General features: G+C 38.4%; 9 protein-coding genes and 3 long non-coding RNA genes across 49 annotated transcripts in view; 5 read left to right on the top strand and 7 right to left on the bottom strand.

The window, feature by feature from the left end:
- The window catches only part of tespa1 (thymocyte expressed, positive selection associated 1), an 11,685-nt gene extending 2,319 nt beyond the window's left edge, over nt 1-9,366 (top strand). Inside the window, exons 4-12 of one of the 4 annotated variants that reach the window (XM_081718134.1) lie at nt 329-369; nt 579-635; nt 2,925-2,964; nt 3,092-3,148; nt 3,250-3,348; nt 3,565-3,773; nt 4,577-5,814; nt 8,088-8,169; nt 8,557-9,366. In XM_081718134.1, coding sequence (XP_081574260.1) covers nt 329-369; nt 579-635; nt 2,925-2,964; nt 3,092-3,148; nt 3,250-3,348; nt 3,565-3,773; nt 4,577-5,814; nt 8,088-8,169; nt 8,557-8,657 — 1,924 coding nt within the window. In that variant the 3' untranslated portion in view covers nt 8,658-9,366. Of the gene's footprint in view, nt 1-328; nt 370-506; nt 636-2,924; nt 2,965-3,091; nt 3,149-3,249; nt 3,349-3,564; nt 3,774-4,576; nt 5,815-8,087; nt 8,170-8,556 lie in introns of all 4 variants that reach the window. The other 3 variants (XM_027010954.3, XM_081718135.1, XM_081718133.1) reach the window with 3 other exon arrangements.
- Nucleotides 9,278-13,254, bottom strand: tarbp2 (TAR (HIV) RNA binding protein 2). Its single transcript, XM_027010958.3, has 7 exons — nt 12,810-13,254; nt 12,031-12,348; nt 11,807-11,876; nt 11,579-11,696; nt 10,683-10,810; nt 10,386-10,578; nt 9,278-10,129 (listed from the first exon to the last, which is right to left on the bottom strand). The coding sequence occupies exons 1-7, from the start codon at nt 12,860-12,862 to the stop codon at nt 9,972-9,974; spliced, it is 1,038 nt and encodes a 345-aa protein (XP_026866759.1). The 5' UTR covers nt 12,863-13,254; the 3' UTR covers nt 9,278-9,971.
- A 316-nt stretch (nt 13,255-13,570) lies between these two features.
- Nucleotides 13,571-18,728, bottom strand: zgc:66479 (uncharacterized). The gene is made up of 4 exons (XM_027010909.3): nt 18,273-18,728; nt 17,329-17,807; nt 16,921-17,068; nt 13,571-16,621 (listed from the first exon to the last, which is right to left on the bottom strand). The coding sequence occupies exons 1-4, from the start codon at nt 18,531-18,533 to the stop codon at nt 15,275-15,277; spliced, it is 2,235 nt and encodes a 744-aa protein (XP_026866710.2). The 5' UTR covers nt 18,534-18,728; the 3' UTR covers nt 13,571-15,274.
- A 41,139-nt stretch (nt 18,729-59,867) lies between these two features.
- On the bottom strand, nt 59,868-75,129 carry LOC113585571 (immunoglobulin-like and fibronectin type III domain-containing protein 1). Of its 2 annotated transcripts, XM_081718476.1 has the most exons (25): nt 74,929-75,129; nt 71,735-71,814; nt 71,516-71,638; nt 71,275-71,414; nt 71,079-71,178; nt 70,836-70,877; nt 70,691-70,736; nt 70,349-70,532; nt 70,081-70,194; nt 69,820-69,982; nt 69,439-69,711; nt 68,090-69,010; nt 67,541-67,665; nt 67,177-67,318; nt 66,704-66,997; nt 66,201-66,497; nt 65,055-65,234; nt 64,508-64,636; nt 64,086-64,394; nt 63,740-63,825; nt 63,462-63,654; nt 62,877-63,173; nt 62,545-62,698; nt 62,372-62,460; nt 59,868-62,152 (listed from the first exon to the last, which is right to left on the bottom strand). In XM_081718476.1, the coding sequence occupies exons 2-25, from the start codon at nt 71,784-71,786 to the stop codon at nt 62,148-62,150; spliced, it is 4,458 nt and encodes a 1,485-aa protein (XP_081574602.1). In that variant the 5' UTR covers nt 71,787-71,814; nt 74,929-75,129; the 3' UTR covers nt 59,868-62,147. The 2 variants fall into 2 exon arrangements, with proteins under 2 accessions (XP_081574602.1, XP_026878929.2); XM_027023128.3 differs by having other exon boundaries at nt 62,372-62,698.
- A 1,141-nt stretch (nt 75,130-76,270) lies between these two features.
- Nucleotides 76,271-92,742, bottom strand: LOC113585578 (immunoglobulin-like and fibronectin type III domain-containing protein 1). 2 transcript variants are annotated; one of them, XM_027023144.3, is made up of 15 exons: nt 92,585-92,742; nt 88,356-88,426; nt 84,227-84,436; nt 82,865-82,989; nt 82,513-82,657; nt 82,131-82,424; nt 81,737-82,033; nt 81,433-81,612; nt 81,212-81,340; nt 80,601-80,909; nt 80,324-80,409; nt 79,882-80,074; nt 79,386-79,682; nt 78,352-78,678; nt 76,271-76,859 (listed from the first exon to the last, which is right to left on the bottom strand). In XM_027023144.3, the coding sequence occupies exons 2-15, from the start codon at nt 88,387-88,389 to the stop codon at nt 76,855-76,857; spliced, it is 2,631 nt and encodes an 876-aa protein (XP_026878945.2). In that variant the 5' UTR covers nt 88,390-88,426; nt 92,585-92,742; the 3' UTR covers nt 76,271-76,854. The 2 variants fall into 2 exon arrangements, with proteins under 2 accessions (XP_026878945.2, XP_026878946.2); XM_027023145.3 differs by having other exon boundaries at nt 88,359-88,426.
- A 5,238-nt stretch (nt 92,743-97,980) lies between these two features.
- Nucleotides 97,981-133,967, top strand: LOC118241068 (uncharacterized). 7 transcript variants are annotated; one of them, XR_014124517.1, is made up of 7 exons: nt 97,981-98,118; nt 104,513-104,554; nt 105,060-105,189; nt 111,261-111,302; nt 111,808-111,937; nt 129,154-129,210; nt 133,817-133,967. It is a non-coding gene; the product is annotated as an uncharacterized LOC118241068 (long non-coding RNA). The 7 variants fall into 7 exon arrangements; XR_014124514.1 differs by lacking the exons at nt 129,154-129,210; nt 133,817-133,967 and adding exons at nt 124,117-124,362; nt 124,779-125,498; XR_014124518.1 differs by lacking the exons at nt 129,154-129,210; nt 133,817-133,967 and adding an exon at nt 124,779-125,492.
- Nucleotides 111,610-206,799, bottom strand: grm4 (glutamate receptor, metabotropic 4). Of its 4 annotated transcripts, XM_027023131.3 has the most exons (12): nt 206,358-206,799; nt 204,832-204,855; nt 169,626-170,471; nt 139,671-139,887; nt 132,125-132,260; nt 131,264-131,418; nt 130,808-130,948; nt 124,829-125,029; nt 119,607-119,743; nt 118,011-118,946; nt 113,961-114,210; nt 111,610-112,009 (listed from the first exon to the last, which is right to left on the bottom strand). In XM_027023131.3, the coding sequence occupies exons 3-12, from the start codon at nt 170,148-170,150 to the stop codon at nt 111,960-111,962; spliced, it is 2,748 nt and encodes a 915-aa protein (XP_026878932.1). In that variant the 5' UTR covers nt 170,151-170,471; nt 204,832-204,855; nt 206,358-206,799; the 3' UTR covers nt 111,610-111,959. The 4 variants fall into 4 exon arrangements, with proteins under 4 accessions (XP_026878932.1, XP_026878931.1, XP_026878933.1 ...); XM_027023130.3 differs by lacking the exon at nt 204,832-204,855; XM_027023132.3 differs by lacking the exon at nt 204,832-204,855 and having other exon boundaries at nt 111,610-111,880.
- Nucleotides 163,481-170,039, top strand: LOC145658720 (uncharacterized). Of its 2 annotated transcripts, none has more exons than XR_014124519.1 (3): nt 163,481-163,574; nt 169,635-169,782; nt 169,938-170,039. It is a non-coding gene; the product is annotated as an uncharacterized LOC145658720 (long non-coding RNA). The 2 variants fall into 2 exon arrangements; XR_014124520.1 differs by lacking the exon at nt 163,481-163,574 and adding an exon at nt 167,854-168,111.
- An 8,566-nt stretch (nt 206,800-215,365) lies between the features above and the next one.
- On the top strand, nt 215,366-231,727 carry si:ch211-286o17.1 (uncharacterized). Of its 7 annotated transcripts, none has more exons than XR_014124675.1 (9): nt 215,366-215,547; nt 221,583-221,711; nt 221,933-222,183; nt 222,412-222,492; nt 226,461-226,572; nt 226,765-226,817; nt 227,320-229,351; nt 229,689-229,750; nt 229,898-229,968. XR_014124675.1 is itself a non-coding variant. In XM_081718341.1 (9 exons), exons 1-8 carry the CDS (start codon nt 215,466-215,468, stop codon nt 229,728-229,730), a joined length of 900 nt encoding a protein of 299 aa, XP_081574467.1. In that variant the 5' UTR covers nt 215,366-215,465; the 3' UTR covers nt 229,731-229,750; nt 229,898-230,033. The 7 variants fall into 7 exon arrangements, 4 of the variants coding, with proteins under 4 accessions (XP_081574467.1, XP_026878944.2, XP_026878943.2 ...); XM_081718341.1 differs by having other exon boundaries at nt 227,320-227,469; nt 229,898-230,033; XR_014124674.1 differs by having other exon boundaries at nt 229,689-230,039.
- A 4,054-nt stretch (nt 231,728-235,781) lies between these two features.
- LOC113585573 (uncharacterized) lies at nt 235,782-238,509 on the top strand. Its single transcript, XR_003411519.3, has 2 exons — nt 235,782-235,904; nt 238,216-238,509. It is a non-coding gene; the product is annotated as an uncharacterized LOC113585573 (long non-coding RNA).
- Nucleotides 238,510-242,056: 3,547 nt separating this feature from the next.
- On the bottom strand, nt 242,057-249,332 carry im:7151449 (complement decay-accelerating factor). 15 transcript variants are annotated; one of them, XM_081718037.1, is made up of 15 exons: nt 248,937-249,332; nt 248,761-248,843; nt 248,193-248,375; nt 247,941-248,040; nt 247,759-247,829; nt 247,594-247,629; nt 247,444-247,506; nt 246,460-246,549; nt 246,301-246,390; nt 246,059-246,094; nt 245,798-245,833; nt 245,263-245,313; nt 244,346-244,394; nt 243,177-243,258; nt 242,057-242,911 (listed from the first exon to the last, which is right to left on the bottom strand). In XM_081718037.1, exons 2-14 carry the CDS (start codon nt 248,831-248,833, stop codon nt 243,195-243,197), a joined length of 942 nt encoding a protein of 313 aa, XP_081574163.1. In that variant the 5' UTR covers nt 248,834-248,843; nt 248,937-249,332; the 3' UTR covers nt 242,057-242,911; nt 243,177-243,194. The 15 variants fall into 15 exon arrangements, 9 of the variants coding, with proteins under 9 accessions (XP_081574163.1, XP_026878934.2, XP_026878937.2 ...); XR_014124602.1 differs by having other exon boundaries at nt 243,177-244,118; nt 247,444-247,629; nt 248,937-249,321; XR_014124603.1 differs by having other exon boundaries at nt 243,177-244,118; nt 244,346-244,391; nt 247,444-247,629; nt 248,937-249,320.
- Nucleotides 249,333-252,285: 2,953 nt separating this feature from the next.
- The window catches only part of magi3b (membrane associated guanylate kinase, WW and PDZ domain containing 3b), an 84,133-nt gene continuing 48,060 nt past the window's right edge, over nt 252,286-288,358 (bottom strand). Inside the window, exons 2-21 of one of the 3 annotated variants that reach the window (XM_081717512.1) lie at nt 280,680-280,796; nt 277,041-277,160; nt 272,997-273,203; nt 270,825-271,044; nt 269,339-269,418; nt 266,694-266,751; nt 266,435-266,547; nt 263,898-264,092; nt 262,835-263,365; nt 261,039-261,070; nt 260,567-260,726; nt 259,657-259,751; nt 259,367-259,559; nt 258,822-259,043; nt 258,374-258,559; nt 257,584-257,674; nt 257,266-257,371; nt 256,991-257,128; nt 256,094-256,232; nt 252,286-255,540 (exon numbers count right to left, since the gene is read on the bottom strand). In XM_081717512.1, the coding sequence (XP_081573638.1) occupies nt 254,450-255,540; nt 256,094-256,232; nt 256,991-257,128; nt 257,266-257,371; nt 257,584-257,674; nt 258,374-258,559; nt 258,822-259,043; nt 259,367-259,559; nt 259,657-259,751; nt 260,567-260,726; nt 261,039-261,070; nt 262,835-263,365; nt 263,898-264,092; nt 266,435-266,547; nt 266,694-266,751; nt 269,339-269,418; nt 270,825-271,044; nt 272,997-273,203; nt 277,041-277,160; nt 280,680-280,796 (4,094 nt within the window). In that variant the 3' untranslated portion in view covers nt 252,286-254,449. The other 2 variants (XM_035524432.2, XM_081717514.1) reach the window with 2 other exon arrangements.

The following is a 288,358-nucleotide window of genomic DNA, read 5'->3' as shown; positions in this document are numbered from 1 at the left end:
CAGTTTTTCAAACTTATTTTCCACTGTTTTGAGTAAGTATATTTCTATGAGATATTGTGGGACTTCTGACATCCTCCATTATCTCATTAAGTAAACGCCATAGAACCTAATGTCACTCCAGCAGTTGTTTTTGCAAAGGTTACTTCTTCCACAAAATGTATCATGATTCATACACAGTCCAGTGGGGTTGTGTGAGAGAGTATTTTTATCAGAGCATCTTGCTGCATGCTGATATGGCGCCCACGAACCATGCTGATTCACATTTGATAAAGTGACTGCTCTGTTTTCACTTTCCTACCTCAAACTCTCTCACTTTTTTATTTTTCAGAAATGAAGCCAACCAAGAGAACCTGAGTCACCTCACTGTGGGTAAGGAAAAGAACTTTGCAATTAATTTCTAGGAGCAGGGAGATAGGACTGTACTGAAATCCAGTGTGTTACATAACATAGCTGTACGAAGAGCCCTGCACTAACAGGTTTTTGGAAATTTGCTACTTATTGTTCAGATTGCTTTAGTGAATGGTCTCCAAGAGGTGTACAGAGTTCCTCTTCTCATATTCCCATTCACTGCACTGCAGAATCGTTGCTGAAGACCGGTAACAGTTTTGAAGATGATCTGAGCCTTGGGGCTGAAGGTAGGTAAACCTGTTACTACATCAATTTCAGAATTTACGTGAGCCATTTGGATTGTACTGGAGCCAGTAGTTGGTATCATTGCAAGCGGGAAGACAGTGTCACAGGTGATATATGTGACATATGTAAATATTAAGTTCAAGTTCGGTTTATTCGTCACATACATAGTCATACACAGTATAACTCGCAGTGAAATGGTGGAGAGTGCTCTGTCCAAACTGAGGAAGAGAAACAGGGGTGCATAGAGAAAAATATATATATGCAGATAAATATATATATTCTATGTATATACAAAATATATTAACAATGTATGTACAATATATGTATATTATGATTATATACACAATGTATATAGTTGGGTATATATGTACACAATCTACAGAATTTACAGATCCAGTTTGTATAATAACATATCTACAGTTGTGTAACAAGGTAATTGAGTATAAATCTATATATACAGATGTACAGATATACAGTCATGTTACATGGTGGTGGTGGTGGTCCCCACAGTTTATTCAGTTTCCCTGATTCAGGGCCCGAATGGCCTGTGGGAAGAAGCTCCTCTTCAGCCTCTCTGTCTTGGTCTTCAGGGAGCGGAAGCGCCTCCCTGACCTCAACAGAGAGAAGAGTCTATTGTTGGGATGGGTGGGGTCCTTCACAATTTTCCTGGCCTTGGTCTGGCACCGCTTGTAGTAGATGGTCTGCAGGTCAGGAAGTTCCGTGTGAGTGATGTGCTGAACGCACTACCCTTTGGAGTGCTTGTCTGTCCTGCTTGGTGCTATTCCCAAACCAGACTGTGATGTTCTCCGTGAGGATGCTCTCGATAGTGCAGGTGTAGAAGTTCCGCAGTACTTTGGAGGGCAGTCTGAAGTCTCTTAGGCGTCTGAGGTGGTAAAGACGCTGACGAGCCTTCTTTGCCAGGGAGTTTGTATGGCGGGACCAGGACAGGTCCTGCGAGATGTGAACTCCAAGGTACCTGAAACTATCTACTCTCTCCACCGTGGTTCCACTGATCCTCACAGGTTGGTAGTGCCGCTCCTGCTTCTTGCTGCAATCCACGATCAGCTCCTTTGTCTTACTGACGTTTAGGAGGAGATTATTTTCCAGGCACCAGTTTTCCAGGTGTTTAATCTCCTCCAGGTAGGCCCTCTCGTTGTTGTCCGAGATCAGACCCACGACAACGGTGTCGTCAGCAAACTTGACAATGATGTTAGAGCTGGAAGTGGCTGTGCAGTCGTAGGTGTACAGTGAGTAGAGCAGGGGGCTTAGGACACAACCCTGAGGAGCTCCAGTGCTGAGGGTGAGGGTGGATGAGGCGCAGTTGCCCACCCGTACTGATTGTGGTCTGTCTGTTAGGAAGTTGGAGATCCAGTCGCACAGGGATGTATGCAGTCCTAGATCCCCCAACTTAGTAGAGAGTAGGGAGGGGATGATAGTGTTAAATGCTGAACTGTAGTCGACAAATAGCATTTTAACATAATTTCCCCTCCCTTCGTCCAGGTGAGTCAGTGTAATGTGGAGCAGATGTGCAATTGCATCGTCAGTGGAGCGGTTGTGGTGGTATGTAAACTGCAGTGGGTCCATGGAGGCTGGCAGTGAAGATGTGATGAAGTCTCTGACTAGCTTTTCAAAGCACTTCATCACGACTGATGTGAGGGCGACAGGGCGGTAGTCATTGAGGTCGGAGGGTCGAGGTTTCTTCGGGACGGGGACGATGGTGGACTGCTTGAAGCTGGACGGGACGATACCCGTTATTATCTAATACCACGATATTAGATGCGCACGAGCCTTTTCCTCTTAATCCTTCCTTTGAATTCCATAACACCTGTCTTAACTTGTTGTCTGCCTACTGTCACTTATTAGTTCTGTCCACACAGTGAAATGGAATGTATTTAAAACAATAATGTCATTGTAACACTAAGGCCCAGCCTCTTTCTTGAGTGACACCCTTGGGTTTTTTCAGTTAGTCTTTGTCAGGGGCTGTGTGATAGCTTTGATTATACACAAAGCAAAGCTGGGTCTGTCCGGAGAGGGGTCATCTCTCAACAAGGACAAACCCAGACATGAATAAGGCAATCTCACTAAATAGCCCCCAAGCATTTACAGGGAGACAGTAACAAAGAAAGCTACAGAGATCACACGTACAACTCACTGTGTGAATGAATAATAAGGGATAAAGAAGAGATTTACAAAAGTACACACAGAAATTAACTGTAATGACTTTTTAGAGCAGAGGATATAATTTGAGCAGATGTTGAGCACTTTTAATTTGCTCTGTCATTGTTTTATAGCTACAGCACTAGATGTTGGATCACGCAATGAAGAGCTTGGGTAAGAAATGTGCTCACTGAGATTCAGTCATTTATGCTAAAATTCTTCCTGTAATGGCTGAAAGTGTTCCTCTAACAACTGAATGTGATAAAGATATTTCATAACTTTCACTTCTTGTCACATACAGGTATTGCCCAATGCTCCTACCTCCTCCTAAATCACGCCGCAAAGACTACCACACAAGGTTAATAACCACTTTTCCTCTCTGCTCTTGGCTTCAGTTGTTACAGGTAGAGCTTTAAGTCCTTGATGTCACTGTTTTCATGTCATACACTTATGTATCAGCAGCACCCCTCAGAAGAGGCTTAACCCACCTTTCTATAACATGGGACAAAGCATGGCATCCAGTGCCTTCTCTTTCCTCACCACTAAGACTGCTTCTAGGTAATGCATCTGTAAAACAACAGGGTCTGTGCCTAATAACACTTCACACCTACAAAAAATTGTGAAGGGACGCAACTAAGAGCTTTGCCCCCATGGCCTAGTGATATTATTCATGTATACATTTATTCTCAATGTTGCATCGCAGCTTCTTGCTCAGTCTTTTTATCCATACTTTTGTCTTTGTCTATATCCCTTACTCTCCCTCTCATGCACTAGTGTATCTGAGGTCCTGCAGATGTGTGCTGAGGATGCGGAGGAGACCCTGTACCAGTTGGGGTTTGGCTGTGAGGAGCCGCAGGTGACTGCTCGTATCCCAGCTCGCTTCTTCAATTTCCCCTCCCAGCTCAGAGGCATCAACTTCCGCCTTTTCCTCGAGTCCCAGCTTCGCCGTATACGCGAAGAAGACCCCAACCTCTCACTTGCTAGTAAGGGTCAATACTACTGTCATATATGTACACAGTGGCTGTGTTAGTAAGATTTATTGCTACATTTATGAAGATGATTTCACATAATTTGGTACCTAATTGCATGCTTGGATGTGATCTCACTCCCACCTGTGTGATCCTAAATGGAAAGTAATCTAACCATGCCTGATGAGTAAGTAATGCAGTATGACACTGAGATTTCAAGTTGGCCTCACTTTCATGTATTATTAAACCATATACATGTTTTTAATATGGAAATATACCATATTAGCATATTGTGGTTATTAGTATAATATGCTAATATGGTTCAAATACGTTTAGGAGGACACTGAATAACATTTACATATGATTAGCAAAAACACTGAATAACATTTACATATGATTAGCAAACTGATCATATGCAGTTTTCATTTAGGAACTTTATTCATACTCTCACGGCCCGAGTGCCCCCAGGGCATTGAGCAGGAGCAACAGACTCCCTTGATGATATGAAACATTTAATGACAGAAAACATAAAGGACACTCATGGCACTCACACATAATAACACTAATAGACAGGAACACGTGGGGTTATATTAACAGTGGCTACACACTCTTTGACACTAACATTACACTAACACGAACAGTGACCAACCATGAGGCCCACACTGACAGGGGTTTAAATAAACAGACATACACTCAACGTTAACCCAACATTTTCGAAAGCACTTCTATGTTCATATTTATAATAAATTCAAAGAATAAGTAACGTTAGCTATTTGGTGTAGTTGTCTCAAGTTCTTTTTCGGTTCCTCTGTGTGCAGGTCGTTTCCGTCAGGTGGAAGTGTTAACAGCCATGGCCAATGCTTTCTACTCTCTCTACTCTCACGTGTCCCGCACACCGCTCCAGAAGCTCGCCCCGCCTGAGTGCAGCTTCTCTTCGCCCACAGTGGAACGCACCATTGGACAGCGCTTCTTCCCCAGTGTCCGCACCGAACCCCGCTCTCCTGTGGAGCGCCTCAAGGACACAGTTTCAAAGATGTGCCTGTACACGGGCTCTCGCGGCTCTGACTCGGCCTCTCCGAACAGCTCACCCCGGAAGAGGAACAGCCTGCCGGATGTGGTCGGCATAGTGCTGGGGACGGTGCAGGTAGAAGGAGGCCACGAGGAGGGCAGAGGGGCGTGGCCCCAGGAGTGGGTGGGGAACACAGCCAGTAGAGCCAGCTCGGAAGAGGGAGATGAGAAGTCGGTACAGGTATCTGAAGTGTCGCCTGCTGACAGTGTGACTGATCCGGAGAAAGCAGCTAATGCACACAAGGAGAGGATCCAGCGCTGGTCTCAGTCAGGGAAGAGAGGTGGTCTTAAGGCAAAGGCCTACCTGTTGAAGTCCCATGATGCTTCTCTGGAAACTACACAGGCTCGAAACTCAAGAAATGACACGGACATAAATGAAGGTTCTATTGATTCTCCTTCAAATAATGCCACCTTGAACAAACATATTGACACCAGGGCACGAGTTGCTGTAATTTCCTATGATGTCCTTTGCCCTCATGTAGTGGAGTGTGTGCATCAGGGACTTTACCTATGTCAACAATCAGACACTAATGGAGCAGTGGGATCATCTCCTGTTCAGATGCTAAATGAATCTTCACTTCAAAGAAAGCTTGAGCCAAAAGACAAGCCATCAGAGGATGCACAAAAACAGATTTGCCCCAAAGACAAGCCATCAGTGGATGCACAAAAACAGATTTGCCTGCCACCTGGGGAGGAGGATGGGTATCTGGTGAAAGTACCTTCAGAGCATTCACAAGGTGACCTGGTGTCAATTTACCCTACCATCACACAAAAGTCACCATGCCAGATCATGGTAACTGGCTGGGAGGACGACATCACTATACTCCACAGAGAACCACACAAGGACTTTACCTCTGTGTATTCTGATAGCACTCCCAGGTTGCCTTCATCCGTGTCAGACAACCCAAGTTACCTGAGTCCCATAAAACCCCAAACCAGCCATATTAGCAGATGCCCTAAGCAGGCCAACTCTTTTGAGCTGGAAGAGGTAATGTAGATACCTATATTTTATCAGTACACACTTTTCACTAGTGTTTGTTCATCACTGGAAAAGAGGCAATCTGCTGAGTTACAGTATCCTCTCTATAGATTATTAAAATCATTTGATGCTGCCTACACCCACTTCTCTCTACTCACCATCTTTCTCTGCACTCACCATCTTCCGCCTCAGCTAAACATGAATGATTCACAGCAGACACTAGACAAGTTTATACTGTTAGAAATGCAAGTTTCATTTATATATAGCACATTAAACAAAACAGTTTACTAAAGTAACGTAATAAGCTAAATATTACTAAATAATAACTAAATATTACCCACCTATTGCCCACCTCTCTAAATGAGGCACACACAGACATACATACATATGATAGTATTCACAGTATTCACAGGCATAATAAAATCTGCTGTTCTCAAAAGACAATGAATAAAATTATGTTTTAGGTTTGCATTTAAAAAAGGGATACAGTTGAAGCTTGACTAAGCTTGCCTAACTGTTCCAGAGTCTTAGTGCTGCAACTATAAAAGCACAGTGTCAAATCAAGTTCTACATCAAAAAATATTCAAAAATCTTTTGTGTGGGATTTAACATGAAAGGTAAGAAATCTCAGGTTTGCTAGATAGCTTTGTATTTAAATGGGTGAACCAAATATAATTATTTCTGTTTTACTGTCATTTAGTTGGAGAAACCTATTGGGCATCCACTTTTTAAAGCTCATGAGACTCATTGAGCCTCTTGAAGGAGCACTGATCACCAGACCTCAGGAGAAGATATCAGCATAGCAGCATTAGTCATCAGCAAAGCAGTGAAATTTTTTTTCATATAATTTGTTCTAGTGGTAACTTGTATATAGAAAATAATACAGACCCTAAAATTTACCCTTGTTGGACTCTAGAACTAATAGTAGATTAAGAAGAAAATGTATTGTCTCTCGTAGCAGAAAAAAAGTTCTATTTCTAAAATATGAAATAACCAATCAAGTGCTGTATCCTTGTTACCTGCATAGTGGTTGAGCTGCTTTGTGAGCACAGCTTGGTATACCATGTCAAAAGTAGAGCTATCAAAATCAAAACAAAACAAATGCCACAATCAGCAGCAAGTAACAAATCAGGGTCGCTTTTACAGTGCAGTTTCTGTACTGCATAGTAAGATAAGCCAGACTGTAAAGCTTCAAAAAGGTTATGTTTAAGGTTTGTTTAAGAAAGCCGTAAGATGATTAAAAATGTTTTCTAAAATTTTAGATAAAAATTACAATTTGGAAATGGGCTAGTAGACATGCAAAGTTTTAGGATTGGAATTGTGATTATTTTAGGAGGAGCTGGACCACTGCATGTCTTAAGATTTGCAGGAACTGTAGCAGTATGAAGACATGCATTTATAATTGTGCAATCTTAGATGTGTATTTATAATTGGCAGAACATCATGGCCTAGAACATCAAAGGCTTCTTTGAGGAACCAGAGTGGGACAACAAGTGGAGATGTAGTAGCCTTCATATGAAACATTGTCTCTTAATTGTAACAGTAATACTGGTTTAAAACTTCCAACTTTTGAAGCATTTGATAGATTTAATAGATTAGTTAATTAAAAAATGGTTTGATATCTAATCTTTGCAATCGTTTCTGAAAAAATGTCAGACAATCCTCATATATTTCTGAGGATTCTCTTCAAGGCCTTGAGAGGTTCAGGGGCCAAGTACCAAATTAATTATATTCAACAGGACCTTTGGTCTGTGCCCATTTTTGGGATACACTGAAAAATATTCTGCCCATGCAACTTTAACAGTCTCTTGAAACTTAAGTAGACAGGTTTTCAGGATATCAAAGGATATTTGCGGTTTCTCTTTTTTTCATCTGTGCTCTGCTCTTCTGCACTCTTTTGTAAGAGCTCTAGTATTATCATTCAACCAAAGTTGAGTACTAGGTCTATATCTAACTTTTTATGGAGCAAATAAGATCAAGAACATTTTGCATGAAGAATAAAACAAGTCCACCACCTCTTCTGTGTCTGCCTAAGAAAACATATCATGATCGATAAGGGAGGATTTGATGTAGGCCGTTGCAAACCGATAGATACTGAAACGCGGACACAGACATGGGTGTAGTTTCTTATTGAGGCTACAGGTCGAATCGCTGGCAGCTATGTTTGTCTTCATAATACTGGAGACATGTTAATGTGGTAATGTTTAAGTATGCAATGCTTACTGAAATGATTGCTGGTTTGAATGTTGAATAACCACTACATACATGTTGCTTCCATATAGGTGCACAGTGCAGGAGAGGAGGAGAGCATTTCACAGTGCAGTGCATTCACACTGACTGTTGCTGCAGCTACTCAACAGAAATGTGAGTCATACCAGTTACTCTTTCTAGCACCCACACAAAATACTTCTACAGAAGTATTAGGACCAGTTCTGTGCTTCATAAGCAAGTGTAAGAAAACAGCTTATTGTTTTATTACTTAAGCTGAGCCAATTACTGTAAATACAGTGTGGAAAAAATAACAAAGTATGGTAAAAAAAAAAAAAGGTGTTAGGGAGAAGTTCTAGAGATTAACAGTAGTTTAAACACATATAAGGTGTTAACTTTCAAAGAATGTCATCTTGCAGGAAATAATGATGAAAACCATGAAGTTAGCAAGCTGTATTCTCAGAAAACCATCAAAAGAACTGAAAGAATTCTCATTAAGATTTTCATCAACCAGTCAAATTTGCATGCATTCATTTTTATCAGATTTGCCTTTGAGAGGGGACAGTTTCCAGTCAGACAGCAGTGGCTATGCTGAAGAAGACATGCAGCAGTCTCTAACCACCCTTATCAAAGAGATCAACTGAGGTCAAAAAGAAAAAAAAACAACTGATGTCACACTTCCTTGAGCATCTCTGCCCATCTGGTGTTTAACTTAGAAGATACAGAGCAGACTTTCTCATAAGACAAAGAACAAAGGTCATCACAACAGCTGTCACATATTTTCTTTTTTCACCTTTCTTTTGAAATGAAAAGCCAGCACATATGTAACAGTAGGGAATGCCAAAAGCTAAAGTACAAAAAGGCAACTACTGTACAGCATTTTGCCTTCTTTTCTAATTAATTGGGAATCTGAGGGATGAACATTGTTGGCTCCTGGTTTTGAGCTGTTTGAATGTAATGAAGAAACTTGGTATTGTATCATGCCATAACTTTGATTGCCTTTGATTTTGTGCTGCTGTGCCCTTGTTTTCTCTGGCTGTGCTGCTGCAGATGCTTCAAGTATTTATTTGTCTCATGACATTTGTGAATAAATTATTTATTTGCATTTATCAACCCTTTTTTTGCATAAAACAACCACAATCATTGACATACATTGTTGTAAATTTCAACAGCATTATTGTTCTTTGCCTTGTACACTATGAACATGAGCGTAAAAACATTATTATCTCACTTCTAGAATGAATCATAAATCTACAGACAACTGTAAACTATGTGCCAACTTTATTTCATATTTATTCATATACAATATAAAATGTTAGCAATTACATAGTATACATGGTCTTAAGTAAACACCATAGAGGTCACAACTACATGGCACAAGGAGTGTTGTGCATTCAATGACAAAAAAGATTCTTCCCATATGAACCCATTAAAAACAATTAAGTTTTAAATAATTATAATTCAACCTGTATTTGAAACTGAATACATATGTATTTCTGACTTTGATTTGAAATTTTGGAATCCAGTTATATTAGAAGGAGAATCAACAGCATGTTATGACCAGCAAGCTTCAATTCTTTTAATTAAAAAATGTGAAAACAAACTACATGGTTAGTTTGAAAGTCAAATGGTAAATACAAAAAAGATTAAAATGTAGGAATATCAGGACAAGTCCCAAGATAATTCATCAATAAAATTCTTCACATGGGTAACTGACTCAGTTTAAAATGAAAATCACCAATTTTCTTGATAGTTATTGTAGTATGGGAGAGGGGAAGGGCAGTTCTGAATCCTCTTCTGGAAGAGCCTCTCTGGGAGAGTCAAACATCTTTGGACCATAATAAAGTGGAACAGTGTGGGCCAATAACATCCAGTAATCCTGCAGCTGACAACACTGCAGTCTGAAGAGGTAAACTTATCAACTCCATGAATTCATGTTTCCCACCATGAGCATGGCCTCACTTTCCTCCAGCCATGATTTTGAGGTACTGGAGAGCATTGTATGCTGCACTAGCCCGAGCTGCATCCTGGCTAGGAGCGAACCCATGACACACAGTGATGGGCTGAGTGGACAACTCCACCAGACACTGGTACAGGCCACTAAGACTGCGCTCCTCTGGACAGGACACACACACACATATATATGCACACAATGAGTTTAGGTATTAAATCTCTTGGTTAATAAAGCAGGTTTAAAAAAAGTCTTGGACATTTTCTAATTGATACAAATGCATGGTCTAATTCTCTTTCAGAACGGAATAGGTACAACAGTGAAAATCCATTTGTGCCATTTGCTTTACATTAGGAGGAACTTCTGTTTGGCAGTTATTACATTTCAAGAACAGAGGAGAAAAGTCAATCATGATACTTACCTATGTCCAGGTAGCTGACGTCAAATCGCTGCTCTTCAGAGAGGTCGTGGAGCAGTGAGCAGAAGTTGGAGTTGGGCAAGCCCAGAGGGTTACTACGCAGCTGCAGGATCTTCTCCCCAGCAGAGTTCCGCAAAGAATCCCATGTGCATCCGAAACCTTTACACTTCCCTCCCTCTAGCCTGCCGCTTATGTTCTTAGGTGCACAGCAGAGAGGAAAAAGGAGAGATGTACAGATGAGGTGTGTCCCGGTGCACTGTTCCTTGACACTTCTACCCATACAGCAGGAGCCTTCCTCACCAAATTGAAGGTGTCATCCTCAGCTTCTGCTTCATGACTGCTGCGCATGTCTACAGGCACATCATGTATCCGGGAAAGCATCTTTGCCGCTGCGTTCCGCTTGGCAAGTTTTTTGGATGTCCCACTACCTTTGTCATTCAAATCAAACATTTTTTGACAAAATGCTGACTGAACACCGCATTTATGATTTTAAATATAAAATAAATAACACAAATGCAGCGTCATATATATGACAACATAATAATTGCAGCATAAACTGATCTTACATTGAATTTTAAATGGAGGAAAAAAATGTGATCCAAAGGACATGAGCATATCAAAGTTGTTGATGCCAGATGGACTGGTTTGAGTATTTCCACTCTTGTCAGCCAAGAACAAAAATATGAGGTTACAGTGGTGACAGGTTAATCAAAACTGGACAGAGGAGAACTGGAAAAATACTGCCTGTTCTGGTTCATTTTGATTTATGCAGCGATTTGCACATGGTACGGTCAGAATTTGCCAAAATCTACATGACTTAATGGATCCAACCTGCTTTGTCTCAACAGTTCAGGGTGGTGGAGGTGGTTTCATGCTGTGGGGAATGTTGTGTTGGTACACGTTAGGTCCTGTAATATCAGTTGAGCATTGTATAAATACTTTTATGGCCAAAATTTACCCATTTTATAAAGGCTACTTCCAGCATGATAATGTGCCATGTCAAAAGGCTCAAGTTCAATCACCAACTGGTTCTATCACCATAATGTAACCAACTGGTTCTATCTATCACCATAATAATACACTCACTGAGACTCTCTCTCTCTCTCTCTCTCTCTCTCTCTCTTGTCAAAAAAAGACTGAGTGGTAGCTGGCAGAAAATGTTCATGTCAAAATGAGTTCAGGTACATAATATTTACCAATCTCAACAAATCTCTCCACTCTGCATGTCATGGTGAACTCTTTGCGGTGTGCAGGCCCAGACTCCTGGGTCACTGTGTATTCAGGTAAACGCCAACCTTTTTGCACCACCAGCTCCTATAAAAAGAGGTGAAGTTTTATACATATTTTCAACATAATAATCTATTATATAATGTATGTACATAAATAATTGAATTAAAAATATATACAAACAGGTTTAAGCTGACCTGCAGAGCTCCAACTGGATTACACTCAGCTTGCTGGCTAGAACTGGAAGACTTTATCTCTGACTGGGAGCTGTGGGAACATCAACACAGAACACATGACAAAACCCCTGCTAGTGTCAGAAAGCTAGAGAGGTTTCTATAATAAATCTTATATATATTTGCATGAAGCAGTTGTTTCCGGAATGGCAGTTTAGCCGAAATGATCTGTTCTGTTCTGTTCTTACCAGTCTCCGTCCAAGGCAATGTCTATGCTCACAAATCCCTCTCCATCCATTCCGTTTCCTCCTAAGCCTCCCAGCATCCCTCCTTTGAGCATCTTCAGGGCGGCTTCTGCGGCCTTGTGTTTGGCGGCCTTCTTGCTTGGACCCTGGCCCGTGCAGTTGATATCTCCCACAGACACGCGGAAGGTGAAGTTGGGCTGGTGGGCCTGGCCTTCGGCCTTCAGCAGGTCGTACACCGGGGTCTTGCCTATCCGCGTTCCATACTCCTGCAGCAGACTGATGGGTGTCTTCCCGGGGTTCACAGCCAGCATTTGCTCAATACTGAGGACAGAAAGAGCAAAAAGTAAAAAATATTACAGACTAATTGTAAATTTCTGCTTCTGAGAAAAAGAAGATGAATGATTCAGGCTAGTCCAAGATTTTCAAAGAAAAGCCACCGGTAAAACTAAACATACACTTACATAGCTACATATACGGAATTATTTTTCCACTCAAACTAAAACAACCTATAGTTGTAGGTTAATAAGGCAATTCGACCTATACTCGTATATTACAACTAGCCTATAACTAGCTAGATACTACCACTACGTGTGGTAACGTATATACGGTTCTCTAAAAACTGCCAACAATAAATATATCAGCTACATTAAAGAACTGAAAAACAAATCACATGGTATCTAGCTAGCTACCTTAGTGAGATCGTGTCATCCTTGCGGTCATAGCTAGCTACCGATACCTAGCCAACGGACGCTAGGCAGAAAGCCATCCCAATAGAACCTCACCTGGTACACCCAGAGTTTCGCTTGCTGCTACCCGGGGTTTTCTCGTCGTTCATTCCCCAATAACAGATAGAAGGGCCACTTGTTTACGATTGCAGATTCCCCCCAAAATAATCGAACCCCCCTTGATATCATTAGCTAACAGTTTTCCTTGCGGAGAAATCTGTAACACGAGCGGGCATCCCCTTCTCCTACAGCCCCACATAATCTCACAAGACAACAAGGGGTCATATCGTAGTGAAGCACGCAACGGTAAGACTTTTACTACATTCAAGTAAAGCATTTTTCACGCAGCGTGAACATTATTAACTGTTCTGTGGTCTGATTAATAAACATTTGCGATTGTTTGATGCATATAACACAAACCCTTTACAAAGGTCCTATTATTTAAGGCAGTTACTTATTTTTTTTCCTGCTACATCTTCTTTTGGAGCTTTATGTCAGCTTCAACTCTCTACGTACCCGTTTTTTGAAGGAGTCACATGACTAGATTTCAAAATAAAAGTTGTAATAGAAACGACAATATGGTGGTAAATGTAATAATAATAAAAATATTTTTGAATTAATTTGATTACAATTAAATAAAATTTTAATTTTGTTAAAAAAAGGTACTGAAGTATACTTGGTCAACAGGTATAAATAACCCAGAAGACATTTCCATTTTAAAATTATGTCTATGATCTATGAAGAAAATACAGTTAGCTACATCAGTCTTTTCAGTCTTAATTTAATTGATCATATAGTGAATGAGGAACAATAACTGGTTTGCAAATGTTCACATTTTTAATACCGCAAAATGATGTAAGACAATGTCATATGAAGTGGTCATATAGAGCAAGTGGTTGAAAACTGGAGTTCACTGAGATCAACCAGTGATATTTGTAAGATACAGAAGCCTCAAACAGCATAAACAATGCCATTAAAAACCCTTTATGAAGAATATGGTCCTTTTCCCTACAGTACATGGAAGCATTCCAGAGAGGAATGAATAATGGAGATTAAAGGCGAAAATACCAAGCAATGCTGCATTTGCCTGCCTGTGGTCTTATTTTAAGTTACATTCCAAATTACATTGTCCTCTGCAGAATGACCCAATTTCAAATTGTTAGCACACAGAAAGAAAAGTATTATAGGGAATTGGAATTTCAATTGCAATTGTGAGATAGAGTCTGCTGTAAACTGTGCTCTACACAAGCCATTGGCACCCACAAGACAGCCATGTTTAGATGTTTCATTAGAAGTGCACCAGCTGCTTTGCTTTTCTTTTGAAGGAACTGTAGCACCATCTACAGACAAAAGAGTACAGCACACCATCATCACCATGAGTTTTTCCCTTACAGTACACACCGCTTAACAGTAAACAAACATTTAGGGTGCTCTTCTCCTGTTATGGATAAGTTCCTTTTTAAGCACTCATGTATGCATTTAGTTATTGTTATACAATCATACCAATATTTGTCTCAAACATGTTAATCTTTTGCTTACTTTGCACTTTCAGCACAAGCATCTGTTTGATTTGGGCATTCACTGAAGCACTAGTATGCTTTAGGCATTTGAAAAGCTCCAGTCTATACTACGGTCATACAGGAGACACATGTTCACCCTGTAGCTCAGCATTAGTACAGCAGACATGAACTCATGACCTTACTGCTGTAAATACATAACCAGTGTCTCATTTCAAGTGACAACTGCACACAACAAAGAAGGGTAGAGACTGGGGAGGTAGTAGAAAACATAGAAACTGGTTTATTTAAAAAGTCTAGTCTAGTTGAAGGAAGAAAATCTAAATAGAACATGTTTAAAATGTACTATTATCACCTACAGTGATGTACAACTTTTACCCTTTTTGTTGCTAAAGTTTAGCAAATAGAGCAGTTCCCATCTTAGAGTTTAAATATACAGTTTGAAAGTACATATCATGCCCTATATGTTTGAAAGGGAATAGCTGGGGGAGGGGTGTAGTAGAGACTGTATGTAATGGAGTTTTGGGCCTTAGCAGGTGTTAAAGCCACTCCCTCTCCCAACTCTGTGAAGGGGTGACGAAAGAGGAGACGATGAAGGAAAGAAAGAGAGAGTGTAAAATTTCATCATGGACGAAGAAAGAGAGTTTGATGATATAAATAGGGAGTGGAGAGGGAGGAGTCTTTCTCTCAAAATACTATTATTCCATAACTCAATTTTGGCCTCATCCAGTTTTGGTGTTCAATCAGGAAAAAAAGTGCAAGACTAAGGAACTATATGATAAATATCATTCAAATTGATCAAAAACCGTTCAGAGAAAACTGGGAGGCTTATTTATTTTTCACACAAAAGTATTTTTGTTAAAGAAACAAAGTCTATAATAGTTTTGAGAAAATTTGCTCATCTACTGCCACAACAGCCTCTTTCACAACATGTTATCTCTGAAATTTTGCATTTATTTTTACTTTTTTTTTTTTTGTTTGTTTGTTTTTTTTCCCTGAAAAAAACTAGTCCTTGCCAGATTCTGGAAGCTCTCTCTCTGGTTCATGCTCATTCTCTGCCTGGACAATGCCTACCAACTGTTCCTCTGAGGTCTCATTTGCACCAATATCTATCTCATCTGAAAGAGTGTGCAGCCCTTTCCCAGCAGCCTCTGATTTATGATTTTCTGTGTCATTTTCTTTCATCTCAATAACCCCCATGTGCCTCTCTTTGGATGATGTCTGGATTTCTTCTTCAACATTCTCCTCTACTTGCTTCTGAGCAAAGGACTCATGATTTTTATTTCTGACATTGTCTTTAACCTCTGATAGACTCTGAATCTCCTTTGTAACTTTCACCTCCATTTGATCCTCCACTACAGTCTTCTCTGTTTCAGTAGCAGCCAAGCCCGAATCCTCTAAAGGAGTCTGGATCTCCTTTGCATCAATCTCATCTATTTGCTTCTCTGTTTCAATTGTGATCATGTCGATCTTCTTTGGTGGGTGCTGAACTACCTCTGCAACATCCACCTTCTTTTCTTCCTCCAAAGCATCCTCCTCCTTGTTATCAATTCTATTACCTATATCATCTGAAGCAATTTGTATCGTCTCTGTTTCCTCTAAACATTGCTCACTTTCTTCAACCTCTTCTGTAACAGTAGTTGCTTCTTGTCCAGTTACACCTTGCTCCTCAGCAAATTCTTCCTCATCTTTTTGTTCTTGTTCCTCAGTAATTTCTCCCTCTCTTACTTCTTGCTCCCGAGTAGTCTGTCTTTTCATTTTCTGCTCCACTGCAATTTCTTCCTCACTTTTTTCTTGCTGCTCAGTTACCTCTTTCTCCTCTATTATGCTGAAATCCTCAGCAATTTGTCTTTCCATTTCCTGCTCCTCTACAACTTCATTTTTTTCTTGCTCCTCGGTAACTTCTGTCAACTCTCTTGTATGGAAGTCCTCAGTAATTTCATTGTCTTTTGTGCTGAAGTCCTCAGTAACTTCTTTCTCCTCTCTTGTGCTGAAGTCCTCAGCAATTTGTCTTTCCATTTCCCACTCCTCTACAATTTCTCCCTCATTTTTTTCTTGCTCCTCAATAACTTTTTTCATCTGTCTTTTATTAAATTCTTCAGAAATTACATCACCGTTTGTGCTGAAGTTCTCAGTAACTTCTTTCTTCTCTCTCGTGCTGAAGTCCTCAGTAACGTCTTTCTCCTTTCTTGTGCTAAAATCATTAGTAATTTCTACCTCCTCTCTTCCTTCAAGTTCATCAGCAAATTTTTGCTTAGGATGTTCTGACCCCTCTTCAGTTGCTTGCTCCTTGTCATCTGCTGTGTCTGCCTGCTTATCAAATTGAACCTCTTTTTCCACTTTGCTCAGTTCCTGAGATCCAGACAACAAAAATACAAATCAGATTTTATAAAAATAAAGAATTTACAATTAAACATATATAAATGGAATAGATGCTTAAAATCTATTTTTCTCTCATTTTGCCTCTAAAATGCACTTAAGGTCTTGGTCATCTAAATGCAAAAATTACATATGATTTCAAAGGAACATGACAGGCTGACACTGAACGTCAGACACTCTGCAAGTTAAGACACTCTGCATGGCTCCATTGACAGATTTTTTCCTGAATGCATAGCAATCCCTAAGCTTGCACTGCCTCACAGGTCTTATACCTGGGTCTGGACAGCCTCTAGCTGGGTAGTGAGTTGGGAATGAAACCTCCTGGTGCTGGTCTGATGATCTTCCAGACTCTTCTGCAAAGACTTTATCTGTTCATCAACAACCTTAGACCTCTTAACTTGCTCTGATTCTAGAAATTCTCTGACAGAGAGATGATAGCAATAACATTTTAATTTAAAAGACCTTTAACATATACACTGTTGTAGTTATGAGAAATGTTCTAAATTTTAGCAAGAGTCATTCTCTAAACTGGCAGTTGTGCAAGTCAAAATAACATTCAAAGATTTAATTACAAAATATTTTCACATTTACAAGTACACTGACTTAAAATAAAAAAGCATCTACATTGATAAGTTATTTTCACAGTTAGAATTTAGCAACTAAACTGATTGGCCACTTACTTGACATTTATAAGTTCCTGTGCAGTTTCATCCATTGCTTCCTGGTTGTAGAAAAACGACTCTTTTATCACATTAATCTCAAGCTTTTGGCCCTGCAGCTGAGACATCAGAGCATCCACAACTGATATTTGTTCATCTAGACGTGATTTTGTGACCGAAACAGTGTTGGATAGCTTGGAAATACTAATGGTTAACTCAGAATTAGTACTCAGGATGTTGGTAACACTTTGTTTCACAGTTTCCAATTCATCACTTTTGTTCTTGATTATGGCATTTAGAGATGCAATGGAAATTGTGTTCTTTTGGAGCACAGCTAATTTTGAGTTCAGTTCAGTTTGTAAATCCCAGACTTTGCTCTGAATGTCTCTGTACTTGATTTGTTCAGAAGCAGCCAGGGCTACCTCAGCCTGCCTCTGAGATTTGGTATAGGCCTCTTCCAGAGCCACTAGACGCTCCTCAAAACCGCCTACACTGGCAAGCTAAAAAAGAGAAACAAGAACATCAGTACAGTGATGAACTACCAGGTATACTGTTACAATATATATCTAGATACTTATGCATGACCAGTTTATATTATCATTTCATCAAAGAGGCTGGGGTTGCTATTGGCATACTTCTCTACAGGACCTGACCTTCCTAAAACTAGTGTTGTCAAAAGTAACATGATCTTGGGCTCTACCAACAGTGCAACTATTAATGGCTTGGGTGCCTGGCAGCATTCCATAGTTCAGTATAAGGAGTTCAGTTCAAAAGGCTTGGGCACTATATGAGCTGTTTCTCTCGGATATAACAAGACATGCACAAATTTATTTAAGCTTTTATATTTCATCGCATCACAAAATTGTATTTTTCCCCAAATCTTATTTTGCAACAGAGCTTGTTGTTTATTCAAACTGTACAACATAGACTATGAACAAATCCCAAGCGTAAAATATCCTACCTACCTGAGCATTACCTGTCCCCAAGTGTTGCTGCAACTGTGTGATTCTTGTCTGCATGGATGTCAGCGCTTCCGACAGACTGTCGATAGTTTGCTGATGTTGATTACAGAACCAACCGATTGTTGATCCTCCAATAGCGACGATAAAAAACAAACTAATTGGGAGAACATATTCGTGAATTCCTCGCGAATGTCCAACTGAAGGTTCTAACAATAACAAACTTTCGTCCTGTTTACTGTTGTTCTTTCCCTTCCGCCGTGGCATCTCGCGCCTGCAGACAAGTAACCAAGTGCTCTGAAGTTCAGCTCCCACTCAGATTTATCCAACCTCTTGAGTAAGCCCTCCCGGAGCTTTTACCGCTGAATATCGTTACGATTAGATGTGGGTGTAGGGTGAATTAAATATACGTTTAAGGTGCATCGACGACTACTGAATAGCTGCTTGTACTTGTAGCAGCAAAGGGCGTGACCCCGTCCTCCAAAGGGGTCGCAAAGTTTTAGAGTTCTACTAACTTGCTTAGCTTTGTTATTTAAACTTAAAAATTTAGCATACGTTATGTGAAGCCGCAAGCCTGTTTCTTCAACGCGAATAAAAAACAAGTCAGAAACTGTCGAAATGATGACTTTAAATATGAGAAACTTTCTCACAATTTATGTACCTCGTATAACGCGAATTTCTTTTCCATAATTTTACATCTCGATATTAAATCTCATTACAAAAAAGGTTTTTCACATAATGAGATTTTTAGAGAGCTAAGCGCATTCGTGATTTGTCTTCAAGAGTGATGGATGGGCCTCGTTTTATATTTGCTTTAATTTAAGGTTTTGTTAAATAACTAATTATTTAACTATAACTAATAACATTATGTGGTGTAGTTATCAATATTCTTTTATGTTAAAATTCCTTTGTGTGTACTCAGCCAATATAATTAGAATAAATATTATTTTATAAATAATTAGCAGAAGGCCTTGTTCCCACTTCTTTGAAGAAGGGTTTCAATCTTGTTATCGTTGATAATAAGAAATATAAGAAAAGAAATATGAAATATCTTATTTAAATTTGATCTAATTTAGATTTATATTATACCATTTTACATGTACCTTAGCTGAACCTTTTCACTATGTTTTTCCATGGGGGTATTTCTAGTATATATATTTTACATTTACAACTACACTTTAGCGCTACAGCATTTAGCAGAAGCTCTTGTCTAGAGTGATTTACAATAGTGTTTAGTCTTGCTACATGCCAAAGGTTCAGCACGAAATACATTTGAGACACGATGTACCTGTAATGCTACCATACAAATGTTTTCCACCTACAGAATGCAAAGACGTCTGAGAGTACATTTCCAATCTACTGAAGAAGGATGCTATTCAAGAGAGTGTCAGTGCCTATGCCTCATCAGTAGTTCTTGTATGTAAAACTGATGATAGTCTTAGACCTTGCATGGAATATAGGTAACCTCAAGGCAAAATGTGATGTGTTGCTTCAAACTGATGGATTTTATGCTCTAAGGGGAGCAAAATTCTTCTTAATTTATTTAGCCAGTGCCTATCATCAAGTAGATGTGCATGAGAGAGACAGACCAAAGACAACTTTTACTACACCACTTGGATTATATGAGTACTTGTGGATGCTGTTTGGGGTCTGTAATGGACCGCCCACATTTTAGCAGCTAATGCAAGCTACTATGAATGAGTTGGTCTTCCAAATAATGTTTATTTGGATGACATTTTGCTAAACACATGAAGAGCCTGGAAATTGTATTAAATTGCATTCATTTTCAGGAGGTGTTTGTCCCTTGCATGATTAGTACATTTCTGCATGCAACAAGGAAAAAGTTCCAACATGAGTCACAGGTTTAAATCTCTTTAGACTGATGAGTCCTTCAGTGTGTTTGAACAGCTGAAGGAATGTACAACAGCACCCAGATTTTACATGCTCATTTATACTGATATCAGCCTTCACAGGTTAGGTGCTGTGTTGTATCAGCAGCAAGGTACCACTAAAAGAATCATAGTTTATGCCACCAGATGGCAACATAATGCTAAAAGAAATTTTATGCCAGCAGATGGCAACATGATGCTGAAAGAAATAACCACAACTACAGTAGTATGAAGGTCAAGCTTCTAGCTTTAAAATGGGCAGTAGCTGAGAAATTCAGAGGGTACCTCCTTGACTAACAGTTTGTTATTTTGACTTACAATAATCTCCTCTGTCATTTAAAGACTGCTAATTAGAGGCAGCAAACAAAATAACAGAACCCAGTATAATTTGTCATGTGTGGTACCTTCCTCATAGGCTACAGATATTTGAGCAAAGTGTTGAAGAACATATTTTTTAAGCAGATTTTTGTGAAATGTATTATGACCCCAGTCATTATTTGTTGATTTCTTTTGACAGTGTTTTGCATGCGTGCTTATGTTTGTTCCAGGTGTAGTCAATATTCCCCTGTCCTGTTCCAGATTTGTTGGTCTTGTCTCCTGTTCCTGGCTGTTGGCTGCTTCTAAACTTCCACTCCTCCCCTCCTTGTCCTTGATTGGCTCCTCCTTGTCTCTTGTCAGTATGAAGTTGTGCCAAGTCCATGTGTCTACAAACTATTGCCACACTTGTTGCTTGTGCTCAGATGCTTGCTTGAAAATCCCTTGAGTTGTAGTACCAGACCCCATAGGCTGATTTTGATGGTGTCTTTTTCCTTGCTATACTGGCATGTTATTCTTTTGATTGTAAATACTTTGTACATCTATAAATACCAAAATAATCAGGGTATATAGTTTTCACTCAGGGAATTTGGAAGGAGAGAGCTGATGACTTTGTTTGTTCACCTTTTCTCCTGTTTATCACCAGGTAGTTGTGGAAGTGTGTGTGTGTCACTTTGTTTCACTTTGGTTTTGCCAGAAGTTTTATTTGGGTAGTTTTTATTTTATATTCATTTATTTATATTCATATATTATTTTATATTCATTTTTTAGTTTGTTATAGCTGTGTGTATTTATTTTGATAATACTGGCTACTGATGCTTGACTCACTGCTTAAAAAAATAAGTGATGTGAAACAGTGGATTCCTCTTTTCAACTGCAGTCTGAGCCTAGACCAGGCTGTAACAGAATTGGATGCTTGTCCCTGTGCTTCTTGCTGGCTTTACACCTTTTTTCTTTTTTGCTTGTCTGGCAGTTTTGTCTTTGTGGTGGTGAGATTTGCCGATGGCCTCTAAATGTGATTTGAGGAAGTTGACAGCTCCCAAATTGGAGCAACATCACTTATTGTGGACGATATTGGCATCTCAGTACCACAAGGTTCAGGTAAAGGGGTGGCTTGAGCAGGTCCTGTATGCAGACCTCATTGCACAGCAAATCTCACTGGATGGAGACAATGTCATGGGAGTTGCATTACAGCCAGTGGTTTCTAGGTCTTTTGTAGGTCAGGCTGTAGCTGAACCCAGATACCATGGGCTGGCATGCAGAGATCCCATTGGAATTTCCTACTGCCACTCCAAGAGGACCTGTTGGTACATCCTCCCCTGTGCAGGCACATTCCCTTGATTCATATGTTTTGTGAAAGTGAGGTTGGCACATACTTCCTTGTAACACAGTAATGCATTCAGATACAATGGCCAAAGAATACTTGGTCTCTTACTTTTGTCATGCATGGAGGGTGCACAAGATGTCTGTTCTGCCCCATCATTTGAGTTAAGTTTAGATTTTGATGCTGTTAAAGCTGTCTTGCATTTGCTTGATTTACGAACTTGTCCCTGAGGCTTACTGGCAAAGATTTTACAATCTTGTCAAAACTGCCTGGCAAATGTTTGTTGAACTTATTGCTAAGAAGATCTGATTTTTTTGACATGGTGCTCAGCATGTACAATTAACACTTTTGAAAAATTAAAGGTTAATTAAATTTGGTCTTGGAGGAATTCAAAAACTGCATTGCAGACAATCATTCTTTATTTGAATGAACAGTCTTGTTGCTTCATCATGCAGGAAGCTTGTGCACAAGACCATTTTTTTCATCAGCATGGCGTGGTTCACCTAAGCACACTTATAGCTCTGCTGCAACTGCCACCTTGACATTGTATACTGTCTATTGACTATGCTTTTGAGACCTTTTTAGATGTGCAATGTCATTATCAGACATTGCTTTTGTACAAGTGGACTCCCCTGAACAAAGCAAATGCTTTGGTTTGTCTCATTGGATTATCATCTGGTTGGTTAAAGTAGGCTCTAAGTTCATTTACTTTTGCCTTAGATTCTGTGAAATTCAAGGCTTGTTGTCGTCTAAACCTAGCTGTTAGTTGTTTGTTAGCTGTAATTATTTACTACAGGTGTAGTTTCGCCCTGACCTTGGGTGTGAATTGAGGGGAGGGTTCAGCACTTATTGAACTGAGTTAAATTAGGACATCTCTAACATCAGATTCAGTGTGCTTTGGTCTGTCTCGTTGGATTATCATCTGGTTGGTTAAGGTACAGACCTTACTCTGCTAGCGGTAATCAACATTTGGAGAAGTGGTGGTGCTCTCAATCAATACATCAACATCTCACCTACAGGACTTCACAAACTCAGCTAAGTATCTTCTCACATTATCTCAATCCTTTATCTCATACATCCACACATCAAGCATCTGAAATGTGGACAGGAATTGTGAAGCACATATCCCACAGTTCTCCTCGACGCAATCATGGATGTCGCAATCTCAGCAACCTTACTGACTCTCAACGTTCAGCACCATCACATATTATGGTGGCAGGAGGGCTCTGGAACTGCCAATCTGCTGACTACTTCTCAGCATTAGCATCCCTCCACTTCCTACACTTCCTGGCTCTAACAGAAACATGGATCACCCCTGAGAACACGGCAACTCTGGATGCCCTGTCCTCTGCCTTTTCGTTTACCCATTCTCCAAGGCATCTTGGCAGGGGTGGTGGCACAGGTTTACTAATGTCTTGAGAGTGGCGTTTCAATCCACTTTCCTTCTCTACACAAGACAAGCTGCATTCCTGCTGTATCCTTCCACTGTTGACAGCATTTGACCTCACCCTCAACTACTCTCCTCTGACTCACAAAGCAGGCAATGTTCTGGACCTGATCTTCACCCGTACCACCACATCGGACATCGCAGTCACCCCCCCTCCACCTCTCAGACCATCACTTTTTATCCTTCTCTCTTTCCCTTCTCTTTCTATTCAGTCCTCCCCAACATGTTCCCCCTCCCTCTGTTGCAATCTGCACTCCATAACTTCCTCTTCCCTTACCTCTACTATTTTGTCCACCCTTCCTCACCCTGACTCTCTGTACTCTCTCTCTTTGGATACAGTTACAAATACTTTCATTTCTACACTCCCCTCATCAATGAATCTTCTGTGCCCTCTCTCCTCTAGACCTGCTAAGTCCTCCCCACCTGCCCCCTGGTTAACAGAAACACTTCGTTGCCACAGGAGAGAACTAAGGACTGCAGAGAGGTGATGGAGAAAATGTCGCATAGATTTAGACCTCAGCTCATACAAGTCACTCCTTTCCAAGTTCTCACTGGAAATAACATATGCAAAGTCATCCTACTACAAAGAGAAATTCGAATCATCATCATCATCATCATCTGATCCATGCAAGCTCTTCACTATTTTTTTTCTTCTCTTCTTAATCCTCCCCCTCCTTTCTCATCTCTTACTCCTGAGGATTTTATCACCTTGTTTGAGGAGAAGGTTGCAGCAATCTGCCAGTCCTTTTCCTCTGTTCCCACTCCTCCAACCAATGTGCATTCCCCAACATCCAACTCTCTGACTTCTTTTTCTCCTCTCTCCTCAGATGAATTTCTTCAACTCCTGACTTCCAGCAATCCAACTACATGTCCGCTGGATCCAATTCCTTCTGCTCTGTTCCAGACAATCGCAAGAAATCTGCTTCCTTTCATCTGTCATCATCAACAGCTCCTTATCTTCTGGATACGTGCCTACTGCATTCAAAACTGCCAGGGTGGTACCAATCCTCAAGAAGGCCACACTTGACAGCTCCAGCATTACCAACTACAGTCCGGTATCACTTCTCTCTTTCCTCTCAAAAGCTCTTGAACTAGCAGTTTATAATCAATTGTCTCTTTTTCTCACCCAGAACCAGCTGCATGATCCCAATCAGTCTGGCTACAAACCATTCTGCAGAAACAGCCCTCATAGCGGTGACTGAAAAACATAGCAGTGACTGAAAAACAAACTGTCATATGTTTTGATTCTTCTAGACCTTTCAGCAGCTTTTGACACAGTGAACCACAACATTCTTCTCTCTGTTCTTTCCAGGCTTGGTGTGACTGGCTCTGCTTGGAGATGGTTTCAGTCCTATCTGAATGGATGGTCCAATCAGGTGACATGGAGAGGCTCCACATCCAAACTGTGTAGACTCTCCACTGGTGTTCCACAAGGCTCAGTATTAGGCCCCCTTCTCTTCTCTTTGTATACTTGTTCTCTTGGTGATGTAATATATTCTCATGGTTTCTCTTACCACTGCTAGGCTGATGACACCCAATTATTTCTTTCTTTTCCACCCTCTGACACGCAGGTCTCCAGATGTATCTCGGCATTCTTGACTGACATCACATCATGGAAGGCAGCCCACCACTTGAAGCTCAACCCCAGTAAAACCAAGTTTCTGTTCATCCCAGGTACTCCCAATGCTTAACATGACCTCACTGTTTCCCTTGAGAACTCCCTGGTATCACCAGCCGAAGCTGCCCATAGCCTGTGCGTAACTTTGGACAACCAGTTGTCATTCTCAACTCATGTTTCTAATCTAACCTGGTCTTGCAGATTCTTCCTTTGTAACATACGAAGGATTCCACCCTTTCCTTCGCAGGAAGCTAACCAGGTGCTTGTTCAGTCTCTTGTGATCTCAAAGCTAGACTATTGCAAGTTGCTACTTGCTGGTCTTCCACTAAGAGCCATCAAACCTCTACAACTTGTCCAGAATGCAGCAGCAGGACTGGTCTTCAATCTTCTGAAGTTCACATGTTATTCCACTGCTGCGCTCCCTTCATTGCCTACAAAGCCAAAAGTGGACCAGCCCCTTCATACATGAGGTCAATGGTCAAAGCCCGATCCGTACCTCGAGTACTTCCAACCTCAAGTACGGCTCAGCTTGAAATACCTTGCTTCAGGTCTCATGGACAACAAGCATTGAGACCATTTTCTGTCCTGGCTCCAAGATGGTGGAATGAAATCCCACTTGCTGTCCGGACAGCAGAGTCCCTTGCAATCTTCAAACACAGAATGAAGACCCATCTATTTGCAGAATATTTAAAGGACAACTGACACTGCTCCTGTATTAAATGACTAAATTAGTACTTATGGTATGGTATTGTTTGTTGTTTAACAAACTCTAGCACTTGTTTATAGCACTTATCATTGTTTAAGAATGACCTTTATGTATTTTGCACTTCTAGGTATCATCATTCATCCCTGTATTCTAGTTCATTGGTATGTTTTAATTCTAACCTACTGTACTAGGATATATTCTGAGTAAATGACAAAGCACTTTTGTAAGTTGCTCTGGATATGAGCGTCTGCTAAATGCCATAAATGTTAAAGGTGTGGAGTTCAGTGTTTCAAGTGTTCAAGTCTTATAAACCAAATGATGAACTCTTTCTGCTCATCTTTGTATTAAAAGAGAATATGTGTTTTTTTTGGGGTTTTTTTTTTTGCCTGCAATGAAAACTATCTTGATATTGCGAATTATATCATCTGTCAAGTTGCAGGAAAGCATAATTGGGTTATTACCCCAGATCCTGTGAAGCCGAAATCAATAGTGGGGGAGCCCTTCTAAAGAATATTAGTTGCTTGTGTAGGACCACTATTGAGAACCAATCTGGCCATATATATCTTCTCACTTTAATGCATTTAGCTACCAGATACCATTAAGCCATTCTGCTCAACTCACTGAAAACCACTGATGTAAAAAAGCACTTATCAATTTTTTTTTTTTACCACTTTGGTCTTATGATCTTGTCAGATCAGTTTGAATTTTTTGACCAAATTGTACAGGAAAATAATCAAGCAATTAAACCTTACATATCAAGTTTCCAGTGAATAGTATCCTGTGCCCCAATGAGCTTTAGAGAGGCTTCAGCAGCTCTTAAAAGATCATCTAACATATTGCCTATATTAGAAGAAAGAATGGCATGAGGAATTCTGCTTTTACTGTTTGCTTTTTGCATTATATCTTCGAATCACTTGGCTTTAGTCCAGTTGAATTGATCTTTGCTCACTGTATTCATGGACCTTTTGAAAGCCTCACAAGATCCGCTCTTTTCTTCATACCCATACCCTCCCAAGAATCTCTAGATGTTAGTTCTTTTCATAAATACTTACACACAGTGATTTAGCAAAATTGTCTCTAGCTTCCACTTAAAATGTATTTTGACAAGACTGCAACATTCTCTTCATGTTGGAGATTAAATTCTTGTTTTGCCCTTACCTGCTTAATCTCTACCAGCTTCGTTTGTAGGACCTTATATGATTGAATCAGTGACATAGATTACATTGTGAAGACCCCTGATCATAAGATGAAGTCTCACATGTGTCATGTAAACATGCTGAAAAGATCTGTCTCACTCTAATTCTGATGTCTCCATTCATTTCTGCTACTACTACTGTAACTGCTGTTTGTGTCCCCTTTTAAGTATGCCCTTGAGATGGATGGACTTAGTTTAGATGGTGTCAGTTTCATGTGCTTAGTTGCCCAAATGAGCCCCTCTTGGCTCTTTCCATTAAGCCTTCCCACTTGTCACCTTCAACCTAAAATGATGTGCATCATATCAGCATATATGGCCCTCTTTTGCCTTGAACGTCTGTTTTGAAGCATGACATAGATATTGGTGATAGTGCTCCCATAAAACCAAGTGCATAGATTTAACCCTACCAAATGAGTTCAAGAGAAAGTTACTACCTTGTAGGAAATGGCCGTGCTGTCCCTAGTACCAGCCCATGGTGTTCCCACTGCTTATTGGTCTCCAAATCTGATGGGTCTTTTCAGTTTTGTACTGAAAGGTGAATGTGCTAACTAAGGCAACCTTTTCTCCTTCCTAGGATGGAAGACTGTGTGGACCTGATGGGCAAGGTGAAATTTGTGACCCAGTTAGATTTTCTGAAAGGAGATTGGTAGGTTCCCCTTATAGAACATGCATCTGAAATCTCTACCTTTGCCACCTCAGACTCATTTCTATATATTATATAATTTGTCATGGGCTTTAATGAAATTTAATGATTAAAGTTCTTGCTAATGTTGCTTGCGAATCCTACCTTGACAACGCTATTTATTTTGATACAAGGGAAAACAATCTGTGCACAATGTATACTGAATACTGTTACACTTTCAGGATGTCACTTTGAATCTGACTAAATGTGGGCTTGGGCATGTTACTGTGACATGGGGAAGAATGTTGGTTAGGGATCTGTTTGTCCCTTAGAAGAGGTTCAGGCTATTAGTGATGTTTTTCCTGCCCTAATACAAAATATGAACCTCACTGCTTTCTTTGGAGGGGAGGTTATAACATAAGTTTCTTTCTTGCTACTCCTAATCTTCTCTATCTCTATTTCTTTTGAGTGATCTTCTGATTGCCATCCTGCTTTTGAAGCAGTTAAAGGCTAAGCACCAGCTAATATGAGTGTCATACACATCAATACAAAGCTGAGTTTCTATCTTGTCAATAGTTAGAAAATATCTTTTTTTTTACAAACTCAAGGAATATGCCTTAAAGAAATTGTTTTGCCTCGCCCGCTGTCTTCGGAATCTGGCATAAACGTCATCCGTGTGACGTAGATGGTGGACAACAACTCAAGAAGTTAAACTGTAGGTGATGCAAAATGACAAAAGTGTGTGTTGTCTTTGGCTGCAATAATTAAATGTAGAGTGGGACCCCTGTTCACAAATAGCCCAAAGATCCCAAAATATCCAAAACATTGACAAAATCTTTCAACTTTAAAAGGACACATTGGAAAGGACCATCCGCTTACTCCGTTATCTGTAGTGCTCATTTCACGCCCAAGATTACCACAAAAGCCGGGCTCACATGACGACTTGATTTTCATACTGCTGCGTTTCAATGTGGGCTTGTAAATAAATTAAAGAGAAGTGTTCAAGAGCCATGTGTGCATGGAAGTAAAGAGGGTAAGTGCAATTACTTTGCCCATTTTAGTTGACATTAGCTAGCCTTGCTAGCTAGCTTGGTTAGTAGCTAACCGATTGACTTGCTAAGCTTGGTGGTTCAAGCCATACTAGACTAAAACTACTCCAAGTAGTTGCATTATGGAGATTTATAGAGGATCATATGAATGTGAATTCGACATAGATCACTTTTACAACAATAACGACAACTGAACATTTGTGTTTAGATAGCTTAACTACTGCTATTAATAGCTCAGTGCAGTTTCTAATGTTAGTTATTTAGCAAGTTAGCATAGCTACATTTCCCATAATGATCCAGCATCATTCCAAACATTTAAGTGGTTAACACTTTGTCAGTTTTTTTTCTGTTTTTTTTTTTTTCCAAGCACTAAAGCACTAGCACTAAAAATTCACTGTAATGGCAATGGCAAGTCATATTAAGAGACAGTCCTGGTAGATGTAACTAAAAGCAATGAACAATGTTACATAATATTTAACCTTGTAGTTGTCAAATCCTTGTCAAAGTGCTTTTCCTACTTCATTGATAGCAATCACTCGTACCCAGTACATGGCCAATAACTTCAGACCTACAACAGTGAAGGAAGTCTGGATGATAGCATTGGCGTTACATCGGCTCCACTCCAGCTGGTCTGTGGGCCTGATCTCCACAAAGTATCCATTTGCTTCATCTTTCAGTCCTTTCACTGCTGTCGGTTTAGTCCATGCCAAGCACAGAGTGGCATGAGTAGAGTTGGTTACTTTGAGATCTCTGACTTTTGCTGGAGGCTCTGCAGTAACATAGTCATTTGATTATGTGTGTTAAGAAACTAATTTCACCCAGTGGACCCTAAGAATGTCTTTCATTTAATCTCTGTTACTCTGAGGGTCTCTAGCACAGTAAGAGGGGACACTTGGCTTTCCAGGACTGCATGCGTTGATCGCAGTCAGTCTAAATTCATACTTCACTCCCTCAATCACATCTGTCACTGAATATTTTTTTCTCTTTGGACAATATAGGAAATGCAAATATTTGTCATGCATTTGATTTGAGATTGATGACAACCAAATTATTGTAAAAGAATAGGAAACAAGGACTAGTTATAGCAGTGGCTTAGGTTTTATTTCAACTTTTGGGGGAACACTGCTCACACCACCCAAACTAACATCATATGAGTAGTGAGAGCAGGAATTATTGTGGGGGACATGTCCCCCTATCCCCTCAAACCCTAAAACTATGCCTATGAGTGTAGACATGAATACAAAAAACAAGCATGGAATTGACAGGTTTGCTAGAGTTTACATGTAATATACAAGCACCTCTGATTGGTTCATCTGGATTCCATATGCTGCTGCCTTTCCTGCATTTCTCCATGTTGTAGCCTAAAATACAGCCATCTCCAGTGTTAATAGGTGGGAGTCAAGCTAGAATAATGCAGTCCTTGAAGGCACTGACCACCTTTGGGGAAGCTAACTTACCAGGAAAGGCTGGAAATAGAAGAAAAAAGCATGATAAGAATTTAAAGGTGATGTCCATTACATTTATTCAGATAGGGGCATATTAAAAACCATCTTGAATCAGATCTTTAAACTGTTGTGGTTTATACGCACGCTGGTGCATCAGCTTCAGTGTTTCACAATGGTTTTTTTTTTTTAATATCTTTGCAATAAGACAGTGTAGACATATGGTTCAAACATTTCCTGAATCGGTAGAATTCCCTGTGAATGAAAGCTCTTATACTGACAGGTTCTGAGAATGTACCCTTGGCACATTGATTTTTGGTCGATCTAGACATAAATAGAGCAAGCATGATATTACTAAAGTAATATACAGAATGGTAGTCTTCAGGATGCTCTAAATAAGCAATGGTTAATCCAGAAATCTGTGCAATATACAAATGCACTCTCTGGAAGTAACCACACTCTACTTCACATCAGGTGATCGCATCGACCACACTCTGCTTCACATCATAACAGCCATATTTATATTACCCAAAGTCAAAATTATATTTTTTGGCTTTTTTGTATCGTCATTATTAAATATATTTCTTTATTTTTTTGTTTAGATACAGCCCAAGTAGCTCTCCCTGTTTTTATTCTGCCCATTGCTACATCCAAAGTCTTAATACTAGTTCTGGTTTTTCCTGTTACAGTCTAATGGTGCTTTTGCCAAACTATAAGTTTGATGCCAGATAGCGCATATACACAGATGTTCACTGGCATAAAAGCAATGAAGAAGTTTAACCCCACCATTACTCACAGTGTAGAATGTTTAGCCAATGTTATTTTATGGCCAGTGTATAGATATCATTACAAAGTCTAGTTTTAAAAAATTATCTTAGCTGTGATTAATGTTGGTTAAACAGCATATTGATGTTGCCTTTGGCCATTATATGGATATAGAAATTAGATCAGTGATGAGCTTGACTGGAACTAACTTAGCATTCTATAGCTTTACACCTACCAGCCAAACAGGTTTGAGAAACAGAATTATTTACCCTATCCATCCTCTGATTTACCATATTATATAATGAGATAAATGTAGAGATGAACATAGGAATGTTATCTTCAATATTTGATTATTTAAATCCATCTGCTTCAAGTCTATATGTTCCTGAATTCCCTTCCTGACAGTTCTTGGTGATTAACTTGTGTGTGCATCTAACTTTGACAACAGTAATGCCATCCTTTCAACCCAACTGACCCAGAACACATACAGAAAGTATAAGAATTAATGCTCCTATGTGGATTTTACACCAACATAAGAAAACTAACACCAAATGTCATAATACATTTAACATTGTTATCAATATCTTAATACACTAAAGTGAATTGTGTGGCCCAACAATGTAGTGCATGTTTATAAGTTAGCTGTGGTGGGTTGTAAACTCTACCCTTTTCCCCAAAATTTTGGAATCTTCAATATCTACTTGATATAAGCCAGTGTCCTCTGGGCCAGCAGTATTTATGCTGAAAGTATATTTATTTATGTTGTATTTGACAGAATTATCAGTATCCTCACTATAGTTAAGCATCTCACCATCCTGAAAATAATAATAATAAAACATAAATAAATAACCTTTATATTGTAGACCTAAAGACAATTATTTTGAACAGCATCTGCATCATTGTTAATATTAAGACATTTACCTTGTAGAAATACATTTTGCTGTTGGGATCATTGAGCTTCATGTCAAATTCAGCTTTTCCATTTTCACCTCAACTTGTTTAATATTTTCAACTTTTTCAACATACTGTAAAGAAATAAAGGAAACTACAGGTGGATGAGACACATTAGGTCAGCTCTAAAATGGCATGAAAACCTTAACTGCAGTAACTGTACTGATGGGGGGGAAAAGTGAAACACATTACAGTTGTTGAAAACAAAGCAGACTCATCAATGTAACTGAAATCAAAATGACAAGTTACAAGTAATTACATGCACTGATACCTTAGCCTGCTCTTCCTCTCTGTCCTTCTTTATCTGTTTTTAAGCATCCAGCGGTAATTGGTCACTCCAAACCCCTGATAAATATGCTCAAAGTCTTTCTTTTGGGAACTCATTAACATCTCCTAGAACTTTGGCTCAATTTCTTCCTCTTTATAGTTTACATTTCTTTTGTTCACAACTCTAAATAAAAGGTCATGGAAAGACAATCACATTTGAAAGTGTTTACCACTTTAAAAGTTCAGTGAAATTTCAGGAAAGGATTTTGCAAAAACAAGGACAATATGGAACACAGTTTAGATAAAGAAACTGGCATATTACAAAAGTCCCTAAAATTCCCTAAATGGAATTCCTTAAAGTAACTAAAACATATTGATGTGGTACTTTACATAGTCTTCCTCTGCATTTTTCTGAAGTCTTCTGTATCATTTTTGGTTCAACTGAAAATGACAGAAGTGAAAACAAATGAACAAATAGTGACTGACCTAATGAGTGTTTAAATTACTATATTGTGTTGTTTAATGTTATCATGATGCACTGTATATTTTTGAAGATTAGATTAGAGTAAGTTTAGATAATATAAAGATTAATTTAGTCAGTCAGTCAGGGGTTCAGTTGTAATTAGAGTGATTATATGACTGGGGGGCCTGTAATTCATTTTGGATCAATTAAATTGGTACTGATTATATGGCAATAGTTTTAATGTGAGTGAATAAATGGCTGGCAGGGGTTATGGCAATACTAATCTGGTCAGTTTTAATGAATGTAATTATATGGCTGCTGCAGTAGCTATAATAATGCTGATCTGGAGTAGGTCATATTGAAATTGATTACATGACTGAAGGGGAGTCAGTTATTATGAAAATAAATATATGGTTGAGTGAGGGCATCAGTGCCAGTCCTCCCAAATTTTTCCATTCACTCTTGTAGATTCAAAGCAGAGGCTTGAGACATGTGTTGTATACATACACAACTTACGATTTGTCCCCAGGAATAACAGCAGCAGGGGGTGGGCATAGGAGCTATGTCTAATACGCACATTCTAATGTTTTATAATAGAGTATTTTCAAATATTTACAAATTAATAATCTTCCATCACATTCACAAGCCTTTTCACATGCCTTTATATGGCAATGTGTGACTTGTCTGGATTGAACAATGTGAGGACAGGACAGTTTTGTTTTGTTGCGCTCATGTTGACACATTTTCTCATAGACAAATCTTCATCAGATTTAACACCAATGTTTTATATGTCTGCCTTTGTGAAAATCTCAGCACAGTTTTTGTATGTGGTAACTGCAATGATCATGCAGTAGGTGACTCTGAACATCACTTTTTGCTTACCTAGGATCAGATGGTTAAAAAGGCTATACATTTTAAGTAGCCATCCATTTCACTTACGATTTCTAGGTCATGAATGCCAAGTACACAACCAATGAGTCATGCTTAACACAACCCGCCAAGTATAGAAGGTCTTTTTGAAGTGCTAAACTCAAAAAAGTGAAATATTCTCAAATAGTCTTACTTGTCAAAGCATGTCACAAATTCATCATTATGTTACTCTGACATCCCAGAAACTCACTGAGCTTCAAAGTTACTTGTCATAATATGCTGTTGTATCAGCTTAGAAAGTCTTGGTGAACCCAGTGACCACGAGGTCTGTGAAGTTGCCTTAAATTCTCAACAGTGTCAGTGTAGTGAGATGGAATAGTTATGTGCATCACTTCAAAGGATAGATTAGATAATTCTGCCTCATTGTGAAACTGAGATTATTTGATATGCTGGAAGATAACTGTTGACAAGCAAATTCAGCACTAGATCACTAACTGGATAAGCAGATCTATGCACAAACTAAACTATATACACACTGCATGCATTTACAAATGGATGTTTTACCTCAAAAACATATTCTCCAGCCTTCTCAACAAGTATTATATGTCACTGGATCTGAGGTATCTCCTTTGCTGTGTGCCCAAGTGATGATGATTGCTGGCTCATCTGCCACTATGGCTTTGAAAAAGGTCATTTTACCTTCATTTAAATAGGATGTATTAGACCAGGCTCAGGCAGACACTTAAACCAGGTGTTCCCCTTAAAAGTTGAGGATGTTTCTACAGGTTGTTGTACATCAATCTGTGGAGAGTTACAGATTACCCATGACTATGTTTGAGACTAGTTTCTAACGTTAAGGTGGTACATTGCAAAACAATGTACTTTAAAGGTTTTCTAGAGTAAATTACCCTATTCTCAGTCAGAACTATTGTCATTTTGGAATAATGGAATAATATACTTTTTTCTGCAGTTCTTCAGTTTCCCATTCTGACAAGTTATCCAGGATATTGTTCTTGTTTATGCCAAATGCATCAGACCAACTACATAAACATTTTCGACTTGTCTGCTCAAATAATGTGATATTCTAGCTTTTGCTCCAATGCAGCAGAAGGCTCACACACTAATTATAAGTTAATGAATGGCTTTTTAATTATCAATTGTTCAAGTATGCTGGGAACATTGAAATGGGAAATAGTGCAGTGCACATTTGGAGTACTCAAGGTCTGGGGGAAGACAGAGCTAGACCATGTCTGTCATTCATTATATGTAAAAGTTATTAATCATTGAAATTAGATGTGTGGTCATAGTGCAGATGGCAGAGTGCTTACAGCCCAAGCTTTATGCATCATAAGCATGAGTGTTAAACCCCTGGATTCTGTTTTAGCTCAAAACCATCATGAACATAAAAAAACTAAGAATATAAGTGTACAATGTAACACAGTGTTTACTAAGTGTACTAAGAATCACAAAGCTATTGCATACCTTCCTGAATGGTCCTGGAAATGGGTCTTCTGATGAAATCATGGGTAGTTTGTCCAGGTGGTAGTTGTTCTTCATACTGTATGATTGTTACACCAGACATTCTGGATCTTCACTCAGTTACCACTGGAAACATCAAGATAGTATTAGCAATAGAATGCATTGTCTGGAGTCATAACTTATTTCTTTGAAAAAACAGTAATGTTGATTCAGATTTTGAAATAGAAACTAGAATGACATCTGCATCACAGACAGGTTTCAAATACTTGGAACTGTAACTAGTTATTCTTCCACAAGATGGCAGTACTACAAAATGATGGATCAGTAAATGATAGGGGTATAGTGCCTGTAAAGACCATCACTATTATATACATATTTCACAAATCATGTCCAAATGCTATTTGCACAAAAAATAAATTCTTAACTAAGATGATTAATTAACATGCCATAATTCCCTAGAAGGGTTAGACTAATGGGCCAGTAACAAGAAAATTAAATAGGTTCAGATTAAAGTAAGTAAAACTGAGTAATGGAACATTTATGTAACTAACTTACAAATAATTGATAAACATAATTTTAACTTCAATTTAATTTTCAAGTACTTGGAATTTTAAATTGAATCAAATATAACATCTGAGGGCAGAAGTATTCAGGACTACATTTGGATTTGAGGTGTGGATTGGAACATTGCTTGCTTATGACAGCTCACATATATACAGGAATGAAAGGCAAGCATAAATAAATACATAAACAGTTCTTAAATATCTAAATTAACACAAATAAAGACAGCACTAAGGGATTACTGTTTTAAAATGACAAAAAGATGGAATTAAAAAAGGCAAGACAATGAAACAACCTAGGATTTTTAATGTTTTTAATACTTGTTTTACATAAACATTTCAATATTGGCAAATGTGAAAGTGATTTATACCACCCATTGTGAGCAGGTCCTGCAGATGTATTTTGTCTCTGAGAATAAAATGACATGTTATGTTAATGAAATCCTATAATGGGTAGGGAAAACTCCCTGGCATTATGTTTACATTAACTAACATCAAAACACATGATACATAATGATTATTACTTTTCTTCAAAATAAATGAAGCGTATTTACAGTGGCTCATTAGTACCAAGAGGCTTGTATGTGAGGACAGGGAATATCGACACACTCTTTCCGATCGTCACATTCTCTAACTACCACATGGATGCCATGATTGGCCTCCTCCCATCCATAAAATAAAATTTAGGCAATCTATCTTCTGCAGGAATCTGATGTTGAAGTAAATTTTGTAAGTCATGTATGCCAATCATGAATACACTTCAGAAATTTAGAATTTATCACAGTACTTAATATTTAAATAATATGGTTTTCCATTATTGGCAGGTCTTGAGATTTCATTGTGTTAAATGCCAAAAATAACTGTGTTGTAATAGTAGGTATCAGTCACAGAAAATGTCTCCGATTTAACCTCCAAAAATTAACCAGTAAACATGTATAACGATTTGATCTTAGAGAACAGAGAATATGTGTATGAAATTATGAAAAATGTGATACTTTACTGTTTTTTATATGAATATTACCAAATCTACCCAAGAGGTTAGTTCAGTAATTGTATTCAGTAATTTTATTCTCTATGTAACAGGATGCATTTCAGTTCTTGATGTAAATTGGCTGACGTATAAAGATACCTAGAGGAATTAATGTGACTCAACTTTTTTTTTTTTTTTTTTTTTTGCAATTAAAAGTGGCTTTAACAACTTACTAAAAAAATTCAACTACACTAATCTATATGCATGAACAGGCACAGTGTTATGCCAAGGATGATATCTCTTTCTTCTGTTGATTTATTACACAGCATCTTTTTAAATCCAATTTCACCTGCTGTCAAATAAGATCAAGTGAATTACTAAGCTATCTACTAAAATATCATACCTATTATCTTCAACAAATTATTCAATTAAATCTTTACTGTGAAAAGATTGTGAAACTTGTGATCAACAAAGTGTAATGAAATGTTCTAGTGTAGTATTCCATGTTTCTTATTAAAGAAATATGTGGAAAATTGGTGTACTCCCCTCAATATCCTGTTGCCTAAGGAGTTTCTGACTCCTGTACAGCCAAACAGTACAGATGTGCTTGTGCTGAGTGGAACACTTATAGGTAATGAGACTGATCACGTGTGACCTTTAAGGCTTTTTTTAGGTGGGGCTTACATGAGGGAGGAGGTCCCATAGGTAAAATATAAATATTTGAGCTGCTATACTGAACCTGCCTTTATGCAGGATTCTTAAGTAGAAGAACAGGTATCACTTTCACTTTATTCTCACCGCAAAAGGGGCACTGTTTCATCCTTCCCCTTTTTTTTGAAGCCGATAAACAACTATGCCTTTTTTTTTTTTTTTTACTTTTTTTTATGACTTTTTTTTCTATGACTTTACCATCTCCTCTCATCAGACTGTTAACTATAGAACAGGGTCAATATATAGTGAAAACTACAGCAAATTAACCTTAATGATGTAATTGTGATTTCTGTGCCCGCATCTCAGTGCCATGCCATGGTCAAGAGTGTATTCACATGCTGTGATCATTTTTTATGGCGCTAACATCCACTTGCCTTGAGAAAGCTGTGCCAATTAAGTGAGACCTGAAGTTATAAGATTGTTTTTAAACAAACAGTCAAAAACAAATCTGAAATGACACCAGTTTAGGTGTGTGATATTTTTCCTAGAGGTGAGTATGCATATGATATAAACAATATAAAAATAAACAAAATATCTGAAATCTGCATAGAATTTGTTCACTACTTCTGACTGCAATCCGGGCTATGTAAAGACCAAAGTGCCTCACCGTTGGAACAATCCTTGGGAATGGATTACATTGACCAGGATTGGCATATCCAGGGATGTCATTGTCTCTGCATCGATTGTGCCCTGAACATGGAAACATGGAACATGTGCACTTTAGGCATGACAAGAGAACAAAGGCAAATATCATCCTCTTATCTGAAACATTTCTAGACACTTTATATAATGAAGGGATATGTTGATTAAGCATTACAGTAAAGGCAAATAAAACCGTGCGAAGTTGGTCAGGTGAATTAAATAAGTTATTTGACAGCTGACCTATTATGTCTTAACATTAACAACAAAACATTTACAGTGTTCTAGTTAGTAACTCTTTAATCTCTTGTACATACATAAATAAACAGCAGTATCAACTAAAACATGGTCTATGCTCAAAAGTGGTTTGGAGTCCTTATCAAACAAATAAATGACTGTACAGTCATATAAAAGCATTATATATTGTAGAGCTAACAAGAGCTTCTAAAGAATATTAAGAATTTTGATATCATTGATCATTTTTGTCAAATTTGATTAAAAGGCCACATAGTTTAGTGAATTGTCAATCTTTTTTATACTCCATTATAGCGGTTTTAAATGCAATAAAACATATACATTAAACTTGGTCTCTTGTTAAACTTAATTCTAGTTTTTTTATTTTTATAGTCATTGTATTGCTTTATATGGACTATACATTATAACTTTAAAGGTTATTCATAAAGGAATAAAAAAAACTTTAAAATATAATGGACATTGCATCTGAGATTTCTTCATTCTATGCTTTCCATATTATAGACTTATCAAGATGATGATTTATTGAAGGGCTTAGGTTGATAGTTTAAACTATGTCATAAAAATGTACACTTGACACATATTGGTTGATGTGGTGGCATAGAATGCTTACTAAAAGTGGATTAGAGTAAAACAGGAACAAGGCTTCGATATATATTCTTAAACAATTTTAAATTCAGAACTTTATAATAATGAAAATGAGACACAGGGCAATTTTCCATAGACAGACATGCAATGTGAAAAAAATCAATCTAAGGATAAAATCAGAGGTTCTTGGAATCACTGTGCTAATATGCATTAGAAATATTATTATTATTATTATTATTATTATTATTATTATTATTATTATGTTTCCTTAAAGGATCTAACTACAAATGTATTTAAATCTACTCTGCACTTTTGTTATTTAAGAGCAGAGAGTTACCTGTCTTAGCTACAACACTTTTCAACTTGTGGCCCACCAAAATACTTTCCTTGGCCCACATGAACATGTAATTTAACCATTTAAAATGTAAACAAATACAGAAACAACAATCAATGTAGCCTATTTAATTTCAATTGCATAATTGCACAACAAAATAAACACTAAACATGTACCGCTTGGTTTTATTGATCAGACATATGGTCACTGTTTCATTTGTAGATGGTCCAACCTCAGGATCTTTTGTTGTGAAAGATTCTGTTTTTAACCATTTATCCATAGTGGGTAAAACTCATACAACCCAATAGAAACATTTAACCAAGACTCGACCTAATTAACATAACTAGCTGCTAATCCAACAGCTATCTTTTTTGGTCATGTGAGTGCACTATGGTAGAGCAATCAACAAGCTCAACCTAAATATATTTTATTTTTGCAAATAATTTACATAATACATTTACATAATACCTGTCACACTTAAATTGCATTTGTTGAAATATCTACATATATTGGGAAGATTTTTACTTTGCAAAACTGAAAATAAAAAGAATCTTTTGGCCAAAGGCCCCCTTGCAGTACCACTGCAGCCCACTGGGGGGGTCGAGGCCCACAAGTTGAAAAGCACTGTCTTAAATAATCAAGGTCAGTCACTGAGGAGAAATTGGAGTCAGGGCTTACAAACAGTTTATGTGTGTGTAACCTGCCCTGATATTGAAAAAAATAAATTAAGAAATAATTAACAAATTAAATTGTGGCAGCACGGGTGTGGCCAAGCATTCTCTGCTGGGTGAAGAGACATCCCAGGTGAACCAGTAGATGATTAAAATGAGTCACTCCTTCGTTTCATTTTGTGGAATGTCTCATCAGAATTATGCCATAAATGAGTGAATTGTAGCCAAAAAGGGCCAGAGAGGAATCAAGCACTACATGAATGACAAACCCATAAAGTGGGGTTTGAAGCTTTTTGTCCTAGCTGGTTCCAAGAATGGCTACTCCTGCTCTTTCAACATTTATCATGGCAAGGGACGGTCAGAGGCTGGATAAGGTCTGAATGCTTTTATGAACCTTTTGTCAGATTCCTCTCTTAGCTGCTATATTTATTTCAACAACCTTTATACTAGCTTCACTGTCTTCTTTGACCTACACTGCAGTCGGTATGAGGCTTGTGGCACCATCAGGAAGAGTTGCATTGGCTTCTCCAAGGCCAAGGTGAATGCTTTCAATAACAAAGCCAGCAAAGGTAACATCAGAGTGACCAGAGATGATCCACTCCAATATGTTAAGTGGATGGACATGTATGAGGTAAATGTCTGTTCAACTATCCACATAGCATGAATTGGTGAAAAGGTCATGTCAGAATCCTGTCATTGCAATCCATCCCTGATCTAGAACAAGTGAAGACCTACAGCAATCACATGGGTGGAGCTGACCTGTCTGCTGGTCTTATGAAATACTTCAGCATGTCACAAAACACAATTAAGTTGTACAAGAAACTGTTTCTTAATTCACTGACATTGCTGTAGTGAAGTTACAGCGTTCACAGAGCTGATGTTGGCTAAGTGTGATGCACACAACATGTGGTCACATTTGTTTGTATGTTTATTTAATTTATATTATGTATATGTATATACATATTTTTGTCTGTTTATTTCAATTCACCATTTGAACCTGCTGTCAGCACATTGTACTCCGAAGGTGTTTAATAGGATGCGAGTATGCATACTATGCTCTGGTATGGCCAGTAGGAGGTCGGGTGATATAGGCTGTGTCGCGAGCATATACAGTCTTTTCGAAATTTCTCTCTCAGACCACAGAGGTCATTGTGAAATCAAACCACATCTCATCATTTTAATCCTGTTTTTTTGGAGAAATGATCTGTTCCACGGGTGTCTTACCAGGGATCTGTAACATAAGGAACAGAAACCTCTCATATATAAAAAATTCAAAGAGGCCCTGTGCCTGCAGTGTACTTGGGGCATGATTTGACCACAATATCTGAAACATTCCCTGATCCAAAGAAGGTGGCAGATGAAACATCACAGGTAGCAGGGAAAATGGGCTGCTATCCTGTGACTGTTGTGGATGTGTCAGCTTCTGCTAAGAGAAACAATAGTACCTTGTACATACCTGAACTACCTTTGTGACAGTTTTGGCTACCAGAGCTCTGGTGCAAATGTTAATAAATACAAGATTAGGTGAGTACATGACAGGGAATTGCACAATGTCTAATTGACATATCCTTATACTACATTTATGAACAATAATTATGACTATAAATGTATTATTTATAATATGCCTAAATTATAGGACATCTATCTAAAAAAGCTTTTGCCAAAAATGCCTAAATACAAACCTCTAATTGTGAAGAAAACAGATTTCTTGACATTGTTAGAAATTCCCCTTTTACTTTTTTTTGTGTTGCATCATTTGGAGAAGTTTTACCTGCATTTGGATAACCTTACACAGAATTAAACTGGTTACAGATCATTCATATAGATTATTCAAAACTTGGGTTTTATGGATAACTGATAATGCATCTATGTGAACAAAATGGAACTGATACAAGCATGTACTTTGAAAATATCATGATTTGTGCTAAAACAGGCTTTTTTGTTTTTTGGAATTTTTCTCTAAATATTTTATCTATTATAGTTTATCTAATAAAACAAATAGGTTTCTGTTAACTCAATATTTTAAAGGGCCAAGTGTGTACCTTCAAATGAGACATTAACCACCAGTGTGGTTCAGTTCAATGTTGAGAGACTTAGAAAACATGTAGAAATTGCATTTTATGTTTAAAAGGGGTGTGAAAAGTAGTAGACAGAGCTCATATATTCAAACTAATACTAGCCAAAATGTACCCAGACATTAGCCCTAACTGAAAAATGCGGGGAACATTATTGCCTTGCTATTATACTTTCTGGTTATGCCCAAATTTAGAGCAATTCTAGAAAGATGTATTCTAAACCCTCTCCCAAATCCTGCATTTTACAATAGCATCTGAATTGCTAATAGCTTTATTTGGTGTCATGAGACACATGGAAGAAAGCTGCCTTATCAAACCACTCCCAGGGGCTCAAGTCTTAAATCAGAACTAGAAAAAATCTGGTACTCTGTTCGTGGATTAGATGAAACATTAAGGGGACCATTTTTGACATAATGCTTTTGGTTTCCAGCAAGTCTACTAACATTGACATCTTGTTGTTGTGTAGGCATATACACATATCAAAAATCAAACCAAAATTCATATAGCGCTTTTTACAACAGCCGTTGTCACAAAGCAGCTTTACAAATGTTCTAGTCCAAGCCCCCAGTGAGCAAGCCAACAGTGGCAAGGAAAAACTCCCTAGAGCATGAGGAGGAAACCTTGAGAGGACCCAAGACTCAAAGGGGGGAGGGGGGGGGGGGGGGGGCATCCTCCTCTGGCCTACAATGGTCACCACAATAATAATTTTAAGAGAAAAATAAATAAAAATGAAAAAATAAGCAATTAATGTGTAGTCCAATTTTCTAGAGGTACTAGTCTTGTCCTGAGGTGTGCATGTGTCTGAGACCCATCCCACAAGAGAATGTTCATTAAGGGCAACGGAGAAATAGTTGGCTAGGGTGGTGTTGTGGTGGGCTACAGCAGGGGACATCAGGGGGTGGTAGGAGTCACCATGGCAGCTGAGATGGGATGAGGCTCAGTAACATCACGACATAAGGGGTAGGTGTACCTCGGCAGAAAGAGAGACTAGATTAGCCATGTCCAGGTACAAGGGTGTGTAAATTAAGGAATTATAATGTGCAATGATGGACTTCAGAAGATCTAGCTATGGCAGCACAGCTAAAAGGAAAGAGCCAGAAGGAAACACAAGCACAAGGGCACCCTGGAACGTCAGCACTCCACCGCTCTCAAGCAACAGACTTGAGTGACAAAAGAGAGGTAAAGTGACAGCATCAAAACATCCCAGTTTACCACTCCTCTCTTGGCCAATGGACCCCCAGAGCAATACCTAAGATGGGAAGTAGTTAATAAAATGTCTGACTGTACAGAGAGGTTTTCAACCTAGCCTTAATTATTGAGACTGTCTCTGAATCTCGAACATTTACAGGAAGGTTATTCTACAGTATGGGAGCTTTATAGGAAAAGGCTCTGCCTCCTATGGTAGATTTTCTTATTTTTGGTTTTAATAAAGAACATATGTAAATAAATGTTCATATTCTTCTTCTTTTACTGTTCATTCCTTATATTTCTTTTACCACTGGTTTCTTCATTTGTAGTTTTTCCATTATTATTATTATTTTTTATTGTTATTATTATGATGATGCTCTTACTGCATTTTATTTTCAGGTTAATTGGTTACTCTTATTGTAACCCATGTCTACATATACACATATGCAACTCATCGAATAGGGATCGGCTGGATTAGGAATAAGGGGAAAGTATTCTAGACTAATTTAGCACTGCCATAAGGCTTTAGAGCATTCTCTTGAATCTTCTCTTGTAAGATTAATGTTTTAGCAGGGACGAGGCAAGAGGCAGAATGCAAATGCAGGAAGCTATTTAATGAGCGAGAGTAACAAAAAACACAGGAGGCTAATAAAACAGAGACAAAGGGAAAACACTGAGGCAAGTAACACACAAACTAAGTATACAAATAAAATAACAGCAACTACACACATGAACAAACTTACCAAAATAACCAACAAACTAGAAGACAAAACACAGGGCTTAAATAACCAAGACCATCAAGGATAATCAGATGCAGGTGAACATAACAGGGAGAACTAAAATACGGACTGGAACTGAAGAACAGACGAGGGGCGGATAAAACGAAACCAAGGAACGGAACAGGGAAGTGAAGGAAAAACAAAGACACAACAGAGAAATCATAAATCAGGGACACCATGAGGGTGGCCAATCGTCACAATAAGTTTCATAAGACTAGTAAAGATTCTGAAAAGACAATTAGTCATACCTGAGTCATTAATGATAGCCTATTTTAAAGCTGACCTTTGTTATCTTTGCTACTCTCTTGAGAGAGACAGGCAGAGAGACAGACAGACTTACTTTTCACACCGAACCTTATCGCAGAAAACCCAGTTGGACATTGCTGAGAAGCATCCAAAGAAAGGAAGAAAGGCAGACTGAAACTGTCTCCTGGCAGTTTTTCCCCCCAAGAAGAATAAAAGGAGCTCTGTGTCCTATATTCCTGCCTCCCGCCTCCCTCCCTCTCTGAATCAGGGTGCTTCCACAGAAAGTTTACCTGCTCCTTTCAGCAATTCTTCTGCAATTTTTAGAAGACCTTAGAACAAAGCTAATAAGATTGATAGGGGTTACAAAGAGATTTTTAAAGACACTTGCACAAGAATAGAAGTGACAAAGATCCCTAGGGTGACAGCTATGGATCTACAGGCGTCCCTTGCACCTAATAATATCATGGATCTACCATAAGAAAAATACTGAACAAGAGAAATATCCAAGTGCATCTTGAATTGAAGTTGCAGAGTTAACCAATTCGCTTCAAAAAACATTACTGTTGTGTCTCAAGTTTGCAAGATCCACATCATAAATAGAGCAATGCATGTAACTGCATGCAATTACATGTAAAACACTGTATACCACAAAATATCAAAATCTAATCTCAGCTGTGAAGCATGATGGAGAGCATGCAAAGTAGGTCTGGACCCAAGGCTCTTATTAGCTTTCATATTAGCTTAAGTATAATTAAGAAATAATAATAAACATTATTATTAATTAATAATTATTGTAAATAATGATAATTCAGTAATATGCCTTAAAGTTAATAACTAAAATAGGTCTGGTTTTATATCCTAATGAATGAATGAATTATTCCCTAATGAATACTTTCTGAAATACCTTTTAAAGGTATAGACTCAGGTGTCACCAAATGAAAGTTGTATGTCACAGAACTGATTGTTGTCTATATCAATGCCTGGTTTTCAATGCCCCTTCTTTCTGTCTAGAGACTGACAGTGTAAAGATGTAGAAGGCTGTTATACAAATATTATGATATGTATTCAGTTCTATTTTCAGTAACAAGAATACAACATCATAAAGGAAGTCTGCATTTGCTATTATTATGTTTGCCTGTCATAACCTATGTACTCAGCTAATACTCTGAATCTCTTAGATAGTTAGCAAGCTAAGTTGGCTAGCTAGCTAATGTTACCAAGCTTAGCTGCAAAGCTTACCACTAGTATAATGTGGACAATATGTCAGCCCACTTTCTGCTGTTCCGCATTACATATTTGCTACAATTTTGCATCTTGATTATGCACAGTGGCATCAGTCCTTTTGGCTGCAAATCATTAATGCAAATCAATTCCTAGTGAATCACTCAGCTAGGCATCTCCCCCAGACCCTGTAAAATTTCTTTAGAAAACAATATTTATGAACATAATTATTTTTTAACCTTTTCCATAAAATGCTTATTCAAATTGCTTTGTAGTGCTCCATGGCGCGGAACCCCCAAATGGAGGTGGCCATGTTTAAAATAGATTTAAAAGATATCCATGCAACTAGGGTGTATAATGGCTGTTTCATAATGTGAAGAAGAATCGTTTGAAAAATTAATTATTGCTCCTTTAATGCTAGCTTTTGGGCAATTTTAACAAACTGGCTAGCTAGCTATGCCTTAGTTAGCCAACAACTAGAGAAATGCAGTTAGCTTGTTATGTTTCCCGTTTGTTATACATTTAGGTACCTAGCTAGCTAGCTTAGTTAGGACAGTAATGTTAATGCATTAGGTGCAATGGTTACAGGCTCCTTTTTAGGTGTGTCCCAATTGCATACCTAACACTAATATTAACTAGATTTGAGTATGTAGTATGTAGTACTTAACAATGCCAGCTGCAGTCTCTCACATTTTTCTCTTGAAATCGAGAGACAACAGAAATATACTTACATTCATCAAACGTAAAAGTGTATGACCTGCACTCAGTAACTACAACATGCACAGGCTGTGAGTGGGACTGGACAGGTGAATCAATAGTAGTGGCGCACTTGGGAAACTATTGCTGGCAGTTGGATGAAGGCCAACTCCTTCAACTTTAATTCCAACTCACTGAACCACATTTCTCTCTCATACTCCAGCTTCATTTTATGAACAGGCAATTTATACTAGAACTCAGTCTGTCATGGTTCAGCCTGCCCCTACTCCTCCACCTGGAGATGAGCTACTAGACCTTCTTCTACTAACTCAATGCCAACACAAGCCATGAGATATCACATACCTAACCAGAAATAAAAGTATGCTGGACAAGCCCCCAAAATGTTACGTGAAAAAGGTGACGATTTTACAGAATAGTAGGACACTTGAAACAATCGATTTGTTTACATTTCACCTTCTCCCCATCTTTGGACCAAACTCTCATTTATCAGTTTATAGTTGGCTTGGCTGCATTAATGTCTAACAGTTCACTAATACATACTTGACCATGTAGGAAGAAGGACACATGTACGACAGAAGACACAACAGTTTCAGTCCAAATTAAACTTTTCCTTTTCACTGGCTCTGTGAGATTTCTGATCACAAGCTGGTTATGTCATTTTACATGTTATTTTTTCAGGTGCGGAGAAGAGCGAGATTTATTGGGGGCAAATCCAGAGTTGGCGTCATCGTAACAATCCAGGGTCATATAGCCAACATAGAGAGTTGAGAATACATGATAACACAAAAACAAGGGCTAGGATATTATACAGAGAGGCCTGGATAAAAGAAGCATAGGAAACATGAACAACTAATAATAAACAAGGGCTTCGATACACAAACACTGGTTAGACCTACATACAGGCTTCGAGTCACATATATGGAGGTTAGACTTACACTCATGCTTACAATGAACAGCAAAAACAAAGGGAACAAGACAGGGTTTAAATACATGATCTAATAAGAGTAAAACAAGACACAGGTACAAATAATGAAAACAGCAAAAACCAAAACAAGGGAAACAGGAATGGAGAGAGTGAAATAACAACATGAGACAGGGACGCTAGGAGGGTGGCCAATCGTGACAGTACTTTGACATAATAGGAAATAATAGAAATAATGATAATTAATACAGTTTGTAAGTCTTAAATTATAACACACTTTCTGTGAACTCATTTGCAGACCTCATTCATCTTGTGAGATATATTACCTTTTGATTTGAAATGGTGATTTTTTAAAGTAATTTCAGCAGCTATACCTTTAAGACTGAATTTCAGCAGGGGAATTTTTAATCTCCAGGTTCCTAATGGCCTAAGCTTTTTTTCTCTTTTATCACCTTCTCACACATAACCAGCCATGAACCAACTACTGGTTCTACTGTTTGTTTTTCATACTTAAATTATGTTGATTAAAAAAAATTCTTTAAATTCTGTGAATTTTGCAATGACTTTATACTCAGTTATGCAGTTATGCTCAGTTATGCAGTGAACCATTTGATTCTGTGAAAGTCTTGTAAGTGTACACCAAAAGCATCATAAAATGAATCACTGTCCATTGTTCCTTCTCAATTTTTCTATTGTATTAATGTTTTTCATTTTTATGTTTCTTCACTAAACAGCAATGGTTAATTTAACACACTAGTACATTTTTGAGTAGCAGTCTGGAAAGATGTTTATAGGCAGCTAAAGTGAAGCCACACACTTAGTGGCTGAATATGATGACAAAGAGAAGCCAGTGTTAATTAGTGTTAGTGTTGTGATCTCCAAGGTTATGCGCTATGATTTATTTATTATTGTTCTTAATCAGAAGTGGTGTCACAACACATATCTTGCTTGAATTATGTGCAAAACACAATTTAACATTTAGGCTTTTTCTGAATTATTATTTTAAAATTTGCTTTCAGGTAGTGCACATTCATTTCAAAACCATGATTTAAGTGGCTTTCACGGTTGAGAAATTGTTGGTCACTATGCACTAGTCAACTTTTATTAACTGTTACTATACATAGTTTCCATACACATCCAGTGGTGTGAATATGGTTTTTCAAATAGCTATTCCTTTTTTGCTATTTTTTTGTTCAACAGTTAAAAGTTCTGCTATTGCTCATGGGGATCTTTTTTTTCCCAACTATTTCTTTCAAGTTGTTAACATCCACTTTGTTGAAAAAAATAGCCAAGTAAATGATTATAAATGCACTTTGTTAAACAACTAGCAGTCAACTAGCAGTCCCTCTGGCAACCTGTCTAGTGTCTTCTTTTTTCTTTGTTTCCAGACATAGCTCCTGGTTTTTGTCTTCTATACCCCTTATTCATTTCAGCTGTTTCTTGTTAGCCCATGTGTTTAAGCCCTGTGTTTGTTGTGTTATTCCACTTGTCATTGTTAATCAAGTTATTGCTTGTCATTTCTTTGTTTATCCTGATCTTGTGTATGCTATTTTGTTTTCTGAGCCAATGTCTGAATTCCCTTGTTTTATTTCTTAGTCCTATTATATTTTCTAGTCACATCTCTGTTCATGCATATTCTGACTTTTCAACCTTGGAATGGACTATGGATTCTGATTATGGATTTGCCCTCAATAAAGCTTGCTCTTCTCAGCGTTTGGGTTGGCCTGTCAGTGTTACACATGCATTTAATAGTATTACATTAATATTAATATTCCTATTTCTATCAATATTACAAGAGCAGTTTAATAAAGCCAAATAATCTCATCAAAAATGGTACATTGAAATAAAACATTGAATATAATACACACAATCAATATTAATATATATATTTTTTTTTGTGATGGAAAAAAAAAATGCTGATGCAGCTTTTATACCCTGGACCTCCAAAACCAACATCAAGCAGCCTTACCCCATCATAGCCCCTGTGGCAAGTAGCTTCACCTATTGTCTCTTTTTATTCCCCTGAATAATAGAATAATTATGCCCACTGCTAAAACCAGAGGCAAAGCCAGGTAAAGAGCTAGAAACAGAGTCAGGGCTAGGACTGGTCCTAAACTGGGACCAGAACCATAAGGATGGTGGTGGCTCAGTGGTTGGGGTGCTTGACTTAGCATTGGGAGGTTGCTGGTTCAAGCCCTGCTGCTGTTGGGCCCCTCAGCAAGGCCCTTAACCCTTAGTTGCTCCTGTCTAGATTTGGGCTGCCTGGTAGTATCCTAGCCCACTGGCATTGATGGTGTGGCAATCAGCAGTGGTATTCTGTACCTCTGTTCTACAGTGTATGATGAACCTTGATCCAGTCTTAAATCTCTGCACTCTTGCCTTCTGTGCTGCCATTATCTTTTGTATGTTAAGAACTGATCCTCTTTTTGCTATGCTATTTAAGTGAATGCTTAATTTGTTGAATATGAAGAACTGTAATATGAAAACTAAAACTATGCTAAGAAATAAGAACTTGTTTTTCTTTAGAATGATTTCTAAAAATGTTGATTTTTTTTAAATTTAGAATCATTCCTTAGCCCTAACCTCCTAAATCTTAACCAAGAAGTCTACATTTGGAACTGAGAGAGAATAATTCATTGTAATCATTGATATCATTGGTAAGTGATGATAAGCACTTAAAGATTTATTAATATTTGTTTCCTTAATCTTAAATTCAGTGGAGAACATATTATATTACATCTAACTAATAAAAGCCAACATTGTTGGGGAGGAGGTCCCTGACAGTGAACACGGACTTCTTTCTCACTTCTTTTCAGCAAGGTTTCATTTCTTTGTCCATGTCTTTGTTGTACTCAATCAAAATGTCTCAAAAGCTCTGAATTTGCACTGGAAGATGAGCTCATATAATAATACTATCTAGTCAGTATACATTGTAGATCAAAATCTTACTGGGTCTACAAGATCAAAAGAATCTTCAAATTATATGACAGTTACTTTTTTACCTCAAGGTTCTTCTGGTTGGAAATGCTTTTGATAAACTGAAATAGGTAGGACTGCAATGGAAGTGAGGAAAAGATCACGTATGATGATTAAGTAAACTTTGCACACTGAACCAAAGTTGGAAGTTCTGGAAGTTCTTTGAGATAGTTGTGACTGCTCTGTCAGCTTCTTTAGCACTGAAAGTTGGTCACTCTCTATAATCAGCACAAATGAGCTCATAGTCTTTATAAGTGCTAAGCAAAATCTCCCAGAACTTTGGGTCATTTTTTTTCTCTTTTCATTTTTTGCCTACATTTACTTTGTGAAAATAAAAGAAAGTTAAAGTGAAAGGTAATTCAAATGACTAATCTGTTTTGTGTTCATGAAATGTGAGCAACCTTTTTCTCTTTCATGCTATCTTGAATTCATGTGGATCCATTTCAGCTGAAAAACAAAGGAAAACATTGAGTACATTACTTTCTGACCTGCATCTATTACACTGTAAAGGATTTTGAGAACTCAGACTTCTGCCTTTTTTTTTTGTTCTTCTTAAATCACACTGAAATGCAGATCAGATGACTTAACATTTTATATTATACACTTTAAAGCAAAACCAAGAAACAAAAGCTTGCATTCTGGAGACATTAGGCATCTAGAATGCAGAAGAGGCAGTGTGTATTATCTTTACAAAGCAAGTATTTTAAAAAAAAGAACATAAACATCTGTTGTGAGGTCTTGAGAAACGGGGAAAACTGATATATTTGGGGGCCTGAGATATCTACATTACTACTGGCCGTTGTGGAAGGTTCAGTGTGTCCAGTGACAGCATCCTTGTAAATGGCCTATTTACATGTTAGACAAGGAATCGAGCCATAATGTGGGTTTAAGACATCCATACTTGATGATATGCATCAATATCAGAAGATTTACAATGATCAGTTTCACCTTGAGAATTATTATTTTTTTGCTTAAAAAATCCTATCATAGATTTTAGGTTTTAGTTTATCTCAGTCAACATATTTTCACTGAAATAAAGCAGGGATTATTTTGCTGATGACATGTTTGTGGTGAAGCAATGCAAACTGAGAATAAACTGAGTATAAATAACAGCATTGTGCATTCAGTGCTCTTCCTTCTAGCAGCAGCATGAACTCTCATGTTGGAATGGATTACAAAACACACACACACACACACACACACACACACACACACACACACACACACACACACACACACACACACAGAGAGAGAGTGAGAGAAAAGGGACTATCTAGTGATAGACCATCTGTGAATAAGGTGGACTTGCCTTGGCCTGTTTTTCTTCTGCTCTGACACCTTGGATGGTTTCTTTCACATTTGGTCGCAGATAAATCACAAAATATATCTGCAAGAATAGAAGGAAAGACAGGTTTAACTTATTGTCTTTTATTAAATATTTACCTGAAATTTAGATACTAAATAAATTACAAATATCATCAGCTGCACTGAGTTTTTTTTTGTAAATTGTATGTTTTGGGTACATTTCTGCTGAGTGATTTATTGAACAGTGGCTGTGGTTTTTGACAAAAATGAGATAGTCATAGTCTTGTATAATAAAGTTTGCATGAAAAATAAAAGCTTTGCTTTTTTGGATTGGAGAAATTGAATGTAGTACTTTAAAAATCCTGTTGGGGTCACTGACTACTTACAGCTGAGTGTACCCTAAACACAACAATGTTAATCTGAAGTGAGATTTGTTTGCCCCCGAGCTTATGTTGTCATATGTCAAGTATACCCAGAGCTTATGCTGTCATATGTCAACTATGTTGATTTTCTAATTATATATTTTCAGCAAACTCAGAGATGATTCCTGGGTTAATTCTTGCACCATACTTTTTATGCTAGGTAAAATAATGTGGAAATCCATCAAACAAGTGATTAGTCAATGTCTTGCACTTGGCAGTATTAGTCAGCAAATGTCACTCTTCCTTCACCATAAACACTGAACTGAGGCCAGTACATCTATCAGAAGAATGAGTTGCTTACACAACTTTGTAAATTTCCTAACTTGTGGAGGTGTCCGCTAAATGTTGAGGAAAAGAGGCACAAAGCTATCTGAAACTTGACCATCAGTGGACCTTTTCATAATATAAGCACCTTGTATCTCTTCAAGATACTATTTGACACTAGAATTAATCATAAAATTGATTTTGCATGTTTTAAACATTTAAGCAAAATTTAAAGGCTTATGTGATAAAATAAGGAAATTTATTTTATGTGATCATTTTTTTTACTTGTGTGATATGGATATTTCATAGTTGATTCAGCTTTTATTTCTATACTGGATACAGTACACATGACAATAATTTAATTAAATCGATATCCATCAATCAGTCAATCAAGATGTCAATCAATCAGTCAGTTATTTGGGTGCCAAAGGAGGAGGAATGTGCATTGCTAGAGGAAGAATAAGTTATGACATTACAGTTTCATGCTTAAAAGTCTGAAATCCTGCTAACAGAATGACACACTTGGACCATATCTCTCCAGCAGTGGCACACACAAAAATATAAATTGTGGTATCAGAACTATCTGAAAACCTTTAGACCGATGTATTAAATCATCAACATTTTAGTTTTAATTCTAATAATCGTCTGTTCTATGATATGGCCAGCAGGCAGCTGAGGTCAAGATGTAGCAAGTTATATAGCTATTTGACAGGATTCATCCTATACAAAACTATAATAAGTCTTGTAGCACTTCACTTGACTTAAAATTAATCCTATATGGTCTTAATTAGATTTTTAAAAATTATTATTTTATTTTATTTCATGAGGTTTCAAGATTATAGGTGTACTAAAATAGATTTAAAGAGTGCTCTTTAGTACCCGTATTAGGTCTGTGGTGTGAGAACTAGATTCACGGCATTAATTTATAATACCACTGAAGGTGTGAAAAAGATATTTGTCTTATAAAGAAAATGGTAATCTCAGGTTTGTTAATCACACATGTTGCTTTCTTGGCACATTACCTATAGCTGAAAATGAATTTGTGGTCCTCTGACCCTTAAAGCTGAGGCGTGAGACATGGCAGGGGTCAGTTTTTATGGTCCCACATGACTCATTGCATATGGTAACATTTAATGCAGACACCTGCTGCCAGAGATCCTGCCCTGGGCAGGATCACAGCATGGACAACATAGCTCTGTCACTGTGTAGTGTGACCAAACACCCAAGGAGATATTTAAGGACACCCACTAAGCAAACTAGTAGAGATTTTTAGGTGCAGTGTCTAAGGGATCCTATTACATACGTTCCACTCAAAGCTAGCTAAATCTGATTTCCACTTTTGTTGTATCCATCAGTTATAAGGACATTTTGCAGCCTGTTCTGTCCTGCTCTCAGGTTAGTAAAGAACTGGCAGATATGCCCTCTATGCTCCAGCAAGTGTGAATTGAATGAATGAATATTGCACATTTCTCAGAACCCAAGGAAGCTTTACAAGCATCACACAGCTTTTTACATCCAGTCAACAAACTGGTGTGAAGAGGCAGCCAATTGGACACAGTGTCCTCTCAACTTGAAACCACAGGGTGCAGGAAGGGGAGAGAGGATAACACCCAGGACAATGCATCATCCATCACTGGACATGCAGGCAAAAAGTACAGTTTTTAGAGTAGGCATTTTTTACCTAACCTCCACATTTTTGGACTCTCTCAGAAATGGGGAAAACATGGAAATGCCATCCAGATAGGGACCCAAACCTGTGACCCTAGCACTGAGAAGCAAACATGCTAATCACTAAGCCACAGTGCTGCTGAAGTAAAACTTCAGTATTATATCCTCACCTCTGAGTACATATAATCTCCAAGTTGCATGGCCAGTGAAACAGCAAAGTTGCAAATGGGTATGTTTGATATCAGTTTGACAACTCTTAGCAAACTGCAAGTCAGAGGTCAATAGATATTAACAAGCTAGGTGGGCACAGACAACCTTGAAAAAAAAGGCTCCATAAATCTATGAGTAAAATTGTGTTTGGGTCATATGCTCTAAAGAGGACAGATCTGTGATAGCAGTACTAAAATTTTTAACCCATTATCACCAATGCATAATTTGAAACACTGCTTGAGATATATAAATAGGGTTATTACATTTTATTAATATGGATAACATAAGTTATTCATTTATTTATTACTAGGTAAAAATTTCTACTTGTTTAATTTCTACTCCTTTATCATGATTAAGCTAAAAATGTTTAAAATTGAGTTTGTTAGCATAAGTCAAGATAATGCTTCAGGTTTGTGTTCTTTCCTGGAGTAGGCATGTACTCTGCAGTTTAGTGGCTTTAATACTTTAACATGAAAGGTTTTATTATTAGCTAATGGACTGAAACAGATGTGTTGGAAAATTACATGCAGTTTACTTTAAGAAAGGTACTGGGAGATGCTATTCTACTGTAGTGTTTCATAAACTAGTCCTTGGGGACCCCTGGACTGTTGGTATATTTACTGTGTCCAAGCTCCCAGTAGAACTGTAGGAACACTGTGCATTTCAGTGTTCCTAATAACTTCAAGTGTGTTGGGATCTGGGACAGAACAGAAACTGAAAACTGTTTCAGAATTAACTTTATTGTCCAACTGAGGATGGAAAGCTTTTGTGGGTCTCATCTCAAATGCTAGGATTAAAACATCCAGAATTAGAACACATATCATGATGCCCACACACACACACACACACACACACACACACACACACACACACACACACACACACACACACACACACACACACACACACACACCAAGTTATAGAAAATGCAGCACAGTACATCATTAAACATCAAACCTATCTGTTTTTATTCAACTGATCAACTGCCAATGGAATAAAATGTTTTTGTAAAGATTCTTTTTGGCCACTGGTACTCTAATCCATAGGCCAGAGATGAAATATGGATAGCTAGAATGCTTCAGCATAGCTGCAGTCTTCCTGTGCACAGCATACAGGTCAGAAAACTAACTTTGCTGCCTACCTATTTTTGCTGGCCTGCTTATTTTTCCAGTTGTTTTCACAGCTCTATCTAACTGATTCCTGCACTTCTCACTAAGATTGCCATACAATAATATTAAAAACAAGAATGCTATCTACCAGCCTGACATAGACTCTTTTATAATGTTTCCACACTGACTCAAAAATGTCCTAAGAGCATTCGTTGATTAGCTTTTGTTCAAATAACATCATTGTTTCTTGTAAACGTCAGCTTATCATCAAGTAATATAGATACTTAAAACAACTCACAATGTTGACGGCTTGGTTACTGAGACTAAATGGTAACATGTTCTCTGTTAAAGAAAATTCACTAATGTACTGTGCCTTCACTATAAAGGAAACTTGTTCAAAATAATTACCTTCATGCCCATCCTTCTGAAACAGTACTTGTCATTGGCATAATTAAATAGCCTGCCATGTTTATCCTCCATTCTCAGCTCACTTTTATAAACTGAGAAACGTAAGGATGACAAAACAGCCCTGCATTTAGAATTACTTCATCAGAAAAATGTACCCTCTGTGGCCAATTACTTTGAAACTAGTTCACAAGGCCAGTTCACAAGAACTGCTCTACAATGTTACAACTAACTTTTTTGAACAGTTTAGTATTAGCTGTTTTAAAATCCAATCATTCAACTGAGTTGTAAAAATGTGTAATATTAGGGAATGTCATTGCGATCCTGTATTTGAACTCTTATCAGACAGAAACAATCAGTGTCAGCCTAATTGACCCCTCTGTTTTATACCATCTTAGTTATTCACTAACTAATGTAGTCTAATTATAATTGGCTCTAATTCTAAAAAGGTGCACCATATGGTTTTAGAATAATATTTAAATAGTTGTGGTAAATTATGTGTTCAGGTTCATATTTCAACATAGATGGTGATGTTGCACATTGCAGTATTAATTTTAAAATGCAATCTGTTACTGGTGACAAAAATATGATGATAGTTAAATATTGGGTGGAAATAATGTTTGTCACAAAAAAAAAGGATGAGTTAAATTCACTAAATTCAACAAATATGTCAGTATACACACAGATAAATGCTAAAAAGCACAAAACATTAACCAGTAACCCCTCTAACTGCCCCCTCCCCCTCAAAAACACTCTTATCTTTTTGCTACCTAGACTGAGAGTCCAGTGGAGCCCCTCAATCCAGAGGGCTTATAAATCTTTATTGAAATGCCAAGGCATCACTAAGGTTGCAAATCTAAAAGTACAGCCAGCCAGCCAGCCAGCCAAAGGAATAAGTACAGCAGTTTTTACTTTGGGTTTTCTCCTCATATTTTCAGTAATAAAGGAAAGTAAATGGACTTAAGTAAATAATTCAAATTACATTGTTCAAAAATGTACTCATACACCTGAAAATAAATATTTATTTAGTAGAAATAACTTGTTGTTGTACATGTAGAGACTATAGTACATATTTTAGGCAATCTGTATTAGCCATCTTCCAAATCTTTATTAGCCATCAGTTTCTGATAATAGTACCACTGTTAGCTGGACATTTTTAAATAGCAGACCTCAACCAATTGAGACACATAAAAACTTGTGCAATGCTGCTGGGCTTGATACATTATGTCAGTGTCAGTGCACTGTTGTGAATGCTCAATTGCCTAGATAATATATGATCAGCAGTGGTCCTGTGGTCAGCAGCTGACCACTGATGAAAGGGTGGCTGACTGCTTCAACACATGGTCTGCAGTCTATAATTGTGCACCTACAGAATGCACCTCTAATATCGGTGTACCTAATAAAGTGGTCACTGAGAGTAAGTACAAGGTAGCCATTTCTTACAAAGTAGATGGGGAGTAACTGTAATCTTAAACTCATTTGTATTAAATATTTTGAAAATGGCAATCATTCACTAGGTTTCCCTATTCTTTCACCTACAATTTCTTGCATTTTTACATTTCTTGTATTCTGTAGACTAGTAACACTTGGCCAAATTTGTTATAGTAGTATAATGTTAAAGTAGCATTAAGTCCAAAGCCACAGATATTGTAATTTAGCTTGTCTTCACAGCTTATTTATAACAATTCTAGTAGAATTTACCAATTTGATGTTGCTTAGCGCAGAATATAACTGATTTCTGGACACAATAGCATACTTGTATGCTAATTTATGAAAAAGCAGGTGAAAAAGTGTTCAGCAGTTCATATCTACCATATTGCAGACCTATGCTTGCCTACTTATTCACAGAGCATGAAGCAAACCTGGGCCCACAAACAGTTACTGAAATAGACAGCTGACTGGAGAATATCAGGCGCCAGCTTCACCAAGGACATCATGTGACAAAAGCAGTGACTATAGTTAGTCAAGTTTTATATTGATAGGCTAAATTAGGCCAGGTTAGGATTAACCTTTCTTTGTAAACATGACTTATGATTCATTTATAATATAATAGCAACTGAAATATGCTTTTTGAGTTTATTGTGTTTTTAATTCAATAAAACTCTTACATTTGCCACAGAGAAACTATTTCGGGACTTATGTGATATGAAAAAACTAAATGGTTTAGCAACTCTGGAAACTCAATCTTGTTCCTTCTCAAATACATTTTAAAATTTGCCTCCAAAATGTTTTTTTTAAATAAAAGATAGTCTGAATATTCCTAGAGCTAAAATACATGCAAATATATCAGTGTCAACCTACTTGGTTTAAATAAACCCAGTGTAACATGAATCTCTCAAAATCTATCTACCGCTGAATAAATAATGACCATGCACTTGAAATAAATTAAAGACAATTTCTTTTGCTACCAGTCCACTATAAGAAACATAATACCAATGCTTCCTGCAACCTGAACAGCTGCATGACTTTAGGGTATGTATCTGAGCCTGGGTCTCCTGCAGAATTTGCCATATTCTGGGAACTGGTGAAATATATAGGCTAAAATCTCTAGTATACATCACATTTGACGCCTGGTAGATGAGTAGTGTTGAGCAGTCACATAACTAAAATAAACCATGCAGTCACAGGCGTTGAGTTATTGCAACTATGTCTACATGCATTTGAACCAAGTAGCATTTCTGGGGTGTTAAAAATATTTAAACATATTTGTAGTAATGTAGTACAGTGGTGTAAAAAAGTGTTTGCCCCCTTCCTGATATCTTATTTTTTTGCATGTTTGTCACACTTAAATGTTTCAGATCATCAAACAAATTTAAATATTAGACAAAGATAACACAAGTAAACACAAAATGCAGTTTTTAAATGAAGGTTTTTATTATTAAGGGAAAGAAAATCCAAACCTACATGGTCCTGTGTGAAAAAGTGATTGCCCCCTAAACAACTGCAATCAAGTGTTTGCAATAACTGGCAGTGAGTGTTTTACAGCACTGTGGAGGAATTTTGGCCCAGTAATCTTTGCAGAATTGTTGTAATTCGGCCACATTGGGTTTTCCAGCATGAACCGCCTTTTTAAGGTCATGCCACAGCATCTCAATCGGATTCAGGTCAGGACTTTGACTAGGCCACTCAAGTCTTCATTTTGTTTTTCTTAAGCCATTCAGAGGTGGACTTGCTTGTGTGTTTTGGATCTTTGTCCTGCTGCAGAACCCAAGTGCACTTCAGCTTGAGGTCACGAACTGATGGTCAGACATTCACCTTCAGGATTTTTTGTTAGACAGCACAATCCATGGTTTCATTTACCACAGCGAGTCTTCCAGGCCCTGAAACAGTAAAACAGCTCCAGACCATCACACTACCACCACCATATTTTGCTGTTGGTATGATGTTCCTTTTCTGAAATGCTGTTACTTTTACGCCAGATGTAATGGGACATACACCTTCCAAAAAGTTAGAATATTTTCCCAAAAGTCTTGGGGATCATCAAGATGTTTTCTGGCAAAACTGAGACAAGCCTTTATGTTCTATCTGCTCAGCAGTGGTTTTCGTCTTGAAACTCTGCCATGCAGGCCATTTTTGCCCAGTCTCTTTCTTATGGTGGAGTCATGAACACTGACCTTAATTGAGGCAAGTGGGATCTCCAGTCCTTTGGATGTTGTTGTGGGGTCTTTTGTGACCTCTTGAATGAGTCGTCGTTGTGCTCTTGGGGTAATTTTGGTCAGCTGGCCACTCCTGGAAAGGTTCACCACTGTTCCATGTTTTCACCATTTGTGGATAATGGCTCTCACTTTGGTTCGCTGGAGTCCCAAAGCTTTAGAAATAGCTTTATAACCTTTTCCAGACTGATAGATCTCAACTACTTTGTATCTCATTTGTTCCTGAATTTCTTTGGATCACAGCATGATGTCTAGCTTTTGATGATCTTTTGGTCTACTTCACTTTGTCAGGCAGGTCCTATTTCCACAGGCCATTAGACTACTCAACTCCCTTTAACAATACACACCACATTTATTTTATTTAACTTTATACCTAGAAACATAGAACTATTATGATCACTATTTATAACCCACACCCCCATCTTCATATGTAGCTACCTTCGCAATAATTGTAATGTTCTCTCTGTGAGCACCTTATCAACATTTTCCAGTGCTAAGTTTATAATACCAGTTACACTGTGCAATAATCACTGGAACAATGTCAATAGTTTCTATATACAATGTGCAGTATTTTATTCCTATGTGCAATATATATATATATATATATATATATATATATATATATATATATATATATATATATATACTTGTACTATATATATATATTATATATTTCTTGTGTATTTATAATATGTCTTGTCTATGCTGACTAATGTCTTCTTTTGTGCACTTACCTTTATGTATATTGTATATTTGCACATCGGAGTTTGGAGAAATGCAATCTCGTTCAGCTGTGCACTACTTGTTGTATAGTCTGAATGACAATAAAGCTGACTTTGAACTTTTGAACTTTGATTTAAGTGATATCTTGATTGAAAACAGGTATGGCAATAATCAGGCCTGGGTGTGGCTAGATAAATTGAACTCACCTTTCGAAAGATGTGATAAACCACAGTTAATTTATGTTTTAACGGGGGGGGGGGGGGGGGGGAGGCATTCACTTTTTCACACAGGGCCATGTAGGTTTGGATTTTTTTCCCCTTAATAATAGAAACCTTCATTAAAAATGCATTTTGTGTTTACTTGTGTTATCTTTATCTAATATTTAAATTTGTTTGATGATCTGAAACATTTAAGTGTGACAAACATGCAAAAAAATAAGATATCGGGAAGGGGGCAAACACTTTTCACACTACTGTATTTGTTACCTGCATTTTATCATTGTGACATGGGCAAGCAACTAGGAAAAAGGAGCAGGATTCAGATGCGAGTCTCCAAACAGAACAATGTTTATTCAAAAACTACAGCAAATAACAAACTGCGGCTGCTGCAGCAGCTGCTGCTGCTGACATCACAGAGACAATGACCAACCAACAAACAAACGTCAGACAAGAGAGTTTAAATACATCACTGATTAGGGAGAGAACAAGGGGCAGGTGTGACAGGTAGCAGACTAATAAGGGGGCCATGGCAACATGTGAGGGCCGAGTACACAGGAGCACGTGGTGACACGTCACAAAATACAGCACGTGGCGGTCTTACCACATGGATGAGGGAACAGAAGGTAAGGGGGGCATTACAATCATTTTTAAAAGGAACATAAGTTTATGCTGAGTATTAGTATTAAGGAGTAGTAATTATTTTTAAGACAAAATGTAATATTAAGTGTTTCCAGTGACTGGTCTTAGCTATCGTATATATTTTTGTGGATATTTCAGTCATATACAAGTACATTACGTAGTCGTATGATTGATGTTGCTAACACATGTAGTTTTGATGTAGCAAAGTTTTTGTTCAGTTATTTATGTCACTGAAAGGGAATCACAGCAAATCAAGGAACACCGTGTGTGTTGTCAGGCTACCAGCTCACAAGCTGTTTAGGACAGGCCTGAGGTAGCCCATTTTATTTGGCTTAGTTAACAGGATATTCATGCCTACTATGAAAGTAGTAGTCATTCGGCTCTTTAGAAAACATGGTATTACTGCTGATTTTGGATTATCATGTCAGGTATTGTAATACATTTCTGCCTTGTGAGAAATGGTAACAACAAAAAGACTATGTACTCTATTTGAGTGTATCCCTGAAGACTGGATTTTTAATCGTAGATAAATTCATAACTAAACTAAATATGGAGGATACATAATGTTTTATATATAATGCCCTCAGATGTTTCTCTGCTCTTTGTTTTAAACTGTTTATAACTGCATGATGAAAATATTTCAAGAACTATGTCTAGTAAAGGGCAGGTTTTTCACTTGGGCAGAATAATTATACAGAGAGCCTTTCACATGTACATTTCTTCCTACTGTTATCCAGAGCTACTTACATATTTTTCAGTATGACATTGTGTTGGATCAAACCCCTGGTATTAATGTTGCTACCACTGTTGCTCTAACAGCTCTACAAGGTGAACACATTTTCCCATTTCTTTTGTACCTTGAAAAGTGCTTTACCATAAATACAGTCATGATTTGGATTGTGGGTTTACAGATTTAAAATTATATTGAAGTTCAAGTAAACACTGACATTTTATTTAAATTGAAACTCAAAAATTATTTATCCTAATAGGTGTTAAAAAGAAAATCAAATTTTGCTCTGGATCCTCTCAGGGCCTCCCAGGAATACAGTTTAGGAAGTACTGCTTTAGCACATTGATATCTTTATCTTGGTCGATTGCCATCTATCTGTCTTAAGAGTCCATCTCTATCCCTCTGCCATATGCCTACCCCAAAGCTGTTTTGCTAACTGTCACAAGGGTGCATTTCTCTTGTATAAACTTGTATTCACATGCATAATATTGGGAGTTATTAATAGAAGAATATAAACTGGGGTCAAAGCTGATGTAATGAGTAGAAATTAAGGGGTGATTTTGCTGACATTCTTGTCTCATGATACATCAGTTGTAGGTAGAAGGCTGTACTTTTAATTTTATTATTCCAGTTTTACTTTTTAGAGATGTCTTGAATACTTATTAGAACCATGAACTAACATCGTTGTGTATGTTTTGAAGCAGACTATTTACAAGACACATTATTGGGTTGTCATGGCATTTGCAAGGAAAATTAATTGCAAAGTCATTGCTTTTACTCCTGAACAGAGACAGACAGTATGGGCCACAGAAGCAGAATATCTAATAGTGGACACTTTATTCCATATTATGTATTGTGATTTGTGCGTGTTGTGATTGCTATGATGTGTTGCTATGTAAGAACAATGCCATTTTTATTTTTGCTTCGCTCATATTCTTTCACCCAAATAGCAAGAAATATACACAAAATCCAGGGATATATGCTGATATGTTAACATGCACATATAATGAGACATTTGACTTGATTAATCTTTGTTTATTAATTTGTTTAAAGTATTAAAGCATCTAAATTGTAACTTTCACTAGTTTAGTGTGGAGTGCAGCTATAGCAAGTCTAAGTCAAGGCTGAACTATATATCCAGACTATCCCCAGTTAGCTTTAATATGCTTGCACATTTGTGTATGTCACTACAGGTATTTCTACAACTAGAATTAAATTACAAAATGTCATTGAAAGGAATCAAGAGCGGATAAATCCTCCATCTCCTATCTCCCAGGCAGCATTTCATTCTAAAAAACAAAAAATAGAAAAAAATGGTATAAAGAGAGAAAAGGCAAGAATTATGTTAAAGTCTACGACTGGGTAAACAAAAATGATCCAGTGAACTATAGCTTTTGATATAAAGGTAAATTAATTAATTATAGAAAAAACTATCATTGTAAAAATAATAAATATTAGGCTGTGCACATACAGTAGTCTTTTATTACTAACATGTTTTCATAGCATACCTCTGACTGTAAGCTTGGTGGTACATTCAGCATGGCCTACTGAGTTTTCTGCAACAACTTTGTACTCTCCATTGTCTTTTGACCCCACCCTTAGGATTAGTAAGGAACAGACACCACATGTATTGGTGATGTAGTAGTTGGTATTGGTGTTGATGCTGATGTTGTTGTGGTACCAGGTAATGTGGGGACTGGGGTTGCCTCTCACAGCACAGCTCATGTAACATTCATATTTCTCTGGGCTAATGTGGGCTTTCAGTGGGACCGTGAAAATTGGTGCAGAGTCTAAGTTGCACGTCTTGGGCTCAGGAATGTTAAGGGTGAGCTTTTCTGTGGGAAACATGTATATGTAAGTGTGAATATTCGATTTGACTCTTTTAGTAACAGCATATGTGTAGAGATATGTAGAAAAACAAATCTTGGCATTTGAATGCTATTCAAGATTTAAATCACCTGCTCTCCAAAGAGATAAGGACCTGTGAATAGTAATAATACTGAAGATATTTACCTTTCTTCCTGATAATCCCCCATGTTGGGGACTTGGAGGCTTGGGAGAGCCCCATGTCATTCTTGGCATACACACGGAAGTTATACTCTCGTCCTGGCATGATGTTGACAGCTGTGAAATTGTTGTTGAACAGATGATCAGCCACTGTGTGCCAGGTCTGTTTGACTGAGTCACGTTGGGCCACTGTGTAATGCAGACGGTCATCTTGTTTCTCATCTGGTGATGGACTCCAGGACATAGTTAGTGTGCCAGGGACATTTTCCTCCAGTTCCACTGGACCAGGAGGTTTAGGATCATCTATAGATGCACCAGAAATATAGACCTTTTCAAATTCCGGCCCTTTAACTTCCGCCTGCCTTGTCAGTCATGTAATTTCTTTGCATGCACATCATTGTACAATTAGGCATGTTCCTGGATCTTTCTTGATTTTGGGAAATAATTCTAAACATAATGAGGAAATACACCATCCCACTATAGGATTTTTAAAAATCCATGCACATCTCTTTTTTTCATTCTTAGGTTTTCTTCTGGTATTAAACTTGAGCATTTTTTTGTTTATATGGTGTACTTATTTTGCTATACTACCTGTGACTCTTATCTCAGTACTGAAGGTCTCCTGGCCAACAATGTTCTTGACTGTGATGGTGTAGATTCCACTATCACAGCGCTCCGCGGATGGAATCAGGAGCTGAGATGTGCCCTCTGTGTTGCTCACAGTTACACGTTTATTCATAGGTATTCCATCCTTGACCCAGATTATGTTTGCCATAGGTGATGCCTGCCATTTGAAAGTAAATGCTTCATTGAAGGCATATTCACTCTCAACATTGTGTGCAATCAAACTTTTGATTATTTTGCCATACTTCAAAAGTGATGTTGACTCGAGCAGAATTTCCAGCTCTCACCACCATAAAGCTCTTCAATTTTCGATCAAGGAAATTTGGTCTCACTAGAAATGAATGATATTTAAAAAGATAGGTTACTGTGTTACTATTACTGAATAGGCATCAATTACTTTTGCATAATATACAAAAATTACAGTATAATAGTTTAATCATAATGCAAGTATACCCATGATTCAAGAATCTATGATTATTTTGTGGAATAATACTGGCAGTTGTCTAGTTAAAAAAAAAGATGTAAATGATTAAATAAATGTTTAAATTGATTTAATAAAGGTTTTTACTGTAAAATCCCACGGTATCTTACCTGGTGGTGGCATGGCAATGACATAGTTATCCAGATCCCGGGGTTCACCATTTCCGCCCTCATTTGTTGCAATCACTCTTACCCAGTACATGGCCATGGACTTAAGGCCAAGGATTGTAAAGGAAGTTGAGATAATTGCATTGGAGTTGCAGTGAGTCCATTCTGTGTTCTCTGCTGGCCTTAGTTCCACAAAATATCCTTTTGCTTCATCCTGCACTCCTTTTTCTACCTTTGGTTTACTCCAGCTCAGGGACAAGGAAGAATAGGTTGAGTCTAACACTTTCAGGTCAATCACTTTAGCTGGGGGCTCTGCAGAAACATACAATTATTATAGTTGGACAATAATATTATGACAATGTATTCTATGTGCATTTAACAACCTGCATGTGCATGCATGTATATATGTGTGTCATTTTTATTACTCTTTGGGTCTCTGGCTATCACAAATTCAGTGGGTGAACTTGGATCTCCAACACCAGAGAAGTTAATGGCTGAAACACGGAATTCATATTCTATTCCTTCCACAACATCTTTCACTCCATACTTCTTGGCTGGAGGCACAAGCAAAGAGTAACTTAGCAGTAGTTAAAAATCTAAATCTAAATACTATAAAAAATATGATGCATTAATTGAAATTTTAATTTAGTTCTTCTAACATTTTAAATGGGTAAAACCTTTAAAACAATATACAACATTGTACATCATTTTACATTCAGGACTCATTTTTTATTCATCCTAAAATTAAAGTAAGATAATTAGTAAACAAAACTAGTATAAATCAGTCAGTATTGTCTCATAACTACCTGGCACCTTCTATAAGTCTAGTAATAGTAGTGGTCAGCTATTAATTACTCTTTCAGTTGACACTTTGGCAGTGTGCATCACTTTAGCAGAGATCAAATGACAACTAATGAATAGCTTAAAATCTCTGTAGCCTACAAATCAAAATTAAACATGCAAGCATTCAACCTCTGATTGGCTCATCAGGAGGGTTTACTTGGCTCCAAAGGTTGCTACCCCTCTTGCGTTTCTCCAGATTGTAGCCCACAATGCTGGTTCCTCCAGTTTTGGTGGGAGGGGCCCATGACAAATTTATGCATTCCTTGAAAGCACTGTCAACTTTGGGTGTGGATGGTGGACCAGGATATGCTATAACACATTCAGATGAATATAAATTCTCTTGAATCATGACTCAAAATATGATTGCAAATGTGTAGGATTTATTACAAGCTAAAGTATATTAAAACCTACAAATGAATTAGACTTGGACTACAGCAGGGGTTCCCACCCTTTTGCAACTTGGGGCCACATAACCCACCACAAAACGTTCCACGGCGCACATGAAAATGTAATCAATCATTTAAAGTCTAAAAAAATGGAGCACAACAATTAATGTACCGTATCAGATTTTTCACTGTGGAAGATCCTGTTTTTAACCATTTATCCATGATGTTTACCCATCCTTATACAAGAGGATATAAATGTTTTACTTAGACACCAATTAACGTAACTAGCTGCTGATCCACCAGCTAGCTTTGTCAGTCTTGTGACTGTACTATGCCAGACCAATCATTGAGCTCGACCTAAATATAATGTTTAATTTTTGCAAATAATTTACATATCTCTCACATCTGTAATTATTTGATGAAATTTCTGTATATAGGAAGGATTTTTACATGGTAAAACAGAAAAAAATTAACCTTTGGCCAATGCCCCCCTAGCAGTGCCACTGCGGCTCACTCGGGGGCCATAGCCAACTGGACTAGGGCATTAAAAATGAACCTTTTTTAATAGGTAATGAACATGAGATTAGTGTGAGTTAGTTAATTAACATGAGATAATATGAGATTTGTATTCATGTGAGATGTGGTCAGCTCAGTGTTGCAAAGCAGTTTTTCTCTGATCCACTACACTTTATTCAAATAATCAAATCATCAATAAATTGTTTTAAAAGCAGAAGTAAACAGTAAATTTCATATTGCTGTGATATTCAATGGCTAGATTGTTAAATAGAATAACTTTGAATCAATGTATAGGAAAACACTGCTGACAGAATTACTTCTATCACGAGACATAATAACCAGTCAAATTTGTGATTTATGTAAGCAGTCTCACCTTTAGTGCCAGCCTGTATGTCATCTGTCTCGAACACATCACTGATGCCTTCTGCAGTTATGGCCCTAATGCGGTAGCAGTATTTCCTGCCGTGGTCCACATCTGTGTCCTTATAGTGAGCTTCACCTGGGATATTCCCAATCTTCTTCCAGGTGTTTCGTCCCAGCTGTTGCCGTTCCAGATTGTACTGAGTCACAGAAGAGCCTCCATCATCTTTTGGAGGCCGCCATTTGAATTCCACACAGGATGATGATGCTTCAATCACCTCCGTAGGCCCCACTGGATGGGTAGGTTTGTCTATATTTGAAAAAACAAAAACAAAAACAAAAAACCCAAAAACATACTAGTTTTTCTTCTTTGCATTCCCCGTTTATGTCATGTGTCTAAGAAAACATTTGCTCAATTAACATTTTTTAATCCAAATACTAAAAAAGGACTTTGTCAAGAACACTGGGGCAATTAAAACAGTATAACCACATACACTAGGTTTCAACATTACTGACCTAAAACAATCAGACTGGAGAAAGCCTCGGTAGTCCCGAATTCATTCTTTAGCTTGAGCTTGATCTCTCCAGTGTCTTTGCGCTGGCACTTGGTTAGGAGCAGACTGCTGTGGCTGGACGACTTCTCAATCTTAATGTTGGTGCCGTTAAACAGCTCCTCAGCCTTGTTGTACCAGTGAATCTTTACTGGCTCCTTACCCACAAAACTCAGACTGAAGGTGGCATTCTGGCCAACCTTGATAATCACAGGCTCAGAGAATTTAGTCAGATCATCTTTATTTATCTTTGGAGGATCTGGGTATACATACATAAAAACTCTTCTGAATCGTTCTTAAACTTTTTATAATAATACCATTGGCTTAATACTGCTCATTATTTATCTTTTTATTGTAGGTTTAAAATGTATTCTAAAATAGAATTAATTAAATTACTGTCCTAAATGACCTTAAGTGACCTTAAATTAATTAAATTACCTTCCACAATAAGTATGGCCTCTGTTTTATGCCCATCTGCTTCAAAGCGATACTTCCCATTGTCGTCCTCCTTACAATTGCTAATCAACAGTTTGTGAAAAGCCCCATCTTTGATGATCTTCAAGTCATCAATGGACTTTAACTGCACAGACAGTTTAATAGAGGGATTACTGGCAAAACATTTCTCAGTTACTCCATCTGTTGTCTACAGTATACACCTTAATGAGTCCAGGCATACTATTAGGGCTAATTCTGCATAGTAATATAATAACCAATGAGTAGCCTGTTACACACAGCAGAAAATATTTAGCATGATTGCAGTTGGCTTATGGCCTGCATGACTGGAATATGTGGGAGCACTCACTTCTTTTCCATCCTTATACCACACTCCATTACAGTTTGTGCTGCTTAGCTTGCACACCATTTCAGCTGTCTGACCCATAATGGCTCTGACATCTTGTAACCCACAAGTGAAGTGAACTCCTGGGGCTGGAAAAGTAATGCACACCCATTATCTGAAAGGGTGGTCTATCTCTTTTCTCAGCATGGGAATTACAATAACCATGCCTAGACTGATTGTGTCAGATCAATGTATCTCTATTGTTCACACCTATAATATATGATTTAAATCTACATTTATATACTTAATGCTTTATATCTATACTACCTTTTGGAAAACATACAAAAGTCTGTGCAAGATCCATGGGTTAATATAGTGACATCTAAATTTTCACATTTTAATGTATATACAGTTCATGGCTTGTGTACTGTATATTCAGGACATATTTTGTAGCTTTTTTTACCTAGTGACTGGAAATACTCAAAAATTGGATTTTGATGCCAGTCACCACTAATTAATCAACAATCTGCCAAATGTTACTTTATATGTAACACTGTACTGCAAATGACTCACCAATTATACTGTTAGGCACCAAGGGCCCTGTCCTCACGTTCTTCTTTCTCTCTACGACTTCACTGAGTGACTCTGGAGTAGTCTGTCCATATCCATGATACCTATTCTCTGGCTCTGGTTCCTCTTTCTCCATATTTTTGTCTTCCTTTTCTAGCTCTTCTAGAGTTTTTTCATTCACACCTTCACAGAGAGACTTGGGTATAGGCTTGTCATTTGGCTTAATTTGGTCTTTGGATTCATCTGGGGAAGTGACTGGAGGTTTGACTGGAGGTTCAGCTGTAGGTGTAGTTGGAGGCTTGCATGGAGGTTCAGCTGGAGGTGTGGTTGGAGGCTGGGTTGGATGCTTGGATGGAGGTTCAGCTGGAGGTGTGGTTGGAGGCTTGGATAGAGGTTCAGCTGGAGGTGTGGGTGGAGGCTTGGATAGAGGTTCAGCTGAAGGTATGGTTGGAAGCTTGGATAGAGTTTCAACTGGAAGTGTGGTTGGAGGTTTGGGAAGAGACTCAGCTGGAGGCATAGCTGGAGTCTTGGATGGAGATTCACCTGGAGGCATGGTTGGAGGCTTGGTTGGAGGTGTGCTTGGAGACTTGGATGGATGTTCAGCTGGAGGTGTGCTTGGAGGTTTGGATGAAGACTCAGCTGGAAGCATGGTTGGAGGCTTAACTGGAAGCCTGCATGAAGTTTGAGCTAGAGGCTTGGTTTGAGGCCCAGTTGGAGGTTTAGTCATAGGCTCATGCTCATAGGCTTGAGGCACTACAGCCTGTTTGGCCTGATGTTGTTTCAGCATCTCCGTCTTCTCCTCTCTTGCCTTTTGTAGCTTGGCTTGCTGCTGAGCTGCGACCTTTGACAAGTCATCGCCACTCCCTCCTGCCTGAGTTGTTTTGCGTGCTGCTTTCTTTCCATGGTTGTTTGGGTTATTGTCAGCTGTTCCAAGGGCAGTTGCATATAGACATGTTAATATGCTAGTGACTGAATGGAAAACTTCCAGCAAGACCACACCCCTCAATTTAAAATTGTACTCAGTGACATTGGGGACATAGATTATAAGACACATAATCAGTTCAATCTTATTGAACTCTACAAAAATAGAATATACTCTACTAATGGAGCTCATCTGAACTGAATTATATATTTGCAACAATTAAAAATTCAGCTATCTATTCAGGTTAGAAACAAGTGTGAAGAGTTTGAGTGCCAAGAATATTATATGGATCAAAATGTGGTCTTTCTAATCAATGTGCTGGTGAAGATATATATCATTTTGTTCAAACATGCATTACATTCTTTATTAATTCATTGAAGAGGTTTGGTGGTTGATACTGATTTAGAAAATGGCTAAATTCTAAATTTACCTTCTACAATCAGCCAAGCATTACATGACTTAATTCCAGCTACCGCAGCATAGATGCCAGTGTCCACCTTCATGCAGTCCTTCACAAGCAGTCTGTGGATTAACATGTCCTCAGACACTGTAATGCCATACTTTTTGCCTTGCACCAAGGGCGTACTCTTTCCCATCCATGTGATCTTTGCAAATGGAGCAGACAGAACACATTCAAAGACTGCATCCTCTCGTTCAATTGCCTTTACTTCCTGAATCTTCACCAGGAAATCCACCACTGGAACTATAAACATGTAAAATAGGTCAGACACAGTGGGGAAAAAATCAAGCCAAACCATAGTTTTTAAAATTGTTTTATTGAAATTTTAAATGATTTCTTCACTAGCCTTACTTTTGAAGTCAGTAGAGAATACATTGACTCCTTCAATATCTACTTGGTACAGTCCAGCATCATCTTGAGTCAGGCCATTCACACTAAATATTAACCTTCTGCCAATTTGATGGAGACTGTGCTTCTCATCTGTATCAGAGCTGAATGGAATCATATTGCCATCCTATATCACCAAAAAATAATATTTAAATAATACTACTTTGCTTCTTGTTTTCAATTTTAGATGTGTGAGAACAAATTTTCAAAGAAATGAAGTCTTACTTTATAGAGGAAGATTCTTGCATTAGGATCCTTGAGATCAATCTCAAATTCGAACTGCGCACATGCAGGACTTTTCATCTCAATGTGTTTCAAGTTGCCTAAGTAGTCAATGTACTGTTGGAAGAAAGAAAAGTTTAAAAGTTAGCTATTTACAAATTTACATTTATTAGCAGAAATAGCAGAAATGTAATTAATGACTGTTATGTTCCAGACTGCTATCTTTATGTAGTACACTTTACATGCAGATGTCCTTTAACTATCATTCTACCTGTGCCTGTTGCTCTTCAATTTCTCTTTTCTTCTCATTCAGTTTCTTCAGCATCCATCGAAAGTCAGTCACTCCATATTCAGCACAGATGCGCTCATAATCTTTCCTATCTGCACTCAACAGTAACTCCCAAAATTTTTCATCAACTTCTCCATCTTTTCTTTCATTTTTTGGACGATCAGCTCTATGAAAACATTAAAACAACAGATGCAACCAAAGTCTTAGTTTACAGTTTCAAGTCTGAATTATCATAAGAGTAACCATGTATACATACTTTATTATTAAGCTCTATGACTGATCATATTTCAACTATGTTTGGAGTTACATGTCTAAATGTCTTACCGAGTTTTAAGGGTCTTTTTAAAATCTGCTGGATGTTCACGTTGTGCTAGTGAAGAAATAATTTTTAAAAAGTAATATCAGTCATGGTGTCTTATGTTTTTTCTTGTTTACTTTTTGGTTAAAAATAATAAAATGCAAGACATACCTCTTCGTGCCTCTTGCAATGCTTTACTCTTGTTGAATCCAACTATAATGAGGAAATTTTACCATTTATAGTTATATCATGGCCTAATCGTATTTTACCAATAATATATCAAGAAAAAATATGAACTCAACCTGCCATGATTTTAATTTCAACTGTTAAAATGACCAAGCATCAAACATCTAAAAATCTTCAAAGAATAATATACTGAAAGTGCAAAGAAACAAGGAAATTAACTCTACTCACTCTCAATCACATTTAGTGCTGCAGTGACAGTAGCAAATCCAAGCTCATTCTCAGCCAAGCACTTATAGGTGTCTGCCTGGTCTACAGCCACATTAGGCATCTAGTGAACAAAATATTAATTGAAACTTATGCAAAAAAAAAAAAGAAAGAAGAAATCAAGACTGTAGCACTAGTTTTAACCATACAGATATGATACCTGTAACTGATGTTCTCCTGTAACTTGATTATACACAGTGATGTATTTTTCTTTATCAGAAGTATCACCATTGCTTCGAATCCATCTTATAGTTGGTGTTGGATCTCCAGTGACGATGGCTTTGAAAACAGCTAATTTCCCTTTTGAAAAATGGATTAACAATGTCAGCAGTGTTTTGCAGGATTGTACTAAATTTTATTCACCCATTGATGGTAAATCTTACTGAGATCTAGCACTCTACCTTCTTGGATAGTGAGGGCAATGGGTTTACGTGAGAAGTCTGGGTGGCTCTTTCCTGGAGGAATTCCCTCTACAAATTGAGTGATCATTACACCTGGAACTCTGGATCTCTTTTTGATGGAAACTGCAAAAATAAAATAAAAACTTTGTGTGACCTTAGAACTATGCAATATGGGGGCTATGCAATATTGCATATAGATTCACTAAAAATGATACCTACCCTGCCCAGGAGCTGTGGGCTCCTCTTCTTTTGACTTAAAAACTTTCATCATATCACTACGAACTCAGACAATTGGATTCCTGTTAGATCATAGTTTTGGTCAATTCCTTATGATGCACATACTATGGACTAAATTGATTTATTTCCTGTTGTTCTTTGGTATATAGCAAATGAAACAGGCTTATATAATTTCAGATTTACATTGGCACCTAATCACCATCACTTACCATTTATTTAGACCCATTTATCTTGTGTTCACTGGATGGTTTATTAGCTAAACCTGTATTATAGGTACACTTTATGGACTATACAAATATAGACCGCAGTCTATATCATTCCATGCACAGTTTATTAGCCATCTTCTCTTCAGTAGTCAATTTTTGACCACAGGGTCACTGTTGAGTATATAGTATTTGGGTGGGGGAATATCTTTAGCACAGCAATGCTTCTGACATGGTAGTGAGTATTGCACCGATAATGATGTATCAGGCAGAGCAGTGTTATAGAGTTTCACTGTCACTGCTGAGTTGAGAAAAGTCAGTTACCAAATTAAATAAATAAAATCCAAACAGATTTGTTAATGTTCTTAGAAACTGACCACTTATAAAGAGAGTTACCATAAACTGTAACCATAGTAGTTTCTTAACTGTATACCTACAACATGTCCTACAGTCTTAAACAACAGTTAAAGGTTTCTAAAAATGGTTGGTGAGTGTATAGCTGCCCCGTGTCTACAGACCATGTGTTAGAGGTGTTAAAAAAAAAGAAAGAAGAAAAGTTGCTTTGACCAAATTTGTCTCTTGTAGGTTGTACTAGAGAGGAAACACGGTGCTTGTTTTGTTAATATCTAGATCATTTAAAACATCTAGGGCATAGACAATTTCACTACATTGAATTTTATTCCCTAAGGCAGTGAGTTTGGAGTGTGACAACTTGATAAGTCTCCTGTCAGATTTTCCCAGCAAGAGTAAGAAATTCCATCTGTAGCATAATTCTTACTGCAGTGTGGACCAAGTTGGCAGTGGTGTCATTTACTCCTTGCTGCAGCCTCAGGATTTAGGCATTATGTCTTCAGCAGGAATGTAATGCTGACACACTTTGAATAAACCTGCTCTTGCCGTAGTCTCTATTAAATGGAATGATGTGGTGAGGGTATGTGATTGGGACTTAAAAATGGGGCATTGCACCTCCCTGCCTTGTAATAGGAAGAGTTTAAGGGGGAGCATCTGAAGTACTCTTTGTGTACCTGTGGCTCTGTATATATGTGGCTCTGTTTAAATGTGTCATGAGAGAGTTCTTGTTCTCTTGTTTTTGGTCATGTGATAAAGTCTCTTGCCCAAAAATAAATACAACACATTTAATATTTATTGTAGTAATCAAATAAAGCATGTAGAAGTAATTTTTTATTGATGTTGACCTTGAAAACCAGAATTTTTTTAAAACAGCACAATCTTAATATTGCAAACATATGTAATTTTTGTGTGTCTGTAATAATATAATGAAATTTTGATCACTTTTCCTGGCTGTTAATGGGTGACAAAAAAATCAATAATTGGAGGAATTTGTATGCTTGCATAAAACTATACATGCACTTAGCTTACTGAGTCAAATGACTCTGCCTGTCCTTGCCTGGGATAGGTCACATATCTCATAAAACAGTCAGTCAGAGGAGGATTTGACACAAGTTCTTTGTGATTCCCACAGCTTGCCCTTAATACAAAAGACCTCTCTAATTGAATATTTAGTATAGACTTCTAGAATTAGTTATTCTCTATAAAATGCTAATAATGGAGTCAGGATTAGAAATCAAGGTTTAGAATAGAGGTTTTAATAAAGTTTATGGGAGATGCTAAGGTCTTAGCACACTGCAAACCTGCCAGTTAATCCTTGTTTACTTTGCAGGTGTATGTCACAACCTGCAAAACACCCAGGTTAATCTAATGTTGCATTGTATGCTTGTTTTTAGGTTGCAAACACTATGATTTACTGATCACCACTATTCCTAACAAGTCTGTTCTAAAATGTACCACAAATTAGGAATGAAATGGGGTATTCATCTGAGAAGAGGGAAGAATACTAAAGATGTTTTAAACCAGTGTACAGGATCCCTGTATATCTTTTTGTAAACGTATCTGTTCCTGTGGGAGATGAGAAATAGCAATGCCTAGAGGTGGAGATTGATTTATACATAAGCCCAGGGGCTTGAGGACCTAAGGTCCAAAGATCTGACTAGTGGCACTGGGCTGCTCAGGTTTTATGACTTAAACATTACTTCTCATACATTCCTCGAACACTTTGCTTGGAGCCCTTACTTTTTTACAGGGTATAAGCTTACTCACTTGGATCTGCATGTTTTAATATGTTTCTTGACATGTCAAAAAAAACACCCCAAATAAACAACAAAAAAAACCCAAAACAAACAAAAAAACTGACAAAACACAGCGACACAATTTTTGTTTTTCCATTTCCATTCCAAAATACACCTCTCTAAAACAGTAGTGTCTATTATAACCTTCAAACAGATATAATTTGATAAATGGCTTCAGTGGTCTTAATTGTGCTCACTAATGAAATTGAAACACCATAGGTGTGTTGATGGTTAGAAATGTAATATAGCAATCTTTAGTCATTGCATGCACTGTTGAATATAATCATTTAAATGTCATCCCAATAGCTTTCCTCTGGCATTCCTACTATAAAAGAACACCACACTGAATTTAAAGTATCACTATAAGCTGAAATTAATAATAGCACATTAATTTAATTAAAATAAACTATCATGACCAGTTTATTTGCTAACTGTCTCAAATGTATCTTTTCCTAACATGAGTCTTCATTTAGAACAAAACCAAACTGTTCCATGCACACACACTCAACACATTTCAGAAATGGTCAGAAACAGCAAATTACTTATTTGTACTTCAGAGGAAATTTCTTTGTTGAAATTAATTAATGCTCTTGTCATGTATAAAGTGCAGAATGCACAGTAGTTACAAAAGGATGACAGGGACTCAAATTTGCATGGTGGATTCTACTAGTTCAAGAAATTCTCATATGTGAGTAAGTTATAATTTGCAGCACAGTCCTTCACCATTAGTAATCATATTTCATTATGCCTTCCGCCATAAGGTGAAATATTTTCTATGCATTATCATGCGATAACCTCTGCTATAAAAGAGGTACTGAGAACTTACTTTGTGCAAGGTGTGCAGTGCCTTTTGCCCAGCTGTCTGCCTGCCCAGTTGTGTCTGATACTTCAGTGCTGACTCCTCTCCTTTTCAGGGAAATTAACTTTGTTTGGGACCTCCCTCTTCTATGGCGAGGATCAGGAAGGGTTGAATTTCTCTTGTGCTAGTCAATGTGAAATTAACTTATGACTTTTCTCTTGTGACAGAGAGGGTCTTATTCATCTTATTCAGCCCTGCCCATTTTCAAGACTCAACTCTTCCTTATTTTGTCCTTTAACTTCCTGTTTACATTAGCCGGTAATAGAAAATGGTGTCAAAAGGGGATCAATATGGGAACTTCTATAGCAGAGATGGTGGTTTAAAATTACAGCATCCCTGTACTATTTCCAGCTGGGAAGACATAATAAAAAATGGCCAAAAATAACACAGACATACAACTAGAACACTCAATATTTCACAGTCAATATTTAGGTAGATACACTTAGAGAATATTGAAATAATGTCTAATATTAGCCAGCTATATACAAATTCACAAACCTGTGTGTTCCATGGATTGTTATGGGAATGACCACAAGTTATTCAACTTTCATTTCTGATGGTGAAGATGTTTAATAATATTACAAAATCATCATCTGTATTGTATATGCTCATGGCTATATTAGCATTAACTAGCATGTACAACAGTGGTTTTCAGTAACAACACTCAAATGCAATGTCACTTGACTGTAGTTCAAAGACAAAATTAACAAGATGACAGTTGTTCAGCACTTGCAGTGAATAAGCTATGTGCTCAACACCCTCCACTGGGATTCCATGAGATGAGAATTCAGAAGCATTCTGAGAACATAAAGAGCCACTGCTGAGAAAGCTACCAGTGGAGTGGTAAGTGCATTTAGTATAGAGACAGCATGGAAGTGCCTCCCTGTACATGTTAGAAAACTTAGCTAGTGTAAGAAATTACATATAAAAACATATAGAATATAAAAACCTCCATAAATATGTGGTCCAGGGAAGACAGGGAAAGGCAAGTGTAATCCATTCTGCAACTGTGAAACTAAAGTCTAATTTTATGTTAGAGCTGACTTGTGTATGTCAGAGCATATACATAACTACCCTATGAGCTGATATTGCATGGGGTATTCACTGAGTCATGATATTTGACTCCTGCTTGAATGATTGTGAAAGAATCTGACTGAAAATAACAAGGATGGAATTTATTTATTGATATACTATTACTATACTACTGGTTGGGGTTTTACTCAACAATGAAAATTAGGTGCTTGTGGATAGTTTCGCCCATGAAACAAAGAAGAGCAACTAAATCACTGAATTAATATTAAATGCATAATTCAGAGGCAAGTAACTTGATTGGTTTATTTACATTTCTTCTCAAGAGTTAACATAGATGGATAGATAATATTTCAAGTCATATTCTCTTAATTTTTAATTAGTACATCCTAGTTTAAAACCTGAAACAAAACCAACCAACCAAACAAACAAAAAGCCTGATGTAAATAGCAAACAGTTATCAGAATGACAAATCATTGAAGTATTTTGATGATTGCAGTAAACACAATTAATTATTTTGACAAGTAAAGCATTAAGGCAAACAAGCCCAGGTCTTCAAGCACATAGAAAGGAAAGATTTTAAAAAGTATATCTGAATATATATAAGATTGTATGTCCAGAGCATTTGCTACCAATTAATGTAACAACCTTTGCCTCACAAATTAACAGTGGAACATACAACTCATTAAAAATACTGTCATTTATGTTATTTGCAACGTGTAGAATGCTGAAATACATCATATTGCATGTAATGAAATGTTTGTTTATAAAATGTTTACATTACTTCTACAAAAACTCAAAACCAGCAATAATTATAAAGACTTGGTAGAAGTAATCCTTGTTGTTGCTTTGCAGCCATGGCTTTTATTCTGAAATAAATAAATAAATAAATAAATAAATAAATAAATAAACAATCTATCAGTTAACCTTAAGTCATGGTATGTTTTTAATTGTATTTACCACATGCATTTGACTGAATAGATTAAGTGTTGGCACAAATTCACTGAGCATGTGTGAGATTTAATAGCCTACTGCTGTACACTCAACACCCAATTAATTAACACCCTTCTGTTGCTATGCATAGTTTGTGTTAGTCTTCATCAGTTGCCAGTTTCTGAGCACAGGAACACTTGGCTGCATATTTTGGGGTGACAGACCACTCCCAACACTAATGTTTAGTCACTTCACTAAACATTCTAACTGACACACTCAAATACCAGTACCACACACACTGTCGTGACACTACTATGTTAGTGTCACTGCTGTGTTTACACTGATATGCCACCTCAATAATATCTGGTCAGCAGTACTTCTGTGGTTTAAAACTAACCTTAGTAAAGGGGGGTAGAAGATGGCTGACAAATTGTGCATCAGATGAACTAGTATGTAAGTGTACATTAATACAAGGCATATATAGTATCACTGTGCCTCACAAGGTGAACAAAGTTACAAGGTGGGTGCTTATCATAAATTGGGTGGTTAATGTACATTACAATGATTATCACCTATAAGTGTTCAGAAAAATCATAAGACCAAACATCAAAATTTGATTTCTTTAGTACTTTGATCAAATAATCTATGAATTTTTTTAAATGCAGTCAAGGGTATTTAGGTCTAAATTACAGAAATAAGACTTACTTTTTATGGGGAAATACTTTATTCCAGAGAAGTGCTATTCATAAGACTATATGATGCCATATTCCTGTACTCTTGACTAAATCTGCAGACATATTTATTCCTGTTCAGTTGTCATATGCTGTTTTTGCCAGTTTTAATGTCAGGTGGACCCAACACCTGTGGTAGTACCAGATTTTTGTTTACATAAGTTTATGACACTTCCCAGTTTGAAATGACATGGTATATTACAACAACTGACTTTGTAGTGAACTGTATTTCTGGTTTATGAGATTGACATGTAATTGACAATATTAATATGGATTGACACATAAAGCTAGTTTTAGATAAAAAATAAAAAATGCCCTAAAGTATCTCTAGCATGTCTCACTGGGATGATAGGATTAAAAAACTAATATGTAACTAGCACTTGTATAGTAAAGGCTGATATTGTTATGACAGGATTACATTTTCTCAGTGAATTATAGATGATGTTTAAAACATTTTTATTAATACATATGGCAATATCACAACATTGTAATCATACTCAGTTTATACTCATGCACTAAAGTGAGTTTTATTTTACAATTTATAAGATACCATAACACTGTAATACCAGTGCACAGAGGTCAGAGAAATGGGGTATAACTCAGTAATTACAATGTATTGTTAAAAACCAATATTATTTCAACAAGCTTTATTCCTAGGTCAATTATGTTAAGGGCCGTAAATAATTAAAGGCCTTACCTCTGACTGTCAGATGGGTAGAACACTCGGCTCTTCCTAATGGATTGTCTGCCACGACTTTGTACTCTCCTGTGTCCTTGGAGCCCACCCTGAGGATGAGCATGGAGCAGACACCACACGTGTTGGTGATGAGGTAATTGGTGTCGGTGTTGATACTAATGTTGTTACGGTACCAGGTGACATGGGGGCTGGGGTCTCCCCTCACAGCACAACTCATATAGCACTCATAACCCTCTGGAGCTGAGTGCAGTTTCAAGGGAAGCAAGAACTTAGGAGGCCTCTCTAGGTTACAGGTTTTTGGCTCAGGAAGGACCAATGTGAACTTCTCTGCAAGAGACAAATGAAGCACTGTAACAGTGAGACATCACGTAGATTCTGCTTTTTTATTTAATGTTTTTAATCTTTAATGTAATGCATTACTATCCCCCATTAGAAAAAAAATTGAAAAAATATTACAGGCATCTCATGAGCATTTTTATAATTCACATGTAAACATGATGGCATATCAGAATTTTTTGTAAGAATCTGGCCCAGGGCAAGGAAAATAGCAGCGATAAGCTTTGGTAGCCATGGAGCAGATCACAAGTATGTAATGTGCAATATTACACACACACAAACACACACACACACACACACACACACACACACACACACACACATATATATATACATACATACATATATACATACATATAATATATACATACATACATACATACATACAGCAAACACAACATACAAAGAGGCTGTCACATGCCAAAAAACTTATTAAAATGTATGCAGACTTTTAGGTATAGCAAAATAATTTGCATACCTAATTAACACCAGTATATCTAATAATTGCCTAATAGTGTTTAGTACATGAAAAATTATTAAAGATCCAAACTGTTAAAGACCTGACTCTTTGAGAACATTTGTTCAAATTTAGCAAACTGTTACTATGATAAGAACATGCCAATGAGGGCAATATATGATTCACTAGTCCTAGCTACTGGAAAACACAAAAGCACCAGTAACAGACTCTCATGACAAACCTTTCTTCACTGTAATGAGCCACTTTTGTGACTCTGAAGGGGCAGATAGTCCCATGTCATTCTTGGCATAGACCCTGAACTGGTACTCTCTTCCTGGCATGATGTTGCAGACAGTGAATTTGTTGTTGAAGATGCGATCGGCCACTGTATGCCAAGTCCTCTTGCTAGAGTCTCTCTTAGTCACAATGTAGTGCAGACGGTCATCCCGCTTTTCATCTGGTGAGGGTGTCCAGGACACTGTTACTGTGAATGGTACATTCTCATCTAGTTCCACAGGACCTGGGGGCTTGGGCTCATCTATGGAAAGACTTAGGTGTCATTTATTGATATGCATGCACAATGTAAAAATAAGAAATCACAAACAAAGAATTATATTTCAATTTGTACTATTTTTTCCATTACATTCCCTTACATAAACATTAATTATATAATCAAATAATTAATTCTTAATATGTCCCATGTACGTGTAAAAAGTGACATTTAGTCTTGAATCTACCTGTTACTCTAATTTCAATACTCAAGGTTTCCTGGCCCACAATGTTCTTGACTATGATGGTGTATATTCCACTATCAGAGCGCTCTGCAGAAGCGATCAGGATTTGGGAGCCCCCTTCAGTATTGCTTATGGTGACACGTTTGGGAACAGGAACACCGTCCTTAAGCCAAATGATCTCAGGCCATGGAGAAGCCTGAGAAAAGCATGAAAATATATTTTTATGTCAAATGCCGCTTAGAAGGAGTGCTAAGACATACACCAGTTTCAAATGAACAGCTGCCCATTTTTAATAATTGTTTATAATAGCATATCTTCATAATACACTTCTAATTGGAAGAATTACACACACACACACACACACACACACACACACACACACAGGACTATTTCTTGTGTGTTTTTATTTTTTTGCTATTTATTGACAAGACAAAATTCTGTTTACCACAAAGTTAATGTTGAATTGTGCTGAATTTCCAGCTCGGACAACCATGAAACTCTTGATCTTTAAATCTGTAAACCTTGGTCTCACTAAAAAAAATGTAAAATATATTGCACAAATTCATTCATTCAGTATTAGATCAAACTTATTTTTATTCTATTTTTCAGTGAGAAATTAAACTATTTATGGTTTTGCAGAATTAATGAAGTACAGGTAACCTGTAAAATGAATACTTTCCCCATCCTATTTCTTTTCAAAATAAATCTATCCAGTGACTCACCAGGAGGGGGCATAGCCAAAATGTAATTCTTCAGCTCCTGAGGTTCTCCCACTCCCCCTTCATTAACAGCTATCACTCTCACCCAGTACATAGCCATAGACTTCAATCCCTTTACTGTGAAGAAGGTCATGATAATGGCATTGCTATTGCTGCGTTCCCATTCTGTGCTCTCTGCAGGTCGGATTTCAACGAAATATCCTTTAGGATCGTCATGTACTCCCTTTTCTTCTTTTGGTTTAATCCAAGAAAGGGACAAAGTGTTGTATGTGGAATCTGTCACTTTCAGGTCAGTGACTTTACCAGGAGGATCTAGATGGGAGAGATGGTGATAATGTTACTCATTTTGACATTGACAATGATACACCAGATGCAGAAACTATCTTATTAAAATAAAGTCATTGAGGAGAAAAAAAAGGAGTAAACTTTTACTATTAACCTTTACTTAAAGGAGTAAATTCATGTTGCTCTAAAATAGAAAAATATCTTTTGGTCTGATCACTTATGAGGCAGCAAAGAACAGTGCCTTAAAGTTAATGTTTTGCTGAACTATACTGATTAAGGCTAGATTGTTTTATCCTCACCACTGCTGAGCAACTGACAGCTTGGCTTACTTTTTGGATCTCTGGCAAACACAAACTCTGATGGTGTGCTAGGTTCACCGGTTCCAGAAACGTTGATAGCAGACACACGGAACTCGTACTCCATGCCTTCAATAACATCTTTACAATCATATTTCTTAGCTGTAGGTGAGAAATGAATTATTGTTATAGAGGTTTTTGAAAATGTATTACTAGTTAACTCCTAAATAGAATAAGCAAAGAAAACTACAAACTTCTGATTGGTTCCTCTGGTGGATGAACAAGGCCCCACAGGTTACTGCCCTTCTTGCGCTTCTCTAGATTGTAGCCCAGAATGTTGGAACCACCAGTGTCAGTGGGAGGGACCCATGACAAGGTGATGTAGTCCTTGAAGGCACTAACAACTTTTGGAGCAGAAGGTGGACCAGGATAGGCTGCAAAATGAAGTGAATGACAATATTTTTTGGGTTCTGATATTTGTAAAATATATGAAAATAATCAGGGATATTCCAGTCCAGTGACTATCACTGTTTAATATTGCATAAAATATAGTCTTACCTTTAGTGCCAGCTTGGACATCCTCTGTTTCCATTACCTCGCTAATGCCTTCTGATGTTTCAGATCTGATGCGGTAACAGTACCTTTTACCATGATCTACATCAGTGTCTTTGTAATGGGCCTCACCAGGAATCTGGCCAATCTTCTTCCAGGTGTTGCGTCCAACCTGATTGCGCTCAAGATGGTAATGAGTGATTGGGCAACCCCCATTATCTTTTGGTGGGCGCCATTTGATCTCAATGCAATTTGAAGTGGCCTCAATAATTTCAAGAGGTCCAAGGGGTGGTGTAGGTTTGTCTGTTAGACATAAGATTCAAATGTTAGATGTAATGTGAAGAAAGATAATTAAATAATTGTAGCTATAACACCAACTAACTCATTCTTATATGCTTACCAAGCACAACTAAAGAAGTAATAGCTTCAGCGGTGCCAAACTCATTTTTTATTTTGAGCTTAATTTCTCCTGAGTCTTTCCGCTGTTGTTTGTTTAGGACCAGACGGCTATGGCCTTCAGAAATCTCAATCTTGCAGTTAACATATGGTGCAAGTTCTTCTCCTTCTTTGTACCACTGTACTTTCATGGGCTCATGGCCAATAAATGGTATTTTGAATTCAGCTCTTTGATTAGTTTTAATCACCCTTGGTTTTGCAAATCCTTCAAGGTCCTTTGTATTAAATCTTGGTGGATCTAGGGAAAAAAAATATTTTGGAGAGTATATTAAAGTACAACTACAAAATACAAAAATCAGTTTACCAGATGAATGGTCCAAGTATACCTTCAACAATGATCACAGCTTCAGTTTTACGGCCTTCAGATTCAAATTTGTATTTTCCAGCAAATTCCTCTGACACCTTATGAATTTTCAGTTTATGAGTAGTACCATCTTTGCTAATAGTTAAACCCTCAGTGGAACCAGTTATCTATGGAGAGAATAACATAAAATCTGTTTGGTTTTCAGACAAACTATTCTGTTTCCTGCTCAAAGAGTGAACTATTTTAATAAATAATAATACACAGATGTTGAGTAGTTGATCTTAGTGTGACAATAAAGAAAGGCATTTTTCTTTTTCACAATACTAGCAGGTTTTTGGGAGCTTTATGTATTTAGTTAGGCAGTTCTATGGCACCTCTTTTCCATCTTTGTACCAGACCCCCTTACAGTCAGCCTTGCTGAGTTTGCAGACCAGCTCAGCAGACTCTCCAACAATAGTTTTGCAGTCTTCAAGGCCAATAGAGAAGTGAATACCAGGATCTGCAGGTAATTGGGACACAATTTTACAATTTGTACACATGAGAGAGGCAGGATATTTTTCTAGTTTGTAATTTGCAGTCTTACAGCTACTGTCACGATTAGTCCCTCCCATTTTCCGTGTTCCATGTTTTCCCTGTTCTTGTGTTTTTTAGTTCCATTCCATATTTTCGTTTTCTCTGCCCCTCATTTGATTTTCAACACCTGTCCCTCGTTTAGTTGCTGTATTTAAACCCTGCCTTGTTGCCTTGGTTTTTGTTGTTCATTGTATTTGCTTCTAGGTTCTTTGATTGTGTTTGATGCATTGTTTATATGTATGTATGTATGAATGAATGCATGCATGTTTGTAAGTTTGTACTTCCCCAGTTTGCCTTCGTGTGGTTTGTTTGTTTGTAATGTATCCCCGTACTGTCCGTGTTGGCTCTATGACCCTGGACTGCTACGACTCTGATTTTGAATTTGCCCATAATAAATCTCGCTCTTCTCTACACATGCATCTGCCTTCTTACTGCTCACCGTTACAGATACAACTGAAAGTATATCTTAAAATTGTTAATATTTTCAGTGTTTTTCATAGTGTTTTTTTAATCTAAATGTAGAATGACTATATTTTCTTGAAATGTGTACCAATAAACAAAAAAAGGGGTGGTGCAATCATTTAAACATGCCTCTCTAAGGATGTGTACTCAACTCTGACATTTTTTTAAAACTATACCTCATACTCAAAAACTAGTTAGTAATTGAAATTAGGATGCAATTGAGATGAACACTTTTTGTTTTCAATGCTCTCTGTTTTGTCACGGTGTGTTTTAGTGTTGTATCTTGTGACACCATGTCTTGTGTTTGGCTTGTTTAGATACATTTGGTTTGGATTGTGTTCATACTTAAAATGAACCACACCTGAATATGTTTAGAAATGGACCAAGACCCACCTGCTAATGTGGTCTTGCTTATTTGATGCACAGCAGAATTCAAAAGCCTTCATGCTTACTTTAACAAACCGCACTAGCAGAGCAATCGCACCAGGGTTAATTTTAATTGAACCAAAGTTACCAAGTCTGAACACACCCTAATATAATCTGATGAAATGTCAGTGATAGGATGAGGGGATTAGATCTAAAGAGTCAACATTGGCTCATATTGTTATTCTAAAACCATCAAATAAACAACAAGATCAATCTTGTCCCAGATAACTTTGCTGAAAATTTTGCTTTCATGCATGTTTGGGAGCAACCTCTACCTTTGTCTGGAGGCGGTGGGCCTTGCTTTGCGGGATCAGAGAGCTTTCCAGCTTCTTTGTCCACTGTGTCCCCAGGAGCCTCACAAGCAGGCAAGCTCCCCTTACTGACCTCGGGCACAGCACCAGATTGCTTAGCTTGAGGGTTATCACCTAGGTTTTTGCCTAGATTGCCTTGTGGGTTACCAGGGTTGCCCTCTGGTTTACCCCCTCCTGCAATTTGTGTTAGACAATTGGTGATGAGCATTTAGATGATTGATGTCACTGAGAAGATTATAAAAACAGCATAATGCAAAATTTAAAAGAACAGTGATATAAATTCAGACAAATACCTGTGCTTTCAAAAATACAGGATATACAAATATAGTTATAGCCAATAAATAAGTCAGAGAGAGAATGTAATGAGAATCGCAAAGAAACAAAGTATCTAATTAAAAAATGACCAAGTCCTGACAATATTCAGATCAAGTCTGGAGGGGACACATCTAAAGATTTTGTTACTGATACTCATGTTACATGTGAAAACCAATTAAGTTCTTTCTAGCAAAAAGTTGTTTTATAAACTAAGTGACAAAATATATTTAATTAGGTCAGGTACTTAGCTCAGAGGCATGTTAGTTTCATATTTCTGAATAAGACAAGCACAATGACACATGACACATGAGACAAAATGACACAATGACACACAATACACACAATTGTGCCTGAAACATAGGTACCTGTTAATATTTGTGTTTTGCAGATGTGAATGTGTTAAATGAGGGAGCTGATGGATGCTGTTCAATATATCAGGATGCCATCTGTAGTGTATGTATGTGTATGTATGTATGTATGTATGTATGTGTGTGTGTGTGTGTGTGTATATATATTTAACAGGATGTTACAAAATTACACATTACTACATATAATACACAGCACCTCTGCTGCTACTGCTAGGATGTAATCAAGGAAAGTCATTTTTATATATATATTTTTTTATTTTTGGCTAATGGGTTTCAAGACTGCAGTTAGGTTTAGAATTTAATATTTTTATTTAAACGTGTCCCCATCTCAGTGATTAATAAGTAAGTCTGTGCAGCACTCAATGAAATTTTGTCTTTTGTATTAATATCGATTATTAAAATGTTAATAATATTACATTCGAGAAATGTAATTAGTTAACTGCTTATATATATATATATATATATATATATATATATATATATATATATATATATATATATATATATATATATATATATATATATATTTTTTTTTTTTTTTTTTTATATTAATTATATATATAGCGCATTTGGCAGCAGTGAGTGTGCATGCAAACTGTTTTGGATTATATCAGTTCTCCATGTTTATATGTAGTTTACACAACTGATTCTGATTAGCAAAACAGAGTAACTGTGAACCTGAAGCACTATGTTCTGTGTATTACAGTTTAAAGCAAATGTATGTTTTTCTTTTCATTGAGTTTTTTAAAGATAAATCTGAGCGCATCCAAGTGGAAACTGCTCAGTTCAGCTTATCAAGCTTAATGTTACACAAGATGAATTTCTGTACTACATTTTTCCATTTATTTTATGTGGACTTATGATGTGTTACTGCCATGTTATGATGTGTTACTGCCATTTTCATTTTCAGCACTGTGGTTTGTCTGAAACACTACACCAAATAATGATGTATACTGAAATAGATTCATTTTTAATATGAGACAGAAAAGGAGGTAAATTTAATTGAAAAGGGAGTTAAAAACAATGGATGAAACCTGCACACTTAGACACATCCCTTTGAATATTTGAGTAGGGATATGCCTTTGTTGACTTTACTTACCTGTCTATTGACCCATGAAGCATGAACCAATGATATCTATTCTTGAATAAATGTAATTAAACCATATACATATATTGTCTCACTATATAAATCCTTCCACTTGTGCTTCCTGTTCATTACTACAATGCAACATTTTTACTGACTGAAATACACTTGTGTACATTTGTGTACTTAGAAAACAAATAAAAATAAATAATTAGGAAGGTTATGGCACAGCCATATGTAAAATAGGCAAAAAATAAATCAAGAATCTGAATATTCATTTATGCAGGCTATGACTGTAATTTTGTGTATGGTTGGCTATGGCTCAGTTTGAATATAAATGCATGGAAAGATACTTTTTTTCCTTGATTTATGCTTTGGGAAGATTAAAAAAACGTTTGCCCAAGCAAGTTATAGTGTATATAAATTGACAGGCTTGCACATTGTTTGCCAAAAGAACATTGGCTGATGATTGGCAGATGAGGTTGTCTTTACCCATAAATCATCTTTTGTAACCCAAGGCTTGTGAGCATGATTCTAGTATTAAGAAACATCAGCTTCTTGTGCAGTGGCTTGTTTGATTTTTGACACAGATGGACATTAGTATTTTTATTGCTGTTGAGTAGGTCATGTTGCTGCAGATTGTTTTAAGCTGAAATGTAAGCAGGACTGACAAGACAGTCCTAGTACACAGGCCAAAGGGGTTGCTTGAGTGGGTGGTACCCTCTCTGAGAGTTCTACCCAAGCAGCCATATACCAGCCATTTCTTTCAGAGGGTTCAATTCACATCATATGTAAAAGTGCTGTGGTGCCCTTGGTGATCCTACATGATACTGGGTCAGCTTTGTCCTTTATTCATGATGGCATTTTGCCATTGGACTGTTAAACTTCTTGTGGGTCTTTTGTACATTGCCAAGTTTTGAGATGGGGTATATTGTTGTTCCTTTGTGTACCGTTTGTTTGAAGTCAAACCTAGTATGATTCAGTGCGTGTGGGTATTAGACCTACTCTCCCTGTTCCTGACCCTCTGTTCCTGGTACAGACATAACATGGAGAAGGGGAGAATTCAGGACAAAACAAATAGCATACTGTCAATACAAAACACAGACTTTTTAGTTTTTACTATCAAAATCCCACACTATTCCATTCCTAATAAGGATTCAATGTCAAAGAAATGTTGCCAAAGTTATGTGTAAAACAAATGAGAGAACACAGAAATAATAGATGCTGACAGGGGAACATGGAAATTACCAGGAGTTAATTTGTGTTGTGCAAATGGACAGTCAAGAGCATACTCTAATTTATTGGTGTCATTAAAAAAAAAAAAAAGTCTAAGTGCTGGGGGCGAGGGGTGGGGAGAAATAAAAGATCCCTCCTCATTGTTTATAAAGGCAATGCTACTTGGACATAGTACAGTTGTTCCAGAATCAACTGATGAACTGTAAAAATCGCAAAAATCGCACCTACAATGCTTCTTCTTTAGTTGTGGTATTTGTTTGCATGTTTCCAAACATCATAAATGTTGATCTTTGAAATAACTTGGTGCAGTTTGTCTTTGATCTTCCATTATCCTTGTTGTCCTACAATTCTTTAAAGTAGACACCCATCTCCTCAATTTTAACTACCTGGCTTAATGAGATTTAGTGTATATTGACTGTTATGTGCTGTGTTATGTAACTATTGCATATTGCTATTATAACTATTACCATAACTGTCTACTTGAATTAAGTTTAGTTATTCTATATTATTCTAAATTGTAAAGTTGGCATTGATGTTTCCTGCTTCAGTCCTTTCATGCAAATTCAGCTTCATGGTTTTATTTTATTTTATTATCTTATTTTGTGTGTCTTTATGTTGCACATTATGACACCCCCTTTCCATCTGGTTCACCTATTGCTTCACTAAATGCTTTGTGTCCTCATGGAGAAAGTTCAAATTTTTTTTTTTTTTGTTTGCACTTTTGTTAATGAAGAACTAACTAATAATGGTAGTAGAAATGGGAATATATGTTCCTTTGTATGGGATTAGTTGGAAAAGACTAATCTTTTTGAGCTTTAGATGGAGAGCCATAATTTTTACAGTAATGCATGGCTCCCTTTCTGCCAGTAAATAAACCAAACAACCAACTAACCATCAAAAGCAATGTACAAAAATCTTGCACGCAGTTCTTCAATTACTGAAAGCTGTCTGATTTCAGTACATTTATGTTTGGTGACATTCCTGAGTAATCCCAGATTTGGAATGTATGTGTTTCAGTACTGGGACACTGAGATGTTTGCAGAGTGTGTGGGTCTCTCCCTACCATGGGAGATTGCATGATTATTCTTACCACCTTGCCCTGTTGCAGTCTGATCTGACATCATCCAAATTTCTTATTGGCTCAAAATGTTTGAAGTATCCCTGGAGAGAAAGAGATTGACAGAGAGAGAGGGAGAGAGAGAGAATTTGGAAAAATTCCCTTTGGTATCTCAAGTAAACATTACTCTCTTGTCTTTGAGTTTCTTTTGGTGTTTATTCAGCTGCAGCATGACAGACACCTCAGTGGAGGATGTATACTATTTGATTATGGGAAAAAAATGTAGATAGGCAGTAAGGTTTCCACAAGGTAAATGTGACTGTAGATGTTTTGTTAGTTTTTTTTTTTGTTTTTTTTTTTCACACAGCAGAGATAGCTAGAAACTAATGAAGAGAATTGTATATGTGGAGGTAGTTGGATGTAGTAAATATCCAATGTGTCTGTGAGTGATAGAGTGTGACAGTGGCATGCATTATGTTCCATTAGAGAGCCTTTGGGCTTAGTCAGCAAACCTTCAGCCGTTCCAGTCATCCATCTCCCCCAGCTACATCCCACACTAATACACACCAACATGTGCCACTTTCAGTCACTGTGTCTCTGCTAGGTATGTGATGGTGACATGTACTGAATGTGTTTTCATTGTAGTAAGGGGGAGAGGGATAGGAGTGTAGGAGTTTTATTCATCATTTTATGTTCATTCAGCCAACATCCTGTTGACCTCTGAAAGACACCTGACTGTATTGTGTACTATATAGCTGACAGAATGATGCAAGAGAGGATAAAATGCTTCAGAATCATTTGTAACCGACAATAAACACATTTTCTTTCAGGAGACACTGATGCTAGATGACATGCGCATCCACTTTCCATCCACATGCTAGGCCATAAAAATGTACACGATTCAGTCATTTGCATTATAAAACCTGAATTCATGACAGCTCTAAATCTGATAACCCTACTCTTCACTGATTGGATTAAAGAGAGGGTGGAGTTACATGTGAGTTGTGAAAGGCCTGCTTGTCTTAAACTGCAGCAAATGAACCAGTTAATGGAAATTTAAGAGGGTAATTACTTCAGTTAAATGTATATTTTAAATGTATTTTGTGGTAATAAATTCTGTTCTAGTAATGGCACAGAAACTCTTTGAGCTATTCATTTTGAACAAATTTTGAATGTGACAATATTTTTGCGCATTTTAATCTTCCATCATACTCCTTATAAACACAGAGTGCCTGTGTTATGTGTCATAATGACAATTACATGTGTGCTTTGCTATAGGACATCCAGTTATTATCCGAGTCTCCCTAGATTAACTGATTTATTTTTAGCTCATCAGTGTTTTACTTTTTGCTGATGACTTACAGTAGGCTAAGGCATGTGTCGTAAACTGCACTGAACACTGTCCGCCAAGTAGTGTTCTTGGATCATGCTGGTACATGAAAACGAGCTGTACAAGACACTTAAGCTCACTGTCACCACCCTACCCATCATCACCCGATCTTCACAGGAGAAGGTATCATCCCTTTTTTTCAACACCATCTTTCTTTAGTTTAAAAATAGTATATATTATATTTTGTGAATAACAAAATAGCATATATTATGTGTACAACAAAATATATAACACAATATATTCTGTGTATACACTAAAGAAGGCTTCATGAGGCAGGTGCAGACACTATGAGCTTATCACCTGGTTCTCTTATAAGATATGTTCAGCATAAAGTGAAACATGATTCTCGAGGTGAGTAATCAGAGACGTGTTTTATAAATATAATTTCCTGTCATATGCATGTTGAGGAGCTGTCAGTAAGTGCTATAACAGCAGTGTTGGAGATGGCCCTGACGTCATACTGATGTATGAAAATCACTTGATACACATATGCATATCACCACCATGCTTTCCCCTTCACAGATTACACCTGAAAGAATTCAAGTGATCATAGAATGTTTTGCTGAATATAGATGAGTAAGAATTAAAATTAATATTTGCATTTTTATTTATCTACTGCAAAACCTTTAGTAGCTTTGACTATAAAACCTTTTGTAAGTTTGCCAGCCTAAACCAGAATCCATATTATTTTTAACATATCCATGTGTATGAAATATCTGCCTTGCATCTACTGCAGCATATGTTAGGCTAATAAAACTGCATAAAAAGAGTAAATCACACTTTACATGAATATTTCTCTAACATGAAATGAATACATTGCCAATTTCTTATGGTCCATAAAACTAGTTTGGCGTGATTTAAATGAGATATGCATTGGGAAATCTGTGGCAGTATACATTTTCAAAATTGGCACTGAATTCTGCCATCTTACATATCGGCAGCTCAGGGTTGCAACAGAAGGGGCATATGTTTTAGGAAAGAAAGTGACTGTAATGAGAATCAGCCAGCTTGTCAGTATGTAATTCAGAGTAGTGAAGATGCTATTCCATGCCATGTTTAACAGAGTAAAACAGTTCTTACAGATCAGCCAAGCCAATTTAACTCAGTTTCGATTAAAAAAAAAAAAAAAAAAGCCTATAAACCCTCAAATTGACTTAGTTAGTCAAAATATCTGCTTTGGATATTTGTTCCAGGGTTGTGAGTAGCCCTAGCTTGTTGTGTGCAACATGAAAAGATGCTGCAGAACATTTAAAATATAACACCCACAATTAATCTGACAAGTGACCTTAATTGAAAAATTACTTTAAAAAAAATGTAATACTTTACACAATAATGATTACTCGATTTAAAGTGTAAACAGGAATGAAATAATGCAAAGAATATTATAATCTGATGATCTCAATTCCATCCAGGAATCCATTAAAAGTCACATGCTGACAAATATAATTAAGTACTCCTATACAAGGCTTACTAAATGTAAGCATTATTAAGTGTCTGATTAAGTGTCTGACTATTTAGTTATTAATATTAAAACATCATTAAATAACTATTTTGAATTATTCACTTAATTGAAGCTAAAATGAAAAATATGAACTTACAATAGTATGGAATAAGTCTGGACTGACTGGTCGGTCATTGGAACCCTAGGAATGAGTCCAAGGTGATTTGCACAGAATAAGATAGTGAAGTAAGGGAACCTTGTTCACGTCTGCCTCAGAATGTGCATGCTCAGTTGCAATGTTGGGGACCCATGGGACTCAGACATGAATCCTAACTTCAACTGGGCATGCTGAGCAAAACTGATGTCCATTTTATAAAGTATATATGTTATATGTTTTTTAAATATATGAGGAACAGCTAGGGCACCATAAGAAATACTGTGAGGTAAAGTACTCAAATGATCTTGTGAAAACCTTTGCTCAGAAATATTTGTTACATGACATTGTAGCAACCTCTCTAAAATTATTTTATTATGTCCATGCCATCCTGTGATGATTTAGTATATATTCAGTAATGTAATTTCCTTAAATATCTGCCACATGAATTGCCCCTTTTTTTTTTAAATGGACATCTGCAGCTTCATGTCTTTAGGAAAAACAATGGCAGACAATACATTTTCTATATTCTTTAGCATAACTCATGTGGATAGCTTTTATTTTCCTTCAAAAGTTACACAGTGCTATAGAAGTTTGCTTTCAAAAATGTGGCTCCAAATTCATCCATGATAAACATTTAACTTGCTGTCTGGCATTCTGTTGTTTTAAAAAGTAGGAAGCATGAGGATTTATCGATAGGTGTTTTGTCAGATTCCAGCATGCCTTGAGTTTACTTGCTCATTTGTCCTTCATTAAAACTGTAACATGCTACATGCCAATCATTTCACAGGATGTCAATATCTGACATGGCAGGCAAATTTAATCATACCCTTGTGTGGATGACCACTGTTATGCTATGACCAAAAGAGTCAAATGCAATTGTTTTCAAATAGTCTTTACATGTCATTGTATCTGAGATGCATTGAATTATTTTTCAAAATAGTGAGAACTTGAAAGTTAATATCATCTTAATTTGTACCATTTGACCAACAGCTCTCAAATTCCACACTGTCAAACCTGAACTGAAAATGTTTTAAACCCATGTATTGTGTTTATTAATCCTTTCTCAAACCATTGGGAATTTAGACATATGATGGTCTAAAGAGGTGTTCATAAAATGGTGATTACTGCAAGTACCATGCAATAGTTTTCTTAGTTTGTAAAGTTATGTTAAGAAGCCAAACAAAAGTAGGTGGGGACCCTTGAGTCTTTGTTCCTCTTAGTCATCCTATGGCAACAGTTGCTGTACCATCATAACAGGGAAAGAAATGACCTACCTGTTCTCAGTACTGTGTGCTCTCCTCTCAGCTCCTGCAATGTGGTGCTCTTATTTCTCCTGACATTTGTGTACTGCCTCTGAGTTGTGCTAGGTAATAAATCCGTTGAGCAGCATGAGTGTGTGCTTCCACAGCAAGCTCCCCCCTGCACTGAACCTTGGCTTCTGCCAACAAATGTTTCTTCCTTTGGATGGAGGAGCTGGAGCAAATGAGTGACTCACTGAGTAATGGGGGGGTGTGTGGATGTACTTATGGGAGGGTCAGTGAGCCATTTTATCACCTTCTTCCCAGCTGGCACATCATAATACTAAACAACTTTTGGCATGACCTAGCTGATCTTAACTCTGGCAGAGTGGGCCACACACAAAGGTTAATTAAGGTGCTGTAGAGATTGCTGCAATGTATACACTGAATCCAACAAGGAATCATTTTACTATGTTGTGCCAGGGATAGTTTAGGCCTAATCTCACAGAAAATAAACCTTTAATATTTCCTTTAGTGTGTACTGCATGGGTGAAGACTGTCTCAAACTGTACAAATAACAATACATGGAGCATAAAAGGCTTTATTATTGTTTTTGTCACACTTCTGTCCCCCTGACAACAGCTACCGACATTCAGCAGCACTGAGCACTTGGGCTTGTGTTTATATTGTTCTTGTGTTTATTATGACTTGTTTAAGCTTGACCACACCTCCTTCAGTTGGTGTGTGTTGGTCATTAGTAGCTACACCACTTGGGCTTTATTATGTTATTCCTTATTAAATAATGAATTAAATAAGTCTGCTGTGTTTGTATGACCATTGTTGGTCATTAGTGTTATGTTGGCTTTTTTAGCTGTAGTTAGTGTACTTTTATATTCAGTTTCATTACTTTCATTAAACGTGTCAGTTGGAGACCTGCATCTTTCAGCATGTTCTTCACCTGTGACAGTTTTGTGTTTTAAAGTGAGTGCGAGTTGAGAATCAAGTGAGGAAACCAGAAAACATATTTACTCTGTTAATATCTTTGGATATTATGGCTCTTTCCAAAAATAATAGGTCTTGTTATTAGCAAGTATGATGTACCATTACACATTTTAGCATGCATAAGACATAGAGTAACCAATTCAGTTCAGTTTATTTATTTGAATTTTTCACCTTGAAAGTGGAATGGTTGGCTCCTTATAATAATTCATCATTCTAATATAGAATGAATCTATAGGTCAGGGCTCTGGGAATTAGATATTCTTAGTCACCTAATTCTCAGCCCTGACCTACAGTAGTCATAGGAATATGTAAAGAAAGTTAACTAACCTTCCCAGCTTCATTCCCAGCCAAGGCCACTGGACTAGAAGTTTGGGGTCATCACACACTGCTATGCCCTGGGTGCTCAGCTCTCAAATGGTACTTGGCAGACTGAATGGCATTTTGACAGAGGGAGCATTACAGTGGAATGGTTCCATGAATATTTCCTCCCACCATGTTGACTTTGGTGATCTTTTACTGTGTGTACATCAAATGCTCAAATCAAAAGGCAGATGTTACCTCATATCTGTGATTTCTGTAAAATTGTTTATATATTGATTTATATGTGCATTTAGAAATCATGAATACACATATTGTGCAACATATAGTTTTTATATTATTTTACCACTGTAAATTTTAGTCACACTGTCAGTCTTGTGAGGGGGGCCTCAGATGTGATGACCTGAAGCATGCTGCAGAGCCATGTTTAAGACTGCAGTTATTAGGCACCTCTTGTTGTGTGTCACAGCCACACTCCATTAAGTATGACCTTTCAGGATTAGAAAGGTCCATCCATTTTGTTGTCAAACTAAATGGTTCAATACACACAGCAGGAGGAGATTGTTTTCCAGAAAGTAAGCATGTCAATCCAAACAAACTTGATTCAACACCTGTAAAACAACTTTACTGATTTATTGTTATAGGGAGGTACATTCATCTGTTGGTATTCATCGCATAGACATGAGACATAACAAATTTAAATAAAAGGAATTCTCCTGCTCCCAAAATAAATTACAGCAGATCAGCTTCGCGTAGTAATTCATTTATTCCTGGCCTTGCTGATTGAGAGTCCTTCATAGATAGAACAATGCAATATTTCAAAGTGATGAGGGGTTTTTTTTGTAAGATAAAAGCAGTATTATATAATGGAAGCTAATACCTTCATAAGGCAGTATAGCCAGCTAAATTCCAAACTCAGATCTTTTTTTGCCTTATAGCTGAACCACAGTATAATCAGACACATACAGAAAATACTTAAAAAGCTTACATAGGCAGCTGAATAGGGTTTGGGCTAAGATATGCATCCCAGTTGAAATATTGTCAGGATTTCAGTGGATGCCAGTTTCTTGTTTGTGACTGAAAAGAAATACTGTAAACTGTGATGTAACATATATTTAGTGTAATAATTTTCATGGCCAGTTCATGAAGGACATGACGAAAAAATAATCTACAGTCACCTTGAGGTTTTCACATACTTTTCTTATTGATCATGATTTCTGTAAGGCAAGGTTTATGGTTTATATGCTTCCTTTTATACCTGACTATATATGACTATGAGTTGCAGTTATGTACACCAAGCTGCATGCCATGACCAAGACTGAAGGAAGATTATACATTTAAGATGTAAAAAAATCTTCAGAACTATTTGTCTAGTTGACTGTTAGTTAATTTTTTATGAATATTCATTCAATTTAACTGGTGCTCATTGCATTCAAATTTAAAACAAACAAACAAACAAAAAAGTTAAACTAAAAAATCCCTAAAGACAATGAGAAGAATTTGTTCTTTGAGTAAACAAAGTTACTCAAACACACACTATGCATGAACACCTGAAGGTATTGTAGTCATGAGTTCACATTGATGTCCACAACCTGACCTGCTATAAGAAGTTCTTTGTGTTTCACAAAATCTCTGTTCAGAGCCATCCTTTTCTGGAAATGTATTGATGCCTTGTCACTCTATTCACTTTCCTTATTTGTTCATTACATGAAAAGCTAATTCACATCATGACATATGTTATCTTGATATGATATTTAATCTTAATTGTTCTTAATTGTACATAGTACAGGTGCTGCTGAAAGAGATATGTAGTCAGTATTTGGAGCATTATTGAGAAAGGTGACCCTTTTTGAATAACTAAATTAAAAGATCTCATCTTCCTTCTTTACAGAATTGAGATGAAATAATTGTATGAGTCTTATGCAAGGTGTATATTGTCATGGTGTTGAACATGCAGGAAAAAAGGAGAAAACAAATGCAAGTCTCCAACTGAAGAGTTTAATAAAACAAACAAACAAAAAATGACATAAATGTGCTCTAACTAGAACTAAAGAAAACCAACATAACATTATCAATGACTGACAGTCAAAGAAACACAAAAGGTTTATAAAAAGAAGAACATAATAACATAATAATCCCCAGGTGGTGTGATGAATGAGGCACAGCACATACCACCTTGGGGAGGATGTGGCAAGAAAGCAAAAGAGGGAACATGTGCGACCCAAGACTGAACATAAACAAAACACCACCTGCAATGCCACGGCCATCGAATGGAGACTACCAGCAGGATGGAGGCACCGTCATTATATACACTGCCTGGCCAAAAAAAAGGTCACCACCTGGATTTAACTAAGCAAATAGGTAAAGGCCCCCCATTGGATAATTAGTGCATGGATGATTATGTTTCAGCTGGCAACAAGTTATTTAACCCTAACTGATGCAGTAAGTAGCTTCTCATTTGTTAAACAACCATGTCGAAAGACACATCCTGTTTCAGAAGGGTCAAATTATTGGCATGCATCAAGCAGAGAAAACATCTAAGGAGATTGCTGAAACTACTAAAATCAGGTTAAGAACTGTCCAATGCATTATTAAAAAGTAGAAAGATAATGGGGAAGCATCATCTTCGAGGAAGGAATGTGGTCGGAAAAAAATCTTGAATGATCGTGATCGGCGATCACTTAAACATGTGGTAAAATCAAATCGTAAAAAAACAACAGTAGAACTCAGGGATATGTTTAATAGTGAAAGTAAGAGCATTGCCACATGCACAATGTGAAGGGAACTCAAGGGATTGGGACTAAACAGCTGTGTAGCCTTAAGACAACCACTTGTCAGTGAGGCTAACTGGCAAAAATGACTTAATTTGCTTCATATATATATATATATATATATATATATATATATATATATATAAATAAAATGACAGTGCCCCCATATATGCCATATAAGCCATATATGTGACTTTCATGATGACACCCCAAAAGTTAGATAATGCTGGCTAACAGAAAATAAACTTTGATTTCATAGGCATCATCAAGCAAACAGCAAGCTATGAACAACACCTAGCTAACAAGATTGTGTGAGATCACTCCTTAGAATTGGTGCACTAACATATTCCTTTAGTGCTGTTGAGGATTTTCTATGACATGTACCTCAGCTACCCCGCATTTAATACCCTCATGACTTGGCAGTGTTTTGGATATGGGGATCAATTTAGGGCCTTACATCTTGCATGGTGCTCCAAATGAGACCTATATATGGATGGGATTTGATATTAATTTTGAAAGTGATCTTAGTCCTGTCCTGTTTGCCAGAGATGGACTAGTGGCCTTGTAGCTGTTTAAAGGCCAGTGTTTGGCCCAATCCAAGCAACCAGATCCGATTCAACCAAGGGCCATCATTCCATCCAGTATGTAGGTCAGATAAAAGTAGGATATGTGGGACAGAGCCCTAATCTTAAATGTCAATACACTGAGCAGCTATAATTAACTCTGCTTCTATGTCAAAACACAACAATACTGGACAACCAGACTAAATTGTTTCCATATTTGTACTGCTGCAGCTATATATTTTTTTTATTAAAACCTTTATTTACTAGCACAGTTAAAAGCCTTTGGGAAACAGAAAATATGGTGTGGTTTTTTTTTTTTTTTTGAACAACACTATGCATTATTGGCAGTAGGGTAAAATCTTGTCCACGTTTCAGTGCTACATTGATTAAACGTTTGCTAATTTTTAGTGAATTTTTATTTATGCAAATTAAATACAGAACCTGAAATCAGATTTACAATAACAGAAATTATACTAATTTGTATAATAGAAATGTTACTTGATCTCAAAATTATCAGAATTAATACTGTAGTAGCAAATTCCACACTAGTGTCATTCACTGGTTTTCCTGTTTTGTTTTTGATGTATCTCCATGCAGCACACTTTAATAAACAATTTTAATTGCTTAGGTCACTTAGAGGCTCCCACAGTCCATGCTCCCACTGTTGTGATGTGCTTACTATTTTTTACAGTGCAGTGTTGGACAAGTGAACAGAAGTACCAAAGTGTTAGTCATGAGGCCCTGCCCATAAGCACTCTTGAACACAAGGTCACAGACATCTTTCACCCCTCCCGTCATCAGGGCAGTTATGCCAAAGAAAAGACGTTGTCTCTGAACACATCTTAGGACAAAATGTAAATCAGCAGCTATTTCTGCAGCCTCATTTAATGAGAGACAGCATAAAGGTTACTGACAGGTAGGAACAGTTTCACACCTTACGTCCAGGTAATCGGAATGGATTAACAATTCAAATACTATTGTCGTTAATGTATTCTCCCTCTCTCTCGCTCTCTCTCTCTCTCTCTCTCTCGCTTGGTCTCTCACTTATTATAAAGCACAAGGGCAACCTTTATTCTGGTTTAGAATACAATAACAATTTTTTTGTCATTACAATCTAAACTATTTTGTATTTTGTTACCAGCAATTGATGCATATAAGATACTGACTGCTGATAATAATTGTCAATTGCCCCAGTGATCAAGTGCCCTACACAAAGGAAGCTCAATGGAAATAATGTACTACCTCATTTGCTTCAATACATGTATATGAATATTAGTTCTTTGGACTTGTATAAATCATCTACAACTCATTATAGCATTAAGCATTCACTTGCACATTTCTAATGTTTCTTATTGTTTTTGTTCATGTCATATGGATCCAGCACATTTTAGAGCCTAAACATCTTTAAATCTTTTTTTCTCAATTGTTTGCATGATTAGGGACATAATTTTTGCTTGCTGCTATAATTCTACAATTTCTTTCAATATCAATTAAGTATCTGTCATAGAATCCTGTTCATGAAACCACTTTGGGTTTTTTTCATGTGTTTGTCTGTGTGTGTATTTGAGGTAGGGGTATGGTCTTTAAAAGCTGGTTTTTAAACAGTTGTGACTGACATGTCAAACAGTGCTGTAGCACTGATCAGAAGGCATTCATTGTCAAGAACAGGCAGAGATAGCATGTCTGTTTAAAGAACAGGACAGTTTCATTACATCCTAATGACAGATCAGATGAAGCATCATCTTGAATTTCAGCTGAAGAGGAGGAATCTGCAGATAACTGCACATAGTCCCAATTACTATATCTTAACGTTGTCAGAGTTGTCATGTATCTCTGTCATGTAGTAATTTGGCAAATGATCTAGTGGCATGAGTTGAAGGCAATGGTTCTCGTCGCTGATGTGTTCTACTTATTTCAAAACCAAACTGTGTGCTGTGATTTCAGGTGATGGAGTTGCTCTAACTGCTGCTAATGGAACTGACTTTGCCTGCTATTGGTATTGCTGTTTTGCTTGTTCACACACTTGAGGGTCAAGCTGTTCATTGCATTACTCTGCCTAAATGAGTGCAAAAGCTCACCTGCTTTGAATGTAACTGAAGATTGTCTTCCTGCTTGGATCATGAATTTAGCAGCTGTTTTCTGTTTTTTATGTTGCTGTTGTTTATGTGTTTAGGATTGTTTTGTTTTGTTGTATTTTTTTAATCCTTAAATGCAGCTTACATGGGAATGTATGCCAGTATGCAGTCTCTTGTAAGGACTGACGAGTACAGCAAAGGAGATGTGCAGACATGCTTTGGTTACCGATCAAGCTATATTAAGGTTTGGACACCTCAGACGTGATTCTTGCCAAATTCCTTGGGCTCCATTGCCCAGCAGGAAGTCTATTCAGCGGTGCTGCCTTTTAGAGGGAGTGGTCTTCAGAGAGTGGGACTGGTCTCTGGGGGGTTTTCTGTGCATCATGTGATCTGATGGAGGGGGAGTGGATAACTGAGATCTGTCTATTTACAGTTGCAATGTGTTTCATCTTTCTTATCTAGATATTACTGTGGGATCCAGTACCAGCCATTCATCCCAGCACAATCAGTTTTTTCATAAATCTACTCATTACTCTCACCAATAGTCATCATGCCTGCTTATCTCCATGGCTGATATCTGATTTCTCCCACTATCCTCCACCATCACCCTAAATGCTTTGTAGTCATTCCTTCTGTTCTTTGTCAAAGGCTTTGGTGTTAAACCTAAATGTGTGCTTCTCTTGGTTTCCTCTGGCCCTGTAAATATCCCACCTGTTGCCTATAAATCCCCAGAGAATCTGACGGGAATTCATGTTAACTTGGTCTTCACTTTAACTTGACCCTAAAGGCACATTGGAAGATTGGTGACATTTCCAATTAATGCCACTAGATCCTATACCAATATGGATGTGGTTAGATTTGAAAAGTTGAAAGATTGCAGGGGCATGTCTTGGCTGCAAGCCAAGGTCTGTAACTCTGGCATGCTTAAAGACATCAGAGGCATTAGAGCCTGCCCCCTGTTTTGCTCAACTTCGATGGATGTGTGACAAGTTATTTTCCTTCCACAGCACACACCAGAATTTCTACACAGCAAAAATGTTAAAATGTCTTTTGAGAATTGTCAAAGAGGGAAGGGTTTATTGGTCGCCAAAGGTATCATTAATTCTACATACTCCATATTATAGGGATACAATGTTATGTGATTTTTTTAATGGTCTTCACAAACAATACCCTGCTGTGTTATGCCTGTAGTGTCCATTAATACATGGGGAGTTGAAATTGGTTAAGGTATCACAATGAATATCCAGAAACCACCACAACAATAGTAACATATTACTTTTTCATAGCTGCACATAAAAGTAGAATGTTCTTGTTAGGCCATAAATGCCCAGTAACTGACAAAACAAACCAATTTTAGCATACTAGCATCAAATAGCTATTTGTTACTATGTCAGTAATTTTTACTTAAAGCCACAATCAGACATTGCCCCAACAGCTGGCCTTCCATCTGCAGAACACTACAGCTAGGTGATTGGGGTATGAAACAGCAAGCTAACACCTAAAAGGACTAAATTAAACTTAATACAAGAACACCCCTCCCACACCATGAAAAGCTTGCTTTTCCATTTAGAATCCAAAACAATTCACCATCAATTGACATAAACTAATATGTATGCACAAATTCATGATGGTTTCATTAGTGATTACTATTATTAAACATTTGCATTTAATTGTAAAAACCATTATTTTGGAACTCAGAGACTACTTAAATTTGGAAATCTGTCACAGTATTCCTAAATGTGCTACTAAATGCTACTAAATGCTACTTTTGCAATAAGCACAAAAAAGAAGTCATGTCTAACATATTTTATCCATATCTTGTAGCCTGATATTTTAGTTTATATATTTCCTGGACCACAATATATTTTAATATGTTAAGCAAAGCAACATCAAACATTATACAACATCAAACAAGTGACAATTCATGTCAGTAGTGCACTGGCATGGTTCATAGAGACAAATTCTAAAGAAAATAGTGTTAGTTTTTCAGGAAAATTTTCTCTGGGCCTGTATCTAATGAAATATTAATTGGTCTTGAATAATGCCTTGTGTTACCAGTGAACATAAGAGAAATAATTTTTTAAAAACCTTTGTAATTTTGTACATAACTAATTATGACTACATTCTACAAGTGTTAGTTCCAACATTGTATATATTCCTCCTTCTTTGTGCTTGTATTTTGATTAGATTGTGAATGTAAGTGGTTTGGTTTATTGATTCAACCCATAGCAAGGACAAATGATGCCAAATTTCTGCATTGTTCTGCATGTTGTCGATGTTTGCCTTGATCTCTGTAATGGCTTGGACAAACTGTACTCATTTACCTTACATGCCATCGCTAGTCTTCTGAACCTGTGGCCATGATCCAGTTTACCAGCTTTCTATGAAAATGCCCTCAGGGAAGAAGTCAGGTAGAAAGCGGTAGCAGAGGTCATGTCTTAGGATGAAAAAGAAACATGTCAAGCCTTATATACTTATGGTCATAGTTGGTAATCTCTGTTTTCTGTTAGCTGTCGTACTGTGGGTTAATGGTCTAAAGCTTTTCACCCAGTGGGGTGGCTGTAGCTGTGAAAATAGTATTGAGAAACAGATTTTAAAAGACATTCTCATGTTCCTTGACAGTGGACTTAATACTTCCTCCTTTATAATAAACAAATCTTTAATAAATATTGTAGGCAGTTCAACTCTATATATTAACTGCAAATATCTTCAGTTCAAATTAAATACCCCTTTTAACACATATTAATGAATAATAAGGATAGTTTTAACCTATAATAATAAACACATTAACCGTGATACTGCAGTTTAAAGAAAAGGTCAGCACTTGGTTGCTATGTAGTTCTTTTTTTATATTAAACATTAGCAGGATGAAATGAATGGGATACATCACAAATCACAATTTTTTGGTAATGGGACTATTGAGATTGCAGAATAGGGATCTGTTTGTATGCTTTTTAGTGCACCAAACAAGGACAAACAACAACAAAAAAATCTGGATCTGAATCCAAATCTGAATCCAAAATAACATATTATGGATTCAGCATGTAAATACACACAAGTGTTTTTTGTTTTTTGGGGTTTTTTTTTGCATGGGGCAAAATCTCAGTGTAATCAAAATAGAACTGCAAAATCACAACCATATATACTTGGACTGTGAAACTAAAGTCCAGCAAATGCATCATTTTAAATGGGCAATGTTATAAATAGAAAAATTACTGAGTAACAAAAATCCCAAGATAAACTGTTCAAGTGGATACATGCTTGGGTGCCACTTGCCCTAGCTTTCCACGAGTTGAGAGGTAGCCTAAACCTGCATTCAAGTATTGTTCATTTTTAATAATAATTACTCAAATAGAAGTAAAAAGTAGTCAAATTATTACTTAAAAAAGAGTCATGTAGCGAGTTACTTTACTGGATCTCATTTAATAACACTGGGCAACAAAATTATTACTTTTTTTTGTACCACAAACTAAATAGGTGAACATTATACTACTTTGTATACTGAATTTGTATCGTTTCTTTTCCTGAGCTATGGTTTTTAAGTGACAGTGAATTTTACAAAAAGTGGCCTATATATTAATTTATTACTCTTAAAATAGGTACAACGTACTTCTAAAATGTACAGGTGATTTTCAGCTATATTTGGCTTCAGGACATCCTTCTACAGTGTCCAGCAAAAGTCTTCCAACAGAGGGGCTTCATGTTTCTTGGCATTGCTTTCCCCTTACCATACATAAAGATATGTGAGTGCACTGGAACAAAAACAACAACAACAAAATCCTGTGGGTGATGGAGAAATTCTGTCAACATATTTGGATTCAGCATACAAATATACACAAACAAGTATGGGGCAAAATCTATCTTAACCAGTGTAATCAAATATAACTGCAAAATCATAGCCATATGTCCAAAACAATTCCTCTCCAAATTAATTTAAACAAAACTTCTTGTTTCCAGCTTAAAAGATAGACTACCATCTCTTAATTTAAGTTTAACTCATTTAATACCTCATAAATAACACTTGAAGGTATTGGATGTGACACAACATTGTTTAAGACTGACTTGCTCATTACTCTGTTTATTTGTCCATGTCACAGTGGCAAAGAAAAGTTATACCCTGAACTTGATGGAAACCAAAAGCAGCTTTGGAGGGGTCAACAGTCCTCCAGTAGCAAGACATGGGACTAGTTAACTAACTTGCTATCTTGATATGCCATGTATTGTAGCTAGCTCCATTAGATTTTGATATCAGAAAGATTTTGGGCATACAACTGTAACAATCATCCCTATGGATTTGGTGATAACTTAGCATATTTGTGGGAAATGTGCCGGATAAGAGTGTTTGTCAAATGCCATAAATACAACAGTTAAGCTACTACATTTGGTACTTTTTCCTGTTGCTTGTATGCAATCTAGTTACTTTATATGTAGCTAAATAGCCATTGGTTTTCTATCAGAATATGATGTCGGATTACAATTTCTTTTATATAAGTAATAGACATTAGGATAGAACATTGATTTTACATGCAGAAACGTAAAATTTAAAGAAAGTGATAGCTAGCTAGTTTTTCACCATAGCTAACTTTTCATCAGGCAGCATTGTGGCAAGCTCCCCTTCCTGTTGCACGTTCGCTGTTTGTTATGTCAGTCTACTTCCTGTTATCCAGTTGGCTAACTTACAGAAGCAAAGTGGTCACACTCAGTGGTCATCTTTAGGGATCTGAATAGCCCTCTCATGCTCTTATGCAGTTGAACAAAATGTACAAAATGTGTGTTGAATTAAATTTTTAAAAATGTAATGGGAGGAACGTAGATGAATATTATAGAGTAAACATAGCCTACATTTTTGATGTTTCAAATGTACTCGAGTATAAAGTGTCCTCTAAACTAAAAACGGTAACACAAACAGTGCAAAGAAATGAAAAGAAAGGAAAAAATAAGAGGTGAATCTTAAATTCACAGAACATCCACAAAATGCAGCAAAATATATTCTGATGGGTCTCCATAGTAATATCCCTGTTCTGTGCTTTCCTATTAAATATTTTTCTTAATATTATTTAAGTTTTATGAATATCATTTTTCTCCTTTTTTTTTTTTTTTCAAATTGCTCAAACAGAATAGGACAGTGGTTATTTTAATTTCACAGTACTGCAATCACCCCTAAGAGTAATCATAAAGGGAGCCAGTAAAGACTTCATGAGCTAGCCTCACCCCAGTATATAACTGTGATTTCAGATTTTGTCAAAGCACAGAAGGCAGTGACAGCTACTAAGTTGGGTAAGTTGACCTAATAAAGGTAAGTTAACTCAAGCACAAGTGAACATTACCTCAAAAACCACTCCATACACCTAGAACAGTTTGATATCACAAGGGCTCATAGTGTGGTAACAGCACAGCAACATGGTTTAAAAGCATTCCAGAAATGTTCCTTAAAAAAACAACACAACACAGGATGCCAAAACCAGCATGCTCAACATCTGTAAACAAGGATCTTTGCTGTTGTTGCCATCACCAAGAGGAAACCATGAGAACCCCTGCTGAGAAAAAGAGATTATTTTTATCTTTCTTTCTTTTTTTTGTTGTTCTTTCATCCACCCTTCTGTTATGCATACCTGAAACTGAGATGGTTGGTTCGTATTTGGGTATCAACTTCAGACATCAGATTGTTAATACAGGTGGATCAAAATGAGCTGTAATGGAATTTGCCGATGGTTCCAGCATGGGTCTGTTCTGTTGGATTCTAGTATGTGACATACAGTACCATCTCTGAAATTTTCCTCAGGGTCTTCTCATGATCTTCTTTGACCAGAACATTTCCACGGAGTCTGCAGGCCACTTTCATGCCTCTCCCCCATCTGGAAACCATAACAGTGGTTCACCTTAAGACGCTGTCTTCGACAAGTCTCTCTTAGGTAGTGCCCTTTTTCACTTTTGCTAGATTGCATGGTTGCTATAGCTGATGTACGTTTGTTTGGGGCTAAGTCCTGAAAAAAAGGAGACAGCATGAGAATTTTATTCACCTAAACTGCTGAGGTGGCTGGTGACACTGTTGGCTCAAAATGAAAGATGCTTTATTAGAATTACTTCTCCATTAGCTAGTCATTTGAAGAGATTTTGCTTATTAAATGTCTCCACCATAGAGTCACCATTTAAACAATGTGCTGAGTGTGAGTCAATATAGAAGGGTAACAATTTTTGTTGTGGAAAAAAAGTGACATTATTTTTATATTCAGGCATGCATGGGATGCAACTGGCTAAAAGAACTTTGTATCTTAAAAATTGTAAGTGCTCCTTACAAATGTAAGTACTCTTAAAATGTAATGGAGTAAATGTAGCACTTTACTAGCAAACTCTGCTAGCACTCTATAAAGACTAGTATCAAATTAATATCCTGCCATAATTTACACCCATCTAATCAACTAACCAAAAAAACAAACAAACAAACAAGCAAGTTAATTTTAACAGAAAGTACACTGAGCTAAAACTGTAGTTTTCCAAGTATTGTGGGCTGAAAAAGTTAAGTTTAGGAACCCCTGGTGTAGGCTGTGGCAGTACTTGTTGGCAACTATGTAACATCTGCAAACTGGGATCTGTGGGTGGAAAGAAATATACAGGAGGGATGCACAACTCCTTATATACATGGGTGAGTTGTAGAAAAAATCCACACCTACCTCTTCTGCTCAGAAACTGGCAGTGTGTATATGTTTATTAGATGAATTTGGGATTATTATAGCAGCATGGATGATAGATTATGTTTACCTGAGGTACATATTTGGTTCCTGGGTTTATGCTGTTACCTTTAGGGTAGTATGCACATTTGCTGTGATTCTTTTTTCATAACATAACATTTAAAGAGTCTGTCCAAAACTCGCTAGCAAGACTAACTTTGACAAGAAAATATAAAATGCCCTATGTGCTTAGAAATAAATATGAACAGGATAAAAGGACTTATTTCTGTTTTAATTAGGATTGTTGTAGATGGAGTAAGTGATTTTTTCATTCAAAAATGATCTTCTCTGGCATAGAACTTTCTAACCTGTCTATACAGATGTTTAAAGAAGGATTAAGCTATCAGTTATTCTAAGATGGATCAGTGCCCACTCCTATGAAGAAACATCTGATATGGTTTAAGAATAACAACTGTTAACATGTAAGCACAGATGTATGTGAAAAGTACACAAACACACCCTGAGAGGAGTCTAGATGCTAAAGGCCTATGGTTACCACTCTCATGGGGTCTGTTGGAAGAGTTTGGACTGTTGGAGAATCTGCTTGGTGATGAGGGAGAATGATATGAACTCAGTGAGAAAGATCTGTCTGTGTAAACATTTGTTGTGACATCTTGAATCACAGAGTTGCTTTAATGAGGGCAGGCTGTAGTTCTTTCAGTCAGTTAAACAGCTCTTGTGACAGCAGTGAATCTAGATAATAATAAAGAAGCAATGGTTTCTCGTTCCACACAGTGCTACATTAATAGGTAAGACATTTATTAAGCTTATTGTCCCTTGTGCCTTGTAATAAGTGAGCAGTTCGTTCATTAACCTCTTTGTCAGTCCTTTAGTGGTTAGAATATTTTTGAATGAAGGCCATCAGCTATTTTAAATACATAATCATTCAGCATTCAAAACACTTCCCTGTACATGTTCACATACACATACACAGTCACTCACACAAATGTATTTGTAACATTATTTTGCTTCACAAAAGCAAAGCTAAACACATTTGTAGTGTTTACCAGAGATAGTAAACAAACTTCAGGAACCTAGAACAAGGACCCATCCTGGCTTTCCAGGAATTACACAGTATTTGTTTCAGTTATGTGTTTTGATTTCTGTGCTTCTAGACTCCAGGTTGATCTGATAAATTGCTCATTTATTAACCCACAAGTTGAATGGTTCAGTATAAGGTTGCCATCAGGGAATCATTCTAAATAAAAGTAAAGGTTCAGTTAGAATGTCAAAAAGTAAGTGGCATGCAGGAACTTCTTTTATGGAACTTTAAGATAAACTAGACATTTATTTTTGTGCATGCCCCTCACTGTAGGATTGACATTCAATGTGTCAAAATGCAGCCGAAATGCTGGCAGGAGATGGCAAGAGCAGGCGCCCAGTCCCGGAAAGTGGATGACAGGACAGGACCATCAGACTAGTGAAGGAGTGGAGGATTGGAGCCAGGAAGAAATGCATCCATAAAACAATTGCAGTAAATTGAGAATGTTTGTGGTTGCAACGCAACCTAGGCTTTTTCCTACTAAAACTTCTGCTGTAGGTCACAGGTGTCAAACTTCACATTCTCTTTTTTTTTTTTTTTTTTTTTTTTTTTGCACCATGAGACTTGAAACCACAACTTTCAGGTGGTGAATTATAAGCAGTCCATATGACTAGAATACATATCCAGAATTCTTTAATATTGTTGGTATTGCTTTTTGGGCTACAAGAGCCCAAAGAAAGCAAAAAGGTTTTACATTTAAATGATTATGTTCAGAACCTTCAAATCCATTCAAGTCATATTTAAAAGAATCATTTTAAAGGTGCAGGGAAAGTGTTCCTACAGTAGACTCCAGATAACATACAATGCTTTCATTTGGACATAATCCAAAAAATAAAAAATAAAAAATTTAAAAAATCAATAAATAAAATGGATTTTTGAAAATAAGAAATAACCCCCAAAAATGTCATACAAAATGTCCTTCAGAATCGCTTTCTAATTTCATCTGTTTTCATAACAAATTTGGATTTTTTAGGAGCTAGCTGGACTTTCTCCCAGTTGCTCCTACCATTTCCACCATAAAATATTAAATAACCATGTATAATCCAAAATAATTTAGAGTGTCATATGGCAAGTGTGTCATTGATTTTGACAATATATGACATTAGCATGTAGTCCTAAGATGATCTTAGATAACGTCAGCATTCTAAAATTCACATTACATCTATTGATTTGTAAAATTATATCAGTGATTAGATTTGAATTTGAGAACCAGAGCTATCAGTGTTGCAATGTAGTACTGAACACAAGGTTTTGTACCTCTGTGCTGTGTGGTATACCAGCACTCCATGTCCAAAAGGCTTAATAAGTCTTGGAATACAAATGTTTATGTTTACAATCTGCTGCTGTGAGTGCTTTTGAAAATAAGCTTGCTCTGCATATTGGGCTCTGGACCTGTGCACTGCATTTTGCATGCTGCATGGTTGCTTTGCTATTTTCATCTTTCATCGTGTGTAAATTAACACTGCCACAGCACCACCATGAAGTCATTTGCAGCAAACAGGCCCCCTAATCGAGACGTGATTACTGGCTATATTCTCATGGGCTTAGTGACAAGTGCACTAGTCAAAATTACACAGTCCAATCTGCTGACAAGTAAAAGCAGGAAATTACACCAGATACATCACTGACAAGCTGGAGACCAGCTGTTAATCAAAGTAGCTGCAGTTCAAGCACAATCAATCAAACCGCTATGAGGGAGTGTAGCAGTATAGCTAAGGGTAGAACAGACATCAGCCTCCCTTAGGCTCCTACGTTGCATTGACTAGGGAATGCATGTAGTCTGAGCTGGTTAGTTCTGATGATCTTATTGATCAATGCTTTCTGACTGTTACCTAGCCATCCTACTGACTATCAATATAACACAATTTATCTCAGCCTCTGACAAGAGAATCAGTAGACCATAAAAGCATGTAGACAAGGAAAAGAGTTTGTTATTTTCCAACGTCACCTCATTTTGTGTTATCTGCAGGATGTTTTAGAGGAGGAGCTGGCTTTCTGAAATAGAGGAGTGTTGGGATGACAGTCTTACTAGATGTAAACAGTGTGAGTCTACTTTAGATAGATGGTATGCTAACAAGTGCCAGTGTGGTATGGGCTACAGTCACATCTGACTTCTGACACAATAATCCAAATGGAATGCAGAATGAATAAAATGCTTTCCTCTACAGTTTTCTGCCCCCATGTTCCTCTTGCACAAACTGCCATTTTGATAGATTGAGGTCTGTTGACCCAACGAAAAGAACGTTTGTGAAATGGTAAAGAATTGTTTAGCATGGCATATGCCAGATAAGTCATACTCAAACCAACACACACTCATCATCTCAATTAAGTGTCTTCATTAAAATTTGCATATACACATGGGTACATGTAAATATAATTAAATGACAATAATGTTTCACCTGTTGAGAACTAATTCAATATGAGAAGATAGATGACCACAGGTTAACAACAAGAAGAAAACTGACCAAATGGAAGGAGTCATCAAAACTTTATTATGCTATAACTTACTGAAATAAAATTTATGTCATTAGATCATTTATGGACCTTGGAAATGTGTGACTCCACTTTAGAGACTTTACAAAATAACCACAAAGCGGTGCTGTTTCACTAATCTGAGAGTGAATAACCCCTCACCCCACCCCTGACCCAAACCCACCCTCTCCCTTCTATTTATTAGTATATTTGGGTATGGGGCTTGGGCTTGAATGAACATGCCTGTTCATACTAAGCTAAAATATACCTTACATTTTCATTCTATTTAAATATATATCAGTACAAAATCAGTGATCAAATTAACAAGCACTTGCCCCAAAATTACACTACTGACTGAAATATGCACAAACAGAAGTGCAATACCAATTAATTGTATACTGTGGTTTTAATTGTGTTTTTTTTTTCAATGAGATAAAGCATAGTCATTCAACACATAGATTCTTGTATTATTTTGCAAACTGAATCTTCTTTTTCACTACTTTGCCTATGCTGTCATTTTTGACAGAGAGATGGAATAGCATTCCAATCAGGCCCCTGGTTTATGTTCTATATTACAGAGAGACCTAGATAAGCCCAATGTGGGCAATAATTTATCTCTAGCTGTGGTGGTGTACATCAGGGAGTCTTAGTAACATAGCTATTCTTTATAGCACCTGTCTGCTTCAGCGCTGTTTGGACCGATGGCACCCATAACTCACAAATACTAATGGGCCTTTTGAAATTCACTCTATGATAGACGGCCATCTCTTCTTAAAATATATCTTCAGCTAATGACATTTCTTTTAATTCCCTTTGTTTGCTTGTGAGACCCTTTTCTGTTTCATGAGGTATTTACTCCCCATTAAAGAGACCATTTAGGAAATCTAATGTAGAAAATATGTAGGGGATTGTAGCTATGTTGAAATAAATAATAAACTTTCTTTTTTATGGCATTGCTTATTTAAATTCCATGAATAACCATGACTATACAATCTGCAAACACCATAATAAGGGGTAATCAGAATATAATGCAACTTTAATTCATATCTAACAATTTTATATTCAGCAATTTGAATGCATTTTAGCTTATTCATACAACAAAGTCATTATTCAGCACTAATAATGTAGCACATTTACCCATGAAGAACGAATAAAACAAATACAGTGAGTTTTGAAAAATATTTTTATTAGAAACAACTTATGTATAAAAATGATCATGCTTCACATACCCCAATTTTCTTATTTTACAAATACTTCAGTACAGGCACTGTTCCTGATTGTATATATTTTTTATTTATTTGTTTGTTTATTTATTTTCCCAGGACAGAACGCAAACATTACCAATCAGGAACACACATTAAGTTGCCATTTAGCACGGTCAACATGAAGATATTTTATACGGTAACACAAACAGTGCAAAGAAATGAAAAGAAAGGAAAAAATAAGAGGTGAATCTTAAATTCACAGAACATCCACAAAATGCAGCAAAATATATTCTGATGGGTCTCCATAGTAATATCCCTGTTCTGTGCTTTCCTATTAAATATTTTTCTTAATATTATTTAAGTTTTATGAATATCATTTTTCTCCTTTTTTTTTTTTTTTTCAAATTGCTCAAACAGAATAGGACAGTGGTTATTTTAATTTCACAGTACTGCAATCACCCCTAAGAGTAATCATAAAGGGAGCCAGTAAAGACTTCATGAGCTAGCCTCACCCCAGTATATAACTGTGATTTCAGATTTTGTCAAAGCACAGAAGGCAGTGACAGCTACTAAGTTGGGTAAGTTGACCTAATAAAGGTAAGTTAACTCAAGCACAAGTGAACATTACCTCAAAAACCACTCCATACACCTAGAACAGTTTGATATCACAAGGGCTCATAGTGTGGTAACAGCACAGCAACATGGTTTAAAAGCATTCCAGAAATGTTCCTTAAAAAAACAACACAACACAGGATGCCAAAACCAGCATGCTCAACATCTGTAAACAAGGATCTTTGCTGTTGTTGCCATCACCAAGAGGAAACCATGAGAACCCCTGCTGAGAAAAAGAGATTATTTTTATCTTTCTTTCTTTTTTTTGTTGTTCTTTCATCCACCCTTCTGTTATGCATACCTGAAACTGAGATGGTTGGTTCGTATTTGGGTATCAACTTCAGACATCAGATTGTTAATACAGGTGGATCAAAATGAGCTGTAATGGAATTTGCCGATGGTTCCAGCATGGGTCTGTTCTGTTGGATTCTAGTATGTGACATACAGTACCATCTCTGAAATTTTCCTCAGGGTCTTCTCATGATCTTCTTTGACCAGAACATTTCCACGGAGTCTGCAGGCCACTTTCATGCCTCTCCCCCATCTGGAAACCATAACAGTGGTTCACCTTAAGACGCTGTCTTCGACAAGTCTCTCTTAGGTAGTGCCCTTTTTCACTTTTGCTAGATTGCATGGTTGCTATAGCTGATGTACGTTTGTTTGGGGCTAAGTCCTGAAAAAAAGGAGACAGCATGAGAATTTTATTCACCTAAACTGCTGAGGTGGCTGGTGACACTGTTGGCTCAAAATGAAAGATGCTTTATTAGAATTACTTCTCCATTAGCTAGTCATTTGAAGAGATTTTGCTTATTAAATGTCTCCACCATAGAGTCACCATTTAAACAATGTGCTGAGTGTGAGTCAATATAGAAGGGTAACAATTTTTGTTGTGGAAAAAAAGTGACATTATTTTTATATTCAGGCATGCATGGGATGCAACTGGCTAAAAGAACTTTGTGTCCTATCACTGAGACAAAAACAAAAAAAAGAGTTCAGTAATGTCACACCCTGCTCCTTAGCCTGGATTAAGGGTGAATTAGAGATGCTCTCCCTGTCAATCAATTAACCATATGTGTCTGATAGGTTACATAATATGCAATCAGGCAGTTAGCATTATCTTCCAAGCTATGATGATGCATGGGTTCAAAAACATACACACATAGGCATGTTGCATAGTGCATGTTAGCCCTCACCATCCCAGGTTGGTAGCCATTACTCCCAAGAGGAGACCTCCTGTCATCCCACCTATTGACTATCTAATGCACACTGCTTGCTAAGCAGGCAATCTATCAGATAAGCTATCAATGTAAATTGAAATGTTCCACTCCCATTGGTGGTTTTCACTGTCACTGGAGTTTATAAAACATTCCAGATGAAACAGGTGCATTGGTCTTTATCAGCCTGCCAGATCCAAGAACAAGTCAGTAGTTTTCTGCATGCCTCAAAGATATTCAACAGTTTTGCATGAGATAATGAATGAGATTTTCTTGCATGTCTGCTGATAGAATTTGTGCAAAAGGTCACTAATGGTTAAGATTGGCGCTAGTGCCAGGTATTGCATTATATTATGCATTCATTTTAAATGACTTAATTCATATGGAATCTAATCACACTTCTCCCAACTGTATTTGGTGAAATGTTTTGGGAGATCCCCCTACCATCACCAAGCATGTGCAAAAACCTATCAATTCCTGCAAATACCTAACAAATTCTGCAAGCACCTTACAAATCTTGATTTGTTGGTTGGTGTTTTCTTTCTTTGTGCTACACTTTCAGAAGTGACCTTCTCTAAAAATCATGTGAAAGAAGCCATTTTTGATCTTAACTTATGAACAAACAGTGTTGTCCAGACCTTTGATAAAAGTCTGGCTTGCAAAACCGGAAAAGACCTAGAAAGATTGTAGGAACTGTCAACAACCAACAGTGGGGGAAAACTCAGGGGGAAAAAAAGTTCACTCCACAGGCTCTACTATCTCTGCCTTTGCAGGTTGGAAGTATTTGTTTATTGCTGATTCAGCTGTTTATGGTTTTATTTACTGTTGTAATACAAAGCTGCCCTGTCATATACATATTTAGATTAGCAGCTCCGTGAGATACTTGTGCACTACTGAAATGCCTCTTGGTAATTTATGTTGGGCCATGTCTAAGGACTGAATTAGATTGCCAATTTAACATTTTACTAGGGGAGACTGATATTTGAAGATCATCTCTGCAAAATGGTGACATGCTAAGGAGTGCATTAAACTGCCAATTCAATAGTTTACTAGGAGGGAGAAATATGTTAAAAGTGTCAGGGCATTAAATGAAAGTTGTTTTCACCACAGAATGCAAATGACTAGAATCACACTCCAATGCAAAGCTCCTGTAAAAGTGGGCTATCTGATATTTTAGAATCCTGCCTGGGTCATGTTTTCCTCCAATTAGCAGGGCTTGTACCATTTCATAGTGCTATGAGTCCAAAGAAATCTGACCCAAGTTTCAGCCTAAAGCCAGCTTCCTTATTCAATGAGATTGGCATATCTTAAAACATTCAATCACTGCCTCTTAAAACTGTGGTAATAAGATTACAATAGTCCAGCCAAACTAAGGATGACATCTGTAGTCTTACTGTTAAGCTCCCTCACCTTGCGTTTCCAGGTTCTCACACAGCTCAGTCTTGGCCTCTCCATTAGGTCGCAGGCTGACCTTGGGGTTGAACTTGTTGGACATGGTGGCGGCGGTGACCACTGCTTTGAGGCTGCGTGTGCTGCGCTTGGCCACGTTCTGCTCGGGGTGGAGGAGCACCACGTAGACTTTGGGCATGTAGAGTAGACCCAGAGACACAGATGCACTCAGGCTGATGGAGATGGTCAGAGTGGTCGTCTGGATGTACATCTGCCAAAGCAGTGGACAAAAGCATTAAAAGGGGAAGGAAAAAAAGACTATTAGAGTGAACAACATTCACATTTCATTTGCCATCTGTCACATGTGATCAGGTGCATAATTTCTGTAGTATTTGAGATAATATTTGGGATTTACTGAATGTATACTTTTTCCCCTGAAACTTAGCAGATGAATAATAAGCATATATAAGAATAAATATGAATTTACTTCATGAAAAAGTTTGTAATTATTTACCATGCGTTTAGCTGCTCAGGGCGACTACTGTGTATGTGCGTCTTTGATGCAGGATATGCCATCAGCTTTGACAATGATTGTCTGCCTTAAGTAAGCCCACAGTGCATATGTGTGCTATGTACATACAAGTTTTCTTCCACAGTCCCTCAAAACACTAATGACTTGGCTATACCCCAGCCCCGCTGCGGGCCTTGTGCTTTTTCTTTAAAACCTGGCTGTGTGTTTGTGTTCCCCCCAGACATGACCTGAGTGCTAGCTCCACTGTGTGTTATGATTAAGAGTGACTCATCAGTGTCATCTCTCTCCACTGTCCTGGAGGAAGAGCCCTGACACTGATAGTTGGGGGGAGGCAGAGCCTAGGCGGCTGGGGTGAGCTTCTTTAGGATGTAGAAACAGAAGACTATGACACTGCACTGGGTCCCACCTGTAGACGTGCACTATGGTGATACATAACTGTGCTTTGCCAAACAGTTGACTCAAATTACTATTTCAGAGCAACAGCAGAAAGAAAGACAGAAGAAGCAAGACCCTGTGCTTGGCTAATTAGCTGAGACTTCTCCAATGCACTTTGCAAACCAAAGAATCATTTTAAACCTCCAAACAGTTTAATGCTCTTTATTAACCTTAACTCTATGCTATCTTAAAGTCTGACAAATTTCTGACAGTGGAGAACAAATGAAATACAGAAATAAAATCCACCAAAACACATGGAAAACTAGTGGAGCATATAATGTTCACTTCAAATGAGTGTTTCACCTATGTATGTGCAGAGGCAACATTCTAATAACTCACATAATTGGGAGCAAATGATTGGATTAGGATTAAAATGCTCAAGTTTATTTGTAAGTATATACTAAGTGCTGGGCTTCCTTCCCCTTCCTTGAGAAAGCAAATTCTGATGACCCATATTAATTTATGTAATTGGAATGTTTAGTGGATTGGCTGTTAAACTCTCTTTGGTTTTACTTAGACTGTCCTGAACCACAGTGGTTCAGGTTTAAGACACATTGTAAATATTAAAACACACTGAATCACTCTTGATCCCTATATCACTTATTTGGTAGAAATAGAACAAAACAACTGACTTGTTTTTGTTAGCAAAATAGAGCAAAGTGTTTCAGGATGCTAGAAAAGTATAACTATGAACATTCTGTAATAGCATGTAATGATCTTAATATAATCCTTGGAAGTACATTAAATATCAAATCCACATGACATGCTGAGTGAGAATGCTGGCAAAAATGTATTTTTGATTAATGTCCCTTATGCATAATAAATGTACCAGGGACATTATATCAGATAAATGTCAGATAAATGTCTTAATTTTGAGTCAGCAAACATTTTAGTGCTACATTTTATGTACTTAATTAGAGATTTATATCTCTATATGAATTAAACCTTATCAAGCTTTCTGTTGTTGTCTTTTTGTTGTCTTTTGTCCAGGGCTTGATAAAGAACCAGATGTCATAGAACTATTGCTCTGATTTCTGCTCGAAGTGTGTCTCAGAAGCCAAATGGTCACACTTCAAAGAAGCGTTCACAAAATATTAAGTCTAAGCAAATGAATAGAGAATGGACATAGAATTTCTGAAAATTGTTATAATTCTTTAATGACAAAGTTTAAAGTTTGCTGATTTTTAGCAAATGTATCACAACTGAAAAATGCTCTTTAGAGTATCCGAATCCTTTTTAAAAAAATCACAATTAAATGATAACTTCACCCTGTGCATAATGCAACACACTGAGGTCTCCTATAGAGCCTCTTCCTAAAACACACCTGTATGGAATAGCAGCTGTGGACCTTGCTCTTTCACACACAGCGATAGTAATTACTCTGTCACCAACACAATGGAGGAGAATCTCCTCCAAGTCAGCCATTTAGCACCATAACGACAGCCTGCAATTCTGCAGGGCGCCAATTCAAATAGCACTGTAACACAATGGTGTGGCATGAGCGCCTTGAACTCGGCTCTCAGTGTCAAACTCAACCTTTCAGCCCTAGCCTCATTTCCACACTACAGTATTGCCTAAGACATGTTTTACCACTGAACTCAGGCGAGGTTGGAGTATGTTTCAAAAAACACAACCAGCCAGTAATTCCCCTCTAGCAAATCAAATCACCACAGAGATGTGACAGGGTGGGATTTACTATTTCAGCTATTCCAGTGAGTGAACATAACCAATGAGGATTCCTTCCACTGAGTTTTGCACAATTCACCGATACAGTCCTAGCTCACAAAGCAAGTAGGATAAGGTCAGAGATACCTTACTTTTGAAGCAAGCACTTAAGCAGCTGATCACATACTTTGGAGACCTGACCATGTCCTTGTTTAATGATCCATAATGCTCCCAGTGACATTTGTTATGTTCAGTTTGACAAAAAATGACAAACAAATGATGGAGTAGGCATGCTGATTAAACACCCGGTGGTAAACTGGTGACAAAAGAACAGGCGGACAGATAAGGTAAATCAAGTGCCAGGGGGACAAGAGGCATTTAATTGCTCTAAAAGGCCCCTCTCTGGGGTTGGCTGTGCTTGTCAGGTTGGATGATTGTGATGTGGGGCCATTTTGAAATGTTAATTCCTTTCACAAATCATTGTTGGTTGTGAACATAATAGCATAAATTTGTCACATGATACACAGTACATTATTTCCATAGCTATGTGGAGATTCTCAAAGCAAGTTTGACTGTCAGTGAAGGCAAATTTCTGCTTCTTGTCATTATGCCTTTGATACATTTGACTTTGGCTTGGAGAAGAAAAAAAGTGAGTTGCTGGAGGGAAAAAAAGACTAAAATAATCCACTAAAGGAATATATTATCCATCTGTTCATGGTTCTGACAAACATTGTTAAACTGACACTGTTTATTGATCATGGTATGTGAAAGACAGGTGTGAAACAGCACATCTTATTAACACAATCTTATTACCAAATGACCCCCAGAGTGTTCATTGATACTGTACAGATTGTCACAGTGAAATCATTTCTGCGTGCATTTAGGGAAAGTGATTCCCATATTGGTATTGCATTTTCAGCCTTTTCCAAAGGACAAAGCTAATTTAATAACTCATGGTGGAACTGAAAAAGAAGGTGGGGGGGATAGCCTTAACTAAATCCCAGTGACAGGAGGTCCTGGGTTTTCTATTAAAATGAGTAAGGCAGAGTAAAGCAGTGTGAGCTAAGGTTAAATTATATTTCCTAATGAATACTAACCCTTTCTTCCTTCTGTTTGTTAGTCCCAGACACATGCTAGCAATGGATTATATCATCCTGAAAAAGATGATGTTCAGTGTCCTTGTTTTCAAAGCCTCTTTCATCTCTGAAAATGGGAAGTGTGGGATTGGCAAAGGAAAGGCCCCTTGTTATCCAGATGCACATGTCCACATTAATATGCTGATCAAAAGCTCATACATTGTAGCTCATAACATATTTTTTCAACTTGATTTAAAACAAAAATGATGCACCGCATTTCACCCTGCTAAGATGCCTGCCACTGAAATTGGCCTGTGTTCCCTGATTTCATGGAGGGAGCTAGAGCCATGAATTATTACCTACCTTTTCTGTAGATTGCGATGTGCCAAAGAAGATGGGGATGAAGGCCAGCCAGATGATGCAGGTGGTGTACATGGTGAAGCCGATGGGCTTTGCCTCATTGAAGGTCTCTGGTACGCCGCGCGTCTTTATGGCATAGACTGTACACGTGACCATCAGCAGCATGCTGTACCCCAGCAAACAGATCAGCGACAAGTCAGAGATGTCACACTTGAGCACTCCCCGCGCCATCTCCGGGTTTGCCATGCGCTGGTCCTCATAGTCAATGAAAGCCTGCGGAGGGTCCACCACGAACCAGATACACACCCCTAGGAGCTGGACAGAGATCAGACTGAAGGTGATCACCAGCTGGGATGCTGGACTGATGAACCGTGGGGCACTCACTGACATCTTTCCCTGCTCAAAAATCCGGTAAATCCGGTTGGTTTTGGTTAGCAGCGCAGCATAGCTGATACTCATCCCCAGGCCTAGGAAGATGCGTCGGAGTGAGCAGATCCCAATGTCTGGAGCAGATATCATCAGGAAAGTAGTGGCATAACAGAGGAAGATGCCTGTCAGCAGGACATAGCTCAGCTCTCGTCCCGATGCCTTCACAATTGGAGTGTCATTGTAGCGTATGAAGGTGACCACCACAAACAGGGTGGCCATGATGCCCAGGATAGCCAGGAGGACAGGGATGACCGCCCACGGTGAGCTCCACTCCAGCTTGACGATGGGGATGGGTTGACAGCCTGTGTGGTTCTTGTTAGGGCGCAGGTCAAAGCGGCACATCTTGCAAGTGAACTGGTCAGCCTGGTACTGGTATCCATCACAGCGTTCGCAGTGCCAACAGCAGGGAATGCCCTTCACAACCTTCTTGCGCCAGCCTGGCTTGCAGGGCTGGCTGCAGGTGGAGGAGGGCACTTGCCGCACACCACCGGGCCACTGCATCACTGGCATCTGGAACACAACAGCATATACACTGCTTACTGATCACACTGGCTTGAGAAATATCGCCATTTATTATACATGGATTTTCTGTTTTCATAGCTGCTAATCAAGTTATTTATTAATATTTTATTTTATTTCTTGAAAAAAAAAGGTATAATAGAGGTTTTATTTTTCTTCAGTCATTACCTGAATGAATGATTAACCATCTGTCATGGGCAGAGAATGCGAAAGAAAAAAGCGGAAGCAAATGCGAGTCTCCAACTGAAGAGTTTAATGAAACGAATGAAAATGAAACTGAACATAAAAGTTCACTAGCCAGAACTAAAGAAAGCAAATGTAACATACAATGCCAGATAAATGGTCATAAAAACAAAACAGGCTTATAAAAAGCACAGTATAATAACATAATAAGTCCCAGGTGATGTGGTGAATGAAGCAAAACACACACCTCCTGAGGGAGGCGTGGAAAGAATTCAAAACAAAGACCATGTGCAACAAAAGACAAAAACATAAACAAAAGCCACATGCAATGCTACTGCTGTCTAACAGAGGCTACCGGCAGGGGAGCACGGTCACAACATCCATAATAGAAAACAGATACACCTGTATCATAGAATGATATAAGAGAAAAGAACCATATGCTGCATGAGGCTTTACACAACCACTTACATTAAGGTTGAGCTGGTCAGTCCAGTGGCCAATGATTTTGTATTCTGCCGTTTTATTATTTATCTGGTACTGATAGATATCATAGCGGCCTGGGGCATCTCCATTTTCATTGAACTGCACTGGATTTCCACCTATGCCTGGAAAACAGGATCAGGCAAGATATTATTAAAAAATCACCAAATGTTTTCTAGCACCTTCAAAGAACTGGTTCCAACAAAACCACAAAAAATACTGTTAGTATTTAGTCAGGGCACATTGCTTCTTTTCTGAGTCTCTCTAACCATTCTGCTCAGGATCACCCTGTTTTAAAGCATTAATGTGTCGAATGTGCTGAGTGCTTACAATGTTGAACCAAATCAGTAGACAAAATACAGTGTGTTAGAATTGTAAAATAACAGTAAAGCAGAACATAAAACCTATTATCATAAAACATCCAAACATGTCTAATTAGAAGACAATTTTCCACACCCTTATGGATACCAAATCCATTGAAGGTGATCTCAGTTTTGCAGGTGATGCTAAAATGGGAGAAGAAGATAGGATAGCAATGCTGACATATCCCAGTGATGAATTTCAGATCGGGAGTCTTGTTCCTGGGAACAACTTGTGCCAAGCACTTACCAATCTCTTGCTTCCACCTTTGAGCTCAGCTATCTGGATTCAAAACACATGACCATGTCCGACTCCATTGCCCCGCCTGACAAATCCCTATTCAGCCAAGTGTGCTGAACAGCAGCACAGGCAATTGTTTTCACCACTCATGTTTGGCTTACTGTTTCAGTTCACAATCCTCATAGGGGTTTCTCAGTGGAAGCCATGGCCGATTGCAGGAGTATATTTCTATTGATGAAAATTTTCTGTCTTTATTTCTAGCTAGAAGATGCAAGATGCCAAATCCACATTTTGAGACAGCACTGGATTAAAGGATTAAGGGTTTTTTTTTTTCGTCCTATACTGTTGAGAGTGAAGTACACACAAAACGTCCACAAATCTGCAGGATTACTGCTATTTCAGAAGGCATGAATAGAATTCAAACACTACTTTTACCCATGAAAGACATGTATAATGTGAGAATAAAATATTCACTTAGTATTTTCATGGGTGCATGACCTTATGATCATATATTTTATAACTGTAGAATCATGACTTATTATAGCTGAATTTGTTTCCTTATTGTTCATTTCAGAGTGACTAATCTGAGATTTTAGTTTAGTCTAGAGTTTTGCCTGTATTACAGGACCATTGCTGTCCTCTTTGAAGAAAGTAGGTAATTTCTTATAGCAGAGAACATCTGAATAGGGTGTGATAGTGGAAGAAAGAGGGGATTCAAACCAGGATTTAATCCATTTGACAAATGACTCCAAAGTGCATAACTAATTTATAACACAGTCACAGCATGACATTTTACTATAACTTGGTGATAAACACATCAAATATAAGAAATTAGCAACTATAAACAAGACCTCTGAATCTCTTTTAATGAAAGTCAAATAAATTTGATATCAGTAAAGACAGAATCCAATAATCATCTTGTAAACATCCAGTGCTGTTGGCTCCTGAGTGAGTAGCATAACTGAAATCTTAATCTTTCTCAATTAAGGGAAAGATTCCTACAGATTTTCCATTTTGTCTTTATCTACATGTCCGTGTGTTGACATACTGGCCAGTTAGTTGAGTTAATTGTTCTATAAATGCAACAAACTTGAGTTTGAATTTAGGCACAGAACTGAGTATTCAGATGATGGCACATCCAACTGTGGTAAGGACTACAAGGGAGCAAAACAGACCCTGTCTCCTGCTGGGGAGGTTTGCCTAGTTCCTTTTTCAATTGTGGACATTAGTTAGGTCACATATATAAAAAAGATGGAACTTATGTTTGGCTATCCTATGAAACTTCAGTAACAACAGCTTAAAACACACTGTGGCTGGCTTCATGTGTCTTGGAAACATGTTTAGGTATTATACAAGAGATGGTACCTAGATAGTGGGTAGAAAAAAATAGACAATCAATTGTTGCCATCCCAACCAGACACTAAATACCACAAAAATTCCAAAATAAATATTTTCCATTAACAAGATCTAAGATATTTGAAACTAAATAAATACTTCTATAGCAGGTTACACACAGAGAGAGAGAGAGAGAGAGAGAGAGAGAGAGAGAGAGAGAGAGAGAGAGAAGCATGTTTGTGTGTCTGTGTGTGTGTGTGCGCGTGCACGTATGTGCATGTGTGTGTAAAGTGTAATGCCCACCAAATACCAACTACAAAGAGAAATCCTCCATAGCATTGCAAGTTTGAAAGCTTTGCTTGATAAGTCACTTAGATTGTTTGAAGGTCAGAACAATATAGCTCAGGGTAGACTTCATCCTTTAAATAGCAGGCTCCCAAACCAGACACACAATTTTTCAAAAGGCATAATAATATTCACCCAGCATACCAGTTCACATTCCTTTTTTTGTTTCACATAATAAATTTCTAATCTCTTAAAATTACTGTTGTGAGGAAAGGTTTGTAAACCCTTGGGAATTACCAGAATTTCTGTATAAATGACATTTAAGATGTGATCATATCATCATTTAAGTCAATGTGATAAAGTCTTATATAACAAACAGTACACATGACATTTAACAATGCCATTTCAACAAATGCTTTAAATAATCAAGGTCACTTGATTGTAATATGTAACCTTATAATAAGTAAGTAGTGTTTCTTTATTGGCAATAACATCAAACAAATACTGATATTCACTGTTTTTTCTTATGGTAGACTCATGTTTATCAAGTGCATTGAAAAACAGCATATCATGAGCTGTCACGCAAGGGATCTTTCTCACTTGTTTGAGTTTCCATGGCTTGCACATGCACTCATCTTGGCAAGACACCTACTCTTGGGCAGAGTAGCAGTAGTGCTACATTCATTCCATTTATAATCTACAAACCATTTGTAGACAGATGGAGGCTCAAGTCATTCAATATCCCCTCATAGTCTTTTATTAGCTTTAACAACTTTTTTCCTCTAAAGTCCCTTTTGGTTGGGCCTTGTTGCACCATCATGCACATAAATTATTATGACTTAGGAGAAGATCAGACAACATTTTTGGAGCTATTCATGCAAGAATCCAACTAATTCAGAAGGGTTCATAAACCTTTGCCTGTATGTGTCCCTGATTCTGTTTGGTAAGTATGTGTTGACAAGGGAATTTAAAAAAAGGTTTGGTTAGAATTAACATGAAGTACCAGTTGTTTGCTAAATTTGAAAAACATCTGTGGTTTTTAAAAAATAGTATCATTTATTTTTTGAGTCTCAGTGGTAATATATGGTGCGTGTGTGCGTGTGTGTGTGTGTGGGGGGGGGGGTCGTGTGTGATGTCTAGACCCTCTGAGAATAAAAACATGTTTGAATGGTAGCTACACTGCATGTATATGAAATATGATCCATCCCTAAAATATTTATCACTGAAAATTCTTTCTTTTTCCTCATCACAACATTGAGGAATGTACAGTAAAAAAATAAAAAAGATTGCTTATGCATTTGGTTGTCTATGTAGTGTGGTGGGCAGCCAGAGGATATACTGCAGAAGCTCATTATGTATTAAAGAAAAGTGCAATTTGCCTGGAGTGATGGCTGTACAGATAGAAAACTGATGGGCTGCTTCATTGTATCTCAGTCCACTGAAGTCTCTATCCTTACTCAAAGACGAGTCAAAGGAGGATGAGCCTGTGTGTGTGTGTGTGTGTGTGTGTGTGTGTGTGTGTGTGTGTGTGTGTGTGTGTGTGTGTGTGTGTGTGAAAGGCTACAACCACATACACAAGCAGCAGGAGAATTTAAAATCTCAGAGCCTTTTGTGTGTCTGATGAGCACACAACTTCATCACAGCATGTCATCTTGTAGCAGCGCTGATATGTAGCAATAAGTGAATCAACGTGCTGGTACTAGTAATCTCTGCACCAATGGCTTCAGTGTAGCTTGAGAAGCATTTCAAGGCCTCAGACCAAGCACTCAGACCCAACAGATAAAGACTGGTTATAGTCTGAGTGTCATTGTTATTATTAGAATATATATTATATAGAGGTGTGAAAATAACTGGAAGGTGCTACAGTAAGTGTAGATTACATGATGCTAAAGAACAGGGGACACATCACACATAACCCAGAGCTGGAGGTCCTCGGGAGCAGTGTGGAGAACTAAGAGGAGATGAAGGGGAGTGACTGAAAATTGCTTTTAGATCCACTATCTTTACAGCTAGCAGAGTAAGCAAGGTAATGTATTGCATATGAACTCTGAGCTCTGTTTCTTTGATGGTAAATCTTTTGAATTTTTGTATTACTATTGTTGTTGTGCTCTCTCTCTCTCTCTCTCTCTCTCTCTCTCTCTCTAGATTGACTGCCTAACATTCTGTTTTTACTTTTAAATAAATAAGCACAAAAATTCCATGTTGCCAATTTGACCTCCCTAAAGTTAGTGGTAGTCAAAAAATCCTAAATCATCTTTTCATCTTTTTTCCCCCCCAGAAACACCAGGGCACATCTGCAGAGCACTCAGACTAGTGGAAGTGGAATGACAGTATTGACCATGTTGATGTCTGCTGATGCAAGATTAAGAGATTACAAGTAACCTGTGGTCACTGGATATGGAAGATGAAGTATTGTCACAGTTATTCATGAAAGGCACAGTGGCATTGTACGAAGTCAAAACAAAGACCATTCATATAATCCTGTCACTGACAGAGTGCAACAAATAAGGGCTACCTAAATAAAGTATGTGTATTTCGCCATCCCTACAGCACTTCCTGTTTGATAGGTCACGCTATTATCTTTTGAGCCAATACTGTTTAAGGGCTGTTTCTTTCTCACTGCCATTGATAAGATATGTTGCAATTGCCTTGAGTAGAATGGAAATGGATTTCCAGCAACATAGTAACAATTTTGGTATGCTGTGCATATATCAAACACTTTCTGGGGAAGCAGTTTGTTGTTCTTCAGGGATTTTGTAGCTTCACACTATTCGAATCCATTGCTACAGCTAATCTTCATAATACCCTTTATTTCTTCTCTCAGCCAACTGTTGACAATTTACAGTCAGAGTGGGAGTTTAAAAACAAGGGTTTTAGGTCATCTCCTGCAGTGTGTATTTGTCAAATGGTTTATTTATTTATTTCTGTATTTATATTTAGAAAAAGAAGCATGCAGATGCTTAATCTGGGGCGCCTAAGATCTACTGCACCTGTTATCTTGACATCACGAATGTACTTGAGGAGGAGGGCTCCGTCGATTGGCTCCATTCGGCTACAGAGGCCCACCTTGCCTGGACACAGGTCTCTGTGCATGTTATGGAGGGCATGGGCCATGGCATAGACAGCGTCGATCACAAACATCACTTTACCCTCCTGCTCATACGCAGAGTCCTTCCCAATCCTCTCTTGGTCTGGAAAACAAACAACAACAACAAAAAAACAACAAAAATGTAGTGTCTGTTAAAAAAAAACCTCTAGCCCATCCATTTTCAGTTTTGTGCTTTTCAAATGCCTCCTAATCCTAGAAAGAGACATAGTCAAAGAGGTGGAGTAATTAAAATAATGAATTAGCTCACCGTTCAAAGAAAGAGAATTCTCTGATTAATTACTTCTCTGATTAATTACTTCTTTTTGAGGTGACCACCAGTTATTAAATAAATAGCACATAAATACATCAGTTGTTTGCTCAGACTACATTCTTGTGTACTCAAGATGATAATAGCAAAAGTCATACTAACATGGCTAAATGCAATCATATTCACAGCGGGCTGCGGAGTACAACAGTATTGTCATGTTTGGATAACATGAAAGGCTTATAATTGCCACCCTTCATTTGAAGCGCACATGGAGCAATTTAAACACACCTTAATTTAGCATAAAGACTAGGCAGCCATGGCATTTGATGGAATGACTTAATGTGTCTTCATCCGGCTTATCTTAGCCTGTATCGTGTTCTTCTAGCAGGGCCTGATAAATGGAAGAGGTCTGGTAACGCACGAGGGTTGAATAATAGACAGTAAGAGAGCAAGCAAGATTAATTATCTTTCCGTGCCCATATAATCATGCCAGACAGCTGTATATTCATTAGAGCTGGAGCTGCTCTGCGTGTTTTTTTAATAAGATCTTAATTGCAAAGGAGCAGTTTCAATTATGACCCTTCTGAATTAAACAGGGAGATGGGATGTCAGATGTCAGGGTGGCAGGTCTCAGTTGCACAGTGCAGACTTCAGCACAAAGCTAGGAACTAGGCGTGACAATGCTGTCTTGTTTTATTACCAACACTTAACTCACTCTGTTCTGTTGTAAGTTTGGTATTGCTCAGTTCTGTTGTTCTGCTCACTACAGAAAGCTGACTAGATTATCTTAAAACATTAACATGGAAATTTGTAAAGGGTTGTTGCTTATCTAAACCGAAAAGTTGAGAGTGCCTGAAAAAATACTACAGCTGTTAGAAAATGTGCCTTTTACTTCAGGGCTTGTAATCAGCAGCACTCTAGCTCAGCTTGAGACAGAAAACCAAGGCCAAGCCCGTGCATCTTTAAACAGAGGAATTAAAGCAGCTGCATATGCCTGTGTAATTGTTTGCCATCAGCACCACTACAAAAAGACAAAAAGTGCCACCATTTTACTGTGTTACAGTGGCTAAGGGACTGCCTGGAAAAGAAAAAAAAACACACACAAAAAAGGGCTATATGATATCGATCTTGCAGAGCGAGAAGAACTGGCATACACACTCCCATTTGGTTCTACACACACGGCCTTTCTCTTCATCCTCTGCTGGCTTTCCTGAACACACACGCACACACACAGACACACACACATTTTTCTCATCACTGTGTACCCAGCTTTGTCACAGCCACGCACATCCACACTCTCTCTGTCCTACACACACACATGCATCCCTCATCCTCAAGTCAGTGCATGCCCACGCACATTCGGCTGGCCCTCGTCGCTTTTAAAGAAACCCACTTGGATTGAGAGGCATTACAGAGGGGTTTTCCAAGCCTTGGCAGAGTCAGGGGTGGAGGCTGTGTCAGAGCATGATGCCACTGACTCCCTGCCTACACACGCACATCCTGCAGCAAAACATGGGTTGCAAAAACCTGAGCTACCGTCCTCTGAAGGAACAGCTTCCTCAGCAAGCAATGGCTCTGATGCGCTCCATGTGTCATACTGCAGTGTCTTTGTATGGTTTCATTATGCAGATTTTGAAGGCTTGCCCTGTTTATAGAACATCAAAATAGTAGGATTCCATTAGGTTTTGGCTAAACAATGAAAACCAAAGCTGACATAATCAATAAGCATTATATTACAGAGCATGTTCTTCAGTTTTGAACACCAAGTCACAAAATCCTTTCAGCGATCAAGTGTATTTGTTCTTTTGGAAGTGATTCAGGTATGATAGTTTGGAGGCATTTGTCTTAGACTCAAACAGAAATTATTTTAGATGAGACCTAAAGACCTGAAGATTACACTGAACTGTCCATTGTGAACCATGACAATGAAATCCCAAGGGAGGATATTGCTTATATGACAAGAGCTTTTAAGAACTTCACTTGCTTCATCTAAGTCAATAAAAATATTTTACATTAATCAGGTGGAGAATGTTTCTGAAACTGGCTCTTCATACCACCTTCTCTGATACTCTTGCTAGAGAACACAGATGCAAGGAATCAGCCACACCCCACTGTTCTTTCACATTAAAGAATCAGTACTGCAACTGCCACATATCTCCCATAGATAAAAGATGTGTGATGGCCTTTGATCAAAGTGCTCTTGCCAAATGCTTAAGACACCAACTGTCCTCTCGCTGCACTCCCCACATAAATGCACAAGTCTACAGTGGAGACTTTAGACTTCTGTAAGTGTTCTAAGTTGTTTAATCATCACAAGAAATTTTGGATTTGGCAGTGCAGATGCCAACAGTTATCACCAGTGACAGCCACTGCAAAAGAAGCAGTTGAAATATGACAAACGCCTCCTGCATATCTGTAAACAACTTGGCATGATTTGTTGTGTAAAAGTACAATTCGGAGATGACTATTTATCTCATGGTTTTTCCAGACTCTGCCCTTTGTGATTCTGTATTACAGATTTGTGTTTCAAACCGCAGTTTTCGTTTGGCTATACATATGACAGCAAAGGAGTCCACACTACCAAATTGCTGTTAATGAACCACTGACTATTGACTTTAATAAAAGATCATCACTGGCCATCAGAGCATGGACAAGTAACGCCTGAGTTAAAAGATCAAAATCCCATGTAATCAATCTGCTCAAAGGGAAAAAAGGAAAAAAATATTGCTCACCAAAAAAAAAAAAAAAAAAAAATGTAATCTGCAGTGGTCCTACCATGATTTAGCCCATCTAATGATTTGGGCAAACCATGGCTTTAAATTAGATTCACTGTGGAAGTGAACAACATTTCATCAATATATCCACTAAAATATCACAGGCCAATCTCAGACTGGTATTGCACGTTGACATAATATGGTATTGCATGTTGACATAACTTTAGAGAGATGGGGAAAGAGAGGCAAAGGCAGAGAGAGAAAGAAAGAGAAAGAGTGAGACAGAGAGAACTGAAAGTAGAGATATCCAGCCCTTTAATCCGCCAGTAACCACAGGGCTTTGTGAGGGCTGGAAAATCGCAGCATTGATGTTGCTGTCTGTTATCTAACACCACTGACTGTGAAGGAAGCATAGAAATAACACAGGAGCACTGCAGCCTCCCTGACACTCTACAAATGCATAGACAACACATGCACAATTATGGGCCCCCTCATCTCAGGCTTCAGAAAGCTTCTACTTTAACATTTTAACCAGTAGAAAAAAACAGATCTTGAATCTTGAAAAAAAAAGTGGCTCTTATTTCAGGTGAGCAGTTTTCTTCTCATGCTGGAACTGTTGGTTTTCTGTTGGTATTCTCAAAATATGGTGGTGAGAAGGCAGAATTTTTTCCTTCTGTTAAAAACTGAGAATGTTCTTCAAACAAGCCAAAAAAAAGGGCTTCACAGATGTCACAGCTTGTGCTTTGATTCATCCATTCATGGAAGCATTTTTGAAGATCTTACATCACATTAGTCATCATCAGCGATGTCAGTGGGAATTTGGGCAGATCTGTGAGTGCATGTTGACTCACGCATGGGTGGGTTTGTCAGTGGGAACGCTGTGCCTCAGAGGCTTTGTCTGGCCTGTTTTCTGTCTTAGCTACTGAAGCAGTTGAACAAGCTGCAGCCACGAAGCTCATTACTCCAGCTTTGAAGATGTACACACTGGTGCATTTCCAAATTAGCACACACCTTTGCGATGCCACAGTAAAAAGAGGATTTGCCAGAGATCAGAGCATTCTTGTTCTTCGCTTTTAGAACAGTACCCAACCATGGCTTGTAACAATGGGTAAACACACCACATTTGCTCTTAAATCCCTGAACCTGGCTTGCTATTGACAGCGAAAACCTGCCTGTGCCAGCTGGACCTTAATGGAAAATATGGGAATGGTTTTGTTTGCAATAATATGTCTGCATTTTTTTCAGAGCTGTAAACATGCTGATAAGGAGGGAATCTTTGCTGCACTAGCTTCAGACGCCATGGTGAGTAAAAAGGGTTTACCAAGCACATGCAATGGACTCCTGTTCTGCATCAGTACTCAATGATAAATATTATCTCCCCCAAGAGACAATGCTGCGAGATGTTACCCGGATGCACTTGCATTACATGTCAGTGAGAGTGAGCGTTGCTACTCTACTGATAATATCTGTTATGTGAAATACTTAACACTTCCTAATATTAATACTTTCAGTTTACTTTGTGCTACAGGTAATCCACAGCAAAGCTAAACATTAATGGTCTTCATTAAAAGGGCGGACATCATTGTCATTTGCAACTAACTTCCATCTTTGTTTTCACATGGTCACCTTTCTCATTTAGGGTTGATCCTCCAGAATGATCTGTGCTACATGAACTAAAGTTCTCACATTTACAATTTACTCTATATGTTAAGGCTGGGAAAAAAGCAAATAAATAGCATATGAAATTTGTGTGAATTTAATTGTATTTTGGTCCATTACTGCTTGGCAGGGTTTATCCCTTGTAGTACTCTGGCCACTGTAAAAACATATAATGTATAATAAATAAATACAATTCCCTGCATGGATCTAAAGTATAAATTGCATTTTCTCTTTATACACAGCAGCCTATTGTATTGGCTTTAATTAAAAGAGCTACAGAGACACTGCATTTAATCAATGTTAGTTATTCAAGAATTTCCAGCGAGGCAACAGTAATGACTTCCTACTGAGCCTAACACTTGCCATATAAAATTAAGTGAATTATTCGATCATGGTAGCATGATGAATCTTTTCGATCCCCTGGCTTTCTGCTAAGAAACAATCTAACAAAATGCTTACTCATGAATACGTGCAAAATGTTAAATTACTACAAAATGTGAATTCTCGGAAGCAGTCAGGTATAAAATCAGCTTCTGAGAATCACCTGCAGTATCTCTGAATGGATTGCAATGCCAGAAATTGATAGGCTCCCTGCTCTGTTGGCTGCTGCAGTACAGCAAAGGAGAGTGCTGTATGGACACCGTTGTCCGACCTGTCTGTCTTCAGAAAGACCCGCCTTCCTCTCATCAGATCAAAGAACACCATGTGATGTGATGCCATATGACAGCTTTGCTGGACAGCCAGAGGTTACTATGCAGGGATGAACTTGGCTGCTGGAGGGTGCACAGCCACTAGAATCACACTGCCCAGAGAAAAGCTGAATCAATTGAAGCCTGTCGCCTGTCTTCTGTACGGTGGATTTGGTTGGTTTTATGCAGCCAGTGTAGCGAGAGAAAGAGTGAAGATGATGACCAAAAAGTTCAGACATGAAACAGCTTTTATAACTTACCATGCTATGGTGTAAACAAAGGCACAGTTTCTTAGGCAATCAGCAGAGTAGGCCAAGTCTTTCTCAATGGATTTGGCAGCAACATTTGTGCATTCTCATTCTGTGTTTTCCCTTCAGCCTCCCTCCCCTTTCTCTCTCTCTCTCTCTCTCACTCCATCATTCTCACTCTCTGTTTCACTTTCTCACTCTTTCTTTCTCTTTCTTCCCTCTCTCCCTTCCTCCCTCACTACTGCTTTTACAAATCTTTGGATATGGGAATTTGCCAGTGAGCAAATAGGAGGGATTTCTTACTTGTGCATTTCTTTATGCCAGATCCTTTCTTCAAGGCATGGCGATTAAGCTTGCAGTTGAAATTGTTCTCCCAGAACTCAGCAAACCAGATGTTCCTCCTGTTATTTTCCAGTGTTCGGCTAGTAAAATAACGATCAAACCCTGACAGCAGATTAATGAAGTAAATGTCATTTTAATGCACTCCATCAAAATTAAGTGGCACAACCTCTGGGCTTTAAATGACACAAGCCAAAACAATGTGACTGAAAAAAAAAAGCATTGTTAAACATAAAAGGACATGCAAATACTATAATTTAGGAAATCCATTCATAAAACTTAAACAAAAATCATTATGCAAATGTAATATCATATACTATGATAACAATAAATATGTTGTGTTTTGAATGGCATTTGGTTTCTCCATCATTGGGCATCCTTGATTGAAAACAGAAAATAGAGGGCTAACATTTCCCTTACCTTTAATAGATTGGCGTCTAGGAAGGATGGTGACTGCTCCCTCTGCCATCTCCTCTTGATGGAGCACGGGAGATATCTTAGAGCCCCAGCTGTCTGATCCTACCCATAAGAAGTGACCGGTCAGATTGGCATTCTTTGCTGCTTGCAGTAGCCTCCTTTAAAGGGAGCAGAATAAACAGATACCATAAGATTTGGTTTACCAGTTCCCTTGGAAAGGGTCACATCAACTGCACTTTATATTCTTCATCAAAATACTGTCTATGTACTCATGTGCTTTCCTGAGACTGTGGAATAATTAAAAATCAAAGTGTTATTGACTGCTCTGTATTGGCCAAGGTTCAACAATGATCCATATGCCTATTCTTGGTTAGGCAAATAGTTGCCTATGCCAGATTTAGTTAAACCCATCTGAATGCTAAAAACATCTCACTCAGCTAATGAGGCTAACAATCAGCAGTAAAGCCTGTATAGTATCATATCCTTCAGATTTCATCCTACAATATCTGCATTCAGCAGTTAAAGTTTGAGCATAACTGCCTAACAAATAAAATAAATAATTGAATCTTTATGGCAGGGCATCATTATAATGCATTTAAGTGGTGAAGGCCTTTAGTTGAATTTTGATACAAGAGTTGGGTTGTAATGGGTCTGATTTGGGTTTCAAGGTCAGCACTCAAATCTTGGGTGTTTTATTCCCAGGTGCATAATTAAAAAATTAAATAATGGCTAGCATCAATTTAAAAAAAGAAGTAAAAATGATATGTGGAGTGATTTTTTAGTGTTAAGGAATGATTAAATTCCTTCAACAAGAAAAGGATACAGAACATGAGGACAGTAAAAGACAGTGCTATGAAGACCCACCTTATATCATCTTCATTAGCAAAAATAATGACCACCCTAGCATTCGGGTTTTCTCCCAGCCGGAAAATGATCTTGTCAAACTCTCCTGGTCTGGGCTCACGAGGAATTTTAACTGACTGAGAGATACACACGCTCCCTGTCAAAAGATAAGAGGAAACATTGCCGGTTTCTGTGACAAATTACAGGAAAGAATAATGTGTAATATGAGGCAAAATTCTACCTTCTACTGCTTTGTAGTGGTATTCCTGAACTTATATTTCATTCTTACAACTCCATAACAATTTTGATAGAAACAGGAGTTTTTCCTCTATACAAACAAATAACAAGAAATCCAAAACAATTTAACAGTGTACTTATGCCAAAAAAAGCTACCATGTACAAGAACAAAGAAAAATGAAAAGGAAGATGTTTTAGGCTTTCTTTGCCCTTTTGGGTCTTTCTTGGGTTTTACATTATTCTCCACAGTGCATCCATTTGCTGCTTTTAGTTGATTTTACACAGTAACCTAGAAAATTGCCTGGCATAAAGGTATTAGAAATGGCACCAGTGTTGTATACGAGGCTGTCAAGTTAAAGGCCTGGAGGAACAATCCAGTCCCTCCAGAGATCTCATGCTCTATCGAAAACTTCATTGTTTTGCCCAGAAACCTCAATTTACTAATGTGCTGCTCCACTGGGCTCCTTAATTGTAAGCCCTTGTATGCGTGTTTTGTCATCAGGTGTGTCACAGTGTGTGTTCATCCTGCACTGTAGCTCGATATTTAAAAGATGAGCTCCAGACTGCCTCTTCGCTAGGCAACCTATCAGTATCCACACTTATGTCTAGATGAAGCCCTTGAATTATCTTCTGCACATTTGCTAAGAGCGCGCTGTCTATGATGATAAGGTCACAGAGGTTGAATAGAGGACAGGAGATGCTGTCTCATATCCTTGCCAACACTGCCCACTTAACATCAAAAGGAAAATGCACAGGTTTGCAAGCCAACAAAAGTTCCAGGTTCGCTTCCTTGACAGTTCCTTCCCAGTCTCCTCCTGGTCACCAACATTGTGCAGCTCTCACCAACTTTCATACAGTGTATTTGTTCCCCTCCTAAAGAGAGAACATTTTTCAAAGGGTTTGACCTGTCCTTGTCGAATGGAGACCACTGCACTGTGTCAGAGGTGTTAATTAAATGAGAAAATTCTCCATGGCACCATATGGGACATACAAGCAGCAGGATTCTTGCAAATATCTGCAGACCTCTGTGTGCACTCCCGTACAGCAGAGGACATTTAGGATAATGGATGAACTTCAGTTATGAGACCTTGTCTCCACAGGTAAATGAGTGAAGGGAACATTTACAGAGATTGTGACAAACTATGGAGGAAAGTCAAGCGGTGAGTCATCATGCCCTCGGTCTATTTCAGTTGGAAACTTTTGCCATCTAATACATGTGTTGCTAAATATGAGTTGTCAGCACACTTTCTGTGTGGTGTGCAAAATTGCATCAACAGAAGCTAGTTTCAGTATCGTTTCCCATTTTTATGTCCGTGCTGCAATATGCCAGTGTTAAATAAGTCAAAGTGACCAGGAAGATGACAGTGACACAAATCCTCTGCTACCTCTTGGATAACAGTCATAACCCAAGCTGTATACTTTTTTTCTTTTTCTTTTTCACCTTGCTTACTTCATTCTACCTTTCCAACCTCCCAGCAGTGGCGTTAAAGCGAGAGATGGGCTTCACCAAGGACTTTTTCAGACAAGTCCAATACATTCATGAAGTTATGAACCACACATTCGCAATCGCATTCACTGGATCCTCACCATCAAACGGCAATATGCTAGTATTAATGTAGAGATCAGCATATAAATAAAAATGTAATGAACAAATATTTTGTACAATCGCAATAAATAGCTCTGTCCTTTAACAGAGATGTGTTTGTTTTGTCTCTCTCCACATAACCCATAGACTTTTGGATTATATGATAAGTCAAATGTGATTTCAGTAACCAGAATCTGTGTACCTTTTTTTATGACATTAAGATTCTGGGACCACTCTTAACAGGAGAGATGGACACCAGCTCTGTAGCCCTATCCCTCCTATCCAAATTACTTTGAAGTGTGAACATGCAATTAAATTGCTCAACCTGCATTGTTGAGATTGCTATAGTATAATTCAGCAAAAAATATTCATGATATTTTCAAAATTCAGAAAATTAACATCCACTGCCTGGGAGTAAGAGAATCCCTCTGGGTGTGTTCCCACTGATGGCAGCCTGGGGGTCTCTCTTTCTCGGCTGATGGAAGCGATGTACTAACCAGTTGGAGTGTCTGCTTCTTCATAGAAACGGAGTGGTTCAGGAATGCTGTGTGCATTGTTATATCGCAATTACAGTAATTATACCCTTACAATGTAAAACCATTTATTTTCACTCTGAATTGTAACAGATAAAAATGTACCAAGTTTCAAACTATCATGACTGTTTTTTTTTCTATGTATGCTACTTTGTAGCCAAAGAAATAAGTAGACAAATAAATTATTTTTAAATTGTTATTAGCAGAAAAGAAAGAAAAGAAAACCATTATATATTTTAAGGCATTTCATATTTTCCATAACCTCATGTATTCTAATGCCCTTTTTGGAGACTTTTTACTAGCAGTCAAAATAGCAACCCTGAGTCAACCTGACACAGTGTCAGAACCTTATCCTCCGATTTGTGCCAGAGTAAGCAATTCATGCCAAGCAAACTATGAGAAAAGTCAAAGTGAAAAAACTCACAAAACATCCATGACTTCAAAGGATTCAGTGCAACATCTCCAGTAATACAAAGAATCTGTGCTTTCAGATGAATGTCAATGCGAGTGTTTCAGCACTGCAATTAAAAAGTGACTTTCACATAAGCAAGGAAACAGAAGTACTACTACAGACATTTCCGACACAGTAAAATGGTTGTTTGTTGTCTTTCCTGAAACAGAAGCTCTGTGCTGGATTTTGTTTGGCTCAGTGCTGGTTTACTGGAGACAGTCTAGAAGAAAGTCAAACACTGTAAAATTTCCAAGAACTCCAGTCGTATAGTATAAAACTTATTGCCAAAGTATACTAATGTCTAATCCTGTAGTTTCAAATATCCCATAGTTTCAGACTGTTTAATTATAACTGTTGGGTTTCACTCTTCATACAGTAAATATTCTATCATAGCAAACGATGCCTAAAATATTTAATTTGGCTTGTTTTTCCAATGCTTATCATTGAATGCAGAAACATGGCCCCAAAATTACTCAAATCTAAATAAGAGGCTTTTGTGCGGAGAGAGCAAATTATGATTCCCCACCCTCACTGCCTACAGATGATAGCCTCAGACCTGATTAGATAGAACAAGGCCTTTGAGGCATTGATTAGGATCTCTGTGCAGAATCATTTATGGCAGGCAAGGCTTGTTTATCTGAAATTTCAGATTTATATGGGCTGAGTGCGGCAATGGCAGTTCAGCATGGTGTTGTTGCGTGCCACCTCTGAGCATATTCATCAGCTACTAGTGAAGCTGGGAGCACTGTGCTGTGCTGCTGGTCAACACTCTCCCTCTGTGATGCACACACATGGCAGTCAGCCCTCAAAAGTCACCCGGTCTTTTCCACTGTTTCAAAAATCGACAGGGTCCCTCAGCAGCAGTTACATCAAACGTTTTGCCCATTAGTGCAGGCATGAAGAGACAGAAAGTATCGAATATGGTTGTGATTCAAGGACAGTCAACAAGGTAAAGGAGAGAAGAAAACTTTGGGAGTCATGTGCCTGGGAAACCATTAACTATGTCTATATTTTATGACAAAGTAGGATTTTATCAAGGTGAAACTTTATATATCAACAAACTTTTGGGAATAAACTGGAGGTCACAAATTACTTAGTGCAAACAAATCAACATGACAGTGCACCTGCCAGAGCATCATGTATATATTTATCCAGTCATGATAAATGAGGTGTGGTGAAACATGAGGTGTGTGGAAATCAGTAACTCAAACAGTGCAAAATCTAATTGGATATCATATTCACAAGAGCTATAAGATGGGCTCATTGATAACAACTTTGATCATACCATATGTGGTTAACAGTCTTTAGATTTTATATTACATATTACAATACAAATAACAGATGCTGACACAGTTCATATATATTATACAGCCATCTGTTAAAGGAGCATTCAACCCAAAACTCAATAATTTATGTGATTTGACATTTCTCCATATGCTCTCTAAGTGATCACAAAGTACTTGTGTAACATTAACTCCATATCACCATTGTATTAGACCTTGAAGTTTTTACATATTACATTTTTGGTTTTTGGAAGGAATGTTCCTTTATAATCATGGCAAATACAGGCCCTAAATGGTAACACTATACATTACACAATCAGTGTTACAGTATGCCACAGATTATAACGTAATATACTGTGTAACATGAGTAATAATTAATTAATTTGCTATATTTACATAATTGAAGACAAAGTATCAGCATGTACAGAGTAGGCATAGATTAAGTAGAGAGTACCAATTCATTATACACATTGATGCTCAATATATTACACCATAATTAAGGATGCAGTGACATTGTAACAGTGGTGGTGTAATGTTTGTGGGGTTTTTTGATAGAAATGCAAGTATAAAAATGACAGCTACAATCAGATAGCTTTCTTTCTCGTAGGCTGTCTGATTCATTCCAGTAAATGAGGATTTCAGCAATTTCCTCAGTACTGGGTAGCTGCTGAGAGAACATGTTTATTTCTTGTGTTACTTTAGCCATGCAATATTTAGTAGATCAAATTCTTGCTGATCTGTCATAGATCTGTCCTCTAACAGAGACATATACTGACATGCTGCCTTCAAAAACACACATCTTAAAAATGCCCTTTTGAGTACTGCTTTTTCCCTATTATTAAGTTGATTTTTCACTTAATTATTGGAAAATACTCCATCTTTAACCAGTTTCCAGCTCCCATAATGGCACAGTGAATTTTATATGATCATAATAAGGGCTGTGTTAGCAGAGTGAAATGAAAATAAGATGGGGGCATCATACTGACATACTGATTTTAAAGTCCTGGGTGGTAGAAAAAATAACAAGGATGACACAGAATATTAAACTCAGGCATCATGTTGCACATCCACCTCTGAGCTCTGCTGACCATGTTAAAATCTATGTCAACAGAGCACTGACAGACTGTCTCCATGAACCAGGAGGTTCAAATCCTCCCAAAGCTAAAGCTGTTAACTCTCTCTCTCTGAGGTGCACACTGCCTCTTTATTGCTCATCCCTCTTGCCTTTCAGGACAGATGTGCAAATGTGTGTGCGACTGGAGAAGGCAGAGTACTGCAAGTGGAACTCATGATTATTCATAACCAGCCCACATCGCCCAGTGTCACACTGTCCATTGCACAAGCTCTCAACACAGCTGTGGGCCAGTCTGGACATGACCACAGAATAGAGATGCATTAGATTCATGTAGTGCCACTACTTGCCCTATCCTGATGAAATTGGAATCAGGTGTCCTGGATGATAATTACTATTGGACGTAGCTGCTCTGCCACCTCACCCAACACAACTATATTTGGGGCATTAAAATGCAATTTTATGTGGCATGGAAAAGAAGTGATATAAAACTTCAGTGTAATATAACACCAGATGATAGAGCTATTTTTCAGTACCTTGAAGGGTTATATGGGTTGTTCTCATTCAACACCCAGTGAAATATTTTAGAATTGTCTTCAGTCAGTGCAAACCATAACGTGAATTTTATTTGAATTTGCATTGGTGTAAAGATAGCAAATATTGCCTTTGGTATATGAGCTTCTCTGTTTACCTTTGCACATTCAGGTCTTCTACATTTGAGAGGTCCATAGTTTGGTGCAAACATGTCTTGTTAATTCAGCTCTTTATAAATTGTAATTTGATCTCATGGCTTTTAAATATTTCCTGTCTTCCAAAGTGATTGTCCTTCTCACTGGTGAAAGTAATTTGACATGTTTAAATCAAAATTGCTCCCCACGATCACCAACTCCACAATGCAGCACAATGATGCAACAGTTATATTATTTCTCTTACAACCTTATTAATGCATTCTTTTAACATATTTACAGCCCTTATTATTTACACTTAATAGCTTTAAGAGACTTTAGGGAGAATTCCACCTAAAATCCATTACATATCATCTGATGTTTTGCCATTGAAGAACTGTCTAACATTCACAAGGTACTCCATAGCTGAATGAATTTGCTGTAATCCGCTTTAGTGGCTTGGGATGCCTTTATGACATATCACAGGGGGATGAGTGGAATGCTCCTTTGGGACACCATGTATGACACCACCTTCTTGCCCTTTCATTTATGTCACTGAGTAAATGCTTTTATCCAAAGCAACAAATCACGGTAATTTAAATCTCCATCTATTACAGTAACCTTAAGGCAACATTGATTTCATCCAAGGGCACAGCAAGAACAGAGCAGACCTCATGGCCTGGATCTCTTACTGCCCCATTTCTTAACCCTCTTATTACTGATAAAAGCATTTTAGCCAGCATGTCGCAACCAGTTGTTCTGTTCATGGAAGGATTGAAAATGTTGGCAGACTGGAAAGCAGAGGCTCTCTCTCAGGTCACTCTTACCATTAGGTACTACCCTATGGAGGGGACAGAGACCAGGTCACAGATGTTCACCCATACTTAGTTTCTGAAAGAAGAGAAGGTTTCTATTTCCAACAGGAACTGCCAGATGCCTTAGATTCTCTCTAAATAAATATCCACTGGTTTGTACCTAGCTGTTTACTGAAGTCTGACTCAACACATTGTGCATTTTGCTTGTATTTCTCACCTAGATTTCATTTCTTGAGGTGAATTTAAATTTGTTCTAATGGTTTATGTAATCCTGTAAATGCATGAAATAACATACCCTGGTACTTTATTTGTTGGTAGAGTTTCAGAACCAGACTTACATGAAGCATTTGGCTTGCCTCTAGGCCAGACCATACTTTTGCTCTTATCTCTGGCAGTGACTCATCCACAATCAGAGCCTATGCACTCTACCCCATTACAACTAGAAGAACATGCCTATAGTATACTTAGCAAGAGGTGGTCCCTCCTAGTCTAGTCACATAGGTCTGTGACAAGAGATAGAGTCAAGCCTATATTTCCTTTGACCATTGTCAACAAATGTCTTCCAGCCTGTCAGTCAAACTCAATTTGAAGCTTTTCTGAGAGAGAGACATATGGCCTTGGAGGCTCACAAGGGTACCACATGGCAGCAAATCAATCATAGCACTCAGAATTCGTCACACTGTCACTGCCTTTCAGGAGCGCCTCTCCTTTGAAAAGCATCTCATGCTCCTGAGAAAGAAGTCAGGTGTATGCAGTAAAACTGTTAGGATATGTTTCGAAAAACAACTCCGCACTGGGCTATTGGAAACTGAATCATTCAGCCAAGCATTATTTGTCAAAGAAACATTTTAACAAATTTTTAAGTAATTTTGAGATGAGAGGGGTTATTTCAAATAGACTAAACAAATGGATTAATGCAGCCTTACCGTCCTCACGGGACTTCTGGATGAAAGCGTCCACACCACTCTCTCCATAGTTCCCCTCTGAGGCAACAGTGGAGACGTAGTTCCAGCCCATGTATCGCACAATGTCCACCATGGCCTGGGCCTGATACGTGTCTGGAGGAACCACCCGAGAGAAGAAGTCGTAGCGAGTGTTGTCACTCAGCTCTGGGGCAGTGGAAGCATAACTCACCTGGGGGATCTGGGGTGTGGGTGAGGGCAGGGAAGAGAAACACAACCTTACTTGGAGTCTTAAAAACACAATTCCCACAAACCCTGCTGAGTCCCAGCCTGCCTCTGAGAGATTACAACATGCCTCATCATGACACAGACTACACTTCCCACAGAGCTCTCTCTTAATGATCTGTATGTGGTCTCCCAAAGACTGCATACAGCATGGCAGCCCATTCAGAGATAATGTATGTGCATCAAGTTGCCACCACCCAGATCAACATCAGCTATCATACTGTTGCAGGAAGTTTCTTCCAAAATGATCATTTTGTCACAGCATTTTTTTTTCTTACAGTTTGTCCGCCTCACCTGCAGAATGCTTTGTAAAAATTTACCTTATAAAGCATGGTACACTGTTCAACAAACTTGTAGAAGCTCAACAAGCTTTTTGTTTGGCATGGAGGGAGGAGGCTGACATTTTTATCAACTCCTGCCCTTACAACCAGCCTGTAAAAAAGGTTACACCTGCCTATCACACCAGCGATTAAGCAACAGTTCCAAAATGGCAACATTATTTCACACTGCTGTGACGTATTCTCACCACAATGTGTGAAAGGATGTGGTGCAAAATAGACGTCTCCACAGCTACTGATAAAGCATCTGCTTCGATATGTGGTTGCGGATTCTGTCAAGGCCAATACCTCCTTGCATTACTCACCAAATAGAAAACCAACTCAAAGCACATTGAATGTGACAACTATGGATGGATATGTGGCACCAAGAATAATGGAGACATGGTCAAAGTGTCTTTATGGTCATTTCCATGAAATCATTTGGAGAGATTTATTTTTCCTGCTAAATTGTTATTTTCTCTGCTTGTGTTCAGTCAGAATGAAAACAAAATAAATAAACAAATAAATAGATAAGTATTAGACCTCACAAGACCACATTTTCCTGTGGTACATATGTATATTTAATCAACATCCACATTAATTTAATATGACGACATATCCCTCCAATTTTATGGATAACCCTGAATCTATAATGTTTAAATATTACTTCATTCACATAGCCCCATAAGTGCTCAAATGTTCTGTAATTTCAGTGGTTGAATTTTATTATATATTCCCATGTGCTGTAAAAGCTACAGCAAAAAAAATACTTTTCATATTCCCATTTTGTTCACTGAGAGGACTTTATGGTCAAAGTGTAAAAGTTTATAGTTATTGCTGGCTCATCTGGCAAATACATTATTTTAAGGTTTTTTGATCACCTGAAGGGCACCTAATAATACCAGCATCTGAGTTTAAAATAAATGTCCTTGTCCATATGCAAAAGCTTTCACTATGCATATATTTGCATAAATACATATGATTAGTGTATGGCTTGGGAATTTATGCAGTTTGCTGTTATGCTATTTTCAGATGGATTATGTTATTGGTATTTGGAAGTAATAATATTGATGCTTATCATAAGGTATGATGATGGTTAATGAATTTGCAATCTCCACCCCTCCTATATTCACTGCATTGTAAGATGAATGTCGTAGTACTTGTATGTTCTTCTGTTATGGTGTGCTCACTGTTCACAGCTGCTCAGAGCCATGGAGAGGTTTGTGGATAAACTAATTTGAAACAAATATCCCTCTTCCATATCTAACAGTGCTTCTCGGCTGTTATCAGTTGTTGTTTACTCTGATAGGAGATGTGATTTTCACATCTGTTACTGTCAAGCTAAGTGGAGCAGCAAATGGCTGAGCTGCAAGAATAGAATGACAAAAATGCTGTGCAATTATTGAAGCAAACAGATTGGTCCTGTGCTGGGAACAGGCATTAGCCTGGCGCATGGTGTTAGAGAGAACTATTCATATACAATTCTATAAGCCTGGGCCAATTCTCATTTCATATTAAGAAAATATTGGCTAAAATGGATTAGCAAGGAGCACAGCCATGTTTCTATATTTAGTTCCATGAATTAATTCAATGCACATTCACAGCTTCACGTTCAGTTAGCACAACTATGGGAAAGAAGAAAAAGCCTTTCACACTGTGATGATGTCTTTAGCTCTTGTCTGCTAACTTTAAAGCACTGTTGAAAATCATCTATCAAGCTGCAGGCCAAAGTTGGTTAAAGAGCCATACTGCACAGCCAAAAAAGTCTGTTCCTGCACTGATGAGCCGCTCTGGCGTCCACAGAGGTATTGAGAGGCTGACTTCAAGCTGTGAAGCAATGAAATAGATCTGTCAGTTTAATAGGCAAGCTGCACTGAGCTACTGTCTGTGAGTGACAGTCATTTCTTTGTGCCATCCAATGACATATCTGCCATTTATGTTGAAACGAAAGAACAGATTGAATGTTTAGGTGATACAGCTTAAGTAAATTCAGTATCCATGCATGTTACACCTTTTATGCAATGGATTTGAAGCTAAATCACTCCATATGGGTAAAGGACAAAATGAAAACAAAACAAAAACTGTTGTCAACCGGTAATTCTTAAAATGATGGGTTTTTAGAGTCATTCTTTTTAGAGTTTATATCTTTTTTTTGCTTATTTTGTCGGTTGTATGACTTTTTTGATTGTACTGCCAAAGCGTCAACCCCACACCTGAAAAAACCCATACCTGAAATAAAATAATGAAGGAAAGATATATTTGGTGTATTCTGTAACTCTATTTTATAGTTATAAAACATTGGCTCACAAAGAATAAGGTTTCACAGTGTGCATTAGATACCCTTATAATATTCTCATCATTCAAACTTGACCTTTGAAGATTTATCAGTCCATTGCACTTTGGAAATGGCATCTAGTCATGCTTATCTCCTTCAGTATCTTTGGTTTCCAGGGGAAACGGTCATCAAGAAGGAGGTCTCATAGCATTTCCATCTCTACTGAAATGAGTGCATTACAGAGACTAAAAACCCAGGACTGCTGAACTGAATTAATATCTGACTACATTTCATGGCTCAACTCTTACTGCCTTGGCAACTCACTATAATGTTGAGTCTTACTGGTCGACTAACAGCTGAAGACCAGGAGTTCATTCAGTGGGGAGAGTGATGAATGTGAAATCTCTAAGGTGGTACTGGTGATCAGAGGTAATATGTAGGGGTTACCCAGGGCAGGAAAGGAAGGGAAGTCTTTGTCAGGTCATTATCTCTTCCAAACAGCATGGTTCTTGGTGGAGGCTGACAGCCGGAGAGGAGCTTATCCGGTGTCAGGGTCAAAGAGGGGTTTGGATATAATCACCATGGGGAGTGTTTTGGGGAAGAGAGGCTCTAGGAAAGCAAGCACCCTCTACAAATTTGGCTCCAGTTATTGATTTGTTTGTTGCAATCTTGTGTAAGACAGCTAGCAATCATTACTTGGCAGGGATTGCCCTTGATAAAAACAGTTTAATACTGTACTGTAATTATTCATTCATTAAAGTTGCTTACTTGATTCTCCTTTCGTGTTTTTTTTTTTTTCCGAAAAATCTGGAAATTAGCTATGTATTCCTAGTACATACTGAATTTGGTTGTGCATTTTTTCTCATGTTGATTTTATGTTAAGTCTTTATAACAAGACTACCCTTATAAATGATTTAGAAATTGTTTAAAATTAGCTCATTGATGTTTATAAATTATTTCATAAACAGCTTAAACATAATTAATAAGAAAGTGTAACACAAATTAAAAAGGCAACAATAACCTACTGACCTGAAGAATGTGAATTTGACAATTTAATATATTATTTTAGTTTAGATTATATTTATGAGTGATAAAATATTATGTAGTCACCTGCATAACTTACCTGAAGCTTACCTGAAGCTGACAGGTATAGTGCTGACTGATAAGGAAGAGTATGTGCAACCAGCAAGATGTGATTTACAGTGTAGATAAATGTGGTTTAGCAAAAAAAAAAAACAACAGTTTATTATTGCAATTTGTATTAGTTGTAACTGTCTATTAGTGATTCTTAAGGTGGTTTTACCTAATTAATAACCATTAATTAATTTTAATCTACTTATAAACCTTTATAAGGGTAGTCTTATTTTTAAATGACATCAATTGTACTTTCTTTTCTAAAGAACCTTAATTAAAACAGTCTTTTATGCTAATAAACAGTTTGAGAAGGAGCTATTTCATCATCTATGAATCCAGCATCCAGAGCCTGGTAAGAAAGCTGAGGCTGCAAACTCAGTTTGGAGTATTGCATTAATGGGATCCCACTGGAATGTAGAAAGAAGGCCTGGAAGATCAACAGATTCTGTAATAAGGTGTCACAGAAATATTGTGTGTGTGTGTGTGTGTGTGTGTGTGTGTGTGTGTGTGTGCGTGTGTGTGTGTGTTTGTCATTTCTTGATGCCTCTGAAAGATGTATTGTAAAAAGGATTGTAAAATGTAAAACCTTAAACATGTTTACAAAATAATGACTATAAAACTTTGACTTGCTATCAGCTAATGCAGAAACACACAATGAAAATAATTTTCTCAGCCTGATGTGTAATTGTAGACAAGATATTTAACCTAGTTACAAAAAAAAAAAAACTGATCTCCATAAGCTTGGAAAATAATAACAGACCACTACCACTTATATGATGACCATGATAAACTCTGAAAGAACACTACAGGGACACCTCCCTCGTTGCTTCTTCAGTGGTTTAATGGAGAAGGCCTCAATTATAGATGCTTGTGAACAACATTAATTATTCAAAGTAGCCTCTATGGCATAGACCTCTCTATGGCGACTGTGGGTGAGATATTGGCAAGGGAAAATACCACCTGCTTAATTATGGTGATTAGCTCAGGGAGCCATTTCTCCTTCCCTCTACAATCTATCCTGATTTGTCTGTTTCACCACTAATCATGTTTTGCAAATGGGGAATTCAGTGCTAGATTTTTGGAGGTTATACCTGTTGGCTACACGTTAAGGGGTGTACCTGATTTCCACTTGTCCAAAATTAACTCTCAGACAAGTACAAAAATGGAATAATAAAATACAAAAGGATTAGGACAGATGAGCAGCTATGTGCTTCCATTAGTTATTGCTTTCAACACTGCAAATAAAGCTATTAATTGCAATATTTCTGATGCTATTTTTATGACCGGTTAATAGCAAAATTCTAATCTTATGGTGTCATATGTTATAAATAAATGGTGTAAACTGGTGCCTGGTGTACTCCACATATATAACCCCATGAGAAAATTCTAGCATTAAAATGTCATGGCATCAAAGAAACAAAGAAATGCTATGGCATGAGAGAGAGAGGATCAGCTCAACTCTATGTTCTTCATAGCTGAGTCTTTTTTAACGGTCAGTCATCTGTTGTCTTATGTCATTATTATTGTATAAGCTCATATTTCAACACTTCGGCATGAAATGGACCAAATTAATAGCCAGCACACTACTATCTGCTATATTCTACCTAAAGTTTTAAGATTCATTCAGCACACTTGAAAGCCAGGGACCAATGTGCTACAAAACCAGGCCCAGAGACACAGATCAGAGTGGGCCCCTCAGGTCATCTTGAGAATAGATCCCTTGAGGTAGACTATTGACAGCAGCAATTACTGGTGATGGTTGACAGTAGGCTGCAGTCAGGTACTAAGGCACAGTGTTACCAACAATGACCCTCTTGCAGGAGATTATGGTGTACCAGGGTAAGCCAATGAATGCTGTTTGTGGTCAAAGGGAAGGGAGAAAAACCTTCATCAATGAAATCAGCATCTTTTTATCACATGAATATTATCAATATGGAAGCACATAATGGATGTGGTTTATCTAAAATGGGATCAAATAGGATATGCAAATGTAACATTTATCTATATTCACTTTTACTTCACAGCTGTTCTAAGTCTATAAACCCATTCAAAGGACAGATACTATCTTTGTGAATGTAACGCTTCACATGCATTTGTGATTGTCAAAATGAGTATGATAAACTGACATAGTATCTTTAACAAAATCAAGTACTTAAATAAAAACAATAGTATTATGCAAACTTTGCAATATGGCTTTTAATAACAAATGTCTTGCCTTGTTATGTTATAATAATAATATATAATATAACTCACCACATTTGATAGATGAAATGTGAAGTGTATAATGTCTTTGTTATTATTATTATTAGTTACATTTATATAGCGCCTTTCTCAAACTCAAAGAGGGTTTACAGACAGATCATACAGATCATAGCTTTTACACACACTCACACACCTGATGTGTTTATAGTCAGTATTCTGCAGAAGCCATAGATGCTCCCAGCATTTTACTGCACACATGTGTACTTTGCTCTTGGGGTTTGATCACATTATTACATAATTATTATTGCAAGATGCGGCATGATAAGTTATAACAGATAAACTGTTGGAACTAGCTGGTGAAAAAATGATCTTTCAGCTGGCTAAAGCTAACTGTGTTCAAAGCTTGTTAGCTCCTTGCAACAGATCTGAAACTACTTAAGCAATGCTTCTGGTAATCTGGAATTGTTTTAACAATAATTAGAAAAAGTAATCACAAACCAGATTAATGTCAAGTCTTGCCTCCCAAACATCAAGGTCAACATCCAAACCAAGGTGAAAGGGTGCAAATATCAAAGCCCATATACTACAGAGGTGTGGCTTCAAGCATTCACACCAAGCCGCCTATAGATAGTCTTAACATTTCAGAGATGTTTTGTAACATTAGAAGACCATTTGTGACTTTTTAGCTACTTACCGGCCCTGTAACTACACATCATTTTGTGTAGCGAGAAAATTCAGTCCCTGAACTCCTGGAGCTGCTCTGCTCTCCCGCAGAAACCAGCATACACATTTTCACGAGATTTGTTTTGTGCCTCCACCACCCACCAAAGCTCAGGACAAGTAATTCAGTGTGGTGCCACCCCAGCAGCAATGTGCATTTCCCTCCCTGTGACACTCCCTGCGTATGGGCAGGAATCATCATTCTTTTACACTCAAACCTTTTCTGACTTTACCAAACAAAACTGACTAGCACGCTGACTTTTTCATACTGTTCACTGTGCTTTTTGTCAAGGCTGGATTTGGATAAAGCCTCGCTGGCCTTATTGGGCTTATTTGGATAAAGCCTTGTCTGCCCAGCTGGTAACTTTTCTCATTCTCTTTCCCCTCCAAACAGATTTGTTACTCATCTGTCAATCGAAAGAGAGGTCACAGCAGTATTTGTAACTCAAAAAGGAGACTTTTAAATGATCCCCTCAACTTCAGGGGACCTTGCTAGTGTGAAGAAATGCACTCCTTGATATGTCAAATGTTAAACAAAGGGATTACCATAAATACATGTATTTAAATTTCAGCAAAAAGAAATCACCAAACAAAAATATGATGTACAATGACCTGGTGTGGACTTACCCCCAGTCACAACACCACAAGACACACACACACACAAACACACACACACACACACACACACACACACAAACCAGTTATGACAACTAGCTGAAGCCAAGCAAAATGTCTTTAAAACTTAAAAATAATTTTCTTACAAAAAGGTCAAAACTACACCTAAAAGCTCATGCTTTTGCTATAATCTATACGTTTTAGAAACAATAATTTTATTGGTTGTATACAAGTGCATAGATACAGTGGTCAGAGCTTATATAGACAAATGGATTTCATTATCTTGACGCCCCAAACACTGACTAATAAATTCATGCCAAGCACAGCTCAGTGTAGCTATTTCAGCTGTTACGGACAATTTATCAAACCATGGAGGGTAATATGTAGCTGCACGATTTTTATTCAAAATCCTATAACTGGGTGTATTCACTATGAATTGAAAGGCAATTTCTTTCTGGAACTTTGGATTTCCATAAGCTCATTAGTGATCATGTTCCCGCTACGGATCACCAGAGTTAGGGCAAGTCATTATTATGCTGCAACAGGGCTGTGCTGTTTAAATAAGAATATGTTAATTAATAATGCCTTTGTGTGGAAACTCTTTCAAATTCTTGCAGCATGTGAACACTGAAATCTAGTTATATGCAAAATAAGAATAGAAACAGGGGAAATGACTCATAGGTAAACCTTATTCTTCTTAATAATATGAGTTGAATAATATGGGGGGGGGGGGGGGAGATAGCGTTTTGCTTTGGGTTCCTATCCCATATGAAGGGCATATGGAGCATGCATGCATATATATATATATATATATATATATATATATATATATATATATATATATATATATATATATATATATATAATTGTACTTAAGTTTTGCATTGCACAAAGGTTAACTCTTCAGCAGTGTGTCTCACCCTATACATTACACGTTTTGTTTTATAGATCGTAGGGGAAAAGGGTCTTTTGATCAGTTTCTATTTATAGTCTATAGAACAAAAGGGAAATCTACAGTGCTTGTAGCATATTCACTCCTCCCCACCCCTTACAAAAGGAACGGCATCATCTCCTCAGCAGTGCTGTTGTCATGGCATTGGCTCTGATCTTTGATTTGTCTGTGATTTCAGAGAAAGCAAATTTGGAGAGGCTCTCTCTCTCTATGGAAGGAGTGCAGTGCTTTTTGCTTTACAAGCAGAGGTAAAGCTCTAAATCCATTAAGATTTCATGAAGTACAAATCCTGCTTAGGTTATCAAAGGCTTGGTTGTAATCATAGTACTAATCATCAGGTAGGTAGTGTGCATATGGTCATATTATGCTCAGGTAATCTACAAAACTACAGTAAATAGGTTATACAGATATTATAATGTTCCACTAGGTAATGTTGAGACAGTTTTTCTAAGGTCTTGGAAACACTATGAATTAGGAAGCTCTAATGATATGAAGATGTCCATACAACGAAATGTGATGTCAGTGATGAGACTGTGAGCCAAGCTATCAAAGTCCTTCAATTCCGCATTTTCATTTATTATCACTGAAGTGGGCATGTAAGATCCTAAGCAAAAAATTACAGCACATGATAGGAAAACCCACTTTTCTAGCATGCGAGCCAAGTATTTATGAATCATGTATAAATGCATGGATGTAAGCTGGAGTGCCCACTAATCAGTTACAAATAGAAGGGTTTATCTTGTGATTCAGCCACTTAGCCAGCCATTCATTCATGCACTGAATATACAATGAATATATAATGCAGGTGAATCACATTCTGTCATATGACACCAAGCCATATATAATATACTGAGATTTAAATTTAAGACAAATAAGGTAGCGCTTTAGATAAACAGGAAATAAATAAATCAATAGATAAAATCACTAAAATTCAGGTCAGAAATGTGCAGAGCATAAAATGTGAACAACAAAGTACATCCTCTTTGAATTCTATGGTTTTTAATTACAAATAAAAAATTATCTGGTCCTTAGTAGGTTTAAAATTAGGTAAATACAACATCAGATGAACAACAATATATGACAAATTACAACATGTGATTATTTATCTAACAAAACTAGGCCAAAATATAGAAGCAGTATGTGAGAAATTAAGTACATCCTTACTGTTTCCATACAAATTAAGATGGTAAGTAGCAGCTGGCTTCTACTTGATTAATCAAATGCCCTTAAGCAAGTGTGACCACCTCTATAAAAGCAGACATTTTGGCAGTTTGCTGGTCTGGCACAGTCAGGTGTGTATTAACTCAATATGGAAAGGGGTAAGAGGCCATTTCCAAACAATTTGAAGCCCATCATTCTACAATAAGAAAGATTATTCACAAGTGGAAAACATTCAAGACAGTTGCCAATATTCCCAGGAGTGGATGTCCCAGCAAATGTACCCCAAGGTCAGACTGTGCAATGCACAGAGATATTGCAAAGACCTCAAGAGCTACATTTCAGACTTGAGAGGCCTTAGTTTGCCTGTTAAATGTTCAAATTCATAACAGTATAATTAGAAAAAGACTGAACAAGTCTGGCTTGTTTGAAAGGGTTGCCAGGAGAAAGCATCTTTTTTTCAAAATAGAACATGGCAGCATGGCTTACATTTGCCAAATTGTATTTGAAGAAACCACAAGACTTCTGAAACAGAGTCCTATGGACAAACCAGACCAAAGTGGAGATGTTTGGCCGTAATTCACAGCATAAAACAAACACAGTATATCAGCACAAACATCTCATACCAACTGTCAGTGGGCGAGAGGTGATGATTTGGGCTTGTTTTGCAGCCACTGGATCTGGGCACCTTGCAGTCACTGAGTCGACCATGAACTCCTCTGTATGCCAAAGAATTCTAGAGTCAAATATGAGGCCATATATCTGACCAAATTGGGTAATATAACAGGACAATGATCCCAAGCACACCAACAAATTTACAACAGAGTGGCTGGGAAAAAAAAAAAAAAAAAAAGGGGTCATGGTGTTGCAATGGCCCTGTCAAAGTCCAGACCTCAACCCAGTTGAAATGCTGTGGTGGGACCTTAAGAAAGCTGTGCATATATAAATGCCCACAATGCTTAATGAACTGAAGCAATGTTGTAATGATTAGTGGGCCAAAATTCATCCAGAATGATATAGAGACTGATAAAGTCATACAGAAAATGATTCATTCAAGTTATTGCTGCTAAAGGTGGTGCTACAAGCTATTGATTCACACATGACTTCTTCATGTTGGATTCATTTTTGTTAAACTATGACATGGTGAAATCTGTTGTGTGTTGTTCATCTGAGGTTTATGTCCTGATATGTAAAACCATAGAGGGTGTACTTTGTTTTTCACATGACTGTAGGTAAATACTGTATAATCATAGTTATGCCATTTCACTCTCTAGTTAGTGACCTAAGGGGGATAGATGTCCTATCTCACCTTAAAGGATTTTTGACAGTGTCTGTCTGAAAACTGATGTTTTCAATGTTCTAATGACAGCACAGTCTCCTCTACAGGTGCTTGAAAGGAGGGTGCCCAGTTTCAATACATGCCCTAATGCAATTTCTCCTTACACTTTAATCTCTAAGCCCTGAGTGCAGCATAGAGCACCTGAAATGGACAAGGACAATAAAATAGCAGATTGCTATCAGAATGTAGAGAAATCTGATAATACCACACCAACACAGAGTGGCCAGTGCTTTCTTTTCCACGGCCTAAAATAATTGATTGACCTCTCAGGTTGCCATTTCAGTAAGGTACAATGCAGCCCACCAACCTCCCTCCCAAAACGCACTATGCCTCTCTCCCACTGCCTTGCATGTCACACTGAGATCATGATATGTCTTTCCAGCCAGGAAAATATATCAAATTATAAATTTAGAAATCCAAGATCTGATCTAATGATGACTAGGTAGCTCCCACCTGACTCCATGACCTTGTAAAGTGTTCCAGATATTAAGCATAAAAGTACTGAAGTACTATAGCCCTTTTTCCAGATGTTCAGAGATGCCATCATCCACTGACTGAATACCTTCAGAGATATGTATGAATGAAGAAGAGCCTCTAATCTTCACACATTATTCCTCTGTTATCACTTTTAACATTACTTTGGCAGGCAATAGAATGACCTCTATGTTTTCTCTACCAGATGGCTTTAGCACCTCAGATTTTACCTAACAGGCTATAATAATTTGACAGATGGAATGAGATTTCCAGCCTACATCCAACATAATGAAAATGAGCATAAGCTTTTTCTCTTTATAAATTATTTAATTTCTTTATCAAAGAGAACAGTACCATTTTAAAAAATCATTTATCCATTATTCACAGATTCTAATTCAGTAAAGGAGTGAACATCAGAAGCAAAATGTAATAATAAATTCTGCAAGTACAATTATGAAGGAAGTGCAACAACCATATGACAGATACAACAAAAACCCTATTACATGAAATGCACAACCAACACTCCACTGTAATGGAATGTTCATTTATAAAGCTGTTTTTGCTTCTCCTCTGATGTATTTTTAATGCAAAACAAAACTTGCTTTAGTCTTATCATGACATGATGAGATGTTACAGGGAAAAACATATTTTTCACAAAAAGCAAGACTTTGAAGAATGTGCATGTTTTACCATCCGATATCTTGAGAAATTTACCTGAAGCAGTAAGCCTCCATCGTGAGAATGGGGATTCAGCCGATACCTAAGCCTAGATTTGGGACAGCACATTCAGGAAGGGGAGGCTCGAGCGGAACTATCAGTGTGATATAAAAATTAACCTCACCTATGAGTCAGTTTTGCAGGTCTTCACTGTGAAATGCTCAGGTCACAATGAGGCAACCATAGACTCCTCCATTTTGCACTGTGCAGTAGACTTCTTTAGGAAGAGTTGCACAGGTTCAGGGGTGATATTTGTTCTAGCGTATGGTGCAGGACAAATCAATACAGACAGGCCTTAATACAGTATATTAATCCTTAATGTCTGAAGTCCCAACCAATTTCTACACCAGACAAAAATTAAATGGAAGCGATAAATGTTTTTTAAGCAATGCTGGGTGAATTCTTTGATGCCATAAGTCAAACTTGAGGCATTGTTTCTTCTAATCTTAAGAGCTGGTGGGGAATAAAGTCTCCCCTGTAGTGTAAGGCCCCTTTTTTTAAATCCTGAAATGCTACTTTCTGTAATGAGGAGGAGAGGTGCTTCAGCTGGATATTTCCCATAGGACATTGTGAAAGTAAGCAAACCTCGAATACAGCTGCATGGTGTTCGGGGAGAGCACAACAGGAGATAGCAAACAATAAGCTGAGAGCGAATCTCAGATCAATCAGGGTCCATTCACTAGACTGCCACTAACTCCTCAGAGAGAGTGATAGACATATTTGCCTGCAGAACTGCTAGGCTTCCTCCATGATTCCTTCCCATACATCTGACTGTAGAGATGGCATCTCCGGTCATCATCCAAACATGCTGCTTGACCTGCTCCCCACTTCTAAGAATAGGGCAGCTGTGTTTGATTCTGTCTACCAGCACACCAGCCTGTGATGGAGGAGGCATCTCAACCTAAGGCTTGCACTCAGACATGCTTGGCTCATGCATTTTTCATTCAGGCACAGGCCTTAGAAAAGTCCTCTACTGGAATTTGTATCAAGCCTCATTCCGGCTTTCCCTACAATATACATATCTGTCCCTCTGAGCAGGGGAAATTGTATTTTGTTTTGATTAAAGGACATAAGATAAGAAAGACATGGGATGAGATTTGTTGAAAGTGTTTCAAATGAATTATGCCTGCACAAAAAATGCCATTATTTTGAGGAATTTGAAATAATGAGTCAGATTAATGAGTGGCCTTAGAAAAATCTCTAAATACTGTTAAAGTTATAGGAATTAAGCCCTAACCACATGAACAGGCATTTAATCAGTCCTCAGCTAAACAGGACTAGACAATAAAGCTCACTAATAAATAAAGCCTATACAACAATGGTCACAGATACTGAAGTAAAATGTTTGAATTCCCAGTTTGTGACACACTAGTGTCAGATAAAATTATCTGAGGGAAATGGCTTAAAGTGTTTTCATTTGTCAAAGCATTCAAATCCTTTTGTGGCATGGTATCCAAATTTCTACAGTCATGTACCCCTGACTCAAGTTTTAAAGTAAAAAAAAATCTTGATGCTTAGAAAGAGAACATATTTCTTCATTCTGAAAGCACAATAACAATAATGTGGAGAACATCAAAGGCGCGGGAGGTTAATCCACCACATCTTTTGTTGAGACTGATCATAAAAAGCTTTAATAGATACACATCAAAAACATAATTAAGTGCTACAGTCCTCCTCTGACAGTTTGATTATCATTACAGACACAATCATGATCACTCAACATTTTCTATGATGAAAAGAGAAGGCAGAAAGAGGAGAACAATGATTGTGCACCATAACTTGCTCCATTAGTAACAGACGCTCACAGTCTAGTTCCTCACTTCCCCAAGGCTAGATAATATCAAAAGAACCAGGGGCTGAGGGCTAAGACAGACTATTGCACAGTATTGTACAGTACTGTACATTATTGTACAGTGAGACTCCAAACTTCAGTTGCAGACAAGCTGTAAATCTCTGAGTATTACAGTCATACAGTAAAAGACAATATTATGCTTGTCACAGAACAAGAGTATTGTTTTCTCCTTGTCTCTCAACACAGCAGACCTGTTGTCCTAACACATGTTTCTGTTGTCCTAACACAGTATACTATCTGAATTCTGCTTGAAGATTCATTATAATGGAGATTCTTTTAATATAGCTTTAGGCTTCATTTGTGTCTGCACAAACATCCTGATATACTAGGGAACCTTACATATTACCTTTATGTATTATCTCATCCATTTTTATTAGAACAAGACATCAGTCATAAGACAAACACAAAGAGGGACAAAGTAGCTGGGCCTGAGAGCAATTCAGCAGGAACTGGTCAGTGTGAAGTGTGTGTTAGCTGAGGCCAGGGCGCCTGGGATGTGCGCAGCATAGAGGACCAGCTCGGCGGATGACTAAGAGCAGCTGCTGGCCAGGAGGAACAAGGCTCGGGAGGATCGTTTGGGAGCTCCACATCATTCACGCAGCTCTGAGCTTGCAGCTAATGGTCCCTCCTCCAGCCAGCTGCCCGCTGGATAACCAAGCACAGAATTTGACAGCACTCAGGAGGGAACTGCTATTGCAGCATGTTTCAGAGTCCCTACATGCGCCATGCATGTGCTAATATTTCCCAAAGGGACCTTTGTACATTTTGTTAACCAGGTTTTAGTTAATCAGTACTCCCATTGTTAACCTTTTAGGAGATGCAAGTGAAGTACCTGCTGATAACACCAATGGCCAATTTACTAATGTGGAGCTGGAACTGTGAATTAAAAAGAGTTATGTTTTAATTCAGTTTTAGATACAATCACCAAATTACAGGGACAGAAAGAGAGGGATAAAGAGATGGAGAGAGAAAATGAAATAGGTAGAGACAGAGAGTGAAATCTTTTTTTTATCTGATGCAGCACATCTCGTGTCTGTTGCATACCCTTTTAGCCCACCCCCAACCCAGAGAGAGGGCATCCAGTTTCACATCTGTACAATCACGGCATAATGCAGTGAAACGTGAGCTGAGCGTGTCCATCCCCCTGGCCGCCCATGAGGCTGGACGAAGAGCAACCAGGCGGGAGCTGCTCTGCTCAATCGATCCGTTTCATATCTCACTCCCTTTAAGTGCATTTCTTGCGTCCACCTCTCTGTCTTGCAACTGCAGGGCTTTCAGTTTGGTGTATGAAAGCAAAAACAAAAGCCAGAAGAAAGTTTAAAAAAAAAGAGGAAAACCAAATTTTTCAAACAGTGATCACTCATGCTGTCAGCAGCTGTGTCTGGGGAGAGGCTCTGTATTGTTCTTAAAACAATTTGCCTTTGTTATGAAGCGTAATGTAATCTACTGAGGTAGCGAAAAAATTTAAATGGAATGTGATGATACCTACCTTTGCACATGCCAAGAGTCCCAATTTGTATGACAATAAACCCACAGAAACTGAACCTTTGTAAGTGGGTTAATTTCTCATCTGTAGTTCTATAAATGGACTATATGGTTTCCTAAAAGCCTGGCACACAACTGCTTGTTTTGCTTTAATAATTTGAATAACCCCTTTATGTAAACTTGTAGGTATATCAGGCATTATGAATAATTAAAACACAAGGGTGGCCATTACACTAGTAGCATAATTTCTTGGAAGCTAACTCAGTAATTGCTATATAAGCTCTAGCATTAAGGTTCAGAAATGCACTGACATATGTGTCCAGTTAGGGCCACATTACATTGTACAAATAGTGTGCTATAAACAAGTTGTTGTCGTAAAAACCCTTTAACATTTTACACTTCACACATAAGCAGACACATAGATTTATTTGATTTATGTCCCATCACACAGTATCATGGTTTACAACTTGCCATAATGATACTTTAGTAAGCAATTATTTTAACCCAGTTTATAGTAGTGCACTTTTAATCCAATGCTATTTAAGGCTTTTGATCTTGTGAGCATGACCTGTTCCATTCACTTCCACTCAAGCTTTGTAAGGAGACATTGAGAAAAAGTAATCAGTTCAGGTCCAATTGCTGAAATAATTGTCTAATAACAACATGTCATGGAAGTACTACGAGTGATTTGATTAAATAATTCTGAACCTTTAGCACATTTGGAAGTTTATCTGGTAAATAATTTAAAACATTTATTTGCCAGTTATCTTAGTTCTATCCTTTTCCGATATTTCACATACACAAAAAAGATGACCCTATAGTCTTGTTTTCCATGTTTTGGTGCAATGGAAAACCTTGGCCACCTGCAATGATGCTATTACACAGTTCATTGCTCAATATGCCTGAGAGCAACATATTAAATCAGACACAAGGCTATGTGAAATCAATATGTTTCTGTACTGCATCCTTAGTTTCTGCTGTGACTCTGCACTGGCCAAACACAATGTGTAATTAGTAGCTTAAGGCATTATGACAACATTTAATTTTCATGGCTGTGCCCTTCAGAAACGTACGTAATTCGTCTCTGTAATCTGTATGTTTTAAGCCTTGAACATAGTTTTTTTTCATAATTACTGTGAACATGAAATTTGGTGCTTTGCTGCATACTAAAGTAGTTTAGATTAAAGATGAAAAGATGAATGAGACAAAAATGCAATGAGAATGTCGCTTTTTATTTCTGAGTATATCAGAAAAAGATATATTCAGAAATAATCAAAATAGAAGGAATAATAACATTTTTTATATAATCCCTTATAGTTTATGTGCAAAGAATGCTGGAACTAATACATTTAAATAAGAATAATGCATAAATCATTTTATGCTTCCACATCCCTAGCACAAAACAGTTACATAGGGCAGAATGTCTACAATGCAGGTTTCTGCCTTTGAAGCCACTAGGCATAAACAAACATGTAGACCATATTACAAAAAACTAGGAAAGAAAAGAAAAAAATACCAAACCATAGTAAAGAAATAAAAATAGAAATACAAATAAAAATAAAACAGATTTGCACTGGAACATCTTGTGTGTCTGCTAGAAAATGCATCCAGGCACACCATCTTTTGCATACAGCAGGACAGTGACCAAAAACATAGTAGGAGCCAATAGAGGGATGTGGGCAATAGACTATTTAAGGCTGACTAGCTTAAGGTCCCGACAGATGAAATCAGACACACATTTCTAAACTTCACTTACTACAAGGAATAGTTGAAAAACTGCAATAGCTGAAGCTAAACTTTTTGTTAATTATTTCAATATTTTCAACACACACACGCACACACACACACACACACATACACACACACACACTTTACATTTTTTTTAATATACATTTATGACAATTGTAATTGAGTACAATTTTGAGGACAATTTGAGGGCCTTGCACAGACACATGCACAGACTCTCTCTTTCTCTCTCTCGCTCTCTCTCTCTCTCTCTCTCTCACACACACACACACACACACACACACACACACACACACACACACACACACAGTAGGATAAAAAAGTGAGCGCACTATTAGGTACTTCATAATTTGACACTGGGACAGTTCTTTTGTACTCAGGAGAACAATTTGGCCTCAAACTGTTTCACTAGGCTCCTTTAACACTGTTACAAACAAAAAAAAAATTAAACAATTCCAACAGAAGGCTTAGTTAGTGACTCTCAAAGTTAACTGCAGAGAAAACAATGCATAGAGAACTATATTTCAAGATTGATGATAATTACAGTGTATGCATGTGTTATCAATATCCGTGGTGTCATTGAACCTGTAAAAAAATAAGGAGAGAGTTTTATACATGGATGCATACTAATACAGCTAATACAGCAAAATTGTTTATATTCTTTTCTAATTCCAAATCACCATACATATGGTGCATACTGCAGATAAAGCATTTCATTGTGTTGGTGCTAGTGATACAGTGTCTAGTGATACAGTAATATTGAAATAATAGGATTATACAAAATTATAGGCATAATCTGCTAGGTTAACGCCTGTTGACATTTTCACCAGGGTACATAAAATGCAATTGAACGTTCTACAATGGACACTGTTAGAGCCACTGCTTTTTCCCCTCTCTGACTGTAGTACCTTGCCTGGAGTAGTGACAGACAGGCAGAGACATCAGTGCAGAGACAGGTAATGTTTTATTGTGTCCATACCATTTTTGCATGTTATCAGGCCATTATTACTTTGTACTGGTGCACAGTAATGTTCGGAAATGAAAAAAGAGCCGCTCTCCTGTCAAGATCTATTCAGTTAATGAACACTTCCGCCTGAGTGAGCTCCTTTAAGAGCTACTCTAAATAAGAGCCATGGCACACAGGGACTTTCTCTGCTACTGGCTGACTCAACAGGTTGGGTTGTTTAGAACACACTACAAATGAGAAGGTGTCACTGCAGATAAAGATAGAGGATGGTATAATATTCCATCTTTTTTATCACAAAATATTTTGGGGAACATGACAGAATTACTTCAAGAGCTTGGTATGATAACTTTGTCCTTACTTGGTGGCTTTCACTGAAACATTGTGTAGTTATTAGGACAGAGCACTGACATGGGTCATTTGTCTCCAGAAAGATGTAAGAGAGGAAGTGTGTGAGGGTGACAGAGGGGGCCGTGAAACCACCCCTTAAACTAAACCAAATGATAACAGCCTTATGGTAAGCTTGACCCCTTTCACCCCCACCTGCCCTATTTGCTGACCTTCCAAGAAAACTCCAAAATAGTTTGGTGACTAAAGAGTCAGTCACACAAGCTAGAAAGAGCCTGAAACCAAATCTATGTTCACATTACAAAGCTTAAATGGCAACATTTTTAATGACTGAAGGAGCTGCAGATCAGATCGGAGCAAGTGTGAACACAATCTGACCTTTTCAAATCCAATTTATGCCACTTTTGTATATGGACCTAGATAACATACATATCTAATATGTAGCCATGTGACCACAATGAGAACTCTCAGATTGGAGATCATGGGGTTTTGTTTGTTCACACTTCACAACATGTCACTGTCATCACCATTTCAGCTGCCTTCTCATGCATCTCACAGCGAAAAAAAAGGCTAGCAATAGCGGTGAAAATAACAACAACTAGCAAAAGCTATGAATATAGCATTTTGCTTCTCCTTGCCCTACTCATAAATAGCTGACAAGCTGTAAGCCAACCAGAGCAAATAATCTATGTACAGATTGTTTTCCTACAAACTTGTACTGCTAGTTTGTTTTTTTGTTTTTTTTGTTTTTTGTCTGTTTGTTTGGGGTTTTTTTTTGCTACTGCTATGGCAGATTGCAAATGCATGTTGGTTATTCATGTGATGTTATTGATTTTGAAAATGTGTGCATGGCAGTTTTTTTATGCAAGTCCTTTTACACTAATGACTGAGTCACTTACAGACATGAATGTGTAAATCGTCATATCAGAAAGATGTGATCTGGGGAAAAAATCAGAATGAAACAATAAGGCCTAAAAGTGTGCTCTCTAATGGACAAGAAAAAAGACTATAAGTAGTTCCTTATTTCAGTGAACTACTATGTGGGATAGAAACTGTCACAACAACTTGTATTTGTAACTTTGCCTTACCCCAAAAGTCCAGTGTCATAGAAAAGCTGTTGACCAACAGACAATAGGACACAGAATCTGATTTATGATGTTACGTTGAAGACTATAGGAGTCACATACAGACAGTGGAATAACAGATCACATAGGTTATTCATCAGTGCCAAAGCACAGAAAAAACGAAACGCTATCATAAGGCAGCAGATTGCTGCTAGCGCACTTGCCATCGAACACACTTGACAGTGTAAACAGATTTGTCGGCCAGCTTGGCTATCACCTCTCAACTAATGGGTTTGAAGAGGAATGGGCATGCGGCACTGATATTGAGCAGGAGTGTTAATCTTGATTCAGCTGTCATTTCCCCAATGAGGTGTTAAATCAATACAGATATGGTGCTCCAGTCCTACACTTCACTTCTCAGGATCAAGTAGAAGAAGAAAGTCAGGACATTAATGAGGAGCGTGTAAGCCATTTGTATGGTCTCTTCAAGTGAAGACAAATTCATCAGGCTTTTTATTCAATCAGCCAAATCATGGGGGTTGTCGGAGGCAAATTGCATCACCCCACCCCACAAATAAAGGTGCACAATCCCCTCTACTGAACTGAAGCAATACTACAGAGGAACAGCCAGTAGTACCCAGCGAGGCCCTTTTACTTTCACAAATGTATCATGGCAAGCTGACATTTATATGTAATAACAATAACCAGCATTCCTTTTAAAGGATCCAATAAGACCGCACCTTGGCTGAAAAAAGGGGTTGCTTCCTGAAGATGAGTCTCAGAAATGCTATGAATCTGTGGGAAAATAAGATGAGGTTTTAAGATGAATTTGCTTGAGGATAAATTTGCTTTGACTTTATTTAAGAGAGTTTGAAGAGATGTTTTAGCTCTATGAAAATGGATTGCATTTTAAGTCCATTTACAGAAAAAAGCTGGTAGCAATTTACTACTTTACTATGTGTCTTTGCATATATAAGTTTGATGGACCATTATTGATGCCAAAGCATTTATGAAAACTAGCTAAAGAATATCATTTGTGTAGCTCCAAGTTACATTATAATGGAATAGAATTTAAAATCCACCACATCAGAAATAATATTGAATGTCATTTATTGTAAGTATCATTATGGAAAGCAATTAACCTATGTTTTATTACCAGACCCAACTTCCAGTTATCTTTTTACTGATGTTTCTTTATAGGTTCCTTTACCACAGTGATCCTTTAGAGTTACAAAGAAGAACGTTTTCATGCTAAAGTTGTTCAGAGTCTTCTCCTGCTTTTAGGAATGGCATGACCCAAAAAGAAATTCAATCCAGATGAGTGAATCATCCAGTCCAAAAGGCAAACTATGAAAATGAGGCTGTCAGAGACATAATATAGAGATAAATGCTAAAGCTTTTGAAGTGCAGTGAATTACAACAAACAGAACCATGAAGAACACTTTGAGCAATTAGTACTTTGATTTGCTACCTTGAATGAAAATCAAAGCTTTATGTGTATGACATCCTACATGTGGGCATTTCCATACAAGCAAGTTCAATCACACCAATAACTGTGAGTGCAGTGTTTTTATTATAGTTGATAACATACAATGCTGTGCTGCTATTTATGATTTTATGATTCGATTTTAAATTGCAGACTGATTTGAATTTTCTCTTTTTAAGCATGTTTGTAAGATTATCCAAAGGCAAAAGATCGAGAAATATCAACACAAAGTTTTTGTTTATGTAATTTGAAGACCGAGAACAGCTTCTTTTTATGACACTTCTGAAAATTCCATTATCTTGGATTTCACACTATGCACTAACAATCTGCCTCCATGAGCTGTTATCCTACATGTACACTACATGGCACCATTTCAAAAGAAGGAAAAGGACTGTGAAGAAGAAGAAAAAAAAAACACTTTCTCAGCTGTGGGGGAATTGACCACTACACCTAGCTGCAAAGTTGTGATGTATGTCAGAACTAATTTGAGTCTAGAGGAGCAAAGTCACCGCTGGACTCCATAAGAGTATCAGAGCAAACACTCGCATAAACTTAATTGAGCTCTCGTCCCATGAACCATTTTGCAAAGCACCAGGTCCTTATTTGGATGCTTTTCTGAGCAGTTCATTCAAACTATCAAATTATTTCACAGCAGATTTGTTTTAGTCTACACAAACAGACCAATTATTGAGGTGGTCACAATAGAATCTTTCAAAGTGGTTTCACCAGTGGTTTCAATTTACAAATTTTACAAAGGGCAGTGGTAGCTTACAAGTGGCAGTTTACAAAGGGTAGTGGTAGCTCAGTGGTTAAGGTACTTAACTTGGAAGGTTGATGGATTAAGCCCCACAACTGCCAAGTTGCCTCTGGTGGGCCCCTGAGCAAGGCCCTTAACCCGCACTTACTCAAGTTGTACAAAATCATGATAGTAAGTCTCTTTGGATAAAAGTGTCAGGTAAATGTAAATTTTGCCAATTGAAAGCTTGCCTTCCATAATGTGTAACAATGTAGGATCCCAATTGGCTGATATAACTGGGAAGCTATGCCATAATCTCCCATATTTATATAAGACCGAATCATACTGACTCAGTCATATCTTAACGCAGGCAGTTGTTAGCATTATACTCAGATGTTTGCATCAGTAATCAAATAAGTAAGTATTCTACATTTGTGCCAAGTGAAAAAGCCTCATCACTCATAATGGGAAAACAAAGAATCCCTTCAGTTTAAGGTTCATAACATGGGAGAATAATTATATTTCTTTTCATATTAGTCCTAATATAACAATTTATTCACCAAATCATTACATGATTGCATGAAGTCTTTAAGACCAAAATCTTTAAATATCAAATCCCTGTTTCAAGGATCATTAACTGTTCATTTGAACAAAAACAATTTTATTCTGTATTGAAAACAAAATGACCAGTGCTACACTGAAATCTGTATCCATTTAGGCGCCTAAGGTTTCATGTGATGTCTGTTCTTTATGATCTGCTTACAGCATTCGTGCTGGTTTTCAGAAAGCTGCTGCACTTGGCTAAGCTTGCAAGAGGCTTTTGCTGTATTCTGGGTATAGTGAGTAAGACACCTCATAATAACTGCTGAAAAACACATTGGTCCACGTTCATTGTTGGTACCTTCTCAATCCACCCCATAATTGGACTTCTGTGTGTGTGTGTGAGTGTGTGTGTGTGTGTGTGTGTGTGTGTCTATATATATATATATATATATATATATATATATATATATATATATATATATATATATATATATATATATACATATATATATATACATATACATATATATATACATATATATATATATATATATGTGTATATATATATATATATATATATATATATATATATATATATATATATATATATATATATATATATATATATATATACAAGATTAAAACATAATTGCATGTGATTAACACAGAATTGTAAACAGTTACATTAGTCTGTCTATATAAAAATAGCTTTGAGGGTGGTGTCAAGATATGGGTGTCAATTGACGAAAGATCTAAATCCTGTTGATCTGAACCATCCAATGATCTGACATTTCATATGACTGAACCCAGCATGATGTATGCGTCCGCTTCTACGGCACCAATGACACTATGATGAATAAATAATTAAAACAACAAGTCTCAGTCTTTTGAGCCTTGGGGGAACAACACAAGCAAAGAATACAGCATTATAATGAAACTATATACACCAAGTGTCCTACTTTAAATCATTTGATTTTTCAATAATGTGCTACAATATTTCAATGGATTTTAACACGCAAACACAATTTGCGACACCCCTTTTATACTCTACTGGGTTCAGTGTCAATATCTGCTCCATTTATGCAGAAGGAGTGAGTGAGTTTACAGTTTTAAGAAATCTTCAGAGAATTCTGGGAGATCTGTGGAAGAAACTTTACCAGAGTCTGCAAATGAGCATACTCCAATGGTTGGGTAAGAAGAAGGGCAGGCAAAGAGATGTCAGCTTCACTCCTAAATAAAATGAACTGAACCTTCTCTTCACGTGTCAGTGTGTCCTTGCACAGAATACACCACAGAGCAGTGTGATGAGTGAGACGGGAACAAAAGAACGCTGCAGAGGAATTTGCCAGTGATGTCAGTCAGTGATGTCATGCAGTGATCAACACACTACCCCTACTCTACAAACCATCTGACTGCGTTGACATTCCAGTACTGCCTTTTAGGATGCAGGAATGTATTTAAATAATCTTCAAGAAAAGTTACATTTACTGTGGGGTTTTTTTTTCTCTTCCACTTGGTGAGTTTCTTTTTTTCTTCTTGATCTTTACTTGGCAAGTATTTTTTGCAGATTGAAAAATAGTTGTGGGAGCAGTTGTGGGGGAAAGCATGTAATTATCTGTATAATTGCAATCAGTTGGCAAAATTAAATTATACTAAATTGTTTGGTGGAAAAATGTAATTGTGATCAGTCACCCAGCCACAACCCACAGAGGTCTGTGCTCACTAACCCATATAGGGTATAATTCTTTTGATGAGTGCAAAGTCAATTTTATTTCTTGATTAACACACAATGCCATGTTCAGTTTCATACTGGGATTTGTGTGAAAAAATCCAGTGCCAGAGAAAATTGTTCTGATCAATTGTAAGTTTCAATGTATGCACATTTAAACAATTGCCTTTCTTCTGGGCAAATTAATTGATCTATTCCAAATGTCAAGCAAGCATACACATATAGTTTAGTGAAATCTAGAACATATCCGGTCAGTCATATTAACATGAAGCATAAACATTTGTAAAGAGGCAAGGAAATTTGTTCTGTGTGAATGTACTATTTTAAAGCAACTGTATGTTCTTTTGTAATTCATATATTAAATTATCATATTCTGTGTGGGAGGGATAAATACATTATACATTACAGTACATTAGACTAGTGGCAGCTATTACAAAAAACTAATACCATCTTTCTAATGTGAATCTTCAGAGGTCCACATTTCAGGAAAATTGACACTGATAAATTGTCATGGTTTGTGAAACCAGTCACTGACCAATCAGAAGAAAATGTATCCTAGAATAAATATTTATGCTGGAAGTGCTAACTGTTCATTTTGAAGAACCCGTGAGCAGGCTTTCAAATATGGTGAATGATCTCTATAGCCCGTATGCTTTGATGCTCCCTTTTTTTTCTCTTTTTTTGCTGATGTTTGCTCTCTGACCCCCTTGACTAACTGTAGTCTACCAAAGCTTGAAAGAGCCATAGAGCAACCACTCTGTATGTCCGTCCTGACTCGGGTCCTAAAGGGTCCAAGGCCAGAGCCAGCAATGTTGCTGTTGCATGCCCACTCAAAGTGTAACATGTGCACCCAGCTGTGAAAGCTTCTTCTCCTCCCAGTGGACTACTTCAGGAGTTAAGAGCACTTGAAGCAGACTGCCCATGCCATGATGTCTCTCATAACCATACAAATAATAGAGGTCAGCTGTGCTGCCAAACTGCTTATGTGGCAAAAAGAAAAAAGAAAAAGAAGGATTCTATGTCTACAAGACAGATTCTGAATATTCCATAGGACTGCAGACTGACACCAATTCAGAGTTGACCAGAAATACAGAAAAATAAAAATATCATTATTTGAATACATGCACTAGATTTGACTTGACAAGAATTTACTTTTAGGTTTGGAAACTTAAAATGCTTTTTATTGTTATTGTCTTTGTGTTGTTTTCTTAGCAAAAAGAAATGGAATTGCAGAAGAATGCCTATAGTCAGGGCTCATGGCGTACACATAAACACGGCAAAATGGAAGTGCTACAAAAGGAATACTAAGGAATACTACCACGAATAAACTCCATAATCAATATTACCCTTGAAAATGAGGGCTGCCATCCTTTATTTATGAAATGTCATATACAGGGTAGCTCTGTGATTTATCACTTGCTCCCAAGCCATCCACGCTGGGAGGTATATGCATTACAGCACTATTGATGGCATGCCAGGGCATAAGAACACTACAGGCAGTTTTCATTATTTCTAAGGAAGAGGAGTTGGTTTTTGACATGACACTGCCAGCAAAAAGGATACGAGTGCAGCATTTTAATTATCACATTATGCGGCGTTAAATATTCCACAGATCTGAGATTTGGATCCCTTCCGTGAACAGTAGCAGAAATTTTGTGGGCAGGCCCCGCGTGGGCTTGCATTCCAGTACCACATAAAGAGGCAATGTGGAGGAGGACATGGCTGTAAACTTTATTAGCACTTTAAGTTTGACTGAAGGCCTCTGCCAGATGAGATGAATAATGGAGGCATCGCACCATGCCTCTTCCCCAAAATATATTAGCCTTCCCCCAGCAGCCACTCACTGTGGTTAGGATTTCTGATGAGTTCAACACACAGAAGCAGGATAGCTGCAGTTTGGTGGCCCCCAGCTGCTCTTATGTAATACTGATGTGAAATATTAATCAGGAAAAGCCCCAGACGCCTGTCCGCACACAGTTAGGTGCTGAGCAGCCAGGTTTTCTTTAACCTCCTCAGCAGCCTGCAGGTGCCAGCCCTCCCACGGTGGTGCATGTATGTATGTGTGTTTGTGTGTGTGTCTACATGTTTATATGAGTGTGACCAGACCTTCTGCTGGCACGCATTAGTTTCTATTCTCTGAGACGTATCTTCTTCCATATTTGCACGAAGCAATAGCTGAGTCTGATGAAGCTGTATTAAACTCACTCAGACTGTCTGGAAGTGAAGTGCATTCTGCTGATCTGCAAATCCACCGTCTGTCCTCAGCAAACAGAGTGTTGTTCTTTAAATGGATGCAGTGAGACACCAGCACTTTTTACAGCTTTAGTGTTTAATCCATACAAAAGCTGGAGCCTTTAACAAAGACCTTTAGCCTAATGGTCTATAGGACGTTTCAATCAAACAAGTACACAATTAATACCAACCCCCTCCTTGTATATTCCTTGATGTGGAGTGGCTGGGTGAGGGCTGAAGCTATTCTCTAAGTGGATTGTAAAAGTGGTACATTAACTCCAACTATGCAATGGCAGAACTGTTCCAGGCCTCAGTAACAAAAGCCCTGTAAAGGGAGGAGAGTGTTTGGGAACCATAACAAAGGGATGAGTGGCATGGAGATGATTAGGAAACAGTATTGTTGGTGGAAGAGCTGAGATATTTATATTCAGTCATGTTCAGTCATACGCAATGGTAGGAACAGCACTCAAGTCCTTGACCTGGGTGAAGTGGAGATATAAGGTTATGTCTACCCAAATATTCCCTTCTAATGGTGGCAAAGCAGGAATGGGCAATCTTGTCCGTAAAGGACCAGTGTAGCTTCAGGTTTCCATTGCAACCAAGCAGGAGTATACCCAGTTCCACTCAGTAAATCAGATGGGCTTAGTCTTCAAACAAGTGATTAGTTGTTTTGTGCTCCTGCAAGGACCAAAAAGCTGCAGCCTCACCAGTCCTTTGCAACCGAGATTGCCCACTCCTGGATTACAGTGAACAGCTAGAAGAGTAGTACAGATTTGAAGGATTATTATCATATATGTGAGCTGTCACACAGGTATATTCTTAAAAAAAATGTATTATCCCATAAGTTGATTTTTTAAAGTATTGCCTGTCATAATCCACACAAAATACATACTTTTACTTAATGTCAAATTGTGTCAATCATTGTCTTATATAGTGGAATCACTGATGTTATATTATTTTATTTGAGCCTACTCTCTGCAGGAGTTCATTTAATACTGGTTATTTTACTTTGCAGATTTGAGATGACCTCTCAAAATGAGGTGACTGAAAAGATTCTGTACTAAAATGGAAAAGACATATAGACTGTGAGGTGAATTAAATTAATGGGATTACATTTTCTGATCAACATTGCTGTTGCACACAGGTTTTATCAGAAAATGTAATTGTATGCACGAGGTCTGTCAGACCAGCTACTGCAATTGCTGGTTAGTAGCTATGCCTAAGGTAAAAGCTAACTACAGCAGGTCACAAAATATATAAGCACCATGTTTTTTCATGCACAACAGATTTGCATTTGGTTAATTCTTCTGAGTTTGTCTCATGCCATAACTAAATACATTTTAGAAGACACTGGAGTAAAAGTAGATTTTGTTTTAGAATGTGGTGGGGTAGAATCTGGCTAACAAACCAAAGACAACTTGAATGAAGTGCATGATGTGTGTTTTAAGAAGGTTTACAATTGTAAGAAAGTAGATGTCCTCTCTTGCTTCCCAAAACTGGTATATAAACAGCAAAATCCTCTAACTTCAATGCTGTACATGCTGTGGGTGTTCATTCAATACTGTAGGTGTTCACACAACCCTGAAGGTGTTCACTCAACCCTGCAGGTGTTCATGAAATCCAATACATATTTATTTAACACTAGTGAGTTTGCAGTGTAGGAGCAAATATTCTTTCAAAGAGAAGAGATGCTCAATTCTTAGATGGACTCCAAGGTCAAATAAAGACCAACTGGATGAGCTATAAAACATGTAAAAGCCACAATCCCTCCAGGGATAGATAAACCGAAAGGTCATTTCAAGTAGTGTGGTGGATATATGTTCAAAGTGGGTGTGTGCGTGTGTTTGTGTGTATTGTATGTGTATCAAATGCACCCCTGATCCCGGTTGCTGCTCTTGTCCCCTCTCCCTGCGTTCCATCAGCAATGTTAGTGCTTTAGCTGCAAGCTTTGAATGTGCTTATCACAGCAGCATTTGTGCCCGGGGCCTGTCATCATGGCCACAATGCCGCCCTGTTCCCTCCTGCCGGGGCTCTGTCTTTGATCGCACCTCTCACGCTGATGAACAGTACTGCGTAGCTGGCATTTTGCTGGGTAAATATTCACTTAATATTGAGCAGTTTCTCCAGGTAGACTGGGCTGAGGGGTGGGCACTAACTACAGGCCAACAGGAGATAAAATTCCCAGCTGAGAATAAATTCTTCTATTATTTATACACCTGTACTTTGAACAGATGCAATTCTGATCCTCGATTGCCAAAAGAATTTGGTTATGTAACCAAGTAGTGGATGCTAAAAATGTTAACGGAATCTCTGATCCTTTTTGGGGGAAGGAAGGCTTTGCAGCAGTGAACTAGGTAACAGTAAAGGAAATAAGTTTTTCAATGATTTCAAATATATCCTGGAAGGAAAAATGTATAACTTAATGTGTTATCAGCTTATTGTCTCTACATCAATTAGTTTATGACATCAATGAAGGTTTGCGTTCATGAGTAGCATAACAAATAAGCATTCAGCCTATCATCATAGGTTTGCTGCTTTGAGCATTGTCACAGTCGACTGTGATCTGGAGTCCAAAAGAGCAAAACTGGTGCTGATAGTGACATTAGCCCACTGTGGATATCTGTATGCTCGCTTGCACTTGCTGATGAGGGCAGGTAGCACTTTCCTCCAAGTGCTTTCAGCTGCCCTGGGTCACAGTATGGGCAGCAGCTTGAAAAGATGTGGTACTTGGTTTCATGTGTCTTGGAGGATGCATGTGCTCACTGTACCCTCCACGATTGTTAAGTTGTTGTATGACAGGGGAAAGCTAGCTAGTTGGAGGGTGGGAGAAAAACAAACAAAAAATGAAGCTTCAGTGAAGTTTACTCTAGAGAAGAAGGGATTGAACCAAATCTCCAAATTAGAATCAATGGCACACTAATATTCCTCTTTTCACTAGACCACATCATTTTACAGCTTGAAGCCTCTTTTTAAATATTATGTATACACGGTCAAGTCAAAAAGAAATGCTTTATCTAAAGCACCTGGGTTTTAGTATATGATGTTTTGTTCACACTCCATTTTGTCATCTCTGTCTGTTTTTGTGCAATGGCTGAATCCACTGTTCATTTGCATATTCATATTTTTCCCCTCAAGTGTTCATCAAAAGTGTGCTGTTTAACATTCATCAGACTGAAATATTACCCTTCATAACAAAAAGCACATATGTCAGGAAAACGCTGGATCTTTGGAAATGAAAAGCCACTTGCTAATTCAAAAGTCTCTGAGTGAGTAGGTATCAGAAATGTATTAAAATGTACATGAAATCATGTGGAGAAACGAAAAGGATGAATAATTATTAAGAGGATACCCATGCTTATATTGAATTTTCACAGAAATGAAACAGCAGCATGTTAATTCTGTTAATCAAACAGTAAGCTGTATTCTGTTAATAATTCTATTACCTGTATAACTATATATGTTTTGGCAGTCCAGCCTGGCTGATGTATAGAAAGTAATCATTAATTAGAATGCAAAGGGTACCTTAGGTAAGTCCAGTCTGCCTGGCACCTAAGTGATCAGCTCAGTTCAAGAAAACGCACGGCAAGACCTCACTGTGGTGCTTACCTTAAACAGGCGCAGAATGTTGGCCACCATGATGGAAACAGAGCTGGAGGAAGCGCCAATCACCCCCACAACTCTCTCCGGCTTGGTAATGACAGGAGACCCCCCACCCTGACACTTCACATCCGTGGCATCTTTTTCTATGAGCGCTTGGACGAAGGTGAGGGACTGTTCCAGAGCATGTGTGTCCCTGGAGCAGGTGTCCAGAATACGCGCCCCCAGTGTGATGTTGGGCAGCAGCTCGTGGTCGTTGTTTATGCGGTCCAGAGCGAAAAGCATGGCCTCCAGCCGGTGAATGCCCTTCTCCTTCTTCAGCTCCCCACAGGGCTTTCCATTGTGGCCCCTTGCATGGACCGGGAACAGGCCTCCCAGGGAGATGTCTCCATCGATGCGGATAGAGTTTAGATGAGTATGCCCTGGGCCTTTGGGTCTTGCTGCCATTGTGACAAGAAAGAGACTGGGAAGAACCAACAAGCACAAACCCAAGTTGATGGTCTGCCCACCTACTGTCACTAAGGAAGAAGACATTTCAACAGTCCAGTTTTTAACTCAAGTCTGTGTTAGGGAAGTTTTTTGGTTGATTTGAAGGTGATTATTACAATGGTTGTTACTGGTAACAATGTCTTTTAAGGTCCATGTTTTATACTAATCAATTTGTGGGTATGTATAGGCACCTGTTGTACCACACCTATCCCTTTCCATCCAAGAAGACAGCTCTTATGTGAGATTAAAGGTTAAAGATTAATCATAAATCAATTATTCTTCTGTGCCACAGGCGTTTCAAATTTTCATCCAGAAGAGATGATCAGAGATCTCTGTTTCTGAGGCTTTTCCCACCAGAGTTACTTCCTAGAAAGGAAAAAAAGAAAGAGAAAGATAGTGACAAACAACTAAAAAGGGAAAGAGCATGTATATGTACCGATATGGTTGTATGGGCGATTTTTCTTCTTCTCCCTAGTGTTTGTTCACAGCACATCACTGAAAAATGTTGTGTGTGTGTGTGTGTGTGTTTGTGTGTGCATGTGTGTTTATATATATATATATATATATATATATATATATATATATATATATATATATATATATATATATATATATATATATATTTCTCTCACATATCCCCTCTTTTCCCTCCCTTCCTGCACATCTTGAATTTGAAAGGTTGCTATGGGCTCCCAAGGTCAGGAGGAATGAAGTGTAGCTCCCACATGTCTCTCTTCAACATTCTGAATGAAGGAGCTGCATTCTGATGAGCGTCTGCTGCACTTTGGGATGGCATTTCATGTATTACAGAGCATTTTCATTCTTCGCAAATTATTACCAGCCAATCTTTGAGAAAGAAAATGAAAGAAAATGATAGAGAATGAAGCTCTTCAACTTTAGATAAGGACTTTATTTTATCTACAAGTTTATAAGTTTATATCAACCTGTCAAAACAGCTCTAAATTATTTAGTTATATTTAATATTATAATAATATTCAATATGTGCTTGTCCTACCTTAATAGATAAAAGAGCCAAGCAAATGTTAAATCTTAATACATATACAGATGCTGTATTGGCACAAATAATTAAATATCATAAGGCATAATCTAAATGTTGAAAGAGCTGTAGCAAGGCAAAGATGAAATGCTAATGGAACAGACTGATGAAAAAGAAATGACGACTCAAAAATGTATGCACAAAAATCAATAGGCATCTTACAAGCAAAAGTAAATGTAGTAAAATGATTTAAGGTCCAAGGTGAACAGGGGAGTGAAAGGGAAGAAAGGAAAAGTCAAGCTTAACATCTATTTTGGTTTATTCTTGCTTGAAAGGATTGACAAAGTATTGCCAGTCCATCAAAAAGATGGGGGACAAAACAACAGTAGAAAAAACTAGAGCAAGCTTCATACCAACTTTTCTAAACTTTAAAGGTGCCAGTGTAAAGTAGTTGTGAGACTATCAATGGGTGAAAACAGATGGAAGAGAAATAAGTGAGCTACTGTGGTAAAATTGATTGTTATTTATTCAGCTGCAAGGGCTTTTACTCATATCATGGAATGAATGGGAATTTCATCATTTAAAGGTCCAATATACTAAAGTCATAAATGTCAAAATAAAATACAAGCACACTAAATTGCACTACATTCCCATTCCACCTTAAACATCAAATTCAAGGACCTTCCAGTTCTCATGTCACACAAAATACGAACATTCAAACATCTCTCTCTCTCTCTCTCTCTCTCTGAAAAAAACCCATGGAAAATTGCACCAGTAACATTCTCACTGGAATTGTTCATTTATGCTACACATCTACCAATCCTATAGCCAAACCTCAGCTATCCACTTCATGGATAGAATACAAAGATACTCTAAAAAAAGGGGAGAAATTCATTTGTAATAATTTCTCAGAATATCCTTTAAAACATTTAATATTAAAAGAGTACAATGACTCTGCCTTTAACAGATTGTACCACTGACAATCAAGCAAAGAAAAAAAAAACCCACAAACACTATTATAAATTTCTTGGCACATGTCCTAAGGGGTAAGAAATCTTTGATATCTGTGTAAGCCTTACTTTTGATCATCACTATATGAAGAATCTTAAACAAAGTTAAAAAGGTTTAAGCTAGGCCTAGTTAGAGTTTGCCATACCTCCAAGAAGAAATTCCATGTATGGAATGATTTGTCTCGTTGGATTATCATCTGGTTGGTTAAAGTAGGCTCTGAGTTCACTTACTTTTACCTTAGATTCTGTGAAATTCAAGGCTTGTTGTCTAAACCTAGTTGTTAGTTGCTTGTTAGCTGTAATTACTCACTACAGGTATAGTTTCGCCCTGACCTTAGGTGTGAATTGAGGCTCAGCACTTACTGAACTGAGTTAAATTAGGATGACTCTAACATGAGATTCAGTGTGCTTTGGTCTGTCTAATTGGATTATCATCTGGTTGGTTATCATTTGGTTGGTTAAGGTACAGACCTTACTCCACTAGCGGTAATCAACATTTGGAGAAGTGGTGGTGCTCTCAATCAGTACATCAACATCTCACCTACAGGACTTCACAAACTCAGCTAAGTATCTTCTCATATTATCTCAATCCTTTATCTCATACATCCACAAATCAAGCATCTGACATCGGTTTCACAATTCCTGTCCACATATCCCACAGACCTCCTCAACGCAATCATAGACGTCGCAACCACACTGACTCTCAACGCTTAGCATCATCACATATTATGGTGGCAGGAGGGCTCTGGAACTGCCAATCTGCTGTCCAGAAGGCTGACTACCTCTCAGCATTAGCATCCCTTCACTTCCTACACTTCCTGGCTCCAACAGAAACATGGATCACCCCTGAGAACTCGGCGACTCTGGCTGCCCTGTCCTCTGCCTTTTTGTTTACCCATTCTCCGAGGTGTCTTGGCAAGGGTTGGTGGCACAGGTTTACTAATGTCTTGAGAGTGGCGTTTCACTCCACTTTCCTTTTCTACACTTTCCATCTCCTCTTTTGAATTTCATGCCATTACAGTGTCTTTCCCCACCAACCTTCATGTCATTGTCATCTACCGCCCTCCAGGTTCCCTAGATCACTTCATTGATGAGCTCGACATCCTCCTGACTCAATTCCCCATTGAAGGAAATCCACTCATTCTCCTTGGTGACTTCAACCTTTCATCAGACAAGCTGCATTCCTCCTGCATCCTTCTGCTGTTCACAGCATTTGACCTCACCCTCAACCACTCTCCTCCGACTCACAAAGCGGGCAATGTTCTGGACCTGATCTTCACCCGTACCACCACAACATCAGACATCACCCCCCTCCACCTCTCGGACCATCACCTTTTATCCTTCTCTCTCTCCCTTCCTTCTCTTTCCATCCAGTCCTCCCCAATATGTTCCTCCTCCCTCTGTTGCAATCTGCACTCCATAACTCCCTCTTCCCTTACTTCTACTATTTTGTCCAGCCTTCCTCACCCTGACTCTCTATCCTCTCTCTCTTTGGATACAGTTACAAATACTTTTATTTCTACACTCTCCTCATCAATGAATCTTCTGTGCCCTCTCTCCTTTAGACCTGCTAAGACCTGCCCCCTGGCTAACAGAAACATTCCACTGCCACAGGAGAGAACTAAGGACTGCAGAGAGGTGGTGGAGGAAATCTCACATAGATTCAGACCTCATACAAGTCTCTCCTTTCCAACTTCTCACTGGAGGTAACATCTGCAAAATCATCCTACTACAGAGAGAAATTCAAATCATCATCATCTGATCTACGTAAGATCTTCACTATTTTTTCTTCTCTCCTTAATCCTCCCCCTCCCCCTCCTTCCTCATCTCTTACTCTGGAGGATTTTATCAGCTTCTTTGAGGAGAAGGTTGCAGCAATCCACCAGTCCTTTTCCTCTGTTCCCACTCCTCCAACCAATGTGCATTCCCCAACATCCAACTCTCTGACTTCTTTTTCTCCTCTCCCCTCAGATTTTCAACTCCTGACTTCCAGTAATCCAACTACATGTCCGCTGGATCCAATTCCTGCCACTCTGTTCCAGACAATCGCAAGAGATCTGCTTCCTTTCATCTCTGTTATCGTCAACACCTCCTTATCTTCTGGATGCGTGCCTACTGCATTCAAAACCGCTAGGGTGGTACCAATCCTCAAGAAGGCTACACTTGACAGCTCCAGCGTACCGACTAAAGACCAGTATCACTTCTCTCTTTCCTCCCAAAAACCCTTGAACAAGCAGTTTATAATCAATTGTCTTTTTTTCTTACTCAGAACCAGCTGCATGATCCCAATCAGTCTGGCTACAAACCGGCACATTCTACAGAAACGGCCCTCATAGCAGTGACTGAGAAACTTCATGCTGCTAAAGCTGCCAAACTGTCATCTGTTTTGATTCTTCTAGACCTTTCACCAGGCTTTGACACAGTGACCCACAACATTCTTCTCTCTGTTCTTTTCAGGCTTGCTGTGACTGGCTCTTCTTGGAGATGGTTTCAGTCCTATCTGGATGGACGGTCCTATCAGGTGGTATGGATAGGATCCACATCCAAATCGTGTAGACTCTCCACTGGTGTTCCACAAGGCTCAGTATTAGGCCCCCTTCTCTTTTCTTTATATTCTCATTCTCTTGGTGATGCAATATCTTGTCATGGTTTCTCCTATTACTGCTATGCTGATGACACTCAATTATTTCTTTCTTTTCCACCCTCTGACACACAGGTCTCCAGATGTATCTTAGTATGCTTGACTGACATCGCGTCATGGATGACAGCCCACCACTTGAAGCTCATCCCCAGTAAAACCAAGCTTCTGTTCCTCCCAGGTACTCCCATCCCTTACCATGACCTCACTGTTTCCTTTGAGAACTCCCTGGTATCACCATCCAAAGCTGCCCGTAGCCTGGGCATAACTTTGGACAACCAGTTGTTGTTCTCAATTCGTGTATATAATCTAATTGGTTCTTGCAGATTCCTCCTTTGTAACATACGAAGGACTGGACCCTTTCTTTCACAGGAAGCTACCCAGGTGCTTGTGCAGTCTCTTGTGATCTCAAAGCTAGACTATCACAACTCACTACTTGCTGGTCTTTCTATAAGAGCCATCAAACCTCTAGAACTTGTCCAGAATGCAGAAGCACAACTGGTCTTCAATCTTCCGAAGTTCACACATTACTCCGCTGCTGCGCTCCCTTCATTGGCTCCCTGTAGCTGCATGCATCAGATTTAAAACCTTGATGCTTGACTACAATGCCAAAAATGGACCAGCCCCTTCATACATGAGGTGAATGGTTAAAGCCCGATCCGTACCTTGAGTACTTCGAACCTCAAGTACGGCTCGGCTTCAAATACCTTGATTCAGGTCTCATGAACGACAAGCATTGAGACTATTTTCAATCCCTAGCTCCAAGATGGTGGTGTCACGGAATGCTCGCCTCCCGCGAGTCACGTGGTTCGGCCTGCCACATGCAGTGGGAGGACTGTCTTGTTTGTAACCACACCTGCACCTCATTCATCTTTATGTATATAAACCCGTGTGAAAGTGTGCAGGGGGTTGGTTATTGTCGGCATAAGGTCTAGATGTAACGCGTTTCTGTTAATGTATTCTTGTGTATCGCGTTTGTTTAGCGTTAACCGTTTCATGTTTCTTGTTTGTGATAAGTGTGAGTGCCTTTATGTCTTTAAGTGTTAATAAATGTTTGTCCCAGTTGGAGGAGTCTGTGCGTTCTGCCTTGTGCCCTGCGGCACTCAGGCCACCGCACATTACAGAATAACCAACCGCCACAGGACGCACGCTTCTGCAGCAAAAAACGGACTTCCTAGCAGGAGGTGCGTCAACACCCCCTGCACCATTGCCTGGATCCCAGGATATTGGGGAGAGGACCGCGACCTTTGTTTGCGTCTTCTCCGGATGAGGAGGGGACCACTACCCAGGATTTTCTTGGGGGGGGCCTAAGGCTGTGGAGCCTGGGCTGAGGAGAACAGAGGGGCACCACGACGACCAGAAAGAGGGCGGTCACGTGGAGCCAGCAGGATCTCCTAAGCCCCTTCCCCTCAGCAGACTTGCCAGTGAGACTGGATGGGTCTGCCCAAAGCCTCGGAGGCAAACCACCTCAGGGACGCTCCTAGAGCGGCGGGAGAGAGGAGGACCGTTAGGGGAGGTAGCACGTCTGGAACCGGGGTGGACGTGCACCCCCGCATGTCCATTGAGGCCACGGACATGTCGAGGTGCCTGCGGGGACGGCAGGCGTCACGTCACAGCACCTTATGCTTGTGTGTTGGCGCTATCGTGTGTTTGTTTGCACCTTTTTGTGTTTACAGGCGCAACATTGTGTGGACTGTACCGGACTGCCCCGAGAGAGGCAGGGAAGCTGTCCTTCTCCCTCTCTCAGCGAGGTCTCCCTTGCTGGCAGCACCTAGCCCGCCTGGTACTGGGTGGGCGCCGGGCACTGCCATGCTGTTTGTGTGTACGTGTACACGGCGCCCGGAGGTTCGCGTTCATTGGACGGACGCGTCGGGAGCCGCGCCCCTTGGGAGGGGGTTCTGTCATGGAACGCTCGCCTCCCGCGAGTCATGTGGTTCAGCCCGCCACGTGCAGTGGGAGGACTGTCTTGTTTGTAACCACACCTGCACCTCGTTCGCCTTTATTTATATAAACCCGTGTTAAAGTGTGCAGGGGGTTGCTTATTGTGGGCATAATGTCTAGATGTAACGCATTTCTGTTAGATGTATTCTCGTGTATCATGTTTGTTTAGTGTTAACTGTTTCATGTTTCTTGTTTGTGATAAGTGTGAGTGCCTTTATGTCTTTAAATGTTAATAAATGTTCATCCCAGTTGGAGGAGTCTGTGCGTCCTGCCTCGTGCCCTGCGGCACTCGGGCCACCGCGCGTTAGAGGTGGAATGAACTCCCACTTGCTGTCCGGACAGCAGAGTCCCTTGCAGTCTTCAAATGCAGACTGAAGACCCATTTATTGCAGAATATTTAAAGGACAACTGAAACTGCTCCCATATTGACTGACTAATTTAGTACTTATTGTAGGGTATTGTTTATGTTGTTTAACAAACTCTAGTACTTATTGCTTATAGCAATTATCATTGTTTAAGACTGACATTATGTATTTTGCACTTCTAGGTATCAGGATTCATCACTGTATTCTACAGTATTCTAGTTCATTTGTATGTTTGATTCTAACCTATTGTACTGTACTAGGATATATTCTATGAGTAAATGACAAAGCAATTTTGTAAGTTGCTCTGGTTAAGAGCGTCTGCTAAATGCCATAAATGTAAATGTAAAAATATGGAATTAATAGTAAAGCCTGACAGTCTGAGAAGAAAATATGGAACTAAATGTGGCAAACAGGTGAAGATGCCCCAAAAGACAACTAATTTATTTCTACTAGGGAATATAAATTATAAATATGTTAGCTTTGCATTTTTTATTAAAAGCTTTTGCCACTATGAAAATGTTTCTCTTTAAACTGTGTAATTTTATATGTAAATGAGAAACTCATTTACATAAAATTCTCATTTACTGAAATTGCATGTAAAACTAATACCTCAAATGGTATGCAGACTTTCAAACCTTTATGTTGTCAGATTTTCACAATTAGTGTCACGGTGCCGCCCACTTCTTGCTGGCGTCTACCGGCAACCGGTGGTGCATGTGGACTCTGTTACCTCGTCATGTCTTATGTTTGTCCATGCCTTCCTCAGGTGGTGTGTTGGGTATTAGTAGCCATACCACCTGAGGGGGTATTATGTTGTCTGTATTTAAGCCTGTTTAGTTTGTATGAATTATGTCGGTCATTGTTACGTTGGCTCGTTTGTTCGCTTTAGTGCACGTTCATGTTTGTTTTTGTTAATTTCATTACATGCTTCAGTTGGAGACTTACATTTGCTTCTTTCTTTTTATTAGTCACGTTCTATGCCCGTGGCTATTGGAAATAAATATATACTACATATAATGCAATAATTACATTTTAGTGTAGTAATATTCACTTTCCTCAGCACATGCTCATGTTTCATGTTAAGCTTGGTGGTTCTAGTTGAAAATAAAAATTTTAAATATAAAAGATTAGCACTGATAAAGATTAACTAATAGCCTTATGAACATCAAAGTGATTTTCATGCCAGCAGTAATGTTCTATTTAAATGCATTTTATTTTTAGTATTTTAGCATGTTTTGACCATGCTAAAAAGACTTTCATTTTTCTTTTACATTCTCAAAATTCTTTTCAGCGGAGTGGATTTGATCTGATACAAGTAAATAAAAGAATTGTGCCATAAGGATTTATCCCTGTCCCTTCTGAGGGGGAGGAAGACTGAAATGGAAGAAAAAAATGTTACAAATTATGTCACAGCAATTCCTTGCTAATATATGAATTAATAAAGCTAAAACAATTACTAAAGCACTAATTAGTTTTGCTCAGTCTAATCTGTATTACCATGTTTATCAACCACTCCCCCACCCCTAAAAAAGGTAAATAAATAGGGCAGAATTTGACTTATACTCTTCAGAATGAGTAATTAAATAATCAGGCATTTTGTCATAAACTAATTACCAGCATGCTTCATTTGCGCCAGGTAGACAGGAGTTAATTTAATGTTCTCTGCCAGTGTCATATAGCTTCAACAAATGAGTAACCTCTAATGAAGCAGTGAGAGGTGAGAGGTTAGTCTTTCTACAGTCTCTCTTGTGGCAGCAAAGGGATTTACTGAATGCTATTGAAATCAAGGATCCTGTTTACCAGCATTAGAACCTTAACCACCAATATGGTATAGCAGCATTTCAGTGTGTGTGTGTGTGTGTGTGTGTGTGTGTGTGTGTGTGTGTATGTATATATATATATATATATATATATATATATATATATAAGACTTTGCTTGCACAGCTGATGAAGGACCTCTGTCTGAAACATTCTGTTTCTCTGGAAACTCTGTGTACAACTACTCTGTGTACAACTACAATTTTGAATATCTCTACATCTTTTACTACAGTACACTGCAGTTACAAACCTAGAATCTTCTTCGAATGTATATATATATATATATATATATATATATATATATATATATATATATATATATATATATAGTCAGCATTGTTTTGGACACCACATCACTTCCCTGAGGGTTTATTTCTACATTTTAATTTGTACACATTTGGGGTGGCCAGAATTGGATGACTTTCATTCAAAATCTCTTAAGATCAGTAAAAATTGACAGAACTAAATTGTTATGTACTGATTACTTTCAATAACATTCTACACAAATCTGCTTAAACCATGTTTGACCTTGTTTCACTCACTGGAACATTCCTTAAAGAAATCATTTGGTGCCAACTGTGAGCCATATATTATTTTAAATATTTTAAATGGATTGGGGTTCCTTTGAGAGAGGTGAACAGCAGTTAAAGTAGTAAAGTATGTTACATGGCCTCCATTATGTTACATGTGTAGTGAATATGTTTATCTGGCATGCATTTTCAAGCCTACACAACACCTTCCTTATCAGTAAATGAACAGCTTTCACCTCTAGCCACACACAAGGGAGCTCGTTTCTTTAGTAATTTTATTTTTATATCTTTAAGATGTTTAAGATGTAAATTGTGCCTTTACCTGCTACTATAACATGCATATTTGTAATCATTACCAGTGAAAACATTTCACTTAAACATCAATATCACTGCCACTCACTGCAATATGAAAATATCACTCTATCCTTACCCCTTTCCACTCAGCTGGCTCTGTTAGCCTATCATTAGGATGAAAATTAGAAATAAGAACAAAATAAGCAATATTAACCATTTACACCTTTACTACTTAAAACTGGTCAACCTTTACCCTGTCCTGCTTGCCTGTCCTCTGTACCTCTGCTCCTCCCACCACCTGATATATTGGCATAGCGCTCAGCACTGGTACCCCCACCCCCTTGCCACCTCTAACAGGAGTGTACTTCAAAGAATTACAACAGACTCTCTGAAGTGCCTGGGAAATGCTTTTTCAACACTGGCAAATGTGCTTTGATAAGAGGCCCTGGGAGGAAATACTCCTTCTGGGAATTAGTGCCTTGAATAAGATCCCTCATTGGGCTTTAGGGTGTGTGACCCACACACATCTAAGAGAAGCTGAACCAATTGCAAGAGATGGAATGCATTGTAGTTTCAGAGGTCAGTAGTCCTGGTTACCTTTATGGTACATAGAGAACCTGCTGAGTCTCATTTTCACAGACATAATACAGCCAATAAAAATGGACTTATTTACTGACCAACTTGCAAGATTCTCATTAAAGCAGTTTTGTGAAATAAAAAAGTAGACTCTTCCAGGACCTGGATATTTATAGTAGAAACTGTTATATATAGTTATATATAGTAGGAACAGTATTAAAAATGTTAATTTTCTGGATATCTCAGATATATTCATATAATGCAATGAAACAATATTACAGATATATAGACTATGTGTCTGCATAGATGTAGTTTACTGTCACGGAAAGCATGCCTCCCGCGAATCACGTGGTTTGGTCAGCCACGTGTAGTGGGAGGATCTGTTCATGGCCACACCTGCACACCTGCACCTTGTTTGTCTATATGTATTTAAACCCGTGTTGAGGTGTGCAGAGTGTTGGTCATTGTGGATGTGACGTGTTAATGTTTCATGGTAATGTTACATGTTTTCGTTATTGTTAACTGTGTTCATGTTTGTTTAATGTCACCCATTTCATGTTCATATTAATGCTTGTGAGTGCCGTTATCGTTCCGTGTTTATATGTCAATAAATGTACGTCTCAGTCGCTGGAGTCTGTGTGTCCTGCCCCTCGCCCTGCAGCACTCAGGCCACCATGCGTTACATTTAGAGCAAAGTATACACATCATTTTAAAATGGAGGTGGCAGAATTGATACACATTATGTCAACATAATTACCAATATAATCAGATAATTTGTGTGTGTAAAAGCACGCTCAGTTGCTTTCACATGAGGTTCAAATATTAAGGGCTCTGAATAATAAAATATATATTGTAATTTCCATACATAGGAGTGATCTGAGGTGCAACAAAGATTTTTGAATGGCACTAAAAGCACTTTGCAGGTCATGTGTGGCCTGGTTTAGAAAGGAAGCATAAATGAGTATGCCTTTAACATAAAAGTGTCATCTGCAGTGGGGAAACCCTTTTCATTAATGTGCAAGGTGAACAATCCTGGACCCAGTATGAAGCCCTGCAGGACTCCATTAGTGACATCTAAGAACTTCAACTGTAAGCCAACAGCCCTTCTACACTGATATACTGGAAATACAGTTTTAGATAACAGTTTGAAGCAAAAACAAGAGAACAGCATAAGCCATATGAAAAAAATAAATATTTGCTGTATTTATTTATTATTTACTGTATTTAATTATTTATAAAAATATTGATTATTTAAACAGAAAATTAAAAAATATATATTCACTGTTTTTACAACAAATATCTCATTATTGTTGTTCCACATGGTTTATAATCAGGCAAAGCACAACGAGCAGCAATGACAAATGTATCACATCTCATTGGGAGAGCTCACTTTTCCAGTTCAATGGCATCACTGTTTAATCCTTCCACAACTCTGATATTGCTTCTTCGCAAAGTTGACTTCATCTGCATTGGACATGTCAGGCCGAGTTCAAATGTGATTTTACTGATATTCAAACATGTCCTGGATAAATGCAAACAAACATAAAATACAGAAAGTTTCCCATTTCAAAGAGGACATTTATCAATGTTTTTGAAGGCATAAACAACTGTACCATTGAACTGTGTTTGACCTCAGTGAAAAGATTACTTAAGCAAACACAAAATCCTTAAAAATGAATGGACTACAAAGCTAGCATATCAAGTATAACAGTTATGACAGATAACTATTTAATAGATTAGCCTTAAAGTCTCCCAGTGACATGGACAACATTTGCCTACAACAGAATGTCAGGTTACTCTCTACTGTAGACTAAATACTGCTGAATTGTGATATTAGTATTCAGGGGTTGGTTCATCAATGCCACAAGGCTTAGTCTTCTGAGTTGGTAATAGCTACAATAATAAGCAGGAATGGATACTATCATCATTACTCATTTTGGATTACAGCAAATTCACATTCATACTGGACTAATAAGAAGAGATTGCAATTGAATATCCTTATTGGGTCTATGGGTTGCCAAAGGGAACTTCACTTCTGCAACAGGGTCATGAATCTTTGGTAATATGATTATAGTTCCTCATATCTTATCATACATCTCATGAAGCTTATGTTGGGAATGCACAATTGTTTCCAGGCATTTTAGATATAGCAATTATAAATAGTGATAAGTTAATTGTGTAATTCTCACATTGCAAATCATTGTATATGCACAATTGAATATGTACACTGTATGTGTACAAGTAAAACTCAATCCCCCAACTTCACATATGCAAAATCATTATTGCTTAGAATAAGACTGCTTAGAATAAGACATCTTAGAAAAAAAACTGCTTAGAAAAAGAATGCTTAGAAAAAAAAGATTGCTATATCTTACACAATAGGGCATGTTCTGTTGTCTCAAAAGATATTTTTTGGAGTGGGAGTAGAGCGTTGCACTGAGATGGAAGAGACCTATTCTAGAATGTTGCAGATACTCTCTTGTGTAAGTTGTGAAAATCAGCTCATGGTGTATCTGCACCTGTCATTTGTACTTCCCTTTTCAGAGATGTCTCCCTTCCCTGGCTTCTTTGAGTACTCTGCACTGACACCATTCAGTCAGCTCGAGCTTTAATTGATCTTAAAGGAACACTCTCCCTACAATCTCTTAGCAAACAGGAAGAGGTGCCTGGGTCGTGGCAGGAGCAGGTGAGGTGCCAGAGAAGCTCTTAGTCTTGGAAGAGACACATGTAAGCCCAATGAAGGGGATGTGCACCTTTGAATCAACTTGGTACTTCGAGCAGGGAAGTAATTTGGCCCTGTTCATTCACTGCAAATTCAGTGTCAATGCACAGTGAGAAAGAGGGCTGAGGTTGTACCTGGCTTCCATTCGCAAGTTTAACTACAAGCTATAACATGCACTTCTTATTGTGAGCAATTTAGAAAGATGAGGACATATGTGCCACTAAATAAAGGAAGAAGCAAAATAATGAATAAAAGGAGCAAGTGATGGCGACCTGTAACCCGCATGTTCTTATTCACATTGAGAATATTTAATTTGAAGGTTTAATATAAGGGACATGATACTTGGGTGGGGGTGGAGGGTGCTGATAAATGTAAAATATAAAGGAACTCTGGATTCTTAAGGGAATGCAGTGTATATAATTGTTTGGTGAATAAGACAGCAGGGCGCTGCCGAACGCATATTGAGCTCATTCGGGATTAAGAGGGACCAAGACTTTAAATAGATGAACAGACCATGACATTTCATGAAACGGTGCTGACACCACCCCACCAACCCCGCCCCACCATTGAATTAACCAGGCTACCCTACAAGGTATCGACTTCAGATCTCTACATGCAGCTGAAATTAGCTTTGGGAATGAGAGAACGTGTCTGACTATAATATGAGTCTGTTTTCTCTGGCACATCCCTTGCTGATTGGAGCAAATATCACACAATATGTTTGTGACACAAACATGAATATGTCAGCTTAACAAGCTGATTTACTGATCAGTCACTCAAGTCTTGATTACTGTGGGCCAAGTCTTTAAAGCTGAATATGCATTGTCTAAATACTTTGCATTGTTACTTATGTATACAATATTTGATTGCAGAATTGTATCTGATATCTGATGCCATGGGTGTTTATTATATTGTTACACATGAAAATCACACTCAGTAAAAGACTGTCATAATATTCCCATAATATTATTGAAAAATGTTTCTTAATGTTCATAAGAAATCACTTTGTACTTTAAAGGGGTCTAGGAGTAAACCCATTAAAGCATGGATGAAATTATAATGCTTTGAGGTAATTCACAGTAATACACAATGTGGTAAGTGTTCACAGTAAATAAACTAATGAATGAATGAATTAAAGAAGCAAGCAAGTCTGTTTTTTTACAATATTCAAGGCCATATATGTGGTGTATGTGTGTGTGTGTGTGTGTGTGTGTGTGTGTGTGTGTGTGTGTGTATATATATATATATATATATATATATATATATATATATATATATATTATATATTATAAATTATATATATTTAAGCACCATGCCTCAAGCGTCTTTCAGCTATAACAACACAGAACCTCTTCAAACCTTCAAAACTTGTTCAAAGGTTAATTCAGTAATTCAAAAGCTTGAAATAACCTTCAATATTTGATTTTTGTGGTAAAATGTAGTATCAAGGAGACAGAATATTTTAGAGCAAGATTACAATGTTTCACTGCCCAAAGCATGGGCACAAGTGGACATAGATGCCTATCAAGGAGGTGCAAGCATACCTGTTAACATAACAAGCAAACAGGCTGTTAGCCTGAAAACATCTGAAGAATAATAAATGCACTAGAAAATCCATCTACTAACCTACATCACATGTAATTGACTTATGCATGTATACAGTTCTTTGTACTAGCTGCCTTTTGCTATTTCCTTTTCTTGTGTATTTTACACTGGGTTCTGTTTGTGTATGAGTGCTTCACATGACTCACTGCTGATGATGAATTATATTCTGATGCTACAGACTGATGACAGCTGCAAAGTGACACATTGCAGCGAGACATCTGCTCTCATGCAAAAAAAGATGAGCATTCTTGTCACAAAGGTTGGGGTAGGCAACCATGAGAATCCTATATAACCACGGGGTGCCCACAAGAGCAAGATTTAAGAGTTAGGGCCAAACATCACAACCTCATGAGGTGAAAAATCACATTAGGAACTGCAGTAACAATAATGCCCCATGCTTTGCAATTTTATGTCTAAACTAGTACTATAATTGATATTAAACAGCAATATAATATAATCAAAATCATTCCTTATGTATCTGCTTCTGCTCTGTAGCTTTCCTCACCTCATCACATCTTTTTTTCAGACACCAGACCCATGAGCAATGAGAAAATCAATGTTACAAATTGCACAATGTTCCAATATAGGCTAGTGTCCTAGCGTTATCAGTAAACAAGAAGAAAACAATGTTGGGCTGATTTTCATGAGATTGCTGTTCATTCACGAACATGAGCAAGAACACCTTCATTTCCGTAAGGCATCTTGGCTGTTGGATACTGCCAAGAATCTTTCTGTTGGTGGTGATAGTAGCGCCTTGTGCCAGACTCTTCAATTAAAATGCTGATGTTGCAAGTTCAGGCAGTCATGTACAACAGCACATGTATAATTAGAGCAGAGGTGCCAGCATTTTTTTCTGCAACAGGAAGAAGGGCCTCTTTGTGAGGTCTTCCAGCTTAAAGGAATAGGGCTTTTTTTTTTTTGTTCCGTGATGGGACTCTTTAATATTGGGCACTGAAACAGACCCTTCTTTTAGAAACCTGCTCCATGCTCACCAACTCTCCCCTAGCTTATTTTTGGCCTTCCTTCAGTTATTATCACCAATGTGTTTTAAAACCCTTTATAGATTCTACCAGCAGTTTAGAACTGAGAAATGCATGCCATCAAGTAGCAAGGGAGGATAATTCCCTTTGTGAGAACAGCAAAGCTTTCATCATGCACTGATTGAACCAGTGTAAAAGCACTGTTTTTCAAATCAGTCCTGCCACCTGTTTCTCCTTTAGCAATTTCTTATGCTAGAAATTGACGAAATCACAATCACTTTAGGATCCCAAAGCTGATGCTACCAGCTGACAGGTACAGAGCCAAGCTGGCCTCAATAGCTGTAAATGAAGGCATTTAAATTTCAGAATCAAGCATGTTTTTGTTAAGCATAAGTTTAACATTTAGAAGAAAAAAAGCATATGTGGAGAATAGACGATATCACGCTTCTCTGTTCTGTTTCTATGCCTTCTCTCTCTCAGTCTGTGTCCCCCCTTTCTTCTCTATTGCAGTGGTGTTCACTTGCCTCTGTCCCAAGATATAAGGGTAGAGTTCACTAGAAGGGAGGAGTTCAGTACCTCTGCCATGCAGGGGCATTTAGTGGGAGCAGAGTGGATGCTGGCAAGCAAGGCAGTCTTATTTGCCATCTTATTTGTTTTTATCTTCCTCATGGTCCGCAGACATACTGCTGTGAAATCACTATCACCAATGCGATCACCAGTGCTATCGCCACTGCGTGCACAGCTGACATGTGGCGCGTAGATCGGCATCGGTTACCCCTTAGTCACTGTGACACACTTATTTGCATACATTTCTCTATACATCACTTTCAAATCATAAGTATATTTGAGAGAAAATTCGAAGCTCTGGAACAGACTTTGTGACGTTATATGCAAATTACGATGACACAGTTCCCGCTGTCATTTGTCTAAGGCTCATTTTTCCACTGGGATGCAGCTATAGCGTAAGATGATAAATGTGCTTCTGAAACATATAAGAAGCATGGAAAGACTACTGGCCCTTCACTGAAGTGAGATATTCTCTGAGATCCACTAATAATGAATAGCCTAATGCAGAACTGGAGAGGAGAGAGGGTGGGAGCGGCACAATAAACTGGCACACCACATTACTGGTAATCAGCAACCACTGTAATTTAGATTTTCTTTTTTCCAAAAATATAGTATTTTTCTCACATGGTTGTCCTTGATGACATCTTAAGGACCTTTCTCTTTGTAGACAAAATAAAGCATGCAGAGTTCTGCTTTGCCTTTAGTAAGGATGTGAAGTCAAAAGCATAATACAAGACACATTATTGAGTAAATGAATATGTCTGATTATCTGCTACCTAAACCCATTCACTTGAACAACAAATGCATTTATTTATATTGGCTGTGCTAAAATTAATTTCTAATACAGTTGTAAAACTATTAGAATCACTCTGCAGAAAAAACATGTGTGAATATAATCTAAAACTGTCAAGTTTGATCATAATAGATTAAATCAAAAGTTTTTTTATTTTGTCTTTTTTTTCAAAAACAAATAAATAATAAAAAGTAAATTTTTCTGCTCAACAAAATATCTTAATTTATTCACCGAAAGGTCAACTTCAAATTGATATTTACTATAGCAAATTATTCTATGATTTGCTATCAGATCAATTCTAATTAATTAAATAAATAAATAAGTCATTTGAGCACACTGATTCTAATATTTTTCACACCACTTTAATACAGGCATCATATTCTATTCTGCCACCATGGTCCAATAGGACTCTGCTCCCATGACAGTGCAAATCTATTTCACAGTCATTTGTCAACTGCAGAGAGAGAAAAAGAGGGTTTTTCTTCGTTGGCTCTGTAATAAACCAGTGGTGACGCCCCAGATATTAACTGCTACCCAGTTTACGATCCCCTCCTGGGGTCTCCCCAGCTTGAGTTCCCCACTGTGCAGAACCCGCATGCCCCTCCGCCACGCCAGTGCTGCTACCTCAAACTAAAAATCACAGTTCATGGTTTGATGCTACGATCCATGAAAGAAAAATGCAAATATCTCTAGATGTTCTTAGAACAACTTTGTGTGAAATATTTGTTCATACAGAATTGTGTCATGTTTTCTTGTGATAATACCGGAATTATATAATTACAAAATATTGACTTAAATGTCAATCTTGCAGGCACTAAAGGGTCACTTTTCTTTTGCTGTTTGCAAGCCACAGTCTGCAGTATATTTTAAAATAAATGTTTCACCTATTATGTTCAGAACAATGTGCTAACACTTTCCTCATTGATGTTCAGCCATTTTACTTGGTCGATATAAACGCAATAGGAAATGCTTTTAAAGCATGCAAATTGTTAGAAACTCATAAGAACAAAGATGATCATGTTCTCATTACAAAAAGGCAAATGATGAGGAGAAGTTGCAAAGAGGGGACCATCCAATATAAAAGTATGAGCCAAAGGGGAGCAAAAGAAAACAGAAAGGTGAATATTTTACCATAACAGTCAAATTAAATGGCCAGAAAGTCATCCAACAATCCTAATTAACTTTATTAAATAATGTCAGTCAAGAGTAATTTAATTAAGTTCCCTATACCCTGTGTAATTGATTGAGCTGCTTCAACCAACATTATACTGCTAGTCTTCAGGATTTCACTATGGCATTCATATACTTGGTATGTAATAATACTGTTATCCTACATATGTAAGCAGTATTTTAAGGGACCGAAGAGAGTCATGATGTTTTATATCAACCGTTAGTGTGAGTCATGCACTTGGCATCTTTGAGGAAAGAACCATATGTTCAAATCTCAGACTGGTAGAGTGTGCAGCAAGAAAGGCCCTGGTGGTTTATGTTTAGCAAGCCAGATAGAGAAATCTGTCCCTGGTTTGGGGGAATATTGTTGATCAGAGAAAAAGAGACATGATATTATCATGATATTATGCATCATATGTCTCTGGGCAGATGTTTGATTTCCCCTGTCTCTGAACAAAGAGAAACAGTAGTGCAGTTTGCTAGCTGGAAATACAACATCTGCTCTAGAGAACTCCCCATGTGCTGTCTATATAGCCTCTCAGACAAATTCAAAATATCACCCAAAACAGCCTGAGAGCTCCCCATAATGAATGCAACACAAATTAAAATAGAATAGAGATTTTAAAAAGCAGGCTACTTCAGAGACACGGCTTTTCAGTTCATAGTTGAAAGCTCCCTGGACAAAACTGAGAATGGCGATGACAAATGGGTAAAGCTGGGCCTCCTGATAATCCACTCCTCTCTAAAAGCACATCTAGTCTGGAAGGCTGCTTCATTCAGTCTCACAGTCTGAAACCTGCTGAAGGGAGGAATCAATTAAGCGCATGTGCACTGCAGAAAACATGGAGGAGAGTCCTGACCCAGTTTCATATACTCTGGAGTAGATATGTGAATCTCTACAGGCTGGGGGGTGATAATAATCTGTGGATGGGAGAGGAGTTATTGGCTTGCAGGTACAAGGGTGGAAGCACTTCTGAGTCACTCCATATTCATTACTAAATTATCACATATCTGAATAAGTACCCCCTTCCCCCAACAACCAACTCTTTAACCTGATCTGGAGGTGTTCCCTTTAGGTCACTCAGTTGACACAGCTCGTTTATGTGCCTAGTGCATGCTATTTAATTCATCTGTAGGCGAGAGCAACAGTCTTAGCAGGGACAGTGTCACTGCTAATCCCTGCAATTACTGCTGTTAGGGTTTGCTACTGCTTGTGTCAAACAGCGAGAAAATTATTTTCTTAAAAAAATGCACTTCCTGGTCACCTGAATTGCATGGTGACCCTTCTGCTTGGAGAGGGCACCACTTTCTCTGTTGGGCTTCATCATGCTTTCATCTCATTTAGAGAGGATTTTTTATTTGCTCTCTCAGTAGTAACTGAAGCACTAGTCTTTTGTTCATGTAGCTAGCTTCTCCGGAGGTTCCTGCACAAAGCAGCCTTTGTTTCATTTTTCATTAAATAAACAAGTTAAAAGCCTTCCAATTAAAATGTGCAGGTAAGAACAATTCCACGTTATGGCAACATAGAAGAAAAGTAGTAAAGAAAGAAAAATCTGGAAAGAGGAAGAACCAGGAAAACCATCCTGCATCCGATTGTTACATAGCTTGAAGCTGAACATACCCTGAAATGTTATACAATGTTTCACTTTCAGGCCTGTTCTTCAAACTGCTTCCTGGGCCTTTTTTATTTCATCATTTGAGTGTATTAATATCATATGAGGGTTCTAAATGTTTGCTCCAAACTCCAAACTGTGCAAAAAGCCTGAACTCGCATAGTGTTAAGCATAAATGATGCGCCTGATGTCTCTGCACAGTCGAACAGGCACGCCCCATTCGAGCGAGCGACATTCCTAACATTTAGCTCGCGGCCCTCTGATAAGCAGCTAATGGACCGGACTTCCACTGTCATGAGCAAGCTGGCGGGTAGCTGGCCCATGCTAACGCGCCCATATCGTGGGAATTGCTGCGGCACCTGTGGCTCAGCCCCGGAGATACAAAAGTCGAGGGCGAATTCCACTTCTTACCTCAGCCTGCTGGCCCGTTCAGCCCAGCAACAGCACAGCCACGAGACCCGTTTGAGAAAAAAAAGCCAGACACACTCTGCCCGTAGGGTGCTGCTGGAAGCACAGAGCTACCCTTGTCTGCGCTAGTGTTTGCTAGGTACAGGGTGTACAGGACTGCATGAGCTCATTGCGCTGTATGTGACTGCTCCGGCAGAGTGCTGTGCTCCAGGCACACTAAATAATCCAGCTATATTATTATTATTCATGCCGATTTTGTTCCAGGAATTTCCATTAATGTTTCTGCCTTCTCCGCTAAACTTTATGCGTGTTATATGCAGTGTTTCAATTTAACATGCAACCTAGGACTAAAAAGCATAGCAAGGGCCTGTCTGTCTCTATACATAACCTTGGTGTGACGGGTTTGCTTATACAGACGGCGCAGGTAGTACATAACAGCCGCACTTCCACAGTCCGCCGCCCTCAATCACAGTCCCAGTCAAGGCAATGTTGCAGTGAACTCCACAGCTGCAAGCTCTGCTATGCAGCACAAATCTCCCACAGTCTATCTCTCCCTTGTAGCCATCAACCAGCAAGAAACTATAGAGAAGCAAAATGACAAATCATTTAAAAATAAAATTCTAACAGTAATTTTGCAGGGGTTTTCTGGTTAATAGGCATACAAATCATCCTTTACTTAGTGACTACTCTTTTTTGAGATTAGTAAACAGCTCAAAACTTGGAGGGGCACATATTATTGGAATGTGACCTCAAGCCATGAATTAATGTTGCTAAAAATAATAAAAATACTTTTTTTCAGATTGGGTGCCAATGTGATGCCAATTATGAACAAGAAATTAAAAATGACCACTTTGTATCCATTGATTGACGTGAGATATTCTAATTTTCAGTTTAATTTGTAGATATGTTCTAAAGCAGTACATGGTAGCATTTATCTGTTAATCATTAGCAAGTTATTATATAATACTAATATGCACGACTGTGCAATGCAAGACTTGGCTGCTATGATGTTGGATGTCATTGTAATGACACACTTCACAAATGAGCCAATTCACAGCATCAGGTTCACTTTATTTATGGCCCTATATAGCACTATTATGCAAATAGAAGGCCATTTATGACTCTTCCACATTATATAGCACCACTCTGAAGTCTTTATGGACATCATTCAAACTGCTCGGTATGTGAAGGACAAAGCTGGCCTTCATACCCAAATCAACCGCTTCCCTCCCTCCATACTAATATTCTCTCTGTCTTTCAATGGCACTGCATCCAAACTAAGATGTTTTGTCTTTGAACTTTTTTCTTCCTGAGTACAATCAGCTAATGACCCTACAAAAAGTTGAAGGACTGATCACAATACTGCAGATCTGTTGTTGACTCCTCATTAATAGCACATTCACAGGGAGCTTGGTTAATGATCCAGAATGAAATAGACAATGAATGAAACAGACATGCTCAACATCACTGGGAGTTCAGATGAGTAGCTGAGTCACATAGTGACTCAGGCATCATTAGTGAAGGTAGTGGAAACAAATGTATCATTTGAAGCACCGCTAATATCACCTTGATTCATCATATCCTGCACTATGAGGTTGCACATGATCTGTTTGTTTGCCTCTAACATACATTTCCACATTTCCAATGGTTTAATACTTATACTGACAATATTGCTATAGTATAATTTCATTGTAGAGATAAAAGCCTACTGCTCAACAAGCTAGACATTGGTCAACTCAATCATTAGGAAAATGCATTTCATGTTATTTGTATTAAAAATAAAGTATTTTTACTTGAGTATTTATAAATACTTATGTATGGACCTAAAAAAACAAGCATTTACATTACTATGTATTTAAATTATGATTTACATTACAATGTATTTTAATCATGCCCAAATCCCTGCTACTCTTAATCCATTGGTGCAATGGCATCATAAGTCTGCATTCAAAAGATGCCTTTCTACGTGAAACCAGGCTCCTTTGGGTTGTTTTTGAAGGGCATGTGAATTTCTCCTGCTATGGCTCAGACTCCTTTATGTTCATAAAGACAGCAGCAGAGGTTGTACTGGGTCCCTTCAGGGTGGCAGAACTCAGAAACACCAATTACATAGACGACTGGCTGCTGGGAGCAAACTCCTATCAGCCAGCCTGTAAGTGTTCAGAGATTCTCCAGTCCTGTGGCCCGAGACCAGGCTCTGCCATCAGTTACGAAAAGATCCTATTCAGCCGTTTTCTTTTAGAGTTTGAGCAGTAGCAGCTCCATTTCACATGTGACTTTTTCTGCTCAGAATAGGACTGTGTGTAAACTTTCACTTGTGTCTCTGCCTTCTCCACCTCAACACCCCTATTAAAGCATTTAGTCTGCTGGGACTGCACCATATGAGCAGGCTATTGGAGATAGGTAGTGTCCTCCTCAGCTGAATGCTTTAAATGCTTTTCTGAATAGACATCATTGCTATTTTCTAGCCTTATTTGTGTGTGTGCATATTTTCTCCTCATGTTAGTGACCCAACAGATCCGGGGGGATAGCAGCTTCTCGACCAGAGTTCAGGTGCTCTGGGTGTTCCCTCAGGTGGTCCCCTAAGCACAGATCGCTGCAGCCTAGCTCTTCTGGAGCATCCATCAGCTGAGGTTTATGCTCTGCTAAAGTTCCAGACACACATCAGCTGGGTACTTTGTGTTCTGCAGGTCCAGATTACCTACCACAAGTGCACTGGGAGCTTAAAGAAAACAACAATGTGGGCTTTCTCAGAACCCTTCACAGCTTGCTTATTTACCATTGCCAGAACTCCAGAACCCTAGGCACCAGATCTGTTGCATGATTTGCAGTTTTAGGAAATCAAAATCCCACTGTCTCCAGATGTTTGTTAGCTGATGCAGTGTAGTGTGTTGCCATTTCTGCAGGGCTACAGTGCCTAATTAAGTGACAGAGAGAGGGAACAGCTTGTAATGAAGGACCAAAGGATAACACTGCTCCTGAGAGTCTGCCATTAGGGGTCATACTAAAAACAAACCACTATTATGAGTCTACGTTGTTATGCAGCACAGGCTGAACACAGTTCAGTCAAAACGTATTGCCTAGAGCAGTGACTGTAAAGCAGGAGAGTAGGAGCAGGAGTTTCAATACAAAATAAATATTTCCCCACAATGTTTTGCAGATCTATGCAGTCTCCCTGTCTTTTAGTTCATCTCCATTTGATGAATCTCAGCCATCCCTAATCTATGTGGTCATTCTAAATATATGAACTGCAGTCAATAGTGATGACAGCCCTCGCAATCTTACCCATTGATTTATCTATAGACGAGCTTCCACTGCCAGTCAGGATTAGACAATTTATGACTTATCAGAGATACCCACGGAGATAGTTTATTTGCTATGAGCAGCACGAATAGAGAGGCACATCAAATAGGCAAACAAGGACCACAGCTGGCCATTGTTGCCAACATGCTCTGTTTCAAAGTTTAGTTATCAGATCATTTATTTAAATGAGCAAAATTATGGGAAGCTTCAAACTGCCTTTAAATCAAATGGGATCTGCCTAAAGACACGATTCACATATTTTACCTGTATTCAGATTCAGTACAAAAAGGGAACAAAAAAGCTTCCACTGTTTTTATAAGTTTTGATTGCATTAATCAGTCCTCTGCTCCTACCCAATCAACTTCCCTCTCAAGATATTCTTCCAGGTCTTTGCTTTTATACTATTAGGGAGAATTACCTCCTTTAAGAATTGACCATGATTGTGTCTTCTTTCTCACACAAAAGTGCTTTGTAGTGCTCTGATTAAAATTCACTGATGTGTGTTCATTTTATCTACCACATATGGAATTTCCAGGTTAGAAGTAGTAAGACCCATCTTCTGCTCAAACTGTGTGCCATTAACCTTTGCCTCCCATGTTCTCATTATTTTCTCTGCTAGATGTCATAGGTTTCCATTGAATCACTTTCTAATTAAAAGGTAACTGTAGTGCCCTATTCTCTGTTTTGTTTCTGCAGAAAAGCTGTAGGGGTGTGGTGATTATGTCTAACGAAGCTCAGAATTCTGAATAAACTAATTTGGAACAATTTAATGTACAGATATAAAAAAAATAAGTAAAATGGCAAAACAGGAATTATGCCTGAGCCCAGGACATCAGAAGAGCCCACACAAGATAAAGTGATGGCTTTATATTCATCTAGTAAAATTAATATAGCTGGAGACTTTATCATTATAGTATAGCAGTGATTTCATCATGTGATATTGTAGAATTTAATTAGCCTTCATTTTTCCAGATCTATGTAATAAGCTGTATGATGTTTGGGTCCCACAAAACATGTTACAAGACATTACTGACTAAATTAAGTCAAACTGTCTGAATCAGCAAAACTATTAAAAGCAAAAAGTCATAAGCAGAGGAAAACAAATGTTTCTAGAACACCATACACATGATATGTTCATTAATTTAATGACTAAAAATCAGAGAATGTCACATGAAAACACTTCAGTAATTATTAAAAATAGAAATTCTATTTACAAAAAAATAAATCTATTGCAGAACTGTATAAACTGCAGAAACTTGTCTGTCATAACACTGAATATAATTAGAAAAAGGTGTGTTTTGTGTGTGCTTGTGTTTGTGACTGTGTGCATGTATGTATGCATGTTTGTATGTTAGCATTTGATGGTGTGTCAATAATTTACAAAATTTGTTTGTGTGAGAGAAATAATATATATCATTTAAATATTTACATACATATATATATAATATATATATATATATATATATATATATATAGAGAGAGAGAGAGAGAGAGAGAGAGAGAGAGAGAGAGAGAGAGAGAGAGAGAGCTATCCACTAGGATTCTAATGCCAGACAGATAAACCTAAGTGTTGCCTGGAGGCCACACACCTGGATACTTGATCAGGACAGAGGGAATTCCACAAGGCCACATAGCAGACCTGGGCAACTACAAACACCTGGCAATTCTCCAGTCACACAGAAACCATGAGGTGGAAACGACACGGACAGCAACATACAAGTACTTCCAAAAGGTAAAGCAGTTCCTCAAGAGACAGTTGAAAGGGAACAATGAGATTAAAACCTTAAGCAAATATACCTTGCCAATCATCTATGAATACATCCAAGCAATAATCCCCAAGGATGAGCTGATGAGGGACTGTTTCAGACAAATAGGGAATGTGGTCACCATGGGATCAGAGGTGGTGCCATGGCAGGATAGATTCCTTTATGGAATAGCAGATAACAGAGGTGACTGACATAAGACAATCCTACCAATAACTAGACAGCACAGTCATTAATCCTGAGAGCAAAATATCAAGTGCTAAGCACTAGGTCAATTGAAGCACCCAAAATGCAGACTGTGCAAAGGAGCCTTTGAGACAATCCAGCACCTAGTAGCAGGATGAAAGATCCTGGCAAGGAAAGCATAGACTGAGAGACACAACCAAGTGGCAGCGATTATATACAGGAACTATATTCAAAACATGTGAGCGAAAAACCCACAAGTAAAAATGGGAGGGACTGCACAAAGTGGTGGAAATCAACAAGGCTAAGATTGGATGAGACCTCCAGATCCAGACAAATAAGCAAGTAGTGGCAAATCAAACAGACATTTTGATAGTGGACAAGATGCATAAAACAGCAGTGGCAATAGATGTGGCAGATCTAAGTGATGGAAACATCCACAGGAAGGAATATGAGATGGAAAAAATACCAGGGACTGAAATAAGAAATAGAGAGAATACGGGAAGGTAACACCAAGGTTGTCCCAGTGGTGATAGGGGCACTTGGAGCTGGAGGAGTGGGTCTGACATGACAACATCAGTCTTAGTCCAAAAAAGCGTATTCCTAGGAACAGCAAAAATACAGTGCCGCACTCTCAAACTCCCAGGCCTCTGGCAGAAGGGCCAAGTGTGAGGAAAAGAGTATGAAGATATGACCATATATATATATATATATATATATATATATATATATATATATATATATATTCATACACACACATATATAAAAATCCACAGAGGACTCTTGGTGAGTAACTGCAGTGTACAGTAAAAGATGTAGAAATATTGTTTCTCTGGAAACTCTATCTAAATACACACACACACACTCGCACAAAACATTCTTTTTCATATCACCAGTGAAAAAAATTAATATCACATGTAAAAAAAAATGTAATTATAATATTCCATCAGATATTTGGGCACTAAAAATATGTCTCCTAGCTTCAGCAGGGCACTGTTCTTAATTATTTGACAAGAGGAGGAGGGCATATTGAGGTTATGGATCACAATGCTCAGCCCTTGGTTGTCATGGAAATTGTAAGCATCGTACTACATCGGAATGTCAGTATTTCATGAAACATCATCCAAAAGTGTTCATCATCCAACGCCAATATTTGATAACCCGTAGGCACGCCATGTTCAAAACTATGCAGTAAATGTTTTTTTTCTGCCCATGAATGTGGTCTCATTGGCAGCATGGTGAAGATCTAGACTGTTGAGTAGAACCTGTACTTTAAGAGTCATATGGACAGCAAACATTACATTTTCATTGATTTCATTTGACCTGATTTAACAGAGTCTGTTTCAGGTAAATAATATATTGGCTTCAAAGAACAGAAAGGCATGCAGCAAGCACTTTGAGATGTGCTGAGTAACTGTCTTTTTTAATATGTTCAGTGGAGTCCACAATGCATTGATTTTTCTGACATACATGTCAAGCACCAAATATGCATCCCTCTTCACATAAAAATCTACTGTTTCAAGGAGTGGTTAGAGAAATAAAATGTCCATGTCTTGCTCAATTACTTTTAAAACTGCGAACCGTATCTTATCAAGAACCATATCTTGAGCTATTTTGAAGTAGTACTCAAAGATCCATCTGCAGGGAGTTTTGTTTCTTACTGTCAATTAATTTAGCTGTGTGTAGTATTCATGTTGCATGCTTGTTACAATTGACACTTCAAAAGTTATTCAGATGCTAATACAAAAGCTTTATAACATCACAGTTAAAAAGACAATTGTACTTCATCTTGCATGTAATCACTGAGCATCTTTCAAAATAGTAAAGTAAAGTTAAGAGACTCCCAACACTACAAATCATGTGTTTCCTGTATGGAAAGTTTAAACTACTTTATTCACCCTCCATGGAAAGGGTACTTGTTTGTCTCAACTGCTGGTACAGTATTCTGCTCTTCCAGTTCTGAGTATATTGGAGTGGACAGTAAGAGTTTGCCCTGAAGACCTGGGTATGTAAACACACTGCTGCTGTCATAAGAATACTCAGAGACAGTGTATTTACTCAGACAGCATAGGGCACAAACAAAAAAAAGGATCTGGATTTGGATTTGATGCTCTTGACCTAAAGTGCATATAAAGCCAGCACTGCTGAAGTTTTACTGACAAATGATCTGCATGTCTATATCAGTCTTAAACTACTAAGTATTGGGAATTTGTTTAGAAAGTGAGGCTGCCAATAGTGAAATGGTTGTTTATTATTAAAGAAGCTTTACCAGAAAAACGACATGGTCATTTGCTTCATGACATTTCCTCAATAAATGCTGTTCTGTCCTGTGAATCAGGAAAGCAGCCACATTTAATTACAGCAATCTTGGGAAAACAAATGTTGAAACTTCAGGAATTAGGCAACTGACAACTAGGCCCAGTCAATAGCGGGGAGTCCATTCAGTTCAAGTGGCTCTCAACACCCCTCCCCCTCTCATCACTACTCTATGAATTGAGCTGAGCGTGCTCCATTTAAATAGACCTACAGGCCAAAAGATCAAGTTCCCTTGGGCAGGCTCTGTGTTTCAAAGCCTCCTCCACAACGCTGCCCAGCCCTGCCAGCCTTTTCATTCCCAGTTTTAATCTCCTTGAGTCCTGGTGCTTAACACAGAGCATGGCCCCAGAGGAAGCCTAGAGTTAGGCATAACCCTGAGCATCATCTACTTGTCATGCCCTGAGCTCTCTATGGATGCTTGAGCTGACCAGTGCACATAACAGAGCTGTCCACACCAAGATTACTTTGCAGGACCTTTGGGTTGTAGGAAGACCTGACATTTAAACAGAATGAATGAATTTAAAAAACTGAAGAAATTAATTTTAAAAAGAGTAAATCAGGATGATCCAGCATTGCTCCAAAGAGGAAGCAGTTCTGCCAGTTTTAAATGTATTTTCAGTTTCATAAGCTAATGTGATAAATGAGCTGATAAAGGTCAGCTAGTGCTATTGGCCTGGATCGCAGCGGCACTATGGCTTCTCCCATTCCAGGTATTGGAAGTTATACCCACCATCATCTCGTCTGCATCCATTCTAATGGTTTGTCCACAGTTACCTCCCAATCCTCTCACAGTGCACGCAGCCTGCAGCTTTCAACTCCAATCAGTGCACTTGTGACAGAGATGCTCCTGTCCTATGTACAGCCACCACACGGGGCATGTTCATCACACCATCCAGGCTCTGAAGTCCATGACTCCCACCTTGTCCCTGTCAGTGGCAACCCCCATGTTCCACTCCAGCTCCCCCTGAACCTTGCACCCTCATATGAGGGGTTTACTGTAATGACAAGACATACTGACATACTGACAAGGGGGTGATTGCTAGCAGGGGTGGCAGAGGGGAGTGGAGAGGGCAATCACTCGCTGGAACTTTTGCAGCTGCAGAAAGGCGCAGTGCTAGGGGCGGTGCAAATGGCCAGTGAGGGACAGCATGGACCTTAGCGCACTTGCATTTCTGGTATGCTGCTTCTTCTCTAGCCACTCCATATGAGTCACAAACCCCCGGTGTGTGCCCTCTGCATTACACAGGCAGGAGAATTATTAAAAACTAACACTGGTGAAATGTGAAGCAAGTTCTGTGGTGAAGCAGCAACCCACCTCACAAATAAGGCTGGGACGCATCATCCCAAGGCAGCAGTCTAGGAGAGTACAACTGGTTGTGCTCTCACTAGGAGACAAGAATGACAGGATTCTTGCCTTCCCCATCGATATAAATGATGCACCAGTCGATCTGGGCCTCAGCTACACAGTCAAATCACCAGGGATGAATGAATTCCTGTGTGTTAACCCACATTTTCCTGGCATAGGCATAAATGCCCTGTGTAGGTGTTTATTTAACCCTTTACAAAATAAATGCCTGGCCTCCCAGTCTTAACCTTTTCACACCTGGGTCTTATATTCTGAGAATATAGGACGGTGGATTCAGATGTGTTAGACTGAGGTTGGAAGTAAGTTCTGCACGCTGCCAATCATCCAGCAGCAGGGATGCACAACCCTGCTGTAGCTGCACTGAGCTGCCCAATAATACTGCGCAGCTAATAGGCTGAAATGACATGATGGCAAGCTTATAATATAGAGGAAGATATGTGCTAGCCTTTGTGCATGAAAATGTTGCTAAAACATGTCCACAAACTGTATGGTGTTGACAAGTTGACTGGGCTATGTGTGTAGGTGATTGCACATGGGTCTTGCTGGGGGGTATGCAGAATATCCTCTGCTGGAAGGGGTTCTACTTGCCTGTTCTGTTTGGAGCTGTTGTGGCTTGGAACCGTACAGAGTGGGTGGATCCTATTTGAGTGCCATACAGCTCAGTGCAGCTCCATCACTGCAAGTTCAAGCCTCTGTGTTCAGTCATAGCAGCAGCAGCCAGATGAACATCCAGGGCTACTATATATCAGTTCAAGCAGAATTTATTAACTGATCAGACACCAAATTTAGGCCTTATTGCAGATTATGTATACCATCACTGTCTGTATCCTTTAGATAACACAGTTGTTTATTGGTGCAAAAAGCTACACACTAAAAGTTCTAAGACTCTCTTTTTAAATGGAATGTACAACACATCTCCTCTCACCACAGATAATGGATTCCTGTTGTTTTCATATTCCATATTTCATTGGTTTCTGACTTTGCTGAGGTAGTGCTTACAGTGTCAAGTCCTGCATATCTACACAAAAGCCCCACACACGATGCCATTCGCAAGTGCACTATAGCTTGTTTATTACAGACTTTCTATATGCTTTAGGATCTCCTGGACACAGGGACAAATAACAGGCAGAAGAGCCCCAAGTCTGCAGATTAACTGAATGCCTTTGATGATTACAGTGTTTTAGTTTTTTGTGGAAGAGTGCTTACAACTAAGATCAACATGTAACATTCTGTCAATGTGACATCAATTTAACATAACAAAGGTTATACAGTAATTTTGTATTAACCTTAGAACACTTCACCATCACCTAGTAGCTGTTGCTGAATTTGTGCATAAATCTAGTACACCTCTCTCTTGTAGATTTACTCTGTCAAGCAGATACACTATGGACCTAAAAGATTTCTTTTTTGATGATGTTTGGAATGGAATATTGTTCCAGCTGATTTGTTTCAATCTGTCATTTATTTTAATTCCACAAAACAGGTACTGCCAAATGTGAGTGCCAATTATGAATGTGGAAAGTTTTGTTCAAAATACAATAATAAAAAGTACCTGAGGTCATTTTGGAATATTTCAAGAGGAAATCACAGCATTGTCGTGGCACAGAGCAACATGCTATGTCAAGTGGACAGTGAGCTACAGGAATGTATGATGCTATGGAGATTGAAGGAATATGTCTTATTGTGGACTAAAATGATGCTTCTCATTAATCTGGGACCTTCCTCCAAAACACAAGATCAGCCCCTGCAGAAAAGACAATGAGAAAAAAACAACTATCTCTCATTTTCCACTGTATGTTTTTGGAAATTTGCCATTTTGCCATGACCAGCAGTACACCAAAATAAATTTGGCTAAGTACCCAAACAAAATGAACCCAAATTAATTGTAGAAATGGTTTTGACTGCTATTGACTGGCTCAATGTTGGAATTTTCATTTTGTATGCAGGTTGTGCTTGCTGAATGTACTTTAGGTATGTAATGACAACATGGATGATTATCAGTTGGCAGTCAGTAGTAACATCAGTGAGTCCTGGGTTTGGTAAGGAAATGAGGACACACATTACATGCAGCCATGTTTTCTCCATTCGCTGGAGGCATCATGATCTGATGTAGTGGAACGCCTATAGAGTGTGCTCAGGTGTGACAACAGCTGTGCTTTCCAGCTCAGCCCTCCAACACCCCCCCCCCCCGCCCTTTTCACATAGCCAGCCCCCCTCCCTGGTGTGCAGCTGACGCAGCTGTGTAAAAGATCAGAGAGCACGCCAACGAGCCGCGCTCCTGCATGGCCATAGATAAATAAGGAGACGGCTGTCTAGTGTTGAACAATGAGCTGATGCCCTGCGAATGCACGAGAAAAATCCCTGCTTACTGCTCTGAAATGGCAGAATGGAAATGCAGGGACAAAAAGGGTCACTGCTGAGCTACCTTTTTCTCCAAGGGTGGGACCTGGACGGAACTAAATCCGATCGAGTCTACAGTGGGTCACCCGATGCCAGTGTGGCTTCAGATAAATCAAAACCTGTGGGGTCCAATCACCACACACACACACACACACACACACACACACACACACACACACACACACACACACAGCCTAGAGAAGACTCTGGGTTTCATTAAGTAGCTGCAGTCTTTCTTCCTTGCAGAACTACGTCAATTAACAGGCTTTGCCTTGGAGCCTCATGCAGCCCGCAGTGCCGCGTCCCTCCCTAGGTTGCAGCCCTTTCATTATTAACCATGCCTCTCATGGTAAATAATTACATCTCATTATCAAATCCTGAGAAGGCAGCATGAAGCCGCCTCCTCTATCTCTCCATAACAAGCTGGCCGGGCTCAATGCTGCTTCGGAACGAGGCTATTCCCTAATCCCAGGCCAGGGGTGGAAAGATCTGCCAGTATGCAGCTCCTCGCCCCTCGCTGGGGTCTGTGCTCCTGTTGAATGGCCAAATTTTCTTTTCCGTTCCATAGCATAACATCAGAGTCCCAAGGTCTGCCTTCCCTGCTGCTTTCACAAGAACAAAAGGGAGGCACAAAAACAGTATCATGTATAAGTTATAGCATGATTCATATATAAATCATGGCTAGGCTGTTCCTTTGCATCGAATGGGCTTTTCAGTTAGAAAAAAATCTATCAAGGTAAAAGCACTCACAAAGAAAGTGTGCTTGAATGGCTTTCAACAAAAGAGTTTGCTCATGCTAAGCTGCACCATTTAAATGCCAAATGTGAACATTTCTTATAACCATAACACATAAACTAGATGTTTGGGTCTGTATAAGAAGATATACCATTACAGGGCTACTTGTACTGTATCAACCCCACGACAGTATAAAGCCACGTGCAGCTTCTGGTAATTAGCAAATCATTCCACTTTAATTTTAACATGTAACAATGATCTTCAGGGCTACACATTTATAATATGCAAAGGGTGAGAGCAAGAGGATGTGAGCTGTGATTTGCAGAGATGAGAGGACAGTGTACCTTTGGGAGCAGAAGAGTCTATGCCACAAGCATGATGCTAGCAGGCTGGCTAAATGTGCTCGTTTCACACTTCATTTAACAAGAGGCCCTCTTAAGGGGGCCTCAGTGATCGCAGTGACGTAGGGGATTCCTCAGCATGTGTGAGGATCTTGAAACTCAGAATAGATCCCTCAGAATAGAGCCCATTGTTTCCCACAAGCAGTCTCACTTTAGCATTGATAATTCCACTAGGTTTGTCAGATTTTTTAAAAACCTTTTTAGTTGTTTTTCCTTTATGAATCAGTTGACCGATGAAAGGATGATGTATAAAGTTGCCTTGAAAATGGATCTTAACAGTATCAACCTTATTATTCTTGTACAAATGTTTTAAGGTTCAATTTATAGTTCATCACTGAGCTAGCAAACAGTCATATGTACCTGAATCACTGAGGTTTGACTCTAAAGTAGATGAAAGACCATTTAAAGTGCAGTGAATGATATATTCTCCCATTCCCACACCCTTATCAGCTCTATGAGCAATGGCTATTTATCATCACTGAAGATTTCCAAATATGCCCTTGTTTGTCAAGCATCGATTCAAACATGTGGCACAGTCTAACAAACAGAAATCAGTGGCATGAGGAGAGCTTAAGCCAGCCTCACAAACAAAGCACCTGTTTTACATTCTGGAGCCAGTGCCAATCTGGGCCTAATGAGTTGGCTCAGGCTGGAGGAGCGAACAATACCCTGCAACTATTCCTCTGTGAGCAATGAGACTCTGAAATGAGCCAAGGCAGAGAGTAAACCAGACCATCAAGTCATCCATTTCATTCAGCCCATTCAGCTCCCCATGTGGGAGAGGTCTACTGACACAGAAATGTGGACAAAAAAAAAAGACAAACCAAAACAAAACAATAAAAACATGGTGGTTGTTTGAAGGAGCCAAGCTCAGAGCAGCACTGGATTTGGAACTTGCTCTGGATGGAGAGCTGAGGACAGCAGTAGGTCCACTCTCTCGGCCAGTGCCTGAGCTGTTTGGCCGAACCCTGTGTTGGGCAGATGGTCTTAGCTAGGTGGAAAGCGAGGGAGAATGGCTGGAGTGGTGGGACTGTTCAACTAGAAATGTCCCTTCACAACCCCACCCCACACACATATAAATAATGGTAGCTCCCTAACATAGAGAAATGTAATGTAACAGGCTTTTTGCAGGGTTTATATAAAGTTGCAGCATCAGCAGAACTTCACCTTTGTGTGTGTGTGTGTGTGTGTGTGTGTGTGTGTGTGTGTGTGTGCGCGCACGAGCGCATATGTTGGAGAGAGTGTGTGTGTGAGAGAGTGAGCATGGAGAGAAGATATGGACTTAATAAATCTATGTCCAGTGTTGCCCTGTACCTATCTATAGGGCTCCAATATAAGGAATGTAGTAGTTCTGTATCTATGCTCCATGCAGACTTCGACTATGTACACGCCAAAGAGAGTCATCTGATAACGTGGACAGAAAATCTATATGTGGGAGCTTTAGACACAAGACTAAATTAAATCTAAATTTGGTTTTATGCTTAGTCAGACAGTTCAGATAATTAAGCTGTGATAGTAGAGGAGGTTCCCCCCGTGGCGAAGGTTTTTGATCTTCATTTGCTGACAGCAAACTCTCCAGTGTGCTTGGGGGCAGAAACAGAGCATAAACGTCCTCAGGCCCAAGTTCAACACAACATTCTGACCTATCAATAGCTGGCCCACCATGTTTATAACACTTAAATGTGGTTAATTTTAAAGAACATGTGAAGTGCATGGTTTTTCCAGGCAGTTATAGGCTTGTGAATCCTAAATGATTGTCAAAGAATATTCATAGACATAATAATTACAAATCTAACAGTACCTTACTGCCTGTTCCATCTCAAAATTAATGAAGGCAAAGGAACTCAACAGCCGTCAAATCGGAGCAATTCCAGACACTTCCTCATATTGCTAACCTCCATACATCAAATACTTATGACTGATTAGTAAATAGAGAGGCTTTTTAGCATCTGGCAGCTGTGGAGGTGATGGAGGAAAGTAACTGTACTCAGCAATCAATAATACATGCCAAATGTGTGGACGGTGTATGCATTAAGCATCAGAGCAAGCCAATATCACATCCATGCAGCTCATGTGCTGCCAGAATATATAAATTATACATACAGTGATTCCAGGCAAAATAATCCAGTTAAGTAAAACTGAAATGCCTTATTCTATATGTGGTGAGTGAGTGCATAAAGGGGGTGAAATATAACAAATCTAATTTGCTTTCACCATCTGTTTCATTCTCACCTCTCAGAAGCAGCAGACTGTGATCTAGGAGAAAGAGCAGCCAATCAGAGGGAAAATAAACAGTGTTTATAATTCCAGGTGCTCCAAGAAAACAGCCATTAGAACTAAATGTTAGGGGTTCCTTTTTACTACCCACCCCTCCTCTATAATATGTTATGTAATTAACCTCAAACACATACCTTCCAAAAATTATAAAAATACAAATATAAAGAATGCATTGTAGTTGTAGGATCTGGAGTTGCAGTATCTGACCAGCTATAATAACACCCAGCTCTAGGCTATCAATAGCAGCACTGGCCCAAAGGTCCTTCCCCCTGACACCTACAGTCATTGCTTTAAGCAAAACATTTAAGTCAAGGTTTCTAATAGTTATTGGCCATGACTCAGGGCAGATAAGTGTCTGACATCTATGATACGACATACTGGAAGTGTCAGTGTGACATTATGGAAAGGTTAAAAAGAACACACTTCAATGTCCAGTGTGCTTCCAGCAAGGCTGGCCTCAAGACATCTGCAAAACTGAAATACTTCTTTTAATTCTTATTATCTGGTCTCTTTTTCCTGTTGCTGATGGAGCCCATATGTCATGAACAATAAGTGGGTTTATTTCTTATTTTTGGCACTGGATTGTATTCTACCAGTCATCTTCATCTCTTATTTTGTCTATTTTAAACCTAAGCATAGAAACTACATCTTCAAATGAGTGCTAACACACACGCATACACACACACACACACACACAATTGTGCAACTGTAATCAAGGTTGAACCAACAACACCCAGACCAAAAATCAAGCTCTCAAGACCAAGACCCAGGCCAACTTTAGCTGTCAACTCCCAACCCTTGTCCAAGACCTACACCCTGTAGCTCTGCTGTGTCCATGTCAGAAAGAAGTTCCAATGGAATATTAGCTGTGGAACTTACATCTTAGCTCTGTTTCTTACTATATTGCTGGTATGCTACACATATAATAACAGAGACTTGTGGTTGAATATGTTTGGATGAAAGCAGGAAAAACATTAAGTGAAACTATGGATGAATGGATGGATGATGGATGGATAGATAGATAGATAGATAGATAGATAGATAGATAGATAGATAGATAGATAGATAGATAGATAGATAGATAGATAGATAGATAGATAGATAGATAGATAGATAGATAGATAGATAGATAGATAGATAGAAAATGAATATATACAAATAAATAAACTCTTCTTAAATCATTTTTATTATGCAAGATTCGTCTGTGTATACGTCTCTTAGTTCATTCGTACTACCACTTATAATCGGTCTCCAGTTTCACATTATTCTCCTACTATGCAGTAGTCTAATCTATCGATGAAACCTGGCTTTCTGTTCTGTTCAGTAGGCATATGTGATATGTCTTCTCATTAATATACAAGGGAAATAATGTACAATGTACAAAAGTACGTATTGTTCCAATGCACTTCGAAGTCAGTTACTCGTGTAACAATGTTTTAAATTAGTGTGTGAATTTCAAAGTTGACCCATTTCCTACTCACCGTTCTGTCAGGTCATCTTCGTTCTTTATTGCGTATCGACCGAAACCTCCTGTGTTATCAACTCGAACCAGGCGAAAGCTGATTTATTTTTGGTATCTTGCTAATCAGATGAGGTACGCTGTCTTTCAGTCAAAAAAAAAAACTCCATCACATTGCCAGTAAAAAATGTTTTAAAAATCTTCCACATCAGGATCCTATCTGGACCAAAAAAATCTGTTGCGCTGTCCACCGAAAGTGGTTCTGAAATGATCTTTGCGCGCAAGTACTTTCCATTTCTCCAACACTCTGTATCCATTCATTGATTCATTGCAATGGCATTTTATCTAAAATCTACAATGCGGCGATTGTACCTAAAGCGAACCCGTGAGGATGACCGATGTACTAGTGAGACGCGCACACCCGTGCTGAAATGGGGGCTGCGCTATTCAGCCGATGCAGTGCTTTCAACGCCCACCTGCTCCGTTTGAACATTATCACAACGCAGCAAATGCAAAAAGTAATTTTGTTCAAACACGGTTGTTTGGAAATCACGATGGGGAGATCAAATATTTCAATGGCACACTGATCACATCAATATTCTATAAATGCATGGTCTATTGGAAATTGTAGTTTGTATGAATATGAATATCTAAAATAATCCAAACGAATTGCTGCATTCAATACTTTCAAATAGCCTACAATCCATGGATTTCCTGATTCAAATCCATTTCTATAGTCTCGATTTTACTCACCACGGGTTCTATCAGTCAGCATGAATTTATGATTTATGATGATGCGACTGCTTTGACAGAAAGGTTATCTTACAGCCACAATGCTTTATTTGCTCCGAATAATTTTTGAATGAGGACCTATAGTCCGAGCTGTCTAGATGACAAATTTTCAACTCAAATTCGCTTTGTTTCTATTATCATCACTTGGAAAGGAATTCCATAGGCCACAAAACCACTAAATCGTTTTTTAACTTTGTGAGTTTCAAATGTTTTTATGAACACATAAATATGAGAGCTAGTTGGAATATATATGCCAGATATGAATAAGATCATTCATTCCTATAGTAAGGACCTCCCAAACTAGTTTTTAAATCTCTACGCAAAAGTCAAATAAACGTCTGTTCTCAAATATAGGCGTATTTCAGAGCTCACGAGTAGTAGAGTAGTCTTCTGAGTATTACACATTTAATCATAGTAAAGGGTGATATAATTTAGTGGTTTGGTGACACCTAGTGGTGCATGTACATGTACATTCAGACTGAATGGGGTTAGTGAGTGAAGATCTCATGATGAATCGTCTGGCAAGTTGAGTTCCTTAAAATGGTAATGCCATTGTAAACTGCATCTTATACATTCATTATAAGCCTACCTCACACTTTCTTATAGAAAAGGGGGAAAAGAAGATCTCTGAAAGGTCCATGTAGAATCTATTGCTTGCCTTTACTTATCTCAGCGTATCAGGTGTTGTCCAATCAAATAGTTGGACGTAAATTTAAAAATCACTGCCAATCCCATTGCACCACACCATGAAAAAAAAGACTCCTCAGTACACCCACACGCTCCCTGAATTAAACACCAACACTTTCTGCATTCAACAAGTAAGCTAATCTTCACACAGAAAAGTTTTCAGTGCTCAGTGCATCAGCTGGCCTACCAACTGTTATATTAGCTAAGACCTAAAAAAAAATCATTTATATATAAAATCATTTATATGTGTGCAGTTTTACACTACAGTGTAAATGGGTTTAGTTGTTAATACAATAATTTTGGTATAATGTCTCTGACCCAACTAAAACCTGCAGTCTGTACAGTAGGCTATGTTGCTGTAGGGATTGTCAAAACTCAGTTATTCAATAACCAGTAAGAAATCGTATGATTTATTATAAATCTAAATATGTTGATATTAACTAAACACACAGTCAAAAAATGTTTACCAGTTTCGTTCTTTCTAATTAATCATACATCTCGAGTCACGATGTAACAGACAAGGCAGCCAGTCATAATGGAAAAATACATCATGACGTTTACTGGTTAATTTGTTGCTTTCAGCACAACCGTCTTGGTCATTCTCCACTGGACATCTTCTTACCAGTCATTTCAGTACTGGACTAGATATCCTAAATGTTACTAAATGTTAATTTATAGCCTATATAATGTTTGTATTAGTGAACTGAGGTTAGCACGGTATTATTTGGGTTGTCTGTGAGAAACAGCTAACCTAGCTAGCTTGCTAGCGTTAGTTAACGGTTCTTTGAAATATTTGGCTAGCTAGCTAAGCTAGTTTGCGTAGCCAATTAAGGCGCTAACACCCATCACTGTTAAATCAGTATTAATAATGTCTAATATAAATAGTTTCTATATTCCACAACATTGCATATTAACATGGAGATTAAGGTTTTGTATTTGTGCAACAGGTTGCTGTTCTTTCAGCTGCTAAGTGTCTTGTCTTTCTGCTTCACAGGTGTAATTTTCCTGTGATGAAGTAAGCATACCTGATGTAACCTATATAATGTAAGGTAATGATCAAAAAGAAGAAATACTGTGATTATGCAGTACGTGGGTGTACTTTATTATACAGTATGCCAAAAATACAGTTGTTGGTTTTATAGACATTTTACTGTAATATAAGATAGGGTACTTGCGTAGTGATAGCTGCCAATAAGTAGCCGTTATTTTGACAATAGACCTTAAACTGTGGCGTTAATTCCGAAAGGGGGATTTTCTTGCATAGGTGTATATCACAATGAAATGGTCTTTAATCTTGCAAAGGAGCCACATCTGTATATTTTTTCAGACATACTATTTGAGTTGTTTATAGCACATTTAGAATTTCTCCCATAAACAATATGCCCATGTTTAATATTGGCCACCCAAAAAGCAGCATACTTCATGCTTAAAATAGTAATTGTCATAGATGCTCAGAGAAACCTAAAACCATGGCAAATAAGATCAGTGTCTGGGCAGGTATGTCGCTTGTAAAAATAATAATTAAAAAAAAACTGAAGGGGTTTTAGAACAGTAAATAAATTTAATTCAGCTATTTTTCACAGTAAATTAAGTGAATCCCACAATGTCAGGCTAAAGGCATGCTGTGCCTGATGCTTAATAACAGACTGGTCTTTTGTTTGGCTTACTTATCCACCTTAAGACATTTTACAGAAGTTGTCTGATAGTGATTATTTTTACATTGCTCTCTAGTTTTATGTATGACATTTTTCTATTTATTATTCCAAGATGACCAAAGTACTCAAAGGTCAGGGTATTTGCCAGTTTTCTCTAAATTCACTTCCCACAAAGCATTACACATCAAATGATATATTTTGTATTTCATCCTCACTCTAATATTTTTACGCGAGTGTGAATGCAAACAAACACTCTTGTTCCTGTCCTGAGTGTGCCTCGTCTGATCACCAAATCTCCCCATGAAATGTCTACAGTGACCTTTAAATTCCTCTCAACCACTCAATCAAATCAATCCTCAATTCACTTTCATTGGCTAAGAGGTTAAGCACTCTTATGTGCTGCAACCACTTAAGAGGGCTTAACCGAAACTGCTCTCGGCCCTGCAAGTTGAAGGAAAAGCCACAGTCTGCACTTTAAAATTTTTGCTAAATTTTTTTTTTTTAATGAATGCTTTATAAAAAAAAACCTGAATGCAAGAATAAACAGCCAGATTTGTAAGTAAAGCTAAATTGCTTATGGCATTTACCTGATGCTTTTATCCAAAGCAAATTACAATTATGACTGAGTACAACTGGAGGGTTAAGGGCCTTGCTCAGGAGCCCAACTGTAGCAGCTCTGCAGTGGTGGGGCTTGAACCAGCAACCCTCCAACTACAAGTCAATCACCTTAACCACAGAGCAACCACTGCCCTCTATTAGTGTAATGGTGCCCCCCTCCCAGTAGCCGCCGTCAGACAGTGGTGGCTTTGCATGTGGCTTTGGTTTATGTTTAGTATTAGGTTTTTTTTTTGCCACACTCCACTCAGGTGTTTTGTGTACCTCACCGCACCTCCTGTGTCTTATTATCTTATGTTGCTCCTTATGACTTTGTCAATCATTGATGTTACTTTGGCTTTCTTTTGTCATGTTAGTGCACTTTCAAACTCTTCAGTTGGAGATCTGCATTTGTTTCACTTTTCTCCAGCGTGTTTTCTTAGCTTGTGACAGTTTTTATTTATATTTTATTCATATATACCCATGCAAAAATACTTATAATAAGGCTTATAAAAGGTCATCTATGGGAGTTAAAATATAAATTTTAAAAAATTGTTTTATGTTAACTTTAAGAATGCAAGAAATAGTATTTGGTAAGTAGGCAATACAGTTGGCATAAAACATTCAATCCTTATCTATGCTGTTGAGTTAGTGTAAGGGAACAGCCCAGCACAAAAGGTCATCAGATTACAAAGGCCACCACTTTGAAAGTGCTCTATAAACATGCAGGATGCAAGCAGTTGGCAGAAAAACCTAGCCTAGAGCCTGAAGATTTGAGCTATGACAGCTTCCACTACAGAAAAAGCCTATTTTAGTCTTTTAGTGAAAATGTTATAAACAGCACCAAACAAAATTCATCAAACAGTAAGAAAAGCATGCACCTTTTTTTCTCATTTTATGAATACATGATTATACAAAAAATCAGCTTGAAGGTTTATAGTGATAAGGAAAGTAAATGGACTGGAGATGCCACATGGTTTTGTGAGGATGTGCAGAGCAGCATTTTTGCTCTGCTGTCTTGCAACAGTCCTGAAAAATAGACTTCAATCCTACTTTTGCGCATTATTACGTGTTGCTCTGAAAATACCATGTGCTAGGTGCTCTGTATCATTAGGCACGAAGGCTTCTATTTTTTACCTCTATCACATTATAAGCAATGCTGCAAACATTATGCGCTGTGATTGCAAGGATTAAGATGGTTTCAAGTGGAAGATCGGCTTGACCTTTCCTTTAACCTGTGCATGGAACTAATTCATCATTTTGAACATCAATTATGTTTCTATGTTTCTATAAACATGGGCCTAGAGTTTCAAATCTTCAAATTTTTATTCAGTGGCAATATCTTAGAAGCCTCTACCTCATATCATATTAGTTAGTAGAAAACCAACATAAAACGTGTGCTGAATAACTGGTGGATTGCAAAACTATCTAAAGAAAGATTACATTTGTAAATTGCCTGTTCAGTATGAGAGCAATAGACATACAGACAGATTGAGCAAGAGTGCATATGCCTTATTTAAAATCAGGTTACTAACTGGATATGAGATTTTCATACAAAGGTGACGGATTTTTAGCACAAACTGCAATCCATGTCTTTGAAAGTTCACTATATTACATTACATTTGCTCACCCCAATATTTTTGAGGGTCATAATGTTGCTGCTGTAATATATACACATCTTATATGAAGAGCCCTCTTGTGGGCATATTTTACAGAAATTATGCTTCACTGTTTAGTAAGTACAAAGTAATTTCCCTCTTATTGTTGCATATGATCTACATCTTCTTTGGAGAAATGAAAATGCTTCATAAAGTTAAATGGTAGGTAATTTTAATACATGTAAAAATCCTTTTGTAATGTAGTTTTGTTCCTGGTTCAATGATGCATATTAATGACTAAAAGACTATAAAATGTTAAAGTTAACACAGAAAATGTTAAATGTGTTACATTTAATACTAAAAACATGAAAGAACTGATGATGGATATTAAGTGGCTCAGAGTAGTTCTCAGTTGAAACCCAGTGAAACTATATTTAATTCTATACTAAGGTACACAAACACACACACACATTGTCACGTCATGGCCCCGCCCCCTCCTCAAACGTCTTGGTGTGCGTGTGTTCGTCCGTGTTGCCACGCCCTCTCATGTCATCCACCTATTTTGCATTATGTGTAATCGTCTTTAGTGTATATACGTCTGTGTGAGGTGTGCATAGCGTGTGTCGCAATAAAACGTATGTTTCAATGTGCCCCTTCTCCGCATCCTGTTTGCCTCGTCGCGTCACAGAAATATCAACCCAAGAAGGATGCTTGGGAAGGGCAAGAAGAAGGGGAGCTAACGCACTTCCCCAGCCCGTGCAGGGAAGCCCCCGGTGTTTAGAGGTCCCCTCCTGCTTTCCGCAATAGGGGAGCGTGGTCTTGGTGCGGAAGTGAGGGAGTCAGACGGGGCTAAGTCCGACTACTAGGACTGGTACAACGATTTCCAGTCCTGGGAGTCGGACAACGTTGACTCCTGTTATAACACGGAGAGACCATCACTCCCCCTGGCCTCGCTCTATGGGTCCCCCGGAGACCATCCGGACTACGAGGACCGGTACTCGGAAATGGAATCCGCTGGGTCGTGCATGGACCTTACTGAGGTCTACGCAGAATACGGAGAGCGAGGGGAGTGCAGTGACGTCACGGTGGAGTCGGACAGGGGGTCCGATTGAGAGGAGGACCCAGCGATGGAGGTGGAGGAGTTAAAACAGGAGGATCATCTCTCTAAACGACACCGTAATCTCCGAGGAGGAGGAGCCTCCAGCTCCGAAGACTCTGCCCAGGGCGCGCCGCTCTGGGGCAAGCAAACAGACCCGGGCGTCTGGCCGAGAGGCAGCGTCGGCGGAGGAGGAACCTCCTCTCCCTAAGACGAGGAGCAACAGAGCGCATGCGCCCACGCCTAAGCCTCGGGAAGGCAAAAAGGCAGCGGCACCGGGACCTGCTCCGCCACTAGGCAACCCAACCGGTGGGCATCCCGACGCGCATGCGCCAGGGTCCGGATATCCTCCGACCAGCGAGCGGGCGAGGGACACTCCTCCCCAGGCTGGTTGGCCTCCGACCCATCTGACAATCGGAGGACTGGCTGGGGTTTGTGTCGTTTGTACCTGTCACCGTGTTTCCCCGTTACCATAAATGTGCCTTTGTTCTCTCTATCGGTCCCCGTCAGCGTGCATTCCTGTGTCTTGTTTAGTCCCGGTGTTCCTTTCCCGCCCTCTCCTCGAACGTCTTGGTGTGTGCGCGCGTCCGTGTTGTCACGCCCTCTGGTGTCGTCCACCTGTTTTGCATTATGTGTAATCGTCTTTAGTGTATATACGCCTCCTGTGTCGTAGTGTGTTTGAGGTTTGCACAGCGTATGTGCTGTGATGTCTGTGTGTAGCATTAAAACGTAAGTTTGAACGTGCACCTTCCCCGCGTCCTGTTTGCCTCGGGGGGTGGCTACTGCACTTCCCGTTTTCACTGAAAAATATCTATTTTGTTATTCTTTCAGAAGTGGATAAACAAACTGTTTTTCTCCCTGGGTTAACTTCACTCTTATTAATATTGCCAGGCAATTATAAAACGTTTCAAAATATAACTTTTGATTTAGAAAGTTTAAAAGCAGTCACTTCCATAAAGGCATTACTCTCAGGTTCCTCCCCATTTCAGACACTGTGCTTAGTATTTCAGCCTCCATCACACACATGTAGGCCAATTTGGAGTGTGTTTGAATCAATTTTTTTTTTTTTCATGCTTGTAAAGAAATTGCCATTTTACGACACTTACATCAAAAATGGGGACTTAAAGAGGGCAATCATAAACCACATCCAAGAGACATGTTGGGATCCTAGTAATTTATCCACTGCCCGTAGTGATATTTTGCATTCTACCAAACCTTTCTACCCATGGCACAACAGGCGACAGCACTTCTTCCCTACCTGTACTATACAAATTCATTTGCATGCATGGGAGGAGATATAGACTATGAATTAAAATATTTCAGGAAGAAAGACAGCATGAAGCTCATTAGTTGTTAAAGTCAAGTGACACTAATTTTAGGGGTTTTTTTTGTTGTTGTTTTTTTTGCATTTATTGGGTGAAAGCACACCTTTTAAGAGTACTTCCAGATGTTACAACCAACAAACAGTGGAGACCAAGCAGTACTAGAAAGCTCTTTCTTTTGGGCCAAAAACATGGATGTGTGGGTACTTTGCCCCATCAGCAGAGTATGTTCGATGAGTGTGAGTTCTTTTTATGAGGTCCAGAGGTCAAAAGCATGGCTTACAATAGGTCAGGGACCTTGTTTGTTCAGTTTTTCTCTCCAGTAGCAGAGTTAATATCCACTCTGTCATCCAGTTCCTGCACTGTCCCGTGTGCTAAGCGACATTAGCATAATAGAGAGTGTCGCCCGACACCACTGTGACAACAGACCCTTCACACCAGGGCCCAGCTGTTGAGTAGCTGCCTGGAAGCTCATTGTTATTCAGAAGAATGCCAGAGGCAAACTCTCATCTTTAAATAAGCCTAAAACAGTCTATTAAAGTGGGTTAATCTGCTCTTTCTGAGCAGACATCTATCAGATGCATTTAACACTTTTAAGGCAAAAGTTGCAGAAATGAGAGGATAAAATATGCTGTTCCAAAAACCCATTTCAATATATTCCTGTTTACCATAAGTCATGTACTGTTAAAATCTTTCTGGCATTTGTTATTTAGAATAAATGTGTTACAGTTACTAAAGAGAATTGGTCCACTAAACAGGTTTTTCACCCAAACAAAAATACATCATCATGAAAAAGAAAATAAAATGTTAGTAAAAATGCAAATGCTTAATTTTTAATGCTATTTTAGAGTACATTCAGTGCAATACTATACATATTCATGATGATGTAAAACTTTAAGAGCAATGTTGACTTTTCCATTAATACTTTAAATAGACATTAGGGGAAAAAGTTAGTTGTGAATCTTTAAAGGGTCCCTGGTCTGGGATTTTTGACACTTTCTGACACTATTCAGGGCAAACATGAAAGTAGCAACACTCTAACTTCACTATATATTGTGGGTAAACAGGTTGTGGCCACAGGCAGAAATATCATGGTCTACTCTGCAAATCTTAGAATATCCCACAACCACCAGTATACACAAAGAAACACACTACTCCCTGATTCGAGATTTGAGCTCAGTGGGGAGGGGGCAAAGTAACCAGTGAGGAAGGAGGTGTAGAGTGGAGTAGCAGGAGGGTGGGGTGGGTGGGTGTATAAAACAGCAAGGGCACAAGCATTGCTTTATTCTCACAGTGCCAATCAGAGGGAACTCAACACACATACACACCCATTCACATACACACACACTACAACATTAGGCAGGCTAAAGCACACAAACACTCAGAATGGAAGTTTTAATATGGAAAACAAGAAACTGCTGCACCATCATGGCTCTGGCTGCAGTGATCTGTGCCATTTCTTTCCGAGGTGAGAGGCTTTCATTTGCTCTGAATTGGGTCAGGACAGAGCTGCAGTCCAGTCTTTGCTGGGAGAGAAGGGGTGGGGTCACAGAGGTGAACTGAGGCTGCATTCAAAAGTTTTTTTCTCTCTCTCCCTCTCAAAACCGTTAGATGTCTTAGAGAGCCTATTATTCTTCTCTATAATGCTCCAGGCAATCAAGAGTGTTCCGTAAACTCAGGCAGTGGTTTCCTGTGGTGGCTGAAGGACACATAAACTGTAGAAAACTGTTTCTGTGCTCTTTGAATTAAAATGTTTCAGTTTTCTGAGGAATGTTTGTTACTAGTCAAAATGTTTTCACTTTCTTCAACAGGACTACCTTATTATGTAATATGATAGTAGATAATCACAGAAAGAAAGTTAACCCTAATGGCACTGTAGCTTTGAGCTTTCAGTGTTCTTAGCAACAGGTTAGCGCAAAGCTAAAACTTCTTCACTGATGGCTACTTGGAGAAAACTGTAAATAAGAGTTTACAAGTGTTAGAATCTTGGGGGTTGATCATCCCTATCTGTTCTTTCCAACAAGAGGGATTGACACTTGTTTGTTAAAAAAAAACAAAAAACAAAAAAAAACACATTTTCTTACAGAGTGCCAAGCTACATGTGCCCACAACACTAATTGGTCCCCTTAAGCAGAGGTTTCCAGGGCGACCTTGGCACCACAGACCATAGATTTGTTTTCGCCCAGTTCTCACCACTTGCCATTTATACAACAGGGGCCTCCTGAGCACAGAACAACTTGCAGCAATCCTTTGTCACATAGGTAATGTGATATATTAGAAGATGGGAAAGAATACATATTCAGACTGGTCAGCAGTCCTTTAGAGCTGGATTGGGAACCTCTGCTCCTTTGCTTGGTGCAAGCTGTTTTGGCACAGATAAACTTGGCACTCCATTTTTGCCTGTTTAAATGGTTGAGCCAAGCCCCAAAGCTGCCAGCTGGTGTTAGTCACACAAGGAAAAATATGTACTCTGGTAAACAAAGCAGCTACACCTCTCTCTCTCTTTCTCTCTCTCTCTCTCTCTCTCTCTCTCTCTCTCTCTCTCTCTCTCTCTCTCTCTGTCTCTCTCTCTCTCTCACACACACACACACACATAGTGGAATGAGGAGGCATGACATCATAGACTAGTTTTAGGATTTTTTTCTGTTAATAAGAGGAATGTAATCCCCAATGTCTGAAAAACCCCAATCAGAAGTTTGGCCTTTTCCACCTGTTGATACTTTGAAAGAATATATGAAGATGTTGCGTAAACAGTCAGCTAATTCATTTTATATCACAACAATCAACAAAATTTGCATCACATTCCTTCATATTTGTGTCAGTTCTTATGTTGTTCTAACTACACCACATCATTGGTTATTCTGCCCAGCACATTTAAGGCAAACTATATATCTATTTCTGGCCACAACATAGGACCAGGGATTGAACTGTTTTGGCTGAGGTCCGGTTACACTTATTTTAGCCCAAGGGTTAAGCTCATTCTGATAATGGTGGTTTGGCAGAGAGTGAAAGGTTTGAGTTGTTTAGGAAGAGCTTGATTAGAAACATAAGATCCAGCCTGTCCCCCGTCTGTTCACTGACCCCTCTGCTGGGGTACAAATAATGTGGAGCCTGCACACATTTACTGAAACATGCCATGCAGAGCAGCCAGGTTAGAGGTCACAATGGGTATGCCTGGAGGAGTTGGGCAGAGGTCCAAAATCACATTCCACCCCCCCAGTTACTTTAACTTTTCTGTCTCAAATTCCACTACTCTTTGGAGTGTTCATACTTTATAGCCACAGGGCGTACCTCAGAACAGAATGCAGCAGGATAGAACAGATGGATCAGGAGCCATGTGTGTTTTATATCAGAGAATGTGGTATGAAGAAATCCTTTAGTTTACAGATTGTATTTCCATACCAGAGTCTTGCAACATACAACTTTTTAACATATGACATTGCCCTCCTCGCACTTTCTCACACCCATATGTTCTCAAGCAAGCACAGATCATGCAGGAGGATATGAGGGTCATCTTTAACATATACAATACTGACATCAAAGACACATAATTCCTTTCCTGCTTTATGGTAACTACCATTTAACACTGAAGCAGGTCAAGTGTCTTAGTGACCAAACCGACCCCATAAAAGCAGATCAAACTGAAACCCATTAAAACATTTGTATTGCAATGGCAAAGCACTGGTAAATGAAGCTCTTTGTGGAAAACCTGATTCGGTATGTTGTATCCACACCCTATGCTGCTCTTTGCACTGGCCTTGTAATACTGGATGTACATCTATTTCATTATATATCTGCTCCTCTTACTTCACTTCCATCATGATAAAAGTACCTCTCTCCTGAGAGTGGGTGTAATCAAATAGACAATGAACAGGACAAGTTGACGGAAACTGTTTTTTGCAGTCTGACTGTGGAGTGCAGGGATTCGTTTTAAGTATGCCATCATAACAGATAAGTTTGCAAAGTATGAATGAGTAGAACATAGGGGAGTCCTTCTAAGCAGTTGTTCTCACGGTGGAGGTGAGATGTGGAATGCTGTCGGGTGCCATTGGAGCTGTGAAGGCTCCATTCCAGCTTGGCCTTACATCCCTGTTGTTAATGGACTGGCCCCTCCTCTACTTCCTCTCATGTTCTCTTTCCCTTCTCTCTGCATTCCCTCCAGCTCAGGGCCAAAAGAAAATCCACCCTATTTCCATTCCTATGACATTCCTTGGCTGGGCTACCAAAGTATAGCTGTGAGTTCCCCAGGCATTTGGATAGAGCTGAATAAAGGGAAGGAATGATCTTGATTTCCTTTTTGTCCAGTTAAGTTGAAATAGAGAAGTTAGGCTAAGAAATCAAGGAAAGAGTGGATGACTGTAACATGTTGGGGGAGGGGCTGAAGGAGGCAGTCTGGGGTTTACCTTTAAAGAGGTGGGTTGGGTTTTTGAACCACAAAATTGAGCATATGCAGAGATCCTTTCATAGATACAACACTGATAATTTATTATTTCCATGCTTGTTTTTCTAGAATGACTAAAACCTTCAGTCTTTCATGTAAATATTGATATTCCCTATTTACCAGGCAGATTGAGTGCACAGATTAAATCAGATTTTTTTTTATCTTAATGATGAATTAATAAGTAAAGGTATATTTCTTTTAAGGGTTGTGTGTGTGTGTGTGTGTGTGTGTGTGTGAGAGAGAGAGAGAGAGAGAGAGAGAGAGAGAGAGAGAGAATGTAGATATCTCTATCCCTGTCATTTCCTGTTTCAGTACTTTTCCATGTTCCTTTTTTAATTTAATTCATCACTGAACACTGGTGTCAGAAGAATGAGAGATCAGGCATACATTGAAGAGAAACAGAAAGTTGGGCAAGGGAGGGTAGTAGGTGCAAGATAGAGAGGAGTAGGTAAAAAATAGTATGGCCATTTGGAAGACAAGAGAAGCAAGGGCCCCTTCAGAAATATCAGACATACACTGAAACAAGGGAAGTAAATCATAGATGAATAAGCACGTAGAGGTCAAAGCCTTAAGGGGAGTGGTGACAGTTTGTGTTTGTGTGTGTGTGTGTGTGTGTGTGTGTGAGAGAGAGAGAGAGAGAGAGAGAGAGAGAGTGTGAGAGAGTGTGAGCGCACACACACAAACGTGCATGTTTGCATCACTAAGAGTAGTGGGAGGGGTCATGGAGATCCCTGGATTTTTGTTCAGTAAACAGGCACAGCTGACCCAAGAATATTTCAACACCATTCTCAATTCTAGGACATTCCTATGTAGATGCTGCCCTCCAGACAACAATCTCAAAGCCACACACACTATGAAGAAAATCAGATCTTTGGAGAAGTAAAAAAAAAAAACCTTACAGGGTAAAGTTGGCTCCATTAGATCTTTTTAAAATGTACCATCAATCACATACAAAATAGAATTCCATTCCCATACAAAGACATCAGTTTTACTAAATTTGAGTAAATATGATAAAGGTTGCATCATTTTAGCTGTAGACACATATAAAAAACCTTGCTTGTCTTTGGGTCTGAGTATGCATGTGATAAATGTGATGAATAATGTTATTAATAAATATTCATTCACACCAAGAAAAACTAAGTTTATCAAACCATAAGCATACCATCTGGATAGAAACAATAAAGCTGAAATTCATGTGTCATGCCTCTGAGATATGTGTTGGACCATCAAATAGACAGTTGATAATGTGCAGGCTATTAGTGAAAGGTAACAGACTGATTGTATGTGTTCGCCTGGGCTATAATAATTCCATAGAGCTACGCTCTGTGGGGATTGTACTGAGACACCTTTCACCTGTAGCTCTGTTCATAGTCGTCATTGACTGTGCCCAATAGGCCATCCACCTGAAAGAAAGCAGCGGAAAGAGCATGAGTTCTCAACACAATATCATGCCACTGGCAGGATATGATGTTGATATCGTCTTTGCGAATGCTCCAGCTGGGAACACAGGTTAATTTGCCTCACCCTTGTACTGAAATGTAGAAAAGAACATGTGCTATGCAGTGGCAGGAAGGACCAGAAAAGCAGAGGTAACCGCAGCTTGTGCACAAATTGGCTGGCTTTTTGAAGGAGGGGAAAACCCACACTCCATTAGCTCTAAAAATTCCACACATGTAGGAAAGCAGTGCTCCTGGTACAGCCACACCTTGGATATCCCAATTGAGTGTGCTTGCATAGCATGTGCACATATGCACACATTAGTTCCAGCTTTAGTCAATTAATTGACAAGAACGAGGCAACAAACAAGTTCATATCGGCTAGTGTACTTGCAGTAGCTGTGGACTACAGCCTGTGTTGTGTGTGTGTGTGTGTGTGTGTGTGTGTGTGTGAGAGAGAGAGAGAGAGAGAGAGAGAGAGAGAGAGTGTACAAATGCCTGAGGAGTGAGCTCACATTAAGAGATGGTGGTTCAGATAACTAGAGTGGTCTAGCATTCAGGTCTCCTCTTATATTTTGATTTTGGCTTGCAAATAGTACGTTAGAATGACATAATTGGCATATATAAAAATTTTGTAGGTTGGAATTTAAAAAAAATAGTGGTCTGTACAAAATTTTAAAGTATGACGTATTAGCTCGATCTTCAGTAGTCATTGAATTAATAACTTGATGATTTTTTTCTTTTGCAGCATTCCAAATAGAATTAATTCAAATATTAGCACAATGAATTATACCAGATTTGATCATGCTTTTATAGGAATTAATATATTGTTTTCTCTTTCTTTTATGGAATACACATCCTGAAATGCTACAGTACAATAATTGTCAGGAGGGGAAAAGTTTGATCATTTAAATAGCACAGATCCTGTGGTAGGGGAATAACACAGACTTTCATCTGTGTTATACAGACATACATTTTCTTTTTCTTCTCTATCATTCTTTCTCAATTACAAAAACACCAAGAATAAAAAACTCCTTACAGTTTCCCCATTCTCCATTCAGTTACACACTGAATAGTATCAACTTAAATAGATCTCATGAAATCAAAAACCATTATTCCATAACTACATTCAGAATGACCATGAAGCAAGTGTTGGTGTTTGTTGTTAGGTTTTGTTCATACCGCCCTCCAACCATGTCCTTCATGTGTCATTTCAAGGAATGTTTATTCCTCACACACTGGAGCATGAAAGCAAAACAAAAAGTCTGTTTTTCTTTACCGAAATATAAATTATTGTAGAATGCATGCAAGCTTTGTGAAGCTTGCTGCCATGAAGTACTCTTGATTTAAAGCTGGCTGTCACCAGACACTGTATTGCTGACTGAAGTGCATTGTAAATATCAAATGATCTTAAATGAGCTTTTGGATTGTTGTTTGTTTGTTTTTGTTCTGAACATCTTTAGTGACAAGCACTGATAATTCATTCACTAACACCATTCAGAAGGGCAATTTATTTTGTAGTGAATTTCATATCCATCTTATGATTCCATGCTATAATATAAAAAGTTTGAAACTGTTTTGTACTTTATAATTCTTTACAATATGTAATCGATCCTTTACTATTAGGGGTGACTTGTCAAGATGATGCAGCTCCACCTGTTCCACAAATTATGACTGCAGCATCTGCCTATATGGTTGGGGCTGCATATGTACGTGGAGATAATGTTCCTTCAACCCCACGACCGAAGATCCAAGGTGATTCAATATCCAGTAATCAATCTTTAAAGTTCAGACTTATTTAACATCACGTAATTTATCTATGAACTGCTACGAACATTCTCAAGGCTCCCCAATTAAAATTTAAGGTGAACTGTGATGCAATAAACCACAAATCTTGTCTCAGATCGAGAAAAATGTCAACTGCTGACACCCAAGGCAAAAAGCCAAAAGAAATAACCAACTCACTTCCCTTTCAGGAACACTTAAGTCTCAAGAACAGGTCAACGTCTTCCCCAGCCTTTCTGGGCCGATCCATGTAAAGAGTACAGGGGTACCTCAGAGCCCTCAGACCAGTACAGTCCACACAGCAGCAGAGGATGCAGACAAACAGAACACACAGACCTCACTTCCCATCAGTATAAACAAGCCTGCTGCAGAGGCCAGTCACTTGGTGAGGATTAAACACACTGAAGGAGCAGTAAACATCAAAGGGCTCACCCTCCTTCTGGTAGTACATAACGTATATCTGTTATAAATAATTTTTCATTCATTACAGCTTACGGAGTTGCCGCTATCATTTGACAACAGAAAGTTATTTTCAAGTTTAATTATTAAAGTTTTCATGCTACTTTAGAGTGAAGATAGGACTTCAATGTCCTCAGAGCAGATACATAAAATGAGGCAACACTGCACCTCAACCTGAAAGTCAGTAACACTTTTGTTGGTTTGTCTACAGGATGGTGTGAGGTGCGTAGACGAGTCCGCAGTGCGGGGAAAACAGGCCTTGAGGCTGAAGCTGAAGACTTCCTCTAGCTGTGTAAGGAACATTCAGATCAAGCTTCAAAGCTAGATGGCCATTCCACAGATTACCGTACAGTGAGAGTAATGTCTCTGCATGGGTTTGGCAAGTTTTAGGCATACCTACCTCCATCCCAACATTAAATCCCAATGTTGATAGCATCAAATGAAAGAACTAGGGGCCCATTGACATTAACAGTTTTACTACATGGGGAAATATGGTAGCATTCACATATTCTTAGGCATCTCTGTGATTTGTAGTGGAGTGTCAAAGTCAAAGAAAAATGTATTTATATATCACTTTTAACAACAGCCATTGTCACAAAGAACCTTTACAGATGTCTGAGTCCAAGTCCTCGGTGAGCAAACAAAACAGTAGCAAGTAGCAGCAGCAGTAGCAACAGTAGCAAGACAAAACTCCATAAGAGCATGAGGAAAGAGCATGAGAGCATATTTTTGAAGTACTCCTTTAAAAACATTTGCAGCAAAAACCTGATGTCAACAACAGGACAGAACACATGAATTACAGCATATTATCTTGTGTTTCACACACACACACACACACACACACACACACACACACACACACACACACACACACACACACATTCAAATGTTTGCTTTTGTACCTTCTCAGACCTTCTCAGATGGGCTCCTAAATATGTTTTAATTCTGTATGGTGTCACTATCAATATGTGAAAAGGATTTTGTAAACCTAATCCTAAATCTAACTCTAAACTTAACCTTAGAACCAAAAGGGTTTCGCCTATTCTGTTTTTAAAAATGAAACAGATCTCTTTTTTAAAAAAGCCTGTCCTGGCTTTCCTACACACTGAGGATATTTTTGTTCTAAAAAATTTACTTTTTAAATGAAAATGTACATTTATACTGTGTCCACTTCAATCAGGAATTGAATCCTTGCGAAATCACAATCAAAGATGTTATAGATTACCTAGTATGCTTTACCTAGTATACATTACCTAGAAAGTGAATGGCATTTGAAGATTGTTTAAGAAAATTATTTTTACCTGTCTACACACTACATCATACATCATTGTGGTTATGGTCAGGTGAGAAATGGGGCCCCAGGTGGTCTATACAGTTGATGCTGATTTATACAATACAAGGTAGTATCTCTTCCTGCCCAGTGGTTGGACAATCAATAATAGTGATTGCTAAAGTTAAGAACTCATCTTGGCTGAAAGTGCATTGAAAATGGAAAATCTAATAGTGTCATGGGTGATATTAGTAATACAATTGATTTAAATGTCACATTTTAACATTTATATGATTGGATAGCCGAAAATTAAAGCAGAGTTGCCCTGAATGGAGATAATTTTTTGGAAACAAAGGCATAGGCATGGTGTCCATCTTGAGAGCCCTCAAATCAAAAGAATTGATTTATAACCTTGGTGTTCCAGTGGTCTTTAATCTCATTTTAGTAGTCAGGTCAGGGCATCCTGTCACTGCAGGAATTAAAGAAAATTAGTCAAACAATGTTCTTGTTAAAACAAGACCTTAAGAAACTCATCCATGCACTTATTTATAGCAGAGTTGATTACTGTAACTGACCTCCTAAAAAGACAGCTGTTAGAGTTTTCACTGCAAAGAAATGGAACACATCATCCCAATTCTTAAATCCTCACAATGGCTCCCAGCATGTTACAGAATTCACTTTAAGGTACTTGTCTATAAACCACTAAATGGTTTCAAGTCAATGCATCTGTCTCAAGCAATATAATCCAAGCAGGACTCTCAGATCACTGGGAACTCTGAACTCAATTATGTTAATTATGAGTAAGCACAACAAAGCAGTGCTTAGCTGCTCTTAAATGGAACTGTTAGGGAACTAGTGAAGAGCCATGACAGTAGACATTTTTTTTTTTTTTTAAACCTACTCACACTTTCTCTGCTATTTTATCTTTTGTTCCTATCCTTTGCATTTTTATAAATTTTTAATACATTTTATTCATTTAAATCTAACCTTTATATTTAACACTAGAAATTAGAAAATATTTTATATTTAAATCAAATTTTTGCTTATTTACCAAGCACCAAGAATTGCCATGTATGAAATGGGCTGTAAACATGCCTTACCTTGCCTTTCCTTGCCTTACCTCAGACCATAGATAGTATAACTGTGCAAAGAAGCAGCGTGAGCACCCTCTTCCCACTTTTGACTGCAAATATGCAAATAGCTACAAAGCAATTAAGCAGGTCTGGTTCATAGAGCCAAAGGAGCACCAGGACAGCAGTGCAGGATGGACCACCACTGTTGGGTCAAGCAGTAATGCAGCCACTTGGCATTGTGCTGTGAGCTCATCTACAGCTTGGAAAGAAGCCAAGGCAGAGTGGTGAATGTCTGTAACACAATGATTAACACAGGGTGTATGTGGTGATAGTGCAAACAGAGATTCCAGCTGGCCTACCTATGACATCTTAAGCTAACAGAGAAAGCTAGGTGTGTTCTCTTTGGGCATCTGAAAGTGCCTGTACCATGTGACTGAAGCAGGTAATGATCAGAATCTTGCATCAGGTTTGCACAGATATTCTGGTGCAAGGCTGTTTATAGCTTTATGGTTCAGTGGTAGTATTTGGTAATCAATTATTTACAACGACTGATCTAGATATAGATCAAAGCTGCTGGCAATGCAAATGGGATGAAATAACTTATTCAGATTAGGTTGTTGGATCTTTCTAAGGTTTCAGAAATAAGAAACAGACAGTCTCAGCAGGCTGAAACCTGTGTGACATTACAAGACATCTAGCAGATGGTGAATTTAAGCACTTCACATGCTTCCTGGCCTTGGATTCAGCTACCTACAAAAAGGCAAGCCAAGTTACAAGAAATGAGAGTGGCACCCTGGTACGAGGGATGGTTCCCAGCCCGGCTAAAAAGGCCAGGCATGCCTTCAAAAAAGAACTGTTATTAACAAATCCCATGTTGTTCTCTGATAACTATTTAGGCCAATAATTTAAAAGCAGGCTTCTCAGAGCATGCCAGCAGAACAGATCTGGCGGAGATGTAAATCAGAGTGGCGTGTTGCCCACAGAGAGTGTCTTTGGCCTTAGCTTTGCCAGATTTTATGACTCTGATGTCAAGAGGTCATCACTCACTCTGCTGTGAGCTATGATTTAGGGCTCACTATCTTCAAGGAACCTGGGGATCTAGACAGTTCTCTTTGGCTATTTGTCTTATTAGGCATCCTGATGTGTACCTTCATTAACTAAATACATAGTCCCAGTCTTGCATGCATATGAAAGTATCACTGGTGATGAGTTTTCAAAGAGTATGCCATAAAATGAAAGCATATAGAATATGAATATAAAAATGAAAAATTTGAAAATGTGGGGAATATGGAGCAGGGACCAGTTTTAACAAGGAGGCAGTGAGAAAAAAAAACAAAAAAACTGTGACACAACTAACAGTCACTAACATGCCTAACCCTGGTACATGTACTAGTACATATCTATGTGTCTGGTTTTTGTTTGGAGAAGCATTCTTGAGTGAGCTTGCAGAGCAGAAGTATTTACCACACGCTACTGAACTTGTAACAGTGGCACTGGGACATCTGGGCATGCTTAGAGTTCTGAACTGATTACATTACAAGAATGTTGACTGTTATAACAAATCATATCTTAACTCTAACTCTACAGAAACAAATGGAGTTCTACTGATGGAATACATGAAGTCCTTTTTTGGTACTATATAAAATTGACCTATGACAAAAGCTGTGTTATTAAGGGACCAGGAATTTGGGGTTTAAGCAGGTCATTATTTTTGAGAGGCCATTGTGATGATTATGCTTCACATTACACTACATATATACAGAGAAATGAGAATCTCTTTAGGGTATAAAGGTAATGTCTTTAAATGGCCTAAACAGCTTGAATCTGTGTTTGTGCTATTTTGCATTTTATTTGTCTTTCCACTATGAACAAAGCTAGAGAGCTTATTTTAGAGCTATGTCTCTCCTTGTCAAACAGGAGGAAAACAGAGTAAAGATTCAAAGTGTTCAAGAACATCTTTGTCATGAGCTTGAGATCTACCAGCAAGCAAACACTGATGAGATGATCATATCTGGGCCATGCATCCAAGGTTTGGGTGCTAATTACATAGATTTATACCATAATTTTCATATGAGGTATTTTTCAATATCACATTAACATTTTGTATTTCATAGTGTTTTCTTTTGTTTTGGTGATAAAGAAGTTACAATATCTACATTGTGTGTTGAGAAGAAGTGTTCAGAAGAATTAAAGAAGTAATCTGTTTTTTCTCATTATATAGCTGATGCCAAAGGAATGAGGGATAAATTCAACAATGACAACATCAAAGATAAGGTAGTACATAAACTAGGTTATTTGCACTATGAGTAGAGGAACATAGCAACATAATGAATGGGAAGGAAAAATTCAAGCCTAAGGCAGTAGCTACATACCTCCAAATGCCAGATCATAATTTAGCACATATTTATTATTCAGTTGTGTATTATACAGTCCACACTCTTTCTGAGGAGAAAACCTGCCCAAATAGGTTTGACCATGCTAAAAATATAACACAACAATCTAGAGCAAAAGCCCTAAAAGTGTACAAATAGTGCATACTTCTCCCACAAGTTCAACATATTCTGTAGGAGACACCTAATGCCAATATTTAGTTCCACCATGTACATTAATCTTCAAATAATCATCTTCAAGCACACAAGGCTTATGAATATGCAATACAGTCTCAGCTAGCAAGAAGAAATCTGCTTATTTATTAAAATGACAAGTTTTAGATCCTTCTCAGTCCTGTCTGTGCATGTGTTTGTGTGTGTGTGTGTGTGTGTGTGTGTGTGTGTAGGTTGACATTGAGGAAGCAGAGCTCATCTTTGTGAAGTACTCCCGGGCTGTCCTGGTCTCGGTCCTCCTCACTGGTCTGCTCCTGGCGGCCTTACTCATTGCTGGATACCTCCTGACAACCCACCGCAGACAGGCCAAAGGAATGCGCGTGGTCAGGCTCTCAATGTCATGTACAAAATCTTTGGGGCTTTACACAGCTGACACTGCTGGTTTAATATATTTGTTCACAAAATAGGACATGCCGTAGGGTAACACACTATGGGTTACTGTAAATTATGGTCTGAAGTTAGCTATTGTGATGTGTGCAGGAAGGGACCAAGATACAAGTGCAGGTAAGGAGTGTTTTTATTCTCCATTGTGAATAAGGATAAAGATGAACAATGAGAGCAGAGCAGCAAGCTGGCTAAAGTGCAAAAGAAATGCTGGCACACTGCAATAACTGCTCAAAGTGCATAGGCACTGAACAGCAGGCTATCATCTTATGGCATCGTCCTTAGAGCTGTATGGGCAAGCAATACACTGCACTAGTGGAGAGTACCTAATAGCCTAATATATAGGCTATTTTATTTATTTAAATATGATGTATTGCATTTTAATGTTGAACAAATTACATAGGTGTAGTATATTTAATGATTCCCATCCAAGCTGAATTTTTTGGAAGATCAGCAAAATAGTTCTTGACAAAAATGCAGTCATTATCACACGCATACACACATGTGTGCATATGAATGCACAGATATGCAGTAAGGCATGTACCCACCCTCTATTATCCACCATCCCAATCCAACAGCATTCATCTGCAAGTTTCAGGACTTGGAAGATCTCAAGTCAGGTTTAACGCAGGATGGATGCTGATATTATGGCGACACTGATATGGGAATTTTTTTTGTTTTAAGTACAAGTTCAATATCACTCAACTTGGACCTTAACTATAACTATTGCACAACCTTTCCAAAAGCTTTAGTTCAAAGAAACTTAGCAGTCCTCTGCAGTTCCATATCCCACTTAAGCATTTGAGGAGCACAATCATGTGATGAGTTCTGCCTGGTTCCTGTGGAGAATATCATACTAGAGTAATTCAAATGTCAGAAACCTGTTCTACATTATGATATAACAGTCCTGTTCAAGGAACTAACAATGAAACTCTACTTCAGTATAGAATTCTAGAATGTTGTAAGAGAAAAAAAAACTCTTCAAGGCACTTCAAAAGCCCAGTTCTCCTTTCTGAAACAGGAGTCTCATAAATTGGCACATACATCTTTGTAAAAATCTGTAAAATCACATTTGAGCACACTTTTCTGGTTATAGCATGGATAGCCAAGAGAACAACTTTTCCTAAGTGCATCGAAACTGACAAGGAGCGGTAGTCTTCTTACTACTACAGCTATCATCAAGGTTTTGCTGTGCACAACCTACCATTTAAAGAAAAAAAATTACTTTAACATCATTGAACCTTTTTTTTTTTTTAAGATGTACTTAAAGCACTGAGTAAATATTTTTTAATTACAAGTTTATGTGTTTTGGGAGGGTGGTCTTATTTTTTAATTCCTTATTTTATGGTTACCTAGACAAATTAAATCTAATTCAACACTATTAAGATAGTAGGGTTGAAGCCTGATTTAGCAGTATATTGCATTTTTAAAATGAAAGACACTTTTACTCCCACATTGTGCCCTATTGATAAAATATGCTTCACAAGCAAGTAAAGTGTGTTATTCAGTGCGCTTTCCTCTCTGGACTGGGTTTCTCTGGCATTTGTGACAGCAAATGCTGCCAAATATTTTTGGTCAAATGTGACAAGACTATTCCATAGAATTTTCAAATGGCGATTTAGAAATATTATTAGTATTGCTGACATTATCTGGCAGCTTGTTTAAAGCAAAAAATGAACAGCTTCCCCCAAACATATCTGGTTTCATGCCAACCTACTTATGTTGTTTGCAGTACTAAAGCCAGTGATTTATGAATCTGATCTCCACCCATCTTCAGACCAAACTAGGTGGGGATGTTAACTGACTAAATGACAGCAGGAGGTGAGCATAATAGCTGAGGCTATATTGCATGCAGCTGTGAAACTTTGAGACAAGGATGTAGACAAACCCTGGCTGTTTACTTTATCATCCGTGATATTTATGGGATGCTTGGTTAGAAAAGTCATCTAACAGCACGCCTATAATTGAGTCAATAACCACAGATCCTTTCTTTGACCTGCTCTGGTAATGTTCAAAAGTTAACATCAGAAACCTGCCCATTTCCATAGTCAGCGCTTGTAACACTTACTCTGACTGAGAACATGACTCATTTGTTTAGCACACAGCCTCAGTTTAGTGCTAGGAACATAGTGAAATACGATCTGTTGATTATTTGCAGCCCCATCTCAACATCCTCTCACTGCTAAATCTTGAACCATGAGTTGGTTTGCTCCAAGAAAGGTGCTTGCAAACAACCCATTTTTAGTATCCTTATCAATATTTTTATATTAATTGCAGTCTTATTCATTTACATTGCCATCATGTCTGTGACTTTGCAATAAATAAGCGATGCCTCATTACGAACCAATGTTTCTCCTATCCATCCAGGCTGAGGACTTGTTCCAGGTGGATGAACAGAACCAGGGGAACACTCTGCTATCTGTCACCCCACTCCCCTCTCAAGAGCCCTTAGACAAGCCCACCAGTAATGGCGAGTCTCCAGAGTCACCCCCAACCAATGGCTACTCCACTACACAAACACCAGTGGCTGATACCCAGATGTAAGAGCTGGGTCCATCATCGACCACCTCAATTTACTAAGCATCCATAAAGGATGAACTTGTTGAAGTAGTAAAGACCATAAAGAAGATCATGGTGACAAAAAGGACAGTAACATATTCTGGGGAGAAATAATGATGTTAAAAGGGCTGATGAAAACTTAACTTGTACTGTGAAGACATTGACCACTGGGTAAACCAGCCTTTGTCTGAGCCAAGGAAGAATGGCTCAACTTGAAATGCCAGACCAGACCTGAAACACTTCAAAACAAAATGTTTTCCTTCAATTCCTATTACCAATAAAAAAAAGAGATTTCTTATTGGACATTTGTACATTAATGAGCCATCCTAAAATTAATTCTAATGTCCTATCATTTCTTCCTATCATGAAGGAAATGCTAGCAGATGGATCTCTCAGTTATTGATAGAGAATGCTGCCTTTTAAGCCCTAAAGTCCTACCACATCTTTAAAAGCATGTTTCAATATAATGCAGTTTTTGAGTGTTAGTTGTGAACCTTAATGAAATAGTTCAGTTTTTGAATTTGTATGGAACTCACCATTAACCTTAAAGAGCCATTGACCTGACCTCAACTTGCCTTTTGACCAGACCACAAAAAAAAAAAAAAGAAAAACAATAGGAACTCATAAGCATGGCCAACTATGGAATGGGAAAACTAAATGTTCCTCCTTTTCTTTTACTGTCAGATATTAAGCCTTGCTGGCATATGCTGTACTGAAAAATGATAAGACACTATTTCTGGAAGACATTCAGGTACTGACTCCTGGTGGAAGTCCCTGAAATGAAGACCAACTCATTCCCTCTCAGTGAGCTTTTGCCAGCTGGCATAAGATATATTGGGGAAAGAGATCAGCCAATTTACTGTTGTTTTTTTTTTGTCGTATTCTTCTTTGTATAGATGTAGAAGCTTAAAGATGTTTAATTTCATAGAATCATTTCACAAATGCTTATTTGCTTTTAGAGTACTCCTTACTTGCAGAGTAAAAGAGTGCTTTGTGTTGAACCAAACAGAGCTACTGACCTCCACAGCAAGCTAATAAATTAGATAATTATCTTCTTTTTTACATAATGTATTTTTGTATGTTACTTCTTTATAATGCTTATGGGTTATTGTGTTTGCTAAACCTCAGTTATATGCCAACAGAATTGTTTTTTTTTTTATGAACTCCAATAAGATTCTTGCTATATTGTAAGCTTGAGTGTGTTGCAACAGTAGTATGTTATCTCTGAGCAAAGCAGGTCAACAGGCCTATGTTCCCAAAACTTTTCACTTGAGTTGAAGATGTTTTTTACTGGTCTGAGACAAACATGGCTTTAGAAGAAAAACAAGTACAAAGCATATTAATAAGATACATCATGCAGTTTTAGTTGTTAAAGTCAATCAGATGACATTATGTTTGATGGCAAAAGTGAACCAAAATGAACAGTACTCTTGAGTCCTTTTGAAGAGATGTAGCTGGAAGAGACATGGTCTCTAGACAGCTCTTTGGTGTGTTTGTGTCTATCTCTGTCTGTCTGTCTGTTTATGTGTGTATGATTGGTTTTTCAGTGATTGTTTAAAAATGTTTTAATCATTTACTTTGGAGCATACAAGTCATTTTTCCATTTATGGAATAAATATCAGAACCATTTTCATACAATGCAAACTGAATGTGATTTTTTGTAACAACTATTTTTTATTCTGAAATACCAATGTGGTTTCATTTAACATTTTAATGGAATTCTAAACAATTCACATATTTTTGATAAACTCATCACTTTCTTACACACATATGTACATTCACATATGCATTCATTCCAGAGTATTAATTTGACACGCTAAGCAATGGGATACATGTGATACTCCCATAAATGGTACAGATACTCCCATAAATTCTTAACAAGTTAAACAGAAGGGCAGATACACTTTGGGTGGGCCATGCATCAGCTTTGCATTACATACATCCCAGATGGTCTTACAAGGTTGTTAAAAACTTCTATCAACAAAGATTCTAGCCAGGTAGTAGTGAATTTCATCAAAAATATTAAGGTAAACTGAATTCCCTTTCAGTTTCTCCCCACTAGCAATATAAAATTCCACTGCTATGATGAAATTATTTTCATTTGAAAAGCTTAAAAAATAATGTAAACAATACTGTTTTGTTTAGTCATAACAAAATTTAAAAAGTGGCAGACAAAATTTATAATGGGATTAGAAAAGGCATAAAAACAAATACGAACCGGTATTGCACTGGTGGAAGAGTAGACTTCATTTTGACAAAAAAAAATTAAATGGATCCATATGGTGGGGGCCAGCACCCTGAGAGTGAATTGAGTTGAGAGTGAGTTTTGAGAATACACAAAAACAAACTTAGGGCAGAACACATTGTACCTCTGTATTATCTCATAGAGAAAGAGGAAGTTAGAAGCCAAAATCAAAACAGTGAAATTCTTTCTCCTCAAAACATGAGATGAACTGAACCATAACATGGAAGAGGCCAGTATAGGAAAAGATCCCATGAGAGAGAAAGACACAGGCTGAGGGAGGGTGGAGCTAAGCTTTCCCTCTAAAACTAACTTGCCAATAGGTGCTGGGAAGGAATGCACAGACATAGAAACTGGTAAACAGACATAATAACATCAGCAAAAGAAATATACAAAATAACAGTCCCCAAAAATGAAAGAAAACAAAACTAATTTCAGGGCATACCACAGTGTGACATTAATGTTAATTATAAAATACCAGTACTTGTTTTTTAAGTAGAAGTGTAGATTGCATTCATGGACAACATTTTTCCATTACATTGCTTTTCCAAAAACAGCCATTAAACAAACCATTTTTGAAATTCTGGACCGTTTTACTGTTATGTTGTAAAATTAGTAATTTTCTAAGCAATTTGGAAATATGATGCCATGTGAAGGCATATTTGTAGTCATACGGACAGTTGCAACACTTGGGAAATTGATATGTAATGGTTTCCTGAGCTTCAGAATGCTTCAAAAGATCACTCCAACGTATGATCTCAATACTAAAAGGGCATTCTCTTGCCCATACAAATTCTTGAAAAAACTTTGGAACTGGCATCAGCAGGAACTCAAAATATACAAAATACATTAAGGATTAAAACATATCAATTTATATAGAAACACACACACACACACACACATTATAAATCCTAATAGATCCTAATAAAGCCTAATAAACAGAGGATGTTTAGGGAATGTAGGAATGCACCACCAAAGGAATCACATGAGCTATTCATATAAAGTAGACAGCATAGGGGAGAGGAGCCATAGTTATGAGAGGGAGCTATATATAAGACATTTTAGTGGAACCCAGCTGCATTGTCCACAGGCACTGTAACTGAATAGCCTGACCTGCTTATGTCACAGCACCCTGTGCCCCGTCTCTTATCCTAGAGGGCCTACCAGTGGGCTCACCAGTGAGCAGATCATACATGAGACACAACAACTCTGGCCTGTTCCCACACACCACCCCCTCAGTCCCTCAGTCATATTCTTGTGGGGCAAGACATGTTCATGGTGCTACAACATGGACTTTAAGTGCAAGGATACACAGGACATCTAGTCAAACTGCTCAGGAAGATGTAAATGGAATATGACAATGGGAAACCAGGGCAACAAATGCCTTGAGGGTGACAAAATGGAAGGCAGCCAATATCTATTAGTTTAAATGCCATGAGACATGGGCAAAGTGGGAAATTGTATGAAAATGACAAAATCTATAAACAAAGTACAATGCAGAGTCCAACTTACTTTTCTTTGTTTTAGTTTGTTTTTTTGTTTAGTTTTTTTTATCAAGGAATTTGGAAAAAGCTAAACTGAGTAAAACATATCCCGCAATCTCTTCAACTTGCGACAACTGTAAGTGTGGGTACACTGAGGGTACAATGGCACACATGCTCTGGATCTGGTCCTGTTTACACAACTTTTGGACAAACATATTTGAACTTTATTCAAAGGTGTATAACAAACTTATCTCTCACGATGCCAAATAGGCTCTTTTTGGTTGGTGGGAAACTGTCCTTACATGTCTTAACAGCAATCAACAGGCCTTTGTCCTTGGAATAGTACTAGCTGGAAGAGTAACACAAAGGGAATAGAAGTTTATTTCTCCACCCAGCTTTTGGCTAGAAGAAATTATTAATACTTTAAGAGAGTATATGTTATAATAGAAATGGGCAACAGGACTGAAAAATTTGGGGCCCTTTCCTTAACCACCTTAGCTAGGTTTGCTCCATAATACTGCTAGTACTGCTAACCATATACCTCCAATTCATGTCTAAGTGCTTGACTTTGTTGTCTGGCTTTTTTGTTTTGTTTTTTTGTTTGACTTTAAAAAACATTTGAAAATAGGAGTAGTACATGTAACACTGCATGATCGAAAGTCAATATACAATCATTTAATTTCTCTAATGTTCAAAAGTCTATTTCACATGGGCACCAGAGTTTAAGAAAACCCAGACCTTCAATTGCTATCTTTTCAGAGCGCATGATCTCACTGCATATAAATGCCTTACTGCAGGCTGCAGAAGCCTGTCTGTGTATATAGGGGTGATTCTGTGTGAAATACATTCCTCCCCCTCTATTTTTATAGCCATACATCACGTGTAGTCTAAATTCTGCCATGTGCATTCCTTTTGCATTTTTGACACTTCAGATGCCTGCTCTGAAGCTTACACATAATATGCCAGTTTGCCAGATCTTGATTAAACCTAATCCTGTACAAAAAGAATTTCTGATAGAAACTCAAGATTCGTTTTAATACATGTCTGGGAAACTGGCCTGACATAGATTTTCTTTGTTGTGAGAAGATTAATTATGACCCTGGGTGAATACAGAATGCATACGTTTGAACGATTTTTATTTGTTGTAAAAAAAAAAAAAAAAAAGAAAAGAAAAAAAAGAAAAAGTATGAATAATCATTAGTTGTGATGAAACACTTTTAACAAGTGTTTTGCAAATAGTCTGCAACATAGTATGAATCATCATCTAGAGAGTGTTTATATCAGGGCCAGAGTCCAGCACATTTCGATGATTCCACTGCTCAAACTCATCTTGTAATTAACACGTTGTGTGTGTGAGAACAAGGAACTCACCATACTGTGCTGGATTCCTGGCCTACATGACTGGTGTTGGGCACCCCTAGTCTATATTCTTTTGACAAAGAATGCCCCCTTGTGTGTTTAAGAGAAACTGCAGAAATATGAGACGCAACAATAATGGCTGTTTTAGGAAAGTCTCTACATTTTGCAACAGCTGCAAAATTATCTGACTATGCAATTACAACGGTCTAATATAGATAATGATTGTAATAAATCGGGTATTAATTCGGTAAATACAGTATTAAAATATATTATGGATTGCCTCGAGCTTGGTATCGGTCTATTGGAACCACACATCTAAAAGGTGCATCTTTTTTCCGTAATTAATCTTGGCTTCACAGGAATGTAACACACAATTGGTTTGACAAGTATTCAGTGTATAACAATTAAAAGGTTAGCCTTCACCACGTGATTTTACCCAATGTTTGTAAATATGCGTCAGCTACATGTGATTCTAAAGTGACGGAGGGAATTTAACGCTGTTTGACCAATCATGTAGCGGGGGAGTGTTCGGGGCGGGATTCGTGTTGCGCTGTGTTGAGCTGTGGAAAAATTGATTGGGATCTTGTAATGATGCAAAGGGTTCTGTTTCAAGAATGGAAGCAGTACGAAGTGGGTACGAGAGTAAACAAATGGTAATGAAAGCATTTGGGATGTCTAACAAAGACAAAAATTCCATCTTAATTCAACTGTTAGGATGTATCTTAATCAAGTAAGTAGAATTCCTATTTTATATGTAATGTAAATTACTTCTTTATAAAACTAATTAAAATAGAGTACTCCTTCACTGACCTCAGAAGATTGTATACCTTAATATTTTTGTAACTTTAAAGCTTTTTTATACTCGAACCATAAGATATTATTATTTCACTCTTAATTACAAATGTTTCATACTCTCTTCATTGCTGATTATCACTTCAAGGTCTGATTGCGAAATGTTTTGATAAGTATATCACTAGGCCTAGGCCCGTGTTCAGATATATTACTGCGTCAGAGGGGATAGAGCTATTGCGACAAGAGCAGAGAGACGTCGGGAATTTCACCTGCGTAAGAGTCTTTCCGTTGACCACTCCTTAAACAAGGTTTGAAACAATGAATCGAGAAAAACGACGTAAAAGTATTACGATAAAAATGTACAAGCAAATTACACGCAGTGCATGAGTCAAGGTATTGGAAAAGGATGCTGCGCAAGAGATGCGTGCTTTTATAACGTTATCATGGTAGTGGATGACACGCACTTAAATGTTTTTCCCAGTCGTACCCTCGTGGCCCTCGTTCACGTAATCAACTTCGTTACAAGCGCAGCATCGTGGAAATATTTAACAAAATATTGTATTGTATGTTTTATCTCCAGTTTTTCGTCTAGAATAGTAGCCTACATGAGTATAGTTGTTGATCATTCACATCGTTTACCGTTAAGTAGGCTATTGAATCACGGAAGCGTATTTCTGCATGTAAAGCAGACAACGTTAATTTTTGATAATCTATACGAGGTTCTTACTTGTATATTAGACAATGGTTTTGTATCACTATCCAAGATGTAATTATACAGCGCTAGTGCGCACTAAAGAAGTAAACAAAACAGAAGCACACCGTTTCGTTTTGTCCTCTAGGCGCCACTGTTTAGGAAATGTTTAACATTTCTTAGCAAAGTGCATGCTTTTTGGAGACAAAACGAGGAAACGTCTATTCTGCAGTATTTTATATAATGTCTGGTCTTTAGGCCAAGTAATATGTATTCATTATTTGATATACCTTACATGCCAGAGCCAGTATATTTAGCCACATGGCATGGGCATGAGACACTCATTTTGAAGAAGCATGCAGTTTAGTCACTGCTTATTAAAGACCTTGATATGAGTTTAGTCTTCATTTCATCTGTTGCTCTCTGTCATTTGCAAGGCAAGGACCATAATCTATAAGAGGAATAGCCATGCATCCATCTCTACCACTGTCACTTCTTACACACACACACACACACGCATGCATGCACACAGGCAAGCACGCACGGATACACAGGTTAAAGATAAAGCTAGGGTTAGAACATGGGACCTAATAATTAAAACTTGCTATGAGTATTTACATGAGTGTCTATATATAAAAATCAGCATATGCCAAGTAGGATGTTATGAAACCATGGTTGCCAATAGCATATGACTGTCAACTACTTTATGCAACCACCTTTGCATATGCACATTCTAGTGGCATGGTTTTCAAAAGGTCTGAGCCTAAATGTGGAGGCATATCCTTTTAAGACCTAGCATTGCACAAGAGGGCAGGTGCATTGAGGCAACAAACCAAGAACCAAACCAATCTGATGGACCAGAAAAACAGCCCGTGTAAACAGATGCGGTGTTCGTCAGGTCTGTCCATCCTCCCTCTCACACTGCCCCCTGTCTAAAAGCAGGCTCATGCACACGCAGTAAATCACATGCACACAACCTTTCTTCTCATGACCTGGATCTGTTGGAAGCAGCCACTCACAGCAGTTCTAGAACAATCTCTGTGAGACGGTGTCGGCCATAAACCAGCTATTCAGAGAAAGGTCAAATTACGTAGTAGCAATTCATTAATAATGCCTTATGTCACACAAAGAAGATACTCACATAATTAATTATATGCCAGAGTGCAGTTTTAAAAGATAAATTAATGTTTTTATTGATAATACCAGCCAGGCACTTAGTGGGTATGAGATAGTGGAAGAAATTATAAGCTTTTTTATAAGTGCTATGATTATTTTGGGGGTAATTATGTTGTTATTTTACATATTGCATTTCAAAATTATCTACTGTGCTCACATGGATCGCAAGGAAAATAAATGTAATTAGGCTATCTATACTAAGTAGGATGTGTCCACAATTTGGAATGATCATTCTACATACACAAGATGTTTTAAGTGATCTTTCAGAACCTGGCACAGAGGTATCATCAGTACCCTGGTGTCTTCAATAGACAGTCTGAGGGCTAAATGATAATTGGACACATTAGTGCTTGCTTTTAAAATTTGCCATCTTTCTTTGCAGTGTTATCTGCTGTGAGACAGAGAACGCACACAAGCTCCTCCTGAACTGAGCTGCTCTAGGAAGCTGAATTCAGATGGTGCCATAGAGTGCGACTAACATCTAGCACCATTTGAAATCAGTGTTCTTCGAGTTGAACAGACATCAAGTGAAACCCAGAGGTTCTCCCAGCTGAGCTAATGACTGGCACAGATTTATTTCACTATAATGAATGTGTAATGTTTGCTTCCTTGTTGCTTTAATTGGAGTTTGTCAGCTTTTTCTTTTTTTTTTTTTAAATAAAACTGATTCATTGCAGTTCAGTGCCATATTTGATTATTGAAAGCAGTTAACATTTCAGAATAAAAAGAGTGCAAGCTGATCTTATTTTTCAAATGTAAAAGACTGCATTTTTTCCAAGGTTATGGGAGCATTTCAAATTGATATGGCCAGAATGACTGTTTTTCATGTATTACTTCTATGTCATTATTCAGCATAAGCATGATACAATAAGTGTGTTCAGTGCAAGGAAAATAAACACACTGAAAGTAAATGATAAAACCTCGAGCAAGAATGGACATTTCATTACACATACAGGCTTGAGTGCAGATTCATCAGGTTATCATTCAAGCAGGACTAATGAAATAGTAAGGTAGTTGAACTGAATAAAAAGGATGAATTCACATGAATGCACCCTTTAAATGAATCAGCTTGTTAGTAAAAGATTCATTTTATTGAAAAACAACACACTGATTTATCAACTTTATCATGATGATGATAAAATACAATTTGATTCATATAGCATGGCTAGATTTTTTAGTTGATTTCCATGACTACAAACTGATAACCAGGCAGACAAAATGCACTTTCAGGGTAATTGTAGATGTTTATTAGAAGTGATGTTACATGGATGAAAGCCAATTCCCATCTCTCCTTCTGAGAAACGCAAAGTAAAGTAATGAACAAGTAAAAGTAAAGTAAATTAAATCTTTTTTTTTTTTTTTTTTTAATGCAAGACGTAGTGTATCTTGAAAACAAATGTCTCATAAACCGGTAGGAGAGTTCTTAACGCATCACAAGGTCCGATTGTACTTGCGGGGTTTTGTTACCACAAGATGGGAGTATTTTACCATTCATACATAGCTATTTTTAAACGCAGCCATAGCAACGGACAGGCCACAAATATATTTTCTAACACTCGCCACACCAATGTGCAGCAAATGAATACTTGGTCATGTGTGCCTTAAGACAACATTATTAGTCATACTGCTTATAATCCTGTGCAGTTTGTCATCTAATCAAACTCTTTCCAGCCAAGATTTGATTTATCCAGATGAAGACACTAGTCTTGCTGTGCACACTTGTTGATTTACACTTGCAGTAAACCTGAAGGGCCTTGACTGCTCATAGCGCTCTTCTTCACAGCATTTGTCCTTCACCCAAGCCTCTCCATATCCTCTGCTGCTTACCATCCAGGGTGAGCGAGGTAAGAAGCACACTCACTGTGCCATAGTCTCATAGCACCTCAGGGTCTGCAGGCTATTTCTGATTCAGCTAAGCTCTTAAACATGTTGTGGCTATCTTTAGTACAGAAGGGAAAATCAGACCCAAATTAGAAATGCCAGCTGGACTGAGAACATGAATGTTCTACCCCTGCCACCACTCTGAGCTTTAAGGAGGCTTAGATATAAACTACAGTGATTCCTCTTGGTTGAGAAATTCTGAAGTATAAGTTCAGGTAGAAATCCATAATAATACCACAAAATAATCTCTAATGTTTAAATATGAATGTTATACATATTTGTAAGCAGCTAAGTACCTAGCACAATAGGTAGTGAGGCAAATATTATATTGGGCTACAAATATCAAACTGGAAATGTTTCCTTTAATCAGCACAATAACAGCAACAGCTACTTCCACAGCCACAGGTCATGAGAAACACGAATCATCATCTAGTATTTTCAACTCAGGACTCTGCTATCATCACATATCATCCCCAGACTCTGGGAGTTAGTAGTTCCTTCCGTAGTGAGTTTCCATTCAGCCATATCCTGCAAAATATACTAAAAAAATTTATTAAAAAAAAAAAAACCTCACCCAACCAGTCGGAGAGAGCAAACACTTAGGTCAACTTGGCTCCTGTGATACCCTTAGTCTGACAGACCATTAGTCCAATTTGTCTGGCCATCTAGTACACATAAAGCTTCACAGAAAACCTAGCTCAGCATCATTTATACATCTCCACTAGTAAACAGGACACCTGTGTGCATCAGTCTCCATTATGAGGTTAAGCAACAGGAGTTATCTTAAATCATAAGGCTTAGGCAACATTTGACCAGTCTGATTTACTACATGTTTTCTGCAATAGTTGCAGTAGCAAGAATAGTAATAAAAAATAATCATCATAATCAGAAATTATCATTTTTCAAAATAGGAAGGTGGTAGAAAGAAGAATGTTAATGATGAAGGATAAAGAATCCATATTTCTAGAGTACTTTTCTAGTTTAAAGTCTTTTTAAAGTCTAGTTTAAAGCGCATTGCATAGAAAGGCGTGAAAAAAAGTTTATACGATAAAGCACACAATGTATATTACTTCAAATACATAAAAAAAAAAAAAAACACTCAATAAATTACATGCAGGTCAAGCCATGCAATTAAAACAATAAGGCTCTGGATTTGAACGCTCAAGTAAAGTGTGCAAAATGAAGTTACTGCAAGAATGCAGTGCAAACTATCATTGTCTAGCTATATTGAGTAAGACTTGATTTATTTCAAGTGATGTACAAGGGTCAGCTGTAAGGGTTTACATTTGATCAACTGTTTTTAGCTGGAAAATGAAAGTACTGAGTTACATTAAAGACGACAATCTCCTCTCATGTCCTTTTATTCTGGCAAATCCTCTCAGGGGGCAGGAAGCCTTTCAACCAGACATACAGTCAGAAGCGATGCTTCTCCCTAAATTGCTAAACTATGGTACTCTCATATGCTCAAAAGCCTACATTCAAAGAGAAACAAGACAATACTATATTGTATTCAAATATACTATTTGTTGTATTTAGCTATATATACATAAAAAACGTGTGTGTGTGTGTGTATATGTGTATGTATATATATATATATATATATATATATATATATATATATATATAAAAATCGCACACACACACACACACACACACACACACGCACAATACAATACAATACTGTTTACTACTACCACCACAAAGAACACAGGTCTTCATGGAGTGTTGTGATGGTTTCTGTTTTTGGATGTTCATGTTTTCTGTCACAGTAGTTTGTTACATTTTGGCTATACCTGTCTCATTTAGTCTATGCAAGTTGTTATTGCTGTTACTACTACTACTACTACTACTACTACTACTACTACTAATAATAATAATAATAATAATAATAATAATAAATAGTAGTAGTAGTAGTAGTAATAATAATAGTAGTAGTAATAATAGTAGTAGTAGTAAAAATCATCTTACCTTTAGAATTCATGTCCCTAAGATTCTAAGACAAGCAACTGAGGAATAATGAACTATTATGTATATGGGCCAAGGAGAACATTTTAGCTCAGATAAAAAGTCCTTTCTGCTCAAAGGCAAAACTTCGAAAGGTAGCTGAGAATACTCCCAATGACTGTGTCTGGGAAAAATTGTATAATTATATTAATATGTTACCACTGTCACGCAATCCCTCTTAAGATATATAGCAAACATAGTAGACTTGGCCATCCCCTAGATTGACAAGAATACTATTCCTAAGGCAAATTACAAAAATGAGCCTGATATTGAGTATAACCTCAATCCACATGTCCAAAATCTCATGGATTTAAAATAATCCAATGGAACAAGACAGGTTGTATTAACAGTTTTATTAGAAAATATTTCATAAGATTATTACTCCATTGAATGCCTTATTAGCTACAGACTACTTGAAAAGCTTTACACTTAGATGTGTGAATGTGACATTCTGAATCTTTGCTCTTAGTACTTTAGTCATTTGGACTGTCTGAATACTACAATGTCTAGATTAGCAAGATATTTATTTTCTCTTGCCAAATGATGCAGCTGGCGTTGGTTTCCTGCATCAGACACTGGCATTGTCCTGGCAACTGCAATCAGCAGCACCTCACAAAGCGCAGCTCTACTTCAGCCCACCAGGGTTCACATGAGGGGTGGAATAAAAGCCCTTCTGGGAATGTTAACTTCAGCTATTCGCTTGTGAAAGCTGCCACAGAGGAAAACAATTTGAGTTTGTACTCACAACACTGCCCTGAAATACTACATTTAGGCCTGATCCAGAGCCACTTCTCAAAGGGCAAAGGGTGACCACCTGATTTTATTTTCCTGTTTCCCCTGGTTAACTAGGCGTGCAAGGAAAGCTTCACTGACAGAAACAGAGCCAGAGCTCCGTTTGAAGAAATGTCTTTTGATAAGATGGAGGATTTCCAGAGAGCACATGCAGTATTTTGGAAATTCCAGTTGAGCACTCTAGGAAACTGCTTCCTTCTAACTGAAAATCTACTATCTTTTTATGTCATGTTATAAAAAGCATGTATAAAACAGACATGTGGAAATAAATATCTATATGTAATTTAATGTTTTGGTCAGTATAGGGAGATTATATGCTTATACATTAGCGACTCCTGAAATACTGTGTCCTCATGGAAGCATGATGAGATGAGCAGGCAGGAGCAGTCTGGTTACATGTCCTGTGGTTGCAAAAGAACACAGGCTTAGGTGATCACCTTACCAATGTAGAACAGGCATTTTAGGTCATTACTGTAATACAGTAATTTTGACGTTAGAAATAGAACCTTCTGAGAGATGTTAGAAATTTACAATTATTAAATTATGTTTCAGAAGTTAAATTTAGCCAAGAAACAAAATTCTAAACTAAAAGGGTTGAAAGAAGAACAACAGAATAAATCTTGATTAGTTGGATGGACAGTTGTGTTTTTTGACTCTATTAGGTACCTTGATTGGGCACTGGATTTAGAGACTGTGTTTTTGCAATAATTCTTCTTTTGTCCTCAGCGCTTCTCCAGTGTCATATGATCTATGCAGCATTGCCAGATAATGAGATATAGTAACCATTATCCACTTGCCCCATTTCCATGTTTTTCCAACCATTAATATAACTTTCATGCGATATGCTTAAAAATTAGTATGGGGCCCAAAATGGCAGCTTTGCACAAAGGAGCAGTTTTCATAATTTGTTATGTTTGTTGTTAGCATTCCACAGCCCAGCCACGTTCTTTGTGAACCTAAGACGTCTTTATATTTTCTTTATTAAAGCCTCTTCTCCCTTCACTACAGTAACACAATAGTGCCACTGGTCCAAGGGGGGGTGAAGACGATCATAGGCCTTCCTCTGAAGCATATGAAGCCAGCCACCATTTCTATTTGAAAGCAGCCCACACAGCCTTATCAAGCAGCTTAGCACACTTGTCCCAGCAATAGACTCAACTCTGAACTACAGGAATACTGAAGAGGCTTAGACAAAATATAAAACAAAGAAATTTAGGGTAAACACCAAAATAGTATGGACTACATGTGGAATATGCAAACTACAAAAAAAGATTTTTTTAAAAAAAACCCTCTCCCTCAAATCACCATAGCTTATAGGCATGGAGACCTTCAAAGATTAAAAATATACTTTCCTCACTTCCTCAAATTCAAGAATGGCAAAATTCCAAAGGGGTACATAGAAGGCTCTTGCACAAGAACCTTTGTCCAGTATTTCCTGTGTGTTTTGGGGGCTTTTTGTTTTTTATTTTTTATTTTTTTAACAATCTTTACTTATATGCTTTGTGAACCATTAGCTGCTAAGCTAAGAAGCCCAGTAAGCAGTCAAACATGGCCATGGCATTGTGTGGCTGATTTCAGCAAAGCTTCAACATTTGCATGTCTAGTTTTCTGTTGGACACATCAAGCAGGAAACATTGTATACCCATGGCCCAAAGTCAGGACAGAAAGAAAGAAGAGTGAATTAGTGATCAAGCAAAGCAGAGAAAACACAAGACGGGGAGAAAGAGAGAATTAGGATGTTGACCAGCACAGTTGGTTGGAAGGTCAGTAGTAGAATTTCATCCAGGCAAAATTTTAGTAGCTAGATATGCTCACAGACTGGTAGATGTCCTTACCCTTTCCGTTTAAGATGGCGATAAATAGCATACAGGATGCCTGGACCTACTGTGAAAAATAGCACTACATTACTGTATATTCTGTACAATTACCTATTTTCACTTAATGCATTCTACTTAAAAAAAAAAAAAAAAAAAAAAAAAAAAAAAAAGAAGAAGTACATAATTGCAATGCTTCGCATTTCTTGAAAAAGAATGACAAAAATCAGGTTAAAAAGGTTAAAATCCCAGAGAAGCTAAATATGTTTTATTCCTAATTGGGCTAAACTTGCCCTTCTGGGCACAAAATCCAATAACCTTGTGGTTTAACAAGGTTTAATAAGTACGGAAATTATATGATTACTTGCAAAATCCTTTGGTTTTTACATGTGTGCTTGTTAGAGTTTGATTATTCCTGCTTGTGCCATAATATTTAGCTCTGCTCAAGTAGTAGCACGCAGCAGGTTTAGGACCGCACCACAGACAGTGAGGGGAGGAGCTTCTGGAGTTCAAGCCCCAAATGTTCTCAAATATTTTTAAAAGATTTCAACTTTGTCTCATTTCCCTTCAGCATCTCTGATTGTAGTTTTCTGTGCTGCCATTGGATGTTCTATCGAAAGATTGCAGAACCTTTCTGTGCTGCTTTTGGATGTTCTAACAAAAGATTCACACCACAGGTGTGAAGTTATTTTAGAATATTTTACTGCTATGAACATGATGAATTTGATATATGACAATACGTTATCCTTATTTTAACAAAGTTACTATTCTGATACCAAGTTAAAATAACTTTGATTACTTTAGGTAAAAGAAATAGCCCCCTAGGTTTGGGCCAATCCCATTTTAAATGTTAATAACATGTACTAATATATACTACAATCATACAAAGATGTATAATATTTTACAGTATGTGCCCTGTGATTTGAAAGCTAACTTACCACAGTTATGGCCACTGCATAACTGATATTCCAGAAAGACACAAGACGGTACTGTAGAATGGTAGTTTCTTGTTTGCCAGTGGAATTTAAATGTACAGCATGGTATATAGCAGTCTTAATATACATATATACAGCAATATAATTGCAGTCCAATAACTTATCCACATAACCTTTCCAATATCTTAGCCTTACTCCCTCACATTTCTTTATGTGATGTGCTTATATGTATGTATGTCAGAGAGAGAGCGTGTGAGAGTGAGTGTGTCAAAACTGCAGTGAAGTACACAAGGTTTCCAGAGAAACAGGATGGCTGCACAAGCAAATTGCATATTATATATATATATATTATATATCTGTATAAACGTGTGTGTACTTGCCTGCAAGTATTGTTATAATAATGATACAGTATAGTTGGAATTCAAACTGGTAGATCGACTTCAATTAGAATGGTTGTTCTACTACCCTAACCTAAGCTGAACAACATCTAAAATTAGATCAACCTTTGATACTGGAGGGAAAAAAGGGATCTACTCACATATTAAAATGCCAAATACAATCCCAAAAACTTCTGCTTTAAATAGAAAAGAAAGGCATGCATCAGAGAAAAATAAACTGAACTACATTGTAGTTTAATTATAACACCAACTGACAGTGAATCACATTTAGGTTAATTATAATAGATGGATTCAATGAGAATCTATGATTTGATTTCATAAAATGACTTACAGTTTACTGCTTACCAATTAGCTATAGTAGTAACTACAAAAGCTGTAGTATTACAGAAACTATGACTCACTTAGAAATTGACCAAAGGACGCTTCTTCCACCATTCCTGGGGAAATATAGGTTTCAACAAATTACTACATGCTGTTTCCAAGACAACCGACTTGCATAACTGAAAAACAGAAGCCCTGAGAAGAATATATTATCTCATAAGTCTGTTTATTTTCAGATGAAATATGAACAGAACACAAAGGGATTAAAAGAAATATTTGAAAAGAGATACTGAAAGAGTACTCTGGCAGGATATCTCTTTACCCTGTGATTCAGGTGGGGTACTGATGGCGCTGAGGTTGCTGGTTGTAGATTCAGTTAGTGTAGATTCGGTTGACTCCAATTCCCTCAAATCTGTAATCAATGCATCATTCAATAGAGAATTCTGATGTACAGACCTGGAGAAGTTGCAGCTGTGCTTACCAGATTCATTTCCTAATCTGGGTAGAGTGCTGTTGGTATAAAAGTTGCTGGGGGTGGATTCTGTTGGCTCACTGGCTGGTTCTCTTTTACCTGGAAGCAATGCATCATTCATGATGAAGACCTAAAGTGAGCCTCTTAGAAACAATCATCAGTTTATCGTGGTCGGGACTTGTGCTCGGCCACTGGATCAAACCTGCCCTAAATCTCCACACATGCGAAGAACAAGAGAATGTTTTTAGTAATAGTTGAGATTTCAGTCAGGTGACCTTCAGCACAGAACCATCCACTCAGACCTAGAGCTCTGATCACATTAAAGGCATTGAACTGAATTTATGTTATTTTTTAAAAAACTGTTTTTAACTTTCTTCAGTTTCGCACTGCACAAGCACTATGTGCATGACAGTTCTGAATATAATGCCAACCTTAAACCTAAAAAACTTTATTTTTATCACAACAATTCTGCTAATTAGTTCACAGTATGTGCATCACACCAGCTAGTGCTTTCACACTCGGCCACCGGGAGCCATCTAATCAGGTTCTGGCAGACACTGAGACGTGACCTTACTTTTATGTAAACACGGGAAATCCCCACCAAACTGAAGCAGTAACAATGGCTGAAACTTCAGTTAGAAAAGCAGTCCTGAAAATACTTACCACAACCAGAAATGAATGCAACCACCTTCAATATAATCAGCAAGGTTGAATTAAAGGTTAAGATGTGTCAAACAATGTTCAGAACTTTCACTTTTGCTGTGCATTATTTTGCTGTATACAGAGATACAAGTCTTAGAGTAAGAAAAGTTAAACCAGTTCAACTAACAGACTAATGTGGATTATTTTTCTGAAGATAGAAAATATTCTACCCAACTAGAATCAGTGTGCCTACATCAGAATTCACAAACTGTTGTCTACATATTATGCAACATTTGTAATTCCTAAATAGGAATGTAAAATCATGAAAATCAATTTGGTATGCATTCTTACCTCTGCACTGGGGTGGTGGGGAGCTATATTCACCATTTTCCTGGCAAACAATGGAACTGTTGCCTTCAAGAATATAGTTTTCATGACAGGAGTATTGAATAACATCTTGAAAATCTGGCAATTCCTTGTTTGAATGGTTGATTATCATACCATTATGAATCTCGGTAGGCTTGGCACATTTTTTCACTACAAAAAAAAAAAAAAAAAAAAAAAGAAATATAATGTCATTGATGACAGTTATGAGGCCCCAGTCCCAGTCAGCAATGCTAATTCACCTCGAAAAGTAAAATATACCGAGATCAGCATTTGGCTTACAGAAACACATTGACCTTCCAGTCCAGCCATTTGCAAGACATTGCCTATAGCTTGAACCCTGAAGATCATATCTGGGAAGAGAAAGTTCATAAAAGTTAAAACATGACAGTTACAAAACCACATATTTCACTGTTCTAATTTGAACCAAGACATTATGCTAAAGACTGTACTAAAACACACACCCTCTGTCACAATATGGCTTGATGAATGCACCAAACAATGTTCCATTAGGGATGCCATATTGCATATTGGCCACAGGTCTAGGCATACCACAGTCTTTCTCTGAAAGAAATATGTAGACATTAAGCTATAGCAAAAAAAATAAAGCATATAAATTTACAACAAACCAGTGAGCAAATAAATTGCAGTTACAAAACCTGAATAAACCTTCTGAGGTTGAACCTTTGTGATTCAGCACAGAATCAGATAGTTACTTTTGCATATTAATTCTTGTTTGCTCCACGTCCCTCCCATACATGTGATTCTATCTGATCCGTGATCCAGGACGTATCCATTGGCACACTCAAGAGTAACATCAGATTCATCTAGGAATTCATTCTTCAGATTCGCCTCATCAGTTAAGACGACGTTGCCCTCCAGCTTAGGTTTCGTACACTCTATCCACAACAGTAACACAAACGCGTTAAAAGTTCACATTAAATAGCTATCTATCATAAGTTACATTTTGCGGTGCCCAACGTTTTTAATAATATTTCCTAAGATTAACCCTTGTAATGTAACAAATGCTATATAATTTCCTTGACGACAAATGAGCAAGGCGCAATGTTGCACATTCATGTAGTAAATTAACATTAGGCATCTGCATAAACAAGATCCTATTTATTTTAGATAAAATAAGAACTTCCCCTTTTCGAGTCTCAATAACCATAATTTAATAATCATAGCTACAAGGTTTAGACGGAGAAAAAGAAAGAAGGTAGCTAGCTGAACTAATCTAAGAGAATGCTAACCTAGCTATCTAGGATATGTTAAGTCACTTACCGGCTTTTCCTGATGAAATAAAAGCCAACAATGGTAGGAACAATGTCCAACATCTAAATTTCGGGCTGATCATTTCAAATTATCTGGGAAAGATTTAAAGTAGAAAATCATGAAATCGCCGAAAACTGAAAAGCAATGTATCGTTTTAACAACCCAGTTAAAATTCTGTCACATACATTAACGAGCTATGTTTCAGTTCTGGAAGAAGGTTGCCTTGTAGATACATAACTTTCGTGGCACTGCACTCTTCTGGAACGCCTCTTTTCACAACTCCTTTTATCTTATATTAGTTGATCCTTTACCACACTCTCACTCACCCCCACCCGTTACAAACACATGTAGCCCTCGGATTGAACCAGCGTGCTGTAGTCTGGGATTCTCCTCCGTCGTCATCAGGGGATGGATCTGGAAGTTGTTTAAACGTGCTTTTGTTGACTTGTTTGTTACTTCACATCACACTGTGTTATATGAACACATAAGCCTACTATCCACCTTCCGACGATTGTTAGTTGTTAAGAGTTCTACATCAGACAAATGCAGAAAAAAAAACACCACAACTGGCAGTAAACACTGTTGCTATAGTGAGTCAACATAAAAATGAAAAAATAAGAGACTAAACTAGTTGGCAAAAACCGAGCTAATACAGTTGAGTGCTTTAAACAAGGGGAGGATGACTCATTTTCAGGGTGTTCCCTTGTTGGGTTGTGTTTTACTGACTGGCTTGCATTCCTTTTGCTTAAAGTGTACTTGTCACAATTTAAAAGTACATTTACAGAATTTGGCAGATGCTCATACTCAAAGTGATGTTTATCAGTATAACAGTATGTTTACTCACTGAGAAGTGAACCAACTACTTTGGGTTAATAACTGATAAACTGGTGCTTCCTATTTTATTAATCTTTGACTGATGTCTATTTTCCTGTCAAGATAGGGCAGAAAAAAAAGACTTTCTTTTTTTAATAAAAGTCTTCTTGGTTTTGGTACAAAAAGAACACATATAAAATAACAGTAAGCTACATATTTGTCTATATTAAGCCTATATTAGATGTTAGATGGCAAGTATGACAGGTTTAATGTGCCTGACTTATCTTAAATGCTAAATTTGGGAGTTAACCATGTTTTTGTGCTTTCTATCGTCATAGTAATACAGTGTATTATCATTAAATCTAAATAATTAAATAAAAAGGAGTTGTACAGGATTTTTACAACATAACTATATTTTTTTACAACATAACTATATATAGTGTTTAACAGTAATGTCCATGCCATGTCTCTGTGAATGTTTAAAAAATTGGCCTTGGCTTCTTATTTAAGGAGTGAATTATGTCATACTAAAAAAATGCCAGAGGATTCTTTGTAGCCTACCTAAGACAGGAATAACCACTTCATATAAGTCATTCCAAACTCTTTTTAGCAGAGAAGAATGAACTCTTAAACTTCTTTAAACTTTGTTAAACTTCCTCTTCTACCAAAGCAATTTCAAACTGTTCTGCCATATCAAAACATGTGTAATATGGCCTTATCTTAAAACAGCACCACACCCATGCTCATTTCTAGTGAGAGAAAGATAGTGGTCCTAATTTCACTAATCCCTTATCATACCAGAGCTTAACGCCTCAAGCAGGCGATTTGTTTCAACTAAGCAACAACTATGATACTGGAATAGTTTGCCCATGACTGCATGGATTAAAATGTTAGAAATTCTATTTTTTTAAATTATGGCCTTCAGTAAAGGTATATAGAGAAAGTTATGTACCAGCTCTTGGGTGATCTCTGGTGGTATGATATATGTATGTCATCCAAATGATAAAATAAGAGGCACTTTCCCGAACAGGTATTATATAAAGACAGTAGTAGCACTTAATCCAGAACAGTTAAAAAGGTGTTGAAAGTGGCATTTTGAGACAGTTTAATTTCAGATGAATTTGCACTGAGCTTTGGGCTTCCAAATGAATGAAAAATTATTGGACTGAAATAATTTGTAACATTGTGAATAACTGAGACTGTTAGCACATGGTGCTTGCTAAAGTTGCTTTTAGCCTCTCAAATGTATCCAGAAAAGCATAAAATTTTTATCTCTACATAAATCTCAAAAACATTATTGTAGTAGCTGAACGGAGAGGTTTAAGATTGCAGGAAAATATGCAAATAAAAATGCTGACCAGTATGATGACTTAGTGTTTGGATTAATGGAGAGCAGGAAAACAAAACAATGCTCAGTTGATTCAAATGTTGTCCAGCAGTCTGTGGGAGCTGTAGAAACATCTGAGTGGTCCTCATCTTCTATTAGTGGACCTGGGAAGCCATGTTGTTTCAGATGTGAAGTACAGGAATGAAGAAAGGGAAAGGATGAAAATGGCTCATCCAAACATATAACGTGTGCTTCTAGACCTCTAAAGTAAACATGAGCCTGGTTGCTGGGCTGTTGCTCAGGGGTTGTAACTGTTATGAGATAAAAGTTCTTCTTAACATACCCACTGTACCCAAGCAAAATCCCGTGCACTTTCAAGTAGAGCATACAAACATGAATGCTGGAAAATACAGGTATTATTTGCACTTTTGCAATGTGTCTGAAAAGTGTATTTGTGGAGCACATAAAGTTGGGGTTGCGTCTCTGATCAAGCACATTATGGTCTTTTTAATCAAGTCATGTGTTTTATTTGGTTAACACTGTTGTCTTTAGGCCCAGAGAGATGTCTAGCCGTGCATTTACAGTTATTGATTTGTAAAGCTTGGCTTCTTATTACCATTGTCATGGATACAGTTTCCTAAATCATTCTACCATCCACTGAATTAATTAAATTAGTTACACATTTAAAGCTACTGACTTTGTAGTTTTTCACTGTTAGAACTGCATGGGTATGTGTGGTTTCATAGTCAGACCCTGCAGCCAACAGTTTTTTTAATGAAGATCTTGTACAATTAAGATAATGCACAATTTAGATGCAATTACATATGATTCAAATACACATGCATGCTTTGATAAAGTCATCCTTCTAATAGGTTTCACAGTCTAATAGGGTCCGCAGGGTTTGAACTAAATGTTAACAAAAGGTAGGCGTTTACAGTACAGTGTAGTATCAAAGTGGAGTGTTTCTGTGCCAAAATTCCTTCACTTTTTGTCCAATGGCAATGGAGACTGGTATGTTCTGAGACTGTTTCTAGGAAAAATAGTTTGTAAAGTATTTCAAACACCATGTTGTGCAGCAATTCAGCAGTTGGTATATGTAGTTTAATGCTTTGAGTCTTTCTTAAGCACATGCAATGTTTTGAACGATTCAACCTCAACTACATTACATTACATTACTACATTACTGACTACATTACATAACACATTACACAAGAAAACTATATTACATAACATTTTTGTGTTAAAGTAAAATGAATTAAAACTTATTAAAATTGTGTTAAACTATATTAACTAAAAAGAAGAAATATGAGCAGAAGCTAGTGAACTGTCAAAAAGATGCTATTAAGTTTCTTATCTACTGACATACAGCAAAGAAAACTGACAAAAGCCAATAATCTTTTTTACATAAAACTTTATTTTTACAGTGCATGACCAGAACACTTGAACAGGGTTATGTTAGCTTTTGATCAACCTTGGATGTTTTTTTCTTTTTTTGTGTTTTAAATACAAAAATAATGGAGTGAATTTACAGAGAACTATTTGTTTTTCTGAGAATACTACACAACATATTTATAAAGGTGCTGTACAATATTTAAACATTTACAACTTAGACAACATGATATAAATGGGGCTGTACTTAGCCATTTCAACTTTGCTAAGTGGTGGGCTGAGCATACTCTGTGCTGAAAATGTCATGACCTTTTGACATGGTGTCCACTTTCAGCATTTAAAGTAAATTCAGTTGGATATTCCTGACATTTATGGTCCACATAGGTATCCACTGGCATATCTCTGTATGTGTATTATTTATAAATGAATAAAGAAACTACATATTTTCTAGATTAGCCAGGTGATTCATCATTTGTTTCAGCACTAAGCACAAATGCCAGTCTGACCACTGGATGACTTGAACATGTTAAAACTATCGCAAACAAATGTTAACTACTGTACATTAGTTTGTACCCTGAGGTGAACTTCAAAATACGCAAGTACAATGGGCACATGATGGCCTTCGTTCCTTTGGTAATGACAGAACATGTCAGCTACCTTACCAGTACACCTGTCAAACGTCACAACAATGAACCACCATTTAAACAGCCCTTAATGCTACACATGATTCCTCATGAGCAAAAATGGATCATTGATGGAAAAACTAAAATGAGATTAAAAAATAAGATTAATGGCAGCAATATATCTATTTTAAGAAAAACTAAAAGCTTTTCCACATTTCTTTACCATGGGCTTGTATTTTAATATATTGAGTCATTCATTCTTACAAAAACTTCTCAGACAAGTAAAGATTGCAACTCTGAAGAGTAATCTTTCATAAAGATATTCTCCCATCAGCTGGAGGGCTAGATTGCTTACAGTGCCTGCATTTGCATTCGGTTTGGAGTGAGACATCAAAGAAGGTGAAAGAAAATGAAATACCCAAGATCATATAACATTTAAAAATACTCCTGCATGTATCTTTAGTTTTCATAATGAATTAAAAGTATTTGCTACAAGGTAAAACTACCATGGTGCTTACTTTGTACTTTGGGACTCTATACATTGTATTCATTGACTCCATATGGCTACATATCTCTATGCCCACATTTTATATATATATATATATATATATATATATATATATATATATATATATATATATATATATATATATATATATATATATAAAATTTCAACAAATTACACAAGTTTCATAAAAATAGAAAAGAACATATTATAGCACAAGTTTCTGGTCTTTTGCGATAATATGATTTGAAGATCAAGAATTCGTGCGTGCTAAAGACAAATGTCCAGTCTACAGAAGTCCGGGGTAAAGCTAGTTGAGTTCATACACTTTGTAGCCTCAAAACTTCTGCTAATAAGAGTCTGGTTGATGGACATAATTTCCTGCCATTGAAAAAGGCATGCGACAATGTGACTTGAGGGGATGAAGGTTTTTTTTTGCATGCAGTAAAAGGATACTCTTTGGGTTAGGTGAGTGGGCAATGTGAGTCCTGAATGAGTAGAAAAACCAAAAGTCAGGTTCACACTTTTGGACCCCCTAGGTGGCAGTCCCTTTTGTTGCATATGAGTGAAGTGTACAGTGATCTGTAGTGGAGTCCATACTTTTTCAAAGCTTTTTTGAGAACTACTATCTACTGGCATAAATCAGAAGATGAATGAGGGAAAGGGTGCAGAATGGTATCTTGTGAAAAACAGAAACCTTGCAAGGAATAGCTGTTTCATTCAAAGTGTCCCCCAAGCAAATTGCTCATTGTGGATCGGGCAAAAGCAGATTAGCAGCAACTCCATTTTGGCTGCTTTCACCCATCCTGTCTATAACAAAATCAGCAATTATGGTCTCTGTGAAAGCTAACCAAATCCCAGTGTACACTACAGCAGACGTGTGTCAGTCAGAAGACAACAGATAGGGTAGCCTTGTAAACATGACAGCGGTGTAAGACTTGCCAGAACAGATCCAATCTGTAATCAAGCCAAAGCTAAGAGTGGACATCATTGGAGAGGCAGCAGTTAAAATTTGTCCAGTGAGTAGAGTACATGCTTTAACTACCTGTAAAAATCACGCATTACCTCTTCATGAGTAAGAATGCGAGCAGAGCTGGGCACCTTCCAGAAACCAGGGTTAGTTTGCTCATGTTTGCTTAGGGTTGACTTTGCCCTTGGGCTCTCTGCTGCATCTTTAGTGGTCATTTCTTCTTTGTGTCCATTCCAGCCCTCTCTTTGCTTAACCACTGTCTTATATATATTCCTCTTTTCCTCATCAGTTATTCCCTTTGAATCACTCAGAGGGATGAGTAATTCTTTACACTTTCTCTCCTGAATTCTATTCTCTTCTTCGTGTCTATGGTGGCCACTACTCCTCTTGTCTGTGTATTTTGTGCCATTTCCATTTTGTTCCTCTCCTTGTGGTTGTGTTTTCCTTCTCAACTTTCTTTTTAGCTCTGCCCCTTCTTCTAACCTTGCCCCTATCTTTACACTCCTTTCTGTTGTGTCCCTGTCTTTGCTGTTTATCTTGCTTTCTCTGGTATAGTCCCATTCTTCCCACTCATTGCCTTCTTTCTTTTCACTCCTTCGAGATGTCCTTTTTGACCAACTTTCCTCTAGTTCCCTCTTTGTCTCCTTGGCTGCCAAATTCTGTTCCTGCACATTTAAATTCCTGGGTTGGGTTTTGTTGTGCCTGTTGGACTCGTGTGCACCTTGTGGTAGATAATCTCTGGGGTTATGGGAGTTATGAAATTCATCTTTGGTTTTAAATGGACTATTAAGCTTCTTTTCACTATGTTTTTTTGTATTTCCAAAGTTGTGTTCTCTAGATTGACCTCTCTGAAAATATCTGGGCTTTGAGGTGGTGGAAGATGCAGGGTCTCGAGATTTGTTACTCATCCCTTTGCTGCTCTCTTTAGAGCAAGGAGGCAGACTAGATGCAGACTCAGAAATGCTTGGATAGAGTGCAGAGGAGCTCTTCCATGCCCTGTTCTCCTTCTTTCCCGAGGAGGGGGAGGGGGAGGGTGAGGGCGATTGCACAAGAGGTGAAGAGAACGAAAATGGCAAAGCATCAGATGGCAATGTTTTGGAGAGGAAAACATCTTCTGGAGAGTTTAAAGTTGAAGAGACTTTTGGATCTGTTGTTTCAGAGTCTGGAGTAAACAAACAGCAAAGCAACATCTAATACACCTTTTAGCCAAAACCAGGAAATCTAAAAAATCATATTTATGTCAAAAGTCAAATCTAAACATATACTGAAAAAGGGAAGTTGAAAGTTGTATTCCAGCAAAACCTTATTTGTATTTTTAAAGAGCATTAATATATTTTCAAATCTTCATCATCTAATAAATCATTTAGCAGACTTGTAACATGTGGTGATGGGGAGACCATATGGAATAAAAAAGTACTAATATTGTGGTGGAAACCCAACAGTCTTTTTTAAGAAATGAGACAGAGTAGTTAGCAAGACAGGAAATGAATAAGACCAAGGAAAGATGGAAGGAAGGTGAAAGTTACCAAGGAGAGAAAGGCCCAGAGGAAAAGAAACGTTAGTGATGGTGCTCCTGTGGGTAGTAACATATAGCAGAAGAACTTACAGTACCTAAAGAAACAAAGAAATAAAGAAATGCTAATTAACATGTAGAAGATAGCAAGTGCTATCATAGAGAGAGCAACAGAGACAGTGAGACAGAAGAACTGACTTACTGTTGTCAGACACCAGCCCCTGTCCAGGTCTAAGAAGGAGCAGCACTTTGTTTCCTCCAGCCTGGATCAGTTCTATTGCTCTGGTGTGACTGATACCCTGTGTGGGCTCTCCATTGATCTCCACTATCTGATCTCCAACCTGTGTATAGAACATGACAGTGTAGAAAGCATCGGGAATGCAGTGTTTTAAGCCAAGAGTGTGGCGGTGAACAAAGAAATTACTAGCACCAACATGCTGTATTGGGAGGCCCATTTCACTTTTTTAAATCTCAGTTTGGAAGCTTTTTTTTTTATCATTCTGAGATGACAAGCCATCAATCTACATAGTCTCAGTTCCAACTGGCATTAGTTACATAGTGATATTTGGATCTGGCGAGATCTCAGTGGTATCAGTGCCCACACCTGTGCAACATTCAAATCTCTTGTCTCACAGCACTTTAATCCCATCTTCTTATAGCAGCCCTGCATCATTTATCAGATCTGACTCAAAGTGATGTTGCTTTACATTCCAGCACTCTGGATCATGGAACTGTGCTGGATTTCGAAGGCAATGAGCAAACATTTGCATTCTGTCCTGCCCCAACAGGCAGGGGTGATTTTATTTCAGTGTCGCAGCAGATCTAGGTGAGGCTGGCACCTGGAGATCAAAGGGAGGAGCTGACCACTACAGGTGTGCTATAGCACAGGTGGCCAAAGGGTCACGGTCTAACTCTGTTCCCTTTCTAATTAATCCAAACCAGCATGAGCAATCACAGGTTTTTGATACATTTCAGATGATATTAAGAAGTATGAGGCAGCATTAGTGGGCCCATTAGTTTATATCTTTTCAGGGTTTTTCTAAGTCGTAGCTCGCAAAAGCAGGACTGACAGCTGAGTGTCCTCAGTTGTGTTACTTACTTGAATCCTGCCATCCAGGAGGGCAGGGCCATCCTCAGCCAGTCGCAGGATGTAGAGGCCCATGTTATACTCCGTCCCACCTCTCAGACTAAAGCCAAAGCCACGAGGGCTACGCTCAAGCTCTACCAGAATGCAGCCCTGCAAGAAACACAAAACACACATTTAAGAGCTTTTTGTTTCTCAGGTCAATTTCTGCAGTATGTTCTTAGTAAATTTCTGCACGTATGTTTATAAATAAGTTAAGACCTCTAAGGCAGTGCAATTTAACCCCTTGCCTGTTTGGAGCCTGTAACACACAGTGTTCCTTTCTCGCTCATGGGGAGAGTTTTATATTCTGCCCAGGCCAGTTCATCCCTGGTATCTTCTGTGTCCAGATTATACCTGTGGGTAACATACATAGCAGAGCTCTGCTAACTTGTTGCTAATAATCAAGAGCAGTAAGGACCCCAAGTAATCAAAACAGTTCATAATCTGTTAAGGCTACACAACATGTGTGAAAAAATGAGACACATTTTTGTGATAAATAAATATATAATGCTGTGTCCATTCTGGTTGCCTGATCCAGGTTCAGTGGAGTTGTTATTAGGTGGTACCTCTCTTCCTGTGTGGCAGATTTCAGTATCCTGTGCTGCAGTGCTGGACTCTGTTTGGCTGAGCTTGCCCCTGAGGGTGGGCCTTTGTATTCTGAACAGCCAGTGAAAACAAACAAATATGGAGCACAACTGTATAATCTTTTGCCACTGAAGGAATATTCTAGTGCTATACCTCAAAAAACAGTATCAGTAATGTCTAACCTGAAAGTAAAGTAAACCATTTACCTATGGCAGGTAAATAAAATATAACAGCCCAATTGTTATGTTGCTTACAGAGACATTAAATTAGTTTCTAACAGCATTTTGTGATCCTGAAATTATACCTGTGGAAGTGTATGGGAGGTCATTTTTGCTCTGTTTGTAGCACTACAACTTTTCCAAATCAAAGCATTTAAAATGACCCTTTTTGACATATTCCTTTAAGATGAAAGCTTCATGCTGTGTAATTTGTTTTTTCTTCAGTAGTAATGTATGTATGTTTAATTATTTTCCTCAGAAGTCCAGAATAATATAGATCAGAAGTGGAAAAATGGTGTTCATTAACCTAAGGGTTAAAAATGTTTTTTGCTATAATGCTGCAATATGAGATTTTATCCTTAACAAACTAATTTATTTGAAGAATTGATTCCAAATTTTAAAAGGTAGAGTGAAGTTAGTTTTCTGCTAACCTCAGTCAACTACAATTTTTAATGCCTTTGTGAAGTGTTAGACAAGAGATTAATGGAAGGGAATGATTTTCAGTCAGATGTCTATCTCCTTCAGGGCGATTGCCTATTGAGTGCTAACTCACCGTCCTCAGGAACCACAGAGAGCGTGACAGCACTGCCAGCCTCTTTGATAAGCTGCACAATGTCGTTGTGAGAGAGCTGGATGATGGAGTGGCCGTTAACGGCCGAGATGCGGTCACCCACGCTCAGCAGACCACATCGGTCAGCTGGACTGCCCTCGATGATGCGGCCGATCTTGTGAGGGATCACTGGTCATACGAACACACGCATACACACAAACAGCTCATTAGCCACTCATGTGAGCTAGTATGAGTTAGTGTATGGCATAGTATGTGAATTTGTATATTATAGGATTGTGTCATGGAAGTGACACAAGGGTGATATGCAGAGCAAAATTTGCAACCGGTGCAGTAGAAAACTGCACTGTAGCTGCACGCTATTCATGTCTGCATGCGATCTACAGTGAAAGTGCAGTTACTGTGTTAGACAAGTCCTTTCTTCTTTAATTACCTCCAGGTGGGGGCTTGCTCTTTGAAGTGAGGATGACAAAGCCAAAGCCTTCGTTATCCTTGCGATGGAGCGTGATGTCAAACGACTCATGGTCGAGGCCAATAAGGGGCTGGCCATGGCGGATTCTGGGAGAACCATTCACCAGCACTGGTGCCACGGTGGTCTGCAGCCCAGGATCATCAGTCACCTCTGTGCAGGACACACCCTCAGTCAGCAGGCAGCCTGGGAAGAATGCTCCAGTTTGCAGACATATCCCAGTAAACAGGCCTACCCAGTCAAAGACCAAAGAGCAGATACTGCGAAACCACTCATATCTAATTGCTGGTGCTTTTCCTAGAACATTTGGCTTTTGGCCATTTGTGCTTGGCCAACATTCTCGGCCTGCACCAGCTGGGAAATATGCAGCTTGACCAAACAAATCTTGACTTTGGCTTGACTTCCGCTAGTCTTCACTTTCACTGTGATTCACTGCGAAAACTTCACGGCCCGAGTAGAGGGTAGAACCGAGGAGAGGATGCAACCCTCCCCAGGCCCCTAAAGCTCACCCCTGAAGACGACCTTCCTGCGGACGGACAGCAGGACCTGCCCGTTGCGTGCAGCATTGGTCATCAGGTCCAGCACTTGCTTGTGGGATTTCCCCTTCACCGTGATGCCGTCAATGGCCATGAGCTCGTCACCAGCGCGCAGTCGTCCGTCCTTCTCCGCTGCCCCCTGCCGGATAATGGCGCCAATGTAAACCTGCCAGCAGAGAGAGCACATGCGAGTCACCGCTGTTCACAAAGTTACATTTCATTAGGGTGAGGTCAAAGTGGAGAGGTCAGAGGTGATTGCTCACTGGCTGCTCAGGTCTCTCGCCACCAAGCACACGGAAGCCGAATCCAGTCTCCTGGTCTCTCTTTATAAACACATCCAGCTCTTTATATTGAGCCACTGCAGCAAAACAGTTTAACAGAGCCATAGAGCTACCATTAAGTAAAGCAAACAGTATGTTAACAATACATTAACAATCAGGGCCCCATTTCCCAAAATCATCATGTTAAGATAATCTTAAATGAGAGAGAGAGAGCAAGAAAGAGAAAAAGAGTGTGTGTGTTCAGTGTAGGGCCTTTACCAGATGATATTTGTTTTATAATGCTTTTTGGAACCCTAGCCCTGTTTGGTTAAGCACAAAGTAAAATCAATTAACTGATTTTCTTTGTATAGTTACTAATCATCTTTTGTCCTGACCTGTTCTTATAGACAGACATTCACTACAAATGGCTCAAGTGGCTACGAGTTCCTGCTTTACAAGGAACCATATTACATTTGTATACGAAGCATACAGAATTAAGTGTAATCCCCCACTCAGCTCTAGAGATATTCAAATGCTCCAAAACTCAATTTAAAATGCTGAAAAAAGCATTTAATGAGAAACCCATTTTCCATGCGTGTGATAGCTCAACATTTAAACTACTTTTAGCTGAATGTATTACTATTTGTGGAAAACACAATTGCAGGTAATAATGGCAGGTGCTTGGTTAGGGTCTCTCTAGCTTGCTTAACTCCCTTTATATTTAGGCTCTTCATGTACAGTACAGTGGCTCTTGCTGTGAATTGTGAAATCATGCAAATAGTTTCTAGCAATGATTAAGACAGATGTTTTCTGAACTGCCACAACAGGGTGGCCCCAAAAACTTGATGAGAAATAAAATTCTCCCTTGTTTGTTGGCATGGCACTGAAAAAGTCATGCCCTACCAAGACTCACAAGTATTGTTAACTGTGGTTTTAGCCTTGGGTTGGCGGGGGGCGTGGTCTCGTCTGGGTGAGCTACAAGGCAATGTGCTTGAGTAATAGGTGAGTGCCTGGGGAACTCCAGCGTCATGGCAACGCTCTAGAGTCTCCAGGCTGGTGCTCATTTCTTGTCTCTGTTGGGGCAAATCAACAAAGTGCAGTGACAATGACATTTAAAACAATATTCTCTACTTAATTCAACGAAGACAAAGAAACTCTTGGTAAAGAGGCCCCACTCAACAATAGATGCCAGTTCACATTGGATTCAAATTTATAAATTCTTGTCCAAGTTGAGGCTAAAGCTCTATTTGCATTGGTAACAGAAAAGAACAAGAATGCAGGAACAGGCACACTAACAAACACACTGTCTGTCTAGAAAACCATGCACCATGGTAACAACGACAGCCTTGAAATAGCCAGATTTAAACATTTACTATCATACTCACTGGTCTTAAACTCTTCACTGGGGAAGTGTGACCTAAAGGTAAAAATAGGAAAAGAAGAAAAAGGAATTTAAAAAAGATACTTTGGTACCTTATTTGTCATAAAAACGCCAATAACCCAAGTATACATAGAAAAAAAAAGAAACCTTTCATATTACCAGCTCTGATTTATCTAACTACATATTCACAAGATACCCAGAGCTTTAGCTCCTAGTGAAACAAATTGGAGGTAAGACTTAAACATCAGACAGCTGAGCTGAAAGGCATATATCATCTAAGAGCTATTAAAGATGGATAGGAGAAGTGTGCCTGAACAGGAACGAGACATGGAGAGAGCGGGAGCAGGAGGGATCCTGAAAGAGCAGATCCATGCACAACATCCTAATAACTGAAGGACACCTCCATCCTTCAACGCCCCACATTAACCGCCCAACTCCCAACCCCTCCACCACCCCACATTACATTACCCGTCCAACTGCTTACCCCTCCCACCACCACACATTACCTTACCCACCCAACTCACCCCCAAACATTACGTTACCCACACAACTCCTCACCCCTCCCACTACCACACATTATATTACCCACTCATCTCCCAACCCCCTGACTACATCACATTACATTACCCACCCAGCGCCCTCCAGGCCTGATTGGTGTGACTGTCACAAATGGAACACACATGGAACACTCTCTTACTCTCCCTTTCTCTCTCTCTCCTTCAGTTTCTCCCTCCTTCTCTCTCCTCTGTCCCTTTCTCTGTCTCACCTGCTGAATTAAAAGTCAAAACAAGCTTGACTTATTCTCTCCTTCTTTCTCTCTCTCTCTGTTTGAATGAAAGAGCAAAGGGTAGTAACTGAAGCTGGGTTCTGTGGTGAGTCAACCTCCACCCTCTTTTTCTCCAAGTCCTTTTTCTTTTAGTCCTCTTTTTTTTCATCCTCTCTCTCTTCTTTTGGTCTTTCTTACTGCCCTTCCACACTCTCTTCTTTCACATTCTCTCTCCCCTGCAGCTCATTATCCCACTTTCATAGACTTGTGGTAATTCGCTACTGATCAAAGCCTGTGTGCAGGGTTTCAGGAGCAGCTAACGATAACAGAGATGCCCCCGAGGAAACACACTGCAAAAGCTGGTTAGCAGTCCAGCGATGCGTCCTACTGCTGAGATTTTGGGTTTGAGCCCTATCTGTGCTACGTGTCACCCATGGTTTGGTGTCCTTAAGGATCTACCTGACTGGCTTCCCACTGTAACGGAAGGCCAGCAAAGTGACTTTTTCTTCAAGCTGCATTGTATGCCATCTGGCCAGACGTCTGCACAGACATGCAGCAGACAGCAGCACTTAATGCTCTCCAAATGCTGTTTTCAATGACTGGAACAATGAAAACAGCAGTCCAGGGGTTTTGGTCATTATCCTCTGTGCTCTAAGATTTAGCATGCATAAGTGGGACCCTGCCTTCACAGCAGAGAGAGAGTGTACTGCCCGACTATGTCTGACAGAGGGGTGCTTAGCAGGAGCAAGGAGATAGCATTACATAAAAACAGTGCAAGGAAACTGGAGAGAATGAAACAAAATCAGAGAGGAATGTCTCGAATTAGTGGAATAGCATGCAATGGCATACAAACACACCCATGTGCACAGACACAAGCATACATAAATGATGAACACGTTTTTTCCATTACATCATATACCCTGTGCTACTCTATGACAGACCTTTTTTCTGTTTTCTCATTTTATCTTCCTCCCGTCCACTTTCTCTTTCTTCATCCCCCTCTCTCCCTAATTCTCCTCCCTCTACTGACTCACCTCCTCTGAGCACCAGTAAGTTGACCTCGCTCCCCACGGGCAGCTCCTTCAGGAGATCCACCACCTGTGCGTGACTGAGCGCCTGTACGTTGCACCGGTTCACCTCCTTGATGACATCACCCTTGAGCAGGCCGCGGCACCACTGCGCGTCCAGGATCATCTTCACCTTCTGGCCAAGCGGGCAGTCGGCGATGGCGAAGCCAAAGCCACCGGGGCCCTTCACCAGCGGCACGCTCACCAGCTCGGGCTGCAGCATGCCACCCTCAGCGGGGCCGGCCTCCTCAGGGGTGCCGTAGCGTGTGGCCCGCGGGGAGCCATGCGCCGCCTCCCCCTGCACTACCGGAGGGGGTGGGGGCAGTGGCGGCGGCGGGAGCTCCTCCCCATCCGTGTCCACGTCCACCGGCAAAGTGTAGCCCCGGCAAAGGACCATGTCCACGTACTGGTTCACGGGGATGCACTGGAACATGTGCACCACTTCAGCATGTGTGTTACCCAGGACCAGCATGCCATTGATCTCCACGATCACATCACCTGAGACAGGGGAACAAACGTCCGCTGAGAAAGAGCGACTGAGCAGAGTAGAGGGAAGGAGCAGAGATCTGGCACTTTATACATATATCACATATTTCCTGTACTGTAAGGGGATGTTGGTGTCAAAATAGTGCCAAATTTTGCAGTCTGCTATTGCTCTGACAGTGCACACTTCATTACAAGTCTACCCTGGAGAGCACTGTGGTGCTGCTCTCAAAATAAACCTAGATGCTAAAAGCTAAAAGCCAAAGGCTAGAGAACCAGAGAATGCCAATACCCTTGTGTTGCTATAACATCTGCAGTGTTGAATCAGTCCTTACAGTGTTCACATTGGTCCACATGGATTTACTCAGATCCTGATGGGGCTTTGTGACTTCTGTTAGTACCACAATGGGGCATGGAGACTTCTATACAAAGCACTGCAGTGCTAAACTGAGGCTGTGCCATTGGTATTGCTAGCTTGTCCCAGCAGGTGAATGAGTGCCATGGACACAGACATGCTCTTGTCTACCGGGCCAGCGCTGAAGCTCACCAGAGGTCATCTTGTTGTCCTGTGCGGCTGGACCGTCCGCCAGGACGTTCTTCACCTGCAGGAACTCGTCAGGCCTGTCGCCGCCGATGATGGTGAAGCCGAAGCCCTGGACTCCCTTCCGCAGGGCAGTGTGGTACAGCTCGCCCTTCAGCTGGGTGGGGTCACGGGTGAAGCCCAGACTAACCCCCTCAGCACCTGTGGGGAGTGTGAAGAGAGAAGGGAAGCGGAGGAGGCAGGAGTTTTTGACAGAGATAATTCAGTATAGCCCTTTGTACTTGATTCAGTATTCAGTAAAGAATACATGAGTTTTGACAAAACTTTTTACCCAGTGATGTTTAATAGGGATCCATAAAAAAAGAGAAAGAGACAGTGTGAGAAACAGTGAGAAAGACAGTTAGAGAGATAGAGAGATGGTGTGAGTGACAGTGATAGTGAGAGTGAGAGACAGAGTGACATTTTTCCAAAACTTCTGTGTGCTTATGGTATCTTGCTTATGCTTGACTGACACATCATTAAACATATAAAGCATTTCTTCCCATGGGGATAATAAACAGATCCATTATAATACTTCCTTTCATGGCACTGCAATTGAAAGTATTCATTACTCAGTCCCAAACAATTATCCTAAATCCCATAATTCCTAGAGATTACACATATTTTACTGCTCATGTTATCTGATATCCTTCAAATAATCCTTCTTGAAACATCAAGGTCACAGATCCTTTTTACATTAAGATTTCAGTGAAACATACACATACACACAAATATTTTGATACCTTTTCAAGTTATATGGTCATACATTTGTCACATTTGTATTAAAAACATGTAACTCTCTGTATGTATGTAAGAACATAATGGAATATTTTGCATCCAGAATCCTAAAATAACCCTTAACACCCACCCCCCCCCCCCCCCACACACACACGCACACACACATACACACACAAAAAGCTCTTTAACAGTAGGCTAATTAGTGCTCTGTCAGTACTAGTTGTTTATCAAACCTGAGCAAATTAGGTATGCATGTGTACTCAAACTATCACTGTCTACTACCTTTCCTAAGCAAGAGATGGCAATGTAGTCAAATCACATGACCAAAATACTACAATGTTTTGTCATCTTCTGCACTGAAGAGACATAAGGCCAAATGAGTTGAGCTGAGGTACAAGTGTGTGTGTGTGTGTGTATGTGTGTGTGTGTGTGTGTGTGTGTGTGTGTGTGTGTGTGTGTGTGTGTGTGTGTGTGTGTGTGTGTGTGTGTGTGTCTCTACCGGACAAATGCTGCCTTAATAACTGCTGTAGGTCTCTGCAGTTTGGAAGAGAAACAAAACTGTCAAAACATATTTTAAAGAAACAAACACGTAAGCACATTTCTTAATGTGCTCTCTCTCTCCCTCTTTCACCTTTATTCTTCACTTCTTCCAAAAATAGTTTAAACACTGAAGGAGAGAAGGAATAACAAAAACATCCTTAATTTGCTGAAATTATCTTTATGTAGCAGAGTATCCAGCACTAAGAGCAGCTGCTGGCTGCTTCATGGGACTGAATGGCCCATGAAGGTGGGGTTTTGTTACGGAACCCAGATGATTAAATGGAGGCTGGGTTGTTTATTTTCACCCTTTTCCCATAATGTCACAATGCGAGATTTGTTTCCTTCACCATGTGAAAGGAAAAGTCAAAATTCCAGTGTGACAATAGCAGAAGTGCACCGAAACTATGAACAATGATGAACAAAGCCCAAGCTCACTGCTTGAATAGACGAGTGTGTTTTTCAACAGCATGCAGTGAGTAAGAGCTCTGTCTGTCTATGAACAATGTCTCAGACAAGTGGAAATGAAGTGGAGGATGGAGTTTGAAATACTGAAAGACTAGGGAAGAGACTACATTTTACGTGTGTGCGTGTGTATGTGTGCGTGTGTGTGTGTGTGTGTGTGTGTGTGTGTGTGTGTGTGTGTGTGCGTGTGTGTGTGTGTGTGTGTGGGCAGACATGCGAATTGGTGTGGAGGAAAAGAATTAAAGGAGGAAAGGTTACATGAGGCTGGTCATATCTGTCTAATTTTTTCTTTTATATCTCCATGTCTCTTTCTCTCTTTCTCTCTCTCTCTTTCTCTCTCTCTCTCTCTCACACTCACACACACACACACACACACACACAAACATATCTATAATGTATCCAGTCTAATATAAGAATATTTAATTCATATTCTTGAGAGATACAGTGAGAGACAGAGAGAGAAGGAAAGTATGTTTGAAAGCTAGTTAATTAGGAAAGGCAAAATATATAATTTTGCTCACTGAGTTTGAGATTTGAATTAGCTATAGGTACAGTCATCATAATTTTTGCTTAAAGTGATAAACTTTTAAATGGTATACCACTATATATAAATCATTGCATAGACTGTTTAGGTTTTGTGTTTATGTGTAGGTTTGTGATAAATATTACACTATAAACAAACATGATTTACCTGTGATTGACAATGAAACATAAGTCTAAAATAACTGAATTATTTCTACATGCAAGATCATACATGTTTATACCTGGAGCAGGTGCTGCCCCCTTTTGGCTTTGTGCTGCAGCTGCACTTTCCTCTGCATGTTTTCTCTTTGCTTCCAAAACCGGGTTCTCAAATTGAGTTCTTTGGTTTATGTGACTGCACATGAAAAGAAAAACCCAAAGAAGTCGAGGATTATCATATACATGTTATCAAAACCAAAGTCAGCATTCATCTACACACTAACCTTTACCATTTTTCTCATGCTATCACTGTTTATGAGCCAATAGGTGTGTAGTACTTACTCCACATAGTATGTGCCATACTGTGGATCTTCGATCTCCTCCCAGCCATATGGAAGCTCTGGGGAACAGACGCATTGTGTTCCAGCAGACGGTCATGCAAATAGACACAGATACAGTGCAATGCAAATATGCACACCTACATGATCAAGCAATGAATGACAACACACCACTGTTCACTCACACTGCTGCATTCCTGCCTTTAATTATAGTTTTGTAGGTTTTAAGAAATTATTGGCTTCAAAGAATAAGGGCTTGAGTTTGTGTGTGTATGTGTGAGTGTGTTTGGGTGTCTGCATGTGAGTCTGCATGTGAGCGTTTGTGTAAATGTGTGTGCATTTTTGTGCCTATGTTCTATGTATGGTCTGATGTAAATGTTATGCCCTGATGAACTAATGAAGAGGAAAGGAGCTGTTAATGCTAGACAGTGCTCTATACTCTCTCTTACACACACACACACACACACACACACACACACACACACACACATATAAACCTTTTGCAAAGTTAATAAGGATGCTGGCTAAGTTTTCCAAATGACCTTAATTTCCATTAAGAGACACGCATACATACATGTGCGCACTGACACACATGCACATTTACCCACATCGTAATGTCTCTTTGTGTGTATTTAGTTTTTGTTTGTTTTTTTTGTGGGGAGAGGGCAGGTGTTGTTTAGAGTTGCAGGCTGGGTATAGTAGGAGGACACCATATGCTAGGGGGTCTTCACAGCATGTGCACAGCATTATGAAATCCACAAGCAGTGTACTCTGAGTTTTGCAATGTTGTGACAGAAAATCAAACTGTTAAGTAATGATACTACAAAAGTATGGCATTATGACTAGTATGTCATAACATACCATTATGAAAAGTTGATTAAATTCACTTGTGTTCACTTGGAGTACATGCAAGTACATCAAAAAAGTTTTTTTTTTCCTATCACTGATGTAACTGTATGTGTGTGTGTGTGTGTGTGTGTGTGTGTGTGTGTATGTACAGTTGTTTTCAAAATAATAGCGGTGTGTTTAAAAATGTGAGTAAAGCTCAGACTCCTTATAATAGTTTTTTATTTCCATGCATTGGGAACACTACACATTATATTCTAAATCAAAACATGAAGAAAAATGTAGCAATTTTTTAAATTACTTTACAGAAAATGAAGAAAAATGAATATTGGGCTGTGCATGTCTGTATTTTTCTTCACAAACGCAAATATTTACTGTATAAACTGAAAAAATCTTTAGGATTTAGCATTGCTGTGAATCACTAAACTAATATTTAGTTGTATAACCCCTGTTTCTGAGAACTGCTTCACATCTGTATTGCATGGAGTTGACCAATTTCTGGAACCTGTGAACAGGTATTCCAGCCCAGGATGATCTGACAACTTTCCACAATTCCTCTGCATTTCTTGGTTTTGCCTCAGAAACAGCATTTTTGATGTCCCCCCACAAGTTTTCTATTGGATTAAGGTCTGGGGATTGGGCTGGCCACATAATTTTAATTTTGTTGGTCTGGAACCAAGATGCTGCTCACTTACTAGTGTGTTTGGGGTCGTTATCTTGTTGAAACACCCATTTCAAGGGCATTTCCTCTTCAGCATAAGGCAACATGACCTCTTCAGGTATTTTGATATTTGCAAACTGATCCATGATCCCTGGTATGAGATAAATAGGCCCGACACCATAGTAAGAGAAACATCCCCATATCATGATGCTTGCGCCACCATGCTTCACTGTCTTCAGAGTGTACTGTGGCTTGAATTCAGTGTTTGAGGGTCATCTGACAAACTGTCTGCAGCCCTTGGATCCAAAAAGAACAATCTTACTTTCATCAGTCCACAAAATGTTTCTCCATTTCTCTTTAGGCCAGTTCATGTGTTCTTTTGCAAATTGTAACCTCTTCAGCACGTCTTTTTTTTAACAATGGGACTTTGTGGGGGCTTCTTGCTGATAGATTAGCTTCACACAGGCATCTTCTAATTGTCACAGTGCTCACAGCTAACTTCAAACCGTCTTTGATCACCCTGGAGCTGATCATTGGCTGAGTCTTTGCCATTCTGGCTATTCTTCGATCCATTCGAATGGTAGTCTTCCGTTTTCTTCCACGTTTCTCTGGTTTTGCTTTCCATTTTAAAGTATTGGAGATAATTTTAGCCAAGATCATTTTAGCCTATCATTTTCTGCACTTCTTTATACGTTTTCCCCTCTCTAATCAACGTTTTAATCAAAGTACGCTGTTCTTCTGAACAGTGTCTGAAACAACCCATTTTCCTCAGGTTTTCAGAGAGAAATGCATGTACAACATGTGTTGGCTTCATCCTTAAATAAGGGCCACCTGACTGACATCTGTTTCTTCACAGAATGAATGACCTCACCAATTGAGCTCCACACTGCTATTAATTTGAACAGGCACGTTTCAATTAATTATTCAATTACACAAACTCAGGAGCATGCATATCATGAATGTTGGGTCTGATGGTTTTCTATGACTCCACTACACCTACTGGTAGGTTATATGCCATGTAGTAATATATATATATATATATAATTTAGACCAAAAACAGTGATTGATCTGGTTAGTCATGTTGGACTGCTATTATTTTGAATACAACTGTATGAGAGAGAGAAAGAGAGAGAGAGATTTACCTCCATCTTCACACTTTTCAGGAGGTTTTGCCTTCTTGGCAAGGCGAGGGTCCAGCCATGTTGTAGATTTGCTGTTATGGCTGTTGGACAGAAAGGACAAGGGTGACCCCCTTCACTCCCAATTTTCTCCTTTACTGCTTAGCACAGGTGCACCCACTCCTGGAGACCTGCTACTCTGCAGAGTTTATCTGCAGTGCTTCTTTCCTCCAATGTTCAAATGAAACCATGACTATGACTAACTGGCTCAGGTGTGTCAGGTAAGTGCTGAAAGTAGATTGCAGAGCAGCAAGTCTCCACAGCACAATCTGACCTCCCTCATTTAGCCAAGTCCAAGCAGATGTTATAAATATTCATTAGAACTGAGTATCTTAAATGCTCTCCAAATGACACTGAACTCACTGGCACTGAGATGCCCATAAACAGAAGGGTGACAGGTTAAGCCTCAGTTTCACAGCCAAACATTAAATAGGAAACATTGACTTATACAACGTGCACTTTTACTTTCAGATAAAGTAGCACATTCCTCTGCAGTAGACACAATTCTATCAGTAAAATGAATGTGCTAGATCATGGAATGGTATCATTCAATACCCACATTCTTCAGTTTCACATATTTTTGAAATTGCTTAACATTTGGAAAAAAAAAAAAACAAAAAAAAAAACAAGTGTCAAGCACTTGAGAATAAACACCTCTGAAGCACACCCACTGAGGTGAGATCTTAACTATTAAATTTGGCTGTCTAGTATTAACATATAAACAATTTGGGATTATGTTGGAAACACTGAAATATTTAATGACCCTGCACACAAGCACACATGCAACACACACACATATACCCAGACACCCCCCCACACACACACACACACAACCTGTCTCACACTTCTTTAAAGAGCATCTAGGCCATGGTGTGAGCTATATTTACTCCTGCTGCTGTCTGCTTTCTTAGAGAAGACAGGATCCCCCCCCAAAACAAAAGCAGTACTGAATAATGGATCTTCATCTGTCCCCGAAACTGTAGAAGATGGCTAGTGTAGGGTGTGACCCAACACTAGAGGAAGAAGCAGACACCAGCTGATTAACACCTATTAGTCTCAGCTAATAAGACCAACGAAAAAACACTATAAAATAATTCTCTCCCCACTCATTACACTGCACTTTTGATATGCTACCGAGGAGTGGAACTTTTGTCAAACTATATACTGTATTTCACAATTATATTACTATCATACCATGCTCATTTCAAAATTCCTCATATAGTGATTGCTCAATATTTGTGTGCTTATCCTACAATGTAAGTGTGTGCAAAGAGATTTAGGAAGTCAGCCAAAAACTGATCTCAGACTTGGATAAATATGCAAATAATAAACAAACAGCAAGAAGTGACAGGAAAGCTTAATAAACATAGAGGGCAAAAGAACTGAGACAGAAACCTCTGGGGGGACAGCAAACTCCTTCACAGCAGACAACCCTCTCACATCTACTCACTCAATGAAATAGACCATTCCAGTTTCAGTGTAGGCCATCTCCCAGTTGAATGGCAGGGGTTCAAGGCTGTCGTCTCTGGGGAGAGAGCTCCAAGTGCGAAGCTCCCCGCCAACTACTCCACCAGACCCACCACCACCTCCTCCTCCACGGACAACACTGCTACTACTGTTGCTCCTCTGGTTGTAGCTGGGCACTGGCTTCCCCCACTCTTCACCTCCCTCTGATAGAGAGAGTGAAAGTGAGAGAGACAGGGAGAGAAGGAGAGAGTGAGAGAGGGATGGATGAGAGTTGACAAAATGCAAAGTGCCACAGAGACAAGGTGGGGCAAGCAATTTGCATGTCAGCACAGAGTGGAAGATGGAAAGCGGGTGGCGACTCTTCTGGTGTTCAGCTGTGTGAAGGGGAAAGGCAGAGACAGGCAGGACTACAGCTCTGCTATTACCCGTGTAGGCCACTTCAGGCAGTTTGTCCATATCTTGTTTTTACTGCGTACTGCATGGATGCGTATGTTTCTGCCCTGTGGTTAAGAGTACAAATAGCTAGGGTGCGATGGAAAGGTATTGTGCTGCATGTCATTTACAAACCACAATAGGAAGCTGCAGCCTCTGGTAACAGTCCCTCAGTGTGCCAGCTCTGTTTGTCTCATTTTGGGGAGAAGCAACGGCCCCCGAAAACAAGAAATCCAGACACAAAAGATGCATTCTGTTGGCCACCATGATTCAAAGTAAGGCCAAAACATCTTCATTCATTTTCTTTCTTTACAAGTGAAGGGATTATTTGCTTCAGCGAATATTCAGAAGCTATTTCCTCTTCATTGGTCTCAGCCAAGGCTGTGACGAGAGCATTTACCACTCCCAACAGCCATACATAAGTATGCAAATGCACTGCCACTCGGCGATTCAGAAATTAATCAATAGCAATACACTTGAGGGCCCAGCCTACCACGGGCCAGACATGCACATTCTGCTTGGTACCATGGCAACAATGCCTACTTTAGAGATACTCTAGTCATCCCCCCCACACTATTTCAATAGATTTCCATTAAGATGACTTCCATTATGATGTCCATTAAGGACTGTGCACAGTACATCAAAGCAGGTCAAGATGTATGTAGGCACACTGCATCTGATTAGAGCTCACTGGCTCTCTGCCCTCCTTTTTCTATAGTGCTCTCTCTCTTTCCCTATCCTTCATCCCCCATGTGTGTCTCTACATATTCCCCTCTGTAAAGCCTGCAAGGGTCAAAAACTAACATTCAACAGCTAAAACAGTCATTACTTGGTAAGGTGTGTATTACCATACATCAGGGTCATGACCTTGGATAATTCACCTTGGGACTATTAGATGTAATACAGCATAAACAACAGTTCTCATGCATACAGTGCATCAGCCATCTGAATAAATATGCCTATATACATAAATATATATTTAGCTACTTAGCAAATGACACACCGTGTGATGTGGCATGCTATGGTACTCAAACCCAAAGCATTTATCCTGCAATAAAAGAAATTAACACACAGACATGTGATTAGTGTTATAAGGTAAAAAAAAAACCAGCTCCTGCTTCAATTTATCAGGACGCTGTCATCCCGCAAGTGCACATGGTTCTGTCAGGGTGCATTGAACAGCCTGCTTTTCAGCAAGAGCAAAAGTTGATGGGAGGAGGATAGCGACCGAGGGCCCACGGTCAGCACCGCCTCCTGCTGTCGCTGACCTCCGACTGTGAGAGGTGTAGTTCTCTGGGGAGCGAGGCAGGAGTAAGGGGAGCTTATCTCTGTCTCGGTGGAACAGAGTAGCAGTGGGGCCGCAGGATGCTGAGGGGCGAGCAAACCTTTCAGAGTGTGTGCCTTTGAGGAGAGAGAGCCCAAGACACTGGCTCATGTGCTGGTGGGTGGTCTCATTCTCTGGGAGTGAAGGGTCCTCAGATGAAGAGCAGCAGTGCTAATGAAATGTAAATTTACACTGCTAAATTAGAGAGGAAATTTAAACCAACTGATCTGTTAAGCACTGCTTGATGAAAAAAAGGTAAGACTTCAAATGGACTGATATTTTTATTGATCCTGATCTCAAAATAGTACCTCTGCTTTTGCACTGTGGCGGTCAAGCAGGTACCTGAAAAATATCAATTTTACCTATGTAATGTACAGACAGACAGACACGCACACATACCTGGAAGGCCGTTTGGCAATGCTGGCCGCTCCTCTTCATCCTCTTCCTCGGGGACAACACTGTCCTTGCGGTCCATCTTGCTGACAGAAGTGGTGCGCTTCCGTTGGACCTCTGTGCCAAACTCTTCCTCAAACAGGACCTGGTCAACCAGGTCGGGCTGAACCACGTTGGGCTCTGCTGGGGGTTTGGGTGTGCCATAGTAGTTGCCTTTCAAAAACAAAGCAATGGTGTCTGATTTAATCATTACTGGAAGAGATTCTTTCATGTGATGTATTTAAAATTTGAATGACACTTAGGTTAGGTTACAAAACCTAACCTAATTTAGGAATTTAAATCATATTTTTCTGTCTAGCTCCACCTGTTTGACTCAGGCACAGTTGAATATGCGATGGGAATGGCCTTAGCTATTTTAAAAGAGACTGCTCAAAGTCCCCTGGTGGGGGCACTGAGGCACTCTCAGAAACACCAGTCATCTTGTAAAAGGCACTGAAGGCATGCCCTCTCTCTCCTACAGTGCTGGGCTTGAACTCTCTCAGCAGACTCAGGAGAGCTCGTTCCCGGCAGTAGCTCATGCTCACTTTGAATCTGAATCACTGGGACTTCTATACTTGGAGAACCGCCAAAGAAGACAAAGTATGCTGAATATTCTACTGTCTCACCTTTAAATGCCACAGAATCTAAACCTCCCAAAATGGCTAGAGCAGCTAGGCGGTTGCACTCAGAACGCACCAGAAGGCCTTATGTAGTATGAGGTTCATTTGGACCATGACGGGGTGTCCCTACAATAAATTGAAATGGGAAGGATAAAGAAGAATAAAGAAAGTTTCATTGTCTCCACTCAGCTCATTTCTTCACAAGGAGCTTAAGGACTGGCAACCCAACTGAACGAGAAGCCCTCTCGTTTGGTGGCACTGTCATAGCAATTACACTCTCCATTGGACTCAGTAATGAACCCCATCTTCCTTGTTTTATTCTAATGCAAAAACATTTCATTAATATTCAGCACCAATAATGGAGTATCCAATCAGTGGGCTATATAATGTGCTTAAATTATTTTCTAATTCACTGGTGTGTGGAGTGTGTGGAGTTTCATTAGTCTCGTAAAATCAGTCTAAATATGATGGGGTCCATTCCAAAGAAAAACATGTATTCAAATCAACTGCTCAACCTTTATAAATTATGAACAGATCAGTTCAAATATTCAAATTAACCATATTTGTTGTGGCTTATATTTGTTTGCTGCTTTCATCCAAAAAGTATTTAAAATTGTTCCTCTTGGTATAATTACTGAATGTGCAGGAAAACAGAAGTTTAAGGTCAAATATTCAATTTTGTTTCCTATATAACAATCCTGGTAATCATCAGTTAGATTGAACCTCCTCCTTTGCATGGTGTACTATAAGAAGCTTAATTAGAAAATCACAGTGGAAGCCACAAGAGGATATGCTTTTAAAACACATGAATTAATTACTGTCTATAACTCCCTTTAGCCCGTTCAGAATATGCCCTGGGATTACGAAGGTTCTGACAGCACAAATCCCTTATTCTGCTCTGACTGATAGCTAGATGAACTCAGAGGCATGAGGAGGTGAATGCCAAGCTCAGGCCCAGGGGCATCACACCTGCCTGCGAACTGTGATTAATCACCAAACAAACTCACTTCTCTGGGTGCAAGTGATGCAGAGGTGTGACCACCACCCAGCGTCAAGGTGCATTTAAGGTGTAATTTGTCAGCACTGATCTAATGGGAGTTGTGCAATCTAACTAAAAAACAGACTGGGCCACTGCAAGCTCTTAATGTTGTTGACATGGCTGATAGACAAGGTAATATTCATGCATAGAATGTAGAATAAGATGATCTAAATAAAGTGAAATGGCACTGAGCACACCACATACTAGTCACACATTGTATGGCATTTAGCTGATGCTTTTATCCAAAGCAACTTACAATTATGAGTGAGTACAACTTGAGGGTTAAGGGCCTTGCTCAGGGGCCCAACAGTGGTGGGGCTTGAAACAGCAACCTTCTGATTACAAGTCAAGTACTTTAACCACTGAGCTACCATGCCATGTACTTGTCATACAGAACATGCCACAGAATGATCACTGATCACGCAATAGACCAGACACAGCAGACACAGTGAACACATTACAGACTATACACATCGAACACTCAACAGACCAAACAGACTGAACATGCCACAGACCAGACACATTGAACATACCACAGACTGAACACGCAAACGACTGGACACTCTGAGCACACTCCAGAATACTATTACAGAGTTCATGGCTTGACTTAATAGATCATAATTCACAACTGCTCATGATTGTAGACTGCAAATTAACTTATCAGTATGCACCAGCTTGGAATAAGCACCAAGAATTCAATGTTAAATGAGACATTACCAACAGGACTCCTAAATCACTAAAGGAAGATATACTAGGCAGATAAGAATAACAATAGTGAGATCGGAAACACTTAACAATAAGTGCTACCAATATGACACGTTAACAAATGCTTCATAGAAATGCTGTGGTTACCATCAGATTTCAGTGAGCATTGAATCTTTATTGCCCAGTGTCAGCTCCTAATTGGTATAAGCCTTAACTGCACGTCTCTCATTACAGTCATATTAGAGGATGTCTAGAAAGCAGAAAGTGAAAATCAATGTACGCTCTTGATAAAAGAGAATCAGGACACACTAAAACATAATCTTTAAACTTGATCTTAGAATAAACTATAGTGTTAATAATGGATCTCATTTGAAAATCCTTTTCTGGCTTAAGATTCATTCCAGCCATCTCATGTTGCATTTGAAACAAGGTTCACATCTCCAAACAGAAAGGCTAATTCCATTTTAGTTCTGCCAAATGTTCTGATCTTCTAGCCATCAAAAGGCAAGTCCTCAACGGTACCTCAAAAACCAGCCCTTTCATATGAAGGGTGGGTGGGTGTGGGTGTGGGTGTGTGTGTGTGTGTGGCCGTGTGTGTTTGGGCCTGTGTGCATGTATGTGTGCATGTTCTGTGAGCACAGCATCCTCCCCTCTCTGAGCCCGGGCACATATGGGCATGTCTGTCTGACACAGCTGGCCATCCCAGCAGGCTTTCACTGGCACAGTCTTCATCACGCAGGCAACACGGGGCCACATTAACTCCCCTAGCCTAGCGCCTAGCACAGCCAGTCCTCTCTCTGTCTCACACCCCCCGCTATCTCTGTCACACACTCGCGCTCTCTTATTCTCCTTCTTTCGCTCTCTCAGTCTCAGTGTAGAGGTCCAGACACATCAAAAGCGACTCCTTTGCTGTGCATTTTCTTTTTTTTTTTTTCTCATTTAAGCAGATGGGCAGAAGACACAATGACCTCACACCAGAGACGATTGCAAAATTGTGAAGACAACAGACAAGCAAGCCAGTCAAACAGAAGGGCTTAATTTAGCCTTGTGTCTTTTTCACAAAGCTGGTCAGAAATAGAGTGATATAAGGTCTGTCTGTTCTCCAAGCAGGGCTTATTTACTATGACTAAGCCTTTCTCTAGGCCCTGAAGCATATGTGGTGCTGGAAGGTTTGATAGCGTTACAGTGGCTAGATCACCCCATCCTAGGCTCTATAGTAGTTCCCTCTGAAAGCGCCACCAAGCATGTTTGCACCATGTAATCTCACACTCACAAAGTCACCATCTTCTGCTGAAAAACTCTTAAGCTAAATCTATCCCTTAGCTTATCTTAGCTGAGACTAAATGGAACATATCTGAGCTTGCATTTTGCAGTTTTCAGGAAAGTGTATAGAGAGTAAACCTCTAAATACAGAAATTAAATGCTATATTTGGAATGTATATGCAATGTATAGAATTGTATAAATAGAGAATACACTGTTAATTAAGTGTGAAGACAGTAACACTTTAATTATAAGATACAGTAATATTTGCCAATGTAACAATTGTCATTTTCTACAGTGTCTTAAAAATCAATTTACCCCAAACATCACTATTGCACAAAACAAAGTGGATTACCAAAAACTATCCCCTGACACATGCTCCTTACCATCATAGGTTCCACTCTCCAGCAGCAGACCACTCTCTTCCAAGATCCTGAAATCGCTCACACTGATGAAGTTATAATCCACTCCTGGAACTTCCCCCTCTCTTGGCAGCCGGGTAGTACCTTCAAATACAGTGCACTCAGTTACAGAAACGGTACTGCTCTTGGGAGACGTCTCAAATGAACAACTTCTATACGTCTCTTAATATCACTGTTGGGAAAGTTTGTGCATTGATTCAGCCTATTCACAACAGAGTAATTTGATTAACTAATTGAATGAACTGTCAATCTCATTCCAATTAATCTGATTTGTTAAATAGAAAAGAGATCAATCTCAAAATCACTCTTACATGTATGGTGACAATTAGATAAAGAGCCACTGGGGGTTGAATTATAAGTTTGAATCATAACTAGACAACTATAAGTTGTTTGATCCTTCAAATTTTGTTACAGAGCACAAGCAGTGTGTGACAAAGGCATGAAACAAACAAACAAAAAAAACGCTGAGGATGTTTGTTGAAAAGCCTTGAGTTTTGAGTGTAGAATGCTTAGAGAGACAGAGAATGAGAGAGAGCGAGAGAGAGAGAGAGAAAGAGAGAGAGAGAGCGAGAAAGAGCAATAGAGAAAGTGAGAACGCAGGGGGGAAGAGGGGGACGATATAAAGGCAGCTCTGAAATATGCATAATTAGCTAAACTCAGAACAAGAGAATATTACAACAGGGAACATATTGTGTGGTTCAAGTGCTACTCAAGCACAGTCACATTTCTCACCATGTTTCTCACCAAAAAGTATCTTTGTAGCTTTTTTGACCGTGTGATTACACAATATTGGTGCGTCCTCTAAATGACACTACTACAAGCCTGTAAGTGAGTATTTCTTGAGATAAGGTTATGTGAGTTTTTTCTCCAGTTGTAGTGGTTGCCAGTTCCCACCCACTAACCCGACTTCATGTATAGCAGTCGACACCATATAACCTCTCACACACCATCATAGGGCAGCTGAATGCACTGGCAGAAGGCTGCTAACTGCCCAGTGCTGTATATGTTCTAACAGACACCCACAGTTAGTTGGCATTCTTCTGATTCGACAGAGAGAGGGGACCAAGCCATCCTTCCCACCCACACATGGAGCCAAATGTGCCCCCACAAACTATCAGCTGTGGAGGGCTGAAGCATCAAACTGAAGTCCCAGCTGGAGGACACAGCCTTCCCAGCCAGCTGCACCTCTCCAGAGCTCCGTTTCTCAATTTGATCAAACATAGGCTTCACGCTCCAGTTCCAAGATTTCAGAAAAGATACTTTTTAACTTGTCACCTACGCATGAGATTAACATGAAGTTTCCAACTGTGGGAGCTGCTCTTCTGTCTGCATGTAGAATAGGACCCATCAGAACAGAGGTCAGCACAGTTCAGGGGCGTTCCCTGCTCTCATTTATATACCAGTCTGAGTAATTAAGCTAGATCAGGTGTGTGTGAGCAAGGAAGTCAGCTGAGCTGCTTTATACACTCTGGGAGATGTCTTGGAGCTTGGTTGGTTATTTAGCTGCACACAAGAGGCATCCGAAGGTGGCATTTCTTCAGAATAAAAGGCCAAAAATGAGAGCTGACATTTCTCAGCTGTGTTTGTGTGGGAGCTAGAAAATGCCAACAGGCTTCGCTGTCTTCCGAGGTACAGTTACGTTAGATTCTCAATACTGAAATGCAGTCAAATGTCTGGAGAAGAGACTTCAATTTAAGAGTACGAAAATACACAATGAATACATTTGTACTAATTTGTAGGTTAAAACGAGGAGCATATTATTGCCACAAAGGAACAACCTGTACCAGATGCTGCAAATGAAGTTTTCTTCAAACAAAAGGAGAGGAAAGGAATTGAGATGAGAGTAGATAAGGTAAAGTAGGAGTGAAGAGAGGGTGAGTGCTGTTCTCTCTGACCCTCCATCACAGGAGCTTCTGAAAGCTTTTACCAAGTGCCCTGCACCTTCACCAGAGGCACTGCTTTCCAGCTCATTCTCTTTCTTTGCACATTGCCTATAACTCTTTATTTTCTCTCTTTTTTTTTAACCCTCTCATATGTCATCCTCAGCAGGAACAGACTCAGGGCACATGCCTTGGTACAGAAACAGACCAACAGAACAAGAAGCAGAAAGATGAGAGACAGGATAGACTGGAAAGACAGTTTAGACAGAAGCCTGGTCCTGAATGGCGCCCTAAGCCTTGCAGACCTCGTCAAAGTCCAGTTGGTGACGTGGATGACACACGTCAGACCTGTGGTTCACCAGTCCCCAGGAGCGCTTGGTTTAAAAGCATGCATGTAGGACAGGAATATGATGCTGCCTGTGGTTTTCACTGTTGTGCTTGGTTCTGTACCACATGGTTCTGTATGCAGACAGTTTTGAGCTGCTGTTTCAGAAGCCATGTACTGAGTGACGGAAGGATAACACCACAGCTGCTTATATTGCTGTCATGGAACCAAGTTTCATCTGATTTCACTGGTGGTCTCCTGGAGATTTGCATTTTGCACACATATCAAAGAATAACACTGTTCTTCATTCTGAGTGTGCAAACATTCACTTGTATCAGTCTAACTTGCGCTACAGTATTCTTAAATAACAACAACATCATCTGACACCATTCTGGTATTCTGATTCCACAATATTTTATAAGACTGAAATACCTTTCATGCCAATTTCAGAAACTAATTCTTGGTCCTGAAAGAACAAGACAATCTTTAAAGTGAGATGTGAGTTCTGTTCTCTCAACACTATCCAAGACGACAGCCTTGACAACAGTAACCAAGAGTCCAATTGTGTACAACTGGCCCTTTAAAGCTTTTAGGCTGGAAAGGATAGTATTGGTCCTCTCTTCTGTCAGTCAGCAGTAGTTGCCAGTGCAGGGCATCCTGCCACCCATACACACAGATTCGAACAACATGCGTTAGGCTTACGTGACTTTAAAAACAGCAGCATGAGACATAGTTTGGAAATATGCAGTGGTTGGCGTTTGACTTCTTGGAGTAAGCACACGCTCACAACAACTAACACTACTGAGAAGAAAAAAAAAATTGCTGGCACGTGGTAAAAAAATAAACATGTATTGGCTATGATTCTGTGGTGTTGAAATAAACAACAGTCTTTGGAGAACTTTGGAAACAATGGAACATTCTTTAAATACAGTTTATATATACAGTGTCATACAAAAAGATTTTTACTAGCGATTTTTGTCATGAATAACCAGGGCGCCTTGCTGTGTCACCCAAAGAAAACATCTAAGGGACAAAAAAAAAAGAGTCCTCTGCCAAATTCAGCCCAGGGTGACAGCTCAAAACCCATTGCTTTTGTAAGCGCTGCACCTCCCTAAACCCCTCATGTTAGCAGCCTCAGTTTTAGACAGTCTGCAGTCTCTGTGGTCAGGCGTTCGCAGAGGAAGGAAGAGCTGAATAATACAGCAGGGTGGTGGAACAGCAGAAAGGAGAAGCAGGAGTTCCACAGATGCCCAACTCCATCATGGCAGGCTTCTACACTCTGACAGCCAAATGAGAGGAGACTTTGGAGATAAAAGAATTGACTGGCAGAGAGACAAGAAGGATGAGTGTGTATGTGTGTGAGTGTGTGTGTTAGTGGTGTGCATGTAGCTGTTATACATGGTATAGTGCGCAGGTAAAGGTTGTCTCGAATGACTTGCTGCAGCTTGTGGTCCAGTGATCCTTTCTGGAACTGCAGGCCGAGGTAATGCCTCAAATCGGTGTTCAGCACTTTCCCTGCAGAGAGAGAGACAGAGACAGAGAAAGAGGGAGAGAACGGAAGGGGTAAGGATCAGAAGACTTGAGTAGGCTCACAGTTCATACCCAGTATCCAGAAGATACCCATGCAATCATAACCAAATAATCCAATTAGCAAAACAACACTCCATATGTAGCAAATTCAGTCCTATCCTAACTGTGGGAGTAAATACTTGTCTCCTGTCTCTCAAAGATGCTGCAGAAAAGGAGACTTGGCTTCTTTTTTAAGGTCATTCAACTGGCTCTTATAAAAAAATTGCTCAAGAGTGACAGCAACTGCACACCACACAAGTCCTTGGTCACAAAAAAACCCCAAAACATCCCACATGTCCCACAGAATTTCAGCAATGTTTGCTCAATACAGTGAGCAAAGTCTTCTTAACCAAGCTAGCAATGCTGACAAAAAGCAAGTGTGAAGTCTAGGAGGGAAGACCCACGTGAAATGAGGACCTCGCATAAATAAGAGTTTGAAAGGCCCTAACTCTTTTCTGCCTTTTCCCGCTGAACAGCTCTAAAGTGCCAACTCTGCCAGAGTTCTCAAAGAGTTGGGCAAAGTGGGCAAAATTGGCAGGGGAAGTTGGCAGGCTTCTGCGAAGGAGAAGGAGCAACACCGTTGAGCAGCTAAGAGAGGGAACGAGGGCGACAGAGAGGAAAAGGAAAAGATGATATGAATGAGTGGGGGGCAGAAAGGGAGTAATAGCAGACAGCGATGAGAAAGAACTGATGAAAGAGAGTAAAAAGCAGAGTGAGAAAGCAGAAAGAACTGGAATCCAACAACACAGAGAGAGAGGATAGAAGAGAAAGCTCTTGGGTGCCTTATTCCTAATCCTCCCCTGCTCTGCAGACTGGCCCCCACGTACAACATAATCCTGCAAACAATACAACATGGCATGCTGGAACTACTGAGCCAAAAAACAAGTGTCATAGCAGATTTAAGTGCTGAATTAACCAGGATCTTATTAAGTGTATAAATCTCTTTTCTTTAACAAGAATGAGACACAAAGACAATACCTTGAAATTAGGTGCACAGTGGTAATATGGGTCCAAATTGTCTTCCTAGATAAAATGAAAACATGCAAAGTAAATGTAAAAAATAAAAAATAAATAAAAAATAAATAAATAAAAAATAAATAAATAATTTTATATATATATATATATATATATATATATATATATATATATATATATATATATATATATATATATATATATAATGGGACTGCAAAATCCCACAGATATATATATATATATATATCTCTGTGGGATTTTGCAATTATGTTACATTTGGAATTCATTTAAATAATTAGGTAAAACAGAAGAGGAATGCAAATGGCCAGTTATTTTACACTTAGGATGAAAGATTAGGTGTACATGCATCCTCCCACCCCCCCAAACACAAAACACACACTCACACACACACAAACGCTCCTCTCTCACCTGGGTGTGTAACAGCTCTAAGAGCAGCTGCGAGCTGACTCATTTAAGACCAGGACAGACAGGGAGCGTAGAGAGGAATCAAGGTGAGAAATTTGCACTGAATTAAACTGGTTGCAGTGAGAGCACTGGCCCTAGATTCCACTCTGTGTATGTATGTATGTTTCAAACACACAGACAAACAGGCAAGTCCTAGAGTCACTGCCAAACAAAAATACAGTATTCTCCCTCTTTTTGGCTGCAGGGGACTGAAATATTCTGAAATAGCCCTCAAGGTGCAGCACATTCTTAAACATAACTTCTGAAATGGTTAAAAAAATAATGTTTAATGTAAATAATGTTAATGTAATAATGTTTTGACTGGTTTATTGTCTCCATTTAGAACACAGACAACTGTTTTCAGTGTCAGTCAGTTCATAATTTCATTCACACAAACACATGGGAGGTAATATCCATGAGACAGTTGCATCACCATTTTTCTCTCTCGCTCTCGCTCTCTCTCTCTCCCCTCCCTCCTTTTGTTCACTGAGCTATTTTTCTCTGTCGAGATGCTCCTTGTGGGTCAGGCTGAACACAACATCAGCCATCATCAGTGCCCCCACCTTCTGTGCAGAGCTTCTAAAGAGTGGGCTGCCATGATTTCCCTTACCTGCTGCTCCTCCTCTGAGCTTCCCTCTCCATAATCTCTCTCATCCTACTCGTCTGAAGAGGTGGCCAGGTGAAAGACTCAATCATCTCACCTGAGTCCAGAATTCACCATTACACAAATCTTCTTAGAGAGAAAATATATAGAAGCATCCAAGCAAATATTTAAGTGGCCAATGATATTAATCTTAAATTCATGAAGTCTTATTTTCACATGGCCAAAGGGAACAAGTCAAGAGCCTGGAAAGTTCTTCCTGAGTATAACAGCACCATCTAAAAACTGCTCTTGTAAAAACAGATCAGTGAGGAGGAAAGGGTTGCATTCAAGGCTATTTACAGGATCACTGTAGTCCATGAAGATGTCACCCTTCTTGTCACACAGAAAGGATTAGGGAATTAAAACAATATCACACCATTTTCTCACACTGGATCTAGTCAAATAATTAGATTTTTCAAAATGTATATAGCATGAAGATGAAGCTATGGATTGTAATCAGGGAAAATCCTCTACACACGCTTTAACAAACATTAGCCTACTTTTCTCCAAACAACCTTCGATAAAAAAGGAGACTTTACCTCATGCTTTAAAAGATTTCAAATTTACCACAGACAGAACCAAGCTAAAAATAAGAGTACAATAAGCATTGTATAAAATGTCTACTTTATGTGAGTCTCCCTTTCTGAACACTGTTCACTTTTCACTTGTGTCTTTCAGCCCTGCACTGGGCTTCCAAGCACAAGGTGAAAGACAGTGACCGACTCTGCACACGCTGATAAGAACTTCTGATCGAATCTAAACCTCAGAGGGGAGGGTGGGAATAATAATGAATGAGAGACAGAGTAAGAAAGAGAAAGAGAGAGGTAGAAGAATGGATTAAACAGGAGAAGAATGGATTAAACAGCAATGAAATCTGCCACTCACTCTCCCTGTTCCCCCAGCCATGACCTTGTTGCTTCGCTCTTTGCTTTTATGTCTCGAGAGTGCCCACATGTCTGAGACAATATTATTACAGGCGTGCGTATTTTTCTCCCAAAGGGAGAAAACAAGAAGACTTGTTCACATTTTTATCATCATCACACATGGGTTTGGCCAAGAACTACAGCAACACAAGTGAACCTTGACTTTATGTGTGGAAAATATGACATGATGACATCATTACCTCCACAAATACTAAAAAAGAATACAAACAGTCATATCAAATATGACACTGTCAGAGAAAAAAAAAAAACTGTAAATGTTCTCCTTTATTAAAACAGAAGGCTACAGGGAAGTAAAGGCTAGGCCTGGTGAGGAAGAGAACAGTGGGAAATAAACATAGCACATGGAGTACGCATCTTCTTCTTTAGTTCTGAACTCCAGTTGTTACTGAATATCTGAATCCCAGCTCTTACTTGTTCTGACTGTGTGAAAGTGAGATCAGATCTACCATAGTCATACTTACTAGCTTACACAATAAAATGAGAAAACAACATGAAGCAAACAATGAAAACCAAGATATAATGTGAACAATTTTTGACCTTCTCTCTCTCTCTCTCTCTCTCTCTCTCTCTCTCTCTCTCTCTCTCTCTCTCTATATATATATATATATATATATATATATATATATATATATATATATATATATATATATATATATATATATATATATAAAGAAATTATGCTTACAGAGTGTGGGGTGAATGGTGAACTGACCAAGGAGAGCTATCATAGGCAGAATTCATAGGAGGGGAGAGAGCAAAGGAGAGAATTAGAAAGGAAAATAATGTCAAGCATTTGATCCATATGTTGAAACTACATGGCCAGTAATGAGCCAAGTCAGTTCCTAAGAGACTAATAAGAGAGAGAAAGCAATGGAGAGAAAGAACAGAGAGAGAAAGGAGAGAGAGACAGCTACAGATATAAAGAGAGAAAACCCTGTTGTAATGGTAATGTTATCCCCAGCAGTCTCATTTACCAAAGGAAGTAATGCTATAGTGCATCTAATGGATCACACCACAGAAAGGAACTCTAGCTATTAGAAACACAACAACTGGCTCCCCAGTTATAATGTGCTGTCCTGCTTCACACAAGTTAACAGTAGAAATCTACAGTATTGGCAGCTTAAAAGGAAGACATATTATTACTGCACAAAGTCAACACTGAAATGAACACAACCTAAATTAAGGACATTGGTGTAACCAACTAATTTCATGAAAACCAAAGGTTCTCTGTCTTGCACAGGTGGGTCAATACAGCACAACATCAGTGGTTGATTCATTATATCAACTGCCTTTGACAGATTAATAAAAAAATCAACAGTGGCCTTCTATTTCAGGGGAGCCTATCAACAGGAACAACTGATATACTGTATGCACTACGTACACTTAACCCAGCATATACATTGCCTTAAAATACAGATTACAGACATTCTCAAATCGTTTAAAAAGCAAGGATAACAGAATCTTTTGGCAATTTTTTTTTAATCAAATTTACACAATTTTCTCTTTACACCAAATATAACCTAGTTGATCAGCCATAAGTTGTTCAGTGGCTAACGTTTTCTTTCAGTTCTGTGCTGCAGCTATGAAGCCAATGTTGCTAACACATCTCTCTCACGCTTTTCAAGAATTATGCTTAATGGCACATTATGAAAACACCATTTTTGTATCTTAGATTATTTAGCATTTGAAAATGCAAGAGAGAAGGGAGAAGCTGCTAATTATGATGCACTCCATGTAGCCTACAATCAAAGAGCTTGCTGAACTATGTGATAAAGGATAACATTTCTAACCACTGTTCTTGCCCATCTACTGCCATAGAATCTCATAACACTGATTATCAACAACATTATTCTATGACCCACAGGAATTGCCACACATTTCTGACATACATTCATTTGTGTCTGCTGGTAGAGTTACCAAATGATTAATTGCACTGAGTTTACACAACATAGTAGTTGGTCTTTGGTCCAGTGATGAAATGGTCTCCAGGATTCCTTTTGCAGTTATTTAATTCTCACCAAAATACTATCACCTCATCCTGACCCACTTCATTTACATAGTACTCCTGCACTGGTGAATCCACCTTTCCACCTCCCAGGTGCCCAGGGATCACAGAAAAGAGACAAATACAGCCATCAGTTTAGGAGCTGAAGTCATTAGTCAGCTATTCTTTTCCAATTCTAAACGGGTGACAGGCCCATGCACAAAGAATCAATACAAACGATGCTGTACAATCCATACATCATGATTCAGATAACAGTATTCTGACCGATTGCCCAACATGGAGATGAGCTGATCTGAGTGTGTGCTAGACAGCATGGGTGCAGTCATTTGTCTGATGCAGGGGTGGATGAGTAGAAGCAGAACAAGCTGGCTCAATTTCAGCCTTTTCACTGCCTTTTTCTCCTTGGCTCTCATTCATAACGATGTCATAATCCGCACAAGCAAGTCCTGCTCTATGTGCACACACAAAAGTCTTATGCATTGTTTATTGTTATTGTTGTTGTTATAAACATGTTTCTGCACTTCTGAAAAAATCAATTTTCTTCAAACCATTCTTGTTGTTACATACAGATAAATCATGTTTTTACATTTGTGCATTCCAGGCAGTACCTATCAAACTGTAGTTGAGTTGTTTTGTAAAAATAATTACAAAATACTGGAAACTCACAAATATTAAACATTAATGAAAATGTGTATTTTGCAAAAGCAGATAACTCCAATAGCATTTTTTTTCTTTTGGCAAAAGCACATCTCATGTTTCAGAGTAAAAACAAAGCCATGTAATGCATACAAGTTTCTTTTAAGTGCGAAAATTAACATTCTTAAACATAACATAAACATATATAAGAAAATATCAGCAAGCTTACAAAACCCCTTAGAATTAACCTAATCATCACCGTTATCGCAACACCAAAGGCCAGGCTGTGAAGACACACAGAGGAGAGAGACAGACAGACATACGTGTGGGACGGGAAAAGTATGGTATGGGGCGCGAGAGGCGCTTATATGTGCACGCGGCACAGGGGCACGCTTGCGGTAGTGGAGTGCTGTCACTAACGTTGAACACGGGCTCAGACTGCCATAGCAACAAACCTCATCGGAACACTGCAACAAAAGGCAATATAGTAACTAACTTACGATAGAGTAGAGAACCTGGAGTGTCGCTAATTGCGCCTGTCAAGGAAACGTCCTAGGTAATTTGCTGCGGTTGTTTCTCTAGCTAAGCTAGGTAACTATAATGTAGAATAAGAAATGACGAAGCGTTATTTTTCACTACTAAGAGTTATCTAGCCAACGCCTTGGAATGCCATCCACCAATGTAATTTAAAACTCATTTAAACACCGACGGGTCACGTTTCACCGTGTATGGCTAGTGCTAAAAATGATTTATGGTCCAAAAAAAAATTTTAATAAAAAAAATTTAAATGAACTCCTCTATATGCTGAAATTTTAGTTTCTGCTACTGGACTCTTCAGTTTCGTCTAAGTTATCTATATTTAATAGTGACTGCCACAAACTTACTCTGAAATCCCTGTCAGACAGTAGCTTTAAAAGAATTCGTGGCGGTGTTGCGTCACTGGACCCAAATACTGCGCATTCATTGGCTGAACGGCTTTATCGGTTATATTCAAGAACAGTACTCGCGTTTGACGTTTTCAGCTGTAAAACGTGAACTTGTAATGTCTTGGCAATGGACAATAACGGCTTTTGTGACAAAACGTATTTGGGTGCAGAATGTGCTGTTTTACGAATAACTCCGAACAGTCAGGTCGTTTTTTTTTTTTTTTAAAGTATGGTTTTTATCGGTGTTTGCAAATGAATTGTTAATTTTGTTTAGTTGAGCACAACAATATGCAAGGTACGTAGACACATCGGGTGTGTGTGTGGGTGTGTATCCTTACTGACACACAGGCAGGCCTTTTGGCCTGTGTGAGTGTTCATATTCCACCCACAGGGAATCACCCATAAGCGTTATATGGACGAGCATGCAATTGTGCCTGTGTGCGCTTGCATACACATAGCTCATTCACTTACTCACTCACTCACTCACAGCAAGTAGTGAGCACAGGAAACTGGGAAATGAAATGCAGAAATTGAACCTGGAGAAGCTGCACACCTGAGTAGAACTCTGTGAATAACAGATACTCAGCAGGACTTCTCATCTTAATAGCTAAAAAAAGCTATGCATATAACAGTCATCTGTCTCGACTCATCTTGCCTTTCTTACTAACATCATTAACTCATAAAAAGGTGAGATTTATGATGAAATTGCAGCTTTTATTAAATAAATAATTATAAAAGCAGTACTTAAGAATCATCTTTATATATTCACACTGTTTTCATACTATGTGGCATGCTGATATAGGGGCCACTGGCACTTAATACATACATAAGCTTAACATATCTTTATATAAGTCTTTGAATATCTTTTATGTAGTTTAAAATAGAAAAATTAAAAAGGAACTTGTGAAAAGGTT

Source organism: Electrophorus electricus, chromosome 7 (genome assembly GCF_041902795.1).
Source record: "Electrophorus electricus isolate QZ-2024a chromosome 7, ASM4190279v1, whole genome shotgun sequence".
NCBI lineage: Eukaryota > Metazoa > Chordata > Actinopteri > Gymnotiformes > Gymnotidae > Electrophorus > Electrophorus electricus.
Note: the sequence above shows the minus strand (reverse complement) of the source record. Positions and strands in the feature narration are given on the sequence as shown.

Coding starts and splice junctions, on each gene's coding strand:
- im:7151449 (XM_027023133.3), bottom strand. CDS start 248,833: ATGATCAGCCCGAAATTTAGATGTTGGACATTGTTCCTACCATTGTTG. Junction 246,550..247,443: donor CCCACCACCCCAGTGCAGAG/GTAAGAATGCAT, acceptor CATTGCTTCCAG/GTAAAAGAGAACCAGCCAGT. Junction 244,395..245,262: donor ATGCAGTGGCCATAACTGTG/GTAAGTTAGCTT, acceptor TATTTTTCACAG/TAGGTCCAGGCATCCTGTAT.
- si:ch211-286o17.1 (XM_027023142.3), top strand. CDS start 215,466: ATGGAAGTTTTAATATGGAAAACAAGAAACTGCTGCACCATCATGGCT. Junction 215,548..221,582: donor CTGTGCCATTTCTTTCCGAG/GTGAGAGGCTTT, acceptor CTTTACTATTAG/GGGTGACTTGTCAAGATGAT. Junction 227,470..229,897: donor AGGCCAAAGGAATGCGCGTG/GTCAGGCTCTCA, acceptor CTATCCATCCAG/GCTGAGGACTTGTTCCAGGT.
- grm4 (XM_027023131.3), bottom strand. CDS start 170,150: ATGTCTTCTTCCTTAGTGACAGTAGGTGGGCAGACCATCAACTTGGGT. Junction 130,949..131,263: donor TAGACGCCAATCTATTAAAG/GTAAGGGAAATG, acceptor ATCTGCTGTCAG/GGTTTGATCGTTATTTTACT. Junction 125,030..130,807: donor TGGCATAAAGAAATGCACAA/GTAAGAAATCCC, acceptor TTTGTTTTCCAG/ACCAAGAGAGGATTGGGAAG.
- LOC113585578 (XM_027023144.3), bottom strand. CDS start 88,389: ATGATGTCAGATCAGACTGCAACAGGGCAAGGTG. Junction 79,683..79,881: donor TATTGAAATTAGAGTAACAG/GTAGATTCAAGA, acceptor GTCTTTCCATAG/ATGAGCCCAAGCCCCCAGGT. Junction 78,679..79,385: donor GCTCATTACAGTGAAGAAAG/GTTTGTCATGAG, acceptor TGTCTCTTGCAG/AGAAGTTCACATTGGTCCTT.
- zgc:66479 (XM_027010909.3), bottom strand. CDS start 18,533: ATGCCACGGCGGAAGGGAAAGAACAACAGTAAACAGGACGAAAGTTTG. Junction 17,808..18,272: donor TGGGGACAGGTAATGCTCAG/GTAGGTAGGATA, acceptor TCTCTTTTTTAG/CTTGCCAGTGTAGGCGGTTT. Junction 16,622..16,920: donor TAGAGGCTGTCCAGACCCAG/GTATAAGACCTG, acceptor TCTGGATCTCAG/GAACTGAGCAAAGTGGAAAA.
- tarbp2 (XM_027010958.3), bottom strand. CDS start 12,862: ATGAACGACGAGAAAACCCCGGGTAGCAGCAAGCGAAACTCTGGGTGT. Junction 12,349..12,809: donor CGAAACTCTGGGTGTACCAG/GTGAGGTTCTAT, acceptor TTCTGTCCTCAG/TATTGAGCAAATGCTGGCTG. Junction 11,877..12,030: donor ATTGCCTTGGACGGAGACTG/GTAAGAACAGAA, acceptor ATGTTCCCACAG/CTCCCAGTCAGAGATAAAGT.
- LOC113585571 (XM_027023128.3), bottom strand. CDS start 71,786: ATGATGAAAGTTTTTAAGTCAAAAGAAGAGGAGCCCACAGCTCCTGGG. Junction 69,011..69,438: donor TGCTTGGCTGATTGTAGAAG/GTAAATTTAGAA, acceptor CCCTTGGAACAG/CTGACAATAACCCAAACAAC. Junction 63,174..63,461: donor TACTGAGATAAGAGTCACAG/GTAGTATAGCAA, acceptor GTGCATCTATAG/ATGATCCTAAACCTCCTGGT.